The following is a 244509-nucleotide window of genomic DNA, read 5'->3' as shown; positions in this document are numbered from 1 at the left end:
ATATAAGGGATGTGACAGACCAGGTGACATCGGGGGAGGGAGACCCAGGTCAGGGGCTCAGGAGATGGCTTCGGGGGTCTGTCCCGGGAGGCATGAGTGTGTGTGAGCCCAGGGAGGGAAGCAGGTAGAGCGGGGCCTGGGCAAAGGTGGGGTCCTCTTTTAGGGGTGGCCAGAAATGGGGGACCCAGAGGCACAGGGAGGCCATGGGCAGGGAGACGCAGGGTGTGTGTCCCCGACCAGGCCTCAGGCTGGGTCCACCCGGTCGGACAGCAAGTTCTTCCAAGGACACAAGCTGAGCCCTGACACCCGAAAGAAGGCGGGGTGCAGACACAGCAGGACGCCCTCGTAAAGCCAGCCTGACGTGTGGGACTTGGGCTTGGCGCCTCTGGTTCCCAAGACTCCCAGAGGTCAAAGGGCAACTTGCAAAGTGAAAAGTCAAACAGCACATGAGAGAGAAACGGCTGGGGTCCTGGGTCACCCCACCTTCGGGGGCGGCGCCCACACCACCCTGCCCCCTCTGTGCCTCTTCAGCCTGCTCGCTGTCCCACACCCGGGTCTCGACTCCTCCCTCCCTCCCTCCCTCGGTGTCCCTCTCTTGGTCTCTCTTTTTGGATGTTTCTGTGTCTCCATCAGCCTTCATCTCCCTGCGCCATCTCGGGCCCCCTCCTGCCCTCTGTGCCTGTCGCCTGTCCCATGCCGGTTCCAGACAGCCTGGCGGGGCTCCCTGAGTGTTTCTATTCTTGGGCCTGAGTGACCTCCCCAGGTGCCTTCTCCACTGTGGCCTAATATGGTCCGAGTGAGGAGCCGCAGCACCGGGTGGGACCTGGGGAGGGGCGGGGGTCGGGCCGCCCTCCCCTCTCCTCTCCTCTCCTCCCCTCCCCTCCCCTCCTCTCCCCTCCCCTCCTGCTCTCAGCCCCCCTCCCGGGCCTGCGCACCCATTCAGTGCTTCCTGTCTGCCCCTCACCACGCAGCATGCGCCCTGCACCCTCACTAGCCCTCACCTTCGAGGCCGCCACTTCTCCCGGGAGCAAGGCCTGGCTCAGGCTGTCCCTTGCCCCGGGGCGCCCGGCCAGGCGGGTCCCAGAGCTCCCGGTGGTGAGGGGCTCCCCGGAGTCCTAGGCCGCCCGTTGGGGGCGCACCACGCAGACCCGCGGGGGCCTGTCCGCCCCGCCTCGTTTCGGGAAGGGGGGACGCAGTCACGCGGCAGGTGCAGGGTGGGGTGACAGCTGTCCCGCGCCCCCCGGTGCTGACAGCTGAGGCCCGATTTAGCTCTGGGAGCCCGGGGCTGACCAGATAAGGCGGTGGCGGGGAGTGGTCCCGCCCCCAGGGCGCCCCTTAAATTGCCCAGATGGGCCTGGGGGACGGCCGCCGCTGACGCCAGGTGAGGGACCACGCGCCTTCCTCGACTTCCCCGCGGTCTGCCCAGCGGCTGGGCCCTCTCTCTCTCTCTCTCTGTCCCCGTCTCCCTCCCTCTCTCCCCGCTTCCCTCCGTCTGTCGGTCCGTCTCTCTCCTCCTCTTCCCCCTGCCCCGCTCCTTCCTTCCTTCTCCCTCCTCTTCGGTTCCTTCTCACTCTCCGTGGCTCCCCCTCCCCTTTCTAAATCTTGGCCCCTCGTCCCTGTCGCTCTTCTCCCTCATCTTCGCTTCTGTGTCTCTCTCTTCCTCGTCTTTTCCCCTCCCTCCCCGCCTCTCTCCATCTGACTCTTCCTCCCACCGACGTCTCCCCTTGGCCCGTCTCTCCGTCCCTCCCCCACGTGTCTGGGCCTCACTCTCTCGTGCTCGTCTCTCTCCACCTCTCCCCTCCGTCTCCGTCTCCCGACCCTGTCGTCTCCTGCCCCCTCCCCCCTCCAGCTCCCCGTCGGAGGCCGCCAGGCCCTCTGCTGCGGTTTCTGCTCAATAAAGCCGTTCTGTCCTCACTCTCTCGCTCCCCTGGCCTCCTCCTTTCCTTCCTCACTCCTCCGACCCGATCCCGGCGGGCCTCCCTCCCAGAGACAGCAAGAAACTGAGGCTGAGAGACCGACCGAGAGGCTGGGGAGAGAGACAGAAAGACGATGCAGAGGGACACCCGGAGTCAGTGAAACAGAGACCAAAACAGGGGGCCAGAGACTCAGAGGTGGGACAGACTGTGGGACGGCAGAGACGCCCAGGGACACACACAGTGAGACACAGAGGGACTCAGAGACCCAGAAACGGAGACCGGGCAGCGCCCCGCCCCCCTGACACAGCTGAGCAGCACCCCCCCCCCTCCCCAGGCCCTGTCAGGCCCGGGACAATGCGCCCTTGTCCCCGACCCCGCTCCAGTCGGGCAGCTGGAGGGTGGGCTGGGTCCCAGGGGAGGGGCAGCCACCAGCCGCCCGGCTCCGGCCTCCACCCTCAGACTCCCCCTTCTCCCCCATCCTCCTCCCTCTGGCCTCCCAGCCTGCTTTCCGCTTTGCCAGGGAAGGGGACAAGCGTTTCCAGGGCACGTGCTGTAAGGACGTGAGACGCCTCCTGGCCTCCCCCCCCACCCCCCGCACCCTCTTGTCCCCTTCCCCTGGACCCCCCCCCCCCCCCCGCCTGTTCTTCCGGAGCGTCCAGCGTCCGGCTCCCATTCCTGGAGGAAACGGGCATTTTTAAATCCCTAGTGTTTGTCGGGCAAGTTCCACACACCGCCTCTCACCTGATACTCTTGGCTCTGCTGTCCCTTCCGCCCGCCCCGTTCCCTGCACTTCTTCCCGATCCGTCTGAAAATGCGCATTTGTGGGGCACCTACTGTGTGCTGGGAAATTTACAAACTCTGTCTCCTCTCTCAACTACACTTTTCTCCTCCCCTGATTCCTTTCTTCCCTCTCTCCTTTCTGACCTTCTGCTCCCTCCCTCCCCGGGGAGGGAATGGACACATATTGAGCACTTACTGTGTGCTGGGTAGTTTACACATCTTCCCTCCCTTCCCCCACACCTTCTTCACCCCCTTCCCCCTGTCTCTCCTCTGTCCCCTCCGCATCCTTCTGGGCTCTCTGCTCTCTTCCAAGGCAAAGAACACACATTTACCGAGCACCTATGGCATGCCAAACAATCGCCTGTGCTTCCTCCGCTGTCCTCTCACCCTGCTATCTCACGGACCTGTGGTTTCTGCTGCTTTCTGCTCCCTGCCAGAGAAGGAATGGGCACTTATTGAGCACCCATTGTATGCCAGACAATCTCCGTACACTCTCCTCCCCCCTCAATTCTCCCTGTTCCTTCATTTCTGACTTCTCCTTTCTGCTCCATCAGCTCTTCCTTGGGGAAGACGACAAGCAACTAGGGAGCACCTACTGTATGCCAGGCAATTAACAGTCCATCTCATCTCCTCTTGCCTCTTTTTCCCTGTCCCTCTCGCTCTGCCAGGCTTCTCCCTTCCCTGGGCCCTCTTTTGGGAAAGAGGAGGAGCATTTACTGAGCACCTCCTGTGTGCCCCATGATTTGCCTGCACTACCTCCGCCTGTGCCTCCTCTCCTCTGCCAGTTCTTGAGGTTCCTTCCTTCCTTCCGGGCCGCCACCCTCACGGCCTCCTCTGCCCTCGACCTCAGCCAGCCTTCCTTTCCCTTCGCCCGTGCCTGCGTCTTCCTTTTCCTCTTGTTCTCTCTCTGCCCCTAGGAAGACGAGGTGCATTTACTGAGTGCCTCGTGGGTACCCACAGCCTAACCTACACACTCGCTTCTCCTGGGCTCCTTCTCTGCTCTAGCTCGTCCCCCTCCTCTCTGCTCTGTCTGCTCTCTCCTGGGGAAGGAGACAGGCGTGAATTAAGCACCTGCTGTGTGCCGCTCCTACGCCTACACTGCCATGGCTTGCTTCACTGCCTCTGTTCTTCCTTCTCTCTTCCTCTCTGCTCCCTTCCCTCCTCCTGGCTGCTTGTGTGCTCATTACCAAGGAGGGGAATGGGCAGTTATTAAGTACCTACTGTGTGCCCGCTGTTCTACATACACCGTCTCCTTCCCCCACAACTTCTCCTGTTTATTCTCTCTGCTGGAGCCTACGCTTCCCTGTCTTCTTTCTCCTGGGAAAAGAAGTATCACTTAATAAGCACCTGCTGTATGCCCAGCAATTTCCACCAATGACTCTCTCTCTCCTTAGGCTGTCTTTCCTCCCGTTTTTCTGCTATGATGGTCTCTTCCCCTTCTTTCTGACTTGTTTCCTCTCTCCTGGAGACGGGAATGGGCATTTCGAGCACCTACCGTGTGCCAGGCTCTTTACAAGCACAGCCTCCCCTGCTCACTACCTCCTTCCCCTTCCTGTTCCCCTTCCCCTCTGCTGCCTCTTCGCTTCCTTCCTGCTCTCAGTGCTGCCGAGGGGACAGGGAAGGGGCACTGGTGGAGCACCAGCTGTGTGCTGGGTCATTCACACACACTGACGCGCTCCTTCCACCTTCTGTCCCGCCCTGCCCCTTCCCCGCCCTGCCCCTCCGCTGGCTTCCTTCTCTTGTTCTTCCTTCTCAGTAGCGGGAGCATTTCCAGGCAGAAGGGATCTCGGGGGCCCTCCGGGGGGTCTGTCACCACCGCTGCAGAAGCGCAGGCCACGGTGACAGCGAATCCGGGCTCCAGTTTGATTCCTTCATTACAGAAAAGAGCGGATGTGGGTAATGGCCACTCTCCGGTGTCGGGGAGCGACAAGGGGACCGAATGAAGGCTGAGAGAGACGGCAAGAGAGAAAGTGCTAGAAGGGAACAAGGGAGGCAGCGGGTGCCCAGTGCAGGAGGCGCCTTACTACCTCCCCCCTCCCCCCCCCAGCCGATGGCCACACCGAAAACGGAAGGGGAAGGGGGCTTTCCTCCCTCCCTCTCCCCCCCACCCCTGCTCGCTCCCGTGTCCCGCCCCACCCCCGCCCGCCAGCCCGCCTCGGTCAGACCCCCTGACCGGCTGCCTCGCGTCTCTCTCACCCCCTCTCGCTCTCTCGTCTCTCTCTGTGACTTCCGCTCTCAGACTTTGTCTCTCTCACGTTCTCTCTTTCTCTCTCTCCGACTCTGTCTCTCAGAATCTCTCTGTCTCTCCTTGAATCTCTCTCTGACCCGGTCTCTGTCTCCATCCCTCTCTTTCTCCCTCTTTCGCTGTCCCAGAGTCTCTGGATCTCTGACCCAGTCTCTCTGTCTCTCTCTTTCTCTCTCTCCGACTCTGTCTCTCAGAATCTCTCTGTCTCTCCTTGAATCTCTCTCTGACCCGGTCTCTGTCTCCATCCCTCTCTTTCTCCCTCTTTCGCTGTCCCAGACTCTCTGGCTGAAACTCTCTCTCTCCTTCAGACTGTGTCTCTCTCAGACTCTTAGACTCTCTGACTTTGTCTCCCTCCCTCCGTCTTTGACCCTTTCTGACTCTCTCTCTCTCTGTCGCTCAGACTCTCTCTCTCTCTGACTCTCTCACACTTTGTCTCTCTCACAGTCTGTCTCTTTCAGACTCTCCAGGACTCGGTGTCTCTCAGACTATCTCTCTGTCTCTCTCAGACCGTCTCTTAGACTCTCTCAGACCGTGTCTCTCTCAGTCTCTCTTCTAGACTCTCTATGCCTTTGTCTCTCAGACTCTCTCAGACTGTCTCTCTCCCTGCCTCTCTCTCAGACTCTTTTAGGTCCTCCCTCAGACTCTTGTCTCTCTGACCCCCCCCCCCGTCTCTCAGACTATCTCTCTCTTTCTCAGACCGTCTCTTAGACTCTCTCAGACCTTGTCTCTCAGTCCCTCTTTTAGACTCTCTAGGACTTTGTCTCTCAGAGTGTCTCTGTCTCTCTCAGAGTGTCTCCCTCAGATTCTCTCTCTCAGACTTTCTCAGACTCTTTTAGGTTCTCCCTCAGACTCTTGTCTCTCTGACCTCCCCCCCCCCCCCGTCTCTCAGAGTATCTCTCTCTCTCTCTCTCTCTCTCAGACGCTCTCAGACTTTGTCTCTCTCAGAGTCTGTCTCTTTCAGACTCTCCAGGACTCGGTGTCTCTCAGACTGTCTCTTAGACTCTCTCTCTTAGACTCTCTCAGACCGTGTCTCTCTCAGTCTCTCTTCTAGACTCTCTAGGACTTTGTCTCTCAGACTCTCTCAGACTCTCTCAGACTCTCTCAGACTGTCTCTCTCAGACTCTTTTAGGTCCTCCCTCAGACTCTCTTCTCTTTCTCTCCCTCTCTCTCTCTCTCTGTGTCTCTCAGACTCTCTCCCTCTCTCTCAGACTGTCTCTTAGACTCTTTCAGGCTGTCTCTGTCAGACGCTCTCAGACTTTGTCCCTCTCAGAGTTTCTCTCTTTCAGACTCTCCAGGACTCTGTCTCTCTCAGACTCTCTCGCACTTTGTCTCTCAGACTGTCTCCCTCAGATCCTCTCTCCCTGCCTCTCTCTCAGACTCTTTTAGGTCCTCCCTCAGACTCTTGTCTCTCTGACCCCCCCCCCCCGTCTCTCAGACTATCTCTCTCTCTCTCACACTGTCTCTCATTCAGATTCTCTCTCTGACTCAGTCGCTGTCTCTCAGACTATCTCTCTGTCTCTCTCTCTCAGACTCTCTCTCAAACTCTCTCAGATTTTGTCTCTCTCAGAGTCTCTCTCTTTCAGACTCTCTATGACTCGGTGTCTCTCAGACTGTCTCTGTCTCTCTGAGTCTCTCACGCTGTCTCTCTCTCATTCAGATTCTCTGTCAGACTCAGTCGCTGTCTCTCAGACTATCTCTCTGTCTCTCTCTCTCAGACTCTCTCTCGAACTCTCTCAGACTGTGTCTCTCTCACAGTCTGTCTCTTTCAGACTCTATGCCTCGGTGTCTCTCAGTCTGACTCTCGGACTGTCTCTGACTCTCTCAGACTCTCTCGCACTTTGTCTCTCTCAGACCGTCTCTTAGACTCTCTCAGACCATGTCTCTCTCAGTCTCTCTTCTAGACTCTCTAGGACTTTGTCTCTCAGACTCTCTCAGATTCTCTCTCAGACTCAGTCGCTGTCTCTCAGACTATCTCTCTGTCTCTCTCTCTCAGACTCTCTCTCAGACGCTCTCAGACTTTGTCTCCCTCAGATTCTCTCTCTCAGACTCTCAGACTCTTGTCTCTCAGACGCTCTCAGACTTTGTCTCTCTCAGAGTCTGTCTCTTTCAGACTCTCCAGGACTCGGTGTCTCTCAGACTGTCTCTCTGTCTCTCTCAGACCGTCTCTTAGACTCTCTCAGACCATGTCTCTCTCAGTCTCTCTTCTAGACTCTCTATGACTTTGTCTCTCAGACTCTCTCAGATTCTCTCTCAGACTCAGTCGCTGTCTCTCAGACTATCTCTCTGTCTCTCTCTCTCAGACTCTCTCTCAGACGCTCTCAGACTTTGTCTCCCTCAGATTCTCTCTCTCAGACTCTCAGACTCTTGTCTCTCAGACGCTCTCAGACTTTGTCTCTCTCAGAGTCTGTCTCTTTCAGACTCTCCAGGACTCGGTGTCTCTCAGACTATCTCTCTGTCTCTCTCAGACCGTCTCTTAGACTCTCTCAGACCATGTCTCTCTCAGTCTCTCTTCTAGACTCTCTATGACTTTGTCTCTCAGACTCTCTCAGATTCTCTCTCAGACTCAGTCGCTGTCTCTCAGACTATCTCTCTGTCTCTCTCAGAGTGTCTCCCTCAGATCCTCTCTCTCAGACTTTCTCTCACAGTTTGTCTCTCTCAGTCTCTCTTTCGGACTCTCTATGCCTCGGTGTCTCTCAGTCTGACTCTCGGACTCAGTCGCTGTCTCTCAGACTACCTCTCTGTCTCTCCCTCAGTCTCTCTTAGACTCTCTAGGACTCGGTGTCTCTCAGACTCTCTCCCTCCCTGTCTCCCTCTCTGATCCTCTCTCTCTGACTTTGTCTCTCTCAGACTCTCCGTCAGACTCTCGGACCTTGTCTCTCAGACCCTCTCAGATTCTCTCTCTCTCTCTCTCTGACTCTCAGGCTTTGTCTCTCTCGACTCAGACTCTCTGACTCTGTCTCTTTCTCTCTGACTCTCTCACACTCTGTCTCTCAGACTCTCTCGGACTGGCTCCCTCAGGTTCTCTCTCAGACCCTCCGTCTCTCTCCCTGCCTCTCCCTCAGACTCTCTTCCCTCTCCGACCCTCTCTCTCTCCGTCTGACTCGCAGACTCTTTCTGACGCTCTCTCTCACTCTGTCTCTCAGACCATCTCAGGCGTTCTCTCTCTCAGAGACAGAGTCTCCGTCTCTGATTCCCTGTCTCAGGAAGTCTCCTTCTTCGTCTTTTTTCTCACCCGCTCCCCTGTCCCCACCCGCTTGGTCTCCGCATCATCTCTGACCCGCTCTCCTCCTCACACCACCTTCTAGTTGCTTCTGCGCACACCGTCTTGATGGAGTCTGGCTTCTCCTCCTCCTCCCCCCCCCTTGCCCCTCCTCCCTCTCCCCCTCTCCCCCCTCCCCCTTTCTTTCCCCCTCCTCCCCCTCCTCCCTCTCCTCCTCTCCCTCCTCCCTCTCCCCCCTCTCCCTCCTCCCCCTTTCCTTCCCCCTCCTCCCCCTCCCCCTCCTCCCTCTCCCCCTCTCCCTCCTCCCCCTTTCCTTCCCCCTCTTCCTCCTCCTCCCCCTTTCCTTCCCCCTCCTCCCCCTCCCCCCTCCTCCCTCTCCCCCCTCTCCCTCCTCCCCCTTTCCTTCCCCCTCTTCCTCCTCCTCCCCCTTTCCTTCCCCCTCCTCCCCCCTCCCCCTCCTCCCTCTCCCCCTCTCCCTCCTCCCCCTCTCCTTCCCCCTCTTCCTCCTCCTCCCCCTTTCCTTCCCCCTCCTCCCCCTCCCCCTCCTCCCTCTCCCCCTCTCCCTCCTCCCCCTTTCCTTCCCCCTCTTCCTCCTCCTCCCCCTTTCCTTCCCCCTCCTCCCTCTCCCCCTCCTCCCCCTCCCCTTCCCCCTCCTCCCTCTCCTCCTCTTCCTCCTCTTTCCCCCTCCTCCTCCTTGTCTCCTTCCCCCTCCTCCTCTCCCTCCTCCCTCCCCCCCTTTCCCCTCCTCCCTCTCCTCCTCTTCCTCTCCCTCCCCCCTCCTCCTCCTCTGCCTCCCCCTCTCCCTTCCGTCCCCAGCTGGGCCTCCCCCCACACCCCCACGCAGGTTTTCTTTATGCCTCTCATCGTGCTCCTCAGAGTTACTCTTTATGTCACACACACCCCTCCCCCAATTCTGAACCCAAGCTCCTGTCCTTCTTCACCCTCCCCCACCCAACCCCACCCCGGCTGGCTCCCTGCTCCGCGGCTCTCACCCTCTCCGGAAGCTTCTCTCCTTCCCCCAGGACTTCAAGCCCACCCCATACCCTCCTCCCCGCCGCGCTTCACTCCGCCCCCTCGTCTGCCCCCTCCCTTTGCCCTCCAGGCGGTGGCGACGGGGAGGTGGCATCCACCTCCAGGAGGTGGCATCCACACAGCAGCGCCCAGGACAGGAGGGGCCGCTCTGGGGGCCCCGTGTGGCAGGTCCCCCACTTCCCTCCGCTTCTCTGCGCGCCTCTCCTCTTCCTCTACTCCTGTCTCCTTCGCTTCCAGCTTCTTTTCCTTGTATCTGCTTCTCACGCCAACCTCCCGTTCTTCGGGTTGTGCTCGGGGAGCACTGTCCTGCTTTCCACCTGCCAGTCCCTGCTCCCCTCCCCGTCTCCCGGCTTCGGGCCCTCTCTCACACGCCGATTCTGTCCCCCCACCGTCCCTCCATGGGGTCTCCTATCCCCGCCCCCCCTTTCTGTCCACACTCTCGCTCGGCTTTTCACTGTACCTTCTTTTCAAGGACTTTTTACTCCTCTTTCTGCTCCGTCTCCCCCCCCCCACCCCCCCCCCGGCCCGGGTCCTCCGCCCTTGCGTCTCTACCCCCTCCACGCCCTCCCCCCAACATTTTCCTTCTCCATTTCTCCCCCTGGTGTCGTCCCCGAGGGTCTCCCTCATCCCGTCGCGTCCGTCGGTCTCTCGGCCCCACATCTGCCCCTCCCCCCAGGTCCCCGGCCGCGCCCCCGGCCCCCAGCCGCCTCCGACAGCGGGGAGGCCCCCGGCCGGGTTCCCCCACGAGCTGGTGACACCCGTCTCCTGCCCCCGAACAGACAGCCCCGTGGTTTGGGTGTCCCATTTCGCGACAGTCAGGTCACGTCCCGGGACCGCCAGCCCGCCGGTCTCCAGCTCCTCGCGCGCCCGGGGCCGGGGGACACTGCCGGCGACCCGGAAGGGCCCCGTCTCTCAGGAGGCGACACAGCCTCCCTTGCCTCTTCTCTGGCTCCGGCTCTGTCGTTCCTTCGGCCCCCTTCATCACCCGGCTCCTTCCGCACGCCGTGGGCTCCGGGCTGTCGGTGTTCCCGGCTGTCACTTCTTCGTCTCCTGTGACACTTCTTCCGTGACAGAAGCGCCCGCGGCGTGGCGGCCGGGCGCCGAGGAGGGAGAGGCGTCTCCGCAGCGGGGTGTGACCTCGGTCTCCGGTCGCCTTTCCTCGGCCGGCCCCCCCACCCCCCGCCCACCCGACCCCGGCCCCGGCCTCGGCTTCGGGGAGTGCGCGTGCCTGCCCCTGCCAGTCTGCGCGCGCGCGCGCGCGCCTATCGGGGCCGGCCCGTGCGCGCGCACGCGCCTGTCTGTGTGCGCTCGCCTGTGCCTCTGCGTCCGCGCGCGTCTACCTGTGCGCGTGCGCGCCCCGGCCCCTGCGGGGGGGCCCCCTCCCCCCGCCAGTGTTTCCGACCCCCGCTCCCTCCCCCATCCCTTCCCCTCCCCCTCTCGCTCCCCAGCCGCCCCTCACTGCCCCCCTCACTCTTCTCAGCGCGGCTTTGTGCTCTCTCCTCCCCATCCCTTTTCTTCCACTCCCTCCTCTCTCACCTCCTCACCCCCTCCGGGGCTCCACGCGCGCCTGGCACTCCCCGCCCCTCGCTCACACCCCTCCTTTCTCGGCCTCTCTCCTCCTCCGCCCCGCTCTATCCCGCCTGCTCGCCCGCTCGCTCGCTCTCCACACTCGGGTCCCCCTTGTTCTTGTCTCAGTTCCCGTCCGCTCTCCCCCCTTCCTCTGCCTGCTCTCCTCCCTGTCCTGCCCCGCCTTGGCCTTCTCGTCGCGGCCCTGGCCGAGCTCTCCCTCCTTCTCTGTCGCTGTCCCCGTTCCTCCCCGTCCCCTTCCGCTCTCCCCGCCCTGCGTCTCTGCCTTCTTACCCCGTCTGGCCTCGCGGCTCCCGGTTCGCTCCTCCGCTCCGCACCCTCCCCTGCTCTCCCGGACCGTCTTCTGCCTCCGCCCGTCTTCTCCCATGCGTTCCCTTCCACTGCCGACTCTCTCCCTTCACCTCTCTCCCTCCTTCTCCTTCCCCAGACGTCGTTCTCCCCGCCACCGTCTCCCCTCTCCGCCTCTCTCTCAGGGCCTCCCCCCAGCCTGTCTTCTCGGTCTCCCTTCCTCGTACCCCTCCTCATTTCGTGTGTTTCCCCCTGCGCTTTCTCTTCCCTTCTTTCCTCCTGGCTCCCCTCTCCTGCTGGCTTCCATCCCTTCTCTCCCCACCCCTTCAATCTCGCTCCCTCTTTCCTTCTCTCTCTCTCCCCTCCCAGACTTCTCCCCTCGCACTGGCCTCCTTTCCTCTGAGCCTTGTCTCCCGGGAGGCCCCTCCACGCCCAGCCCCCCGCAGGGGCCCTGAGCTCCTCTCCCGTCTCCCTGCCTGAAGTCTTGAGCTGACATCCACCTGGGGATCGGTGCCGCGTTCGTGGCAAGAGGCTGGACGGCCCGAAGCAGGGCTGCGAAGCCTGCGGCCCCCCGAGGTGCAAGGGCATGTGTGACACCCTTTTTCTCTCTCTTTTCTGTCTGTCCTGGACCCTGGACACTGCCCGGAGGAAGGAGGCCTGGCCCTGGCCCAGGAAGGAGGAAACGAGGAGCTGGCTCAGAGACCGGGAGTGAGTTGCCTGGAGACCACAGCATGTAAGTGGCAGGGCAGGGACTGGCTGGGCCACCCTGCTCCTTCCCCACTCTGCTGATCCCTGGTGGGCTTGGTGAGCATGGTGGGAAGGAGGCTGCCTCCTTTCTGCCCCGTTCCCCTCCCCAACCCCCCACAGTCCTCTCTTCCTCAGGCGACATGGAGCGTGGGAGGACCTCACCCGACTCCCATTTCACGGATGAGAACGTAGGCACCGGTGTTCCCGAAGATCAGCATCTGCTAGGACAGAGGCTTCGTGGGGACGCCGGCCTTCCCAAAGGGCCAACAGCACCCCCTGCAGGGCACTTCTCTTCGTGGAGAGGGGCCACGTGGGCCCGACCTCCCCAGAGTATCCGGCGGAGTATCCTATGGGCCTGGGAGGTATTCTCTGGCGGCGCGAAACCTTTTATCGCCGCCTACTGATAAAGGACGGAACTGCAACCCGGCTGGATTAGGCACCGTGAATGGCCGCGAAGAACACAAAAACAAAAAAGCCCTGCAGGGACTGGAATGCTTGGGGGGAGGGGTGGGTGGGAGGAGAGCTGTTGGTGGGGGGAGGGGAGACGGGAAATTTGCAAAATTCTGTAAAAATGTGAAAATTTTCACTCCTGGTCAATATGGAAACATCATACCCAGCAAGCTCTTTGGTTTTCAACTGAAACCTCCACCCTTCACGTTTTCAAGTCATTCCATGGGTGGGTTCTTTCCGCGTTGCCATGGAAATACAAGCATGACTCTTCCCGGAGAAACAAAGGAAAGTTGCTTGGCGGCCTGTTTCTAGGAATTGGGCCACGTTGAGTTTTCCCCTGTGAGGACACCATTGTGTCCTGCTGAGATGGAAGGTGGGTGCCAGCAAAGGAGAATGACTGACAGCTAGAGATGCCCCAGTAAGCGGCCGATGCTCACTGGGTTAAATAATGGAGGCTACAGAACTGTTTCCCAAAGTACCTGCTACAAGGCATAATTTGCCATAGGAGAGTCTTTAAAATACTTAAATTATTAGCCTTATAGATTTTATTTCTTTTTAATGTTTTTATTTATTTTTGAGAGAGACAGAGCACCGGGGGGGGGAGGGGCAGAAAGAAAAGGAGGCACAGAATCCGAAGCAGGCTCCAGGCTCTGAGCTGTCAGCACAGGGCCCAACGTGGGGCTCGAACCCACGCCCAGCAAGATCATGACCTGAGCCAAAGTCAGATGCTTAACAGACTGAGCCACCCAGGCGCCCCAGCCTTACAGATTTCAAGAGTGCCTGTCCTACAACGCTGTCCTAAGTGTATCTAAATGACAATATGAAACCCTGGAGTGGGAAAGGGGTTTCCTACACGCCACGGAGCAGGTAACATCTTGGGGGGCAAAGAGGGGCATCCAGAGGGCGAGGCAGGAAACCCAGGAGGGAGGCAACCCCTCTATTGAGCACTTACGTAGCAGGTGCCCTCCCATCTCAGACCAGAGGACAGGAGGCCAGAGGAGGGAGAGAGGGGGCTCCTCAGGGGCAGAGAGAGAGGGGGAGGACAGAATGGGGTTGAGGCTATGAGGGGGTGGAGGGTGCCTCCGGCCTGGCCGGTGGTATTTGAGGGACTCACCTGTTAGGGCTGGGGGGTGCTCATCAATGAGGCTGAAAAGGAGGAATAGAACAAAAGCTACTGGGCCTCAAAGGCAAGGCAGAGGCCCTGGGACTTTGTCCCGAGGGTGCTGGGGAGCCGCGGAGAGGCTAAGAGCGGGGGAGAAGCGAGGACAGCCCTGGTGTCAGAAATCCCCTCATGAGGCCAGGGAGGAGGCGGCCAGGGCTGGGGCCATGGGGACAGAGAAGGGGTGAGGCAGGGAGGAACAGCAGAGTAGGGCACAGCAGCGCTCTGGTCTGAGGTCAGGTAGGTGGCGGCACCGCACGCCTGCGTACGGATTCCTGCAGGAGCTCTGACTGGGGGCAGACAGGTGGCGGTGACTCTCAGAGGTCCCCGAGAGGACACTCTGGGTCTGGAGACCAGGAAGGGGGTCTGAACTGGAGGTGGGCTTGAGGACAGTCAGCAAGAAGAGCTCCAGTGTGACAGGGAGGAGGTGGCTGAGACCGCCCCCGGCGAGTCCCCACCTGGGAGCGTGTCCTGCGGACACGCGTGCATGTGCCCAAAATGAGGCAGGCACGTGGGGATTCCTGGAGTGCTGCGTGAAACCACCCAAAGGTCCATCCACGAGGGGCCCGTGAACTCAACCCCAAGCCAGCCATGCACTCTGCATCCAAGATGGAAACCTCTCTGGTTTAAAGGGGAGGAAAACACTAGAGCAACACACTTTGTAAGACGATTTACATACACATTCGCGTGGTTACGTAGAGAGTATCTCCAAAGCAGTGCACAGGAGACCGAAGATGCGGGCGGCCCCCCAGGAAGGGGAACGGGTACCAGGCTGGGGTGAGCGCAAGGCCCTTTGCTTTGGATCCTATGGTATCTTTTGAGTTCTGGGCTCTATCCCGGATACCCTGATAAGATGAAATAGTAAATGAACTCTCCGGGGACAAGCAAGAATTAGGAAAGTTTAACGTGGACAGAACCCCAAGGAGCCTAAACTGGCTCAGACGTTGACTGGAATATACCACAGATTAACTCTGCTGGCTCCAGAGTGATCAAAAAACCCCTAGAGAAAAAGAAAGTAATCAGATCGATGAAGATCTCAATCTCAATCCACTAAAAAGTTACAAAATGGGGGGCGCTTGAGTGGCTCAGTCGGCTAAGCATCCGACTGCGGCTCAGGCATTATCTCACGGTTCACAAGTTCGAGTCCCGCGTCCGGCTGTGTGCTGACAGCTCAGAGCCTGCAGCCTGCTTCAGACTCTGTGTCTCCTTCTCTCTCTGCCCTGCTCCTGCTCGTACCCTGTCTCTCAAAAATAAATAAAACATTTTTAAAAATTACAAAATGGTCCAACAAACGCCTGGGGCAAGAATGCACCTGCAAATGAGACAAAGGGTTAAGGACTCGGAGTCTGAACCCTGTCCAAGAAAGCACCAGTAAACACTACCAGGGCAATCTTAGAGGTCATATGAAACACAGACAGGAGAAACATGAGACATGCTGGCACATGCTGGTGGAGAAAGAAATGCCAGGTTAGAATAACTCAGGGACACTGCCCTATGTATTAAAAGCCACAAGGGCGCCTGGGTGGTTCCATCGGTTAAGCGCCGACTTTGGCTCAGGTCACGATCTCACGGTTTGTGAGTTCGAGCCCCGCATTGGGCTCTGTGCTGACAGCTCAGAGCCTGGAGCCTGCTTCGGATTCTGTCTCCCTCTCTCTGCCCTTCCCGCCTCCCTCTCTCTGCCCTTCCCGCGCTCATGCTCTCTCTCTCAAAAATAAACGTACATTAAAAAAATTTTTTTTTATATATTAAAAGCCACAAAAGGGGCACCTGGGTAGCTCAGTCGGTTAAGCGTCAGACCTCAGCTCAGGCCATGACCTCGTGGCTCCTGAGTCTGAGCCCCACATTGGGCTGTCGTCAGACATTTTTTTAGTGTTTTTAAATAAACATCTCTCTCTGCCCCTACCCCTGCTCTCTCTCAAAAATAAATAAACATTAAAAAAAAAATCTTTTTTAAAAAGAGCATTTGGGGGGAACAACCGCCCACCACATCCCTTTTATGTCGTTTCGCCAGCAGAGCCACACGAGTGCGTCCCCTTTCCATAAAAGTGTCTCCGATCTGCCGTAGAGATTCCACTTTTAGTTCTGAGTCCCCGGGAAAAGAATTCAAACTCACCAAAGAGAGCCTGGATAACACTGCTATTTATTAACCACACTGAGCAGGAAGCTGCATGTGGAACATTTGGGGAACAGTTGAATCAACAGCCATACGACACCGTGGAGCGTCGCACAGCCATTACGGCGGCCCCGCGAGCCATTCGTGTGTGTTTCGGAATAATAACGTACAGTGAACGGCGGAAATTCAGTAAAGCCTGGGCACTGGGATTTCCTTGGAACCAAATCGACGGTTGCATTCGGCTGCTGAGTTGCTTTTTAAAACTCGGATGTATTTCAATATACTTTTGAATGTTTTTAAATAGACAAAGGGAGGGGGTGATCAACAGCAAAGCCAGGCAGTGGCCTCCCAGTGCCCAGACAGGGAAGACATTCCGGACAGGGAAACGGGTTCTATTTACATCATCCGGCCCTCGACTCCACTAAGTATTAGTTTTGTTTTCACTTCTAACATAATTTCTTCATGCCCCAAAGCTTACCGAAGGCCTGGCATCCTGACAAAGCAGCCTAAACTGCTCAGGGCCATGGGCAGATAAAGGCTGGGGGAGGATCCCAAGGCGGGGCTGCTGGGAGGACCAAGGCGGGGCTGCTGGGAGGAACGGAGCCTGGGGGGGGGGGGCGCTGGGGAGGGGACCCCTGGCCAGCCCACACCTGCTCTGCGCCAGGCCCCTCAGGGCAGACAGGTGGGAAGCACATGGCCCAATCCAGTGTCAGACAAGTTAGGGGGACCATCTAGCCCAGCCTGGGACAGGCAGGACGAGAAGACTACGAACAAAGGCACAGAGGCTGGAGAGAACTCGGCATGTTCCCAAACTGTGAGGCTCGGGGCGGAAACGGGGGGACAAACACAAGGTCAGAGCTGGCCCAGAAGCTCAAGCTGCACGCTGTGGGCACGGGAAGCCTTTGCGGCTGCAGAGGGGCCACAGGGGAAGGCGGAGTGCACCAGAAGGTAGCCCCCAGCCACAGAAACAGCAAGGACCAGAGGGAAAGGACTCCTGGGGAGGGGACGTCCTCCCATCCTCACGGGACGGACACGGGATGGGCTGGCAAATCCTTCGGACAACCAAGGACACGGGCACTCTGGGCAAGAAGGGAGTTGCCTGGATGACAGAGGACCAGGGTGCTGACAGGCCCCTCAGCGGCCACTGCCCCCACCACCACCCCCGCCGCCGCCCCCTCCCTGGCCCCCGGCGTCCGGCGCTCCTGACATCATGAGGAACAGGACGACGGGAATGATGTACATCCACTGTGGGCCAGAAAGGATGACAGACAGACAGACAGAGACACAGGAACAAGAGAATTGAGTATGAGCAGCGTTCCCCCAGGGCAGGGAAGGTGGGGGCGCCGGAGTGAGGGGAGGCCACGTGAGGGAAGGGGGCCCGGGTCCCCTACATCACTACAGGTTGGGGGAGGGCAGGTGGGGTGCAGGGAGGGTGGAGGCGGGAGGGGGCTCAGTCCTCACTCAGGCCTCCTGCGGCGGCGGCGTGGGCCCCGGGGCGGCAGGACGCAGGGCTGTGAGCAACACGGCCCCCCCGAGGATGAGGTGCCACTGGGGAGGGAGGGGGTACAGGTCAGGGCTAGGGGTGGCCATGGGGTCCTGTGGCCACTGGGGAGAGCAGAGCTGGGGCAGCGGGCCCTCGGCCTCTCTGTGCCTCAGTTTCCCCGCAGTTCAGCTGTCAGGCTGCCCTGAGGTCAGGACCTACTGGCAAACTAATGGAGGCCCCCTCACCGGCACCCTATTCAGGGCGGTAGGACTTGGCATTCCCCACCCACAGTGGCCTCCGCCGTCCCCCGCCCTGGCCTTGTGGGACGAGCCTTCCGCCCTCGGTGCCCTCAGTTCCTCCCACCCGCCCCAGCCCGGCAGCACAAGCCGGGTCCCTCTCCAGCTCCAGACCAGCCTCCTGCACACCAACACCCATAGCCCTGCCTCCCTGAAGTGCCCCTTCGCAAAGCCGCTGGCGTCCCAGCACCCACCTTCTCTTTTCCCGATCTTCCCATTCCGCTGAAATCCCTGCCTCCCGCCCTGTTAACACCAGCCCGGCTCAGGCCTCGTCCCAGGCCTCGTCCCAGGCTCCTCCCAGAACAGACCCCGGCCTGGCCACAGCCCTCCACACTGCACTTCCTGCGGACGGGCCTGTCTCTGCTCAAGACCAGCACCGCACCTGCCCCCAGCTTGAGGGGCCATCCCTGCTTCCCAGCACTGCCCGGCTCTGGGCCGGCCCATCTGCGGAGACCGGATGTCCCGTGACCGCTGCCAGGAGCAGACACAGGCAGAGGCAGGGCGCATGGCTCCACGGTCCTCACCTGGTCCGGCCGGGCCTCGGGCTCAGCCCAGGTGCCAGGGGGGCATGCCCAGAGGCAACAAGCGAGCCCCGTGCACAGGAGGCCTGGAGAATGAGGAACAGGCCAAGGGCCACAGGGGAGAGAAGGGCAGAGGGGGACTCAGGATGGGAGGGAGAGGGGCAGGCAGAGCTCCACTCACATATTTGGCGAAAAAGGACTTCTGTTCCTGGGGGTTCTTGGCCTTCTGGGCCTGTTCCATCTCCAGGCGCTCAATGAAGGCAGCTGTCTCAGGACTAGGGGCGGGCCAAGGAGGAGACAGGGTAAGGGGCTGGGCTCAGCCCACAAGGACACCGGCAGCAAAGGCGGCAGCAGGACGGAGACAATGCTGTCCATGCCATGCCCTGCACCTGTACCCTGCGCACCCACACCCTGGGGCACCCGCACCCTGGGGTACCCGCACTGTGGGGCACCCACATCCTGGAGCAACTGCACCCTGGGGCACCACACCCTGGAGCTCCCACATCCTGGGGCACCCACACCCTGCCGTCCTCACCCTGGGGCGGTGGCTGGTGGCTGTAGCTGCACAGAAGTGTTAAACAGCTCCAGGTCCACATCTTCTACTTCGTGGCCCCTGCAGCCCCCGGGGTGTGTCACCACCGACACACCCACCACGTTGCCAGCCACATCCACGTGCAGCGTCAGCTGGTCCGACAGGTGCGACTCCACCAGGGAGCACTAGGGGGGGCAGGGAGGGGAGGGTCGCCACCAGACCTTGCCCGCGCCAAGACCCCCGAGCCTCCAGCCCCTCTCACGGGGCCCAGAAAGATCTTTCAAAGCCCTTCGTGGTTCCCTCCACCCTCGGGCACAAGCCCAAGCGTGACAACTTCCCCATTAGGCCCTGTGCTGCCCCATCAAAGCGCCCACCACCGGGACTGTCCCCCTCCAGCCCAGGAGACCCTTGAGAGCAAGGCCAGGCCTGAGTCTTCCCTGTCCATAAACGCTGGGGCAACAAACGGTGGAAGCCAGGCTGGGGCAAGTGGGAGGAGCGAGGATGGTCCTCATCACTGACTCACCGCGGGGACAAAGGAGGAGACGTAGCCACCGGCTTCTGGGCCGTCAGGGGCCCCAGGGCGCTGAGGGACCCGGACACGGTATAAGCCATTCAAGGCCGCCACATCCTGCAGGGCAGAGGAGGGTGGCAGTGAGAGGGACAGCGCCTGGCCCCAGCCAGGCCGGGACTGCCATTGGGCCCGGGGAACCCTTCCCCAGTCTCGCTCAGCCAGCACTCCCCAATCCCTGACCCAGGAGTGACCCTCATACTGCTGGTGGGTGAGGCCCTGCTGGTGGGTGAGGCCAGGAGCCACTGGGCGCTCCACCTGGGGGAGAAACCACGTCAAGGGGAGTAGAGCCCAGCCCACTGATGGAGTGAGTCCCAAGGACACTCTTCCCACACCTGGATCCAGCTGCCCCTTGGCCCACCCCATATGTGGACTCCCCAATCGCACGAGCAAGAAAGTCTCTTGGGAGGCAGCTGCGACAAACAATCACGTGGGCGCCATACAGGAAGGCTGGCGGCGGTGCACCATCTCCCACAGGGAGGGCACGTGCCTGCCCAGAATGAAACCTGCCGTCCCCAGCCTCCCTTGCCACTGCACCTGGCCAAAGGGACAGAATGGAAGTGGACTGTGGCAGCTTTTGTGAGCTTTCCCTAAAAGACGGCTGTTCCCTCTGCCCCCCCACCCCCACCCTCTTCTCTTTCTCTGGCCTGCTGCACCTCCCTGCTCCATCTCTAGGGAGGACTGAGCCACGTCTGGAAGGAGCCCGGCCCTCGAGGAGGCCATGGAGCAGGCTACGGCAGAAATCACATTCTTGCGTTAACCTTCGGTTCTTACAGGAATCTCTTTCTCCTCCCAAGCAAATCTCCTCCTAGCTGACTGCAAAGCGTCTTGGTTGAATCTGGAAAGGCGAGAGGAGCTAACTATATTAAACTTGGGGGAACAGGATGTACTGGGTACAAGGAATGGTCCGGCCAGAGGCCCTGCAGCACGTGTCTCGTGCTCCAAGGCACACGTCCCCCGTATCCCAGCAGAGCCCCAGGTCCCCTCCTCACCCGGAGCCGGCCCCGCTCCTCCTCATTGAGCTGCCGCTGTGACAGGGACAAAGTGCCATCCTGCTGGTTCCAGAGCAGTGAGCCCCGCTTCCGAAAATGGGCACTGTCATCTGTGGGGAGTCAGGGCTCAGCGACCGCTTCAACCTTCAATCCTCGCAGTGACCAGGTTGCTTCTCCCTCCTGAGCGCCCCGCCCTCATCTTCCCACCTGCAACGTGGGGACACCCCCCACCAAGTCCTGCTCTCCTATCTCACAGGGCAGTCCACAGCAGACGTGTGAACACAACAGCTCCTAAGCCCTGCCTCTGCCTTGCCGGGCAGTCACCTGATCTCTCTGAGCCTCAGTTCTTTCACTATAAAATAGAGGGGCTTCCAACCGTTAGGCCATGTCGGAATCCATGGGGCTTTTCCGGGCAGATGCCAGGGACCGAGTCAGGAGGAGTGCAGAGGGTCCCAGGTTCAGTGTTTCAAACAAGTGTTCCAGAGTTTGGGACCTCAGACCTCCGGGCTGCACTGACATCTGTGCTCTGGGAATCTGAATGCCTGAATCCCAGTAGTTTAAGCTGGGCTGTAGAGCAGGTCCTGGCTCTGCCATTCACTTACAAAAGGACCTTATGCGATGCCCCTTTGAACCTCAGTTTCCCCTTCTGGAAAACGGGGCTATCCCTAACGCCCGCTGTGTTGCATGACTGCTGAGAGCACTTTTGAGTGAATACATGCAGAACATCTAGCCACGAATGCAGGGCACAAGGTGACTGGTCTGAAGAGTCTGCTCTGAGGTTATTACTGCTGCACTGGCCTTTCTGAAACTAGGATTTACTTTACAGGTGAGGGAGTATCCAAAGGTAGAGTTCTTACTCTCTCGTGCCCTCCCTGCCCCAACCGCCCCCAGAATAATCCAAACACACTCCTAGGGGCAAAGCTGGTAGTAAATGGATGGCATGTCTCACACTGGGTGGCACCAGACCCACGTTGTTGACTTCACCTGGCACCAGGTAAGGGCCGAGACAAGGAACGTTGCTAGACTCACCGATCTCAAATGAGTGCTCCAGCAGCAGCCCCACGGTGCCACAGCCCTCACCCTCTCGACCTTCTGCCCCCGCCTGCAGGTGAGAGAGAGGTCCCCCGGTGAGGACAATCAGAGCCCTCAGCAGGGCAAGACCACAGACCCCGGGACAGATGCAGGCTGAGGAAGGAACCTTATTTTCATACTCTTTTCCAAACATTGACACTTGTCCACGATTCCACTGGGAACCGCCCCTTTCATGAAAATTCATGATCTGGACCGTCCCCAGAAAACTAGAGCCTGCAAACAAGCGTAACCTTGCTTCTAAGGCAACTATCTCCAGGTCACTTTCACACCTAGCATCATAAACATTCATGAGTTAAAGGATACCTGCGCTTGCTTCCCAACCTAATATTCAAGTGGCCCCTTTTTTGCCTTTAACAACCACAATAGCCACCATGCCTCCGGAATTCCGACCCTTATCAAGTACATACAAGAGACCACGCCCTCTGGGGGTGCCTGGCTGGCTCAGGGGATTAAGCCCTGGCGCTTCAGCTCGGGTCCGATCTCCTGGTTTGTGAGTTCCAGCCCCACATCCGGCTGGCGCTGATAGCTCGCTTCAGATCTTCTGTCTCCTCTCTCTCTGCACCTCCCGTGCTCGTTGTCTCTCTCTTTCGAAATAAATAAACTTAAAAAAAAAAAAAATTCCACGCCATCCATTCCTCTAAGTTCAAATGTCTCCTACCTTTGCATCCCCCACCTTACGCCCTTGCACCTACGCAGCCCTCACACCTTCGCAAACCCGTGTCCAGATTTTAATCCTGGAACTCAAGATCCCGCCCTTCTTATGCATATTCAGGAACAGGACTCCGGTCCAATCACTCCAGAGCCCTTCTAACGGTTTCGTTTTAGCCGCCCCTATGTCTGATTCGCCAAGATTCCACCCGAGCCACACCTCCTCCTGCATATTTAAGACTGCGGATCCCTAGTGGTGTTGAGCGTTAACTTGAGGTTCTGGCCCCAACGGCGAATCCTCGTTTTCAAACCACCCAAAGTCCAGGCACCAAGAGTCCATCCGAGGCCCGCCCACTCGTGTATGTTCACGAGCTAGAGCCTTCCTAACTATACTCTCACTTTCACCTCTTCCTCTCTCCTGGCCCTGCAATGCCTCGTTCCCACCTTACCCGATGTAAACACCCGAGACCCAGGATTTCCGTCAGCCCCGCTCCCCGTCAGGGTTAATGAGCACTCACCCCCCGCAGAGCGGTCCCGGACCGGCAGCCGCTGCCCCGCGCGCGGCTGGGGGCTGCTGCCGCCATCAGCAGGAGCAGGAGCAGCCGAGTAGCCACAGCGCCGGCCGCCGCCATTTTCACCCCTTCCCACCAGGCCAGGGGCGGGAGTGAGCTCGGCGCCTCCCATGCGCCTGCGCCAGTTCCTTGCGCCTGCGCACTAGCGCCCGCCACGGGCGTCTGACGTCACAGAGTGGCCGCCGCCACGCCCAGATCTAGGCACCTCCCCGGTCTCTAGGCACCGCCCCCTAGTATGACGTCACAAACGGGCGTCTCTTTGGTGAGTTCAAGCCGGGTCCGCCGCGTTGTGACGTGATAGAGTCCGCGGCCCCACCCGTCCGTTTTCTCCGCAGGCACCTGCCTTCGCTCTCCTCATGGGGCGGGGCGTTGCGATGATGAGGGGGCACGAGACTAACCCGGCCCCGGGTGGAGCAGGTGGGATGACAGGTGAGAGGCGGAGCCGGGCCCGGCAGGGTTGGACCAGGTGAGGGAACCCCGTGAGGGAGGGGGCCGGCGACGCGCAGACTGATAGCCCCGATTCCCCTACCCTCAGAGCGCGGCTTCCCTGGGCCCTACCAGATGGGGGACCCAGGCCCAGCCTCCTGGACTAGACCCCCGAACTTCGCCCATCTAGAATGCCCCCTGGTTCCAGCCTTTCCCACGGGCCGGCCCGGACGGCTGCAGCGCCACCTCCTGAGCGGCGAGTTCGATCAGCTGCGAGACTTCCCCATCTTTGAGAGCAACTTTGTGCAGGTGTGGAGCCCCAGAACCCCTGACACCGAGCCTGGGCTTGAGGCCTGACCTCCTGACTTCAGGAGCCCCTGCTCTGCCTACTTCCGACCACGCTCCCATAACATTTATCTCCTGGAATTCCGGAGATAATTCCAGAAATTATCTCCTGGAACCCCACCCCCCAGACCTCTAGACCTTTAGCTTCTTTATGAACCCTGGCCTCTGATTCCCTTGGTTCAGTTTCCCTGGCTTAACACCCGGATGACTCTTGACCTCTGACCCCGGGATATCTGACCCCGGACTTGGTGTTTAATAGACTTGGTTCATGACCCTTAACCCCACCAATCCTACCTTCCATCTATCTGGCTTCTAACCTCTAACCCCTGGCCCCAGGTGACCCGGTTAGGAGAAGTCGCCAACAAGGTCACCATGGGGGTGGCAGCCTCCAGTCCAGCCCTGGAACTCCCAGACCTGTTGCTGCTGGCCGGCCCTGCCAAGGATAACGGACGCCTGCAGCTCTTTGGGTGACTGTCCCCATCCCAGCCTGGACTTCCGCCTTCCCCAGCTCTGGGCATCCTGGGCCCCCTGCAGCACCTCCTGTCACACAGATGACTCCCAGGGCGAGGCGTCTTGGATGGCTGCCAGTCCTCTGTGGGTGGCCATACACTCAGGAGAACAAGGGCAGGGTGATACACAGGGACCGGAAATCAGAGATAGAGGGACATGAGAGGGACAGCCCTCAGCCCCACGCTGGCAAGGATCAGAAGAATAACCGTTTATGTTGTGCCTACCGCATGCCAGGTGCCCCCTAGGCCATGCACATAATCTCATCTCTGGCCTAATCTTAATATGATGGGGCCCCTTAGCCCCATCCTTTGAGGCTCAGAGACCCACAGTGGGTCAGGGGTTGGTTGGGATTGGAATCTCTGGCCTCCTCATCATTACCGACCTCATTCTTTTTCTTTTCATGTTTCTTCTGAGAGAGAGAGAACAAGCAGGGGAGGGGCAAAGAGAGAGGAGAGAATCCCAAGCAGGCCTGACATGGAGCTCGATCTCACAAGTCGTGAGATCATGACCTGAGCTAAAATCAAGAGTCGGACACTTAACCGACGGAGCCACCCGAGTGCCCCACTGACCTCATGATTCTTGGGCTCCAGTGCCACACTAAGCACCACCCCTTCAGGTCTTTCTTTTTTCACTGAAAAAGTAACGCAAACACACTCCAAAGTACAGAACATACACAGCACAAAATAACACCTTTCTCCTATCCTCGGCTCCTGCCTCCAACTCCGGCTGCAAATAACAAAACTCTTCCATACGTGTAGTATATTTACAGAAACAATGTGCCGATGGCTTTCACTTTTTTGACCACATCTCAACAGTTAACAAAAGAAAGGGAGGGAGGGAAGGAAGGGAGAGAGAAAGGGGACACACACACACACACACACGGGTCCACAGTCCTTTATCTACAATTCTGATATCTAAAAAGAAATCTGCAGCCCACTTGGTGGTAGAATCAGATTCTGACCTACACTGAATGGAGGCTCCCTGCAGCCTTTATTTATCCACCCCCCCCCCCCCCCCGGAGAAGCTGAGAACACTTCACAAAGGAGCATGCTGATGCCTTACGGAGCGCGGGCATATTCTTGCTCCTTCTCAGTGCTGTGCATCCCACCAGTTAACCTCACTGCTCGCTGAGGCATGACCCGCAGTGGGGGGAACTTAGGATGGTGCCGAGGGGTGCTTGGACCCCCATCATCTCCTTCAACACCCCCCCCCCCCCCAAATAAACACACCATCAGGATAAAAACACCGAGCTTGCTCTGAGAATGAAGCATCGAGGCTCAGTCAGCCCCTAGTCCCTCACTTCTAACCTGTCGTGGGCCAGTCTCGACAAGCACCCCTCGGTGCTCACCCCTCCTTTAAAAACCCGCAGGTGCGTGCCCCATGCCGCTTTTGCACGCTGCGCCCTCCCCCACCAGCCCCGTATCAATATTCATTTCATGTCAACGGAAGCGCAACCAGCAGGCCCTTTTCTGGACACACACGAGTAAATACTCTGCCCCCTTACACCCCACTTGCATCTGGTGCTGTTACCGTATGGCAGGGAATGTCCTCGAATGAATGCCTGCCTCCCTGGGCTCATATCCTGGCTTCACCTCTTCGCCACTGGCTCTGGCCAAGTGCCCTACTTGTCTGTGCCTCGGTTTCCCCATCTGGAACATGGGGACAAGAGGAGAGCCCACCTTGCAGGGCTGTCGGGATACGCTGAGTAAAGGGCCATGAAGTGCTTGGGACAGCCCCTGGCCCAGGGTGAGCACCTTGTAAACATAAACTGTTATTCTTCCACTTGGGGAATGTAGTAACAGATCGAGCCGCCTACTGAGGGACACTGATGTTGCGGCTGGTGTCTGGGGGTTACGGCCAGTGTGGTCCGCAGAGGGCATCCAGGCGCACGGTTGTGAGGGCGTCTGTAAGATAGGTTCCTGGAGGTAGCATTGCCGGGCCAGAGTGGGGGGTGTGGCTACCCAGTGTGGTGGTTAAGAACACAGAGAAGACTTGGGTTCAAATCCCCGCGGTGTGACCTGGGCCAAATTATCCACCTTCTCGACAAGCATCCATTGAGCACCTACCACGGATGTGAGCTGGAGGAAGGGCGGGGGCAGGGGGTGGGGGGAATGGGGAGCAGCTGTGAACAAAATGGAACCAACGTCTCTGCCTTCAAGCTCACCTCCTACCGGGAAGGCAGACAGAAGCAGTGGGGTGAGGTCTGTGCAGACGTATCAGAGGGGGTAGGGGATAGGGAGGTCTGCAAGGGCGGACACGGCCGCACACAAGCCTCAGGTTGTAAACAGATCTTCTCCCTGAGAAGATGCTTTTGAGAAAGCCACGAGCGAGATTAAGGGGCCAAGCCAACGGGGTGGCAGGGGGAGGTAGGAGCAGGGCTGTTGCTGGGGCTGAGTGAGCGAGGGGAGTGAGCAGAGAGGGAACAGAGGCGACAGATCCTGCGGGGTCTGGTGGTCAAGGTGAGGACTTGGCCTTTTCACCGAGCCACGGGAGGGACGTGACGCTCAGGTGCTGATGGGCGCCCTCTGGCGGCCGCGTGGGAACAGAGCGCGGCGAAGGCTGAGCCCGCGGCCCAGGCGGGAGAACCGGGTGACGGGGCCCGCTGGTCGCGGAAGGAGTTACAAGTGGTGGGTTCGGGGATACATTTGAACGGTGGAGCCGCCAGGATTTGGTGGCAGGATTGGATGAGGATGTGAGAGCGAAAGTTGGGCGAGGGGCAACTCCATGATTTCTGACCGAGCAAGTGGGAGGATGTAGTTAAGGTGGGGAAGAGAAGGGGAGCAGGTTGGGGCTGGGGAGAAGGTCCGGAATGTGGTTGATGGACCTGTTATGTGTCCGTTGTCATTCTCACATCCAACGGGGAGTTTCAAGAAGGCAGCTGTCTGTTAGAAGGGCCAGCGGGAGACACAAAGGTGCTTTGGGGGTGGATAAAAGTCGAAAGGCAGAGAAAGTGAAAAAGGCCTCTTTCTGGGCGGGGAGAGGGGCGCTGGGGTGGGCGGCCCCGACCCTGTAGGCGCCCGGGACCGCAAGGCTGTGGAGCCAGGGAGGGTCGGCACCTGAGGTCGCCCCTTCCGCCCTCCCAGGCTGTTCCCCCTGCAGTTCGTCCAGCTCTTCGTCCACGACGAAAGCCGCTGGCAACTCAAGGTCAAGTTCCGCACAGGTCGCGCCTTCTACCTGCAGCTGCGGGCCCCACCCGAGACCCGAGACCGCGAGTTCGGCCAGTGGGTGCGGCTGCTCTACCGCCTGCGCTTCCATTCGGCCCAGGGAGCCGTGCCCTTCACGCAGGAGTACCCGACGCTAGAGGAAGGCGAGGAGGAGGACGACGACGACGAGGACGAGCTGACCGAGCGGGAGGCGGTGCGGGGGAGGGGCAGGGGGTGGGCGGGACTGGGGCTGGGTTTCGGGTCGGAGGAGGAGGCAGCCGGGAATTTGGACTAGTCTGAGGGACAGGCTGGGGACCTAGGCTCCTGAGTGTGAGGGGGGACCTGGGGGCCTGGATGCCTGTGTTGAGAGTGGCAGGAAGGCCCAGACTCCTGAGTCCTGAAAGGGTATGAAATCTGGGTGCCGAGACCGCAGGTTCTCAAGGCAGGGCAGGGTCTGCAGGGCCTTGGGTCCACGAGCCCCTTGGCCACATAGTTTCCTAATCGGGCACCCCAGCCCCCAGCCTCTCTCCCCTTGACCTGCTGCGGTGGAATATGGGACGGAACACCTGGGCCCTGAAGGGCTGGGGTGGGCCAGACTGGGTGCCCAGTTCCCTGTAAGGCCAGGGGGAGGGGAAGGGCCCCCGTCCTTGAAGAAGGGGGCGTTGAAACCCGTGGGGCCTCTTCCTCTGGAGACACCCCACTCCCCCCACCTTCCAGATAAGCACCGAGCCCCCCCCCCACCCACCCCAAACTGCCGGTACATCTGCAGGTCAAGGCCTCTGAGACACTCTCTCTCTCTCATACCCAGCTTCAAGCCATGGAAGCCAGACTTGACCCACAGACCTCTGAACTCTGGGGACTCTGATTCCTCCACTAGGCTTTGAGGTCACCAAAGGACCAGAGATCAAAGTACCCTACGTCGGGGCCAGAAAGATGAATTATTAAAGTTAATAAAGATCGGCCACTTAAGAACCAACAACCAGGCCCTGAGCAGTTTTGCCGTCGTCACCGATCCAACATGGCTGCCTTACAGAGTAGCTTTGCCAGTATGGCTGCCTCAGCCCGGTGCTCGGCCCGGCGTGTGGCTCCTGGGGCCACCTCGAGACCTAGTGCCCACCATTCCGTCCGTCATGGCTACCTCGCCAGAGTAGCCTTCCCCATCTGGCCTCTGGCTCCTCTTTAACTCACTGTAGCTGCCACTGCAGGGCCAGCCTGCCTCCCCACTCCCCCTCCCCAGCAGCTAGTCCGAGGGGGGCGCCTCCACGGGGGTCTCGATCCACCCGTGACTTGTAATTGCCATGGCAACACGCTGGCGGCCCTGAAGAAGCTGTTCCAAGACGGCAGCCTCAGGGATGCCTCGTCACGGTTGCCATTCCAACCTGGTGTCCCGGTCACCCACCCCCAGGCGACTCACCCCCTACAGGAAGAGGGAGGCAGGGCTACGGATTCAAGAAGGACAGGGGCGCCTGGGTGGCGCAGTCGGTTAAGCGTCCGACTTCAGCCAGGTCACGATCTCGCGGTCCGTGAGTTCGAGCCCCGCGTCACGCTCTGGGCTGATGGCTCGGAGCCTGGAGCCTGTTTCCGATTCTGTGTCTCCCTCTCTCTCTGCCCCTCCCCCATTCATGCTCTGTCTCTCTCTGTCCCAAAAATAAATAAAAAACATTGAAAAAAAAAATTTAAAAAAAAAATAAATAAAAATAAAAAAATTAAAAAAAAAAAAAAAGAAGGACAGACACGTGCAGGTTGTAGACAAGACTATTATCTTCTCAGTGGTAATTCTGGGAAGGGAAACGGCGTTCAGGGAGGCCCGTTAGGACTCAGCAGCCAATAATCGTGACAGGTGGAAGACAGGGTCTCACTGTGGCACTGTGGGAAAACGAGAAAAGAGTGGGCAAGGAGGGCTGGGCTTCCCGAACGCGGGCGCCCACCCCCAGGCCCCTTTGCCTGCTGGCCTGGCTTGGCCACCAGGGGGAGCATCAAACCAGTGTCACGGTGCCTGTGATTACTATAGCTCTGAACCCCAAACTGGAATGTTCTGATCAGAGATTTCTAAGCAGCTGCTGGTGACAAGTCGTCATGGAAATCATAAAGCAGGGATATCGCCAAGCCGACTCGATAATTCATAAAGGGGACAGCAAAACATCAGAAACTGGGTCAGTCTGGAAAAGCAGTGTTTCAGAATGACAGCCAGGAAGGTCCTGCAGGGGTGGTGTCGCTGAGCCCTTGTTAAAGGGTCTGCAGCCACTCCTGTCTGCTGGGCTGTCATCGGGGCCAGGGGGAGTCACAGCTGGGCAGGGACCCTGGGAGCCTGTATTAACATCAGCCACAGCTGAGGGACTTGGGTAGCAGCCTCTCCAGGGAGCCTTGACTGGCAGATGTTTGATGGGCTGGAGCCCAAGGCAGAGGAGGCAAGGAAGAGCGTTCCGGCTAGAGGGAACAGCATGTGCAAAATCCCAGGAACAAGAGAAAGCGCGGCCAGTCCGTCTGCCAACAGCTCGGTGTGGCTGGAACAGTACTGAGGAAACTAGGGTTATGTGAGGCCAGAGAGGCGCATGGGGGAACAGGTACAGGACCACGGACACCAGGCTGAGGGGCTGAGGGGCCACTGAGGAGGGCCCCGAGCAAGGGGCGGGGCAGGCCAACCCCGGGTAGAGCGCCGCCCGCTAGGGCCCTGTGGGAACTGGGCTGGAGGGAGAGATGGGAGGCCGGGAGGCCAGGGAGGAGGCTGAGCAAGAATTCCAGAGGAAGGGGTGAATGGAGCTGGGGCTGTGGGGTGGGGAGGAGGGGCAGGAGGGACAGAGCTTGGAGAGGAGAGGCGTTTTTCTGGACACCCACAGCTCCCGGTCCTCTGCCGGTACCCGGGCTGTTTCTGACTCTCGCCCGCACATCTCCCCACGGAGGCCCGGGCCGTCAGGGCCTTGGCGACAGTCTGCTAGCTCTTCCCCACCTCGTCCACTTCTCTGTCCTTCAGCAACTTTGGGAAACCCTCAGACGACTGCCCCGGCTGGATCAGGTGCTCCCCGCCTCCACCCCTACAGTGCCCTGCGCTCTGTCCAGTCTGGCACATTCACCCTGCGTCGCTTTTGTGGGGCCTGAGTCCGGATCCCCAGTCACACGGCCAGTGGCCCGGGGCCGACTCAGCTGCGATCTCACTCCGCTCGGCGCGGGGCCTCCGGGTGCCGCTCGGGAGCGTGAGCGAGGGCCAGGCGGGCGGGGGGCTCACCTCGGACTTCCAGCTTGCACTCGGCCAGGGCCTCCCCCAGCTCGTTGACAGCCCTACAGGAGTAAGTCCCCGCGTCGAAGGGGGAGGGGCGGCGGATGTTCAGCGTCAGGACTCCCTGGTAGTTGGTCATCAGGAACTTGGGGTCTTCGCGGATTTCCATCTTGTTCTTCATCCAGACCACCTTCGGCTGTGGAGCAGAGCGGGGGAAGAGGCCAGCTTAGAGAAGGCCCCAGGGCGATGGCAAAGTGGGCTTCGGATTTTGACTGGATGGCCTGGAACTAGTCGTCTCTCCTCTCGGACCCTCAGTCTCCTCTTCTGTGGGAGGCAGAGCTCCCTCTTAGTCGCGGCCCACAGGACGCTACACGATGTGGCCCCATTACTCTTCTGCCCTCACCTCCGGCCCCTCCCTGCCCCCTGCTCCATTCACCCTGGCCTCCTCGCTGTTCCTGACGCCGACCAGACAGGCCACCGCAGGACCTTGGCACTGGCCGTTCCCTCTTCCAGTGTTGTTCTTCCCTCCTCTTGCACCCGGTCAGCGCCTGCTAACTTTTCAGGTCTCAGCTCCCACATCCCTTCCGGCCCCTAGGCCGCGGCGGGAACGCCAGCTTTCCACTCGCAACTACCCGCGCTTCTCCACCACGCCTGCCGCCCTTTATAGTTCTTTAGCCGTTTGCGTGACTTTGGATTCATGTCGGTCTCCCCCCAACACCCGGGAACTTCTTGTCCCATTCCCTAGCACACAGCCTCTGAAAACGTGCGTTGAAAGAATAAGCAGACCGGATGGGTGAGCGATGTGAATAAGCAAACGGAGTGAATACATGAACCGAGTAAATGAATGGATGGGTAGGTGAATAAACGAGCGGAATGAATGAATGAATGAATGAGTGGAGTTGGCGAACAAAGCGGGCGATGGAGAAGGTGAGCTCGTGAGTCCATGACATGCCTGCGGGGGCTGAAGCCAAAGACTCGGAGACCAGAAGTTGGCAGACTTCACGTGCCAGGGGCCAGGCGGTCAGTGCTTCAGGCTCTGCGGGCACCGTGGTCTCCGCGGCCCCAGACGGCGCACGGCCGTGTCCCGGTAACATTTTATTTAGAGAAACCGGTGACGAGCGGGTGTGGCCCGCAAGCCACCGTCGGCCGGCGCCCGGTCTAGGTGACTCCCTGGAGCTCAAGGTTGTGAGTGTCCACATCCCAACAGCAGTCGGGAAACCGGACAGGGCAGGGAGACGGCAGGCAGTCCAGAGGCTCAGACCTCCCCCTGACTCCCGCCAAAGTTTTGTTTCTGTTTCCAAGGGAAGCCGGGGTGCGATGACTTGGGCTCTGATCAAAGGGGAGAGAGGCAGGAAGTGGGTTAAAAGGGAGCACATCCCCACACGCACCCCAGTGTTTACAGCAGCGCTGTCAACAACAGCCGAATTATCGGAAGAGCCCAACTGTCCGTTGACGAATGGATAAAGCTGTGGTTTATATACACAATCGAGTATTACTCGGTGATCAAAAAGAATGAAATCTGGCCATTTGCAACAACGTGGATGGAACCAGAATGTAACGCTAAGCGAAATAAGTCCGTCAGAGAAAGACAAACACCATGTGATTTCACTCACACGGGGAATTTAAGAAACAAAACAGGGGCGCCTGGGTGGCTCAGTCGGTTAAGCGTCCGACTTCGGCTCAGGTCATGATCTCACCGTCTGTGAGTTCGAGCCCCGCGTCGGGCTCTGTGCTGACGGCTCAGAGCCTGGAGCCTGTTTCAGATTCTGTGTCTCCCTCTCTCTGACCCTCCCCCGTTCATGCTCTGTCTCTCTCTGTCTCAAAAATAAACGTTAAAAAAAAAAAAGAAACAAAACAGATGAACATAGGGGAAGGGAAGGAAAAGTAAGATAAAAAGAGGGGGGCAAACCATAAGAGACTCTTAAAAACAGAGAACAGGTTGCTGGAGGCGAGGTGGGTGGGGGGATGGGCTAGATGGTGATGGGTTCAAGGCGGGGCGTGTGTTGGGACGAGCACTGGCTGTCGTATGTAAGTGATGAATCACTAAGTTTTCCTGAAATCATTATTACACTATATGTTAACTAACTTGGACTTAAGTAAAATTAAAAAAAAAAAAAATACAGGGCGCCTGGGTGGCTCAGTCAGTTAAGCGTTCGATGCTTGATTTCAGATCAGGTCATGATCTCACAGTTTGCGAGTCTGAGCTCCACAGCCGACGGTGCAGAGCCTGCTTGGGATTCTCTCCCTCTCCCTTGCTCTCTGCTCCTCCCCTGCTCTCTCTCAAAAAATAAAAGATTTTAAATAATAAAAAAGAAATAAACATTAAAAAAATAACAGCATAGGGGCGTCTGGGTGGCTCCGTAGGTTGGGCTTCCGACTTCGGCTCAGGTCGTGATCTCCCGGTTCGTGGGTTCGAGCCCCGCGTCGGGCTCTGGGCCGACAGCTCGGAGCCCGGAGCCTGTCTTAGATTCTGTGTCTCCCTCTCTCTCTGCCCCTCCCCCATTCACGGTCTGACTCTCTCTCTCTCTCAAAAATAAATGTTAAAAAATTAAAAAAAAAAAATAACGGCATAAAAAAAGGTGAGCGTATCCCATGCACGGAGGAGAGAGAAAGGAGCTGGTGTGCTTACATCTGGGTGAAAATTTCCCCCTAGGGTCTCTCTCTCTCTCTCTCTCACACACACACGCACACACACACGCACGCACCCTTGGGTGACCTCTGACCGCACAGTTGAGAGCCGCAGAGTAACCAGCCACGACCACGCGGTCTGGTAGAGGCGTCAGGAACTTGGGAGGTGTTCGGAAGTCATGCTCCTTGTACTCAAACGGTCTGAAGGTGAGACCTGGGGAAAGGGAGGTGAACCTGTAAGGTGACCAATCTAGACTGTCCCCCCCCCCCCCCCACCGACTGCCTCTCTACTGTCACCGGGTCTGGCGGTGGGGGAGGAGGAGTCAAGGTAGAAGGCCAGCCGAGAGAGGAGACCGGACCCCACGGAAGGGGGGGGACGGTACCCGTCTTGAGGATCCGGGCCGTGTTCTTGGAGACGCCGGGCGAGTCACTGAGCCCACAGATATTCTCGCTAAAGACACGGAAGTAATACTCGTTGCCCACGATGAGGTCAGACACGGTACAGGAGGTGTGCCGGCTGTGCTCGTAGACGGTGAACCACTCCTGGTGGGAGGCAGGGAGGGACCGGGAGTCGGAGGCAGGGACACAGGGACACAAGAAGGGCCGGGGGGTGAGGACAGCGCATTCAAGGGTGCGTCCCGCTGAGATAACCAGCCATTCCCAGCAGCGCTGTTCACAAGGACCCAAAGGGGGCAACGGCCCAGCGGTCCATCGGCAGATGGATGGACCCGCGAAATGCGGCAGATCCAAACCACGGAATGTCACTCGGCCACAAAAAGGAGCGAAGCACGGACACACACGCTACGATCGCGTGTGAACCTGGAAAACGTTACGCCGAGTCAAAAAAGCCGGACCCCGAAGGCTACATGTCGTACAGTCCCGTCTGTAGGAAATGTCCAGAATTGACAAGTCCATTAAAACAGGAAGCAGATTAGTGGTGGCCCGGGGCTGGGTGACAGGGTTTGGGGATGGCTGCTTAACGCGTGCTAGGTTTCCTCGGGGAACTCGTGGGACTAGACGTGGTGGTTACACAACAGTGGGAATGTGGCTTTGAAATGCTTCACGCTGGGGCACCTGAGCGGCTCGGTCGACTAAGCCTTGGACTTCCGCTCGGGTCACGATCTCAGGGCTCATGGGTTGGAGCCCTGGGTCGGGCGCTGTGCGAACAGCTCAGAGCCTGGAGCCTGCTCTGCGTCTCTCTCTGCCCCTCCCCGGCTCACGCTCGCTCGCTCGCTCTCTCTCTCTCTCAAAAATGAATGAGCATTAAAAAAAGAAAAAAGAAAAGAAAGGAAACAACAACCTGTCCTGGTATTTCAGCCAAAAGGCTCCCGCCTCCACCCCCCACCCCCCACCCCACGCCAGCCCATTCTCTCAATCTCTCTGAGCCTCGGTTTCCCCAGCATCCGCCTTGTCGATCGCGCCAGGCTGCCTCCCCCGCTTGCCCACCGCACCCCGGGCCCCTCTGCGCTCTCACCATGGTTTTCTTGTCGGCCTTCTGCACAAAATAGCCCGTGATCTCACTGTTGCCATTGTCTCTGGGCGGCTGCCACTCCACCAGCGCGTTGGTGCCCCACACCTCCTTCACCGTCACGTTCTCCGGGGGCCCTGCCTTTTCTGCAGGGGGGGGTGGTTGTTAGACGGCAGCCCAGACGCCCCTGAAAAGCCCAGCCCCGCACCTCTTCTCCCCGTCTCTCCCCCCCTCTGCCGCCTCACCTGGTCCCCGGATTCTGGTACCGCGCAGGCCTTTTCCCCGCTCCCACGCCCCGCCTTTTCGCCCCCTCCCCACCTCGCACCCCCTTCCCCGCTCCGGGGCCGCGGCGCCTCCCCCCTGTCCCAGCCGGCGGCGCACCCACGACCCGGATGTGGACGGTGGCCGTGTCCTTCATGTTCTCGATCTGCACGCTCAGCTCGTACTCCCCCGAGTCCGAGCGCGCCGCCTGGCGCACGAAGAACACGGTGTCGAAGTCGCTGGTGTGCACATGCACGCGGGAGGTGTCCACGGGCGCCCCGCCCTTGGTCCACACCACCTGCGGCCGCGGCTTTCCCTGGGGGAGGGGGGGAGCGCGGAGAGGTCGGCCTGGGTCTCGCACCGGCCCCTGACCTCCCCCCTCCCGGCCTGCCCACCCCCCCCCCCCCGGCCCACCTGGAAGGGGATGACGAGGTTGAGCTGCTCCCCCACTTTGCGGATGTAAGTCTGGCGGAGATGGCGGGGCAGCCGGATCTTGGGTGGCTCTGAGGGCACGGGCACAGCAACGGGGGCTCAGTGCTAGGCCGGGGGACACTCGAGGCAGGGACAGAGGGACGGCATCGATGATGTTCTCAGGGGAGGCCCTGACGGTGACGGTGACGTGGCAAGGGCCGGCCAGACGACACCAACTTGGTCTTTACAGGAGGGCGGGGTCAGAGTCACTCACCTGCAATCTCCCGGATGGTGACCGGCTGAAACAGGGCGGCCGGCTGGCTGCGCCCCGCGATGTTGACCGCCACCACCCGGAACAGGATTTTCGCTCCTGTGGGGAGATTCTTGACCGTGAAGCTGCAGCGCTCCACGGGCTCCGTGTTAGCGGGGACCCAGTCCTCGGCTGCAGAAGAGAAGCAATGCTGGGGAAACTTCCTAGAAGCCCCGCCGGCCCTCCCTTCCCGTGTCTTGGGAACACACAGTGAACAGCAGCATCCGACACTGATGAAGCACTTATTATGACCAGGTACCAAGGGTGGTCGTAGGTGTTAGTTAGCTCGTTAATTTCTGCCTCTGTCCTATGTTATCCCCATTTTAGAGATGGGAGAAATCAAGGCTCAGAGGAGTAGGGGATGGGGGGGGGCGGTTAGGGACAGCTCCTTGGATTTCCTCCCCCTTTAGATTCCATCTTGGGTCTATGGCCAATTGGGTGAGCCAACGTGGGTCAGACCGACAATCACCAGGGTGAATGAACTCTAACAAGAGTGGGTCCTGAAACATCAGGGTGGCACTGAGACAGATCTGAGAGGGGTAGGCAAGGGCGGGAGTGGGGTAAAGACAAAGAGGGAGGAAGCTGACAAGAGTCCAACCATCCATCATTTACATGCATTACCGGATGCAGTCATCACTGTACCCTGTCTAGGAGGGAACTGTCTTCGCCCATTTTTACATGAAGAAACTGAGGCTCAGAGACTTGCCCACGCTCACACAGTTAGAAAGTGTAGGGGCAGGATTGGAACCCACGTCTGTTTGACTTTAAGGCCTGGGCTACGATGTCGAGATGATCGTGCCTGTCTTCCCAGTGAGATGACCACGTTGGAGGTATCCCCATAGCCGTGGCACTGGGCTGGCATGGCGTCGGTGATCGATACATGTTTGTTCAGGGGAGAATGGAGAGTTGGATGTGTGGAAAGATGGATGGACGGATGGATGGATGGATGGATGGGGACGGATGGATGGATGGATGGATGGAGATGGATGGACGGATGCACAGAAAGATGGAGACAGTAGATGGTTAGAGGTCACACAGGGAAATGGATGGATGGAAAGGAGGAAAGGAAGGAGGAAGGGAGGGAGGGAAGAGAAAAGAAAGATGGTGAAGAGATAAATATATGGGTGAAAAACATGTTACAGGACGGACAGTTGGATGATCTAAAAGGTTTTCAGATGGATAGAGAGATGGTTGGATGGATGACTGGCTGGGCAAATGGATGGAAAGAAGGAAAGAAAGAAGGGAGGGAGGGAGACATAACGAGAGGGAGGGAGGGAGGGTAGGAGGGAGGAAGGAAGGAAGGACAGACAGACGGATGGATGGGTGGATGGATGGATGAACGAGAGGAAGAAGGAATACAGGTAGTAGTAAGTACAGGGATGACAGACAGATGGACGAAGAGCTATTGCAGATGGCAGATGGGTACAGGGGAAGGAGGAAGGAGGATGGGAGGGAGAGAGGGAGGGAGAGAGGACGAGCTGGTCAACTGGGGCCTGGCTTGAGCCATCCCATGCAGGGATTCCTGGAAGTACAGTACAGACGCAGGACCAGGGCTCCCCAGCCCACCGGAGAGCTCTCCCTGCACTGCCCCATTTGCAGTCCCCTGGACCGGACACCCACCAGGGCTCTGCGGGAGCCGCCGCGCCCCGCCCCCAGGCCTGATGGGGCCACTCACAGCCCTCCAGGCAGTACTCCACCAGGTACCCATCGATGCCGCCGGCCCCAATCCTATCTGGGGGCCTCCACTTGAGGGTGGTGGTGGTGTCTGTCACGTCTTCCACCGTCAGGTGCTGGGGCTCGCTCGTGGGCGCTGTGAGCATCCAAGGAAAGGGGAGGTGGAGGTCAACGAGGGGTCAGTGGTCACAGGGAGGGGTAGGGACTAGAGCTGGAGTCACCGATCAGGAAAGGGGTCAATATGGTGGGCCAGAGATCAGTGAGCCAGTAAAACGAGGTATCAAGGGACAATGAGGTGTCCAGGAGTAGGGATAAGTGTTAGGCTGGGAGGCCGGAGGTCAATGAGGTATTTGGGCAAGAGCAGAGTCTAGCACAGACTAACGTGCTGGGTCGGTAGGAGGTCCGGAGGGTGGGTGGGGCTGGACGATCAAAGGCAAGGGGTAGGGCCAGAGGTGAGTGACAGGCAGGGCAGGGGTTGGGGGTGGACGGGCGCTCTGTGAGGGTGCAGGGGAGCATCACCAATGGGCATGAAGGGCTTGGTGTTCATGCTGGGCTGGGAAACGCCAATGGCGTTGACCGCAAAGACCCGCATCTCGTAGAGAATGCCCTCGATCATCTTGGTGGACTCGTAGGTCGTCTCGGTAAAGACCTCAAAGTTCAGCTTCATCCAGCGCTGAGAGCCCTTCTTCTTCCGCTCCAGGAGGTACCCTGGACAGCCCCCAAGCAGAGAGGAGTGGGTGCTCAGGGGGAGGCTATGGGGTCGCTGGTCAGTGGGAGCAGTGAGAGTCATGTCAAAAGGTCACATGAACCAGGGAGGTCGGGGACCATGAATCTTGGGTTGATACCAGGGTCACAGAGCAGTCCAAAGTCACCAGTCATGGGACTGGGGGTCAGGAAGGGTCACCAGTCATGAATCAGGAGTCAGGGGTCACAGAAAACCCCAGGCTGTTGGCCAAAGTGAAGCTCCCCAGGTTGGTGGGGAGCAAAGAATGATAGGAAAGAAACCAAAAGAATTGTTAAGCCGTGAAAGACGGAAAACAGGTCTCAGAAGGAGATTCACTGAGGATGCTAAGAACTCTCATGGGCCAAGGGATCGTCAGGGGGTAGAGGGGGTAGGAGAGGTCAGAGGTCACGGAGACTCTGGCACAACGGCACTCACCAGTGATTGGCTGCCCCCCGTCATACTTGGGTGGCTCCCAGACAAGGATGGCCCAATCCTCGCCAACTGAGGTGACACGCACAGCCTCTGGGGGGTCCGGGACATCTAAGGGAGGCAGAATGGTCAGGGGGAGCCTCAGGGCCTCAGGGAACCCTCCCCCCCGACCCCAGCTCACTCCCTCTGCTCACCCACAACCCGCAAGAAGATGGAGGCCACATCCTCGCCCACGGGGTTGGTGACCTTGATGGTGTAGCGGCCCTCGTCCGCCCGATCGGCACTCTCGATCACGAAGCTGCTGGAGTCTGCCTGAGTCTCGATGTGGATCCTGCCCTCGGGGGCCGTGAACACCTGGACACAGCCGCGAGATGGCCTCGCTCCCCCTCTTCTGGGAAGCGATCTTGGAAGCCCCTAGCTGAAAGTGATGGCCCCACCCCCTCCTCCAGAATTCTCAGAGTTTCTAGTACCTCCCTTTATCTCAGCCCTGGTCACCCTGGACTGTGACTGTTGGGGCACGTGTCTGCCCCCCTCCAAGAGCGAAGCTCCTGGAAGGCAGGGGCTGCACGTGACTCACAGCTGCATCCCCAGTGCTACGCACAGAGCCCCGCACAGGGGAAACCCCAGGGGGTGGTCGCTGACTGAGGGAACGAACGAAGGTGGGGCCGAGTCGACGCATTTTACGGAACAGGACGCTCGAGCCCAGAGGAGACAAGAGAAACCGAACTGTCTCAGGGCCTGGAACGTACAAGATAAAAATATCTGTTGGACAGATGGGTGGCTAACTGGACTGATTGACGGAGAAACGGAGAAATGGATTCATTACTGGATGAGTCGATGGCCGGGATGGATTAAGTAATCAATTAGTTTATGAATGGACAGATGGGGGGTGGTTAAGTTGATGGATGGCTGGGTTGGTGGGCTGACTGACCGATTGATTAATGGGTTAGTGGATGGATGGATTGACGGAGGGAGGGAGCACCCAGCACGTGGCAGGCATTGTCCACATGATGGACAAATATAACCTTCAGTCTTCAAAACAACCCCTCTGAAGAAGGGTCATCATTCTCATTTTACAAACAATGAGACTGTAGCTCAGAGAGGGAAAGTGACTTGCCTAAAGTTGCCCAGCAGAGCTGAGAGGGAGAAGCCAGGGCACAGGGGAAGCCCGACCATACCTCATCCTCCTTCAGCCAGGTGGCGACAGGACGAGGCTCCCCAGTGATGGACACGTCGAGCCTCAGTTTGTTTCCGGCCACAACCACAACTGAATTCTCTGAGGTCTTTCCCGAGCAGTCCAGGTGGATCTTTGGTGGCTCTAGTGGCAGAGAAGAGATATTGGGGAACCTAGCAATGGGTAGTGGGGTCATCTCGATCCCGCCAAGGCAAGCTGCGTTCCCTAACAGCTGGTTCCAACAGCCAGAGAAACCCGGGAATCCAGGCCCCCAGCGCCCTCCTCCCTCAGACCCGGGAGTCCGGGCCCCCCGGCGCCCTCCTCCCTCAGACCCGGGAGTCCGGGGCCCCCGGCGCCCTCCTCCCTCAGACCCGGGAATCCGGGCCCCCCGGCGCCCTCCTCCCGCAGACCCGGGAGTCCGGGGCCCCCGGCGCCCTCCTCCCGCAGACCCGGGAGTCCGGGGCCCCCGGCGCCCTCCTCCCTCAGACCCGGGAGTCCGGGGCCCCCGGCGCCCTCCTCCCGCAGACCCGGGAGTCCGGGGCCCCCGGCGCCCTCCTCCCTCAGACCCGGGAGTCCGGGGCCCCCGGCGCCCTCCTCCCTCAGACCCGGGAGTCCGGGGCCCCCGGCGCCCTCCTCCCTCAGACCCAGGAGGGGTCCCCAGCTTGCCACAGCAGCCCCTGGTCTTTACCTTGCTTGGGTACATACTCCACCTTGATTTCTGGAGGACACAGAAGATGGCACATTTAGCTCTACGTCCAGTGGGCCCCTTATCCCACCCCAGAGGCTGAGGGGAAGGTCTGGCATCACCCAGGGACCCGGGGGTGTGGGGACGGGTTCAGGCCCATGACTGAGATGGACACATCCGTGCTCTCTCCCTCCATCGTCTCATCTGACTCCACCCGTGAGGTCAGCAGATGCCTGCTGTCACCCCTAATGTACATTAGGGGAACCTAATCCTGAAGGAGGGCGTCCGGGCCCTGGGGTCCGGGAAGGTGGGTGCTGTGCCTTCTCCCCGGGGAAAATAGAGGGGCATCCTCACCCAGGAAGTTGAGCTTGGCCGAGAGGGACAGGGCATAGCCATCGGGCACAAATGTGTAGTCCCCCTCATCCTCAGGGTGGACGTCATCGATCACCAGCTTGTGGACTCTAAGAGGTTTGGGCGGGGGACAAGGCAGGGGAGGGTCACCCTGGGGGCCACCGTGGAGAAACACCCTCTTTTTTTTTTACAAGTTTATTTACTTACTTAAGTAATCCCTACACCCAACGTGGGACTCAAACTCACAACCCCGGGATCAAGAGTTACACGCTCTTCCAACCGAGCCAGCCAGGCTCCCCAAGAAACACTCTCTTCAACGCAGTCTACATGGCTATGCCCACCATTTTTATCCTGGGTTTTGGAATGCTATCGTCTGGGTTCAAATCTCAGTTTTGCCACTTATTAACTGTGTGACCTTGGGGGGCAAGTTGCCTAAGCTCCCTGTGCCGGTTTTCTTCATCTGTGAAACAGATGTAATGATAACAATCCACACCGAGGTTGTTGAAAGCGTTTCAAAATCTCCCTGGCACATAATAAGTGCCCTGTAAGCGCTGGGATTCCTTCTCATAATTATTGACCCCCCCCCACCAGGGGCGCCTGGGTGGCTCAGTCGGTTAAGTGCCCGACTCTGGCTCAGGTCATGATCTCGCGGTTCGTGAGTTCGAGCCCCGCGTCAGGCCCTGTGCTGACAGCTCGGAGCCTGGAGCCCGCTTCGGATCCTATGTCTCCCCGTCCCTCTGCCCCTCCCCTGCTTGCGCTGTCTCTTTCAAAAATAAATAAACATAAAAAAAATTTTTTTAATGAATTATTGACACCGCAGCAGACAGGGGTCCCTGCACAGAACCCGGCGAAAGCCTACATCCTGCCAAGAGCTGTTGTCGGGAAAGGCGACGCACAACTGCGTTTGGGAGCAACTGTGTTTGGGCCCTTCTACGGGCATCACGGGGGCGCTCTGCATCCTGCGAATGTTAGCACATGTTACCTCAGGTATCCCTGCGCCGCCTGTTGAATTCCAGCCCCTGGTTTCTCTAGCGGGATGTCTCCCCCGCCTTTGTAGTCACCCGTTTGCAAATATGGCCACAGGCTTTCCCCTCCCTGTGTGCACGCCCCTTGAGATGAGGCCTTGCGGCCTGTGGCTTCCTTTGCCTGAGAGAATATGGCAGAGGTGACCCTGGGAAAGTTCCCAGTGCAAGCCACGGAGGCCTTATTTGCTTCTGCCGTCTCTGGGGATGCCTGCTTCTGCCACAGGAATACGCCAGGACGAGCCTACTAGGGGATGAGATGTCACGTGGACCAGGGCAGAGGCAGCCCAGGTGTCCTGGCTGAGGTCCCGATGGAGCCCAGGAAGATCGGCCCCACAGACATTCAGCTGACCACAGAGGCATGAGAAAGGCCATCCTACATCAGCCAGCCCCGAACCAACCTGTGGACTCATGATTAAATACATCTTTCTCTCTTAAACCACTAAGTATGGGGATGGCTGTTATGCCGCGATAGCTAACTGATACACATGCCCCACCCTGCCCCACCCCCAGCCACCCCCACAGCTACTCCGCACCTCCCCACGTGGGAGATGGTGATCCTCTTGCTGGGTCGCACCTCGATCCCATTCTTGTACCACTTGCCTGTCACCTTCTCATCAGACACCTCGCACTTAAACACGGCCTGTTCTGAGGCCTTCACCGTCAGATCTGCGATGTCCTGTAGGACCTCCAGCTGTTTCTCTGGACAGGGAGAGAGGGACATGGGGCTATCAAAACTCCAGTCAGCCGACAAATATTTGCAAGCACCCACCATGTGAAAAGCACTGTTCCAGGCACTGGGGATACAGCTGCGAACAACCCAGAAACATCCAGGGGCCTGGTGGAGCTCATGTTCTAGTGGGGAGACAGTCGGCAAACAGGGAAACACGTAAATGCACAACAAGAGGGAGTTTTGAGGCCTGAGGAAAGGCAGGTTAAGAGTCCATAGGAAAATGCAGAAGAGTCCCCCAGGGGGAGGGAGCAGCATGTACCAAGGCCCTGTTGGGCAGAACAGGCTTGTTGGTGTGGGAAACGGCAAACAGGCCAGTGTGCAATGAGCAAGGCAGACGTGGCAGGAGATGAGACCGGCAGGGGCAGACGGGGCCAGATCATAGACCTTGGGGACCCCAGAAATGACTCTGTTAAATCAAGCAAGTCAAGAGCCACTAGGGAGTGTTGGGAAGATGGCGGGGATCTGACTTACAGTTTCTAAAATTTTTTATTTAAAAATTAGTTTATGTTTATTTATTTATTTATTTATTTATTATTATTATTTTTTGACAGAGAGAGAGAGAGCAAGCCAGGGAGGAGCAGAGAGAGAGAGACAGAGACAGAGACAGAGAGAGAATCCCAAGCAGACTCCACACTGTCAGTGCAGAGCCAGATGCAGGGCTCAAACCTATGAACCGTGAGATCATGACCTGAGCCCAAACCAAGAATCGGATGACACTTCACTGACGAAGCCACCCAGGTGCCCCGAATTTTTATTTTTTCAATAAAATGCTGCAGGGCGCCTGGGCAGCTCAGTCAGTTAAGTGCCTGATTTTGGCTCTGGTCATGATCTCACGGTTCGTGAGTTCGAGCCCTCCATCGGGCTCTCCACTGTCAGCACAGAGCCTGTTTTGGATCCTCTGTCCCCCCCTCTCTCTGCCCCTCCTCCATGCACAGACTCTAGCTATCTCTCTCTCAAACAAACAAACAAACAAACAAATAAATAAATAAAATGATGCATTTACATGGTATAAAAATAAAGGAAATAGATTTAGATACAGTAGGAGAAATCTCCCACGTACCCATCTCCAATCAGCCCTTCTCCAAAGGCACCACCCATTTAGTCTATGGCTATAAAAGCAAATACATATATACATTTTCTTTCTCTCCTCCCTCCCTCCGTTGCCTCCTCCCCTCCAGGCAAATAGTAACACATTTGCTTTTTCACCAAATAACACACTAGCTTGGAAATCCTTCCTTATCAGTAAATTTTACACTGTCCCTTTTTATGGCTACGTGTGGACATACCATAATTTATTTGGCCCATAAATAACTTGGTTTGGGGGGGTTGCCTGGGGGACTCAGTCTGTTGAGCGTTTGACTCTCGATTTGGGCTCAGGTCACGATCTCACGGTTTGTGAGTTCAAGCCCCACTGTCAGTGCAGAGCCTGCTTGGGATTCTCTCTCTCCCTCTCTGCCCCTCCCCCACTCATGCTCTCTCTTATGCACGCCCTCTCAAGATAAATAAACTTAAAAATAAATAACTTGGGTTTTTTTTTTAATACTTAAGTTATTATAGACTCCTAAGCGTTTTGCAAAAACAGTGCACATTCCTGTTTCCCTTCACCCAGCCTCCCCCAGTAGAGATGGTGACATCTTCTATAACAGGAAACTGACCCGGGCCCTAGATGACAGGGTGAATTCAGCTTTCACTATTAGGCTTGGATTTTACAAGGATCCCTCTGGCTGGTGTGAGTGTCAGTGGGGAGGAGGGCAGCTGTGGAAACAGAGCACCCAGTGACTACTGCAATAGTCCAGGCATGAGGGGTGGAGAAGACCTGGGCCAGGTGAGGGCAATGGGGAAAAGGGGTCAGATCTCGGATATCCTTTGTGGGTGGAGCTGCCAGGACTCGCTGAATTACATGCGAGGTGGGAGGCCCGGAGAGGAGTCAAGGACAACTGCAAGATTTGGGGCCTGAACAATTTTTTTTGTTTATTTATTTATTTAAGTAATCTCTATGCCCAACATGGGGCTTGAACTCATGACCCTGAGGTCAAGAATCCCACTCTGGCCTTTCCAACTGAGCCCGCCAGGTGCCCCGGGGCCTGAGCGACTTTGAGCTGTGAGGAGAAGCAGGAGCAGGGGGCCCCGCCCCACCTGGAGGCCCCGTACCTTCCACAATGAGCTCGGCCTCACACTGGCCGCCATTGGTCATGACCTGGTAGCGACCCCCATCCTCCAGGGTCACTTCCGAGTAGATGAGAATGTGACGCTTCCCATCCTTCTTGAAGCGGTAGCGAGCCTTGAAGGAATCCTCCCGTGTCAATTCCACGCCATCTTTCATCCTAGGCAGGGGGGACGTGTAGGGGAGAAGTGAGGCACCCGCATAGCCCTGGGTTGGATATCAGAGGGGGAGCCAAGGGCTGGACAGACAGTCCTGAGCAGAGGTCGGGGGGGAAGGGAGGGGCCCGGAGGGGGGAGAGATTAAGGGTGGCAGAAACATCTTGAATAGATGGGTCACAGGTGGAATGACGGGTCACAGGAAGTCATAGGCCACAGGGAGATGCCGTAAGGTCCCGGTGGGAGGTCAAGGGACACAAGAAGGTCACTGGGAGATATCAGAGCAAGGAGGATGACATCACAGAAAGACGTCAAATGGTGTGGACTCTGTAAATGGTACTTCCCTGCCTGGGAAACTTCTCCCCTCCTACTTCTCTTCTACCTACTCATCATTCAAATCTCAGCTCCCCTGTCACCTTTTCTAGGAAGGCTTCCCTGACCTCTGGAGTCCCTCCTTCCTATTAAAAAGTGGTTACAGCATCAGTTTGTGCTCCTTGGAAACACCTGTCAAAATAGAACTTTTATATTTATTCATGTGATGACTTGGCTAATGCATGTCTCTGTCTCCCGCACATGCACCCTGGAAGTTTACCAGATTCTAAAGTCCATGAGAGCAGGTACCATGCTGATATATTTTCTCCCCATTATATCTCCAATATACAGAAGAGTGCCATGATATAACAGGTGCTCAGTAAATATTTGTTGGATGGGTGAATGGATGAGGAGATGGGTGGGAGAGTGGATGGATGGATGGATGGATGGATGGATGAGCCAATGGGATAGATGGGTCTAGGGTGGACGGATCGATGAGCCAATGGGATAGATGGGTCTAGGGTGGACGGCTGGATGAACCAATGGGATAGATGGGTCTAGGGTGGACGGATGGATGAACCAATGAGATAGATGGGTCAAGGGTGGACGGATGGATGAATCAATGGGATAGATGGGTCATGGATGGATGGATGGATGGATGAGCCAATGGGATAGATGGGTCTAGGGTGGACGGATGGATGAGCCAATGGGATAGATGGGTCTAGGGTGGACGGATGGATGAGCCAATGGGATAGATGGGTCTAGGGTGGACGGATGGATGAACCAATGGGATAGATGGGTCTAGGGTGGACGGATGGATGAACCAATGAGATATATGGGTCAAGGGTGGACGGATGGATGAATCAATGGGATAGATGGGTCACGGATGGATGGATGGATGGATGAACCAATGGGATAGATGGGTCAAAGGTGGGTGGATGGATGGATGGATGGATGGGTGATGGATACAGGAGTGGACGGACCAAAGGATGGATGATTGGTTGAATGGATGAATAAATGAATCTGAAATAGCAGGGATCAGGAAAAGGACCTGGAAGAAGATGAGATGGGTAGAGGTCAGAAGTTCTAGAAAGAAGTCAGGATTTACAGAGAAAGGCTGAGGTCTCCTGGTGACTGTTAAAGCTCCAGAATCCCCAAGAGGGGTCATAAACATCAGAGCTGAGGCAAAGAAGCAGTGGGCACCTGTATGGAGCTCAAGGATCAAGAGTCACTTACCACATGACCTGGGCGCCATCTTCTGACACCTCCACTGACATTTCCACCCGGTCGCCCACAAACACCTGCTGGTCCTCGAGTGGTGTGACAATCAGGACTGGAGGCTCTGTGAGGCACGGGGGAACAGGAGGTCAGTAGTTTCGGGACGCCCTTCACAGCCCCACTCCCTAAGCTCAGGCCCAGATCTCAGCCTTGCCTTTGACGAAGAGCTCAGTGAAACACTTCTCATCTTTGACAGCGACCTCATAAGCAGCATCGTCTGCCAACGTGCACTTGTTGATGGTGAGAATTCGCTTCTTACCAACGTTCTCAAACACGTACCTGGTGCAAAAATCTTACGTCAGCCTAGAGCCTGGAGGAGATCCCCGCCCCAGGGTAGATCTACCCAGGCCAGATCTCAGGGCAAGTTCTCGGGGCAAGTTCATCACTCCCTCTCAGAGCCAAATTGTGTGCGAGAAGGACAGATGATCCAGTTTCTAGTGTGTATGTGTTTATTTAGTTAGTTTTGAGACAGAGAGCGCAAGTGAGTGAGGGCAGAGAGAATCCCATCAGGGGCAGAGAGACAGACAGACAGACAGAAAGAAAGAAAAGCGGGGCTCACCCAGAGCAGGGCACGAGCTCACCTGAAACAGGGCTTGAGCTCACCCAACGTGGGACTCGAACTCATGAACCATGAGATCATGACCTGAGCTGAAGTCGGATGCTTAGCCGACTGAACCACAGAGGCGCCCCAATTTCTAGTATTTAAATAGCCACAGCGGAAATCCTAACTGGGCACCCTCCCCCCCTCCCCCCACATCCATCCTCCCCTTCCATTTAGCAGGGACACACAGCTACCCGCCTAGAGAACTACATTTCCCAGCCTCCTTTGCAGCTGAGACGGGGCCCCACTGAGCTTGGGCCAATGGAATGCGAGTGGGTACGATGTGCAAACCTGCTAGGTCATCTCTCCACCTCTGAGTTGCTTGCTCTGGACGTCTCTCCTTCCCCTTTCCTGTCTGCCAGACACAGATGTACCCACGACCCAGCTTCAATCACGCAGAGGAGGACCATGCCACAAGAAATGGTGTAGCCAAACATGTGGAACCTGAGTCCCTAGAAAATCTCTGAGAGCGAACCCACCAGCCTCGATCAGCTAGAAATACATTCCTCTCTCATTTACAGTGATGTATCTTAGGGCCTCAGTTACAGCAACTGAAGCTGTACCTTAACTAACTTCACTTTGTGTCTCACTGATGGGAATCTTAGAAAACACAGCCGGGATGCCTGGCTGGCTCAGTCAGAGGAACTTGTAACTCTTGATCTTGGCGGGGGCACGGGGGTTCATGAGTTTGAACCCCATGTTGGGTATAGAGCTTGCTCAAATAATAACTTTAAAAAAAACAGCCAAGGAAAACCTAAAAATAGGACCCACCCACGAGATAACTGTTGCCCACAAGGCAGCCTCTGTCTTTCCAATCTCTTAACTATACGTACGTGTATCAACATTTTGGGAAGCAGAAATGGGACCATGCTTCTTCCCATACACTAATCTTGATCAGGCTCCTGTGTTAGCATATATTTTAGAATCTCTTTTCAGTGACTGCACAGCACTCTAGTAAGGAATTGTACATTTTGATTTTCCATTTCTCGCTACGGTCGCAAATGCTGTAGTGAACATCCTTGTGACCAACTATGCATAACCATAATTCACTTAGGATAAATACCTTGAATTGTGCAATCTGGATTTTTTTTTTAAGTAATCTTGGGACACCTGGTGGCTCAGTCGGTTAAGCCTCCGAATCTTGATGGTTGGCTCAGGTCATGATCTCACGGTTTGTGAGATGGAGCCCCACGTTGGGCTCTGCGCTGACAACATTGAGCCTGCTTGGAATTCTCCCTCCCTCTCTCTGCCCCTTCCCTGTGCTCGCTTGCTCTCTCTCTCTCTCTCCCTCTCCCTCTCAAAATAAATAAATAAACGCTTTATTTAAAAATAAAGTAACCTCTGCACCCAATGTGGGGCTTGAACTCACAACCCCAAGATCGAGAGCCAAGCGCCTCACTGACTGAGCCAGCCAGGCACCCTTAGAACTGCACAATCTGAAAGGTTTTTAATACATTGCCCTTTCAGAGATTCAGCAAGTGCCATTCCCACCAGCAGCATCTGTGTACCCATTTCCCCATGTCATCTCCAGCACTGGGTTTTATCATTTTGTAAAGTCTTTGCCCGTTTGGACAGCAGACAGACTGTTATTTATTTGCATTACTTCCTTTATTGTTGCGGTCATTTGCAAGGTTGAATGTGTACTCCACGGCATGTTAGCCTTTTGGGTTTCTTCGCAACCAAACTTCTGTTTTTATTACCTTTGTCAAATTTTTTTTTTAGAGATTTTTTTTAATCTTTTTTTTTAATGTTTATTTATTTTTGAGACAGAGAGAGACAGAGCATGAGCAGAGGAGGTGTAGAGAGAGAGGGAGACCCAGAATCCGAAGCAGGCTCCAGCCTCCGAGCTGTCGGCACAGAGCCTGAGGCGGGGCTCGAACTCACGAGCTGTGAGATCACGACCTGAGCCGAAGTCGGACGTTTAACCGACTGAGCCACCCAGGCGCCCCAAGAGATTTTTTTTTAAAGTAATCTCTACACCCAACGTGGGGCTCGAACACACAACTCCAAGATCAAGAGTCATGCGCTGGGCCGACTGAGCCTGCCAGGCGCCCCTCCTTTGTCAATTTTTCTATTGAGGTATGTGCTCTTTTCATATGGATGAGGGGGCACCCTTTCTGGGTTAAGAGTGGCCAGCCTTATTTCTGGGCGCTCTCTGGGACTCAGCTCTTCCCGTGCCCACCCCTGCAAGGGACTGTCCCCCAACACATACTTGCTACTTGGTTTGATCTCCTGGCCGTTCTTGAACCACTTAAGGGGAAGGTCTGGGTCACTGATCTCCACCACCAACTTGATCTTGTTGCCCTTGTCCACTTGGTACGCTGGATCCAGCTTCTTCGTGAAGGCTGGAGATTGAGGGATGCAGGGGGCATGGGGCTCAGAGGTTCTCACTGCCCTGGTTGTCCCCAGAGATACCAGGTCTCCCTCCCCAGACCACAGGCTCTCCAACGTCAAGGTCAGGAAGCCTCCCATGAACTTAGAGGTGCCTGAGAACAGAGCTCTATTACTCCTTAGATTGGGACCTTCAAGAGAGAGGACCAGAGCCCAAACATCCAATACCCATGATGCTGGGGTCCCTACAGTTAGGGCCCATCTCTCCTCAGAGCGGTGCTGACCTGCACTCTTCTTGACCTCGACCTTGGCCTTCTTGAGCCGCTTCAGCATGCCCCGGAGGTCCGTGATGCCATACTGGAAGGCGATCTTCTCGTACTCACTCTTCTTTGCCCCTTTCAGGAGCTCCCAAATCTCAGGCGGGATGCCTAGGTCATCATCATCTTTCTTCTTTTTCTTCTCCTCCTCAACCACCTCCCTGAGGGTGGGAAGAGCAGGCAGGGCCCCCAGGTGGGGGAGGAGGTGAGGCGCTCCCTCCACCTTCTCCACCCACTCGCTGTGCCCCCCCCCCCCCCCTCTCTCTCTCTGGGCCCGGTGTCCCTTATCCTCTCCCACCTGGCCCATCGTCTCAGACTCCTCCCTGGCCTCCTGGCCTCCATCCTGCCTCTTCCCCTCCAGCCTGTTCCCCACATGACCCCGGGAGGATATTCCTAATTTCCACATCAGATGCCACACTTTTTTTGTTCACGATTATTCCATGGGTCCCCACTGCCCTCAGGAGGAAGTCCTAGCAGCTCAGCCTGGCGATCACGACCCCACCCACCATGCCCTCACCACCCCCACAACCACCCAACCACGCTACTTGCCTTTTCCTGAACCTTCTGGGCCCCCTCCTGCCCCCTAGCCTTTGCACAGAATGTTCCCCTGCCGGGATGACCCCTCCCTACTTTCTCTTCCTGATGGACTCCTCTTCAGACTACTGCCAAAGTTTCCCTCCTCTGTGAGGCACTCCTGGCCTTCCCAGGCAATGAGTTGCCCTCACTCTGGGTTCTCACAAGGCCCCTATGGAACCCTCTCTCTGAGGGTCTGTTGGACCAGACCCATCTTCCCATATCAATCAGTGACTTCCCAACCACGTCTGTTGGACCAGACCCATCTTCCCATATCAATCAGTGACTCAACGTGAGGGACCCAGTCAGACTTCTCTCTGTCCCCTGATCTCAGCCCAGGTAGACAGGAGGCCTCAGAAGATGTTTGCTGAGTGAGAAAGTGAGGAGATCTCTGGAAAGAAGGAAGGAAGGGAAGGGAACAAAGAGAGGAGAGATGAGCGGGGGAACTGGGCGGGGGAAGGACGAACGGATGGGCTAATGAACAGGCGGCTGGCAGGCTAATGGCAGATGGGCGGAGGGACATGTGGGAAGACGGTGGGTAGACGAGTGGCTGTGTGAGTAGATGAGTGGGCAGATGGGCAGGTAAGGGGATGGAGGGACTAGTCAATGGATACTAATCCATTAGTAGCTGGTAGCTGGTAGTAGAAGGTAGCTGGTGGGATGGATGGATGAGATTGGTGAATGGGTGGCTGGACCAGTGGACGGATGGGTGTTTGGCTAGGTGAACAGGGGAATGCCTAGGTGAACTGCAGCCTAAGTGAGCAGCAAAACGGATGTGAGGACGATGGGTTAAAGGGCGGGTAGGTAGGTGAATCGGTGGGCAGACGGTTGAGTGGGTGTAAGTACGGGTGTAGGCGAATGGTGGACAGGTGCGTGGGCGGATGGACGGATGGCTGGGTGGCTGGGGGATGGGCAGATGGACGAGGTGGCAGAGGGGGGCACAGGGAGTCCAGAGATGGCAGTGGAACCTCACCCACCATCCTTCTCCTTCGTGAGTCCCCATCTCCCCTCTCTATGCCGCGTGGGGTGGGCTCACCTCTTCTTCAACAGGCCGCTGAAATCCAGCTCACCCCTGTCTTCTGACTTCCCTTCACCCCTGTGGCATTGAGAGCGTGCGTGAACCCCACTGAGGTCCTGTGCCCTCAGGCCCACCCTGGGCCCCCACTCCTTGCCTTCCCCGATCCTCCCTTCCCCCACAGCTTCCCCTCCCAAGGGAGACCCCCCCCCCCCCCTCTTCCCAGGCTCCAGGATCACTTACGAACGCTTGAAGCTTTCTAGACCTTGCCCAAAGGTATCCTGACGGGGCACTGGGGGGAGGAGATCGGGGAGTAGAAGGTGAGTTGGATGCAAGGCCTGGTCTAAGACCAAGAGCGCCCCTCCGGCCTGCACAACCTCCTCCCAGGCCCCCTTTCTTGGAGCAGCGCACTCTCTCACTTGGGCCTGGACACCTCGTTCCCTAGCTGCCACGCACCACACACTCAGCAGCCTGTACCCCCACACGCCCAGGCCGGCACGCTCTTCTCCCCAGGCCTGGGCAACCTCATTCCCTGCATCCTCCATATCTAAGCCCCATACACCCTGGGCTGTAGACCCCAGAGCGCGTACACCCTCAGGGGCCCACACATATGCCCCCAAATCTGGGGGCTAGGCTTGTACACCCTCACCTTCAACCTCACTTTCCAAGCCCGTATCGCCACCTTCTCAAGCCTGTGCACTGTGACCGTAGAATCTACTTAAGCCACCTTCTAAGCGTTCGCATGGGGACCCAAAACCTGAACCGTCTCACCCCCAAGCCCACACACCTCCTCGTGTCTCCCCAATGCTGAAGGCCCTGACCCCTGCATCTGCTTCCTCCTCCCCTGAATCGTACCCCCACATCTGCATGCTCTCCTACACCAGGCCGAAACCCCCACCCCGGCCCGACCCTTTGCTCCCCCCCACCCCCACCAGCGCACCCTCCACATCGATGTTGAAGGCACAGCTGTCGCAGACATCCTTGGCTTTGACCTCAAGGCGGTAATTCCCGCGGTCCCCCAGTACCACCTTCCCAATGTGCAGCTCCACGGTGTATACCTGGGGGCCGGGGCCAGAGGTGTGGGTGCATGTGACTCCCCGGCAGCCTCCCCACCCCCCGCAAGAGCCCACCTCACTACTCCGTCTCCGGGGCCTCACCCTGGCCCCACAGGAGGGACCAGCTGTCCCTTCCCATGCCTGGATAAGCTTGGTCCCTAGGGGACCCACACCCCTGACCCCTGAGAGCGTCCTGGAAATGCACACACTGTGCCCAAGCGCACCTGCCCTAACCCACACATCCTCTCCTCCTGCCCCGCACAATCGCCATCCCTCAAAGTCCCATTTGCCACCTACGGGGGCTCCAGGCCTCAGGCCACACGCCTTCTGAGAATCGGGGGCCGCACAACCTCCACCCCTCGCCCACGTGCCCTCACGCCCCCACGGGGTCCTCACATTGCTGGCAGAGTCGTGGGACTCCTTGAAAGAGAATCGGGCCCCGCTCTTGCTGCCCAGTTCCAGCCACTTTCCCTTGAACCACTTGATGGCTGGTTTCCCTGGGAGCTCCTTCCCGTTCACCTTGGCCACGATCACTGTGTCTTTTCCTGGGTTGGGGGGGGGGTGGGGGTGGCCAGACGGAAACCATGAGACTCTACAGAGAGGACTGTGAAGCTGGGAGCCCCAGCCCCTCCTCCCCCAGACCCGGGAGTCCAGGCCCCCAGGCCCTACTCCCTCAGCCCCGTAGGTCTAGGCCCACCGCCCCATCCTCCCTCAGACCCCGGGAGCCCTGGTCCCCAGCCCCTCCTTCCTCAGACCCTCTCACCATTCTCCACCGACACAGAGTCCGGCTTCTTCAGGAAAAGGCCAGTGGGCTCCTCGGCAGTGGGAGACTGGTCCTCAGGTGCGGCTTCTGCTCAGGAGACAGGATTAGGGGGTCTGAGGCAGGCTGGGGAAGGGGCGGCAGGGCACTTAAGGGGCGGGGCTCAGAGTCTGAGGGACCCTCCGCTCAGATGCCAAAGACCGCGGGGCAAAGTGGCTTTTCCTGACGTGGGAAAGAGCACGTGTCCCCCTTTGGGCCTCAGTTTCCCCGTCTGTGGACTGCAGGGTGGTAGACTGGATTGTCTGAGTGGGGCTTGGGGTAGGAGAGGTGTGAGGACGGGCCGTGGGATCCAGGGCTGGACAAGACTGGGTGGAATCGGCCAGTTGCTGGGGCTCGAGGGCCGGGCTGAGGGGGCTGGGCTCTGACCTGGGGGCACTGGGGAGCCACGGGGGGCGGTGAGCAGGGGAGGGTGGGTTACCTCTGGAGGTAGGGCTAAAGGAGAGAGGGCAGGGTGGGCGCCTAGGGGCAAGGGGAGCCTGGGGGATGAAGAGCCACGTTCCGCTGACCCCACGGGAACATCGTCTCACCTTTGGGGGGCTGTGCAGGCGCCTCCTTAGGGGGCGCTTCCTTCGGAGCTGGTTTGGCCTCATCTTTGCCTTTGGGGGCCTTTTTGGCCGCTGCGAGGTAAAAGATGTTCACCGTTGAGCAAGAGCTCGGTGCCCTCTTCTTCCAGAACCCAGGAGTCCGGGCCCCCAGGCCCCTCCTCCCTCAGACCCAGAAGCCCAGCCCTTCCAGGTGTAAATTGAGAGTCTCAACGATCAGGTTTCCCCTTGCCCCAGGCAGGCCATGTCCCATCCACCCGGGGCCACCAGGCCCTGACCTTTCGGGTCCTGGGGGTATAATTAGCTCTTCCCCTGGGCTGGAAACTGGACACCTGTGCTGACCACAGCATCTTCCGCCCGCCCCTGCCTGCTGGCTCCTGGCTAGCTGCAGTGAAGGGCTCGACCCCCACTCCACAGCCAGGTGGGCCTGGTGCCAGCGGTCTGGGCACCCCAGGAGGAGGGTCCCCTCTGGGGGCTTGCGTCTCTTCTCTTCGGTTCACTTCTTCATACAGAGAAAGGCCTCATTTCCGTGTAAACGAATGCCCCCGGTGCCATTCAAAGAAGGGCCCCCAACTGCACATAGGGCCTCTGGCCCCTATATGGAGAAAGCCCCCTAACTCCTTCATGGCGAAGCCCCGATTCCTATAGAAAGGAGGTCCCCTCCTTGTCTTGTCCCCTTGTACAGACCAGAGCTCTCCTCATCACGCAGACAGGAACCCCTAATCTCTATACATACAAGGACTTCTTTCCCCCGCAGAGAAAGGACTCAGTCCTCACTCAGAGAGGCGGTCCCGGTCCCCATGGAGAGGAACCCATCCCCAAATGTAGAGGACCCCCGTCACCATGCAAAGACTCCCCAAGTCTACACACACAGCTCTCCCATCCCTATGGAGAAAAAGCACTCAAATTCAGAGAATCTCCATCTGTACCCAGAGATCCGCCCCCCAAATCCCCACAGAGAAAGGAACACCCTCACTGCACAGGGAAAGGCACCCCACCCACACAAGGAAGGGAACCCCTCCCACACGGAGAAGATAATCCCATCCTCCCAAACCTACAAAGAGAGGAACCCTTAGTCCCCATTCAGAAAAGAGGACCTCATCTCCACATGGGGGGGGGGGGGGCAGTTCTGAAAGCCACCTGGTTTCGCCTCAGGCATGTCGGCAGACCTCTTCTCGCTCCTCTGACCACAGCTTTGTCCCTCAGGGCCCTAGGGAGGACAGGTGGGCCCCCAGGGGGAGCCCTTTAAGGAGTCCAGAGACTCCCAGGAGCCTCCGGGAGGCATCAGACTCCCCTCCCCACCCTCCCCTGCTGCCCCACATTCCTTCTGCGTGTTCTAAAGGGTGAGAAATGACATCTGGACCTGGAGGGGTGGCTGAATGCCAGGAACCGGAACCGGGGCAGTGGAGGGGCCTGAGGTTCAGACACCTGGGTCCCAGGATGAGGGTGCTGGAGGCGAGGACTCCCAAGTCTGACGGAGGAGGGCCCGGGGGCCTGGACTTCTGTGTCTGGGGCTCAGATTCTTGGCTCCAGAAAAATGGAGGAGGATGAGGCCCTGCCCTCCTGAGTCCTAGGAGGCGGGAGAGGAAGGGGCTGGGGTCTAAAATGGGTGAGGGCTTGGAGCCAGAACTCCGCCATGGGGGCAAAGGGGATAAGAAGGTCTAGAAAGCCATTCTTAGTATCTGCAAGTCAGGCGTTTTCGGGAAACCGGAGCTGGGAGGGAGGGTCCGGTTTCCCAGCGTAGGCAGGACGGCTGCGCGGGGTGGGGGGAGGTCTCCGTGCCCGCAGGGAGGGCACTGAGGCTTGGGGACTCTGGAGTCCCGCCTCTGGGCGAGAGCACATCCGAAGGCCTGGGGCCGCGGCCACCTGGGACCCCGGACTGTCCGCTGCCCCTCCTGGGACCGCGCCCGGCCGGCTGCGGTTCCCGGAGCGGGCGCGGCGGGCACCGGACGCGGGGGAGGGGGCGAGTGCCCCCGGCGGGGTGGGTGGGGAGACCGGGAAGGCCCTGGAGGGCTGCCCGGACGTTGGCGCCCTTCCCGGCAGGGGGACCTGTGGCTTTCAGAATGGGGGTGGTGTGGCTGGACGCCGGATGGGGGGAGGTGAAGGAGGCAAGGAGGAGAGGATTGGGGGAGGCGAGGGTCTTTGAGGGGCAGGAGGTGTTACGGAGAGGAAGGAGAGGTGTGAGAGGGAGAAGGGTGTGGGGGTTGGAGTTAAGACGGAGGACGGGAGGGGAAGTAACTCTGGGTGAGAGAGCAGGTTCGAGGGAAGACGAGTCGCTCCCGATTTTCTTCCTGTCCATCTCTCCCCTCCCCCCTTTTCCAAAAGCCCCGGCATGCCGGAAACTGTCCCGCCTCCGGGGAGCGCCAAGCCAACCGGAGACAGCCTCCATGTGACGTCACGCGTTCCCAGGCAGACTACCACACCGCTCTGCGGGCCCAGCTAGGTGGTGTAGAGCCGGGAGCCACAGGGGGGTCGCTGTCCCCAGGAGTCTCCAGCCCTGCCCTGCCTGCCGCAGGGCTGTAGCCAGTGAGAGGTGGGCAGAGACACAGAGAAGGAGGACATAAACTCAGACGGGACATAAACTCAGACGGGGAGACAGAGACCTCGATGGAAAGGGACGCAGGGAGAACTCCACTCGTCAAAAAGAGAGGGAGACAGGGGCGCCTGGCTGGTTCAGTCGGAAGAACATGCGACTCTTGATTTGGAGATTGTTAGTTCGAGCCCCACGTTAGGGGTACAGATTACTTACAAATATATATATATATATATATATATATATATATATATATATATATATATATATATATATATATGAAAAAAGAAAGAGTGAGAGGGAGACAAAAATTGAACCGAACCACCAGCGCCTGCGTCTCAAGCCCTTTATCGCGGCCTTCAAAGCTCAGCCTGGTCCGGCTCTCACTGCCTTTTCCATCTCTTCTCATCTTCCACCTCGCTGCCACAGCGGCTCTGAAGGTCAGCAGGCCTAGGCGGACAGACAGCATTGCTGTCCTTAACAAAGGGTCCTAGGAGGTCTGTCTACCTTGATTTTTTTTATTTTATTTTATTCCACATTTTGGGGGTGGTAGATAATAGTCTTTGCAAAAGGTACCTCATTTGCAGGAGGAGGCCCTGGGGACATTCTGTCCCTAGCACTCCCCTCCCACCCTGCCCCCGTTCCAGGAGTGGGGGGTGCTGTCCTTTCGAGGGCAGGTCCCAGCCTGGGCCCTGCTACCAGCAGCTGTGTGCCCCATAGGGACCTCTTCCCTCTCTGGGTCCTTGAAGCTCCTTTGTCCTCCTCCTCCTCCTGGATGTCAATGAATGAATGGGCGGTGGGGTGGGTTTCCAGAAGATGTATCAAAGGCTCAGCATGACTGCATGCTTCCTTCTTCTCTCCCCTTTCACACAAGGGACAAACTGAGGCCCAGAAGCAGCAAGTCTTTCACCCTAGATTTCCCCCAGCCGCGAAGCCTCCAGGACCTGGGACTCTGACGTCCTAGCCCACGGTCTGTGGCACCCCCGGAGGGTTCCAATCAGAGCTCCCACAGTGCACCCAAGCTTCACACCTCCTTGGGTTCACACCAGGGGTCGAAATGCAAATGGCTGGGGGCCAACAGGTGACTGAGAAAAGCCACTGGGGTATGACAACCGGGGGCGGCAGGGACTGGGGCCAACTGGGGAACAGAAGCCCCATTAGGAGTGGCTGCCACCCTCCTCCAGCCTCTCTGCACCGCAAAGCAGCCCGCTGTTGCCTGTTGCCGCGTTGTGCAAAGTTTTAGTGAAGGATCGGGCAAAATCTCCCTCACAGTGAACTACAGAAACCACCACCAGAGATCTGATCTGCCCCGAAGGGAGCCGGAAGGGTGGGGGTGGGGTACCAACTTGTGACCTCTGGTTAGAGATGACATGGGGAGGGCTGCCAAGATCACCCAGAAATCAGTTGAGTGGCCAGAATGCTCCCTAGCCTGGTCCTCCAGAGGGCATCCCAGGAAGGGAAGGGTCCCTGTGAGAACTCAGGTCTGCTGGTGGGGTCCCCAAAGGGGCATAGCAGATGGAGAATCCCAGGGCCCCCCAGATGTGATTGCAGGATCCCAGATAGATAAGGGTATCCCAGAGGCGGCCTGGACAAGACAAGGTCCACTGAGGTCCCCTCTAAGCCTGACCAGGATGTTTTTAGACGTGACCAAAGGATCCCAGAGGCACCCTCGATGTGATTAGAGAATTCCAGACACAAGGAAGTGACAGTACGGCGGTTCCAGAGAATTAGGAGATTGCAAGATGACAAAGGTCATCATTTAGGGGGACTGGTAGGACAAGAGAGTCACAGATGGGCATAGAGATCTGAGACTTGATGAAGGGTTTCCGCAAGGCCCCCAGACCTAAGTAGGAGATCTCAGATCTGACAAGAGGGACTCAGGCATGAGAAAGGGATCCCAGAGAGACCCTCGACAAGGCACCCCCCTCCCTGTGTGACCATCCGTGGGCTCTCCCTTCCCAGATGAGATTAAGGGATCTCAGACACACAAGGGAGCTCAGAGGGGTCCCAGGCTTGGTTGGAGGATCTCAGACACCACAAGGGGATCCCAGAGAAGCTCTTGGGAATCTGGAATGACTGTCCTGCCCCTCCCCTCCACACGGACACACAGTATGGTCCTCTATGTGTCGCATAACCCAGACATGAGGATCCTGGGGATCCTGGACATGACAAGGAAATCCCAGAGGGGCCCCAGACACGATGGGGGAGGGGCGGTGTCCCAGAGGGGCCCTGGGCAGGGCTTAGGGATTATAGCGGCCCCCCTCCCCCCAGTGTGGGGAATCCACAGGTGCCGTGACCTAGGGTGCGGGGACGCCAACGTGACACAGGCGTGGAGCCCCTGACAGCCCCCACTGGGCTCAGGCCCGGCGGGCGGCCGGCAGCAGCGCACTGTCAAACTGGTAGGTGAGCTTGCGCTTGACCTTGCGGATCTCGCCGGTCTTGGCGTAGTTGCGTAGGGCGCGCGCCAGCTTCTGGTAGGTCATCGCGCTTGCGGTTGCCCCTTCTGCTGGCCCCAGCGGCGCGCCAGGAGCTCCTTGTGCTTGGAGGAGAACTGGAAGACCCCGGCGCCCGGCTCCACCCACCACACGCAGTGGCGCATGTCTCCGCGCGTCAGGAGCCCCAGCAGGAACTGGTACAGGCGGAGCTTCTTGCGGGCCCCTGTTGGGGGGCGGGAGCCGGGGGGTTGGGGGGGTGCGTTAGGGGAGGTATCCCTTGGGCCCCCGCCCCCACACCCACCCCCAGTTCAACCCGAGCCCCAACAAGCCTCAGTCTCCAGGCCAGGAGAACTGGGGCGACGGAGGTGGCTGGCGTCTGCCTGCCTCCAGTGCGGCGTCCCCGCCCACCCCAGGCAACCTGCTCTCCTCCCTGAAGCTGTTACCCCTGAAGCTGTTGCTTTGTTCTGTCCCTCCTATAGATGAATCTGTGAAATGGGCTGACAGCGCTCCGCAAAGGGTTATATAAACAGGGAGCTGACTGGTGGCGAAGAGATCCGGAGTGGGTTTGAATTCACCTAGCCGTTTCTGGGCCCCTGAGGGACTGGGATCCTGGAAGAGACCAGGGGGTCTGACTCTGGGGCTCCTACAAGCAGCAAGGGCTCCACAAGCTGGAGACGGGGGTGGTTCATAGCAGGGCACCGGGTACAAGAACCCCAGGTCTGGTCTGCTATTTCCCAGCAGTGACCTTGAGGTGGTGACTTAACCTCTCTCTGAGCTGGAGCCTCCTCAGCTATAAATGAACCGTTCATGTGTGTGTGTGTGTGTGTGTGTGTGTGTGTGTGTGTGTGTGTTTTACTTTTACAAACCTTTGTGAAGCACTTAGTGCTGTGAGCTCGTTTAATCACTGTAACACCAGGAGTTGGGGCCGCTGCTGCTGCTGCCCATTTTACAGAAGGGAAACTGAGACCCAGATAGGGAAAGTAACTAAGATCCTAATTTCTCAGGAGTTGAGCATAATGCACGTCAGGCGCCTGGGCGGAAGCAGGGGCCGAATAGCCGGGTGTTGATATGATTATTTCTGTTGCTATTGTGTCAATCATAAGGGTGAAGACTTACTGACTGCTCACTCTGTGCCAAGAGCTGCTCTCACTCACCTGGGTTATCCCACTTAATCTCCCCGACCCCCCAGGAAGAAACACTTCCTGCCATCCCCATTGTAGATAGGAAACCGAGGCAAAGAGAGGTAGAGTCATTTGCCCAGGGGCCACACAGACAGCCAAGGGTGGACCCGGAACGGCCCTCAATGCTGGAGGACGTAGTAAGCGCTTGGGAAGCCAAGCCATGGTGCCTTTAGCTCCCTCCCCCATCTGTGTCCGGAGCCCCCCCAACCCCACTTGCTCCTACATACCTGCCCTCAGATCCCCTCCCCTCGGGGCCAGCCATGAGGGCCTCGTCCGACTCGCTGTCTGAAACCTCCAGGGTGGGACTGTCCAGCAGGAGATCCTCCTCCTCTGACAGCACAGGGCTGGGGTAGGGGGCATATGCCGGGGGGGCCCACGGTCTGCAAAAGGTCAGGGTCACCTGCAGTCCAGGGACCCCCTTCCCTCCCTCCCTCTGCTGTCTTCCCTCAGCTTCCTTCTCGTGGGTCCCCACTGTGTCCCCCACTCCCCGCACACTCTCTTGACGGCCTGCACTCCGGCCTCGGTTCAGATCTCCAAGGCATGGCCAAGGGATGCCCCGGGCCGCCTCCACGAAAGTGTGCCCATCACTGAGAATGGCACTCTACGCCGCCCCTCGGTCAGAGCCCGTGCCTCTGTTGTCTGGAGTGATAATGGCACTTAACCTCAGAGGCTTGTTAGAGGTCTTCACATACTGCTTGGCACCTGCTAAGCCTCAATCTAATGATGGCGATGTTAATTGTGTCCCTGCCCCTCACCTGGCTGGTGAATTCCTCCGCGGGGTACGCTGGGAAGCTGGGCCCTGGGGCCTCTAGGCTGGGGGCCGGGTCGAGGCTCCCCATGGGGCTGTAGGTCGAGGGTCCGTAACAGAGCTGGACTCCCTGGGGGTGGCCGAAGTTGGCCACAGCTGGGTTGAAGGCTTCATACGAGGCGGCTGGGACAGCTGGACTGAGGTCCCAGCCCCACAGGGAGTCTGGGGGAGGGCACTGAGTCAGAAGCCAAGTCTGGCCTCAGCCCCTCCCACTCGAAGCCCCCCGCACAGAGGGGCCATTGTGGGCCATGCAAATCTCGGACCCCAGAATTTGCATGAGCAAGAGGCTGGGTGAGAAAAGGAAGGGGAGGAGGCCTGGAGACCTGGGCTAACCTTGTCCTGCTGAACTAGGTGACATCCTCCCCTGGGACTCAGCTCCCCCATCTGTGAAATGGGCCCAAGGTCCAGGTCAGGGGGTTGACTAGGCCAGGGCCACTCACCAGAAGCCCCCTCTGAGTCAGGGTAGCTGGGGTGCTTGCAGCTGTCCAGGTCGTAGAAGACGCCATCTGGGTACTGATGGGGTCGGGGGGAAGAAGAGGGGTCATCCCAGCCTTCGGGGAGCCCCCAACCCCCATTCTGGGCCAGCGGGAAGATTCTGACAGGGACGGGGGGAGAAGAAGGAAGAGGCTGGGAGAAGGAGAGAAAGAGACACACAGAAAGAAGAACACAAGAGACACAGAGACCAGGCACCAGAGACAGGGGCAAAGAAAGACATGCAGAGATGCTGGAAGAGGGAACAGAAGCGCACAGCAGGAACACACAGAATGACACAAACACAACACACAGAAGGAAAGATACAGGCAGAGACCCACAGAAACACAGAGACGCGGGGTCTCAGAGAGGCACACAACTGTCAGCACCCTCTAAAGGACTGTGGGCTCCCAGGAACCCCAACACCTGGGGCAAGTGTGGAAGAATTCCCCCAGGCTTGCCTGTCCCAGGGCTGGAAGTGTTTTTTTACAGAGGCAAAGAAAGTCTGACGCTTCTTTAATCCACCTCCGTATCACTCTGATCCATCCCAAGAATCATGTGTTGCTTTAGCAACGAGAGTAAAGACCAAAGCTGGACACGCGCCATCCCAAGGTAGCAGCAGTCTCACGCCTAGGTATTCCCCCCAGGGGACTGAAAACGTATGTCCACCCAATAGCCTTGTTCAAGAACAATCAGAGCAGCTTTTCAAATAGCTCCCAGTGAGAAACAGCCCAAGTGCCACGGACAGGAGAATGGATGAACACAGGTGTGTGTGTGTGTGTGTGTGTGTGTGTGTGTGTGGCGGGGGAGGGGGCGCCCAGCAGAGTACTATACAGCAAGGAAAAAGAGCCAGTGTTGGGGCACCCGGCTGGCTAAGTCAATAGACCATTAGAGCATGTGACACTTGCTCTAGGGTCGTGAGTTCAAGCCCCACGTTGGGGGTAGAGTTTACTTAAAACAACAACAAAAACAATGCCTGACATACACTGAAATGTTGATGAAGGAAGCCAGACCCCAAAAGGGACATCCTACATGATGTATTTCATATACAATTTGAAAACAGACAAAACTAATCAACTAATCTGTGTTGAAAAATATCCAGGGGCGGGGGTTGTTGGTTGGGAATCTTCCAGAAGGACGGAAATGTTCTATATCTTGCTCTGGTTAGCTGTTACACAGGTGTGTGCATGATGTAAAACCTCATTGGGCTGTACCCAAGATTTGTCACTTTACCCAGCTTGTGTCGTTATACCTCGATTTTTGTTTAAAAAAAAAAAAAAAAGCACTGGGTGGCTCAGTTGGTTAAGTGTCCAACTCTTGATTTTAGCTCAGGTGCTGATCTCACGGTTCGTGAGCCTGCTTGGGATTCTCCCCCCCCTCCCCCTGCCTCAAAATAAATACATAACAGGGTCACAGAGACCACCATCCCTTGTCATGCCAAGGGCCTGAGAGCTGGAAAGAGACACCAGGAAAACTTCTGTGGAACATATATGGGGCAGGGAGGGGGCAGGTGAGGTGGAGATATGGAGATATGGAGGGAGAGTCAGAAAGACAGAGTGACAGGAAGGAATGGAAGGGGAAACTGAGGCAGGGAGGTCAAGGTGGGCCATCTGGGTCCCCCACCCTCCCTGATCCCCAGGGCCCCAACTCACCAGACAGCTGAAGTGTGGCCCGTCCTGCCTGGAGGGGAAGACACACAGGGGCATGTCAGGGGTGCCTTCGGCCACCTGAATCTCCCAAGTGGTTGGGAGCCCGTGCGGGGAGGGGGGGGGGGAGGGGGAGGGTTGCAGCTGTGACCACCACAGCTCTTCTGCTGTGTGTCCTTGTGTGAGACCAGCCCCACCACACTCAAGCGGGGCAGGAAGTGGGGGGTGGGGGGGGAGCAGGCAAATGTCCCCCCTCCCCTGGGATTTGCATAGACAGAGGCTGGTTGGGGGCAGGGAAAGTGAAGGAGAGAAAGTCCCTGGAGAGCCGCTGTGGGCGTCACTGCCCAGGTGGGGGCAGGGAGGGGGGCCTCCATCAGGGAGTCGGTGAAATGGGTCCACCTTGGACCAGAGGAGAGCCGGAGAGCCTCTGGGAAGAGATGGGAAGGAGATGGGAGAGGCGGGAAGGGAGGAAGGTGTGGAGAGAGACATTCATGGATGCAGGAAGTGGTTATGAGCCCCAGGGATAGACAGATGGGGTTGGGGGACAGACGGGGGAGACTGTAGGAAAGAAGACAGACAGACAGACAGGAAGACCTGGAAAGAGACCGAGACAAAGACACGGAGACAGAGACAGAGAGGGAGCAAGAGGCAGAGAATAGAGCCCCAGGGGAAAAAAAAGACGGCGAGAGGCAGAGCGGGCAACAGTGAGCAAGCCAGGGGTACAGCGAGGCCTGGTGGGGGGCCGGGGGTGCGACCTGGGGAGCCACCTGGGAGAGGCCGTCGGTGGGAGGGGAGACGGGCGAGCATTCCGAGGAAAGATTTCCGAGGTCCCAGAGAGACAGGGATAGGATGGAGGGAGGAAGCGGGGCTAGGAGAGAACAAGAGATCTAGGAGGGGCAAGAGGCAGTGTGGACCCCCTCCCTCCCACCCACCCGCCCCCTGGGGCAGAGTCCCAAGTGCAGGGGGACTCCTTCCTTTAGGGCCCCCCACACTTACTGTGCAGCCTCCAGGGCGAGCATGGTGGAGCCGGCTGGGTTTGCCGCCTGCCGCAGCCACCACCCCTATTTATACCTTGGCCCAGCCCCTTGGGGGGGGGGCAGGGGTGCCGGCCAGGCCCGCACGGAACACAGCCCTCCTCGAAAATCCCCTCGGGGAGGGCCAGGGGAGGGGGCTGGATTGCACAACCCCTTGGTCACGTGGGTAGAGAGGGCAGGCCCAGGGGCCATCTGGATTTGGGGATCCCCACAGTTGGGGTGGGAATGGGGGGCTGAGCCCAAGGGTGGATGGGAGAGGAGCTGGATTTGGGGGGGATCCTAAGAAAGTAGAGAAGCCAAGCATTCCTGAGGTCAGTAAAAGGGGGGGGCAGCTCTGAACCCAGGAACTGGCCGGGGAGGGGGGGGGCATATGCCACTGAGCGACAGGCTCGGGCACTGATGGGGTCTGAAGGCGAGGCGGGGTTGCCCGGACTCTGAGAAGTGGATGTGAACCGTGGGGAGGGAGGGTTCTGAGGAAGATCCAGGCCCAGAGCCTGCGAGGACCCTGAGGTGGAAAGATCGTGGGTGTGTGACATGGTGGGGGGGGGGGGGGGGGTCCCCTGGGTCGTGCCGGGGCAGTGGGAGCTTCCGTTCCAGGGGCTGCCCCAGGCCTGGTGGAAACAGGTCAGCACCTGGAGGGCGGGGCGGTCCAGGCAGAGGATGTGTGGTTAGATGTTCACTCAGGCCCTTGAGGGAGGGTCCCAGGGGGAGACTGAGGCAGGACTGGCTTTTGTGGGGCTGGCAGCAGTGCCGGGAGCCCAGGCGTTCTTGGAGGGAAGGGGAGGAGTCAGTGGGGGGCCTCCTGCGGGTCGGGGGCTCTGGCTGAGTGGAAAGGACCCCCCCGGGGCCAGGGTTCATGACAGCGGACCTTGTGCACCGGAGACCACAAAACACCAGGAAACAAGAGGCCTGAACTTTATTAACTTTGCACCAATCCGGCCCCCCAAGGCCCTGGTGGGAAGCCTGCCGAGGTCAGAGGTCACCAAGCCTCAGGGCCAGGAGGGCCAAAGCGTCTCAGAAGCTGCTCCTGGTCCTCCAGGTCCTTGCGCACCTTCTTGCGCATGTAGAAGATGGGGCAGTCCCGGCTGTGGGCGGGGTCGGGGTCAGGGTCAGGATCAGGGCGTCTGCCCGGCCCAGCAATGGGGTGGGGGCTGTTCCCAGGACTTTGACCCCCCCCACCCGCTGCCCACCCAACCCTCCCTCCAGGGGCAGGCTGTTTGCTCAGCGGGCATGGGGGGAGCCCTAACAGCGGGAGCCTGCAGGGGCGCTGGGCCACCAGCCGTATATCACCTGTCACCTGGCGTGGGAACCCGCCCCGCCCACCTGTTCCCTGGGGAAAGCCTGGCCCGCCCTGGGGGAGGGGGCCAGGACTGTTTGTGTGTGTGTGTGTGTGTGTGTGTGTGTGCGCGCCGCGCTCACGCGTGTGTGTACGAGAGTAGCAGAGAGAACTATGGCCGTTTCCTGGGCAGATACCAGGTGCCCAGCCCTGCCCCCTGAGCAGCAACCCCCCGCCCGACTAAGGCTGGGATGAGCACGGGCCTGTTTTGCAGGCCAGGACACTGAGGGTCAGCCACGGTGGTGGCGGCAGAGGGGGTGAAGGGCGCCTCCCGGGACCCTGGGGTCAGGTCCACAGGCCTTGGGAGCTGGGAGGGGCCCGGGCAGGACAGAGCGGGGGTGACGGGCCCGCCAGACCTCTGTACCTGGTGCAGATGACATCCTCATGCAGGCTGCCCTGACAGCGCTGGCACTGTGTCCACAGGCGTGAGAAGCGCTCCTCCAGGGCATTCAGGTGCGACACCTAGGGACGAGAGCACCGCAGGGTGGCCCTGGCCCAGCGGACCCCTCCTCCCTTCCCCCTGTCCGCACGCAAACCCTCACCTCCTTCTGATACAGCTCCGACTCCCGAGGCTGGCAGAACTTGCACACGGCCCCTGGGAGAGGGGGTGGGTCAGCACAGGGGAGCTGGGGCAGAGCCAGGGCCCCCGGGCTGCCCTATCCCTGCCCCTTCCCCACCCGCTGCCCATCCCGGCTTCTGAAAGTCCCCGGAGACAAGAGAACAAGGGAGCAAGTGTGCGGGGGGGAAAACTCCCCGGGGAACTCCCGGGGCGGGGGGCCCGGGACCCTCGAGGGGGTGCCTGTAGATGGGAGCCCCCACCCAGGGGCCCAGGCCTATCCGGGGTGGCACCGCCAGCCTGGACGGCAGGTGCCAGGGACCTGGGCGAGGGCAGAGCTGGGTGGAGCGTGGGGGCCTGGGGCTGGGGTCTGGGCGGGGGGGCCAGAGCTCACCCTGGTGACCGAGGACAGTGCGGCAGCCGATGCAGCAGCTGTGGCGTTTGGCAAAGGCCAGAAGGCCGCCCACCTTGCCCGTGAGCACCGTCTTGCAGCGCGTGTGGTCACCCCCTGCAGGCGAGGGCAGGCAGTGGGCCCCGGTGCCCTCTGTGACCCCCGGCGCCCTCCTCCCTCCCCGGGCATGCCCCCTCGGTACTTAGCAGCACAGCCTCGGCGCGGCCCTCGCCCAGGATGGGCTCGAAGATGCGCAGGAGGGGCTTGGCGAGCTGCTGTTCCAGGTAGTACTGCGTGTCGATGGGCAGGCTGTGCTCCAGCACAAAGAGGGGGTCCTGCAAGCAGAGCGGCCAGGCGGGGTCACACCTGGGGGCCAGGGGCTGTGCTCAACAGCAGGCAGCGTGGTGACGGGCACCGGGAACCACTGGGCTGGTGGGTTCCCCGGTTGTGGGCGTGGGCAGTGGTGTGGGGGAGCCCCTGGGGGCGGTCACCCTCCGGGGTGCCGCATCGAGGTGGGACACGGGTCTGGGATGGCACCGTGGATTGTGAAGGGTCCTCTGGCCATGAGCTGTGGTGCATGCTGGGGTCCACAGGTGGGGGGCCTCAGGACCCCAAGCAAGGGTCAGAGTTCACAGCTTAGGGGGTGTGCCAAGGTGGACGGCAGCTGGAAGTGAAAGCTAGAAGCCAAGATAGGAGGAGGCAGGACAGGAACCGGGGACTGAGGAAGGGGTTGTGGGGATCAGAGGTCACTGGACATTGGGGTAGGAGGGGGAAGGACAGGAATCCAAGAGAATTATGGGCTGGAGAGCAAGGACCAAGTAGACACGCAAAGAGAGAGATGGAGAGATGTGATGTGCGTGGTGAGGCTGGGTCTTCTTCTGCAGGGGGAGCGAGGGAGGGGTCAGACTATGGGGGGGGGCCCTCCAGAGGGCACGGGAGGCCTGGGAGAAAGGCATCAGGGAGCCAACTCCCAGGGGTGTGCTGGGGGCGGTTCTCAGGACCCTGTGGGGCCCACAGAGGGAAACACCCTCCCCGCAGGGCTTGGAAAGCAGAAGTGAGAGCAGAGGGGAGCTGGGCGGAGCGGGCAGCCCAGGTGGGCCTGACCTCGGACTTCATGTAGGCAGCCACGCCCTTGGCAGCGCCGATGATCACGTAGGGGACACGGTCGCCCAAGCTGGGGCGCGCTCCCGGGGTCCCGCTTCCTCATCCTGCGGGGAGACCGGGGCGGCGGGGCGGGTGAGGGCAGGTGGGATGGCGGGGGCGGACAGGGCTGTAGGAAGTGGTGCCCAGCTGGCAGGAGGGGGCTATTTCTGGACAGCCCTGCACCCCTCCCACTGGGCGGACCTCTCGGCCAGTTCCACGTGGGCCTGCTTGCCGGCGTAGTCAGAGGCCGCGCGGGTCAGCTCCTTGGTGATGACGAGCTGGGAGATGTCAACGCGGTTACACAGCAGGTCTGAGATGACGTCCTGTGCGTGGGCCACGGCACCCGCGGGGTCTCTGCAGGGCCGGGATGGGGAGGTCACCAGTGGCTGCTGAGGGCCAGAGTGTGCTCTCGCGGATGAGGCCCAAGGCGGGGAGGGACCCAGCCAGGCCACAGGCTGCAAAGTGGCAGAGGCGGGGCCTAGACCCACAGCTGTCCAACCCCACATTCTTTCCACCGTTCCACCACGGAGGACAAGCTGGGCCCGACACCTGTGTCCCCAGGGGAGGAGGGGGCTGGGGGCTCCTGGGTCTGAGGGAGAGGGGCTGGGGCACGGCCTGGGGCTGAGGGGAGGTTCCCACCCACCGGTCGATGAGCAGGCGGCGCAGGGAGGCGGTGACGAGGTTGGCCACGAGGGGGCAGTTGTCCCGACGCACAGCCTCCAGACCCTTGCAGTCCATGCGGTCGTGAGCGTCCGGCCGGGAGGAGAAAAGCAGGCCAGCATACCGCTTCTTGCTGATGAGCAGGTAGGGAAAGTAGACCTAGGGAGGGACCCGTGGCTGAGACCCTCAAGACCTCCTGACTCCTGAGACTTCCCTCAGAAACCGGGACACACAGGGCTGGTCCATGTGATACAGGATTGGGGCCCTGGGACAGATGGATCCCAAGATCTCAAGACCCCCGTGCCTGAGCCTGGGCACACCTCAGCATTCCAGGGATCTCAAATCTGAAAACTAGAGAGAGCCCCTAAAACAAGACCCAGTCATGAGGTGAAGCCTGGAGGGCCCCAAATCTGGATCTGGGACAGACCTGAGGCAGACAGGGGTACAAGGCAGCACCTCCCTCCACCCCAAGGAGCTGAAACTAAGGCCCAGGAGGGAGCCCTGAGGCAGGGAGGCCCAAACTGGGGAGGCTCTAAATTTGAGAGCAGGTGTACCCAAGACCTGATCTCCAAGTTTGAACCCTGGAGTCCCCAGACCCCAAGCCTGATTTCCTGCTGGGAGCCAAGCAGCACTGGCCAACGGTGCCCTGATGCAGGATTCACCCCGGTCAGGGATCCCACCACCCAAGGCAGCCCCCACACCCAAAACCAGAGGCGCTCCAAGACTGACCAGTTTCCAAAAAAACAGACACTGTCCTGCATCGCAAAGCCCAAGGCTTTAAGTTTCCAAACTCAGAAGAATCCAGGCCCCCAAATACCCCCAAACCGGGACCTACAGAATGCGAAGCATGGGATACTCAGAGTACCCAGATCAGGGCACCCCCAAAATGGAGAGCCCCCGAGGGCCACTGGGGGCTCCAGATGCTGACATCTCCAGATGTGAGGGGAACCGCACGTGAATGCGGGCGCTGAGAATCAGAGACCCTCTGAAACTCGCGAGACCCATCTGGCCACTCCAGCCCTGAGGGGGGCTCCCACTTACCTTTTCAAACTCGAGCCGGATAGGCGGGGGGAAGTGGCCTGACACCCAGTCCGCAGCCTCCCGCCCCAGGGCCATTGCCTCGGCCACAGAAGAGACACCAAATCGGCACATGACCGAGTCAGTGTCACCATACACCACCTGGGGAGGGACGTATATGACTGGGAGGCATGGAGAGATGGGGGCCAAGCCCCTGCAACTCCCCTGACCCAGCCCCATCTCTGGGCAGTGGGAGGGGCGGCCTCTGACCTTGGCATTGGTGTCATAGCCATTCTCCACCGTGTACTTGGACTCCACCAATTGCTTTGTTTTCTCAATCATCTGGCGCCCAAAGCCGGTAACGCTCTGTCAGGGAGAGAACCACGCAGTGAGGACCCAGGAGTCCTGGGCTCAGGGTGCCACTTCCGCTACTTCCTGGGGGTGTGGGCTTGGGTGAGTCACTCTGCCCCTCTGGGCCTTCATGCCCAAATCCACAAAACGCGGCTACTAAGCTCCTTTTCAACCATCTGTTGGAAAGAACTGGGTCGCGAGCCCAGAGCTCTAGGCACAGAGGAGGAAGGTCTGCAAAGGATGAGTGTTAGAAAGGCTGAAGCCGGAAGAGGCCATCAGCACGCTGTTTGTTTCCTGCCACGGAGGTGCTGTGACATATGGTAACATTGCAGGCAGTTCTCCATGGTGCAGGAGCACTGACGTTCCCGGCCCCCACCCCGAAAGCCAGCAGTGCAACCCCCAAATCCTTGGGCAACCAGAAATGAGCCTACATACTGTCAAATGCCCCCTCAGAGTAGGGGGATGTGCCAGGCTCATGGAGAAACTTTCCGACAATCTTACTTTACAAATAAGGGAACCGAAGGGGAGCCTTCAACTGAAGGTTGAGCTTCAGACTGTGGTGCAGATCATCATCTCATAGTTCATGAGCCCCATATCAAGCTCTGTGCTGATAGTTCAGAGCCTGGAGTCTGCTTTGGATTCTGTGTCTCCCTCTCTCTCTCTCAAAAATAAATAAACATTAAAAAATGCCCGGGGCGGGGCGCCTGGGTGGCTCAGTCGGTTAAGCATCTGACTTCAGCTCAGGTAATGATCTCGCGGTCCGTGAGTTCGAGTCCCGCGTCGGACTCTGTGCTGACAGCTCAGAGCCTGGAGCCTGCTTCAGATTCTGTGTCTCCCTTTCTCTCTGCCCTCCCCTGCTCATGCTCTGTCTCTCTCTGTCTCAAAAATAAATAAAAACATTAACAAATTTTAGAAAAAAAAAAAAAATGCCCGGGGCACACACCAAGGAGAGATGGGTGTGACTCTTCTGCTTTTGTTTGTTTGGATCCAGTCAGAAGATCTCTGTCTTTTAGCTGGAGCATTTAGGTGACTTACATTTAGTGTAATTACTGAACATATTTGGGCTTAAATGTTCACCACTTTACTATATGCTTTCTGCTTGTTTCACCTGTTCTATGTTCCTTTTTCTTTCCTTCATCCTTTTCTGGAATGATTCAGTATTTTGTTTGTTTGTTTGATCTCCCTGCCCCTATAAGCCTGAGAGACAGCAATAAGAAAAAAGGCAAAGAAACACAGGGAAGGATGAAGAGGGAAAAGACAGAGGGACATGACCAGGAAGCGGTGGCCCTGATGAGGAAGCCCCAAGGGAAGCAAAGCCAAGTCCTCCTGGCCTGGCCTCTGCTTCGGGGCTGGAGTCTGACAGCCAAACACCCACCTCTCTCTACCAGGGAGCCTGGGGGAGGCCCACAGAGACTTATGAAAGGCCAATGAGAGCAATATGGGCGGGATGCACTATAGGAGGAAACTTGCCCAGAAAGAGCCCTGGCTCTTGGCTGGCTCCTGGGAGGGAACCTGAAGCCCTTGGAACGTCCTGCCTAAAAGAGTGTCTTTGTTCACCTAGGACCTTGGACTGTGCTGACAGTGTGACTCATGGTGAGGCCTCGGGCCACACGCTAGCAGCCTGACCTCTCTGCAGGGGCTGGAGACTGAGTAACGAAGGTCGGTCACACAGATGCTCCATGCCTACGTGACCAGCCCCCAGTAAAAACCCAGGACACTGAGGCTCAGTGAGCTTCCCTAGTTGGCAACACTCCATGCGTGTTGTCACACATCAACGCCGGGAGAAATAAACACTGTCTGCATGATTCCACTGGTGGAGACAAATTGGAAGTTCCATGCCTTTTCCCCTGGCTGATTTTAATCTCTATCCTTTAATTGTATTAAGTCATAATTGTGAGTAGGACAGCTTTTCTGAGTTCCTGGAGTCCTTCTAGCAGATCACTTGAGGTGAGGGTGGTCTTGGGGGCCCCTGAACTGAAGATGGGTGGGTGTGTGCACAGGCCTCTCCCACCAAAAAGCCCCGCCGCTGGCAATTCTTCCAAGCCTTCCCTCCAGAGCCACATGAGGGACGATATAACGCCTAGATACAGAGGGAGCTTCCTGGGGCTGGAAGTAACCAAGCCTGGAATGTGCCGAGACCCAAACTCCAGGGGAAGGGGCTGGGCAGGAAGGCCCTTCTAAGGCTCTCTTAAGCCAGGAGCTGAGGCCCTGATCCCAGCTTGGCAGAACCTCGGACTCAGACCCTCTGTGGTCTGACCGTGGATGTTTTTCTGTCCAAGCAGCAGAGCTGCGTCCGGTGAACAGGCCGAGAACACAGCTGGGAGGTGAGGCCGTGGGCTTTTCTGCCCATGTTCCCTCTCAGAGCAGAGCACTGACCAAGCATCTTCACACCCGGGGCAGGAAGAGGTATCCGCACACCTGCTCCTTCAGTGATGGAGCACACACGGCAAATCAAGCGTCAGGGGCTGGCTGTGCTATTGGGCACCACCCCAGCCCCCATGAGCAGACACGTGGCCCCATCCTCTCATTTGGAGGCTGGGGACCTGCTCTCCACTCCCCCACCCTCATGGGGACCAGGGGAGAGGTGGGTGGGGTCTTCAGGTGGACTGTGAGAGATTAAATGAATGAGCAATGAACAAAGCCTCTGCTCATCACCCCTACGCCCCTGCCACCGCTTCAACTGTCTGCAGAGCCCTCGGCACCAACTGCCTTCCCACATCTGCTGCTGTCACCATCTGCGTGACCACGAGGCTGCGCACCGCACGAGAGCAGGAACTCTCATCCGTTTTGCCACCTGCTGGACCCACACAGGACGTTCGGCGAGCGTTTGTTCAACAAATGAATGAACCAAACACTCACGCGTCCCCTCTCCCGAAAGCTGGCAAGTTGGGGCAGCCTGGGCTCTACCACACGGAGCCCTGGTTCTCCCAGGGAGGGGCTGTGTGCCCCCCACCTTCCACCGTGGGAACTGGGCACTCACCTGTGAGATCTCCAGGCACGGAAGCTTGCCCACCTGGGCACCAGTGAAGCCGTATACAGAGTTGGCGCTCACTTTGAGCGCCAGCTGCCGCCCATCCAACACCTGCCGACGCAGGGGGTCTGTCTCTTTGGCCAGCTCAGCCTTGGCCCTGGAGAGAGAGGAAGCACAGGCCACTGAGGCAGCGTCCCATATCTCAGGGAAAGATAAGAGGCCCTGGTCTGGGCACTGGTCAAGGTGCCTTTCTAGAAATGGGTGCCATGTACAGTTGTGCAGGCTGTGTACTACACAGAGGTGTCCAGCAGAGGGGGCAAAGGGGAGCCATCTGGAGGGGTGTCTTGTTCTAATTCATACACCGTGGCAGTTAATGTGTAGCGCGGCAACCCTGGGGTGACCCACGAGAGACAGACTGGTGAGGAGCCTCGGCAAGTTTGAGCTCTGAGAAGGGGTGGGTGGGGCGCTCAAGAACCCACCTCTTCCGGGCGCTGAGAAGGTTCTCCAGGATCTGGGGCAGGAGGCCCTTCCGCACTGACGTCTTCACAAACTCGTCCCCTGTGGGCGTCTTGATGAACTGATCCTCTGTCAGGCTGAGGCGGAGGACGCCGGGGGGTGATGCCCAGCCTCCCCACCTCCTCCCCTCGAGACCCCCTCAGGCTCTCCCCACCTCTCAAGTCTCTCCTCTACTCCCCTTCCCATCTGGGTCCCAGGCCTGGGGTCCCCAAGATGAAAAAGGTGCCATACCCCAGTTTTTGGGCGGCCCCGGGCCGCAGGAGTGTGGTGTAGCACAGGTTGTGGGCCATCATGATGGACGGGTACAGAGAGGAGAAGTCTAGTGTGGCGATGGGGACATCGTAGTACCTGGGGGGCAGGGGGGGCAGGGGGGGAGGGGAGGAGTCAGGACCGGAAGCCCCGAGCCACCCCCACCCAGACACGGGGTCATACCCTTTGAGGGGCTCGATGACTGTGGCTCCCGTGTAGTCCTCGACACCTTCTGTCTTTACCACGGGCATCAGCAGCCCCTCGCGCATGGCCTGGGAGGGGAGAAGGTGGAAAATGGAGGCAGGCCCAGGTGGGGCAGCGCGTCAGGTGTCGTGGCCCAGAAGCCACAGCGAGTGACTGAGTGACCAAGTGACGGGAGGCTGGGAGCGGGGACTTGCCAGAGCACTGGGATGCCCACCCTCAGCTCCGCCCACTGACCTGCCGCAGCAGCTGGGACACGACCTTGACCTGCTGGCCGCGGGTGAGCAGATAGCCAAGGGGCACGCCGGTGACGCGCGCCATCTCCATGGCGTTCACCAGCACCATGAGCCGCTCCAGCAGCCGCAGGGGCAGGAAGGCGTCCTTGAGGCAGTACACGGCCAGGCGGCGGCGTGTCTGGTCGTTCCCGTTCTGGGGACAGGCATGGAGGGCATCAGGGGGTGGGGGGGCAGCCGTGAGGGCTCAGGGGTCAGGGAGAGGGCGAGGGTCTGGGTGAGGAGTGGGCAGAGCTGGGGGTCGGGGAGTTGCGGGGTCAGAGGAAAAGGGAGCAGTCTGATGGGCGAGTGTGGGCTAGAGGCGGGGGCAGGACAAGGGAATAAGGTCACAGTGCCAGAGGTTACATGAGGAGTCACATCTGCCGGGTGAGGTCACAGATCAGAGGCAAGAGGTTAAGGTGAGAGTCGGGAGAACAGCTGGGAGATCGCAGCCCAAGGTCAGGAAGGTGGGCTGCTGGGGTCAGAGAATTAGACGGAAGAGTAAGATCAGAGGCCGGGGGCAGGGAGCGGAGGTGTGAGGTCGGGGCAGGCGGGAGGGGGGTCAGAGGTCGCAGGAAAGGCACCTGCAGGTCGGTGATGATGCTGTGCTGGACATCCTCTTTCTGCTCGCCCAGGAAGTGGAAGCTCACGGCGTTGAGCGTGTAGGAGCGGAGCTTATACTCTCGCAGTAACACCTGCAGTGGGGAGGGGGAGCGGGGGCGCAGGGTGGGCCCAGGGCCCGGGCAGCAGCCCCACGAGGGCGGGCACCCGCCCGGCCCCGCGCGCGTACCTGCAGCATGTCCATCTGCACGCGGCCCACCATGCTGACCACCTTGCTGTCCCGCCGGCCGGTCTGCTTGGACTGGAAGGACGAGTCCCGGATGGTGGAGCGGAGGCCAGACACGCGGCCCAGGAAGGGGAACGACTCCACCTGGGGACACAGCACCAGGGAGGGGCGGAGGCTGCAGTGGGCAACGGCCGGCCCGGATCTGGGACCTCTGGGGCCGTGCCAAAGGAGTGCAGACCCCACGAGCCACCACCACGAAACCCACGACGCCACCCTCTTCCTGCTGGGAGCTGGGGCTGGGCGGGCAGAAGCAGGGGGAGCTCTGATGCGGAAAGACGCTCTGGGGCTGGGTGGGCATGGACTGTAGGGAGACAGGAGGTCAGGACGGCTGCAGGGCTGAGGGGGGCAGGCATGGTGCCCAGTGGCTGGAGAGCTGCACCCAGATGGGCAGCAGAGGAGGAACAGATTTGGGGACGATGCTGAGCTGAGTGGGGGGAGGGGTCTGGGGGACAGCTAGGTGGGCGCACAGCAGGGGGCAGCACAGAGAGCTGGGTCTGAGGCCAGGACAGGAGGTGGCGTGGGAGGGACAGGGTAGAGAGGGGAGGCCTGAGCTGGAGAAGTAGCAGGGCAGGGGTGCAGAGGACAGGGGAGCAGTGTCTCCATGTATAAATGCCAGACTGAGAGGGATGGACTCCTTCCCAGAGCTCTTGGGGGCCATAAACACAATTTACAAAAATTAGTTTTAATGTTTATTTACTTTTGAGAGAAACAGAGAGAAAGAGAGAAAGAGAAAGAGAGAGAGAGAGAGAGAGAGAGAGAGAGAGAGAGAGAGCACGAACAGGGGAGGGGCAGAGAGAGAGGAAGACACAGAATCCGAAGACCTGGTTCTGAGCTGTCAGCACAGAGCCCGACATGGGACTTGAACCCACTAACCGAGATCATGAATTGAGCCAGAGTCGTAAGCTTAACTGACTGAGCCACCCAGGTGCCCCACAATTTTTTTAAATACATACATTTTTATTCACAAAAACAAACTCAAAATGGATAAAGGACCTGAATGTGAGACAGGAAACCATCAAAACCCCAGAGGAGAAAGCAGGGAAAAACTTCTCTGAACTCAGCCGCAGCAATCTCTTACTTGACACATCCCCAAAGGCAAGGGAATTAAAAGCAAAAATGAACTATTGGGACCTCATGAAGAGAAAAAGCTTCTGCACCGCAAAGGAATCAACAAAACTAAAAGGCAACCAACGGAATGGGAGAAGATATTTGCAAATGACATATCAGACAAAGGGCTAGTATCCAAAGTCTATAAAGAGCTCACCAAACGCCACACCCGAAAAACAAATAACCCAGTGAAGAAATGGGCAGAAAACATGAATAGACACTTCTCTAAAGAAGACATCCAGATGGCCAACAGGCACATGAAAAGATGTTCAACGTCGCTCCTTATCAGGGAAATACAAATCAAAACCACACTCAGATATCACCTCACGCCACTCAGAGTGGCGAAAATGAAAACAGGAGACTATAGATGCTGGAGAGGATGTGGAGAAACGGGGACCCTCTTGCACTGTTGGTGGGAATGCAAACTGGTGCAGCCGCTCTGGAAAACAGTGTGGAGGTTCCTCAAAAAATTAAAAATAGACCTACCCTATGACCCAGCAGTAGCACTGCTAGGAATTTACCCAAGGGATACAGGAGTACTGATGCATAGGGGCGCTTGTACCCCAATGTTTATAGCAGCACTCTCAACAATAGCCAAATTGTGGAAAGAGCCTAAATGTCCATCAACTGATGAATGGATAAAGAAAATGTGGTTTATATACACAATGGAATACTACATGGCAATGAGAAAGAATGAAATCTGGCCTTTTGTAGCAACGTGGATGGAACTGGAGAGTTATGCTAAGTGAAATAAGTCGTACAGAGAACGACAGATACCATATGTTTTCACTCCTATGTGGATCCTGAGAAACTTAACAGAAGACCATGGGGGAGGGGAAGAAAAAAAAATGGTTAGAGAGGGAGGGAGCCAAAGCATAAGAGACTCCTAAAAACTGAGAACAAACTGAGGGTTGATGGGGGGTGGGAGGAAGGGGTGGGTGGGTGATGGGTACTGAGGAGGGCACTTGTTGGGATGAGCACTGGGTGTTGTATGGAAACCAATTTGACAATAAATTTCATAATAAATAAATAAATAAATAAATAAATAAATAAATAAATTTTTAAGTTTAATTATTTTGAGAGAGAAAGAGGGAGAGAGAGAGAATCCCAAGCAGGCTCTGCACTGTCAGCACAGAGCTGGATGTGGGGCTCAAAGTCATGACTTGAGCCGAAATCAAGAGTCGAACTCTTAACAGACTGAGCCATCCGGGCACCCCAACATGATTTTTTTTTTTTTTTTTTTTTAATTTTTTTTAGCGTTTATTTATTTTTGAGACAGAGAGAGACAGAGCATGAACAGGGGAGGGTCAGAGAGAGAGGGAGACACAGAATCCGAAACAGGCTCCAGGCTCTGAGCTGTCAGCACAGAGCCCGACGCGGGGCTCGAACTCACGGACCGTGAGATCATGACCTGAGCCGAAGTCAGACGCTTAACCGACCAAGCCACCCAGGCGCCCCCCAACATGATTTTTAAAATACCATTTTATTGTATTTTTTTAAGTACGCTCCATGCCCAATATGGGGCTTGAACTCACGACCCTGAAAATCAAGTTGCACACTCTACCAACAGAGGCAGCCAGGCGCCCCAAACGTGATTTTAATTTTTCATCACGAAACTGGCCAAACATAAGGAAAAGGAGGAAACGATACAACATAACCACTGTTGTGAGTTGAATTGTTGTCAACATCAATCCAAGATGTTGAAGTCCTAACCTCCACACCTCAGAACGTAACCTCTTTGGAAATAGGGTCTCTACAAGTGATCAAGTTGAGATCATCAGGGTTGGCCCTGACCCAAGACCACAGTGTCCTTAGAAAAAGAGGAAATTTGGGCAGAGATATGCCCAAATTAGAAGACAAGCTGAAGAATCGGAGAGGCCGCCTTCGACACCCCAGGTATGTCTGAGACCACCAGAGGCTAGGAGAGGCCTCAGAAGGAACCAAGCCTGTGAGGCCTTGATCTTGGACTTCTGAGTTCCAGCCTGCAAGAAGACACAAGCCTGCGGTACTGTTCAGGTAGCCCTAGCAAATTAGCACGCCCCATACAGTGACTCCCAGGTTCAACAAGCATCAAGGTTTTGCCATACATTTCAAGGAATCCCCTTTTCCTTATTTTTTGGCTGACATATTTTAAAGTCTAGAAGACAAGACACTATCCCCACGCACGCTTCCGTCTGCCCTTCCAACACACAGGCCTTTCCTTATTTAACCATAAACGCTCTCCTTGCCTCTGCAAAAGCCAAATAACCTTCTGGACTTCGAGCAGGGCAGGGATGGGGCCAGAGCTGGCTTTTCGGTGACGTCCCTGGAGCCACTGGGGGTGGTGGGCTGCAGGGACGCAGAGCAAGCCAGACCACCCAAGGGGGACAGAGCCACAAGGGAAAAGCAGCAAGGAGGAGCAGGGCGGCCACCCACCCCTTCGGCCCCCAGTGGCACATCTAAAGGCAAGCCTCCCTAACCTTCCTGCCCTACCTTGAGGGTCTGGGCCCGGGAGATGAGGTATGGAAGGTCAAAGTTCTGGATGTTGTAGCCAGTGATCACATCGGGATCCATGATGCGAATGAAGGTCGACCACGCCTGTGGGGTGGGAGCACACAGGATCACCCTGGTTGTCATCCTGATCGTCCCCCTAGCATGGATCCTCCCCGCTCCTGGAACATTCCAGAAGTCCCCAAGAGCGAGCCTGGAGCCCTCTTGCCCGTTGCAGTAAGATCGGGCAGTTGCTTCTGAAAATAACACAGGACCCAGACGGGAAATGTTCACACACCCCCTCCCCCACCAAAGCAAAGGGATCTGAACCCGTGGACTTGGCGTCTCAGCATGCAGAGGACATGGCCTTGCACCGGGATGTGGAGGCTGGGTGGGGGGTTCTGAGGACATAAAGGGACATGGAATGAGAGCCACCTGCAACAGCTCCTCCTCCCGCTCGTAGCTCTGCACTTTGGCGCCCAGGATAGGGGCGCAGGGCCGCAGGGTGAGCGCCAGGCGTAGGAAGGGCTCCGGCTCACCCCAGCGCAGGCCCAGTGAGCAGATCTGGATCACGGGGTCCCGCTCAGGCTCCGGGAAAATGCCTGCGCAGGGAGGAAGGAGGGGGATGCAGGGGACCGAACTTCTTCTTTTCCTCTGTGACACATCAGGGGAGCTGCACACCCAAATCTCCCCAGCCTGTCGATTCCTAACCCCACTGCCTACAGCCCTCGCATGACCCACGCTGTTCCCCTCTGCCTTCTTCTTCTGGCCCTCTCCCTGCCCCTCACAGACTGGGTCCTGCCCCAGGGCCTTTGCACTTCCTATTCTCTGGGAGGGGTGGGGGGCGCAGAGGTTCTCCCCACCCATACACCCCTGCTTGTCCCTCTTCACAAGGCCTGCCGCATCGCTCCTAAGGCCTTCCCGCCCACCTGTCGGAGATGCCCTGTCACTCTCCACCATCCTCCAAGTGAGAATCTTATGATAACTGTCCATTTTCATGTTCACTCCTTCCTCAGCGAGCTCAAGAAGTATGGGGGCTCGTGGGGCAAGACTGGCATGTCACGAGTCTAAAGGGAGGGAGGGAGGAGCCCCGAGACCCGGAGACAGACCTTTGCGGCCAGCACACTCGATGTCAAAGCTGAGCACGCGCAGGGGCGCAATTCGCTGCCACTCCCCTTCTGGCGGGTGACTGACCACGTCAGACCACTGCACGTCCGCCTCCAGCTGACAATGCGTGGCCTGTAGGGGTGGGGCACGTCAGCGGCTGCAGGGGCCCGGCTCTGTGCCCCTGCCCCCCGGTGAGCCCCGCACCTTCCCCTCCAGCCTCAGGAGGTATTTCCCCGCTGGGAGTTCCAACCAGTTGCAGCCGACGATGTCCGTGTCCACCATGAACCTGGACAGGGGACGAAGAGCAGGAGGCAGAAGCTGACTAGCGGGGTGGGGGCGGGAGCGGAAGCGGGGGCGGAGGTTGGAGAGGTGAGGCAGGGGCCGTACCGGATCTCAAAGTCCACATTGGTCTCGTAGGGCGCGAAGCTGGGGGTGCCCAGGCCCGGCACACGGATGCCCTGCTCCAGGAGGCGGCGGGCGGGGGCCAGGAGGCGCGGCAGCGCCAGGGTGATGCGCAGAAACGGGGAGGGGCCGTGCCCATGGTACCCGAACATGCCTGCGAACAGACGAGGCTGGCACGGGCCCGGAGGGAACCCTGCCTGCTGGACCCGGGGGCGGGGCACTCACTCTCCCGGGAGCACAGCTCCACAGATAGCACGGCCGGCCCCGCGAGCTCCTTCCCTCCGCGCTGGTCCCTGCTGATGGCGGCATTCAGCTCCCGCTGCAGGTCGCCCAGGTGCTCGCGCCCAAAACCTGGGGGGGTGGGGAGAGCCGGTCAGAAGTGCAGGGGGACTCCGGAGGGCTGGGGCGGGGGTCTTGTGGGTCAGGGCCACTCACCAGGGGGCGCCGGGGTGTAGAAGTAGGGAGCAAAGCCGTGGATGTGGCAGCAGACGGACACGCCCTCATCCGTGACTCCGAAGGCACGGAGGACAGGGACGGGGCCGGGGGGTGGCGGGGCTGCTCCAGGCAGGGGCTGCGCCAGGCCTGGGGGTGGAGGGTTCACAGGATGAGGCAGAGGCTACCCCTCCGTATTCCTCAAAGGTTTGCCTCCCCAGGCTTCTCCTTTGCTGGGAACACAGCCCCCTGGTTCCCGCAGCACGGGGTGCCTCTGCCCACACCGGCCTTCCACGCTGTCCACTCGGCTTCGAGCGCCTCCCCACTGGTCTCCTTTTCATCTTGGTCTACCTCCTACAGCTAGAAGGAGCCCCCTGCCCTCTTTTTGCAAAAAATCTTTTCTTTTGAAAAGTAAAACTGAGGGGCGCCTGGGTGGCTCAGTCACTTGAGTGCCCAACTTCGGCTCACATCACGATCTCATGGTTGGTGAGTTTGAGCCCTGTGTGGGGCTTTGCGCTTCTTGGGATTCTCTTGCTCTCTCTTTCTGCCCCTCTCCCGCTCACGTGTGCGCGCACTCTCTCTCAAAAGTAAGTATTTAAAAACAAAAGTAAAATCGACGTTGTGTGTGCAGTTAGGAGCTTTAACACATCTTTTACACAGATTCATGTGACCACTATCAAAATCAGGGTACAAAACCGCTCCATCGCTCCAAACAGCTCCTGCGAGATGCATTTTTGGAACCACACCCGCTGGCACTGATGGTCCACTCTCTGTCATTCTAATTTTGTCTTTCTATCAACTCAAAAAAAAAAGCTTATTTATTTATCTTGTGAGAGAGAGCGCTTACAAGCATGAGCAGGAGAGGGGCAGGAGAAGGAGAGAGAAAATCCCAAACAGGCTCCACATCATCAGTGTAGATGTGGGGCTCGGTCCCTCAAACCGTGAGTCCATGACCTTAGCCAAAATCAAGAGTCAGAAGCTTAACCAGCTGAGCCACCCAGGTGCCCTTAATTTTGTTTTTTTCAGTCTATCCGTATAAACGGAATCACAGTCTCCTGGCTCTCATTCCTTCAGGGGAAATATCTGGAATTGCCTGATCCTATGGAAAAAGCAGATTTAACTCTTGTATCTTAATAAAGCTGGGGGCGGGGGAAGAGTAGGTTGAACTCTAGGAAACTTCCAGACCGTTTCCCACAGGGGCAGCAACACACAGCGTTCTCACCAGCGGGGCACGAGCAAGCTTTCTGGTGGCTCTGCATCCTTATCGATGATCGCTCGTGTCGCTGGGCTTTCTTTTAGCTCTCCTAATAGGTTGTCAGGTCTCAGTGTGGCTGTCATTTACGTTTCCCTGACAGCCAGTGACACTGAGCTTATTCCTGCCTGCGTATCCTCCAGTGAATTGTCTACCCGGGTGTTTGGTCCACTTTTGGACTGGACTGTCTTCTCGCTGTCGAGATCTGAATGCTTCTTATATTTTCGCAGCGCGAGTTCTTGCTCAGATCCGGGGAACGCAATGTTTCCTCCCCGCCTGTAACTTGTCCCTTCCCTCTCTTACCGGGGAGCCTTCTAACCTGTGAGTTGGGGTTGGGTCTCCCCAAAGACTTTTCCGGCCTGCTCAGAACGGAGCCCCGAAGTCCTTGCCTCGGCGGGCAGGATCTCATGTGCCCCCCCTCCCCCCTCCCCTCGCTCCTTGTTCCTACCACACTGATCTCGCTGTTCCTCAAACGTTCCAGACCTGCTGCCTGCTCAGGACCCTCTGCCCAGAACCCCTCTTTCCCAGACAGCCCCGTGGCTCCTTGTTGCCTCCTCAGAGAGGCTCTCCCAGACCTCCAAGATGCACAGTCTGGCACCCCTACCCTCCTTTATGTTCCGCCATAACCCTCACGGCCACCTGAGGCTCCTTTTTTATTCTGCCTATCCTTCCAGAAGGTGAGCCTGTGAGAGCAGGGACCTGGTCTAACAGGAATAGGGCCTGGCTCAATACAGATGCTTGGCTGTTCCTGATGGACACTGGATGGACGGACGGATGTCGAACTGCACGCCTCCCTCCTTCCTCGGCAAGGAGCCGGCTCTTACCTTCAGGCCGCAGTTGGAGGACAGTCCCCACCTCCAGGAAGCCCCGCTGGACACCTGCACCACCACTTTCCCTCTTGCTGCCCCTTCCGGCACCCACAGCCCTGTCCCTCCGTCTCCTAGCCCTGGCCACCTGGATGGGGACTGTCCGTGTCCATCTCTTCTCTCAAAGCCAGAGGTGCTGACCCGGCCCAGCCTGCACCCCAGGAGCCCTGGGCCCCTCCGCCCACCCACCAGGCCTGACCACCAAGCTCACCCACGTAATGGTCGATCTCCAACTGCTGGAAGATGAGGGGCTCCGTCTGGGGATCCAGGGAGGGCGGGGAGGGGCGAAGCCAGCGGGCATCTATGGCCGTTGGGGAGAACTGCCCTGGGTGGGGGGAGGGAGGCAGGCTACATGGAATGGTGGTCCTCCCCCAGAAATAAGTAACGGGCCCGCCCAACCCAGCCCACGATCTCTCAGGTGGCGCCTGATGTGCAGAGAAAGTCAGGTGGAGGCGGGGCTCTGGGTCTGGCCGGAAACCCGGGAGAGGTCATGGGGTCAAGGGTGAAGGTCAGAATCGGAGCTGCAGACAACAAAGGCAGAATTCATGCTGGTGTGAGGCCAGAGGCCGGCACTTCACGGAGCTCAAAGTGGGCCAGAAGTCAGAGGTTACAGGTGAGCCTCGTGGCCGACACGGTTCACAGGCAAGAGGGGGAGGGGGGGCAGGGGGTTCCCGCCGTGGGTCTCACCGTCCGCGCCTCCCTCCAGGGCCGGCTGCAGCAACTCCTCCTCCTGTTCCTGCAGCCTGTGCTCTGCCTCCATCTCCTCCATCAGCGCCAGCTCCTCCTCGAACTGGGAGGGCTGAGACGGCTCATCCTCATCCCAGAGGCCCCCACGGGCCCGCTTGGGGGGCACCCCAGGGCCCGGGCCCGGCCGCCGCTTGCCATCCATCCTGTGGGGCAAGTCAAGGCTCGGAGAAGGTTCCTGTCTTCCTCCTGAACCCCCCGTGTACCAACCGTGACCGTGAGCCTTTTTTCCATTCTCCAGAGTGCCTCAAGAGTAACACGACCCTCTACCCGCAGGCTCACGGGTGGTGGCACATTCCACGTGTCAAATACTCTCAGTTACTACGATTACAGCCCACTCCCCACCTCGGTGTAACCCTCTCCTCACGTGCTCAAACCCTCCACATCCTTTCTGCTGTCTGCTTGCCCCTGGCCAACCCCTTGTCACCCGGTCTGCAGGGCCTCCACACACTCACACACCTGGTCCTTAGCACATCCCTTCCTTTCATAAACCTCCCTCTCTGATGTCCACACCCGCCTGTCACCCTGCCTGCCCGGGCCTTCACTCGACAAGCGGCCGGGAAGCACCTCTTCAGGCCAGTCACAAATCTGATCTGGTCCCTTCCCAGCTCAAAACACTTCAGAGGCTTCCCTCCCCCTTAAAAATAAAACAGAAACAGAGCCCTTTTAATTTTGAAATAAGTCCAAATTTCCACACCTGCACACCCTTCACCCAGATTCCCCAAGTGTCAACCTGACGCCACATTTGCTTCATTACCTCCTCCATACGTAACACGGTAATATGCACACATCATCACATGATTTACTTTTTCTGAGTCAGTTGAGTGAGCTGTGCGTCAGGTAGATGTGTTAGTTAGATATTATGCCCCTCGACCCCTGTGTACTTTACAATGTGTTGCTGAAGGACAAAGACATTCTCTCTCTTTCTTAGCAGGCTCCATGCCCCAAGTGGGGCTTGAACCCACAACCCTGGGATCAAAAGTCACACACCGTACTGACTGAACCAGCCAGGCGTCCCAAAGACATTCTCTATACCCAGCAAGATGCAGTGATCAAATCCAGGACATTTAACAATCCAATCACAACACGAAGAGTCCATTTTCCAGTTTCTCTAACAATCCCCCCAAATGCCCTTTATAGTATTCCCCTCGTAATCTAGGATCTAATGTAGTAAACACAAACAAAAAACCAAATACAGGCTGCAATTTACATCTTTATAGGTTTTTTTTAAATAAACTTGACGTTTTAAAAAAATGTTAACTATTTATTGTTGAGAGCACACACGTGAGGGAGAGAGAGAGAGAGAGAGAGAGAGAGAGAGTGTGTGTGTGTGTGAGAGAGCAGGGAAGGGACAGAGAGAGAGAGAGACACAGAATCCGAAGCAGGCTCCAGGCTCCGAGCTGTCAGCACAGAGCCCAATGTGGGGCTCAAACTTACGGACCACGAGAACATGACCTGAGCCGAAGTCAGATGCTTAACCAACTGAGCCACCCAGACCCCCCATTTATATGTTTTCTTAATTGCAACATATAAAAAATCATTTTGGGGCGTATTTTGACAAGATATATTGATACAAAAGTACACATCCTCTAGTAGGTTCGACAGAAGATTGTATTCAAGTTAAGCCTCTTTAGGTTGGCAACTTCACTATGGTTCTGTAAGAGAATATTCTAAGAAAATGCACACTCAGGGTGCCTGGGTGGCTCAGTCAGTTAAGCATCCGACTCTTGGTTTCGGCTCAGGTCATAATCTCAAGGTTTCGTGATTTTGAGCCCCACATCAGGCTCTGTGCTGGCAGGTGGGAGTCTGGTTGGGATTCTCTCTCTCTCAAAATAAATAAATAAATAAAAACTTAAAATACGCATTCAACTATTAAGGGTAAATAACGATGATGTATGCAAGCTATTAAAAAAAATTTGTTTTAGGTGGCATATGTGTGTAGAGAGGAGAAAAAGAAAGCTTATGTACAGACAAATCATAAAACAAGTAAGGGAAAATGTTAAAACGTGGATCTGGGTAAAGGGTATATGCTCTTTGTATTATTCTTTGGATCTTCCCATCAGTTTAAGATTAAAAAAAAGAAAAAAGTTTTTTAAAAGTTTATGTCTCCCAGCATCCAGGCCTAGACAGAGTATAGGAACCTAAGGCAGACCCCAGACCCAGTTGGGAGGGAGGGCAGGAAGGGCGCAGGTCAGCTGCCCTGAGTTCAAGTGAACACCTCTGGATCCCGTAACTCCACCCAAACCCCAGATCCAGTCTCCCCTTCGTCCTTTTGCAGCGGACCCCTTGCCTCTGAGCTGCTGCAGGCAACCCAGCCGGAGACTACATTTCCCAGCATGCACTGCTAGGGATGGTCACTCTACTGAGTTATCTCATGGAAGGAATGACTGGGACAGCCTTAAAAGGAAGCTTGCTTCTAGCCTCCTCTCCCTTCTCTATGGCTAGAGCATGGATACAGTCGGGGTGAGCCAACCTTGACCACGGGGTCAAGGACAACACCCCAGGGAACGCAGAGCTACAAGATGGAAGGAACCCAGTCCCCTTGACAAGCTTCTGGGGCAGAAATGCCTACTTGAGGGCAGTTATGTGGAGAAATACACTTGTATCTTGCCCGGGCCACCGTGCCGTGGGGTCTCTGTTCCAGCAGCTTAGCCCGGACCTTAACAAATAGAGCACAGAAAACTCCTGAACTGACTGGGGATGTGTTGTTGGCAAATGTTCAGGATGGTATACAATGGAATATGTCTCAGCATCAGACAGGAGGCAGCTGAGTGACACAATGGATGGATGAACCTCAAAAATATGCTGCACAGAAGCAGCCAGATGCATAGGGGCGCCTGGGCGGCTCAGGTGGTTAAGTGTCCGACTTCAGCTCAGGTCATGATCTCACGGCTCGTGAGTTCGAGCCCCACGTCGGGCTCTGTGCGGACAGCTGGGAGCCTAGAGCCTGCTTCAGATTCTGTGTCTCCCTCTCTCTCTGCCCCTCCCCTGCTCGCACTCTCTCTCTCTCTCAAAAATAAACAAACATTAAAAAAAAATTTTTTTTTTTTAAATAAAGAAGCCAGACACACAAGTATGCATTGCAGGAATGGGGAGTGACTGCTAAGGGGTATGGGGTCTTCCTTTTGGGAGGGATGAAAATGTTCTGGAAGCAGACAGAGGTGGTAGATGTACAACATTGTGAACGTACTAAATGTCACTGAACTCTACACTTTAAAATGGTTAATTTCACCTCAATTGAAAATGAGAGAGAATATATGGTGTAGTGCCATTCACAAAGTTTTTTTTTTTAACTTGTTTTTTTAAAATGTTTATTTTTGAAAGGGAGAGTGCGTGTACAGGTGCACATGGGGGAGGGGCAGAGAGAGAGGGAGAGAGAATCCCAAGCAGCCTCCACGCTGTCAGTGTAGAGCCCAATGTGGGACTTGAACCCACAAACCGTGAGATCATGACCTGAGCTGAAATCCAGAGTGGGATGCCTAACCGACTGAGCCACATAGGCACCCCTACACAGTTCTAGAATAGATTAATCTATGGTGCTAGAAATTAGGCTAGTGGTTGCTTACCAGGAGGGAGAGGCTGACTGAGAAGGGGCTCGAGGGAATTTTCTGGGCTGACAAAAATGTACCTTACCCACAACTGTCCACTTGAGAACCTGTGCATTTCACTATATGTAAATTCCACCTCCATTAAAACATAAAAGTTGGAAGGCCCCATTTCCCCACCTAGGGGTTTGTGCTATAGATATACTATCACATATGAGAAACTGCATTTACGAGGTTATTTCCGGCAGCATTGTTTGCAATGGCAAAAGACTGGAAACCACCTAAATGTCCTCCCCTGGGGGACTGTTTAAATAAATTATATGAAGACTGTTCCATGGAATATTATGCAGCTGTATAAAGGAATGAGGAAGCTCTCTATGCATTCATGTGGAGGGCTCTCAAAGACCCATTGTTAGAGAAACCAACGTGCAGAACGGTGTACTTAGATTGCTATCTTTTTGTATTAGGAAAAACAATGTCTAAAAAAAGTTTGCCCTGGTTCTTTGCATTAGGAAACAATCAAGCCAAAGTAAGGACTGGCCTGCAAAAATTACCAGTCTGGAATCTTCAAAAATGTCAATGGCATGGAAGGGTGGGGGCTGGAAAGCCAGGAAACTTTTAAATTGAAGGAGAGACTGCACAGTCCTGGCAACTAAATGTAACATGACCCCAGATCAGATCTTAGATTAAAAAATAAAAAACAGAGGCACTTGGGTGGCTCAGTCAGTTGAACATCTGACTTCGGCTCAGGTCATGATCTCACAGTCTGTGAGTTCGAGTGGAGTCTCACTGGTGTCAGAGTGGAGCCTGCTTCAGATCCTCTGTTCGCTCTCTCTGCCCCTTTCCCACTCGTGCACACATGCGCATGCACGTGCTCTCTCTAATGAATAAAAACACACTAAAAAAAATAAAAAATAGCAGGGCCACCTAGGTGGCTCAGTTGGTTAAACATCTGACTCTTTATCTCAGCTCAGGTCTTGATCTCAGGATTGTGAGTTCAAGCCTCACACTGGGCTCTGTGCTAGGCATGAAGCCTACTTAAAATACATATATATATATATATATTTCAAAAATAGCTATGCACGGGCGCCTGGGTGGCTCAGTCAGCAAAGTGTCCGACTTCAGCTCAGGTCATGGTCTAACGGTTCGTGAGTTAGAGCCCTGTGTCGGGCTCTGTGCTGACATTTCAGAGCCTGGCGCCTGCTTCGGATTCCAGGTCTCTCTCTCTCTGCCCCTCCCCTGCTCACGCCATCTCTCTCTCTCTCTCTCTCTCAAAAATAATAAAAAACATAAAAAAATTAATTAGAAAGAAAATAGCTATGCAGAATGTTACCAGGAAACTGGACAAACTGAATAAGGACTGTCTATGAGGTAACAGTATTGCCGCGGGTTAAATGGTCTGATTATGATTAAACCACAGTTCTGTAGGATGTCACTGTTCTGCTAGAGTTTTTGGAGGTCAGGTACCATGATGACTATAACTTACAAATAGTTCAGCCAAAAAAGAAAACATGGGGTACCTGGGAGGCTCAGTCGGTTTAGCGTCCGACTTGATTTCGACTCAGGTCATGAGATTGAGCCCCTCATCAGGCTCCACAGTGAGCATCAAGCCTGCTTGGGATTCTCTCTCCCTCTCAAAATAAATAAATAAACTTAAAATAAATAAATAAATAAATAAATAAATAAATAAATAAATAAATAAATAAATAGAAAGAAAGAAAGAAAGAAAGAAAGAAAGAAAGAAAGAAAGAAAGAAAGAAAAGTGTGTGTGCATCCAGATAAAGCAAATGATGCAGCATGTTAACAGCTGGTGAGTCCAGGCAAAGGGTACACAGGGCTTTGTTGTATCTGTCATGCAACTTTTTTTTAATTTTCATGTTTATTTATTTTTGAGAAAGACAGAGCATGGTGGGGGGAAAGGGGAAAGAGAGAGAGAGGGAGACAGAATTGGAAGCAGGTTCCAGGCTCAGAGCTGTCAGCACAGAACCCGAGGGCGGGGTTCGAACCCACGAGCAGCAAAATCATGACCTGAGCTGAAGTCGGACGTCCAACCGACTGAGTCTCCCAGGGCCCCTGTCATGCAACTTCTACGCAGCCTTGCAATTTTTCAGAACAAAAGTCAGAGGGGTGCCTTTTCAGAACAAAAGTTGGTGGAGCATGCGACTCTTGATCTCAAGGTTGTGAGTTCAAGCCCCGTATTGGGTGTGGAGATTACTTACCAAAAAAAAAAAAAAAGTTGGGGGAAAATATGTAAAATTTTAAAAATAACATTTTTACAAGGTGTGTGGGAGAATATGTATAAGCATGTTTGTTTTTAACGCATAATTCTGGAAAGATAGGTAGTAAACTGGTAACACTGGCTTCCCGGGGGGGGGGGGGCAAGATGGGACAGCTTTATGCTTGTTTATTTATTTTACTTATTTACTTAATTTTTTAATGTTTATTTTTCAGAGAGAGAGAGAGAGACAGAGTGTGAGTGGGGGAGGGGCAGGGAGAGAGGAGACACAGAATATGAAGCAGACTCTAGGCTCTCAGCTGTCAGCACGGAGCCTGATGTGGGGCTTGAACCCATGAACCGTGAGATCACGACCCGAGCCAAAGTCGGACACTTAACCAACTGAGTCACCCAGGAGCTCCAAGTTTTACTTATTTATTTTGAGAGAGAGCATGAGCAGGGGAGGGGCAGAGAGAGAGGGAGAGAGAATCCCAAGCAGGCTCCGCGCCTTCAGCACGGAGCCCAACTCGGGGCTAAAACTCACAAACCACGAGATCATGACCTGAGCAGAAATCAAGAGTCAGACGTTAACTGACCGACCAACCCAGCCATTCTGGGACAGTTTTATTGAGATAGAATTCACACACCATGTGACCCACACATTTCAAGTGTATAGTTTGATGGCTTTTAGTATATTCGTAGCTGTGTGACCATCACCACAGTCAACTTTAGAGCCTCTTCATCACCCCAAAATGAATCCCCACACCCCTTTGGCCATCACCCCTCAACTCAGCCCACCCCCACCCCACTTTCCCAACTAACCAACTTTGTCTGTCTCTGGATTTGCCTATTCTGGGCCTTTCCTATTCATGGACCCTTCCAATATGTGTCCCTCCGTGTCTGGCTTCTTTCACTTAGGATAGCGTTTTCCGGGTTCACCGGGATGCAGAAGGTGTCAGCCCTTCACTCCCTCTTACGCCCAAATATTGCCCCACTGTGTGGCTGCGTCACGTCGTGTTGATCCGTTCGTCGCTCAGTGCACATTGGCGGCGTCTGCACCTTTGGCCTATCATGGATAGCGCTGCTGGGACCGGCACACACACACTTTGAACAGGGACGGAGGCCCTGTACGGCCTCTCCTTTTGTGCCTACGAGTGGCTTATCCCACAGGAAGGAAAAAGCCTGGAGGCCTTTGCTCCAGCCATACAGGCGGCCAGAGAGACGGAGTTCGGACCTGCGGGGGGGAGGCCTGGGTGGGGCAGAGGGGCAGTGGCCAGCCCTGGCCTGGCAGAGGGAGGCGGGAGGGGGGCAGTCTGGCTCCCCAGGTCAGCGGGCTGCGGCCAGGAGGGTGCGGTGGGAGGGAAGGGGACTCCGGGAGCAAAATCGAGGTTCCTATGCTAGTTCCCCATCATAGGCAAGGAAGGATTAGAAGGAAAGAGGCCCCAGTGTGTCCTGGCACAGGACAGGAGCTGGGGAAACACGGGGCCCTCTCCTTTTCTCGACCCTTCACTGGCAAATAGACAACGCTCAGTGCCCGCTGGTTTCTGTGACACTCCCTCCTTCGGGGTTCTTGTCCCATCTCTATCTGACGGCTTTCACTGCCACCTCTATGCCGATGATCACGTCTGCCTTCCTGTCTCCAGCCCAGACCGCCCCCCAGGCCCCAGCCTGCCCAACCCAGCTGCTCACTGAGCATGTGTCTCTTCAGGCATCTCACACTCCAAAGCCGGGCCCCTCGCCTTCCCCTGCCCCGACCTGCTCCTTGCATCCCACAGCCTCCCCCAGTTCGGGAAGAGGCAACTCCCACCAGGCCAACCACCTCGGAGTCACCCCAGCTTCTCCCTTCCCCTCAGAACACACCTGTCAGTCCCATAGGCTCTACTGCCAATGGACTGAGTCTCAGCACTTCCCAGCCCCCGCTGGGCTCCCAGCCTTGCCCCTCTGGTTCTCAGAGGTTGTTGGCAGCATTATTTTGTGCACTGCTTTGTGTCTGTCTCCCCCTGCTGGAACCTGAGCCCAGCGCCGGCAGGGATCTGGTCTGCCCTGTCACTGAAGCATTTGAGGGTGTCTACAACAGAGCCTGGTGCACAGCAGGTGCTGGAGAACGATGTGTTGAATGAATGAGGAGCCCTCAGTGTATACTCTTCACACAGTAACCAGAGAGATCCCATACGAATATGCCAGGTCATCCCATCCCTCCTCCCCTCGGAACTGGCCCCTGGGTCCCATCTCATGCAGAGCTAAAGCAAACTCCTCCGGCTAGCCCACAGACCCTGCGCAATCACCCCCTTCCCTTTTAGACACTATCTCCTGCCCTCTCCCCCTTGTCCACTTGGCTCCAGCCACTTGTCTCCTCTCTCTTCCCTGAACGTGCCAGGCTTGGTCCTACCTCAGGACCTTTGCACAAGCTGTTCCCACTGCCCTACTCTTCCCCGGATGTCCCCATGGCTTCCTCCTTCCCCTCCTTTAGGTTTTTGCTCAAATGTCACCTTCTCAGCGAGGCCTGTTTATTCTTTTTTTAACTTCAATTTATTAAAAAAATTTTTTTAAGATTTATTTTGAGAGACAGAGACAGCATGTGAGCACAGAGAGAGAGAGAGAGAGAGAGAGAGAGAGAATCTCAAGGAGGCTCTGCGCTGCCAGTGCAGAGCACGACACGGGGCTCAAACTCACAAAACTGTGTGATCAAGACCTGAGCCAAAATCCAGAGTCAGACGCTTAACCGACTAAGCCACTCGGGTGCCCCCTGACCCCTGTTTTTGGGGGGCTCACATTCTGAAGCAGTTCTGGGTTGGGTGCACCTGTACAGTAAGGGAAGTAGGACCAGCTGCCTGGGGTGCCCCGGGGGGCCGCCGACTCTCCTGGAAGAGCTGAGCTGGAGCTGGGTCTCTGCAGACAGAGGAGTCAGGTGGCTGAGAAAACCAGGGGGGCAGTCTCACCCGGCACACACTTCCCAAAGCCCGTGCCGGGCAATGCTGAGGACGCAGAGAAGCAGCAGACCTCAAGGGGTTCCCGTCTGGTGGGGGAGTCAGACACAGGCCCAGATGGTCCCTGGCCTGCGACAAGGGTAGTGAGAGTCAGGGAGGCCCAGAGGAGGGATGAGGCCAAAGCACGAAAAGCAGGTCGTTTTCTGGGGCGGGGGCAGACGGAACAGGTACTTTTGCAACTATTTAACCTTTCCCTCGCTAGGTGCGTGAGCCAGGGCACAGGGGCGAGCCAGCAGAGGAATCCGTCCCCAGTCTGTCTCCTTCGCTGGGTAGAGAGTTCACCCCCGTACCTCGCCAGACACCCCTGGAGGCCGGCAGTCTGCAGTGCTGGCTCAGAATGGGGCTCTGGGATGAGCCTCTGAACCCTCCAAGCCAGCTGTGCCACCCTGGCGAGACAGCTTCACCTCTCTGGGCCTTGGTTCTAGTCATGGCGTCGGAGGGTGACAGCACCTGCCTCAGGAGATTCTGTGAAGATTCTGTGAGTTCCTTCAATCTTCACCCTGTCCTAGGCACTCTTCAGGGCGCATGAGACAGAGCAGGAGACAAGACAGAATCCCTGCTCTCACAGAGTTTTCATTCGGCATTGCGGGGACGGACAGTAAGATAAATCGGGGCGCCTGGGTGGCTCCGTCGGCTGAGCATCTGACTTCAGCTCAGGTCATGATCTCGTGGTTCATGAGTTCGAGCCCCACGCTGGGCTCTGTGCTGATGTGCCGACAGCTCCGAGCCTGGAGCCTGCTTCGGATTCTGGGTCTCCCTCTCTCTCTGCCCCTCCCCCACTCGCGCTCTGTCTCTCTCTCTCTCTCTCTCAAAAATACATAAACATTAAAATAAATTTTTTTTTAAACAGGCCTCACTGGGGGCCCAGCCGGCTCAGTCGGTGGAGCATGTGACTTTTTTTTTTTTTAATTTTTTTTTTCAACGTTTTTTTATTTATTTTTGGGACAGAGAGAGACAGAGCATAAACGGGGGAGGGGCAGAGAGAGAGGGAGACACAGAATCGGAAACAGGCTCCAGGCTCCGAGCCATCAGCCCAGAGCCTGACGCGGGGCTCGAACTCACGGACCGCGAGATCGTGACCTGGCTGAAGTCGGACGCTTAACCGACTGCGCCACCCAGGCGCCCCAACAAGCATGTGACTTTTTATCTCGGGGTTGTGAGTTTGAGCCCCCACATTGGGTACCGAGATTACTTAAAAATAAAAATCTTAAAATTAAAAAAAGAAAAAAAAAGCCTCAGATCATGATCTCGTGGTTGGTGAGTTTAAGCCCTGCGTTGGGCTCTGTCCTGACAGCGCAAAGCTTGCTTGACGTTCTCGTTCCCTCTCCCAAAATAAATTTAAAAACTTAAAACAAAAAACAAAAAACAGGGGTCAGGGTCTCACTCAAGTTAGGGTCCCAGCATCGCTCACGCGGTGTCCGGAACGCAGGTCACTTCAAGGTGCGGCAGTCTAGACTCCTCTCGAGTGCCACCGACCCAAGTATTTCCCAAGTCCCTGGAGCTTCTCTCGCTTCCCAAAGACTAGTGCTGCCTCGTTTTGGCTCAGAGCAATCTGGATTGAGATCTCCTGTCCTCTCCCCAACCAAACTGAATTATGACTGGCTTCCCAGTGCCCAGGAAAGTGCCTGTTCTTGAGAGCAGCTGAGTGAAAGGGACCGAAGAGAGAAGAAAAAGCATCGCAGGAGAAGGAACAGCGTGGCAAAGGCCTTCGGTGGGAAAGGAGCGTCTCTACGGGACAGGAGGCCTGGGTGGTGAAGTGCAGCCAGGGCTGGGGGTAGACAGGTAACCTGGCCTGGGTGGGGCTATAAAGCTGAGAAGGTGACATCATCAACCTGCCTCTCCCTAAACCCTGCCCACTCACTGTCACCTCAGAGTGGCACCCCGAATCCGTTCTGCCTCCGCCTTCTCTCTCCATCCAGCCAGACCACATACCCCAGCAGCCTGAGTTCTTCCTTACACCCCCGCGTCCTGCTGGCTCAAACCCCGAAGACAACCTGAGGCTGACAGCACTGTGGTCTGAGCCAATGTCCCCACTTGTCTCCTAACTGGTCTTCCTCCTCGCATTCCTGTTCCCACTACAATCCCATCTTCAATCAGCACCCAGGGACTTTTTCAAAACGCAGGGTGGGTCATGTTGCTCTGACACTCAAAACCTCCCATGGCTCCCTGTGGAACCTGGAATAGGAGCCAAATTCCTTCCCACCTCAGGGCCTTTGCACCTGATGGTCCCCCTGTCCAAATCTTTCTTTACATGGCTGACTTCTCTGTCAAATGTCACTTCCCCAGAGAGAGGATTTTTGATTATTCCAGCTAAAGAAACAGGCTACCCTGTTTTATTTCACTTCGGATAAGGTATCAAACCCTGAAAGCGTTGCTTTATCGTTATTACTTATCACTTGTCTACTGTCTGTTTTCTCCTGAGCCAACGACTTTCTCTGACTTGTTCGGGCTGTAGCCTCTGCTTCTAGAACAGTGCCTGGCACGGAGTATTCAATATTTAGAGAATAAAGCATATCAGCATGCCACCACGTGCACCAATTCAGTCTTCCACTGCGTCCGGGATCCCGTCGCCCCAAAGATCCTCCAGGGTACATCTCCCAGCTCACCCCAGGGGCCAGGCGCCCAGCACAAGAGCCCCCCGCATCCCGAGGGGCCCCCCCCCGGCCCCAATCATCTTCCTGCGCGCCCCCGCGCACGCGCCCAGAACCACTGGCCCTCGCCCCTCTACCGCGCACCCTCCCGCCTCCACGCTCCCCTTCGCAACCCTTCTCTCAGGCCTACATGCCCGACTCCTCCACCTTCCTTCTCTGCCAAGTCGAGTCCCTTCAAGCCCCCTTCTCCCCTCACTCACCCGCTTCAAACAGCGTTTCCCGCCACAGCCTACGTCGCTGTGACCCCTGACTCCAGCGCGCGCAGGCTCAGAGCTGCCGCGCGCCGCCCTGGGCCACGCCCCTCCCGCCCAAGTAGGGCGAGACCACGCCCCGACAAGCCTTCGAGCCACGCCCCTCCTTTCAACTGGGGCTAGGCCACGCCCCGTCCGTCCAATTTAGGATGTTGCCTCTTCCCACTTTCCATATATTCTCGCCAAACCCCGCCCCGACTTGAGAGAGGGGCCTGCTCCTAAGCCACGCCCCCTCCGACGGCAGGTCGGCGGATTCCGGCTCTCGTTGCGCGCGGCGGCGCGGCGGCGCGGCCCGCCCCCCTGTCCTCCCGGCCCCGCCTCCCCGCCCGCGGGGGCATCGCGCGGATCCTCGGCTCGCGGGCCTGCTTTCTGCGGAAGGCCTAGGCGAGAGGACAACTTGCGCACGGCCCTTCTTTCCGCTGGCGGAAGACCTGACGTCTGCCCTGCCCGTGTAGGGGAGGTCCGGTCACCTCTGTCTCATGCCTCGGTTTCCCTACCTGTAAACTAGACTTAGCGCAGGGCGGGCACACCTGGGGGCGCCCGGCACACTGCTTGGAACAGGACTTCTCGTAAATAGTCACTTCCCCAGTCACCTTACCCCCAGCTGCTCGAAAGAAAAACCACACCTTTCAGTACCCAGCCCATCCCTCCAAGCAACACCCCCTTCACTCTTGGCCAGGACTGTCCACCCAGCTCACTTCTGAGACCCCTTGGGAGCCTGGCACAGGAGGAGGGACTAAGAGATGTCCACAGCCCGTCCCTTACTCTGAAATCACCAGACTCTCCCACCTCCCAGACCTGGCATGCGCCCTCCCCTCAATTTGGGGGCCCAGCCCCCTTGTCATGGTCTAGGTTCCCCCCTGGGACATGATATCCTGTGTGAGGACTTGCCTGCCTTCTACTTCTGGGCTCCCATGCTGCCACGCGCTGCCTGCATTAAAGCCCCTATTCCCTTCCATGCTAGCTGGCCCCATCCATCCCCCCTTTGCCAGCCCTGACTGGTAGCCACCTCCCAGGAGGGGCTTTATCTTGTTCTCTGGTGTTTCCAGTGCCTAAAATTGTGTTTGCCACATAGTAAGTGCCCCCCCCCCCTCCCCACACGTTACGTGAATATCATCTGCATCCCCAGAATGGCCAGCACACTGCCCAGTGGCTTCAGGAAACATTTGTGGACTGAGAGCCTGACCCTTCATCCACTTGTGTTCTTTGTCCTTCGGCAGTCTCCAACTCACCTAGTACAGGAAGATGACCCCAATGCCGTCAGCCTCTCCTGGACACCCCACTTCCTCCCCCACCCCCGCACTCAGTCACATCACCCTGAACCCTCCACCAGCCTAGCAACACAAGGTTCAGGTGGCTGATCCCATCCCCCGTACATCTTGAACTCACTCTGGCTCAGGGCAGGTTTCTATTCATACTTTATTTTCCTGTTTTTGTCTTTTTTTTAGTTTTTATTAAATAAAAGGAACAGAGGGAGGGGGCCTGCGGTTTTTCAGGCTGTCAGGGAGAGCCACGGGCCCCCCACTCCCTCTGTTCAAGGTGCACTGCGCAGTGAGCTTGAGGTGTAAGCTGGGTGGGGAGGGCAGCCGGTAGTGCTAGGAGGGTCAGAGGTTGGGATCTAGGACCCACCCAGCCCTCCCAGGAAGACTCAGTGGGCAGGGAGGGAGCCTCCTGGACCCTAATGGGGGCTCACCCGAGGGCTGAGGGCTGGTGGGGCCAGGGCTTGTGCTATAAGCCACAAGATGGGACCCCAGGCCCGGCTCCTTCCCACTCCAGGAGGAGGAAGGGGCGACAACGTCCATGCGTTGGAGGGTACAGGGCTGTGGGGCAGGGCGGCCAGGCCCCTCACTCGTGGACATCCCAGATCTCAGACAGCAGAGGCGGCAGTTTCTTGTCTTGGAGCCGCAGGGCAAAGACCTGCTCTGAGTGCACAGAGCTCAGCGTGCGCAGGCTCACAAGCTTCATCAGCATCCGGGGGAAGCGCAGCTGGTCCTGCGGGGAGGTGGGGGGGGGGGGGGGCAGGAGGGAGGTGGGCTCTGGTCAGCCCAGCCGGACCACCGGTGTAGGCAGGGGCCGGGCAGAGCGTGGGGAGCCCCGCCCCTATGCCTGCACTGGGCCTGGCTCCTTGGTCACGGGACAGAGGCCCGAGGACAGACTTGGCCAAGAGGACACCGGCCAGGGCTCAGGGCGCCGCCAGAGGAGCCGGGCAGTGGGGGCAGCAGACAGGGCCCGGCTCTGATGAGGAAGCAAAACCTCAGCCCGCGGCGGACCCCACGTGGGGCCTGGACTGCCTGTCCCCGCCAGGGCCCTGGGAGGGGTGGGCTCCCGTACCTGCGGCCTTTTGATGCGCGTGTAGGAGAGCAGGGCCTCCACGTACGGCTGCTGTAGGGCCTCCACGCGGCTCGGCTCCTGCACGTTGGGCCGGTCAGCGGAGAAGATGTTGATGGCGATGAGGAGGGCGTACTCCGCGTCGTCAAGGCCCAGCCGCCGCATGGCCCGGGAGAACTCGAAGATGGGGTTGATGAACTCCACCTGCAGGCCTGGGGGGGGCGGGAGGCGGGGCCGGATGAGCTCCCCCAGCCCCGAACTGACCCCAGCCCGGGTCCCTGACGCTGCTATCAGCGGGGCGAGGGACACGGCAGCAATGCTAGCCTTCTGGTCATTTCTGTTCAGCTGTGTCCCCATCCGAGTGGCTGGCACGGGGGAAGTGCGCCCTAACCCCTGCCTGAGTAAAGGGATGAGTAATGAATGTGAACATTTATTCAGTAGTTTCTGCTACCTCATCACTGCCTTCACCTCCTTCCCGACCTCCCCGGTTCTCTCCTGACGAAAAAGAAAGATTTTTAAACCTAGGTCACACTGCGTCACCCCTGTGGTGGCTTCCAATGCTCACGGAGCAAGGCCTGAACTCATCCCCAGGAGTAGTTCATTCATTCGTTTTTCAGACTCTGTTGAGCACCTACTATGTGGCAGGCCCTGGGGCAGAGCTGTTTAGAAGACACAGCCTCCCCTCCTGCGGAACTTGCACTTGGGGGTTGAGGGAACCCAACAGACAAACGTGTAACTAAAGCATCCGGTCTGTGAGCTGGATCAAAGTTAACACAAGGAAAGGTAATCGGGGCATCGAAAATCAAATCAACATCTTAGACAAGGTGGCCAGTGTGTAGGGTGACGCTGTAGGAAGGCCACACGGTAGGGTGACCTTTGAGAAACAACCAGGAGGGGAGGGGATGAGTCACGAGGACGTTTTGAGTGTTCCACGTGGGCACCACCTGTCTGTCTTCCCCAGGACTGGGCAGCTTTCTGGGCCTTGAGGCTTCCAAATGTTGACACCACAAAGGTCCCATGCAAACCAGGAGGAGGTGGTCGCCCATGTTGGCCAAGCAACTGCAAAAGCCTGAAGCGGGAGCATGTTTGGTGGGTTCAAGTAAGAGGGAGGAGGCCAGTGTGGCTGGAGGAGGGTGAACAAAGGGAGCTGGGGGTGGAGAGGCCCCTCGGAGCCTGTGAAAAATGGCAAGGACTCTGGCTTTTCTCCCAGTGAGACGGGAGCCACGCAGGGGTAGCGAGCAAGAGGAGGGACGTGAGCTAACTATGAATACGACCCTTCCGACCGCTGTATGAACAGACACACTTTGGAGAACCCAGTGAGGGGCCCCGACAGCGTTCCAGGGAGAGGCACTGGAGGACAATGGCAGAGGATGGGGGGAAGCGGTAGGACCCCGACCTCCTCTCCAGCCTCATCTCCCTGTGTTCCAGATGCCTGGACCTCCTTGTAGTTCCTTAACACCATCCAGCTCTTCCCCCACCTCAGGGCCTTTGTATGTGCTGAGCCCACTGCCAGAAACATTCTCCCCGCTCAGTGCTCCCCTGCCACACTCATATTCAAAGGGGACTGGGAGGGCCAGCGGCCAGAGGAAAGGAAGAATATGGGGTTAGAAAAATACAGAGGTGCCCCGGGAAGAGATGATGGGGGAGAGTTGGACTCACAGAGTGAAGCCCGAGCCTGAGGGAGAACAAGGCTTTTATGGTACATGGGGTTCCCTGGTGGGCATTGTTACCCCCCAATTTCCTTTTCCTAGGCAATACACCTCACCCCTCAGGCCTCGGTTCATACGCACTTCCTCCAGCAGCCGACTGCCTAGGTCACGTCCCCAGGTAAGCGCTCTCGGGCGGCAGGGACCTACCGCGTACGGTTGCGAACTTCACAATGAACTGAGATCTGGCCTCCCTCCAGTGACACCAGGTTTGGGAAGGAGGGAGTGTCTTTTCTTAATTCCTATCAAGATGCCCCGTTGTGAGAGCACACACCCCTCTGTCTCATCCCGCACTGCATCCCAGCGGACAGACTCAGCACTCAATAAATACATTTTCATCTCATTTTGAGGCTGGCTCACTCCGCTTTGGAGGTAAAAAAAATAGAGGCTCAGACAAGAGCGAGACGGCCTGAGGTCTGCCACCAGTAGAGGTCCGGCAGGGGCGCCGGCCCTGCACCCTCCCAGCCCTCTCCCCAGGGGCAACGGCCCTGCACCCCCCCCCAGCCCTCTCCCCACCGCACCTGCGCGGTGGAAGTCATCCTTGCTGTAGGTGAAGTCTTTCAGGAAAGTGATGCACTCTGTCTCGTGGTTGTAGCGTCTGGCTGTCTCTAGCAGCATGATCTGTGGGCAGCAGGGAGAGGAGGAGGCAGGGGCAGGGGCGCCACGAGTCCCTGTGACCTGGCAGCCACTGGTCTCTCCTCTCTTGGCCCGTGGGGGGACCTAATCTTGCCGGAATCACCTCTCACCCCTCTGCCCCAAGCACGTTCCCTCAGTCACCCCGGCCTGCAGTCAGCACGCCCGACACTCCAAGCTCTCCCTCCTCCAGGTTCAACGCCCACAGCGCCCTCCTCCCAGGATACTCTCCCCAGGTGGTTGCAGGGCATGGGGACAGGCATGTTTTGTTCACTGCGACCTATCCAGGACTTGGAATGGGGCCTGGGGTCCACTAGTAACTCGATACTTGTTACTGTTGCTTTGGTTTAAATGTCAACTCTTCTGAATGGCCTTTTCAGCACATTCTTTAGAGTGCGTCCTCCCAGCCAATCCTCAATTTTTCTCAGCCTCAACCCGTTTCCTCTCTCTCCTTGGCTCATGGGAGGCTCTGACTCTCTGTTTAGTATTTCGACGTCCCCCTGTAGGATATCGTCCCCACGAGGGCAACCACCAGAGGGGTCTCGCTCATCCCTATTCCCCCAACATCTGTCCTGAGGCTTATCCCTGGGGTTCCCTGTGGGCAGGAAGGAAGGGCCATGTTGAGGATGGGAAGGCTGCCCGTTACCTCAATGGTAGATGCCTTCAGGAGGGCAATCTGGTCCTCGCGGCCCAGCTGCAGGAAGCCAGGCACCTGTTTGGCAAAATCCACAATCTCCTGGACTGAGATGATGGCTAACTCCGTGAAGTGGGCGAAACGCTGCTGGCGTGCATCACGGGACTGGGGGTCCGCGCCCAGGGGCCAGGGCTAGGGCCAAGGCGGGGGTCAAGGTTATTCACAGATTCCTCCAATGAGCCCGAGGCCGAGGGGACATCTTGAGGCAAAGAATGCGCCCTAGGAGACCCTCCTCTCCAAGGCCCCACCCTCTGGAGCCTTGTTCCCTCCCCATGCCCTGGGCTGCAGCCCTGATGGCTTTCCCCCAACTGGCCTCATCACCCTTCAAGGCTGCGGGAGGGGCAGTACCGTGACTTTGGGCTGGTCGGAGAAGGAGCGTTTGTTGCACTGCAGCTGAGCCGCCACCAACTGCTGGATCATTAGTTCCTGAGCGGCTGTTAACTGGACACCCTCGCCTTCCCCGGAGCCCTGGCCACCTCCGTCAGACCCTCCAGGGGAAGCCCCAGGCCCAGAGGCTGAGCTGCTGCCGCCCGATGGCCCCACAGGTGACTGTTGCTGCTGCTGCTGCTGCTTCCGAATCTTCTTCTTTCGGATCTGTTCTTCCGACAGGACGCCTATTCGGGACACAGAGGCCTCAGCGGTGGCCCCGGGGCTGGGCACAGGCCAGGCGAGCACGGCGCCCTCCCCAGCACTCACACTGCTCTCTCATCCCGGCCTCCTTGCATTTGCGCAGCCGGCACTGCTGGCACTTGCGCCGCATGAAGGCGTCCATCTGGCAGGTTCCGCCGCCCCGGCAGGCGTAGCGCCTGGCCCCGCCTCGGACCACGCTGCGCCGGAAGAAGCCCTTGCAGCCTTCGCAGCTGAGCACGTTGTAGTGGAAGCCGGAGGCCTTGTCCCCGCACACGCGGCACAGCTCGTGGCCCAGCATCTTTGGAGCCGGGCCCTTCTTTCGCTTGCGCTCTGGTTCCTCTGCCGGGTCTGGGACGACTGAGGTGGGCGGAGAGAAGCCATGAGAGAGACGGAGCCCCCAAAAGAAACAGCAGCCAGAGGGCCATCCCCACGACACAGAAGACACAAAGAGCCAGTGTATAGGGGGTGACCAGGGAGACGGCAATTCAGAAGGAAAGAGGTGTGAACCCCAAAGAACAAATAACAACAAAAGGTGTCAAGCAGGAAAAAAATACACTCACAGGCAAAGTGAAGGAAAAAAAAAATAAGAAGTTGTCAAGAAGAAGCGGAAGAAAAAAAATCAACAAGAAACTGGGGCCTCCCATTCTGATTTTTTATCTTTCTCCCCTCCTAGATCTCCCCTCAAGGCCCCCCGTATCCATCCCGAGCCCCTGTCCCTGGGCCCCATCTCACCCTCGCTGCAGGCTGAACGGGCCCAGTCATCGCCTGGGACATCAGGGTCTGGACCCACAGGCCACAGTTCAGGACCCTCCTCCTTTATAGCTGGTGAAGAAGAGGGTGCGCTGGATTGAGGCGGGCCATTTCCTGGGAGAGGGAAGCACAGTGAGTTTCTCCTGCCAAGTGTGCAATGGGAGAGGGAGTGGGCTGGGAAAGGGGTCGCTCACCAGGCAAGGGGGTGTCCAGGGAACTGGTGGTGGGAGTGGACATGGTGGAGTCACGGAGCAACCTGCAGAATATAGGGGGACTGAGAACCTTGTCGGGCCAGGTAGGGTCAGGTTAGGCCAGCCCCAGGTCCCGAAGGATGCACCACTTTCTTCCATCTCTCCAGACTCCTCCTTTACTGCACACAGACCCCACCCCAGGCCCCTGCCAGCCTGTAAAACCTCTCCTCCGATTCTGACAGACCCCACCCACGATTGCTCCAGATCTTCCGGCTGGGTCTCAAGCCCTGCCCTCATCTAGACCCCGCCCCTCATGTAGGCTCCACCCACTCCGGATCCTGCCCACTCCCTCTTCAGGTACTGCCCTTTCTGCTTCAATCGTGCTCCTCCCTAACTTCCCCCTTCCCACCAAGTTCACCCTGCCTCCTCTTACTCCCCACCTCTGCACAAGAAGCACCCCCAACTCCCATCCTGACCCCACCTCCTCCCCATCTTTTCCTTCTAGGTCCCGCCCAACCCTTGTAGCTTGCACCCTCACTCTATCCACAATGCCCCGCCCCGCCACTTTGCCCCGCCCCATCGGTACCCCTCCCTCCAGGTCCGGCCCCATCCCCTCCCATCCTGCCCCGCCTCCACCTCCTCCCATCACGCTCCGCCCCCATACCTCGCTCCAGGTCCCGCCCCTCTCCGAACACCAGTGGGGGGCGGGGCTCATGGCTGCGCGCGGGGGTCCCGTGGGCCGCCTCTCGCGGGGGTCTCTTACTCCCGTTGCCCTGGAAACAGCCGGAGACAGCGCGAGCTACGGAAGGGGGGGGGAAGGAGAGAAAGGGGCTGAGCGGGGGCAGCGCGGAGAACGCCGGGAAGCCCCGGGCCCGGGACGCCTCCCGCATCTTCCCATACTCTAGTGCACCTGCCTCGGTCCCCTTGCTCTGCTTCTCTTCCTCCTCCTCTGTAGCCCCTGGCACGCCGCCGCTTCTCGGATCCCCTCAAAAGTAACTTCGCCACTTCTTCCGGCAACCCCGCCGTGCGTCACTTTAGGAAAGGGGCGGGTAGTCTGGAGTGACGGACTTCCGGTCCGCCTAGGACTAGCCAAATCGGCTGCCCCGCACGGAAGTCGTACGGTCACCGGAAGTTTGCCCTCCAGGGTAGCTCCGCTGGGGCCAGACAGAAGAGTTCCGGACCAGCTCGATCAAACGCAGGGCCGGCGAGGGGGGCGTGGTCAGTCCCAAACCTTCCGGCCCCCGTGGGGCGGCTTTAAGTCATCCCAGTGCCCCTCGGTGTTTGCGGCCAAGGATTGGCTCGGCATAAATTTCCCCGCCTGTAGCTCCTTTTCGCACACGGCCGATTTGAAGCGTGTTTGTCATTTTTTGGTTGTTAAACAAGTTTTCTGATTTTAGAGGCGCGCTGCTTATTGGTTTTAAATAAATTTAATTACAAACCTAGGTCCAGGAAAAATAGGTTTTTTTTTTTTAAATAAATAAACTTGTTGATAGGAATTAAAAAAAAAAGGCATAGCCTTCTCATACCAAGAAGAGAAAAATAACAGCTTTTAAAGAAAACTCACAGTAATTGAATAGGTAGAAGGAATCGTTCCAAAGTCTTCCCTCGATAATCTGATCTATATTGATCATACATCCATTTTCAGGAAACTGGAATGTATGAACCATGCTCTTTTACAGTTTGTTTTGTCCATTCCCACATGACCTTGAAGCTGTGGAATTTGAGTATGTTACCAATAAAAGGTGTGATAACATGGACATGGGGCTCCAGGGAAAGGGCTGAACTATTTATTGTCTCTCACTTCCTGGCTGTGTGATGTTGAGCCGAGCTATTTACCCTCCCCATTGCTCAGTTTCCTCTTCTAAACTGGGACCAACTAGGGGCACCTGAGTGGCTCATTTGGTTAAGCGCCCAACTTTGGCTCAGGTCATGATCTCATGGTTGGTGAGTCGGAGCCCCGGGTCTAGCTCTGTGCTGACAGCTCAGAGCCAGGAGCCTGGGTCAGATTCTGTGTCTCCCTCTCTCTCTGCCCCTACCCCGTTCTTGCTCTTTCTCTCAAAAATAAATAAGCATTAAAAGAATTTTAAACTGAGACCAACAAGAGTTCATTGGATTGTCATTATGATTAAATCAGGTAAAAAGCATGAACCGGGCCAGGTTCAAACAAGGATCCTAGTATGCCAGAACTATGTTTTTTCTTTCTTTTTTTAAGTTTATTTTGAGAGAGAGAGAAAGAGTGAGGGGGGAGGGGGAGAGAGAGAGAGAGAGAGAGAATCCCTAGCAGAGCCTGATGCAGGGCTTGAACTCACAACGAGACCATGGCCTGAGCCGAAGTTGGACACTTAACCAACTGAGCCAACCAGATGCCCCTTCACTGTGGTTTTAATTTGTACTTCCCTGATGGCTAGTTCTATTTCTTTTTATCACAGGTAATTTGTAATGTGTAATTCTTTTACTATTCTGAAATGAAATCCAAAAACAATATAGCTGAACTGTGTCCCCAGCAACGAAATATCATTTACCTCACCAACTGCAACACAAAAGATGTATAAATGGAAGCTAATTTGTTTTTATTTTTTTTTTTATTTTTTTATTTTTTGTTTTTTTTTTTTGTTTTTAAAAAAATTTTTTTAATGTTTATTATTTTTGAGAGAGAGAGACAGAAAGCAAGCAGGGAAAGGGCAGAGAGAGAGGGAGACACAGAATCTGAAGCAGGCTCCAGGCTCTGAGCTGTCAGCACAGAGTCTGATGCGAGGCTCGAACTCACAGACCACAAGATCATGACCTGAGCTGTAGTTGGACGCCCAACCGACTAAGCCACCCAGGCACTCCTGGAAGCTAATTTGTAATAAAGCGATACCTACTTCAACATAGGTGCACAAGAGACACAACATGGCAGTCAGATCTTACTTCAAAAGACAGAATTATTGAAAATTTAAAAGCAGCAGAGCAGTCTAACAGAGTAGGGCTGGATCATCAGCTCAAATGCCTCAGGCAACATTGCCGTGGGTGATACAATTTTTTCCAAAATTGTGGCCAAGTCTTAATAAAGTTATCAATAAGACAAGGTAGGAATAATTTTGGCATATTCAAAAAAAAAAAAAAATCATGGTACATCAGCAAGTACATCAGGGTGGCTGGAGCTGAGTGAGGTGGGGGGACAGGGTGCAAGAAAAAACTATACATATATATATATTTAGATAGATATTTAGATAAATATAGGTATAGATATAGATGATACAGATATACATATTTTTTTGGTTGCTTCCTTGGGGAAGGTGCTTAACCAAATACTTGTTGGGGGCAGGGGCACCTGGCTGGCTCAGTTGGAAAAGTACACAACTGAATCTCAGGGTTGTGAGTTTGAGCCCCACGTTGGGTGTAGAGCTTACTTAAAAACATTTCTTAAAAAGCCTATTGGATTGCAGCAAATTCAGTTGAACGAAGAGACTGGTTCTTCATAATTACCAAAAACCGCTCATTAAATATTGTTGTTAACGTAAAAATGTCGTGTGTAGAGTCAACCATTTTTATACCACGTATGCTAAGTTTTTAAGACTTTCAGAAAATGTACGTTGAAATTGATGTGAAACAAACAAATGAAACTGTATTATCGGAATTCACGTAAAAGAGGCTGATCAGAAATGTTTTCCCCCATACCAAATAGAGGATAATCACAAGGCTTTACATTTCCAGGTTTCGGGCGTGTGGTTTATAGAGTGAATAAATCAGGCGCTAGGATGCTTAAAAAAAAAAAAAAAAAAAGGAAGGAAGGAAGGGCGGAAGGTCGGCGGGGTGGGGCGGGGGGGGGGGGCGGGGGGGGCGGGAGCGAACCGAGGTGATCTTGGCTGGGAAAACAGGCCCACAGCACCGCCGTGTGGCCATTTGGGAATTTGCAGCAGGATCTTTCAGAAATCCCTTAACCCCGGGGCAAGCAAGAATTGGGACAGGACATCTGGGTGAGGGGATTCTGAGGGATCGAGATGGAATATTCCAGCTGCTAAAATAGATGAGGGGGAGATGTGGTAAGACTTATCGTAGAGAAACTGATGCTCCGTCTTCTGGGTCAGGGAAATTCCCTAAAGCAATTGTGCTCAAAGTAGGTTGTTGAAAATATTTGCTGAGCATTTGCTAGATACCAGGCACTGTCCTAGGTGCTGGGGACGTGGTGGCGAATGAAATAAACCAAGATCCCTGCCCTCGTGGAGATAAGATTATAATGGGGAAACAGGCAGTATCACTGATTCTAAGATGCACGTGACTTACACCTGATGACATCTTAGAGTTAATTAAATGTTCAAAGAGGTTGAGTGCTATGGGAAAAAATAGGTCAGGGTAAAGGAGATTGGAGATTTGGGGAGGGGATGGTTGCCATATTGAATTGGGTGGTCAGGGAAGACTTCACTAAGAAGGTGATAGTCAAGAAAATATTTAAAGGAGAGAGGCTGATTAGGGTTTTTTGGAGGCAAGACACTTGCGTGGAACAGCCTGTGCAAAGGCCCTGAGGCAGGAGCATGTCTGGGTTTCTCTGAGAAACAACAAGGAGGCCAATGTGGCTAGGCTGAACGATCAAGGGGGATAGAGGAGAGAAGATGTCAGAGAGGGGCCAAGTCACAAAGTGCCTTTCAATCCTGGGATGCCATTGGTACCCCCTGATCCTTTGATCTTCTCTTCTCTTTGCCTCACTTCCTCTCACATCCTCTCTTCCTTCCTTGGATTCTGTGGCCCAGCGCAGTCAGGTCCTTGTACACATTACCTTAACTTCCTTGCTCCTTCTCCCTCCGTCCTACTTGCCTGGCAAAACCCCAACGCTGGTTAAAAATGGCCCTTGCCTTTCCTGTGCCTGCTCCCCCCCAGCTGAGCTTGTGAGTGGACACACTTCAGCTGTGTGAGGGCAAGCCTCCAGTGGACATCCAGAACCAATCTGCAGGGCCTCTGCAGTTCCCTTCTCTAATCTCTAAGAAAGCGTGTTCTCACCTTCTCTCTCAAAATCTCCAGCACCCCTCCCCCTCTTCATTCTCACTTCTTCTTTGGCGGAAAAAAATAGAAGCCACCAGAAGAAGACTTCCGTGCGTTTACCCCAGGGACACCACGAGCTCACTTGCAGAGGTACACATGAACTGCTGCCCTGCCCAGGACCGTGTTGGGACAGCATGTTAAGAGGCCTCCCCCACCCCCCCACTTAGGCACCGGATCCTTTCTCCTTTCCGTACTCAAAACTTTCCCTCTTGCAATGTTTCCTCCTCTCTCTTGCATCACTGTTTGTGCAACCCTTGAGCCGTTGACCTTCAAGGATTCCCCTTCACCAAACGCCAGCACGTCCTCACGGTGCTGTTGGGTATACTTCCTGAATCCTGTGTGTGCTGGGCTCACTCCTCTGCCCAAGCTCCCCACCTCTCCCACTTCATAGCTCCATGCTTGAAGATCCCTTTCCTCTAGGCTCCACCTACGGGACTTTCTTGCTACAGCTCTCTAACAGAAACCCAAGTTCAAGAGTTGGGGGCCCCAACCATCTTGAAAGCAGATTCTTTAGCTTTAGTGAAGGCTTTGCACGATGGCCACCTCAGCTGACATCTGTCCGCAACCCCGTGATCCAGAACCGCATGGCCAAGCTGCTTTCAAACTTCTAACCCAGACACCATGAAAAATAATAAATGTGTATTTCTGTTTTAAACCATTTAGTCCGGGGGTGACTTGTTACACAGCATTAGCTAACTAGTACACGCTCCCAAGTCTGCTTTTCTCTGTGTCTTTCCAGTCCTTGCAAATGAGGATAGCATTTACAGTGTTATGATACTGTAAGCATTGCCCTGTTTTTCCGGAGTGCGTTTCTATATTTCTTTTTAAATTTTCTTCTGAGGTAAAACTTCCCTAAAGTAAACCTACCTAGGGGCGCCTGAGTGGCTCAGTCAGTTAAGTGTCTGACTTCGGCTAAGGGCATGATTTCACAGCTCATGAGTTCGAGCCCCACTTTGGGCTTTCTGCTATCAGCACAGAGCCCACTTCGGATCCTCTGTCCCCTTCTCTCTCTGTCCCTCCCCAGTTTGTTCTCTCTCTCAGAATAAATAAATAAACTTTTAAAAACTTATAAAGTAAACCTACCCAAGGTGAAATACAAAATCTTAAACGTACAGCTTGATGAATTTTTACTGATGTATTCACCCATGGAACGCCCACTCAGATTGAGGTAGAGAACATCTCTAGCATCCCTCAAGGCTCCCACGTGCCCCCTGCCAGTCAATACCCTTGGCAAAGGATCACCACTATTCCAACTTCTAAGTTGAGGTTGGTTTTGCCTGTTCTTGAACATAATATGAGTGGAATCGCGTGTTTTGGCCTGTTTGGTCTCAAAATACTGTAGATGGGGTAGCTAATAATCATAGATATTTATTTCTCATGGTTCTGGAGGCTGGGAAGCCCACGGATCAAGGCACTGACAGATCGGGTCTGCTTCCTGGTTAATAGCCTTTTCACTGTGTCCACACAAGGGTTGGAGGGGCGGAGGAGCTCTCTATGGTCAATTTTAAAAGGGTATGAATCCCATTCAGGAGGGCTCCACCTTCCTGATTGAATCACCTCCCCAAACCCCCACCTCTAAATACTTTTTTTACACTGGGGGTTCGTTTTCAACATTGAATTGGAAGGAGGACACAGACATTCAGTCCATACTAGGCACTCTTTGTTCTTTCACTTATCATTAGGTCTCTGAGAATCACCCATGTCCTGGGGGCGCCTGGCTGGCTCAGTCAGAAGAGCACGTGACTCTTGATCTCTGGGTTGTAAGTTTGAGCCCCACGTTGGGCGTGGAGATTACTAAAAAAAAATAAAGACACAAAGTTTATTTAAAAAAATGACCCGTATCATTGCATGACTTATCAGTTCATTCCTTTTTATTGCTGAGTAGTGAGCCACTGAATGGATACCTTCCACAGTATGTCTATTCTCAAGCTCACGAACATACTGGTGGTTTCCAGTTTAGGGCTATCGTGAATAATGCGGTTTTATTTATTTTTTATTTTTTAAAAATGTTTATTTCTGAGAGAGAGAGACAGAGAGAGAGGGAGAGAGAGAGAGTGAGAGTATGAGCAAGGGAGGGGCAGAGAGAGAGGGAGACCCAGAATCCAAAGCAGACTCCAGGCTCTGATGTGTCAGCATGGAGACCGACGGGGGTGGGGGGGGGTGGGGTGGGGGGTGGGGCTTGAACTCACAGACCAAGACCTGAGTTGAAGCCGGATGGAAGCTCAACAGACTGAGCCACCCAGACGCCCCAGGAGACAGGATGTTTCAAGACAATGGAAGAGCTTTTTTTTTTTTTTTTTTTTTTTTTTTTTTTATCGATTACATGTAGCTTTGGTGAGGCTGTGGGGACATTGGGGTTATTATCGCCCCTGCAGTTGGAAGCCTACATCATCACAAGTTCTCTGGGGAGTAACTAAGCAACATATATTCAGATCTACAACTTACATCTGTTCATGGCTGGAGTAATTATGGTTCGAGGAATCGTAATGCAGGGACAACGTGTGACTCTTGATCTTGGGGACATGAGTTTCCCCATGTTGCATGTAAAGATTATTTTTAAAAACGAGAAATCGTCGGGGCGCCTGTGGGGCTCAGTCAGTTGAGGGCCCGACTTCAGCTCAGGTCATGATCTCGCGGTTCAGGAGTTTGAGCCCCGCGTCGGGCTCTGTGCTGACAGCTGGGAGCCTGGAGCCTGCTTTGGATTCTGTGTCTCCCTCTCTCTCTGGCCCTCCCCCACTCGTTCTCTAAATAAAACATTAAAAAAATTTTTTGTAAAGAAACCTGGAAATTGTCATGCAGAGGGGCTCCAGGGTGTCTCATTCGGTTCAGTGGTGAGTTCGAGCCCTCCGTCGGGCTTGAGGTTCTCTCCCTCTCTGCTTCCTTCTCTCTCTCAAAATAAATGAATGAACTTTAAAAAATGTAAGTTAAAAATATTAAGAAAAAGAAATTGTCATGCAGATATTATGGAATGAGTACACAGAAAAATACATATGCAGAAGATTACTGTAGCATTGTTTTAATATTAGAAAAGGGCAGGGGCACCTGGGTGGCTCAGTGGGTTGAGTGTCAGACTTTTCGTTTCAGCTCAGGTCATGATCTCACAGGTTCGTGAGTTCGAGCCCAGCACTGGGCTCTGAGCTGATGATGCGGAGCTTGCTTGGGGTTATTTCTCTCCCTCTTTCTATGCCCCTCGTCCGCTCGCATGTGCACTCTCTCTCTGTCTCAAAAATAAACAAACAAACTTAAAAAAATTTTTTTTAAATTTTTTTAATGTTTATTTTTGAGAGAACATTAATTTTTTAATGTTTATTTATTATTGAGAGAATAAATAATACATTATTTATTAAATAAATGTTTATTTATTTTTGAGCAGAGGAGGGACAGAGAGAGAGGGAGACACAGAATGTGAAGCAGGCTCCAGGCTCTGAGCTGTCAGCACAGAGCCCAACGCGGGGCTCGAACTCACGGACTGCAAGGTCATGACCTGAACCGAAGTCGGACGCTTAACCGACTGAGCCACCCAGGTGCCCAACTTTAAAAAAATTTTTAAATAAAAAAATGACAAGCTGATTATTGACATGTAAATCTAAGCTAGAAAACCAAAGACCTCAAATAGTTTCTCAGAAATGTTTGCAGCTCCATGATCAGTGCGTTTGTTTAAGAATGCAGATTCTTGGGATGAGCACTGGGTGTTGGATGGAAACTAATTTGACAATAAATTTCATATATTAAAAAAAAGGAAAAAAAAAAGAATGCAGATTCTTGGGCTCTATCTCAGGCCTTGGGAACCAGAATCTCTGAGCGTGGTGCCCAGGAATCTGCATTTTAACTAGACGTTCGGATGCCCATTTAATATTTGAGAAACTTAGTCAATGAAACAAGGGGCACAATGAGACCCAGAGAGACACTGTCAAATATTTTTAGGCTCTTTGCCCAGTTACCAGGGGAAGGAGCTCCTCTAGTCTGACCCTCTCTCCCTTCCCCCAGATCCTTCGCAACATCCGCCCATCCCTGCACTTGCCCAAGGAAACCTTGTGGTTAATGAGTCTCGGAAAAGTGAAGTGAAAGTGGTAAACAAAATCAACAGCAGCTACAGGATTAGAAGTGGGGTGGGGGCCGCGGGAGACCGTCCCTGTCCCCTCACTGAAGTCGGGAGTGAGGCGACCAGTGACACAAGTTGACATTTCTGGTGTCCCTACAACAATACTCCACACGTCCCTCAAAATACACCACCCGCTTCCCGCTCCTGTCCCCCCTCACCCACAGAGAGATTTCACGTCCGTCCCGGTCACCTCAGAAACCCGGAGGTGGGCGGTGAACAGGGCGGAGTCTCTGAGGAAAGAAAACGGATGGGTCGACACTCGGGTCCCCAGAGATGTCTCCGCTACCGACGCTTCTGCTGTGGTTGCTGCTGCTGCTGACTGTGGAGCCTGCCAGCGCCTCGCTGATCCGGTACTGGGGACCCCCTACCCCGAACCTGGGATGGACTCTCCCCCTTTTGCCCTTCAAGACCGGGGCCCCGAAGTTCAGTGACTCCCAAAGCTGGCACCCCAGGACCCGTGACTTCTATCTCTTGGGTTCCCAGACCTCCAAATTGGGCTCTCGCCGCCCTCCCCTCGCCCAGGGTGGGGGGCTTCTACCCTGATGTGTCCTAAGAGGACAGACAGCCCTTTCGGTCCAAGGTCCTCCAATCCTGAGACCCTCAACTGGGGACTCCTCCTTCCCTCCCCTCTCCAGACAAGTTTTTGGGAGATCCCACCCTGAGCTCTGATGATCTGGTACTGGGGTTTCCAGACATGCAACTCCCCTGACCCCCAACCCAACAGATCTTGGAGACTCAGAACTGTGACTCCCCAGCTTCACATCTCCCAGACTGTTTAGGTCTCAAGAAGCCCAGTTTGGGGGACCCCAGGGATCCCTCACTCACCTAGCCTCTGGTGCCTCCCACCCCAATCTCTTACTTCTCCTCTCTTCTCCCATCCCCTGGAACCGGGGAGGGGGGGGGCAGGGAGGGGTCCTCTTCCAGGAAACATTTCCCCCACTTAACGTTCTTGAGCCTCTCAAAGATTGAGTCATGGCGGGGGTGGGTGGGGGGTGGCAAAGAAGTGAGTGAGGGGGCAGGGCTCCAAGGAGTGATTTTAGGCAGGTATGTGAATATCCCTGCATGTGATGTTTGCTAACCTGCTTCTTGAACCTAATAGATCACGGCCATTTCCCCAGCCAGCACAAAGGGCAGTGATTCTCTTCAGAGTTGTTTCAGGGCCAACAGCATCCGCAGGACCCAGGAACTTGTTAGAAATGCAAACCCTCAGGCTCCATCTCAGACCTAATTCATTAGAAACTACAAGTTCTGAATCTCAGCTCTGGGGCAGGGGCTGGCAAACTCTCAACCTAGGGCCAAATTCAACCTGCCGCCTGTTTTTTTGCGAACGAAGTTTAACAAAACCCAGCCACGTTGTCTAGGGCTGATTTTGTGCTATACAGACGGAGCCGAGCAGTTGCAACAGAGGCAGGTGGCAGGCAAAATCTTTACCAAAAAACTTAAAATTTGAGAATCACTGGCACAGAGAGCTACCTCCTCCTTTTTAGCGGTTGGGTGAATTCCATTCTGCAGAGCCAAGTCCTAGCTAGCCGGTCCCGTCTTCAAAATTAGACACATGCTCACAGACACAGCTTTGTGCACCTGTCCAGTGATCTCCTGTGGATGAAACTCATTGAGCTGAAATGAAGTTGGGTTAAAAGGCGTGTAAGGGCTCAGTGGGTTGGACGTCTGACTTCCTCTCCTGTCGTGATCTCTCAGTTCCTGAGTTTGAGCCCCACCTCGGGCTCACTGCTGTCAGCTGCTGTCATCATGGAGCTTGCTTTGAGTCCTTTGTCCCCATCTCTCTCTCTCTCTGCCCCTCCCCCCCAAAAAAGGTGTGTACAGTTTTAAGCCCAATGATACACATCTGGCAAATCATCCTCCAGAAAGTTGGTATCAATCGATAGCCCCTAGTCAACGGTGAGTATTCTTAGGTCTTTGCCAATCTACAGGGCGAAAAAAGTTTTCTGACTCTCATCATTTGTATTCTTTTGACAACTATTGGGGTTGGACATCTAACATAAAAAGATGTTATTTGTTTAGAAGCTGTTTGTACTTCTGCAAATTACCTGTTTGTGTCCTTTGCTTATTATCCTGGCAAATGTCAAGAACTGTAATGTTAGCTTGCCACAGTTTTGTGGCTGCTTGTAGAAGACACAAGACCCCCAGGTCAGAGACAAGGACAGGTTATTACTCTTGGCAACAGTAGTAGCCAGAGTATCAGTTCTCTGAGCCCCAGTTCCCACAGGGCGAGATGAAGAGAGCTGGCTGAGATCTGCACATGCAGTGGGGTGCATTACAGGAGAGGAACCCCAAGTTTAGGGAACCTGGACCTTTTACAATGGATCATAAACCTGCGTGCTCTTTGGCCCAGAGGGAGACACTGTTTCTCCTCCAAGGCTGTTCACTAAATGAAATCCTTGACAAAGGCAGTCAGTCTGTGCAGAAATGAGAGAGAACCATGAGGGAATTGTCTTCCAACACCGGGTTGTTTATCTTATTCTTATTTGCTTGTAAAAGCTCTTTGCATATTAGATATATTAATTCTTTGACATACAACTTGTAATTATTTCCCTTAGATTTTTAAAAAACTTTTTAAACAGCTTTGTGTGTTGGCAAAGGGAGTACAAAGGTTTAAAATTTTAGAGTTACGTTCATCAATCCTCTCCCCAATGATTTCTGGTCTTGGTATCATGATTTGAAAAATCTTACTCTTCCCAGAGTTATGTAAACATGTTACTTCTCTCTAGTGCTCTTATATTACATTTCACATTAGATCTTTGATTATCTGGAACGTATTTTAGTATTATCTCTTTAATGTTCATTTATTTTTGAGAGAGACAGAGACAGAGTACGAGAGGGGGAGGAGCAGCGAGAGAGGGAGACACAGAATCCGAAGCAGGCTCCGGGCTCCGAGCTGTCAGCACAGAGCCCGACGCTGGGGCTCGAACTCATGAACCGCGAGATCATGATCCGAGCCCAAGTCGGACACTTAACCGACTGAGCCACCCAGGTGCCCCAAGGCATGTATTTTAGCGTAAAGAGTGAAACCGGGATTTGGTGCTTACAGTCTCTCCCACACCAACAGTGAAGAAAATAGTCTCCAACATCATGAAGTGAAGCATGCAAGCGTTTTTGCCAAGTCTAGTTTCACGTTGGGGTCTTTGAAAGCCTTTGTGAGCGTCGAGTTCCCGAGGATGGCTTATGTTATGTTCTTTGAAATGGCCCTTATTGAAAGACTTTGGGGAAAGTCTGTTTGGGGTGGGCTGGTTCGCTCTTGCAGAGTCTTTGGGGGAGATTTGTCATCCTGGTTTGATAGGAGTTCCGTTGGGTTTCCTGGAAGGTTGTTATTGCAGGGTTTCTGACAATGGCTGCTGTTGTAGGACCATTGAGACATTTGCTTTGTCGTTCCACCCTATTTGGGAGATTCCTTTATGGAGGGTCTCCAGGAAGAGTAGTTTCCCAAGTGTCAGCATCCTCCCCCACAGGATCCCTCTCCGCCGAGTGCACACTGGACACAGGACTCTGAACCCACTGAGGGGATGGGGGAAGCCAGCAGCGACCTCCGCTTTGGGGGCCCCCTCCCCTGGAGACAAGCCCACCTTCGTACCTCTCTCTAACTACATGAATGTGAGTCACAGCCCCAGAGAGTCCTCACCCTCCTCCCCACTTAAGAAGTCAAACCCTTCATTCACCCTCTCTCCGTTTCACCCTCAGGTCCAGTATTACGGGGAAATTGGGCTGGGAACGCCCCCACAAAACTTCTCTGTCGTTTTTGACACTGGCTCCTCCAATCTCTGGGTCCCGTCCATAAGATGCCACTTCTTCAGCCTGCCCTGCTGTGAGCTTTCATGGGGGAGAATGAGACTGAACAGGGGTGATGGGAGAAGTGGGGCCTGGGTCTTGGCTTCCCGAGGATTTTGGAGGTGCTGTTCTCTTCTGACATGCCCTCACGGGTCACAAGTTCACAGAGGCAGGAGGCCACTGGGGAGACTCCCTTCCTCCAGTGACACCTCCCTGATCTTCTGACCTAGGGCTCCACCACCGTTTCAACCCCAAGGCCTCCAGCTCCTTCCAACCCAATGGGACCAAGTTTGCCATTCAGTATGCAGCTGGGAGGCTAGCTGGCATCCTGAGTGAGGACAAGCTGACTGTGCGTGACCATGGACCCCAGGAAGACTTGAGGCTGGGAGAACCCCACCGTCTGAGAGGATCTGGCTTAGGGAGGGGGCTTAGGAGGCGGGGCTTCCTGGGGAAATGGATGAAAGGGGCGGGGTTTCCTGGTTAAAGGGGTGGGCTTCCTAAGTGGGGAAGCAGTCTTTCCTAGACGGTTGGGGGCTGTTTTCAGGTGTGTCCATATGGGATTCATGCCTTGGTTTGGAACATTTCAGGGTTATGTAGGTTATGTCCTTCAAGAAGTAACCTGCCCCATTTGAATCTATCCGTAGATTGGAGGAATTATGAATGCATCAGTGATTTTTGGAGAGGCTCTGTGGGAGCCCAGCCTGGTGTTCACTTTTGCCCGCTTCGATGGGATACTGGGCCTTGCTTTCCCCGTTCTGGCCGTGGGAGGGGTCCGACCCCCACTGGATGTACTGGTGGACCAGGGGCTACTGGATAAGCCTGTCTTCTCCTTCTACCTCAACAGGTAATGGGCGAGGGTCTACCTTCCTATGAGTCCTAGCCCCAAGAAAGATGTTCTGTCTGCTTTCAGAAGTCCCATGTCCAATAAAGGAAGTCTCATCTTCCACTCAGGAAGTCACCTACCCAATATAAATAACACGTGCTCAAAAAGTCCCACTCACCGAGCAACCTTAAGACCTACTACAGGGGCGCCTGGGTGGCTCGGTCGGTTGGGCGTCCGACTTCGGCTCAGGTCATGATCTCACGGTCCGTGGGTTCGAGCCCCACGTCAGGCTCTGTGCTGACAGCTCAGAGCCTGGAGCCTGTTTCAGATTCTGTGTCTCCCTCTCTCTCTGCCCCTCCCCTGTTCATGCTCTGTCTCTCTCTGTCTCAAAAATAAATAAACGTTAAAAAAAAAATTTAAAAAATTAAAAAAAAAAAGACCTACTACAAGCACTCACTGTCACTTTAAATGCTTCATGTTTCAAACCCAAACCAGGAAACTCCGTGCCTTACCTACTCAACTTAGGAACTCCCTCTTCCCCGCACACAAAGCCCAAATTCCATTTGAGAGTACATTCCAGAAGTCAGAAGCTACCCATTGTAATCGAAGAAGTCCCACCTATCTTTTAGGAAGCTCAACTTTACGCTCAGAAAGCCCCGCCCACCATCCAGGAAGGCCCCACCTTCCCTCTGGAGGTCCATCCCCCACAGTCATAAAATCCTACGCCTGAGCAGGTCCCACCCACGAGCAGGTCCCACCCACTCGGGAAGCTCCACTTACCTCCGGAGGGGTCCTCTCCTTCCACACCTCCAGGAATCCCCGCCCTTCTCAGCCAAATCAGGAAGCCTGCCACCTCTGACCCGTGAGACCTACAATTTAGAAAGTCTCACCATGTGCCCAGGAAGCCACCCCGCTTCTGCCCAAGTGACACCTGCCAGAGCCAATTCGCAAACCCCGGGGCTCCATGTACACTCCACCCCAGTGGCTCAGTTGGTGAACAGTCCAATTCTCGATTTCCAGCTCAGGTCGAGCTCTTCCGCTGGCTGTGGTGCCTGCTTAAGATTCTCTCTCCCTCCCTCTCTGCCCCTCCCCTGCTCACCCGCACGCACGCGTATGCGCTCTCTTCCAGTAAGTAACAAATTCCACCCCAAAAGTTCTACCTTCTACAGTCAAATCAAGAAGCTCTGGGGGCTGCTGCGTGGTTCAGTCCTTAAGTATCTGACTTTGGCTCAGGTCATGATCTCATGGTTCGTGAGTTCGAGCCACGTATCTGATGAGCTCAAGCCCCACTTCAGGTAAAAAAAAACAGGAGCCCACTCCGGGTGAGCCCCGCTTCTCTCTCTCTCTCTCTCTCTCTCAAAAAAAAAAAAAAAAAAAAATAATAATAATAATTAATTAATTAAAAAATTTAAAAATAAAAATAAAAAAAGAAGTCCTGTCCCCACTTCAGAAGCCCCCCAGGACCCTAAAAGACCTTCACCAAGAAAAGTCCCATTTCCTTTTCCTTTTTTTGCTTTGCTTCCAGTCCCAACATCTAGACCCTGCCTACATCCCACTACTCCACCCAGAACTGGTGACCTCCCATTGGCAAGAATTCCCTGCCTTTTTTTTAAGTTTATTTATTTATTAAAAAAGGGTTGTTTTTTTTTTTTTTAATGTTTATTCATTTTTGAGAGACAGAGAGAGAGGGAGACACAGAACCCGAAGCAGGCTCCAGGCTCTGAGCTGTCAGCACAGAGCCTGATGTGGGGCTTGAACCCACGAACTTTGAGATCATGACCTGACTGAAGTCGGACGCTTAACCGACTGAGCCACCCAGGCACCCCAAGTTTATTTATTTATTTTTGAGAGAGAGTGAGAGAACACAGTGCACGCGCGTGCAAGCCGGGGGAGGGACAGAGAGAAAAGGGAGACAGACAATCCCAAACAGGCTCCGCGATGTCATCACAGAGCCTGACACAGGGCTCGAACCCACGAACCATGAGAAATCTCAACCGACTGAGCCACCCAGGAGCCCCAGGAACTCCCTTCCTTGACCCTGCCAGGCCGGCAGGACACTGACGGCACTTTGCCTCTGCAGGGATCCTGAAGCGGCCGATGGAGGAGAGCTGGTCCTGGGGGGCTCCGATCCGGCTCACTATATCCCACCCCTCACCTTCCTGCCGGTCACGATCCCCGCCTACTGGCAGATCCACATGGGGCGGTGAGAGACCTGGCCTCCTAGGTCTGGGAGGAATGGGCCAGAGACCAATCCCCATTGTCCTGGGGAGGAGGGAGCCGGAGGCCTGGACTCCTGGTCTGAGGGAGGAGGAAGCTGGGGCCCTGGACTCCTGGGTCTGGGGGAGGAGGGGCTGGGCCAGGGCTCCTGTGATTGAGGGAGGAGGGGCCGAGGGCCTGGATTCCTAGGACACTGGCTCCAACGTCTACCCTTTGCCCCCTCACAGTGTGAAGGTGGGCACAGGGCTGACTCTTTGTGCCCAGGGCTGCGCTGCCATCCTGGACACGGGCACATCCCTCATCACAGGACCCACTGAAGAGATCCGGGCCCTGAATACAGCCATTGGAGGAATCTCCTTGCTGGTGGGCGAGGTGAGGACCTAGAGTCTGGTGGGGCTTTGATGGCAAACACTGGGCAGGACGCTTGGGGCCCGAGGGTGGGATTAGGTGGTTAAGAGGTATCCCAAGGCAGAAGGCCCTGGGCACCACGAGTGACAGGCTGTGGGGCAGTGGTCGGAAGCAAGGACACTTCCTAGGCATCTGCTGCGTGAGTCTGGAGATGGTGATATGGGTTGATTCAGGACCGCATGGGAGTGAGAAGCCTAGGGAGCCTGGGGACATCCGGGGGAGGTACACAGGAAGCTGAGGAATATTTACCATCAGATGGTACTCAGAGCCTTGGAGGGCAGCCGTCTCTGGGAGAGAGAAGAGGTCTCAGGAGCAGCCTTGGGGAACATCCGCGTGGAGAAGTGGAGACAGGGCAGGAGCGGTGGCAGGCAGGGGAGGGGCGCCTGGAGAGCGGGGGCTCACTGAGGTTGTGCAATGGAAGCTTCGGGCATGGAGGGGCAGGGTGGGGCAGGGGGTGGGTCCTTCCAGGTAGAAATTTCCACGAGGTCTATCAAATGCCTAGGATGTGGGCTTATAATGGGCCAAGGGAACCAGGTAGATTGGAGCGGTTATGGGCATGGGTTGTCCGGGTTGGAACCCAGCTCTGCCACTGTTTTCTCTTGGACAAGCCACTTAGTATTCCTTTGCCTCAGGGCGCCTGGGTGGCTCAGTTGGTTAAGCGTGGGTGCGAGCCCCACGTCAGGCTCTGTGCCGACAGCTCAGAGCCTGGAGCCTGCTTGAGATTGTGTCTCCCTCTCTCTCTCTCTGCCCCTCCCCTGCTCACACTCTGTCTCTCTCTCTCTCTCTCTCTCTCTAACATAAATAAAACATTAATATTCCTTTGCCTCAGTTTCCTAACTTCTAAAACAGGGTTACTAATACTCGTGTTTTAGGTATGTTGTGAGGGTTGAATGCATTAGCCTATATAAGGTTCTAAGCTGATGCTCTGATCATACACTGGAAATCAACCTTGTTCCCATTATTCCTTATCTTCCCAACAAGGTAATGACTCTTGGTTTGGAAGGAAGACAGACTTCCTGGCAGTTAGCTACAGTGGCCAACCACTGTATTCTTGGGTACTTGGGGGTGGTGGGATTTGAGGTAACGTGGAGAACAACTGTTCTAACAATCTAAAAAGGGCAGCTCTCAGGACGCCCGGGTGGCCGTCGATTAAGCTTTTTGACTTCAGCTCAGGTCATGATCTCACCGTTCAGGAGTTCGAGTCCGCACTGGGTGAGCTCGAGCCCGGCTTCAGGGTGAGCCAGACTCACTCTCTCTCTCTCTCTCTCTCTCCCTCGTGGGATTCTGTCTCTCGCTCTGTCTCCACCCTCACTCACTTGCACTCTCTCTCTCTCTCTCTCAAACAATAAAAATAAACATAACAAAAATAAAAAGGGCAGCTCTCAGCCACTCAGCTCCGGCTAAGTATTCCCATGTGGGGAAAGCCAGATCTCCTGGTTTGTTGGAGAAAGCTGAAAACATTATTTGAAAGCTCCTGGTTTGGGCCATAGACCACCCCTTAAACAAAGGAAACGAGCCAATCAACAAGGAATGACTAGGTATTTAGAGGTCTCAAACCAATAAGGGCAGAAACTGAAAAGAAGGAACAAGGGGGAAAGGAAGGAGGGGGTGACCAAAACCTTATAAAACAAGGTCCCTTGCCTACAGCCACAGGTATTCACCTTCAAATGTCCCCTCTCTGTAAAGAGAGTTTTCATACTGGTTTTTTTTTTTTTTTTAAGTTTCTTTATTTGTTTTGAGAGAGAATGCGCGTGCTTGCGAGTTGGGGAAGGGCAGAGAGAGGGAGAGACAGAATCCCAAGCAGGCTCTGTGCCACCAGCCCAATGCAGGCCTCGAACCCATGAACCATGAGATCATGACCTGAGCCGAACCCAAGAGTCAGATGTTTAACCGTCTGAGCCACCCAGGCGCCACCATATTATTCGTAACTTTCTAATTTTCAATAATAAACTTTGGCCCGCTGCTCACTTAAAAAACAAGCAAGCAAGCAAGCAAGCCCCTGGTTTGTGGTAACACTTACTATGAGTCCAGGCATTCTTCCAAACTAACTTATTATCCACATAACATACCTATGAAGTATTACTATCAACTACACCTTCAAATTGGACACCGCGGCACAGAGAGATTAAGTAACTTGCCTAAGGCTGCACAGCAGCAGACTCCAAGGATACCACCTGCACCACCGTGGGGTACGGCTGGTAACTAATTTTTAAAACATTTTAGACACAGTGCAAGACAACTTAAACGCACCCTGTGGGCTCCATGTGCCTCGGGGCCGGTAGTTTCTGATCCACAAGGAGATGAAGGAAAAGAGGGTTTGATCAAATGGGAGCCTAAAGGAAGTGACAACAACTATGTTAGGGGCGAAGGAAGAGCGGGTGAGGCGAGAGAAGGCAGCAGAACTTGACCGCACAAGACCGTGAAGACCTATCTTAAGCAGAGCGGGAATCCCTCAGCCCCACTTGTTCCTCCTCTCCCTCAGTACCTCATCCAGTGCGAGACAATCCCCACGCTGCCCCCCGTCTCCTTCCTCCTTGGTGGGGTCTGGTTTAACCTCACGGCTCAGGACTACGTCATCCAGGTAGGTGGCCGTCACAAGGCAGTGACGCAAAAAGATGGGATTTGAGAGGATGGAGCTGGGAACGAGACATCACTGGGACGGAGTAGGGGCCACAGAAACACTTCTGGTGCCGGGGTAGTGGGCGGGGCAAAGCTGTGGCTCCCGGGGAAGAGGCGGGTTCGGTGTGCCTGACACCCAGTGGCCCGTTTTGTCGCCTTGCAGATTGTTCGGGGTGGTTTCCGCCTCTGCTTCTCTGGCTTCCAGGCCCTCGACCTGCCTCCGCCTGCAGGGCCCCTCTGGATTCTCGGCGATGTCTTCTTGCGGACCTACGTAGCCGTCTTCGACCGCGGGAACCTGACGAGCGGGGCCCGAGTGGGGCTGGCGCGCTCACGCTTTGGGGAAACCGAACCACCAAGGGGTGGGCCCGCGCAGGCGCAGTTCTCCGGCTGGCGCCTCGGTTAGGCGCAGGCGCACCGAGTGGTAGTCGAGGCCCAGGTACTCCATAAAAATCCGTTCTTACCATTGACTCTACCTGGGTCACTTTTTTCTTTTTTTTTAAGCGCGTGATTTTTGGAGAGAAAAGTTAGTGTCCAGCTCTCTGACTTGAGGAAGAAAGGAAGGAGAAAGGTATCACTCCTTTTCTCCAGGGCAGGGCTCCCGCCGGTGCGGAGGTCTTGTACTACGAATCCCAGGAGGCCCTTCGCCTACGCTGTCTATAGACAGAGGCGCCCGGCACCGCGAAGCCTCATGGACCTTGTATTCCAGGCCGTGTTCTCGTCTTGCCGGGGGCGGGCGCAGCCACAACATGCGTGGGAGGCGACAGGTCGCGACGGCAGCGACAGGTGGCAGTGGGGGGTGCTGCCTGAATCGTAAAGGGCTTTCCAACCCTTGTTTTAAGGGGAGGGGATATGATTCCCGCAGACTTCATCCTCTGTTCTTCCTTCTCCCCTTGGGATTCCGAGACCCCTGGGTCCGCCATAAAGGCGGGGCTTGAAGCCCCCGGGTTGGGGGGAGCTGTGCTGTCCCTCCTCCGGCGATGATGTCATTCCCCCCCTCCGCAGCTTCTTGCTGCCCTGAGCTGCCGGGGCTGGGTCACCCCTCCCCCAACGCCAGCCCCGGATTCCCCCATCCCCGCCCCGCCTCGACTTGGGGTGAGTACGGGGGGAGGGGGAGAAGGCACAGGGTCCGGGGGCGGTAAAACGACCCAAATCCCAGTTTTGGAGGCGAGAGACCCGGGAGATGGGGACTCAAAGATTACAGCGGAGAAATTCTTCCTTAATAACGAGCTTTGGGAGCCAAGGTTCTTGGAAGGCCTGGGGGGACCAAGGATCGTAGGCGGAGAGTCTCCATATTTTCAGCTTTACTGTTCGGGAGACCCTCTTTCCTGGATTTATAACTGATGGGAATGGGGGTGGAGGAACGAGGCTGGGATCCTAGAAGTCGGGAAGCGGGAGACCCTTTCCCAATTCCAGGGCCTTGGAGAATGGGGGAGGGGGGGATGAGGGGGGCGCCAAGGATGACAGAGGTGGGAGTTTGGAGCTTTCAGGAATTTTGTGCCTGGAGGACCAGGAAAAGGATAGATTGGGAAGGAGGACGGGTGGGAAAGGGCTGAAAACCAGGACAGACATTGGTCTACACCCTCCTGGTGTCCATCGCCCCAAATCAAGTCCGCTTCCCCCTGGTCTGTTTGCAGGGCTGGGTGTCCCATACCCGGAGCCTACATTATGCCTCCAGTCGCCTACCCCATGGGTATAGACTGGAGGCTCACAAATCCCCCACATACCCCGGTGGGTCCTGGAGAGGGCCACGAGGGAGTGGTGGCATTCAGTTTTCCCTGGACCTGATGGAGTCTGGACTATACTGTTACTCCTTGCCCCGGGGCCTCCGCCCCGCTCCCGTGGTCTCTAATCTGGAGTCTCATCCCATATCGTCCCCTATGGCAGCCCCCTCGCCCACAGCCCCCACCTTCTCCCACACCTTCTGACCTCAGCAAAAATGCTATTTGGTAACTGGATCCCGTGCCTGGCTGCTGTCAAAAGCAGAAGAGAAAAGTAGAGTTGGGGGGAGGGGAGAGGATATAAGGGAGCATAGCTGATTTTTACCCTAGTCCCTACTCCCACCCCTAGTGCCTACCCAACCCCTCCTCCAGCCACCACCCCCACTCCTGACTTGCTCAGAAACCTCACTCAACCCAAGCCTCAACCTAAGCCCAGTCCCTCACCTCAGGATTCACTGCTTCTGCCTGGGGATACACCGGAATTCAGGGTAGAGAAGAGTAGGAAGTTTTGATGTCTTTTCTCTGCCTTCCTGGGCCCCATCGGGGGCTTGAGTACCGCCCAAGGTCTGGGGGGGGGGGGGGTGAAGGAAATACCTCCTTGGTCTGCAGGACAGGCTCCACTTCTGCAACTCTCTCCGCAGTGACGCAGCCTCGGGTCCTGGCCAGGATGGGGGTTAGAGGGGGTGATGGAGGGACAGAGACCAAAGGACAGCGGGACAAAGTCCCAAAGAAGTGGAGAGAGAGCCTCATAAGGGGATGAAAGAGGCACGGGGAGTGGGGATAGAGACCCGCATAGGGTGACAGAGAGAAAAAGGAGAGAAAGAGAAAAGGCACTTACAGAGGAGGGAGAGAGACGGAGGAGAGGAAAAAGATACTGACAGAGAGGTCGTCAGAGAACAAGAGCAAGGGGGACAGAGATGCAGATGAATGGATAGAGACGGGGGGTGGGGGGTACAGGCTGGGAGAGGGGAGTGGAGGACAGAGACACAAAGAAGAGGGACAGAGACCTGGAGGGGACAGAGACCCAGGGAGAGGAAGACAAGGGCCTAGGGCAAGGAGGACAGCGCCCCAGAGAGGGAGTGGAGGACAGAGACACAAAGAGAAGAGACAGAGACCGGGAGGGGGCAGAGGCCCAGAGAGAGAGAGGCAAATCCCCGAGAATAAGCTACAGAGACCAGGAGAAAGAGACTGGGGGTGGGGGGACGGAGACACAGTTGGGGAGAGGAGACTGAACCTTAGGGAGAAGGGAGTAAAGACTCAGAAGGAGGGGAACAGATTCAGAGAACAATGGGACAGAGACCCGGAGGGAGGGTAGAGACTTAGAAAAGAGGGTCCAGAGTCTCAGCGGGGCGAGGGCAGAGACGAGGGGACAAATAAATACTCAGAGAAAGGGGATAGAAAGACATCGAGAGACACAAAAACGGGAGCGGGGGCGGGTGGGTAGGCGATACGAACCAGCCGCCGCACCTGCAGAGGGAGGCGGTGGGCCAGGGATAATGCAGCGGGAGAAAGCCCGCAGCCCCTGACCCGCCCCCTTCGCTCCCGCAGGCACCGCCTCCTCCCGCCGCAGCCGGGGCAGAAGCTGAGGCCCCCGCTCCAGCGCCTGCGCCCAGCTGCTCGGTGTCTGGCCAGCCAAGGGGGCGGGGCAGGACACGCCCCTCCACTAGCCCCGCCCCAACTCTCCGCTCCCGCCGGGACTTTTCGGACACCTAGCCCCGCTCTATTTCTCATCGGCCCCGCTTATTTCCTCAGCCTAGCCGGTTTCCCGGCGCTTAGATTTCTCCCCTCCGCCGCCCTTCAGGCTCTCTCTTCACCCGTCCTCATCCATCCCTTGGTTCTGCAGTCTGCAGTCCGCTGTTATCTAGACTTGGTCCCTTTTACATCACCAGTTGGAAGTTCTTGCAGCGCCCTCCAAAGCCCTGCTGACCCTCACGCCGCTCTCCCAGGTTCTCTGAGCCCAGACTCCCCGTTCCAGGTCCTATTCTTCCATCCAGCCCAGTAATTTTGTACTCTGCAGGTCTCACCTTTCCCGTAGCGTCCCCATACCCGTTCTGTACTCTCTTAGCCCTGCCCCAACCCCGCCTAGGCTGGTTGCTTTCAAGCCTCTTAGAGCCCCAGTACTCCCCTAGTCTCGTCTTCCCACAGTCCATTCAAGACGGTTTCTACCATTTGTAGATCCCACCCACCTTCCTCAGTCTCATCCATACATCCTGACACTCCTTTTCCCGGCCCAGCCCTGTCTGACCAGGCCAAGCTTGCAACCCCGGCCCGACCCCTTCCTCGCTTCGTTCCCTTTCTTAGTCCTAGGCAGACGCTCTCAGGTTTCCAGGCCTCGCTTATATCCTCTCCTGCTCACTGGGTCTCAGTCCCTATTCCTCCTTTCGGTCCAGCCTAGTGCCATTTCGCGCGAAAGTACGGTTCCCGCCCCTCGTTCAGTCTCGCCCCCTCACTACCCAGCCCAATTAGGACTGTTTCTAACTTTCCTAGGCCCTGTCTCTTCTTAAGATCCGCCCTGCCCCGACAAAGCAAAGTTAGGGGTCCAACCCGGCTGTCTCCATCTGCCCCTCCCCACAGGCTCCAGGTTGCCGGCTCTTTAGATCCTTTCTCTGTCCAATCAGGACCGTCTCCCCCATGCCAGTCAGAAGTCTTTAAGTAGTTTGGACTTGTCCACTTCCTCTGCTCCGCCCACTCCTTTCTTCAGTTCAATCAGATCTCTTTCTCATATCTAGTCCCACCCCCTCAGTTAGCTGCCCGTCCTGCCCATTTGGCACCTCGCTCGGACCTCCCCTTCTCTCGGAAAGATCCAATCGGTGTGTTTCACCTGCAGCCCCGCCCCGAGCAGCTAGGCTGTGTGGAGTCCCCGTCCTTCCCCCTGCCTCAGCCCCGCCCTACCGTCCCCAGACCAATCAGCTCTGTTCCGCCCCCACCGAGGCCCCGCCCCCTCCACCCGTCGCTTCTTCCACCCAATCACGTCTGCTTCTCCTCCTGCAGCCCCGCCCCCGACGCCCCGCCCCTTCAGCCCCGCCCCCCGTCCAATGCTGAGCTCAGTCTGCGTCTCGTCCTTCCGCGGGCGCCAGGGGGCCAGCAAGCAGCAGCCGGCGCCACCGCCGCAGCCGCCCGAGTCCCCGCCGCCGCTGCCCCCCGCCGCCGTCACCGCCGCCGCTGCAGCAACAGCAGTTTGCGCAGCCCGGCTCCGCCGCGTCCCCGGCGGGCCCCCCGGCACCCCGCGGGCCCGGGGGCCGGCGCGCCGAGCCATGCCCCGGGCTGCCGGCGGCGGCCATGGGGCGGCACGGCGGCGGCGGTGGCGACAGCGGCAAGATCGTGATCAACGTGGGCGGCGTGCGCCATGAGACGTACCGCTCGACGCTGCGCACCCTGCCGGGGACGCGGCTGGCCGGCCTGACGGAGCCGGAGGCGGCGGCGCGCTTCGACTACGATCCCGGCGCCGACGAGTTCTTCTTTGACCGGCACCCGGGAGTCTTCGCCTACGTGCTCAACTACTACCGCACAGGCAAGCTGCACTGTCCGGCCGACGTGTGCGGGCCTCTTTTCGAGGAGGAGCTCGGCTTCTGGGGCATCGACGAGACCGACGTGGAGGCCTGCTGCTGGATGACCTACCGGCAGCACCGCGACGCCGAAGAGGCGCTCGACTCCTTTGAGGCTCCGGACCCTGCGGGCGCAGCAAACGCCGCCAACGCCGCTGGCGCCCACGACGCGGGTCTGGACGACGAGGCGGGCGCGGGCGGCGGCGGCCTGGACGGCGCGGGCGGCGAGCTCAAGCGCCTTTGCTTCCAGGACGCGGGCGGCGGCGCCGGGGGGCCGCCAGGGGGCGCGGGCGGCGCAGGCGGCACGTGGTGGCGCCGCTGGCAGCCCCGCGTGTGGGCGCTCTTCGAGGACCCCTACTCGTCGCGGGCCGCCAGGGTGAGCGTGCTCTCGGAGCCCCCCTCCCTCCTCCTTCTCCTGGAGATCCCAGCCTCTTGTGAATGCCCCATCCTAACCCTTAGAATCCCTTGGCCCATCCCAGCCCCTCCTGGTCTTCCTGGTGTCTGGGCTCCCCAGTGTCTTAGAAGCCTGTTTCCCCAAACCTGAGTCTCCTGTACTTTTCTGAACACACCCCCATCTCCTGACCATCCCCAGATCCTCAAAGACGTTTCCGCAACCTTCAGAATCCTCCAGATCCCTCCAGACCCCACCCTGCTTCCCTAGGCTCCCCAATACTCTTAGAAACTTCCTCCCCGAGTATGAATTTCCTGGGCGTCTGTGAACAACCTCACCCCTCCTTTCCTGGACTTCTCTGAGACCCTCAAAAGAATTTTCTCCAGCCCGAGTCTTCTGAGCCCCTGCAAATCCTTTTTCACCTCTTTTGGCCACCCCGGAGACCCCAGAAGACCCTTCCGCAGCCCTGAGTTTCTTGGACCATCCCCAGACCCTCCAAAGACCTCCCTCCTTAGCCGTCAGTGTCCCAGACCCTGTGAACACTGCTCCTGGCTTCCCCTGCCCCCTGCAGTTCCTCTGAAGCCCTCTCTCCAGCCCTCAGTCCCTCAAGTTCTACAACACCTCCCTGATTCTTTCTCCCTTTGCCCCTCTCCCCGCACCTCCTCCTCTCTCCAAGTTTGAGTGTTCTGGCTATTTTTGAACCCTACTTCTGCCTCCAAAGTCTTAGAGGACTCCTCCGCCTTCATCTCAGAGCCTCCTAGACCCCTGTGAATCTCCAAACCACTTGCTCTGGCTAGGACACTTTCCCCCTCCCCCTTACTGCAACACTGAGCCTTGGGGAGTCTTCCCTTCTGGGACCCTCCAGTCCTCTGTGTTCACATATCTTCCTGCATCCTCCCCGCCAACTCCCATCCCAAGGACTTTCCCTATAAAGCTCCAGACTTCCCCCAAGCCTTTCACACTCCTCCTCAGTGTCTCCAGAAGAGCCTTGAGCCCCCATAATATGTCTTTCCTCTCCAGAAGCTCCCATATGCCTTCTTCATCCACAGATTCTCCCAGCTTCTTCTCCCTTCCACAGCCCACTCTTTATCTCTGGGATCCCCCATCCAGAGCCTCCTGGCCCTTTCCCAAGTCAGTCAACTGACTTTTCCTCCTGCTCCAGAACTTTACCGAACCTGTCTTTGGGACTCCCCCACAAGTTAGCAACCCCAAACCTCCTTCTCAAAATAGCTCCCAGTTTTTTCCACCCTGCCTTGGTATCTTTCCACTGGTCCCTACCCCAGCCCTGCTCACTCCCCCATTCCCAAGCTCCCTGCCCCACCATCTAAAGCCCAGGACTGGGCCCCTCTGCTCCCCTACCCCCAAAGTAAGCCAAAGAGTCCACACTCCAGCCTTATCTCCCTTGAAATGCCAGATTTCCCCCAAAGCTCCCTTCATCTTCCCCCCAAAACTTTCCTTAAACATCTATAACTTCCCAGATACCGTCCCCCTTGGTTCTCCCTTGAACCTCTTCCTCCTACTAACTTCCTCCCTGTGTTGGAGGGGGGGGGGGGGTAGTTCAAAATGGGGGAGGATTAGAAAGAGGGGCAAAGAGGAGCAACTCCGGGCACCCCCCCCCCTCCAGCCTCCCTGGGACCCAAACACCCAGAGGAACGGTCCGGCCCCCTCCCCCCACCGTGCCGTGTCCTGGGCCAGGAAGGACGCGGAGCCGCAGTGCCGCATTCACGCCAGGGGAGGGAGCGAAGGGGGGGGGGGGGACCCGGAGGCACCGCATAAAGTTTGGTCCTGAGAAGCGCTGAGTTGGCGAGATTTGGGGTTGGGTGGGGGGAGGTGAGGAGGAAGAGGTTCCGAAGGGACTTGGCCCTAAATGATCCCTCAGGCCGCTGAGTGGCTTCCTCCCCCATGGCCTGGGGCGCCCTTCCCTCGTGAACCCATTGAAGGGTGCTGAAGTGAGACTAGGGGTCCGGGACAGGTACGGGGTGGGGGTGGGGGTGGTCACTCACTCCACAAATGGTTCTTGAGTGTAGGCGTGCCAAGCACTTTCCAGACTATTAGACCGCTTGAGAGAGTTGGGAGCGGAGGCCAATGCAAAGTGGAGGGTACGGCCCTACCTCATCCTCGCTCCCCTCCCCGTAATTTCTCCTTTCCTTCTTACAGGGACTCCATGCCCTCCTACCCCTTCTGCTTTTGAACCACCTCGGGGCAAGGGGTTAAACCAGTCCCGGCGCTGTCCAGCCTCTACAGCTGCGCACTGCGGCGGGTGCCCACCCTCCCCTCCTTGCCCTGGGAGGGAAAGAGTTAAACTCCTGGCCCTCGGTCTCCCGACGTGAAGCGGCGGCACTGCGGCTGCGCCCCTCTTGCTCTGCTCCGGCCCCTAAGGGGTTAAGACCGCTCTCGGCCGCGGCGGCTGCGCACTGCGGCGGGGGAGCTGGCCGCGGTGCTGGCCGCCGCGCGCCCCGCCTCCCGGCCCGGCCCGCCCCCACTGCGGTGCCGCAGCCTGCGCCGCGCACCCGGCTCGGAGGGGGCGGGGGAGCATAGGGCATGCGCTCTGCGGCGGCCTCTGGCCTCTTAAACCACTGCGGAGAACCGAGGAGGGGGGCGGGGCAGAGAGGGCCAAGGTTGACCCCAGCCCACCTCAAGGTCCCGGGCCCTTCTGCGGCACCCTCTGGCTTGCCTCTCTGCTCTGCACTTCAGATTAAAGTTAAGCCCTCCCAAGCCCGGACCCCGCCCCCTCAGCCCTGTGGAGGAAGGGGAGTTGCTGAGGGACCCTGCTGCTCTCCAGTCCACCCCAAAGTCTAGGGTCCTCTCTTCAGTCTGACGCTGAGCCCCCTTTTCTTCTTGAGTCCCTGATTAAAAGTCAAGCGACCCAGGCCCTCCTCCTCTGCGCATCTGACTAAAGCCCTCTCTTTGCCCTAACACCCATCCCCTTCGCTCTCCAAGGGACTAACCTCACTCTTCTCTCTGCGTGTTTGATAAAACCCACCGTCATCTCCAGGGGTCTGCTCCGTCCTCTTCCTTCTCTAAGATCTTGCCTGCACCCCTTCGGCTCCTCAAGGTTTTCTTCAAAATCCACACCAATGCGTGCAGGACTCGAGTCCTCCCCATCTTGAAATGACCCATGTGCCCCCCACCCCTGGACTTCTGGCTAAAGCCTCCTCACCTTTCTGGCCCTAGCTCCACCGTCTCCCATCTCCCCCCACGTTCAGGCCCCTGACCCTCCCTTTCTCTCCAGAGCCTTAAACTCCAACCCTCCTTGCCTCTGTCCTTTTCTCTTTTTGCACACTTGACCCTTCACTTCTTCCCCCATTTATGGCCCTAACACCCCTCGGTGGTTCCATCCCTTTGCTGTCCTCTCTGGACACCCAGCTTTCTCCCTTCTCTGGGTCCCGGGCATTGTGACCAAGGTCCTTAAACCCTGGCTTCTCTCTGAGGCATCGACCTTGCCCCCCACTAACTGATGCCTCCATACCCTAGCAGGAGCTCAGATTTTCTTACTGAGTTCCAGGTACTGGGCCAAGCACTGTTTCTGGAGCCGGGACTTTTGTATACTCATCTAATGTAATCCTCAATAATCCTGTGAAAAACCTGAGGTGTAGAAAGCTTAATCTCCTTGCCCAAATTAGGCCATGGAAACGCTGGCTCCAAATGCAGGCTTTCATAACTTTTGTGACTGTTTTGGGATTCTGCCTCCCTGCCCACTTTCTCCACTTCCCCTTCCCTTGGCTCCAAGCTGAGCTCCAAAGCCTCTGATACCCCGAGGGTGAGTGATCTTAGTCTCCCCGCCACTCCCCTCCCATCGCAGAATCCTTGGACCCTGCTGGGGAGTCCTGAGATGGGACACCGGGTGTGGGGAAGTGGTCTGGGAGACACAGTAAAGGACCGGAAATGGCCGTTTCCGCGAGAACAGTCGGTGGCCCGTCTGCCACCACTGCTGGGGCCAGCTCCTGTCCCAAGCCGGGGAGAGCCGCCTCTGATCCTTTCCCTCCCCCCCTTTTCAAGCTTTACAGGGAAGAGCAGGACGCAGGCTGTGATGGAGGCGTGGGGTGGGGACTCCTGGGTCTCCCCGGAGGTGGGGGCTGGGGAGGGGCGGCCGCTGGGAGGGTCTCCTAGAGGTGGCTGGCTGACCAGATGCCTGGGTCACCTTTTGCCCTCTCTCTCCTGCCCTGCCTCGCAGTATGTGGCCTTCGCCTCCCTCTTCTTCATTCTCATCTCCATAACCACCTTCTGCCTGGAGACCCACGAAGGCTTCATCCACATCAGCAACAAGACGGTGACGCAGGCCTCCCCCATCCCGGGGGCTCCCCCAGAGAACATCACCAACGTGGAGGTGGAGACGGAGCCCTTCCTGACGTACGTGGAGGGCGTGTGCGTGGTCTGGTTCACCTTCGAGTTCCTCATGCGCATCACCTTCTGCCCGGACAAGGTGGAATTTCTCAAGAGCAGCCTCAACATCATCGACTGCGTGGCCATCTTGCCCTTCTATCTCGAGGTGGGCCTCTCGGGCCTCAGCTCCAAGGCTGCCAAAGACGTGCTGGGCTTCCTGCGGGTCGTCCGCTTCGTCCGAATCCTGCGCATCTTCAAGCTCACGCGCCATTTTGTGGGGCTGCGCGTGCTGGGCCACACGCTCCGCGCCAGCACCAACGAGTTCCTGCTGCTCATCATCTTCCTGGCGCTGGGCGTGCTCATCTTCGCCACCATGATCTACTACGCGGAGCGCATCGGCGCCGACCCCGACGACATCCTGGGCTCCAACCACACCTACTTCAAGAACATCCCCATCGGCTTCTGGTGGGCCGTGGTCACCATGACGACCCTGGGCTACGGAGACATGTACCCCAAGACGTGGTCGGGGATGCTGGTCGGGGCACTGTGCGCCCTGGCGGGGGTGCTCACCATCGCCATGCCCGTGCCCGTCATCGTCAACAACTTTGGCATGTACTATTCGCTGGCCATGGCCAAACAGAAGCTGCCCAAGAAGAAGAACAAACACATCCCCCGGCCCCCGCAGCCCGGCTCCCCCAACTACTGCAAGCCCGACCCCCCTCCCCCGCCGCCCCCGCACCACCCCCACCACGGCAGCGGCGGTATCAGCCCTCCGCCACCCATCACCCCGCCCTCCGTGGGGGTGACTGTGGCCGGGGCCTACCCGGCGGGCCCCCACACGCACCCCGGGCTGCTCAGGGGGGGCGCGGGGGGGCTCGGGATCATGGGGCTGCCTCCTCTGCCGGCCCCCGGGGAGCCTTGCCCGTTGGCTCAGGAGGAAGTAATTGAGATCAACCGCGCAGGTGAGCAGGGGCGCATGAGGGGCCGATGGGGGTGGGGGGAGGAGGCCACCGCTTCGCTTAAGAGCCGGGGCGGTCACTACAGAGGGGAGAGAGAAAAGCTAACAGCTTTTGCTGAGGTCAACGAAGAGGCACGGAAACAGACGGATTCGGTGTGAAAGAGACGGTTTGGGGGAGAGCCAGACTCGCGGCCAGGACATTCGGGGGGACCAGGGAGGCAGAGCGATCGGCCTACCGGGAGGGGGGACTCGGGCACAGGCACAGAGACGGTCTAACATGTGAATCACCGGCCGGCCGGAGACACGGCATCTGAGTCTTCCGGTGGTGATGCGGAGAAAAGAGCCTGAAAGCGACAGAAAGCAAGCAGTTGTCCCCGAGAGCAGGAGAGACAGAGAGAGAGAGGACAGAGGCGGAGGGCCAGTGGTAGAGAGTTCAGGTTCTAATGACAGCGAGGCCAAGAGAGGAGACAAGACTCAAAGACCAAGAAGTAGGTAGAGGCCAGGAAGACAGGCCCAGAGGGCGGGCCGGCCGTGTGACGGTGACTCGGGACCCAGGGCCCTTGGCTCCGGCTCAGTCCGAGAGACGCACAAGAGAGGCGGCCAAATGAAGAGGTGAAGGGAAGGAGATGAGGGAGAAGAAAGTTGACCCGGTGTGTCCCTCCCCCTAGGGGAGTCTGTGTCTCTGAAGGTTGGGGGCCAAGGTCCTGTGGTCCTGAGCAGGGAGAAGCCGGTGGGCCCCACCCCCATGACTTAAGTAGGTCAAGAAAGGGAGCTGGGCCGCCCGGCCCTCATCTGGCTCCCTCGGCCGCTGACCCAGTTTCACACCAATTAAAAATAGCTCAAGTCAGAGCCTGGGGGACCCCCACCTCCCGCCCTCCCTCCTCTGTCACCTTCCCAACCCTTCCCCGCTGTGCCCTTCCCAGCACCCAACACCCTCCCTAAACAGCTACCTCCCAGCCCCCTGAGGCCCCCCAGCCGTCCCTACAAACCTACCCCAACCCATCTACCCGACCAACCCAACACCGCACCCCGGTCCCCGCCCTACTCGTTCACTTCAGCCGACCGCCCACCGGCACTCTACCCCGGCCTCCTTCCAGGCACCCAGCTCGCTTCCCAACCACCCTCCAGATGCCCTGCACCCCACCCAGTCCTGCCCTTCCCAGCACCCAACACCTGGCCCGAGCACCACCTCCCGCCACACAGCACCCTCCATCCACACCAACTCCTGACCGCCCTTCCGCATCCCTGCTGTCTTTCCCGGCACTCAACACCTCCCCCCACCCCGTGACCTGTCCCCTAAACCCACCAGCCACACACGCCAGCACCCAGCTTCCGGCCTGCCCCTCCTGTCCCTTCCTTGAGACACCCTGCCCCTCAGGCGTCTACTCCCAGCCCCCTCCTTGCTAATGGCACCCCCACCCTGAGTTCCTGCACCTCACTCTCTCCTTTGTGTCTCTGTCTGTCCCTCTGGCGCAGATCCCCGCCCCAATGGGGACCCTGCAGCAGCTGCGCTTGCCCACGAGGACTGCCCAGCCATCGACCAGCCCGCCATGTCCCCGGAAGACAAGAGCCCCATCACCCCTGGCAGCCGTGGCCGCTATAGCCGGGACCGAGCCTGCTTCCTCCTCACCGACTACGCTCCTTCCCCTGATGGCTCCATCCGGAAAGGTGAGGTGCCCTCCACTGGCCCCCTGGAGCCCTCCCTCTCTCTCTCTCTCTCTCTCTCTCTCTCCCTCCCTCAGGGGAGGGAGGGAGATGGGGGAGGAGGTGCTGGACTTCCCTTCCCCCATCCCCCATCCCCTGGCCCCAAATTCCCTTCCTCCCAGATCCCCCGCCCCCCAAGTTTCCTCACCACTGACCCTTCACCTGTCTTTATTCCATCTCCATTTCCCCCCACCCCACCCCGGACCCTCTGGCCTCTTCCCCCACCCCCAGCCACCGGTGCTCCCCCACTGCCCCCCCCAGACTGGCGTAAGCCAGGCCCCCCAAGCTTCTTGCCCGACCTCAACGCCAACGCCGCAGCCTGGATATCCCCCTAGCGGACGAACCCCTTCCCCCCGGGGTAAGTAGCCCCCACCCTTTGATCCCCACTTTCTTCCTGACTAACCCCTCTGAGAACATGCATCCCCCACTGACCGAGACTCCTGTCCCCTCACTGCGAACAGCTCCATCCAATTAACCAGCAGCCACGACACTGACCCCACACCCACCCTTCCAGGACTTGCCCTGCCCCTCACTAACCCCCCAGAACTAACCCGACCCTCCCCACCGTGTGCCTGACCTCCCTCCCCTGCCCTCACGACTGACCCCCATCCTCACCCCCATTCACATCTCTCTCCCTGCCTCCCTCCCTCCCTGGGTTTTTTATACAATTGAGAAAACGGGGTACACACCCAGGACACTCTGGGGTGCAAGATGGGATGGGGAAGACTCAGCCGCTCGTCCAGTCGCTTGTGAATTGGCCAGCGCTTACCAAGGACCTGTGTGTCACCTGTGTGTCACCTGCGTGGTGCTAGGCACAGGGAATCAACAGGGAAGAACCCCGCCCCCCCCACCACACCGCCCAAGGAGCTCCCAGTTTGCTGGGAGAGTCAGACACTGACCTAGAAAGCCACTATTTGGGGTGATACATGCACAAGGGGAGGTACCACAGGGACACGCAGTAAGAGGAACTCGCACGCTCCCCAGGGCAGGATGAAAGTAATGGGGAAGGCTTCCCGAAGGAACTGAGGTCTGGAGGTGTCCTGGCCTCAAGTGCAGAAGTGATCCCAAGGGACATAGTGACCACAGGGACTGGGCCAAACAGAGCAGAGGAGACTGGGGACTGGCAGGTAGACGTGAGGTAGGAAAGCAGGCCTGGGCTGAACCTTGTTTAGGGACCCTGGGGGGGGGGGGCGGGCAGGTCAGCGCCTGGGCTGTGTGGGGCATGGACAGGAGACTGGAGGTCAGGAGGCCCGGGGAGCAGGCTGGGATGAGGGTCCGAGGGGATGCAGAGGAAGGGACAAGGCAGAGAGAGTTAGGGATCAGGGACAGACCGGGAGGGACAGGGCTGGGAACTGGCAGTGGCGAGACAGAGAGTAGCTGAGTAATTCAACAAACATAACCAAGCACTCATCACACGCCAGGAATTTAACAGGATTCTGTAATCTTCACTGCAACCCTGGCTAACACACAGCTCGCTTCCTCCCTCCCTCCCTCCCTCCCTCCCTTCGGCAACTAATCGCTGAGGGCACAGTTCCAGGCACTGGAACTTTGGCGATTCACAAAGCATGACTCTGCCATCACAGTTGACACTCTAGAGCACGGATTGGCACGCTACGGCCCCTGGGCCAAACCTGCCAGCAGGCTGTTTTGTAAATAAAGCTCTACTGGAGCACAGCCACTGTCATGCTACAACAGTAGAGTGGAATAGTTGTCACGGAGAACGTGTGGCCCGCAGAGCTGAACATATGTAGCGATCGGCCCTTTACAGGAAAAGCTTGCCACCCCCTGATCAGAGGAAGCAGAAAAGCAACCCAACACATGGACAAAAGGACATGATCGTTACTCTGGCCACTTCAGATAAGGGGGTCTGCAAAGGCCTTTTTGAGGTGACGTGGACCCCGAAAGGTAAAAAGGGCCAGCCGGCGGAACAGCAGGTGCAAGGGTCCTGCGGTCCTGAGGTGGGATGAGCTTGATTTGTTAAAGGTGTAGCAAGGAGGGAGGTGTGGCTGGAACTGAGCAGCTCAGGGGAGAGGGGTGCCAGACAGAGCTTGGGGTGGGGGTGGGGGGAAGGATCATGAGAGCTTTTTGTGGCCATGGCTAGAGGCTGGATTTGACCTTAAAGGTGACAGGGAGCTGCCTGAAGGAATTTGATCTATCACTTATTCCTTCAACAAACTTCTGCGGAATCTTCTTTAGAAATACACAGACACATCCTTAAAGAATCGAATCGCTACGTGCAGCAGCTTAGGGAGGTGCTGTAGTGGGACACGGGGGCCTCCAGGGACAGCCTTGGTTCACAGAAGTTCAGGGGGTGGGGCATGAGCAGACAGGGATGAGACCCCAGGCCTCTGGGCTCCGAGTCCAGAAGGGACAGTGGCCCTCCTCGTTCCACCCCCTAACTCCCCAATTCACCCTCCATTTTCATCTCATTATCCCCCCCCTTTCCCTGCTCCCACCTACCTCACCCACCCCTCCCCCTGCTTGCGCCCAGGCCCTTTCCACCCTGTTTCCCACCGCGAGGTCTGGATGGGCCCCCACGGAATTGAGGGAGGGGGGAGGATTTGGAAATGGGAGGGAGGGAGGGAGGGAGGTGTGGGGGCTGGGTGGCTTGGGGGAGGGGTCTCTGCTTCTCTTGCCTCTGATGCCAAAATCCATTCATTGAACTCAAATGATGGCCGGAGCTGATGGGGCTGACTGAACTCTCTGCCCCAACGCCCTGGATCCCTCCCCGCTCCTGCACTTCCAAGCTCCTTCCTCTCTCTCCATCCTTCCTGGGTGACCCACCGTCCCCTGTTGTCCCCCTCTTTTTCTCCCAGGACCCCCCCCCAATCCCCTACCTGTCCCATGACCCTACCCTTGTCCATCTTCCCGAATCACCTGAGCCCAACACCTAACACCTGTTTCCCCTTCCTCCCCAGCCCTCCCCCCTTCCTTCCCTCATCTTCCCTCCCCCCAGCCCTTCCCCCAGTCACCCCGGAAGCTCCTTCCATATTTGATGTCTTTGGCCGCCCCCATTTCACTGCTCCCCTCCCCCGGAAAACACCAGAGAGGAGGAAGAGATTCCGGCGTTTCTCCGTCCCCCCAACAGTGAGGCTGTGTTGGGGGGTTCCGCCTGACCACCCTCCCCCCGCCGTGACTCTGTGTATTTCTGTCCCCAGCTCTTGTCACCGCCTGAGACCTCGCGAGACCCTCGGTCCCCCCCTGCCCCTTCCCCCCAGGTTAGCAATTGGGAATGGCTGGGAGGGGGTGTTCCCAAGATACTGGGCTTCCAACCCCTGCCCCCCAGGCCCTCTGTCCTCTGGTCAAGACCCCCTCGCCCAGACAGACCTCTTGGCACTGCCTGGGAACGCACTAGAACTTCCCCCAGACACCGGCAGTACTCTGAGATCCTCCCGAGCTTCCCAGAAACCACACACACACACACACACACACACACACACACACTCTCCCCGGTCTTAGACCCTTTTGGCTCTCAGGTCGCTGTTAGACCTTCCCATCAGAAGGTTCCACGACCCTTTAAAGATACCTCATCACAACCTTCAGGTGAGCCTTGCCTCTCTCAGGTCCGCCCCCCCCACGGGGGGGGGGCACTGCCAGTTCACGCTCCTTTCTGCCTCTCACAGCCCCACCCACCTGCCTTTCCTCCTTTCTCCACCGCTAGGTCAGCCCCCACCGGAGCCCTCCCGAGCCCTCCCCACCGGCTGCTCCCCCCACATGCATTCCACCGAGCTCCCTCCCCATGCCCGTGCTGCCCACCATCCGCCTTGCTGCCCCCCCCCCAACCCTTTTGCCTCAGATAAGGGGGCCAACGGGGGTAGGGAGAGGGGAGGTGGGAGGGGCGGGCTGCGGTGGGGATGGGGTGGGGGAGGCTCGGTGGGCACCACCCTGCCTCCTAACCCTGAGTCTCTCCCCCCTCCCCATGTCTGAACCTTTCTCCTTGATTCCGACTGACTGTCCGATTTGTTCACTTTTCTCTCTCCATCTCCTTGGTCCGCCTCTGTCCATCTCTCTGCCTCTTGCCATCTCTTTTGTTATGTCTTGGTGTCTGTCTCTTATCCCTTCTGTCTCCCTCGCCGTCTCTATCCTGGACTCTGTGCTTCCGCCCTTTTTCTGTCTCCTTGCCTCTTCCCGTCCCTCTCTCTCTTTCTCCGGCTCCTATCCTTTCTGGCCGTTCCTCCCCCTGCTTCCCTGGCTCGGGGTCTCTCTGTCTGTTGGACCCTCCCCCTGCACCCCCACCTCCATGCTTCCTCCCCATGTTTCTGCCCCTCCCCCCCCCCCCCCCCCCCAGGTTACGAGAAATCCCGCAGCCTGAGCAGCATCGCGGGCCTGAGCGGGGTGTCCCTGCGCCTCGCGCCCCTTGCCACTCCCCCTGGCTCTCCCAGGGCCGCCCGCCGCGCTCCCCCAACCCTGCCCTCCATCCTCTAACGCTCCCCTCCCCCCCGTGGGGGGACTGGGGGTGACAGGGAAGAAGGTCAAAGGAGCTGGGGGTGGGGGGTGGGGGAAAGGGTTTTTTAAAAAAATCAAAAAGTCATTAATAATATGCAACCGAGACGACGACGCCAGCAGACACCCCCGGACCCCTCACCCCCACCTGGGCCCCCAGGATGGAGGGGGAGGAGCCAAACTCCAGCCCCCCCCCCCCCACCTCTCCCCCTTCCTCTCCCCCCAATAAAGCCTTCTCAGGTCTCCATGAGCCATAGGACATCCCGCTCCCATAAACTCCTGTAAATACGTCCAAATTATGCCAGTTACATTTTGGGGCGCCTCTCCGCTAGTCTGCATGCCTCCCTCAACCCGGATCCCTCCTCCCCCCTTCCAGCTCCACCTCAGCAATAAGCCGCCAGGGGCTGCATGCCGCGCGATTGAGGGAAGGGGAAGTCTGGGAAGGGGACGGGGCCTCAAGGGGGTCCGGCCGGCTTTGCAGCCGCGGGAGGGTCTCCTGGCCTCCTACCGTTCGCCCCGGGAGGACAGCCCATCACATTGATGTAAAGAGTAATACGGTAGCAACAATGTGAGGGAAGGAGGAACAGCCACCCAGGCCCCCAAACGAGCTGAGCTCAGAGGGCGAAAGCAGAGGCCTGGGGAGTGGGCTGTGGACAGCTTCTCCCTCAGCCTTTAGGAAGATCCCTCTGGTGAACGTGACCCTTTCATCCCTCTCCGTCCCCGCCACGGGGTCTGCTCGCCTCTCTTCTTGCTGCATGGACCCAGACCTCCCATCTCGGAATTTCTGGGATGATCTGGCCCTAGCACACAAAATCCCCCAACGCCCCCTCCAGGTTACCAGGACACGAGACCTGCACCCACAGTTCCCGAGACCCACTCTGGCACCCCGCATCCCCTAAATCCCCACCGGGTCCTGGGACTTAACTTCTGCGTGCAGATGCTGTCCCCCGCCCCACCCCACCCAATCCCTGGACCGCATCCCAGCGGCTCAAACCTCCAAGACTTGACCCGGCCCTTCAGCTCACTTTCAGCCTTTGGGATGCTCCAGATCCTTCCCACACTCGGGCATTTCTTGGACACCCCCAAATCCTCAGGCCTTCCCCCCCCCCCCCCCCAGATAATCCCCAAATCTCTAACATCTGACATCCACCTCAGGTTCTCCTGATACCAGAATTTCCAAGACAGGCTCAACCTGTCTACAATTCCAGGGAACCAGACCTCCCCCATCCCCAACCTTGGGCATCCCCTTTCGTATGCCTCGCCCTGCCTCTTCCAAGAGCCCCTTTCCTTAAATGGTGCCCCAAAGGGACCCTCTTCATGGCCATCAGTGTTTCCCAGAGAGTTGTATTTGTACCCCTGGTGATGTGCTAAGGTTTTAGGCAGCGCAAGGACGCTTAATCTAAAAAGTTTTGTCTTTCCTGGCATGTTGCTCACAAGCCGGTAAGTCCAGATACTGCTGCTTGGCCCAGACACTGTTTATTCAAGGTCGAGTGTTTCCACTTAAAGCAGAGGATGTGCCCGCGCGAAGGGACACTGGACTAGCAGAAGCTCGGGAAACGACGACATACCTTACCGGGGCTGGGATCCCAGCCCACCCTTCCCCGGCATTCCGCGTCCTGCCACGCTCGCGGGTGGAAAATCATTTCTCATATCCCATCCTGGCTCAAGGATGCGCTACCTCCCCCAAGCCCAGAGACCACACCGGTCCCAGAATCCTTAGAGGGGACCCCTCCCCTTTTGGAGCTGGAGGCCCACGGAACTAGCAACCTCCTTCCCTCTGCTCCCACGGCCTCAGGAACCCTCCCCCCCCCACACCCATCCGAGGGTTGGGGGGTGTCACTGAGCGCGATTCTTGATGCAACGATTCCTATGCAAGGGGCATTTTGAGTCCCCCATCCTTCCCTCGGACCCTAAACCCTGGCGAATCAGGGGTGAGGGGTGGGGCAGGTTCTGGTGGGAGCGGGGTGGGGCGAGGCAAAGGGCTAGGGGCTCCAGACACCAGGGTATGGGGGTGGGGACTGATTATATTGCCAAAGGGTTTAACTTCTTTAAAAAAAAAAAAACAAAAACAAAAAAACAAAAAAAAAAAACCAACAGACCCCAGACTCCCCTGACCCTCACGGAAGCCGAACGGTGCGGGGGAAAGGGGGTGAGGATCTTTTCCAAAGGGTACAGCCCTCTTCCCAACGTCTCCCCCTGCTCGCCAGTCTGCCACACGTACCCAGCTTTTTAGTTCAGCTTTTAAAAATAATCACAATCATAAACCTTTACACAACGTGATTCACGTCCTTCACCCCAACCCCCATCCCCCAAGTCAAACAAACAGTGTGGGATTTGGGGAGGAAGAGAGAGCCAAAGGGACAACTTCTAAGTCCCGCTCCCCTTTTCTCCCCGGCCGCCAGGGTGCCTGCAACTACACGCATGCGCTGCATGACGCGCTCCCCCACACGCATGTCGCGCCCCTCCAGCGCTCCGGGAACGCACGGACACGGGGCGAGGGGCGGGGCGATTGGGGAGGAACGAACGGCGGGGGGTCTTCCTGAGTGCAGCGGCTCCTCCTCCCCATCACACACACAGCAATAAGAGTCTCTCACTCCAACGTGGGCGGGGCGGGCCTGGCCTGTCGAAGCGGGAGGGGGGAGGAGTGGCCAGGGGGCGCTCTCAGGGATGGGGGCGGGTGTCCGGAGTCAGTGTGGGGAGGGGAGGTCTGCAAATCGTCCAACTCTGGTGCTAATGGCGGGTCTTCTCAGCCCACCCCCAGGGCAGGGAGGGAGGGGTCGGCGTGGCCCCTCCCCCAAGTCTCCCCCACGCCCACCCTGGGTGCATGAACCGCCCAATGCAGAAGCTGCCGCATGTCACCTGCCCTCCCCAAAGAAAAAGTGTCATGCCCCCTTCCCGCCCGCCCTCTCACTTCCCACCGAAATAAAAGTTTCCTTTTCATTTAAAAGTTGCATCCTGTTTCCTGGGAAGGTTTCCAGATCTGGGCCAGGGTGGGGGCCTCAAGAGCAGGGGTCGTATGAAAGTAACAAGGGTGTGCACCTTGGGGGGCCGGCTATCCCCTTGATCACCGGCTCTCACCTTGTGATTTGGGGGCGGGGGGGGCGGGGGGTAGTGCCTGCCTTTTCCCTGATGGTAAAATGGGATCCACACCCGTAACTGGAAACTGTGAACGGCACCTGGTTTTATATGAGCTCCTACGTGAGGGTAGCAAGACCCTAGGAGAGGAGTGGAGCTGGGTCTCCAATAAGAGGTTAGGGGCCGAGGGCCCCATGTTCCATATTGCCTACTCTGAAGCCAGACTGTGGGTTCAAGTTCTCAGTAGCTGTGTGTTCCTGGGCAGTCTCTCAACCTCTCTGGGCTGTTTCCACCACCCTAAAAGGGCAGGAGGGGGTGATCTGTTCATTCAGCAAATACACGAATCCCAACCACATGCCAGGCACTGTTCTAGGCGCCGGAAAGCAAAGGAATCATTCCTACCTCTAGGGGTTGTGCTCTAGGTGGAGGCGAGCTCCCCTGTTTGTTTAGCACAGCTATGCAAATGACCGCTACTCCACAGATGGCTCCACGGTCACCCTGTCACTGCTTTGCAAAGACTTGAGGGTCAGCCGGAGTGCAGCATCCCTTCTGCCAGTTACTCACCGGGAGGCTTGAAGCAAGGCACGTCACGGCTCGGCCTCCGTTTCCCCATCTGTATAATGGAGGCAATACGCGGGAAGGAGGCTGAAACGAGTTACTTCACATGAAACGCTGGTACCCAGGGGGCTCCCAACACTGCCAGCTGTGAGAACCAGCTGACGGCCCCACCTGCTGGTTCTGGACGGCTGCCCCAGCGGCCGAAGAAGCCTGTGACTCCCCCGCCCCATCAGAGATCCCCCGGAAGGAACACACACAGCGCCAAGGGGGTCCAGTTGGGGTGGGAGTTTATTTCTGCCAGAGCCTGGAGGCTGGGAGGATATGGGGCCTCTTCCAGCCCCCACAGGAAACTCCAAACCTAATTGTGATCACACAAGAGCAACCAGAAGGGGGGGGGGGCGGAACACATGGGGGAGGAGAGGGGGTGATGGGGGGATTCCCTTCTCCCGCCCCTCTGCAAGGGTCAAAGGTTGGTGGAGACCTGGGGCTCCGGCTGCTGTCGCTCAGAAGTTCCGGGGTCAGTGGAGAGTGGAGGAGGAGGGGAAGAGGGGGGAGAGAGGGGGAGGGGAATGGGAACCCTGGCTTCGGAGGACAGGGGAGCCATGCTCCCTTGCTTATAAAGATCATTAACAACTTAAGGAGGGAGGGGAGCCCTATGGGGCCACAGCTTGCTAACTGCTCCCGGATTTCCTTCCAAGCGAAGGCCCTCCTCCACGTTGCCCTGCTCCCCTGCTCCCCTGTGTTTAGGGGTCCATGGGTCTCAGCCCCTGCCCCCTCACATGGGGTTGGTAAGTGCTATAGTGCCAAAGGCTGGCACCATCTTCAAAGTGCAAGAAGCCAGAGGTTGGGTTCCCGGGACGGGCGCCCCAGGGACCAGGGGCCAGGGAGGGAGGGGCCAAAGCTGGGGGCAGGGCAGGGTCACTGGGGCTGGGGCGCCGCCGGGGGCTCGTCAGGCTCCGGGGGTGGCGGCCCAGACCCGGGCTCCTCCTCCTCGATCTCCTCCTCCAATGGCACGCCCTCCTCCAGTCGGAAGACCTGGCGCACCTTGCGGGTGGTGAGGGTGAGTGGGCCGCGTCTGCAGGGGGGGCGAGAGACCAGGAGACGGGCGGGCGGGCCGTTAATTGAGGGGAGCAGGGGAAAAGTGAGCGGGAGCTACGGGAGAAAGAGCGAGATGGGGGCGGGGCTTATGGAGTGACGGTGCAGGTGACCCTACCGGAGCCGGTTCCTTAGCGTGTTCAACTCGCGGTTCATGGCCTCCGAGGACTCTGTGACATCTTCCAGCTCGTGCTGCAGCCGCCGGCGGACCGCCTGCGCCCGGGACGCCTCCTCCTCGGCTTCCTCCAGCTGTCGCTTTAGCTGTTTCACCCGAAGGTTGCCCTTCTCCACCTTGGTGGAAGCAGAGGTCCAGGTCAAGTCCGGGGGCGGGGGGTGTCGGCCTCACCCACTCCCTCAGCTCTGGGCCGCATCCCCCTGCCCCACCCCACCCCCGACTCTGCCCTGCGCTTGCCTTCTGTTCATGCTTCGTTTTGTTCTAGATCCTCTTGCCAGCCTCTACCCCAACTTCAAGTGTGAGACTGTCCCCCAATGTGGTCTCAGAGGGGTCTTTCTATGTCCAGAGCTGACCCTGTCCCTCCCCTGCTCAAAGCCCCCCTCCCCCCGCCCCCATGGCTCCCCACTGGTGCTGGGACAAGGTCCCAGGCCCTCAGTGTGGCATTCCAGGCCCTGCAGGGTCTTCTTCTTATAAACCCATTGGTCAGATCATCTTCACTAAGACCCTCCCTAAACCCTGTCCAGGGAGAAGCCACATATGATCTGCCTCTCACCAATCCCTCTGGCCTCATTTCTTCTTCTTTTTTAAATGTTTATTTGTTTTTGAAAGAGAGGGCACGCAGGGAAGGGGCAGAGAGAGAGGGAGAGAGAGAGGATCTGAAGTTGGCCCCATCCTGACAGCAGAGAGCCCGATTTGGGGCTCAAACTCAGGAACAGTAAGATCATGACCTGAGCTGAAGTTGGACGCTTAACTGAACCACCCAGGTGCCCCTGGCCTCATTTCTTATCACTCAATCTTCCTGCTCCATTCTTCTCTCTAGCCACACTGCTCCACTCTTCACTCTAAACCCACCAAACTTATTTCCACACCCCAGGGCCCTTGTACCTGCTGTTCCCTCCGCCTGACTCTTCCTGTCCTCTCAGTTCTCAATTCATATGTCACCTCCTTAGAAGGGATTTCCTGCCCCACCCCACCACCCCCAATCTAGGGAATATTCCCTAAACCTCATGTCTCCTCTCTTCATTCACTTTTTTCTTCATAGCCCTTGTCACATCTGTAATTATCTTTCCTTGATTATAGGTTTGCGTCTTTCTTTTCCTATGCTACAAATGTGAGCTCTGTGAGGGCAGGGACCTTCTCCTTCTCTTTCACAGCCATATCTCCCATGCCAAGCACAGTAGTGGATACCCGACAATTGTGGAATGAATGGCAAATAAGACGCAGCTGAGCTTTTAAGGGCACAGCGACTCTATCTAGAGCCAGACAAATATGGGATCTGATCCAGGCTCTGTCTCTACTAATTGTATGACTTTGGTAGAAACTATGTCCCCTTTTAAAGTTTCCATTTTCTCACCTGTGCATTGGGGCTGGTGAGAGACTGCAAGCATGTATTTAAAAACAACAACAACAACACGTGGCACAATACTTGGGGCACAGTCACTGCTCAATAAATAATTAAGAACAGGGGCGCCTGGGTGGCTCAGTCGGTTGAGCGTCCGACTTTGGCTCAGGTCATGGTCTCACAGTTCGCGAGTTCGAACCCCGTGTCAGGCTCAGTGCTAACAAACAGCTCAGAGCCTGGAGCCTGCTTCGGATTCTGTATCGCGCTCTCTCTCTCTCTCTCCCCCTCCCCTGCTCATGCTCTGCCTCTCTCTCTCTCTCTCAAAAATAAATAAATGTTAGGGGCGCCTGGGTGGCTCAGTCGGTTAAGCGTCCGACTTCAGCTCAGGTCATGATCTCACGGTCCGTGGGTTCGAGCCCCGCGTCGGGCTCTGTGCTGACAGCTCAGAGCCTGGAGCCTGCTTCAGATTCTGTGTCTCCCTCTCTCTCTGACCCTCCCCCATTCATGCTCTGTCTCTGTCTCAAAAATAAACATTAAAAATTTTTTTTAAAAATAAATATTTTAAAAATAAATAAATAAATGTTAAAAAAATTTTTTTTTAAATTAAGAACACAGACTGCCGCCAGACCGCTGGGGTTTGATCCCAGACTCCATCTCTTACTAGCTAAGTAATCTGAACAATTTGCTTCCCTTTTCTGTGTCTCAGTTTTCTCACCAGAATAAGAGGGAAAATAGTAGTACCTAGGGTTCCAATAAGAACTAATTGTACTACGTGTTATGTCTGTAGCACAGTGCCCGTCACATAGAAAGCAGTCAATAGGGGAGCCTGGGTGGTTCAGCTGGTTAAGCATCTGACTTCAGCTCAGGTCATGAGCTTGTGGTTCGTGAGTTCAAGCCTCGCATCAGGCTCTGTGCCGACAGCTCAGAGCCTGGAGCCTGCTTCAGATTCTGTGTCTCCCTATCTCTCTCTGCTCGTCCCCAACTTGCGCTCTGTCTCTGTATCTCAAAAATGAATAAACATTAAAAAAAAAAAAAAAAGACGAAGAACTCAATAAACATTACACGTTGTTATTTTAGCTCCAGCCTAGCCTCTTGGTAGGGTTTAACTTCTTCCTTCTCCCTGGCTGTCTCAGCTCCCCACCAGGACCTTTCCTAGGTTCCCACAATTTACAGAGGTGCCTCGGTGGTTCAGTTGGTTAAGAGACCGGCTCTTGACTTTGGCTCGGGTCATGATCTCACGGTTCGTGAGTTCAAGCCCCGAGTCAGGCTCTGTGCTGACAGCGCAAGACCTGCTTGGGATTCCCTCCTTCTCTCTCTCTCTCTCTCTCTCAAAATAAATAAACTTAAAAAAAAAATTCCACAATTTACAGATGGCAAAGTCACTGATTCCAGCTCTCTGCTGATGCACCAAGCCCCAGGATGGTGTCTGCTCTCAGTCCCAGTCTGGTACCTGCACGTTATTTCTTGTGATGGGAACTCACTGCCTCCGCAGACAACACGTGCTATTTCTCTATCAGTGGAAACCGCCCCCCCCACCCCCCCACTGCTCCCCAAAGACGTGAGCGGCTCACCTGGTCCCGGAGCTGGTCGGCCACCCTCCGCTCCTCCTCCACCTGGAGCACCACCTCTTTAAGCCGCTTCTCAGCCCTGCGCACCAGCTTGCCGGAGAGGATGCGCTCCCTGGAGAGAGGAGTGAAGGAGACGATCAGGAGAGGGGCTCCCGGGGGCTTCTGTCCCCTCGACCTTGTCCAGTGGCCGCGTCCTGTTTTTGGAGCGGCCTCTTCCCTCTCTCCCACCCCCAAGTGGTTCCCATGGTCTACGTAGGCCAGACATGGCTCCCAGCCTCCCGACTCCAGGGCATCTCGTCCTGAACTTGTACCAAGATGCCGGGTGTTCCTGAAAGTGTCTCCATGTGTCTATCTATTCTCCATCCCCCACAGCGCCTCCCCCCAGCCTCCTCTCAGGGAACTGACCCACTGACCACCAGTCCCCGGGTCAGATCTGGGGCACTGTCCTCGCCCCTTCTCTCCTTGCCCCACGCCCAGCCTGTCAGTACCCAAACCCTGTCACATTGCCCCTCCAAACTCTGTCTTGTCCCTTCCTCTCTGTCCTCCGGCCCTCAGCTCAAGCCTTGTGCTCACCCACCTGGCCTAGCCTGTCCTTTCTCTCTCAACTCCCTTCTCCACCGTCCCTAGTGTCGATGGGACATTCTGGAAGCCCAGAGCTCCCCTCTCGGCTCCCCGGGGACCCTTCTCCCCTTCCCACACACACATGCTTTCCCTGGACAGGCTCATCTGTGCCCCAGGTTTCCACACCCATCAACAGCCTTTTGTCTGCTAAATGTGTCTCCTGGGCTCCAGCCCCGACCCGCTCCCGGCCTCCCGGCCTCGGCCCTCCCGCCAGACCCTGCACGCCCTTCCCTGCTGGGCTCAGCGCCTTCTCCCAGACCTGCTCCTCCTCCGGGTTCCCCGTCCTCCACCGAGATCTGGAGGCCAGACACCGGAGCCATCCTCGCCTCCCCCCAACCCCCTAAAGCCCGCCCCTCCCCTCTCCGAACTCCCCCATCCCCGTGGCCCCGGCTCATCTGCGCTGTCCCGCGTGGACCATCACCCCCGGGGTGAAGTCTGCGTGACGGGGCCCCTAGCGTCGGGCGGTGCTTGGCAGCCACGACTGGACGTCGTAGCCCCAGATGTGCTGAGAGGCAGGCCCGGGGTGGGGGGAGCAGGAGGCTCCAGCCGTGGAAAGGGATGTGGGGGTGGGGGGTGGGGGCTCCAGCTACAGATCTCCCGCCACTCCTTGCTCCCGGGGTGACTTTGAGCAGGTCACCGACACCCCCTGAGCCTCAGTGTCTCCATCTATGTAATGGGGGAGGGGCTTCCCCAGAGACCCCAAACTACATCTCCCATGAGCCCCTGGATAAGAACAACTCCCACGAGCGTCTGGGGCCAGTTCCCACTGCCTGTCCCTGAGACTTCTCACATTCATCATGCTCCCCAGTGAACTCAACATGTTCCCCCAATTCTCCCCAGGCACCAGGACTCTACCCCAAACCCTGTACTCTCCCCCCGACACCCACGACAGCATATCGGCCCCCCAGTTCCATTCCTCTGCCCCCCACTCACGCTGTTTCACCTCCTCGTGTCCATCCTCACGGCCCCAGCCCCAGCTCAGGCCTCATTTCCTTCCACCTGGACCATCACCCAGCCTCCAACCTGGCCTCTTAGCTCCCAGTCTCTCTCTAGTCTGCTCCCAATTTGACCCCAGGGGGGACTTTCTACACCCAGCACTGGCCCTCCCTCTCTCTGGTTCACAGCCCCCAAGGCTCCCCATCTTCCCAGGACAGAGTTCCTCAGCCTGGCATTCAAGGCTCTTGCCTCTCCATCCCTCTCCTAAGTCACAGGCTTCTAGGACCAGTCACCCTCCTCCAGATGCCCTGGATGTCTCCTGTCTGAGTCCCCAGGGCTGCTGCTCTGCCTGGGACAGAAATGGCCTCAATTCTCACCTCTTCCTGTATCCACACCCTTTGCAACAGAACTTTACAGCTTCTCTCGCCAAGAGAAAGAATCTATTTCTCCATGCCCTTCGATCTGAGCTGGCCACGTGACTTGCCATGGTAACAGGATGCGACAGAAGTGACACTGGCCCAGTTCCGAGTCTAGGCCCCAAGAAGGCATTAACACTTTCCCTCACTCTTGGAACCTTGTCTCTGCCATGTGAACGATCCTGGGCCAACCTGGAGCAGAGACGGGTCGGCCTCGCTGTCCCAGGCAAGGCCTTGGGCATAGGAGAGCTCATCCAAGACCAGCAAATCCATCTAGCTGACTTGGCTAAAGACGCATGAATGAAACCCCGGCACTCAGATCAGCAGAACCTATCAGCCAGCCAAAGGCTCCTGAGAAATAATAAATGGTAGCTGTTTGAAACCAGTAAAGCTCAGGCTTCTTTGTTATGCAGCTAGAGCTGACTGCTACATTACTGCTTAACTCCTATTTTTTTATTTTTAACAATATATTTTATTGGTTTTTTTTAAATGTCTATTTATTTTTGAGAGAGAGAGGATGACCGGGGGAGGGGCAGAGAGAGAGGGAAACAGAGGATGCAAAGCAGGCTCTGCGCTGACAGCAGTGAGCCCGGGGCTCAAACCCATGAACTGTGCGATCGTGACCTGAGCTGAAGTCGGACGCTCAACTGACTGAGCCGCCCAGGCACCACTTAAATCCATTCTTAGTCGCAGTGCAGTTACTTACAGCCCAAAGCATCCTAAGTGAGATGGGAAATCAGCAGTCATAAATAATATGATGCCTTTTGGATGTTTCTAAGCCAGGTGCTTATAACACAGCTCTCCTCTGTCTCACGACGAGAGTGTGGGGAATCACCCTCCAGCCGTGCCCTCCCCTCCCACCTACCTGCTCTCCTGCTCCAGCTGCTCCTCAGCCTGGGACAGTTTCGACTCAAGGGCGGCAATGATCATCTTCTGGCGGGCCCGGGCCCCGGCGTCCTCCTCACCCAGGCGCCCCCGGAGCTCTTGGATCTGTCGCTCCAGCTGCTGCCGCCCCGCTCTCCCGCCTTGGCTGAGAAACTGCGCTCGGCTGACAACTCTGTAGTCAGCGAGTCCACCTGTAGTAGAGGCAAAAGCAGAACTATCGTGGTGGGGTCTTGGAAGAAGGTGGTAGGTAAATTCAGGCACCTCCCAGTTAAATGAGTCGACAACTGTTAAGTGAATAGCACAGAGCCTGGTACATACTAAATACACAACAGATGTTAGCACGTCTTTTTCCCGATTGGCGGATCAGCCAACAGCAGCGCCAGCACCAGGTTTTAACGTTTTGGGTAGTTGTTTTGCTATTTTAATATGTCCACAAGACTATCACAAACTTGTTTCAATGCTATGAACTCTACCTCTGATTGTGAAAGAGTCTATTGCAAGGGTTATCACACTGTTGTTTGCACCAGGATCATCTGGGGAGCTTGTAAAAAAAAAAAAAAAGATGCAGACTTCAGGGTCCCACCCTCCAAAAACTCCGCTTGAGCAGATCAGGAGTGGGGTCCATGAATCTGCATTTTTTTAAAATTTTTTTTAAACATTTTATTTATTTTTGAGACAGAGAGAGACAGAGCATGAACAGGGGAGGGGCAGAGAGAGAGGGAGACACAGAATCCAAAACAGGCTCCAGGCTCTGAGCTGTCAGCACAGAGCCCGACGCGGGGCTCGAACTCACGGACCACAAGATCATGACCTGAGCCGAAGTCGGACGCTTAACGGACCGAGCCACCCAGGCGCCCCTAAAATGTATTTTTTAAAGCTCATTTTGAGAGAGACAGACAGCGTGAGTAGGGGAGGGGCGGAGAGAGGAGAGAGAATCCCAAGTAGGCTCCATGCCTCGTGCAGAGCCCAACGCAGGGTCTGAGCTCACACAACTGTGAGATCAAGACCTGAGCTGAGATCAAAGGTTGGACACTTAGCCAAATGAGCCACCCAAGCGCCCCCAGAATGTGATCTTCTTTGGAAAACAGAGCCTTTGGAGCTGCGATGAGTTGAATTAAACGAAGGTTATGCTGGATGAGGGTGGGCCCAAAAGCCAATACGACTGGTGTCCTCATGAGAAGAGGAGAGGAGTCCCAGACACATACAGAAGACACGGAGGCCAGGTGAAGACCGGCGCCGGCGCCAGGTGCCCTCATCTTTCTCGGAGAATCTGAGCTACGTCCTTCCATTTTCTCGCAGCACAAACTCTTGCTGTCCAAAATCTGATGACCGGCGAATTTCCTTTTCCTTGTGGATTGCTTGCTCGTGTTTTCCTAGCCACCTAAAGGATTTCTGCCGCCTCTGACACACGCAAGTTTTACTCAGTATCGGTCTTGACGGGTCGATGTCCTCCGGTACTCAGCGTGCTCTTCCCGGATGTCGCTTCCCGCTGTATCGTTTCAGGAAAACTTTCTCGCACTACGTCTTAGGTTATTCACTCTGTCTCCCTGCTTGGGTCTTCTCTGGGGACTCTCAGTACCGTACGTTGGGTCTTCTTTGCCTGTCTTCAATATTTGCAATTTTCTTGGAAATCCCTTTTTTGGCGTCTTTTAAGTTTCATTTTGATTTTTTAAATGTGTTAAATGTTTATTTATTTATTTGTTTATTTACTTATTTAGAGAGAGAGAGAAAGCATGCACAGGGGAGGGGTGGAGAGAGAGAGAGAGAGAGAGAGAGAGAGAATCTCAAGCAGGCTCCGTCCACACTGCCAGTGCAGAGCCTGACGCGGGGCTCGATCCCATGAACCGGGAGATCACGACCTGAGCCAAAATTAAGAGGCGGAGGCTTAGCCGACTGAGCCACCCAGGCGCCCTAGTTTTATTCTGATTTTTTATAAAGTTCTCCTTTTCAACAACAGCCAACGATGTGGGCTGGGGGTGTGCCTGGGTGGCTTAGTTGGTTGAGCGTCCGACTTCGGTTCAGGTCATGATCTCACGGTTCGTGGGTTCAAGCCCCACATCAGGCTCTGTGCTGACAGCTCAGAGCCTGGAGCCTGCTTCGGATTCTGTGTCTCCTTCTCTCTCTGTTCCTCCCCTGCTCACGCTCTGTCTCTCTCTCTCTCTCTCTCTCTCTCAAAAAATAAATAAAGATTTTTTAAAAATTAAAAAAATAAAGACAGAGGCCCTACTCTCGAGGTGTTTACATTCTGCTGGGGAGATGGACAGCATACAAGCAAGTAAATATATAATATAGTTTCAGGGAGTCATAAGGGAAAGGGAGGAGATCAAAGCAGAGAGGATGGAGGGGAATTGCAGGTGAGAGGGTGGCTGTTTCACACAGTACGGTCAGGGAAGGCTCTTACTGGGAATGAGACATGGGATGGTCTGGGGTAAGAGCTTTCTCTCAGGAAGAAGGGGGAAAGCAGGTGCAAAGGCCCTGTGGTAGGAATACACTTGGCAGAGTCAAGAAATAGTGAGGAGGCTGGTGTGGCTGGAGCAGAGCCAACCAGGGATGGAAAGGCTAGAGACAAGGTCTGAGGTAGCCAGGGACCACAGTGTGGGGCCTTGTTTGTGACTGGGCTTTCGCCACAAGTGAAATCATCACCCTGGAGTATGACGGCCTCTCCTACTGGCCTAGGTGCTCCCCAAGGGCTGAAGCTGGGGTCTCGCTCTTCTCTGAATGTCCAGCGGTGTCAGGGCATGTCCCCTGAGAAGTCTCAAAATGTGTTTTTAAAAATTAATGAGGGGATGGGGCGCCTGGGTGGCTCAGTCGGTTAAGCATCCAGCTTCGGCTCAGGTCATGATCTCACAGTTCATGGGTTCAGGCCCCATGTCAGGCTCTGTGCTGCTAGCTGGAGCCTGGAGCCTGCTTTGGATTCTGTGTCTCCCTCTCTCTCTGCCCCTAAATCACTCACATTCTGTCTCTGTCTCTCTCAAAAATAAACATTAAAAAAAAATTTAAAAAAAAGAACATCTTTAAAAAACATTAATGAGGGCGCTCTGGTGGCTTAGTCAGTTAAGTGTCTGACTTCAGCTCAGGTCATGCATGATCTTACAGTCTGTGGGTTCGAGCCCCGCATCGGCTCTGTGCTGACAGCTTGGAGCCCTGGAGCCTGCTTCAGATTCCGTGTCTCCCTCTCTCTCTCTCTCTCTCTGCCCCTCCCCTGCTCGTGCTCTTTCTCTTTCAAAAATAAATAAATAGGGGAGCTCGAGGTGGGTCAGTCAGTTAAGCGTCCGACTTGGGCTCAGGTCATGATCTCACAGTCCATGGGTTCGAGCCCCGCATCGGGCTCTGTGCTGACAGCTCAGAGCCTGGAGCCTGTTTCGGATTCTGTGTCTCCTTCTCTCTCTGCCCCTCCCCCACTCACACTCTGTCTCGGTCTCTCAAAAATGAACAAATGTTAAAAAAATTTAAATTAAAAATAAAGAAAGAAAGTAAATAAACATTTAAAAAATCAATGAAATAATTGGGGTGCCTGGGTGGCTCAGTCAGTTAAGCGTCCTACTCTTGATTTTTGCTCAGGTCAGGAAATCATGGTTCGTGGGCTCTGCGCTGACAGTGTGGAGACTGCTTGAGATTCTCTCCCTCTCTCAAAATAAATAAATAAGCATTTAAAAAAATTGACGAAGTCATGGAGACACAGGCCTCTCTTTGGAAATCCCATCCCTCCACTGTCTGCCTGGCAAACTCTTAACTTCCAGCATGACCTCTTAAGACATCTCCTCCAACAGGAAGTCTTCCCTGACAGCCCCCAGCCTCCACGCGGGGTCAGAATTCTCTTCTAAGTCCTCACAGTGTCTTGTGCTTCCTGCATTTTCACTTGTATTTCTGTATTGGGAGAGTCTGTCCCCTCCATCAGACTAGGGTGTCCTTCAGGGCAGAGATCTGGAATGAGCCATCCCCAGGTCCCCAGCATCACCCAGAATAGGACCTCAGCCTCCAGAAGCCTCAGACAGTATTTATAAATAAATCTACAAATGGAAATATGCTTCTGTCTGCTTAGCTGCCTCGCTCCTACTTATGCTTTAAAACCCCAGCCAAATGTCCCTTTTTCCACATGCTTTCTTCTGATTCTTGCAGCGTTCTCTCCCTCCCTCCCTCCATCTCTCTGCTGGACTGAAGATACTTCCTTTTTTTTTTTTTTTTTTTGAGAGAGAGAGAGAGAGACTGCACGTGAGAGACAGAATCTTAAGAAGGCTCCATGCTCAGCATGGAGCCCGATCCCGATGTGGGGGCTCGATCCCAGACTGTGGGATCATGACCTGAGCCGAAATCAAGCGTCAGACGCTCAGCTGACTGAGCCACCCGGGCGCCCACCTCCCGGACCAAAGATACTTGTATTATCACACGTGCCACCCTACCCACGTCCACGCAGTGGATGCGACCACGTCGCAGTGCAGCGACCCACGTAAGTACTCTCGGGATCCAGCCCTTCATCGACGCCTACCCGCCTTGAGAACTCCTACTCAACCACTAAAACCCAACCCAGACCTTTCCTTTTCCGTTCTGCGTCGAATGAAAGGACTGGGGATGACGCTCCCGGGTCAGCGGGGCCCCGGGGCCGTCGGGGGGACAGGGCTGTGTCACCTGCAGGAGCAGCTTGCGGTAGCGGTCGCCCAGCAGCTCTGCGTTGCTCTGCTCCTCCTCGAGTTCCTCTTCCATTTGCCCCAGGCGCCCCTCCAGCTGCCGCTTCTCCTCCAGAATGGCTGCCCTGGGGACAACGGGAGCAGGGCGGGGAGGGGGGAGGTGAGAGGGCAGGACGGCGGGAGGAGGGCGTCCTGCCCCACAGTACCGCGGGCCACTCACTTGCTAAGGCTGCCGTTGGCCACCTCATCTGCCATCTCGTCCCGCTCCTGCTGGACCTGCCGCCGGGCACGATCTGAGGCGGCCAGTTCCTGGGAGGACAGAGACGGGTGCAGGTCAGCAGTGGGGGGGGCGGGGTGCTATCTGGGCACCGGCCTCCCTGCTCCTCACACCTCAAGGCTCCCAGACTTGTTTTCGCTGCACGTGAACATGCCATCCCTGGGCGAGGTTGGAACGAACTTCAATGCACGGGCAGGTGCCTCCTAAAAGCTGTCTCCTGAGCCCCTGACCCTTGTCCACCTCTCCCTTCCCGTCCCCAGGCCCCTCCCCCTCAGCGCGGCCTCAACCTGCTCCCCCTCCGGGTGCCCCCAGGCACCAGGCCTGACCCCCAGGTCCCTTCTTACCTCCCCTGCCCCCTTATCACCCCCAGCCCTGTCCATGTCGACCCTCTATTCTCTCTGCTTTATCTCTTCCCCGCGTCCCCACAGTCCCAGCTCTGGCCTTGTCCTCTCTCCCCAGACTTCCCGCCTCCAATGTCCCCCCTCCAGTCCATCTCCTTAATGGCACCAGCGCAGACCTGGCCGCCCGCTTTGCTCAGAACCCTCCCAGGGCTCCCGAGTTCCCCACGAGGCCTAGCCGGTTGGCCCCGCCCACCCTCACCGCCCCGCCTCCACCCCAGGGCCACGCCCATCCCGGCCTCACCTCCTGCAGCCGCAGCACCTCCGCCTCCAGTGCCTTGAGGCGCTTCTCACTCTCCCGGTTCTGGGCAAAGATTTCCTCCCGCGAAGTGCGTGACTCCTCCACCTCCCGCCACAGCTCCTTCATCTGGGCCTGGGCGGAACGAAGCGAGTGAGCGGGCGCCGCCTGGTCGTGACTCATGCGGGAGCCCGTAACGTCGCCTCGGCCCTGCGGGGGCTCTTCGGTTCCCCGAGAGCGCGAACAAAACCCTGCAGCCCGGGGCCGCCGCAGCCAGTCCCTGGCTCGCTGTGTGACCCGGGGCCAGCCCCTCCCCTGCTCTGGGGGTTTCGGCAACCTCCAGTTTAAAAATGTAACAACTCAGGGGCGCCTGGGTGGCTCAGTCGGTTAAGCCTCCACTCTGGCTCAAGTCATGATCTCTCGGTTTCTGAGTTCGAGCCCCGCGTTGGGCTCCATGCTGACAGCTAGGCGCTGGGGGTCCGTTTCATCTGTTTCAGATTCTGTGTCTCCCTCTCTCTCTGCCTCTCTCTGCCCCTCCTCCGCTCGCGCTCTGCCTCTCGCTGTCTCAAAAATAAATAAAAGTAGCACCTTAAAATTTTAAGTAAGCCCGAAATGGGTGTTGTATTTGGACTCTGCGGTAATGAGAAGGATGGCACACACTTCCTGATCGCTTACCGTGGGCCAGGCCCTGTTATACGTACACACTGGCTCCCTTAATCCTACAACTCCAGTTGGTGGGGACTCGTTTCCTGGCCGGTGTACATATGGGGCAACTGAGGCACAGAGAGGTTCAGCAACGTGCCAAGGGTGGTAAGTGGCAGAGTCGGGACTTGAACCCGGGCCATACGGCCCCAGGGTTTACACTTCCAGCCACTTTGCTACCCGACCACACCACTGAGTGAGTAAAGATGCCAGTATAAGAATTCTTTCTTCCATGGCGCTTAAAGAAAAAAGACACAAACTAAACGTCCACCGCCATGAAAAAATAATACAAATAATAACCTACTGCGCAGAGAGGACAGTGAAGACAGCACTGGGCTTGGAACTAGCAGGACAATTATCATCGCTGTCATTAATATTATTACTTGTTTGACAATAGCAGCTTTTCGCTGCAGGCTTTTTCTCTCAGGGAAGACACGGTTGCGCAGGTTTACTTTTGGGGGAGGGATCCTTCTAGCCCAGTGCTGCCCAGTGGGAAGACATACATCGTTTTACCTTGTCTAATGGTCACACTAAAAAGGCAAAAAAGAAGTAGGTAAATGAGGTTGAACACTATATTTTTACATAGCCTCACATATCTAAAATATTATTATTTACTTCAATTTATTTGTTATCTTTTCAATTTATTTTTATTCTATTTATTTCAATTATTTATTTGTTTCTTATTAATTATTATTAAATTTACAAAATTTAATACATTACTAATTGTATTATTTATTTATTTCAATTATTTATTATTTCAATTATTTTTTATTCAATTTATTTTTTATTTTTTTAATGTTTGTTTATTTATTTATTTATTTATTTTATTTGAGAGAGAGAGAGAGAGGGAGGAAGAGAGAGAGGGGGACACAGGATCCAAAGCAGGCTCCTTGTTGACATCAGAGACCCTGATGCCCGGTTCAAACTCACCAACTGCGATATCATGACCTGAACTGTGAGATCATGACCTGAGCCGAAGTTGGAGGCTCAACCAAATGAGCCACCCAGGCGCCCCTATTATTTCCATTTATAATCACTATAAAAATTGTGCATATATATATATATATATATCATAACATATATGACATAACATATATATATGCACAATAACATATATAGCATGTAATTTGGATTTCAGTCCTACCACATCTTAGATGCCCAAGCCGCATGGGGCCGGCACCCACTTTATCGGACACTTAAAAAATGGAGTTTTTAAACATTAGACTTTCCTTTTTTAGAGCAGTATTAGGTTCAGGACAACACTAGGCAGAAGGTACGGAGATTGCCCACACAGCCCCTGGCCCACACACGGAATCCGGTCATCAGCCTCCCTCGCCTGAGTGGGACGTTACAACTGATGGACGTACACCGACACACCGTTGTCATTAAAAAACAGAATGAAAGGGGCGCCTGGGTGGCTCGGTTGGTTGAGCGTCCGACTTCGGCTCAGGTCACGATCTCACGGTCCGTGAGTTCGAGCCCCGCGTCGGGCTCTGGGCTGATGGCTCAGAGCCTGGAGCCTGCTTCCGATTCTGTGTCTCCCGCTCTCTCTGACCCTCCCCTGTTCATGCTCTGTCTCTCTCTGTCTCAAAAATAAATAAATGTTAAAAAAAAAAAAAAAAAAGAGAATGAAAAAAAGTTAAGTAATCTCTACTCCCAACGTGGGGCTCGAACTCACGACCCCAAAATCCAGAGTCGCATGTTTTACCTACGGAGCCAGCCAGGCGTCCGCCAAAAAAGAATTAAAAAAACAAAAAACCAAAACCAACCAGCTATGACTTTCACATTAGGGGAGGAACCCTAAGGCATTTCCATGTCAAAAATTAAATAAAGTGAAGAAATTGGACCTAAACCCTAAGCATTTTAAGTAAAGGAAATAAAACATAAAACATAAAACATAAAACAGCAAGCGAGGCTTTGGGGCGCGGGTGCTTACAAAGCTGCGGCTCGCGGGGCCCAGGGGGCGGAGCGACAGCGGGCCCGGCTCGCAGGTGGCTTCAGCCTCACCCCTACCTGCATCTTGCGAAGCTGCTTCACCGCGTCCTCCTTGCCCTGCGCGGCGGCCGCGTTCTGGGCTTTCAGGTCCTCCAGCTCGACCTCCAGCTTTTTCCGGGCGGCCACGGCCTGGGTGCGCTGCTTGCGCTCCTCGTCCCGCTCCACCTCGGCATCCCTCAGCTGCGGGGAGGCCGGAAGGGGCAGGCTCAGGGGACACGAGGCTCGGGCTCCCTCTCCGTGCTGGTGACATGGATGTCCACCTGCCGGCCGCTGCCCAGGCCTCCAGCGCCATTCCCCCTGCCCTCTGCCTCTCTACAGCCCAGACGGATTCCTCCTCTCCGTCCCCAGGGCCCCAGCTCTGGGCTCATCCCCTCCCCCAGCACCGCACCCCCCCCCCCCCCCCCCCCCCCCCCCGCTCTGCTCCCATCTCTCCCCTCCAGCCCATCCGGCCCACCTCTAGAGGGTCCTTCTACCCTCAGAGTTGACCTGCAACTCCCACCCCTCCCACGCAACCCCCCACCCCTGACCCCTCCCCCACTCCCACCCCCCCACCCCTGGCTCTTCACGCAGCATGAGCCGGCTGCAGACCACCGGAAATCCCTTGACGGGTTGAGTCCTGAATGAACGGCGCAGACCACAGGAAGAGGGGATGAGTAAATGAATGAGGGAGGAAGGTCGTGGGGGAAGGGGTGTAGCAGGTCCGTGAGTACAGGGGCAGGCTCAGGGAGGGGGGTGCTGGGGAGAGGAAGTTGCCGGAAATGGAGCAGTTGGGCAGATGGTGGAGAGGAGGTGGATTGGTGGGGAGGCTGTGTGTGGGTGGGGGGCCTGTGTAGACGGGGTGGTGGGTGGCTGGGTGAATGGTTTGGGGGTTGACGTCCCATCGGGTATATCCGCCCGTCACTGGGACATATGTGTGGGTTGGTGGGTTATTGTGGGTGAACGCGCCGGGGAGCAGGAGGGTCCCGGGAAGAATGACCGAGCGACAGGTAGCTGAGTGTGACTTTCGGCCCCTCTTGCCTGCGGGCACCAGGCAGCCTCCAGCCCCAGCCTGACCGCTTGTACCTGCTTGGCCAGCTGCCGCCGCCTCTCCTCGCCAACCTCGTCACGGCCCTGCAGGTCACGTTCGTGCTGGGCCTTGAGAGCCTGCACGGTCACTTCCAGGCGCAGCTTGGCGTCCTCGGCCGCCGTCAGTTCATCCTCCAGCTCCGTCACCTGCGTTCGCAGGTCGCTGACTGTCTGTTCTGCCACCCGGCGGGCTCGCTCCATCTCATGCACCTGGTGGGGACGGGAGGGTGAGCTCTGGGCACCTGCGGCACTAGGGAGGGGGAGGCCAGGACCCTAGATCTAGCCCGGGGCAGAGTGAGGGAAGCTTCGACGGACAAGGGGGAGACAGCGGGTCCACGTGCACTTCTCCGTTTGCTCGTTCACTCACCATCTCCCTGACACCTAGTTCACGATGTGCCTCGATCTGAATCGTCCTAAAACATTTCACGAATAACCTGGTTGCAAGCTGTGTTATCTGAAGCCCGTGAGAGTCCAGCTCAAGTGTGTGTTAGGTCAGCTCTCACTCACAGTGGGTTATTGCCTCACGGGTTTTGTGATTTTGCATCGTGAGCTCACTTCACTCGGGCTTCGTCTTCGGGGATCCTGTGCGGTCATGGGTTGAAGGCATGTCGCTCCAGAGGGAAGTGTTCATTTGTGCCAGACTCCCAGGAGAGCACCATCCTGTCTACTGAGATGTTTTTCTCAGCTTGGGCGGGGTGGGGGGGAGGGGTGTGTGTGTGTGGGGGGGTGAGGTTCCCAGAGCTTCTGGCGAGTTGTAAATTCAAACCCCAAACACCCTGTGAGGGCAGATCCGGGCTTATGAATTCTCAGATCCTCCCCCACTCCCACCCCCGCCCCATCCCTCTCTTTTAACTGTCACCGCCTCAGAGAAGCGTCCCTTGACCTGTCAGGGCCTGTTATCCACACTCCTGGCCCCGAGCCCTTCCTCGACTCAGCCTTAGTCACAACGGTCATTTAACATGAGCTGATGTCTTTTTGTGCAACGCTCACGCCCCCACACTGGACTGTGAACTCCACAGGACAGGGACAATATCTGCATGTCCCCACTGCCCAATGACCCGCTTGGAAATTCTCATCAGTGACCGGTCTCCTTCCTTGGAAGAGGCCAGCTGGTTTCCCCTCCTACTAGGCACCTGCCAATCAGCTTTGCTTGCTGGAAGGAATTAAACTTTCTCCTGTCAACACCCTATTTCCCACAAAGTAGGCATCTGGAGGCGCCACAAATAACTTGACAGTTTTCCGGAAGTAGAGACCTTAGTAGTTCCAGTAGGAGCTGGAGTTTTGGCTCTCGCCTCCCTGGGGCTACAGGCCAAGGGTAGGTCGCGGGGTGAGGGGTTCTCCCCAGGCCTGGCGGTTCTCTCCAGATCGTCCCTGGAGCGTGTGGAGAAGATAAAGCCTTTATCTGATGTGCCCACAAGAGGACGTTGTTTGGCAATAAGGAAGGACGTCGGGAGCGCGTGGGTCCGGTGCCTCCCATCAGCAGTCATGGTGGCTGGTGCCCCTGGACCTGGCCTTGCGGCCACTCCATAAAAATATTTATTTATGTATTTAATTTTAAAAAAATGTTTCAGTTACTTAGTTTATTTTTTCAGGGAGAGAGCATAAGTGGAGAGGGGCGGGGGGCGGGGGGCGGGGAGCAGAGGATCTGAAGCGCCTTCTGCGCCGACGGCAGACAGCCGGATGCGGGGCTTGAACTCGCGATCCGTGAGATCACGCCCTGAGCCGAAGTCGGACACTCAACAGACCGAGCCACCCAGGTGCCCGTCGGTGAATACATTTACTGGGCAAACTTAAGGAAGGATGGGGTGAGGGGCGTGGCGGAGTTTTCAGAAGGCTGGGACACTGGCTGGGTGAGCGGGGACTGGGGGACAGGCGTAGGGGACTCCTCACTGGCTGGTGAGCCAGGGAGGAAGACAGAGGCCTGGGGAGGGTGGGGAGCCTGTATGTGCTCAGTGGGGGGCAGGGTGGCTTCCTTACTTCCTGCGTGTATGTACGAACACAGGTGTCTGCTGGAAGATTCCCCTCACACTCTGTGTATTTTTTGCAGGGGGGGGGGGGGCGGAGAGAGAGCACAAGTGAGCGAGGGGCAGGAGCTCACCCGATATGGGACTCGAACTCACAAACTGTGAGATCGCGCCCTGAGCGGAAGCGGACGCCTAACGACTGAGCCACCCGGGCGCCCTCAGCGTGCGTTCCGCGAGCACCTGCTTGGGGACTGGCTCTCCTCCCACTCTGTGCGCGGCATGAACACGTGACTCTGACGGCTGGTTCTCCCCATGTCCCACGCGTGACAGCACACACGTGTGTGTGCGTCTCCCAACGTGAGGAGTGCGTGCGCCGCCCACACGTGTGTCTTGGGGAGCGGGCCCCCCCGGCTCCCCCCACAACTCACGTTCTTGCCAACGTCATCCTTGCTGCTCAGCAGGGCCTCCATCTCCGCCCGCAGGGCCCGGTTCTGCCGCTCCAGCTCCTCCCGCGCCTCCTGCTCCTCCTCCAGGGCCCGGGTCAGGGACAGGGTCCGAGCCTCGCGCTCCCGGCCCTCCGCCTCGACCCGCTCACGCTCCTCCACCGCCCGCAGTACGGCCGCCTTCTCCTCTGCCAGGAGCTTCCGGGTGGAGGGAGATGGGGTGGAGGAAATAGATTAGCTGAAAGGAGTGTACAAGCGGACGGGGAGGAGGGAGCAGCCAGGGCCAGAGAGAAAGAGAGAGACAGACGGACAGACAGAGGCAGAGACACAAGAGGGAGGTAGAGGGATTAAAGTTGCAGCCGTGCCCAGCTCCTGAGTGGATCAAACTGACGAGCCCCTCACTCTAGAAACCCACCAGACGAAAGGGTGTTTCTTCCTCCTGGGGTGGTGGTAACAGAGAGCAGGTACCTCATTTTTTACAATGTACTTCAGCCTTTGCTGTTTTTTGGTTTTTGTTTTGTTTTGTTTTAAGACACAGAAATTAGCAACAAGAAAAATCGCAAGATCTGCCAAAAGGGAAGAGAACAGGGCTCAGAGTCAAGAGAAAAATCAGTCTGTGGAAACAGACCGACGGATGACCTCCACCCTGGGATCATCACACGAGGACTTTAACTACATTTAGTAAATGTCAGGACCGGATGGACACAGTGTGTAAAGACCCACAGCTTTTTCAGGAGGGATTTGAAAGTAAAACAGACCCAATTAGAAGGGCCAGGGCTGAAAAACATCATATCTGAAATCAGCAAGTCATTGGAGGAAACTAAGAGCAGACTGGACACATCAGAAGAACCAGTAAACTTGAAAACAGGTCGATCTAGGGGCACCTGGGTGGCTCAGCTCGTTAAGCATCTGACCTTGGCTCAGGTCACAATCTCATGGCCGGTGAGCTCGAGCCCCGAATCAGGCTCTCTGCTGTCAGCACAGAGCCCACTTCAGATCATCTGTCCCCCCCTCTCTCTCTGCCCCTTCCCTGCTCTTTCTTTCTCTCTCTCTCAAAAATAAATAAACATTAAAAAAAAAAAAAACAAAAACAGGTTAATAGAAATGACCTTGATAGAGAAAAAAAGAAAAAGCAAAAAAGATCATAAACAAATTAACCGGGCTTTAATGACCTATGTGGGAGCGTCAAGCAGTCGACTGCACTGGTATTTTGAGCCCCGCAGGAAGAGGAAGAAAAAGGAAAGGAAGAAGTAAAACGGTCTTCATTCATAGAAAGTACGGTCACCAATGTAGAAAACCCAATGGAACCTATAAAAAAAATCTACTGGCACTCATATGTGAGTTCAGCGAATAAATTGTAGGATTGCAAGATCAGTATATCAAAATCTATTGTATTTCTATACACTGGCAATCAGAACCTGAAATAAAAACGGAACCACTGAAAATAGCATCAACAATACAAAATGCTTGGAAATAAATCCGACAAAAGATGTAAAAGACGAACACAGGAAACTAAAAACATTCCTGAAGGGAAGGAAACCTAAACAAATGGACACACGGACCACGTTCCTGGGCCAGAAAAGTCAGCGTGATTAGGATGTCAGTTCTTCCCAGATCCATCTATAGATTGAACACACTCCCAAACCAGGAGGATTTTTCTTCTGTGTGTAGAAACTGACACACAGATTCTAAAATACATGTGGAAATGTGAAGGACCTAGAAGAAATAAAACAACTTTGAAAAAGAAGAAAAGATTGGAAGGGCGCCTGGGTGGCTCAGTCAGTTAAGCGTCCGAATTCGGCTCAGGTCATGATCTTGCGGTTCGTGAGTTCAAGCCCCAAGTCAGGCTGTATGCTGACAGCTCGGAGCCTGGAGCCTGCTTCAGATTCTGGGTGGGTGTCTCTCTCTCTGTCCCTCCCCCAATTACGCTCTGTCTCTGACTCCGTCTCTCTCAAAAATAAATAAACATTAACAAAATTTTTTTAAAAAACAGAGAGCTGACACTACCTGATTTTCAATATATACATAAAAACAAGTCAGTAAAGAGAGTCTTTTCAGGGGGCGCCTGGGTGGCTCAGTCGGTTGAGTGTCTGACTTTGGCTGAGGTCATGATCTCACAGCTCGTGAGTTCAAGCCCCACGTCGGGCTCTGTGCTGACAGCTCGGAGCCTGGAGCCCGCTTCGGATTCTGTGTCTCCCTCTCTCTCTGCCCCTAACCCACTTGCATTCTGTCTCTGTCTCTCTCAAAAATAAATAGACATTTAAAAAAATGTTTTTTTAAAAAAGCCTTTTCATCAAATAATGCCCGAACAATTTGATAGCCAGGTATAAACAATTAGTCTGGAGCCATGACAGCACCATATAAACAAATTAACTCAATCTGGATCAGAGACCTACATATAAAACCAAAAAGGAGAAAACCTCTGGAAAAAAATACAGGAAACTTCTGTGACCTTGGGTCATGCAATATTTCCTCAGACACAATATTAAAAAGCATGGTCCACAAAATGACAATTTAATAGATTGGACTTCATCAAAATCCCAAAAGGTTACTCTTTGAAAAACTCTTTGAAAGCAGAAAGATAAGCCACAGACTGGATGAAAATAGTTGCAAAACAATATATCTGGTAAAGAACTTGGATTCACCATACATAAAGAACTTTCACAATTCAATAAGAAAATAAACAATGCCCCCCCAAAACAAAAGAAACAACCCAACAAAAAAAAAATGGGCAAAAGATTCGAAGAGACACTTCTCCAAAGAGTTTGCATGCCAAAAAAGCACATGAAAGATATCCAATGTTGGTGCTCATTAGGGAATCATGAATTCACACCATTACATCCTATTAGAAAGATTAAGGGTTTTTTTTTAAATATTATTACTGTTATTTTATTTTTATTTTTCAGAGAGGGTGTGAGCAGTGGAGAGGGGCAGAGGGGCAGAGGGAGAGAAAGAAAATCTTAAGCAGGCTTCACAGTGCAGAGCCCAGTGTGGGGCTCAATCCCATGACCCCAGGATCATGACCCGAGCTGAAATCAAGAGTCAGACTGAGCCACCCAGGCACTCCAAGAAAGACTAAGGTTTTATTCATAATAGTCAAAAGCTAGAAACATCTTAAATGTTCATCAATAGGTTAATGGTTTTCAAAATGTGGTTTATGCAGGAATAATACTCTGCAGTAAAAAAAAAAAAAAAGGAAAAATTATTATTAAAAAAAAAAATGGGGGGGGGGTGCCTGGGTGGCTCAGTCAGTTAAACATTTGACTCTTGGTTTCATTTCAGATCATGATCTCATGACCCGTAAGTTGGGGCGCCACGTCAGGCTCTGGGCTAGCAGCGCGGAGCCTGCTTGAGATTCTCTGTCTCCCTTTCTCTCCGCCCCTCCCCTGCCTGTTCTCACTCTCTGTCTCTGTCTCTCTCTCAAAAATAAATAAACATTTGAGAAAATCTTTAAAAAATGTTTTTAAATTAATAATCTCTGTGCCCAACGTGGGGCTTGAACTCTCCACCCGGAGATCAAGAGTCACATGCTCCACCAACTGAGCCAGCCGGGTACCCTGAGGAATGAAATATTAATCCATGCCAAAACATGGATAAATCTCAAAATAATTCTGAGTGAAAGAAGCCAATCAAAAAAAAAAAAAAAGATTTATATGAAAAGATTTTATATAAAATTCTAGGAGAAACAAAATAGACCCTGGATAATCAATGGTACAGTATTTTTTTTTTAACGTTTATTTATTTTTGAAAGAGAGAGAGAGACAGAGTGTGAGCAGGGGAGGGACAGAGAGACAGACACACAGAATCTGAAGCAGGCTCCAGGTTCTGAGCTGTCAGCACAGAGCCGGATGCAGGGCTCGAACTCACGAACGGGGAGATCATGACCTGAGCCAAAGTCAGACGCTTAAGTGACTGAGCCACCCAGGCGCCCCTCAATGGTAAAGTATTAAGCAGTCAAAAATAGATGCATTTGGAGTCTGAGAAGAAGAGGAAAGAGAGAGAATGGGGCAGAAAAATATTAAAGAAATAACGGCCGAAAATTCCACATTTCACAAAAACACAAACCCACAGCCGAAGCTGAATAAATACAAAAACCCACAGCCGGATATATCATAGCCAAACTAAGAATCAAAGATAAAGAGAAGAAAATTAAACCAGCTAGAAAAACATCATATTCCCTACAAAGACACAGGATTTTTTTTTAAAAAATTGCTAACTTTTCATCTGAAACAATGGAAGCCACAGATAATGGAATGACCTCTTCAGAGTGCTGAAAGAATAAACGGGTTACCTCGAATTCAAGAGCCCGTGAAATAAATATCTTGCAAAAACGAAGTTTTGTAAAAGAATGAAGCACATTTTCTAGATGAAGCACAGAGAGGTGGGGCAATCAGAAGGGGCCGAGCTGGGGTGGGAACCTCAGGGGTGCCTGACCTTAATGCCCCGGGCTTCTGTGATTTTCATTTCACTCTCAGAGTGCCAGATGCTTAATATGATCCCCAGCTAGATGGGCAAACTGAGGCCAAAATGGGGGTACACAGGGAGTCAGGAGGAGAAGCAAGATGGGTTATTTTATTTATTCCTCGTACGTACTCAGGATATCCTGGGGAATAAAAGTGGGTACTACCGACAATTAGTTTGGGACAAGAGACATAAATCTGGATGGATGGGAGTCCTATTTTCCAGAGATTTAGAAGAAAGAAGCATCCTGGGGCGCCTGGGTGGCTCAGTCGGTTGAGCCTCGGACCTCGCCTCAGGTCATGATCTCGCAATTCACGAGTTCAAGCCCCAAGTCGGGTTCTGTGCTGACAGCTGGGAGCCTGGGGCTTGCTGGGGATTCTGTGTCTCCCTATCTCTGCCCCCGCCCCCCCAGCCTTGCTCTGCAGTCTCTCTCAAAAATAAATAAACATTTTTTTAATTAAAAAAAAAAAAGAAGAAAGAAGCATCCTGCCTGAGCACCCCCTCCCCCCCCGAGTTCACAGCTGAGCTGTGACAGCGCGTATTACCAGTTCCACGCAATGACCCTGACCGTGGAAGCGTGAAAGAGCATCCCGACTCCCCACCGGGCAACCTGCGGTGCCCCACCTGGTCGAACTTGCGCTGCTTCTTCTCCAGCGCGCTCACGAGCTGCCGCTGTTGTTCCAGGTCCACGGTGGCGTCGTCCAGCTCCTGCTGCAGCCGGCGACGGCCCCGCTCCAGCCGCTCCGCCGCCTCCGTCTTTTCCGCCAGGCGCTGGGTCAGGGCCTCGGCCTCGCGCGCCGCCCGCCGCCGCGCCTCCTCGCCGGCCTCCAGCGCGCCCGCTTCCTCCTCCTGGCGGCGCCGCCACTCCGAGAGCTGCGGGGAGGGGGGCGGGTTGAGGAGGAGTGGGTGACAGGCATGGCTGCCCCATTTCCCGGACGAGGAGACTGAGGCCTGAAGAGGGAAAAGACTCGCCGCCCTGGGCTCTTCTGCCATGGAGGAGGGTTGAGGTTGTGAGTTCTGCGAACCTCAGCTTCTCTAGGGGATTAAAATTGCTCCCACGGGGACCCAGAAGATGAATCAGACTTGGATTCTGCCCTGGGGAAGCCCCACTCTGATGGGGGACACTGAGCGTCAGGGTCAGGGTGGTGGAGGCTACGGTAGAACAGGCATGGGAGTCCACAGGAGGCATTTAGAATTTGCTTAGAACATTCCAGAGAGACTTCCTGGAGGCGGGGGCATCTGAGATGGGTCCCGAAGTATGCAGAGGAGTCTGCCAGTCGAAGAAGGACAGTTACAGGCACGCATTCATCACTCATTCATTCAGCGGGCCTGTCTCCAGGCCTCCCATACGTCAGGCTCCCACATGTTGGCCTGTGCCGAAGAGCGACATCGAATTCCCATAGGGTCCCCCTTTCAAGGAGCGCGCGGCCTGGTAGGGGAACACGTGGGCAGAGAAAGTTGCAGCCGGAGGGGACTGGAGTGGGGACAGGGAGGAAAAAGGGCGCGGGAGCTCTGAGTGGGGCGGTGAGGGACTTCCCGCCACAGGAGAGGCTGCCGTTAAGCCCTGAAGAGCGAAAAGGGCCTGTCGTGTGAGATGGGGAAGGAGGCGAGACGTGAACCCGGCAAATGCGGGGCTGAGGGGCGCGGGCCGTATCCCAGGGGCGCTGTCATCAGGGCAGAAGCAGGGGGCAGCTCTGTGGTAGAAGGACGGCGTGGAGGATGTGCTGGAAGGGGAGAAACTGGAGGCGGGGAGGCCTGCAGGGAGGCTCAGATGAGGATCCAGGTGTCAGAGGACGAGGCCCGAGCAGGGCCAGGGCTGTGCGGACACACAGCAGGGGTGAGACGGAGCCGGAGGGGCTCTGCACCGCCACTTTGAGGGCTGCGGGAGGGTCAGGGACGAGGAGGGGGGCCGCCGGGGGTGTGGCAGCCCCCCCAGGCCTCCGTCCAGGACTCTCACCTGGGCCTGGGCGGTCTGCAGCTCCCGGCCCGCCCGCTCCCTGGCGACGGCTTCCTCGTCCAGCTGCTCCCGCAGCCCCGCCACCTCGGCCTCCAGGCCTCGCACCCGGGACCCCAAGGCCAGCTTCGCCCTGGTCTCCTCTTGCAGCAGCTCCTGCACACGGAGGGCAGAGCGGAGGTCAGGTGAGGGCGGCGTGGGGAGGCGTGGGGGGCTGGGCGGGGGGACAGGGCTGGCTCACCTGGGCATCGTGAAGCTGGGCCTCCGTGCTGCTCAGCTCCTTGCTCAGCCGGATGGCTCTGGATTCGGCCTCACTCAGGGCCCCAGACACGTTCTCCAGTTCAGCCTGCGGGGAAGGGGCACCTTCCAGTGGCGGCCTGCAGCCGGTGGCCCCGGCCGCTCCTCCCCCTCACATCCCTGCCACCCTGGGCTGGCGGGGACGTCAAGTGGGGCGGCTGCTGTGGAAAGCAGCCTGGCGGCTCCTCAAACGGTTACACGACAATTCCACTCCTAGGCACGTGCCCACGAGAACGGGGAACGTAGACCTCTGCGAAACCGCGTAGGGAACGTTCCGGGCGGCACCGTTCGCCGTGGCCCGAAACGTGGACACAACCCAAATGTCCACTGGCTGAGGCACGGGGGAACGAAATGGAGCGTCTCCGTACGACGGAAGGAACGAAGTACAAAGGAACAAAGCGCTGATAACGCGCTACGGCACGGGTGAACCTTGAGAGCATCACGCTGGGTGAAAGACGCCAGACCCAAAAGGACAAACGTCGTATGATTCCACCGATACGAGACGCCCAGGACAGGGAATTTAAAGAGACAGAAAGGGGAATAGGGTTGTGTTTGGCGGCGGGGGTCGGGGGGGAGGGGAGGTGGGGGGAACTGGGGGGTCGTGGAGCACAGTATCCTGCTGGCCTCCACTGCCTGCCCTGAGTCTCCTTCTCGGGAGGGAAAGACACATGCCTTTTATTTAAGCCGATGGATTCCGGGATGCCTTTGTGATAGCAGCTTAATTTTTTACCCTAACCCCAACGCACTACTTTTAATTTGGACACTAAAAACTGTTATGATGTTTTCCCCTGGAGGAGTTGGACAATGACAATTCGCTCTTCCCTTCGTTCTTTCTGCTTCTTTGTATATTCTCAGTACCGCAAAAGTATCGGTCATTTAGTTAAAAAGCATAGTAAGATTAAAATTTAAAAGTCCGCATTTCTTGGGGCGCCTGGGTGGCTCTGCCGGTTGAGTGTCCGACTTCAGCTCAGGTCGTGATCTCGCAGTTCATGGGTTCGAGCCCCGCGTCCATCGGGCTCTCTGCCGACAGCTCGGAGCCTGGAGCCTGTTTCAGATTCTGTGTCTCCCTCTCTCTCTTTCCCTCCCCCGCTTGTGCTCGGTCTCTCTCTCTCAAAAATAAGTAAACATTTTTCAAAAGGGCTGCATTTCTTTGAACAGTCACAGTATGATATTGTCCCCACACAGTTCCAAAAGTTCACACTGGGCTTTTCTAATCAGAATACGGATTGTTTACGGCTTCTAGGAGGGTGGGAGTCATGGTAGGGTTAAGAGGTACACGGTCTGGCATGCCTGGGTTTGAGTTTAGGCTCTGGGGGGGTCTTGGACAATCAGCTTCACCTCCCTGGGCCTCGGTTTCCTTGTGTGTAAAATGGGAACCATATTAGCACTTCCTTCAAAGGAGAAGTCGGGAAGATTTGGTGAAATACACAGGATATTCGGTACAGAGTATCTGCTCACCAAACACTAGCTACTCATGCGTGACTGTGTTGGAGGAGTTGGAAGGGACGACAGGGCTGCCGTGGAGCAAACCGAAGCCCAGAGAGGTGGCCCGGCTGCCCCGCTCCTCACCTGGGCTCGCTGCAGCTTCTCTGTAGCCTCTGCTCGCGCCCGCTCCCCGTCGCCGGCCCGGCCCTGCACCTCCTGCAGCTGGGACTCCAGGCGGCGCCTCCGCTGCTCGCCCTCCTGACGCGAGGTCTGCAGGCTGCTCAGCTCTGCCCGTAGCTCAGACACCTCGGCCTCCAGGGCCATCCGGGTCTTCTCCCACGTACCTTTGCTCTGGCAAGGGAGAGAGACCGGCGAAGATTTATGCTTCCTCCCTCCACCGGGCAAACTTCTGCTTCAGGGTCTTGGCGCTGGCTGATCCCTCTGCCTGGAACGCCTCACCGGTCCTTAAATCCCCCGACACCTTCCTGCCCCGGGGCCTTTGCACTGGCTGTTCCGGCTGCCTGGAACATGCTTCCCTGTGGCGCCGGATGGCTCACCCCCCACCTCCTTCGGTTTTCCACTCAGATGTATATTTTCCCCAGTATATATCATGAATGTGTCGATATTGTTCAGTCTTTGCCTCTCCCGCTAACATGTGAGCTCCACCACAGAGAGCAGTCTGATACACTACGGGGTCCCCAGGACCACACCCAGAACATGGTATTTGCTCCACGTTTGCCGAATGAAACGGAACGAGAGCAAAATGGACACGCGAGGAAACACGAGCCGGCCTGGAACCAGGAAGCCCCTCCTCTGCTCCTGGCTCCCCCTCCCCCAGCCCCTCAGAAGCCCCCTTTCCTGTCCCAACCCACCCTCCGGGCCTGTTCCAGCTGTTCGGCCAGCTCTCCCAGGGCCTGGCCGTGGCGCTGTCTCAGCTCCTGCACCGCCACTTCGTGAACACGCGTCTCCTCCTCCAGAGCCTTCTTCAACTCTGTCACCTCCTGCTCCCTCTTGGACCTTGCGTTGAAGGAGGCAAACAGGGAACAGCATTTCAGAAGAGAGGCAGGGCCTTTGGGGGAGTCCTCTTGACAGCTGGGTGTGCCTCCTTTGATTGTTTCCCTTCAAGGAGGAGGACCTCACTCTACATTCCCTAAGGGGTCTGGGTGGGAACCGTGGGAGGAGTGTGGCTTTGAGGGCGAACTCCTGCGCATCCTTCAAAACCCTACCCAAAAGGCCCTTTCTCAAAGGAAGTCTTCCTGGACTTCCTCCACAGACACGGTTTAGGGGCTTTCTCTTTCCACCCACAATGCCCTGTGCTGCTCCCTTAGAGCACACTTTGTTCTCGATTGGGTCCCTTTGCCAGAATCTGCCGGGCAGTTCCCGGCAAACCCCTGTGTCTGACTCATCTCCTTCCCCCAGCTTGGCCCAGACTAGAAGCAGAGCTGACGTCCCATAATCAACTGGTGGATGGCTAAACCCTTTGCGTCCATGGAGGGCTCGCGCCCCAAGTCCTTCCCACCGCCCCTCGCCCCGCCCCTGCCCCTGCCCCTCACAGACCCCGGCTGTGCCACCCGCAGGGCAGCCCGGCCTCACCGGAGCTCCTGCTGCGCGTTGGTGGAGTCCAGCGTGTCCTCCAGCTCGCTCCGTAGCGCCTCCAGCTCCTCGCCCAGGTCCCTGCGCTGCTTCTCTGCCTTGGCCCTGGCCGCCCGCTCGGTCTCCAGGTCCTCCTGGGCCTCGGCCAGCCCTGCCTGCGCCTCCCGCAGGGATTTGAGCAGCTGGGCCCGGGCCCCGCCTTCCTCCTCCGCCCTGGGGGTGGACAGGGGCCACGGAGTTGGTACGGGGACAGGCAGAGGGCAGGGATGATTTCTGGGGGCGGGAGGGAGGCTTGGTGTGGATTTGGGGGCGGCCCCTCCCGGGGTGAAATCCCAGCTCAGCCCTTCGGCACATGCTCAGTACTCAGAGCCTCGGTTTTCTCAGCTGTAAGATGGGAATGACACCACGAGTAACCACAGGGATGCTTACCGAGCTCCTGCCACATATGACCCTTTGCTTTATCGTCTCATTTAATGACCACACCGAATGAGGAAACTGAGGTCCAGAGTGGGAAAATACTTGCCCAGGTCACACGGTCGGCGAGTGGCAGAGCTGACCCCAGCAGCCTGCCTCATGGCCCCCGTGAGACACGGCCTCTTGCAAAGAGAAGCCGAATGGAGGGGCAGCATGGACCGCGGGTGAAATCGCTCATGGGGCACCTGGGGGGCTCCCTCGCCAAGCATCTGACTTTGGCTCAGGTCATGATGTCATGGTTTTGTGAGTTCGAGTCCCACATGGGGTGAGCTTGAGCCCCACTTCTCTCTCCCTCTCTTCTTCTCTCTGCCCCTCATGGGATTCTTTCTTTCTCTCTCCCTCTCTCTTCCTCTCTCTCTCTCTCTCTCTCTGCCTCTAGCTCACTGGTGCCCTCTCTCTCTCCCTCTCAAAAGAAAGAAAGAAAGAAAGAAAGAAAGAAAGAAAGAAAGAAAGAAAGAAAGAAATTACACATGGAGTCATGCAGCCCAGGGTTTGTATCCCCTGCTCGGACCACCTGCCCTGGTTAAGTGACAACCTCTCTGAGCTGCAGGCTCCTGGTCCGTAAGAGGACACGACACCCCACTTCACGGAGCTGCTGGGAGGATGGCAATAAAAATAATCATAAGAGCACAAAAGGCTACATGTTGTGTGCTTCCTCTTATGTGGAACAGGCAAGTCCCATGTGAACAGGAAGCAGACTGGTACGGGGTCTGCAGGAGGGGGTCACGGGCCGGGACTGCCTGACGGGTACTGGGCTTCCTTCTGGGGGAATGAACATGTTCTGGAACAATACAGAGGTGATGGTTGCACACAGTGTGAACCCACAAACGCCGCTGGATGGTACACTTCAAAACGGTCTTCTTATGGGGGCACTGGGCTGGCTCAGTCCGAGGAGCATGTGACTCTTGATCTCGGGGTCATGAGTTTGAGCCCCACAGCGGGTGTGGAGATTGTCTAAAAATAAAACCTTTTAGGAGCGTCTGGGTGGCTCAGTCCGTTGAGCATCTGACTTCGGCTCAGGTCATGATCTCACGGTTCACGAGTTTGCGCCCCGCGTCGGGCTCTGTGCTGACAGCTCGGATCCTGGAGCCTGCTTCGGGTTCTGTGTCTCCCTCTTTCTCTGCCCTTTACCTACTCACACTCTGTCTCTCTCTCTCTCTCAAAGATGAATAAACATAACAAAAAAGTTTTTAAATAAAATCTTAAAAAAAAATAAAATGGTTACGTAAAATTACCCTCAATTAAAAAAAAAGAAAACATAACGAGAATGGGTGAATAAAATAAGGAAAAACAGTAACAGACACACTTCTTATTCTTATTTGATTCTTATTCTTATTCTTATTTGACCCCCACACTAACCTTAGAAGAAATCACTCCCATTTAAAAAAAAATTTTTTTTTGTTTTAATTTAGTGAGAGAGAGCATGCGTGGGGGAGGGACAGAGGGAGGGAGAGAGAGAGAGAATCCCAAGCAGGCTCCGAGCTGTCGCACAGAGCCCCGCACAGGGCTTGAACTCACGAGCTGTAAGATCATGACCTGAGCTGAAATCAAGAGTCTGACACAACCGACTGAGTCACCCAGGCGCCTCCTGCAATCTCACCCATTCTACCCGACGAAGAAACCGAGGCCAGGGAGGCGATGCCCCAGGAGCGAGGTCAGGCGGGCAGAAGTGGGCGGGGCCCGAGCGTGAACCCGGGGGCCAGACGACGGTGCGCGCTCTTAACCACGCACACAACCTCGCGCATCGCTGATGGTGAGACACACGCTTTTCCCCACGTTTTAACGTCTCTGACCCTGAGCTGCACCGATAACCGAGGGCTCTGCGACGGCGTGAAGCACAGCGGGTAAAAGGCATTCGCAATACCGACCACGGAATCTGGCGCACAGTAGGTGCTCCCTGATTGCGAATGCCCGTGATTCTAATAATGCGATTCCTCTCGCGGCCACAGCACTTGTCGGATCAGGGCTGATCCTGTTTCGCGCCCGGACCCGGACAAGTTACTAGACCGGCGGGGCCTCGGTCCGCCCTCTCCTTGACCAGGCGGCCTTGGGGCTCTCGCCAGGTCCAGTTTGCAGGAGGGGACACTGAGGCTCCGAGGGCGCGGGTGGAGGCTCCCCGGGGTGCCCCGCGCGTGTCCCCGCCCCCCGCACCTGGCCAGGGCGGCCTGCAGTTCCACTTCCTTTCGGCCCAGCTGGGCCCGCAGCTCCTCTGCGCGCTGCTGCTGCTCGGCCATCTGCTCCTGCAGCTCTGAGCTCTCCCCGTCCAGCCGCCGCTTCAGCTTCTCCAGCTCCTGGCGGCCCTTCTCCTCCTTCCGCAGGCGGTCTGGGGGCGGGAGTGGGGGGGTCATGCACCGGGGACGCCAGCCCCCAGCGCCCGGCGGCTCCCCGAGACCCGCGGCCCCGCCCCCGGCACTGGCCAGGGTGGGGGGAAGGCCACGGCAAGGCATCTCCCTCTGCGCCCCCCTCTTTCCAGCTTCCCAGACCCTGGGCCGGACCCCCAGGTGCCGTCCTCTCCTCCTCACCCCCAAGTGACTGCCCTGCTCCTGCTCAGTGCTTGTCTCTGCCCTGTCCTCCCCTCTCTGCCTCCGCAGCCTCCTCCTGCACCCTGTCCCTTCTGCTTCTGTGACTGAGTCCATAGCAAGGGGCAGAGAGCGCACCGTGTGTCTGAAACAGTGGGACGGTCAGAGAGAGAGGGTGACCCAAGACGCCAGGGAGAGAGCAAGAGAACGGCCCTCCAGAGTGACAGAAATAACCTAAGAGCTGGGAAGGCACCCAATCTGTCTCGAGCCATCTTTCCTGACCCCCATTTAACAGATTGGACCGCTGAGGCTCCATAGCGCAGGAGACTCACCCAACATCCACCCAGCCCCCCATAACGCAGGAGGCTCCCCCAACGTCCCCACCACCACCCCGGGCCACGGAGCGCGCACAGGCCCCCCCCCACCCGGTGCAGGCCCCCGCATCTTCCCGGGGGGCGGCGCTCACCCTCCATGTCCGCAATCGTGGCCTCGTATTTGAGTCGAAGCTTATTGAGGCTCTTGATCTTCTCCTCCTCCTCCGCCGCCTGCGACGAGAACTCGGCCAGACGCTCCTCCAGCAGCCTCCGCTCCTGAGGGACCGTGGGGAGTGTGGGGGCGGTCAGGACAGCCCCCCTCCACGCTCATCTCCACCCTTCCCTGAGCCTCCTGCTCCCAAACCCTTCCCTCCTCTCCCATCTCTCTTGGGTCCGCAGACCCGCCCACCGGTTCACACCCAGTAACCACCAGGTAGACACCATGGTTCCATGCATCCCAGGCATTCATTGACCCGCCTCCCCACTCGTGGGCACTGAGGGTCCTTCCAATTCGTTTTTGCGACTGTAAACAACACTGCGCGAACATCCTTGCAGGGCGGGCGCACTCCAGGGCCTCCTGGATCCATACCGCTCAGAGTATGGTTTGCGGGCCAGCGGCATCGGCACCGAACGGGAGCTTTTTGGAAATGCTGCATGTCAGGCTGCACCCCAGACCCACGGGATCAGAATCTGCATTTTAACAAGCTTTCCATGGGATTCCTGCACACGTTAGCATTTGAGAAGCACTTTTCAAACCGTGAGTGGTTCTGGAAACCAATGCAGTGTGTTCGCACTACCCTTAAAAAGAAAGAAATAGAGGGGCGCCTGGGTGGCTCAGTTGGTTGAGCGACCGACTTCGGCTGAGGTCATGATCTCGCTGTTTGTGTGTTCGAGCCCCGCGTCGGGCTCTGGGCTGATGGCTCGGAGTCTGGAGCCTGCTTAGGATTCTGTGTCTCACTCTCTCTCTGTCCCTCCCCTGCTCGCACTCTCTCTCTCTCTCTCAAAATTAAATAAACATTAAAAAACTTAAAAGAAGGGGCGCCTGGGTGGCGCAGTCGGTTAAGCGTCCGACTTCAGCCAGGTCACGATCTCGCGGTCTGTGAGTTCGAGCCCCGCGTCGGGCTCTGGGCTGATGGCTCGGAGCCTGGAGCCTGTTTCCGATTCTGTGTCTCCCTCTCTCTCTGCCCCTCCCCCGTTCATGGTCTGTCTCTCTCTGTCCCAAAAAAAAAAAAAAAAAAAAAAAAAGTTGAAAAAAAAAAAACTTAAAAGAAAAGAAAGAAATAGAACAGAGGAGAATAGAATAGCCATTGCACCAAAGGAACGTTCCAGAAAACCCCTGTGCGTCTTTGACCTCTCATCTCAGGCTTCATTGCGTCGAGGAAGGCTTCCCTGACTACCCCTAGAACAGTGGAGGGACCGTCATAGTCTTCTTTTCTAACAGTTTTTTTCATGTTTATTTATTTTTAAGAGAGAGAGAGAGAGAGCAAGCAGGGTAGGAATGGGCGGGGGGGGGGGGACAGAGGATCTGAAGAGGGGCTCTGCGCTGACAGCACAGAGCCCGACGTGGGGCTCGAACTCACCAACTGTGAGATCATGACCTGAGCCAAAGTCAGATGCTTAACGGATTGAGCGTAACCGCAGGCGTCCCTAACAGTTCATAACTGTGCACGATATGTGATTATATTTATTCCCTGTGGTGACTCATCTAGCATCCCTTTCCCCCATCTCCCTGTGAGGACATGAATGGTTTTCTAGTTTGTTCAATGCCATTGCCATATGCCCTGTGCCCAGCCGAGTCCTCGCTGTGACCGGTTAAAGGTGGCGGCAGATTCTTCGCCACGTCCCCACCCAGGGACAGAGTCTAATTTAAACCCAGTGAATCTGGGCTGAGCCTATGAGGGCTTTAAGTTCAGCGGTCTGCAAACCACAGTGTGCAGGTCAAACAAATCTGGCCCACCACCTATTTTTATAAATAAAGTTTTATTGGGACACAGTCACGCTTGTTGGACCATGTACGATCTGCGGCTGCTTTCACGCTACAACGGCAGAAGTGAGTGCTTGTGACAGAAACACGGAGGCCTTCAGAGGGTGAGATAGTTGCTGTCTGGCCTTTTACAGGCAGTATTTGCCAGGCCAACCCCTGATCTATAGAATTCACACACGGTAGTTGCTCAATAAATACCTGCTTGGGCAAAGGTATGAAGAGAAAGGGTCAAAGGGAGACACAGCTGAGCCTGCGAGCCGGAGACCCCTAGAGGTGGGGAAGACGGAGAGAGAGACCCACGCGCCCCCAGTGCGCCCACCGCCTTCTGCCCTTGGGGGCTCACAGGCCACTGACCTTGCTCAGCTTGGCATTCTGATCTTCTAAGAGTACCAGATCTTCCTCAAATTTCTTCAGCTTGGCCTCCGTGGTCACCTTCTCCAGCTGCAGCTTCTGCCGCGCCCCTTCCTCTGCCTCAAGGTGGTTCTCCAGCTCCTGGAGGGGGCGTGGGGAGGAGAGACCAGGACCCAGGGGTTAGGGTGTGATTGACGGCTAGAGTGGAGGGGACGGTCCCAAGCCCCTAGGGCTTGTGGCTCAGACAGGTCCACACTCTGGGCGAGGCTGGGAAGGATCAAGCCTCTACTGGTCTTCCCGTTTTCATCCGTGAGCCCTGAGCCTTCACGGAGTACCCGGTGTGCGCCAGGCACCGTTCTAGGCACCGAGGGTAGATGAGAAATCTTTGTCCTTATGGAAATCACGTTCTTCTTCTTCTTTTTTTAAGTTTATTTATTTATTTTTGAGAGAGACAGAGATGAGTGGGGGAAGAGCAGAGAGAGAGAGAGAGAGAGAGAGAGAATCTCAAGCAGGCTTCAAGCTGCCAGGGCAGAGCCTGATGCGGGGCTCGAACTCGCGAACCGCAAGGTCATGACTGGAGCAGAAACCGAGAGTCAGACGCTTAACTGACTGAGCCACCCAGGTGCCCCTGGAAATCACGTTCTTGTGTGTGCATGAAGACTATAAACCAGAAACATAATGAACACATCCTAGAGATGGGCACTGTCCCCTGTGGCACCGCCCAGGCACATGTGGCAACGTGTGGTATGAGACCGGAAATTAAGGTTGTGGGACAGCATGGATGGATGTCAAGGGCATTACGCCAAGTAACGTAAGTCAGAGAGAGAAAGACCACCATACGATCTCATTCGTATGTGGATCTAAAAAACAAGAACAAAAACTGAGCTCACGGGTACACAGAACAGGTGGGTGGTTGCTGAGGGCGGAGTCTGGGGGAGGAAGAGCCAACGAAGGGGGTCAAAAGGTACGAACTTCTAGTTATAAAGTAAATAAGTTCTAGGGATGTAACACACAGCGTGACTGTAGTTCATGGTACTGTATTGTGTACTTGAGACTTGCTAAAATAGTAGATCTTTTTTTTTTTAATGTTTGTTTATTTTTGACAGACAGCATGAGTGCCAGAGAGAGAGGGGGACAGAGGATCCGAAGGGGGCTCTGCACGGTCAGCCCAGAGCCTGACGTGGGGCTCGAACTCAAACCGTGAGATCGTGACCTGAGCGGAAGTCGGATGCTTAACTGACTGAGCCGCCCAGGTGCCCCTAACATACTAGATCTTAAAAGTTTTCACAACAGAGGGGCACCTAGGGGTGGCTCAATCAGTTAAGCGTCTGACTTCCACTCAGGCCACGATCTCACAGCGCGTGAGTTCGAGCCCCGTGTCAGGTTCCGTGCTGACAGCTCAGAGCCTGGGGCCTGCTTCAGGTTCTGTGTCTCTGCCCCTCCCCCACTCACACTCCATCTCTCTCTCCTTCAAAACAAAATAAAAATTTTTTTAAAAAGTTCTCACACTGGAAAAAAAAATTTTTTGTTACTATGTAAGGTGCCGGACATTAACTAGATGGCGATCGCTTTGCAACATACGTGAATACTGACTCAGCATGTCCTACACCTGAAGCTAATATTACGCTGTATGTCCGTGAAACCTCCACTTTTTATAAAAGGGTTCAGTATTACGGGCCGCCTCGCTATCTGGTCTTGGAAGGACCCGTAATGGTCTGACCACACGTCTTCCGCCCACCCACCCTCCCCTGGCCCCATAACCCTCCGTATCACGGGGACCGGGCACAGCGCTGGCTTGTGCCCTCTTGGAGGACTAATTATTCAAACAAACCAATCACATCCCCCTGCAGGAACCAGGGGTCACCTCCACCTCTCGTTATGACACAGCCTGCCTCCCACGGCCGTGGCCTATTCATTCTATGCCTGAGTCCAACTCCTCTGTGGCTCTCTGAGGGTGCGGTGTCTGCCTCCCGCAGGCTGTATTTAATAAACCGCTGTCTTATCTGTCCCGAGTCTCCCGAAATGTGGTCAGTATGACTGGGGAACTGCCTTTACCAGCTTATTTAAATGTTATTTCGTTTAAATTTAAAAGCAGACACTCGGTGAATCACTGGGAAAAAATTTTAAGTATGGAATAACTCGGGTACCTAAATCTACCTTTTCAAACAAAGAAGTCATAAAACATAAACGCAGGTGAAGTTTCACTGCCAGTGAAAACTTAGCATCTGAATCCAAAGGTACCGTAAGTGTAAAACACACACTGGGTTTTGAAGGGGAACAATGACAGGGCAGCCAGCCCGGGAATGCAGCAGCCTAGAGACAAACGGAGCCAGGAGAGGGACAGAGAAAGAGTTCAAAGGCTAGCAGCTGGATCCAGCCATGCCTGAAGCTTATGCATTCTGGAGTCTCCCATTATTGGAACCAAAAAAAGAGAGAGAGAATTTTTTTTTTTTTTTGCTTAAGCCACTTTGAGTCGACTTTTCTGCAAATTCATGGCCCAAAGAGACAGGGGTTTGCACAAGCCAAGGTTGCCAGGGTAGACAGACGGGCACGGGGAGGGGCGACCCGTGGGCACGCAGAGGCCGACCTGTATGTGCTGCTGCAGTCTCTTCTTCTCGGTTTGCAGCTGGCGGCTGCACTCCTCCTCCTCGCCCACGCGGGCCTCCAGCTCCGACACCACCAGCTCCAGCTCCTGCTTGCGGGCTGCCAGCCGCCCGCGCGTCTCCTCGGCCTCGGCACACAGCTCTGCCTCTGCCCGCAGTTGCTCTGCTAGGCGGGCGCGTTCCTCTTCCAGCTGCGGGCAGGGTGGGAGGTCAGCGCTCAGCAGGCACTGCTCCCAGGACAGTCCCCGGGGAGCACCGGGTCCCTCCTGCCTCCTGATTCGCTTTGCTCTTTTTTTTTTAAGTTTATTTATTTTGAGAGAGAGAGACAGAGAGAGAGAGAGAGAGAGAGAGAGAGCACGAGCAGGGGAGGGGCAGAGTGAGAGGGAGAGAGAGGATCCCAAGGAAGCTCTACGCTGACAACGCAGAGCCCAGTGTGGGGCTCAAACCTCACAAACCGTGAGATCATGACCGGAGCCGAAACCAAGAGTCAGAGGCTTAATCAACTGAGCCACCCAGGCACCCCTGCTTTGCTCTTTGATGCCTGGAGGGCCTTCCTCCAGGTCCCCATCTGGGGATGACCTCCATCCCCCCCGGGGTCACCAGGTCAGACCCCCGGGGGCTGCCCTCTCCTTCACCTCCTCACAGCCCATCCGCCCCCAGCCCTGTACCCACTGTCCCAGGACTCTCTCTGCCCTGCCCCCCTCCTCTCTGGCCCCGCGGCCCCACAAGCTTAGGCCTTACTTATCCTCTCCCAGTGGACTCTCTCCCCAGGCTCCTCCCCAGCCTCCCTGCCTCCAGTCTCTCCCTCTCCAGTCCACCCTCCAAAGAGGCCCAGAGAGGCCTTTCTACCATCTCACATTTCATTTAACACTCCTACGCCTAGAAATTGAACCAAAGGAAATAATTCAGCAAAAGCAAACAGAAAAACACTCAAGAAGGGGTTCACTTCACCATCACTTAGAAGCCACCAGAAAAGCTGGAAACCATGAAAAGTTGGCCGCCTGCACACCCTAGCCCTGCCCCAAGGCCGACCCCTGCCCTGCCCCGACGCTGGAGCCAGGCCCCCTGAGCATCCGGGTTCCGCAGGAGCCAGTTCCCCCACCCCATACCCCGGCTGCACCCCAGGGCCCTGCCTCCTGCACATCACAGCCCAACAGCACCCCCACGGATTCCATTCAGCTCTGCCCCCACCCTCACCCCACAGCCCTCCGCGGCTCAGCTGGGAGCCCCGCCCCCAGGCCCTGGCTCCACCCTCGGCCCCGCCCCCAGGCCCTGGCTCCACCCGCGGCCCCGCCCCTTACCTGTGCCAGGCGGCCCTGGAGCTCGCCCACCTCGCGGGCGCTCTGTTGCTGCAGCTCCTGCACCTTCTGGAGCTCCTGGGCCCGCGCCTGCAGCACCTCATCCTGCCGCGTCACCTGCAGCAGCGGCTTCACCTGGGGGGAGGGGAGGGGAATGGCTGCTCCACTCGGCCCCGAACCGAGCAAGCAGGGCCCGCTTCCGGGTTCCAGTGGCGGCTCTGCCACCCGCCAGCTGTGTGGCCTCAGGCAGGCACAACAGTGTCCTCTGCCATCGGGGATGATAAGACCCCCTGCCTCACAGGGTCTTTGCAACGGGTGTATGAGCTAACACTTGTGAAGCGCCTAGAACAGTCAGGGCCCCCCTCCCCCCCAGGCAAGCAGCGCTACACGGGTCCCCTTCTCTGCTGAACCAACCCTGGGGTACAAGAGACATCGGGGGCTGCTGGTCTGTAGCGCAACGTTTCCCAAAGTGTGTTCCGAGTCCCAGGTCCAGGGTGAGAGACGCGCTTGACACTGTGTGATCCGGGGGGGCAGGACAGGTGCCACCCACACATGAACGACTAAAATGACAGGTTCGCAGAACCGCCCTCCTCCTTGTTAGTGGGAGCCACTCTGATCATTTCTTTTTTTTATTATTAAGTTTATTTATTTATTCTGAGAGAGAGAGAGAGAGAGAGAGAGAGAGCACAAGTGGAGGAGGGACAGAGAGGGAGGGAGAGTCCCAAGCAGGCTCCGCAGTGACAGTGTATAGCCCAATGCTGGCCTCAAACTCACGAACTGCGAGATCATGGCCTGAGCCAAGATCAAGAGTCGGCCTCTTAAGGGGCAGAGCCACCCAGGCGCCCCCACTCTGATCATTTCTGTCCCACTGCTTTGTATCTGGTTCTTCTCCACTCTACCTGGTTCTTTAGTGTATCATATTCTTTTCTGTCCTAACCCATGGCATTTATCACGGCTGTAATTTTATACTCATAATTTTTAAAAATCATTTTCTTTTTTTAATGCTTACTCATTTTTAAAATTTTAAAATGTTTATTCATTTTTTGAGGGAGAGCGAGAGACAGAGAGAGAGCAGGGGAGGGGCAGAGAGAGAGAGAGGGAGACACAGAATCCGAAGCGGGCTCCAGGCTCTGAGCCGTCAGCACAGAGCCCAACATGGGGCTCGAACCCATGAGCTGTGAGATCATGACCTGGAGCCAAAGTCAGACGTTTAACCAACCGAGCCACCCAGGCACCCCTATTTATTTATTTTTGAGAGAGAGAGAGAGAGAGAGCACAAGCAGGGGAGGGGCACAGAGAAAGGGAGAGGGAGGGAGGGAGGGATGAGAGAGAGAGAGAGAGAGAGAGAGAGAGAGAGAGAGAGAATCCCAAGCAGGCTGATGTGTAGTGGGGAGTTCTGGGGTGGTCACATGACTCTAGCCATCCAAGGGCGAGTCAAACTCTGGAGATCTGTGGTGAGAAAGGACCACGGTGGCCTAGCTGGTTGGGGGACAAGTCTCAATCTGCTGGTGGCCCCCACGTGGAAAAGTCTGCAGGAGATCATCACGGAGGAAAAGCCAACTGGGAGGCACAGGATGTCACATACCTGACATCTTTATTCGGGCCCTTGTGCAATAAAGGGTTGGCTCAGCAGGCCTGGGTTGTCCAAACCCTGCACAAGAGTTTGAAAGGACTGGCCCCTGCCTGGCTCCTGGAAGATAATCTCCAAGCTCTTGGAATATTCTGACTGATAAGAGTGACTTTGTTACCTGGGGGTCTTGGGCCACATGGTATGAACTTGACCTCTGGAGGGGCTGGAGACTGGGTAACTAAGGTCAACCACACGGAGGGTCAGCCATGCCTATGAGACTCACCCCCCCAATCTCAACCCCGGACACTGAGGCTCGGGAGAGCTTTCCTGGTCGGCAACAGCCCATATGTGTGTCACACGTTGTTTCTGGAAGAATTAAGCAGTGTCCACAGAGGACAACTGGAAGCTTGTGCCTGGTCTCTCCTGAGCTCTGTTCTGTGCACCTTTTCCCTTTGCTGACTTTAATCTCTTTCCTTTCACAGTAATAAACCGGAACCACGTGTGTGATAAATAGCTTCTCTAAGTCCTGTGAGTCCTTCCAGTGAATCACTGATTCTGGGGCGGGGGAGCCTTCGGGACCCCCCAACTCAGCCCTGGATCCTGAAGCTGTCCTGAATCTTTTATCTCTGCTGGTTTGAGTCAGATTTTTTTATTTTTGGTCACCTGCCACCCAAAGAATCCTGGCTAACAAAGGTTGGGCCGATGGATCCCATTTTACAGATACAGAAAGCCGAGGCCCAAACATAGAAGGCCACTTGGCCAAGCAGGCTTGGCCCCACGGTCCCGTCTCCTTGCTGCTCAGGCCACTTCCCCAGGTGCCCTCACCTTGATGAAGAGCCGCCACCACTGCCAGTGTCTCAGCTTGAGGTAAGCCGCGCAGTTCCGCTGCATGACCCTCAGGGCACTCTGCTGCTGCTGCCGCTTCTGGAAGGCTCTGGGTGGGGAGACGGCCAAGTGGGAGAGTGAAAGCTCGGCCCCTCCAGGCCCGTCCCCTTAGCAAGAGAGCAAAGCTCCCTTCAATTAGTCAACCATTATTTATTATTTTTTTTAATTTACTTTGAGACAGAGACAGCATAAAAAAATAAATGTTTTAAAATTTATTTTGAGGGAGGGGCAGACAGAGGGAGGGAGAGAATCCCGAGCGGGCTCCACGCTGCCAGCGCAGAGCCTGGTGCGGGGCTTGAACTCACGAAGCCGCGAGATCATAACCTGAGCCGAAATCAAAAGTCGGATGCGTAACCGACTGAGCCACCCTGGCGTCCCCATTAGTCAACCATTATTAAGTGCCTACTGTATGCAAGCACCGTTCTCTCATTGGCAGATCTATGTACAGTTTGTCGGTCCTTCTGCCCTTGACTCTCTCTGCTGTCCCCGCCTCTCCGTCTGCACAGACAGGCCTCCTCTTCCCCCACCTGGACCCTTCCCCCAACCTCCCAGCCTCCAATCTCTTGCCTCCAGCCCATCCCCAACATGCCTCCCGAGGGATCTTTCGACACCCAGAGCTTACCCATCCCTTCTCTCTTCCTAGCCCTCCCATGGCTCCCCAGCATCCCTGGACAAGGCCCCCGCCCCACAGCCTGGCGTCTGGGGAGTCCCTTATTGTCTGATCCTCCCTCTGGGCGGTTTCAAGGGGGAAGGAGACTCCTGCAAACTTTTTGCGCTCCTGAAACACATCACGCTCTCATGTCACTGGGTCTCTGCACAAGCTGTCGCTCCTGCCTGGAGCACCTTTCCCGTCCTCATTCACCTGCCTGGTCATCCAGGGTGACCCGGAGCCATCCTGGCATACAGCTGGGTCTGCACACGGCACTTGTATGACCCCCGTCGAAGCGCATCCCACTCCAGACTGTGACGCTCTGTGCCCTGGTACGTCTCCCCCGCTCCAGACTGGGGTCCCCCGAGGCACTGGCCGGTAGGGGTGACCGCCGTGACCCGGTTCGCCCGGGGCTTTCTTTGTTTTTGCACTGAAAATCACGCATCCTGGGGAACCTCCAGTCTCGGGCAAAGCAGGCTGGTCGGTCACCCTATGGCCAAGCCTAGATCTTCTCCGTGTCCCGAGCACCACTCTGCACTGGACCTGGCCTGTCGGGGCCCTCAGGGACTGCAGAACCGAAAAGCCCAGGTATCTGGTGACTCTATCCCTCTTTGTTTCTCAGCCCTTCTGCCCTGTTGGAGGCCCCGACACCTGGAGCCATCTGGTCAACCCCTCCCTGCCCCGGGAGATGGCGTGGTGCCCTACCTGCGAGCTAGGTAACCCCGGGCAGCTGCCTGGAAGGACACGATGATGTCTGTGACCTTCAGGTCCCGTTCCTCTTCCAGCTGGGCCAGGACCCCTGCCCGGAAGAAGATCTTGCTCTGTCCCACACGGTAGAGGTTGGGGTCCAGTTCTAGGGCCTGGATCTGTGAAGGGTGACGAAGAGGAGGGGCGATGGGGGGAGGTCCCGGACCCCCTCTTCCACCACCTGGGACCACCGCACGTGCACACATCCACACCTGCACCCCCAGGCAACGCGCCTCACTCACCATCTTCTCGCAGGCCTGTTTCCCATCCATAAAGCCCTTGGGGATGGCATTGGGCGTCAGGATCTCGTACCTGTGGGGGGCGGGGGGGGCGTTACAGCCAGGTGTCAATGAACTCCCGACAGCGATAACAACAGGGACAGTAAGAAAAGCCAACATTACGTTTACGGAGCAGCACCCACGGGGCGGAGGCGTTACCACCGACAGCACTGGCAGTAAGAGCGCCACCTGGTGGACACCCGCCACGTGCTGATCGGGAGGGTTTCACCGCCCAACCAGCGGATCTCCCCGGGCGACTGCGAATAACAAACAGCTTGCTGCTTTGGAATATGTGTTGTTTGTCAGGCCCTGAGCTAAGTGCCCTACTGCACGGTCTTCCCAACTGCTAAGTGGGAACTTAGCAACTGAGAATAAAGCAGGATACGTTTCATAAACACATTCATGTCTGTCTTCAGAGCCCTTCCCCTGCTGTGCCCTTCCCTGGATCTCAATATTTCGTTAAAAAAAAAAAAAATACACATTATATATACAATATGTATACACATAAACGTATATCATGGACATAATGTATGTTATATATATATATATATATATATATATATATATATATATATATTTTTTTTTTTTTTTTTAAGTTTGTTTATTTTTTGAGAGAGAGAAAGCAGGGGAGGGGCAGAAAGACAGGGAGAGAGAGAATCCCAAGCAGGCTCCGCGCTGCGGAGCCCAACGGGGAGCTCGATCTCACGGACGGTGAGGTCGTGACCTGAACCGAAACCAAGGGTCAGATGCTTAACCTGCTGAGCCACGCAGGCACCCTGAGGAACGAGGGTTTTTCACTGTATTTAAGTGGAATTTAAATTTGAAAACTGAAGCAGCGTAGGGGCGCTCGGGGGGGGCTCAGTTGGTTGTCCACCTCTTGGTTTTGGCTCAGATCACGATCTCACGGTTCGTGAGCTCTAGACCCGGCTGGGCGCTGACGCTGCGGAAGCTGCTTGGGATTCTGTCTCTTCCTCTCTCTGGCCTTCGCCTGCTTGCACGCACTCTCTCTCTCAAAACAAATTATGGAAATTAAAAAAAAAAAAAAAGCTGAAGCGGCGTAAAATATTTTTCTGTTAAACGCAACTTCACTGTTTTGCTAGGACTACATTTCAGAGCATCCGAACTTAAGGCACACTCCGGCTTTCGCAGACTTGGTAGAAAAAAAAAGAATGCACAGTATTTCACTACCACGTTTTTATATTGATTCATGTTAAAATTATCTAGTACCTTAGATGTAACCGGACTAAATAAAATATCTTGGTAACATTAATTTCACCTGTTTCTTTTTACTATTAGAAATATCGCTACTGGGGGCACCTGGGTGGCGCAGTCGGTTAAGCGTCCGACTTCAGCCGGGTCACGATCTCACGGTCCGTGAGTTCGAGCCCCGCGTCGGGCTCTGTGCTGACAGCTCGGAGCCTGGAGCCTGTTTCCGATTCTGTGTCTCCCTCTCTCTCTGCCCCTCCCCTGTTCATGCTCTGTCTCTCTCTGTCCCAAAAATAAAATAAAAAAACGTTGAAAAAAAAAATTAAAAAAAAAAAAAAAAAGAAATATCGCTACTGGATAATTTTAAATTGTAGAGAAGCCTCACATTCTGCTCTTTGTAATGGTGCTGCTGTATACAGCTTGTGTGAAGTGTAATTTATGTTACAATATTTACTGTATTCTTTTTTTTTTTAGAGAGAGAGTGAGCTGGGGAGAGGGGTAGACAAGGGGCGGGGGAGGGAGGGAGGCAGAGAGAATCTGAGGCGGGCTCCGCACTGTCAGCACAGAGCCTCCCTCAGGGCTGGATGTCACCAGCCCTGAGATCATGACCTGAGGGGAAACCAAGAAGAATCTGACGCATAACGGACTGGGCCACCCAGGCGCCCCTGGATTACTGGCTTCTTACACGCCAATATTTTCTGTTCTGTCCCATTCTATTACATTTGTAAAGAAATGCAGATTGCCCCGCGCCGAGGGCAACATGGCAACGTATCATAAGGATTGCAACTTAACATAAGGCTCTATGCTTTTAGGGAAGGCACTGGTGGGAGGGGGGTACTGCTCTCCCATTCCACGGAGGAGAAAGCTGAGAACAGGAACCAGAGGAACTTGCCCGGAGTCCCCAGGCTCAAAAGTAGCCGGTAGGGGGGGTGTGGGTGCAGACACGGTGGCCTCCAGACCCGAACCCCACCCCACCGCCACCCCATCGCACTCACCGCTGCCGGAACTCCTGGAAGAGGATGCGGTTCGGGAAGCCCTGGCGGCAGATGCGGATGCCCTCCAGGACCCCATTGCAGCGCAGCTGGTCCAGCACCAGCCGAGGCTCCAGCTTCCCGGCCTGCGGAGAGCGGACACGGACACGCGGCGTCGGCGGCGGCCACACGGGGGGCGCCACTCGCGGGTCCGCAGCCGTCAGGGGACACGGGGGGGGGGGGGGGGGGGGGGCACGACGCCGGCTCGGAAACGGTTGGCGATTTCATATGGTTCAACCTAGAATGTACTGAGCACCTACGCGTGCCGGTTTAGAAATACCTGCCTGGGGGGGTGGGGGGGGTCTCGACCAGCGGGAGAGGCCGACGATAAATGAGGTCAGGAAATCAATCCCTACTCAGCATGGGGGAAAAATAAAACGTTAAGTGCTAAGGAGAAAAGAGCAGCGCGGAGGGCGGGCGGGGAGTGGTGAATTTGCCCGGAGCATAGTCGGGGACGGCCTCCCCGGGAAGGCGAGGAGTTGAATAAAACCCATACATCAGGGGCGCAGTCGGTTGAGCATCCCGCACTTTGATTTCCACTCATGATCTCATGGTTCCTGGGATCCAACCCCACCTGGGCTCTGAGACGACAGGGCAGCCCCTGCCTGGGATTCTCTCTCCCAATCTCAACCTCTCTCTCAATCTCTCTCTCAATCTCTCTCTCTCTCTCTCTCTCCATGCCCCTCCCCCTCAAAATAAATAAACATTAAAAAAAACCTTACATCATTATTTGGGGGTAGCTAACTTTCGTTGCTTTGTCTTTCCTTTTTTTTAATTGCTTCTAGAAAATCTAAACCATTTGAAAATTCGACCTCTACATTCTATTTTTATTTTTTATTTCTTTGTTTTCGAGAGAGAGCGCAAGTGAGCAGGGGAGAGGGGCAGAGGGAGACAGAGAGAGAATCCCAAGCGGGCTTCACACTCAGCATGGAGCCGGACGTGGGGCTTGATCCCACAACCGCAGGATCATTCTTGTTGAAAGCAAGGGTCAGACGCTCAACCGACTGAGCCCCCCGGGGAACCCCCAAACTCTACATTCTAAAAGAGAACTCTTGCCTTGCTTTGCCCAGGCCCCCAGAGCGAGCCACAGAGTTCCCAGTTTCTTATAGAACCTTCTAGATCAGCTGTTCTCAACTCTGGCTATACGCTGGCACTCTGGGAAGCTTACCAAAAAAATCGCCAAAAAAAATTAAAAAAACGAATGTCCTGGCTACAGCACAGGGTAGAATCTGGATCTCTTGGGGGGCGGGGGGTGTTATGAATTAAACCATAAGAATCGTCATTCTGGATCTTTTTCTAGGGCCATCTAAGCAGCCTATATATCTAATATTTGTGCATCCGTCAAACATTTATTGAATATCCACTGTGCGCCAAGCACTGCTCTAGGCACTGGGGACTCAACAGTGAAAAAGGAGGTAAAAGCCTCTGCCCTCAGACTGCTTAAGTTCTGGAAAAAGGCAGTTTCTATTTATTACTACGTGTCCCCTATTCCTTGGCAATAGGCTGCACTCCCGTGGGAGACAGCTCTGTCTCCTCTGCTGCTCTCGGTCCGTGACTGGCTAGGGCTAGCCCACCCTGGCTCCATGCACGGTCATGTGACCCAGGGCTGATCAATCACAGTGAGCGGCTCAGGAGTGAGCGCAAGACCCGTCTTGGACCCATGAGGCCACGGGACAAGAGACCCTCTTTCTCCTCCAGGGTTGCTGAACTAGGAGAACGAAAGTTTGGAGCTACTGGGGGCTGCCTTGCCGTCCCGAGGGGAGTAAGAGAAGGAAAGAAAGAGAATGAGATTGCTTCAGAGTGAAGACCACGCAGAGCCAAGCAAGGGATAAATCCCTGACATCACAGTTGGAGCACCTAGATCCAGCTGTCACTGAACCCAACCTTGGGGTTTCAATTAGGTAGTTTATACATCCTCATGTGTGCTTAAGCCATCTTAGTTGACTATCTCACAATCAAAACAGCCCCAAGGAAATAGCTGGAAAGACCCGGAAGTTGAAAATGATACAGTGGACGGTCTCACATTAATACTTTGTTCTCTTCGTGCCTCCCCCCAGCCCTTCCTTTGACAAACTATTTGGCAGGCTGGGGGGGGGGGGGGCGGGGGGAGGTGGATTACATTAAAAGGGACCGAGCAAACACGTAAATATACAGTATGTTGTAGGAACCCAATTTCTCACTGTCACACACACACACACACACACACACACACACACACACAGGTACAAATTTGCATGAGGAAAAAGAGACCCTGAACTCTGTGATGTTGAACAAGAACATGACATACTGGTGTGAACTCAGTTCCATATGTAAGGATGCTTATATAAGGAAATATAGATGTAAATGTTTATATCCAGGGGTGCCTGGTGGGCTCAGTTGGCAGAACGTGCAACTGTTGATCTGGGCGTCATGAGTTCGAGCCCCATGTTGGGGGCAGAGTTTACTGAAAAAAATGTGCGTATATCGGGGCGCCTGGGTGACTCGGTCGGTTGTGTCCGACTTGCGTGCTGACAGCTCAGAGCCTGGATTCTGTGTCTCCCTTCTCTATCTCTCTCTCAAGAATAAACATGAAGGGGCACGTGGGTGGCTCAGTCCGTTAAGCGTCCGACTTCAGCTCAGGTCCTGATCTCTCGGTCCGTAGTTCGAGCCCCGCGTCGGGCTCTGGGCTAACAGCTCGGAGCCTGGAGCCTGCTTCGGATTCTGTGTCTCCCTCTCTCTCTGCCCCTCCCCTGCTCTCTCTGTCTCAGAAAATAAACACTTAAAAGTTTTTTTATGTGTGTATATATATACAGAGTCATCGTAGACTCTAAGCACCATTCACTAAAAAGAACCAGGTCCCCTCGGAGAAATGGGTGACTCTATGTACTATGTATTTCACCAAATATAAGCCACCTTTAATTGCCAATTGGTGTTATACCACCAAGAAAGAAAAACTCCTATCAATTAACCTCTGCCAGGCTACTGATTGTAAACCACATCCCCAATTTCAGAGATGCTAAAGTGTGAGAAATAAATGTGTCTTAGATTCGATAAAATAACAGTATTTGCAGACAGGAGATACACACACACACACACACACACACACACACACACACACACCCAGTAACTACAGTTCCTAGTTTCTGAGGACGGAACCTCATTTGTGTTCTTTTTTTTTTTTTTAAGTTTACTTATTTATTTTGATAGAGAGAGAGAGAGTGAGAGCAGGACAGGGGTAGAGAGAGAGGGAGAGAGAGAATCCCAAGCAGCCTCTGCCCTGTCAGTGTAGAGCCGGATGCGGGGCCTGAACTCACGAACCACAAGATCCTGACCTGAGCCGAAGCTGGATGCTTAACCAACTGAGCCACCGAGGCACCCCTCATTTTGTGTTCTCGTTTTCCACTCATGTTGACCCCTCCCTGCAGGGCCCCTTCCCTGATTTTCCTAACAAGAAAACCTTTGGGTGGCCTACGAAGCCAGGCATGGTCTCCCCACACCTCCGTGATGCCCCCAGCCCCAACAGCCTGCTTTCCATCCCTTGTACCTTTCATGCCTCAACCTCCCACCAGGCTTTTGCACAAGCTCATCCCATCTCAGTCACCACCTCCTCCAGGGAGGCTTCCCTGACTTCACCTTAGGTGATACTTACTTCCCCTACAAATTCAACTGGCCATTTATCGTGAGTGGTCAGTCGAGTGTCTGGGCTCCCCATTAGATTGTGAGAATAGGGGTTGGCTGCGCTTTTCTCTCTCCAGTATCCCCAGTACCCTGCACTTAGTAGGTGCTCAATAAAATTTAAGTCCCACTGAAGAATGAATTTTCCTAACAGAGCACTGAGCCTGGGAGGGAAAGGAATTTGCTCAAGGTCACACAGCCAGTCGGAGGCGAGCCTGGGACCAGACGTGGCTCCAACCGGGTTCAGTGGCCTCGCCTTTACCCAATGCCAGCGCTGCCCCCGCCCCGTCCCCAGGCCGGTCACTCACCCTCTTCTCATGGTTGGGGATGATACAGCGGACGAAGCTGGGGTTGGTGTTGCTGAGTGTGGCCATGAGGCGGCTCAGGGACTCCTTGTAGAGCTGTCCCACTGTTCGGAACATGCCCCGGCGGGGGCGGCCGCCGGGTGGGCCATCCCCAAGGCTGCTCACCTGCTCCAGCCCCACGATGCCCTCCACTACGGGGAGAGGAAACAGATGTAGAGAAAGAAGCGGGTCAGGGGTCAGTTTTAGGTGCACTGTTTTAAGTCCAAGTTCAAGGGTCTTGTCATTTATAGGACCTGGCACTTTACATATGAAACACCGGTAAGGTAGGTATTTGCAGCCCCGTTGGACTGAGGTGTAAACTCAGAAAGGTGGAAGTCTGTGCCTAAGGTCACACAGCTGAGAAAGCGCAGATCTAGGATTCGAACCCAGGCAGCGAGAGTCCACTGGAAACCTGGCCTCTGACCGCTCTTCTTCTCGAGGAACGATCTCCACTGTTCCTTATCAAAAAGTGGTCATGACAACGGCATATGCTAACTTGGCACGTCCTTTCTATCAGGCCCCACTTGAAGCGCTTTATATACACCTTCTCGTTTATAAGCCTGTAAGAATCGTTCCCATTTTACAGGCGAGGAAACCGAGGCACAGAGAGGGAAACAGCACACTCAGTATGGCTGCAGTTTTAGGAACTTAACACGATGTCCCACTGAGGACATAATAAAGCCCAGCTTTTCTGTGCGATATTTAAAAGCACACAGACTGCCTCCGCGTGAACCATTTTTCCAAAAAGGCCTGATTTCATGGTGACGCTTCTCTCTTTTGTCCTTTGGTGGCGTCACTTCAGCTAGTGAGAAATCCCCCTCCTTCATCTCGAATTCTGTGGGGTTTTTTAATGTTTATTTTTATTTTTATTTTTGAGAGAGAGAGAGAGAGAGTGAGTGGGGCATGGACAGAGAGAGAGGGAGACCCAGAATCCGAAGCAGGCGCCAGGCTCCAAGCTGCCAGCACAGAGCCCAACGCGGGGCCTGAACCCCGCGAGATTTGGCCTGAGCCAAAGTCGGATGCTTAGCCGACTGAGTCACCCATGTGCCCCTCGAATTCTGTTTGAAGTCACGCCTCCTTTCTCAGGGACCTGCGGCGGGGGCAGACTCTGATGCCCTGCAGTCCTCAGTAATGAGGGTCATCAGGGGTCAACCAGATAATCTTCGCTTAGGGCAGGGCTTGGTGCACAAGTCGGGGCTCACCTATGGCCTTTTCCTCCCCAGGTTCAACGTTCCCTCTCACCGCCATGCTCCCAGCTGTTATCAAAATGGTAATTAAGTTCTTACAGCACAGATAAGAGCAGAGGCCCTGGGATGTCTTGGGTTCAAATCCCAGCTCTGTCCTTTACTGTCTGTGTGACCTCAGGCAGGTGTCTTAACCTCTCTGTGCTTTCTCATCTGTATGATGGGGATAATAGCACTAGCACCTGCCTCGTTGGGTTGTTCGGAGGATCCTTTTTTTTTTTTAAGTTTATTTATTAACTTTCAGAGAGACAGACAGTGTGAGTGGGGGAGGAGGGAGAGAGGGGGGGGGGGGAATCCCAAGCAGGGTCCACACTGTCAGCACGGAGCCCGGCATGGAGCTTGAATTCACGAAACCGTGAGACCATGACCTGAGCCGAAATCAAGAGTAGGACGCTTAACCTACTGAGCCACCCAGGCGCCCCTGTTCAGAGGGTTCTAGGCGTTAGTAACTGTAAACAGGCTCTGCACAGCACACGGCATGTAGTACATGCTCAGTAAATGCCAGCTGGTGCTACCAAGAGGCTTGTACTTTTACATGCGGTTTAATTAGAAGGCGTCGTGTGGCTACAAAGAGTCTGGAAACTGCTGAGGGAGGCGACAAGGAAGGAGAGCGAGAGTCCCCCGCACGGAGGAGAGGGGACAGATATTCAAAGTCAGGTACCCGGTCCAACAGGCCCACCCTCTTCATCCGGCAAATCTCACCCGTCGGTGCACAGCAACACCCACCCCCTGACGGAGAAATGGCAGAGCTGCGCCTCCCTGAAGATCCTGGGGGTGACGGTGGGAAGGAGCCAAGGAAAGGGAATTGCTGGAAGCCCCCGTGTTCTGGGGGGTGAGGACAGATGGAGGGGGGAGGCAGAGTGATGAGGGGTGGGAGATGCAGTGGGAGCAGCAAGAGAAGGGAGGAGGGAGAGAAGGTGGCAAGAGAAAAAGAGAGCATTATTAGTCAACAGCACAGGGCAAAGCGGGAGGAAAAACTTGAATGTTGGCCATGAACTTTTAAAGCTAGGGCGACTGTCCTGTTCACGTTTGTGTCTACCCACTGAGGGCATGAAGATGACCGGAAGGATGACCGTCCTTTGTGGGAATTCAATGCCAAGGAGATAAAAAATCTCTTTCCCTGGAGGTTAAATCTGTATCTGCTTTATTAGGTATCCCTTTTTGCCCTGGCTGCCAGGAAGCTCAAGGACTGACTCAATGCTCCTTCCTAGCTTGTTGCATTGGTCTCTCTGAGGAGGGCTTTTCCCCTGGGCTCCCAGGATGCTGGACACCCAACTCTGGGCTCAGGACAGCCGTAGTAGAGATTGATGCACGAGGGCCCCAGTTCCCTGTCCCTCCTGTGACCTGCAGCTCCTTGAATCTGGGCTGCTCTGACCTGCTTTGTTCAGGAGAGTTGTGGAGGAAGGAACACTGGACACAGCTTCCGCTTCTCTCTTGGAATCCCTGGAGAGCCAGGCTCATATGAGATGGGGTATGTGAGGGATCACGGTGGGGGTGGGGGTGGGGCATGATGTGTCCATAAAGGGGACACAGAGGGGCGCCTGGGTGGCGCAGTCGGTTGAGCGTCCGACTTCAGCCAGGTCACGATCTCGCGGTCCGTGAGTTCGAGCCCCGCGTCGGGCTCCGGGCTGACGGCTTGGAGCCTGGAGCCTGTTTCCGATTCTGTGTCTCCCTCTCTCTCTGCCCCTCCCCGTTCATGCTCTGTCTCTCTCTGTCCCAAAAATAAATAAAAAACGTTGAAAAAAAAAATTTTAAAGGGGACACAGATATTAAAGAAGTGTGTGTGTGGTGGGGGAGATTTTCTGAGGAGATGATTCTCATAGCAGAATCTGGTTCTGTTAGTGAACATCAAGCACTACTTTTCAATCCCTCTTGTACAAACCACAGAAGACACAAACCTCAAATTCCTCTGTCTAAAATCACCTCATAACATCAAGGCACCTCACACTCTTCTAGTTCTGTGAGTCCATTTGGGAACCATTCATCTTGCTTATTTTGTTCTCTTGTCTAATTGCGTGGGCTAGCAATTACAACTTTGCTTTTCATTTCAGTAAAAGGCGTCAGCAAACGGATAGACCCTGGACGCCTTGAATCAGGAGGAAAAAAACCAGGATGCTGATTGTGTCAGTTGTGAAAATCATGTCTCCTCTGAGGGGAAGTGGCAAACAAGGCTTGGAAAGGTATGGGGTCTCATACTTTTTCTGCCCGTGCCTCCCAGAAGGGTCATTCCAAAAAAGACTGATGACCAAATCTACAGGGGCCTTGTTGGAGCAGGAAAGCTTTGCAAAATCTACATCTCAGTCCATTGTCCTTCCCTGGGGCCCTGAAGGGAACTTTGTGAGAGTGCAGAGAGCAAAGCCTAAAAGGTGACTAATCTGTAAAACACCACCCTGCTGAGTTTCCTTCTTGTGATGAATTAATTTTCAGTCAAATCTGATTTTTTTTTTCCTTAGGGATCACAGGCCATCTACAATGAATGACTTTCTCTCTTCCTTTACAACATTCATACAGTTATTTCTTTTTCCAGTCTGATTGCATAGGCTAGTATTGCCAAAACCGTGTTTCAGAGCAGTGGCGACCACGGGCATCCTCGTCTGTTTCCAGTTAAGGAGGAGTGTTTTATCACTGAGCATGAGGCTGGCTTGTAGCAGTCAGCCAATCATTCAATCAACGAGTCACCGATTGGAAATGCTACTGTCAGACTGTCTGGCCTGCCTGCCTCACTTCTGCGTCTGAGCAGACAAGTCACGTTCAGAACTTAGCCTCTAGAACAAAGGTGTGCACCCTGTGGGCTGGGAAGAGGGATGCACCGAGCTCCAGGGACAGGGCCTGGGGAAATGACGGTCCTCACCATCTTTCCAGATCTCTGCCGTTAGCCGGTCTGTGCTCTGGTGAAGCAGGGCTGCGACGTTGTCGTTCAGAGGGTCCATGTTTTTCATCAGCCACTCATTGGCCTTGTAGTCGACCTGGACGAAGTCAGGCAGAGGAAGGTGGTGAGCCCGCAGGTTCACCAGCTCTCCCAGTTTCCCAAGGAACCTCCCAGAAACCCTGGACACCTCCAGCTCCACAGATGAGAGAGCGTCAGTGCCACCTAGTGTCTGTGCCCAGAACTGCACCCTCCACCTGCATGGCCCCTCTCCCTTCACTTCCCTTATCTGTTCTCTGTCCCACCTCCAGGACCTCGCCCGCCATCACTTCTTCCTCATCCATTCTATTCCAGCCACCCTGGCCCCCTCACGGCTCCTCAAACGTGCAAGTCCATTTCCACCTCGGCGTTTACCCCTGCCATTCCTGGTCACCGCGGATTGTCACACGGCGGGCGCCTTCTGAGTATTCAGGGCTTTGCTTTGAGGCTCTCAGAGTCCGAGTCTTGACCCACACAACTCCCCACACGTGTGCGCCCCCCAAAGACAGTGGCTCCCCTGAGGCCAGGATTCAGGTCTGACTCACAGCACAGGGCTGGGCACACCGGAGGTCTCAGACAACGTTTGGGAAAGGAAGTGGGTGCTAGACACAGAACGCATAGGTCTCCTGTCTCCCGGCCTCCCTATGCTGTTCCTTCCCCCCCCCCCCACAGCCCTTCCCAGCCTTCACCTATCCTTTGATGGCTGTTACTCCTCATTTATTTTTTAATGTTTTGCCCTTTTTTAGAGACAAAAAGAGCACGAGTGGGAGAGGGGCAGAAGGAGAGAGAGACAGACACAGAGACAGAGAGAGAGAATCTTAATGCTTATTCATTTTTGAGAGAAAGACAGACAGACAGAGCGTGAGTGGGGGAGAGGCAGAGAGAGAGAGGGAGACAGAGAATCCGAAGCAGGCTCCAGGCTCTGAGCTGTCAGCACAGAGCCCGACGCGGGGCTCGAACCCACGAACCGTGAGATCATGACCTGAACCAAAGTCTGACGCTTAACCGACTGACTGAGCCACCCAGGCTCCCCTTAAATTTTTTGCTTTTATTTTAGAGACAAAAGAACACAAGCAGGAGAGGGATAGAAGAAGAGGGAGAGAGGGGGAAAGAGAGAGAGAGAGAAGAGGGAGACAGAGAGGGAGACAGAGAGAGAGATAGAGACAGAGAGAGAGACAGAGAGAGAGAATCTTAAGCAGGCTCCACACTCAGCATGGAGCCAGACATGGGCCTTGATCTCATGACCCTGGGATCACAACCAGAGCCAAAATCAAGAGTCAGACGCTCAACTGACTGAGCCACCCAGGCACCCCTGGTTTCTCGTCATTTCGGCCAGGGATTGGCAAACTACGGCCCGCAGGCCAAATCCAGGCTGCTGCGTTTTTGTAAATAAGGTTTTGTTGGAATACAGCCTTCATTTATGCATCCATTTACGCATTACCCGTTGTGTCTTTCACACTACAATGGCAGAACCGAGCGGCTGTGGCAGAGACTGGCCCACAAAGCCAAAACTACTTACAGAAAATGTTTGTGGACCCTTGATTTCAATTTCCAATCACGCCTGCCTCTCTTCTGTGAAATCCCCCTGGCGTTCCTCGGCTGGGCTTTCACACCGCCCTACGCGGCCCCCACCAAACACCCCCCCCCCTCCGCCTTACCCCCTAACGGTCTGTACTTGTCTCTCGCCCAGAGCAGGAGCTGTGTGAGGACAGAGACCCTGTCCACCCTGGGGCCCCAGCTTTGCTCGGCACAGGGCTGAGCACAGAAGGCACACCTTTGCCGAATGACAGGATAAAATGCTGTCATTCTCCTCTCAGACCCACCCCTCCAAACCTATCGTAAATAGCCCCTCCTTGAGGAACCTTTTCTTTTTTCTTATGTTTGTTTTTGAGAGAGAGAGAGAGAGAGAGAGACAGAGACAGAGACAGAGTGAAAGAGGGGGAGGGGCAGAGAGAGAGGGAGACACAGAATCCAAAGCAGGCTCCAGGCTCTGAGCTGTCAGCACAGAGCCCAATGCGGGGCTCGAACTCACGGACCGCGAGATCATGACCTGAGCAGAAGTCGGACGCTTAACCAACGGAGCCACCCAGGCGCCCTGAGGAAGCTATTGCTGCCTACATCAGAGTCCTCAGTCCTCCTGGGGTTTTCCTGGCCCCTGCCAGGACATCAGGCAGTTCCTGCTCCCCCCTGCCCTCTCTCTCCCCGCTGCCCTCTCTCCCTCTTGCCCTCTCTCCCCCCTGCCCTCTCTGCCCACTCCCCTCTCCCCCCTGCCCTCCCCCCTCCCCCCGCGTTCTCCCCCCTGCCCTCTCCTGGGTCTGCAGCCTGGTGGTCCCCACTCCCGCCCACGAGCCTCACGGCTCGCCCCGCCTCCAACCTTGCCCGCATAGTGCAGGACACTGAAGTCGGCCTGGTCCCGCAGGTTCCTCGGCCGCTGGAACTTGGGGTGGCCTCCTTGCTCCTGCGCCACCTTCTCGACGAAGGACTTGTCCGTGGCCTTCGGGAACCAGCACTCTTCGTCCAGCAGGGCCAGGAGTCCAGGGGGGTTAGCCTAGGCATCCACAGGAGGGGAAGAGGACGTCAGATCCCCGAATGCTGGACACTTAGGCTGCTGCTAACTCGTAGCTCTTGTGAGGGGCACGGGGACGGGAGCCAAACGTGAGAACGGCTGTCGATCAGAGCCTGGGCGGAAGCGGGGCCCGAGGTGGCCTCGCCCTGCGAGTCCTTAACTGAGGGAGAGGCCTGAGGCCCAGCGGGGCAGGAGGCGGAGGGGGGCGGGCGGGGCGGGGGGTGTCTCCCGGCGGTGGACGCGGCGGCGGGCGGGCCCTGAGGCTCACCGGCCGCTCGATGAGGTCGATGCAGGGCTGCAGGTCGAGGCCGAAGTCCAGGAAGGTCCAGGGGATGCCCTCGCGCTGGTACTCCTCCTGCTCCAGCACGAACATCGTGTGGTTAAAGAGCTGCTGCAGCTTCTCGTTGGTGTAGTTGATGCACAGCTGCTCGAAGGAGTTCAGCTGCGGAGGATAAGGGACCAGTGAGAGAGGGGACAGGGCTGGGGGGGCAGGGCTGGGGGACAGGGCTGGGGACAGGGAAGGGGGGACAGGGATGGGGACAGGGATGGGAGGACAGAGATGGGGGACAGAGACGGAGGTACAAAGACAAGGAGGACAGGGATGGGGGGACAGGGATGGAAACAGGGATGGGGGGACAGGGATGGGGGGACAGGGATGGGGGACAGGGATGGGGACAGGGATGGGGACAGGGATGGGGGACAGGGATGGGGGACAGGGATGGGGGACAGGGATGGGGGACAGGGCTGGGGGACAGTGACGGGGGGACAGGGATGGGGGGACAGGAATGGGAGACAGGGATGGGGGACAGGGATGGGGGACAGGGATGGGGGACAGGGATGGGGACAGGGATGGGGGGACAGGGATGGGGACAGGGATGGGGACAGGGATGGGGGACAGGGATGGGGACAGGGATGGGAGACAGAGATGGGGGACAGGGATGGGGGACAGGGATGGGGGGACAGGGATGGGGACAGGGATGGGGACAGGGATGGGGACAGGGATGGGGGACAGGGATGGGAGACAGAGATGAGGGACAGGGATGGGAGACAGAGATGGGGGACAGGGATGGGGGATAGGAACGGGGGGACAGGGATGGGAACAGGGATGGGGGACAGGGGTGGGGGACAGGGATGGGGGGACAGGGATGGGGACAGGGATGGGGGGACAGGGATGGGGACAGGGATGGGGGACAGGGATGGGAGACAGAGATGGGGGACAGGGATGGGGGACAGGGATGGGGGACAGGGATGGGGGACAGGGATGGGGGGACAGTGATGGGGACAGGGATGGGGGGACAGGGATGGGAGACAGAGATGGGGGACAGGGATGGGGGATAGGAACGGGGGGACAGGGATGGGAACAGGGATGGGGGACAGGGATGGGGGACAGGGATGGGGGGACAGGAATGGGAGACAGGGATGGGGGACACGGATGGGGGACAGGGATGGGGGACACGGATGGGGGACAGGGATGGGAGACAGAGATGGGAGACAGAGATGGGGGACAGGGATGGGGGGACAGGGATGGGGGGACAGGGATGGGGGGACAGGGATGGGAACAGGGATGGGGGACAGGGATGGGGGGACAGGGATGGGGTACAGGGATGGGGGGACAGGGATGGGAGACAGAGATGGGGGACAGGGATGGGGGGGCAGGGCTGGGGGACAGGGAAGGGGGGACAGGGATGGGGACAGGGATGGGAGGACAGAGATGGGGGACAGGGATGGGGGATAGGGATGGGGGACAGAGACGGGGGTACAAAGACAAGGAGGACAAGGATGGGGGGACAGGGATGGGGGGACAGGGATGGGAACAGGGATGGGGGACAGGGATGAGGGGACAGAGACGGGGGTACAAAGTCAAGGAGGACAGGGATGGGGGGACAGGGATAGGGGACAGGGATGAGGGGATGGGGTGAGGGGACAGAGATGGGGGGTACAAAGACAAGGAGGACAGAGTTGGGGGGGAGGACAGAGATGGGGGGAGACAGAGACGGGGGGTGGGACAGAGATGGGGGGACAGAAATGGGAATACCGACAGAGGGGACAGAGACTGGGGGACAGAGATGAGGAGGGGGACAGAGATTGGTAAGGGAACAGAGATGGGGGACAGAGACATGGGGAGGACAAAGACGGGGTGGGCACAGAGAAAAGAGAAAGGGAGGAGACAGAGACAGGGAGGAGGAAAGAGACGGGGGGGGGGGGGGGGTTGGTCCAGGATTGGTGGACAGACACCCAGAGAGAGGGGGACAGGGACACAAAGAGAGGGGGACAGGGCCGGAGTGACGGAGCCCTCCGGCCCCAGCCTGGCCCCAGGTCCAGACCTGGAAGATCTCGAAGCCGGCGATGTCCAGGATGCCGAGGAAGGAGGCGCCCTGGCGGGGACTGCGGTCCAGGGCACGGTTGAGGCGCAAGACCAGCCAGCGGAAGAGGCGCTCATAGGTGGCCTTGGCCAGGGCCTCCAGCGCGAAGTCGGCCTGTGGGGCGGGGCACATGTGAGGGCCTGGTCCCCCTTCCACGGCCCCAGCACAAGCCCAGGGCCAGCAAGGAGACACTGACGCGGACGGGCCCCCTCGAGGCTCATCGAGAACAATGACGCTAATCGATGACACCGACCGGTACAGAGCCCTACGCTGCGCCAGGCACTGTGTACCGCTTGGGGGCGCGTGAGGTCATCAACCCGCCCCCCCAACGCCTGAACCAATTTCGACAGCACCGTGAGAGTTCAGAAGGTGGACTCTGGAGGCTGACAACCCGGGTTTGAATCCTGGCTCTGCCCCTTAGAAGCTGTGTGGCCTCAAGCATGTGAATAAACCTCTCTGTGCCTCAGTTTTTTCATCTGTAAAATGGTACTAACGACAGGACCTCAGCCGAGATGGAACCTGGGTCGGCGGGAGCTCCGATCTCTGGCCCTCATGTCCCTCTCTATGTCTTCACAATTGTACTTCATTCGAGTTCCCAGCCTGGGGACAGGCAGAGGCCTCTGCCCAAAAGCTGGATTCTGGAAACTTCTAACATGGGCCCGCTTCGCCCCACTCCCCATCCCCCCACCCCCATCGCTCGCCTGAACTCTGACAGCAACCTCCTCATGTCTCCCTGCTCCCACCCATGCCCCCTGGGTCCAATTCTCCATGCAGTAGACAAGGGGGTCTTCATAAAAGACGAACCAAATCAAGTCACTCCCTGGCCTAAACCCTCACTGGCCCGCTGCACTCTGAATAAAACTCACCTCCTTACTGTGGCCCCTAACACCCTGTGTGATCCGTCCCCTTCCAACCCCTCCGACTGCAGCTTCTGCCTCCCTGGCCCTGGCTATCTACCCTCACTGACCTCCTTCGTGTTCTCAATTCGCCAAGCCTGTTCCAGCCCCAGGGCCTTTACACATGCGGTTCCCTCTGCCTTGAGCCATCTCGGTCTCAACGCAAACATCATCTCTTCATAGAGGACTTCCCTGACCCCCCAAACCCCCTCCTTTATAGGAGGCCCCACCGTTTATGCATTTTTTTTTTTTTAATGATCTGTTTCCTACTTCAGCCTGAGTTCCACAAAGGCATGGTCTGCTTCCATTACTACTTTTATTCCCAGCACCAGAAGCAGAGATGGTAACAGAGCGAACACTCAGCAAAAGTTTGAGTGCAAGAAAAACCCGGCATAAGCGGCTGAAGGCTCCAGGACCCTGGCGCCCCGCCCCCCGGCGCCCCGCCCCCCGGCGCCCCGCCCCCCGGCGCCCCGCCCACCTGTTCCTTGGTCTGCGCTTTCTGCACATAGTCTCGGCCGACTTTGATGCGGGGGGTGAGCAGGGCGCGGGAGAAATCCGTCACCCCTAGTCCCAGGAGGCGGCACAGCTTCTGTGCGGCTGAGGGCGGGAGGGACAGGGGGTCTGATCAGCCTTAGGAAGCGGCAGCGGCCGCTGAGCACAGACAAGGGGCCCGGCCTCTCCCACCAGAGGTATCACACGCCCTAAAAGTGTGTATGTTCCTCTGGCCCAACGATTCTCTCTCTGGGACCCCGACATGGGATAAATAATCCCGGACGTGGGGCGCCTGGGTAGCTCAGTCGGTTAAGCAGCCGAAGCTTGATTTTGGTTCAGGTCATGATCTCTCAGTTCCTGAGTTCAAGCCCCGCATTGGGCTCTGTGCTGACAGATCAGAGCCTGGAGCCTGCTTCGGATTCTGTGTCTCCTCTCTCTCTCTCTCTTTCTCTCTCTGCCCCTCCCCTGCTCTCTCTCTCAAAAATAAATAAACATTAAAAAAATATTTTAAATAAATAAAAACAAAAAAAGGAAGAACACAGCCCAGAGAGGAATGCCCAAAAATGTTGCAGTGAATTACCGCTCAGGTGTATGACAGTGGGTAATTCCCCTGCTTTTATACTTTTCTGTGTTGCCTGATCCCGCCCCCCCCCCCATCCAGCTTGTATTATTTCATGATAATAAAGAAGCAGAACTATTTCCATTTTGATTTTAAAAAAAAGGAATATCGGTTATAATTCTGCTTCTGAAAAGCAAAAACTAAAGTATATATGCAAAGCACAGAGGCCAAGAGGAGATAAGCCCAATGCTAAGGGCAGTTTTGTCAGAGGGGCCAGGATGATGGGGGGGATCTCGGGCACACTGGTGTTGTTCAAAGCTTTGGCAGAGGTCACACCTTTTACAATGAGGAACAGAGTGGACGATGATATTTTGGTAAAGGATCAGCACAGCTTGGAGGCATGCCCTGCTGGGGAGCAGGGAGTAGGGGGGCTGCTCTGTCCGGGGGAACAGAGGGACACAAGGACCCCGCGTGGGCAGCGGGCCAGGTGGGGTTACCTGTGTTGTCAGGCATGGAGGCTTGATCGTTGTTTCGTTCTCTCTTCAGGACGATGTTGCCAAACTGGAGAACAGCCGAGACCATCCGCAGCATGGCTAAGGGGCAGAGAGGGTATTCGTGTGCGTGCACTCTGATGCGTGCTCTTAACTAGCCCCTTAGAAATCCAGGGCGCCTGGATTTTAATTTTAATGGGGAGCCTGGGTGGCTCAGTCCATTAAGCGTCTGACTCTTGATTTCGGCTCAGGTCACGATCTCGTGGTTCACGAGATCATGTCCCGAGTCGGGCTCTGCGCTGAGAACAAGGAGCCTGCTTGGGATTCTCTCTCTCCCTCTCTCTCTCTACCCCTCCCCTGCTCGCACGCATGTGCATTCCCTCTCACTCTTAAAATAAATAAACATTAAAAAAAAAAAGGAAATCCAGCTTTAAAACCCTATGTCAAAATTACACCACTATTCCTCAGCTTAAAATCCATTGGTGACACTGGGCAGCTCTTAAAACATATGAGCAGATAAATGATTTTTTTTTAATTTTTTTTAACGTTTATTTATTTTTTGAGACAGAGAGAGACAGAGCATGAATAGGGAAGGGGCAGAGAGAGAGGGAGACACAGAATGAGAAGCAGGCTCTAGGCTCTGAGCCATCAGCCCAGAGCCCGACGCGGGGCTCGAACTCACGGACGGCGAGATCGTGACCTGAGCTGAAGTCGGACCCTTAACCGACTGAGCCACCCAGGCGCCCCTCTTTTTTTCTTTTAATGTTTGTTTATTTTTGAGAGACAGAGCACGAGTGGGGTAGGAGCGGAGAGAGAGGGAGACACAGAATCTGAAGCAGGCTCCAGGCTCCAAGCTGTCAGCACAGAGCCTGAGGCCGAGCTCGAATTCACAGACCGCGAGATCATGACCTGAGCCAAAGTCTGATGCTTAACCAACTGAGCCACGCAGCAGCCCTTACATCACCTCATTTTATGCGTGTTTCTGTCCCAAAGATACCTCACCTATATAATGTTGCTTCCTTCACATCAAGCTCACGGCCAACACCTCTCTAATGGGAGCCGGAAGAAGGCTCATCTAATGTATGTGTTTTCTCTGTGAGAAACACTACAGCCCTCTTGCACGTGGGGATGCCAGCCCGCATTAAGCCCGACGCGTGGGGGGCACTTTAGACAGTGAAACCATCAACCAGCAAGGCGCAAAACCGTGAAACACGTGGCACTCAGTAGCCGGAGAAAAGGACACCGGTTTACGGTGGAGCCGAGACGAGGCGGCAGAGCACTGCGTCGCGGAACCCCAGCCCCGTGTGTGCGTGGGCAACTCCAACTTTCCACCCCTGTGTGAAAGACACAACGGTCACAGAAGCACCAGGAGTACTGGTTCGGGGGGGTTTGGCTAAATTTAGCGAGTAGGCGAAGTCGCAAATGCAGAACCCGCAAAAGAGGACGCACTGTCCCCCTCCTTGTCAGCACAGAGCTGCCAGAAATTTCGCTCATGGTGAGTGGGCAGTGCTGCCCCCTAGAGTACATCGCAGGAACTCCCAGGGGGTGGCGGGCATAAAGACCGAGGCCACGGGGCCACTTGCGGGGTGTGTCTGGATACCACAGGGCCCGGGCAGGTGGGGACCCGGGTGAAGACGCCCTTCTGTGGCACGAAGCACTGCCCACACCGCATGACTCCTAAGCGTCCCCGTGGACATTTTTGCCCATGACAGAATGGTTTGTAATGATCTGAGCAACCCGACCTGGTTTATGCATAAACACAAGTGTTTCGTGTTTGGTTTTGACACGCGGTAGGTTTTCCAGGAACGGAGCCACGATGAAATCCCAGGAGACGCTGTGGTCGGGTTTTGTTCAGCATTTTATCAAGATTTGGGAACCCTCTCATCTGCGACAGCAAAGCTGCACGCAGAAAACCCATGAACACGGGACTGACTGGACCTGTACCCGCCGCTTTTATGGCGACGCTACAGATCCGCGCAAGCGCCCAGCTTCCCCATCAACCACGCCTTCCAGAACGGTTTTCGCGATTTCCGGGCTCAAATGGATGTCGATTTCTTTCCACCCCCTCCATGCCAGGTCCTGTCCCAAACACTCCCAAATGAACTCACTTAACCTTCTTAACTCCGCGAGGCAGGTCCTCCAATAACATTTTACCTGTGAGTAAAAAAAAAACCCTTGGCACATGGGGAAACCAAGGCACAGTCAGGCGACCAACTTGAGCTCACCAGCAGCGGAGGGGAGACGCAAACTTGGGACAGTCTGACTCCAGGCTCCGCATCCGTTTCGTCTTTGCCGCCTTCTTCCAGCATAAAATTCGAATGGAAGCACGTACACGTGGCCCGCATACAGAAAAGCGCACAAATCATCCCCTTCCAGCTGCCCGAGCGTTTACGGAGTAGATGCGCCCGTGGAGCCGGCCTCTCAGAAGCCCCTTCCTGGCCACTCGCTGAACATGGGCAAACTTCACTGTCACGTGGTTAAGCAGAAGAACACAGACACGAAAGCACACGCACAGTATGCGTCTGTTTGTACCCAAATGCAGGAACAAGTAAAATAGCTCCATGCTGTTAGATGCCAGAATAATGATCACATTGGGGGTGGGGGGGTGTGGGGTGTCTGGTGACAGGGAGGGGCACGAGGGACCTTCCAGGTGCCAGTTATACACGCATTCGCTTGCAGAAAGCCCCCGGACTGGATGCTTAGGCTCCGGGCACTTTTTTTTTTTTTGGTGTCTCTGCTTCTACGCTGATTACTTAGAAAAAGAGGGTGGTGGAGGGGGAAGGGAGGAGCACCCTGCTGGGATACTCCTGCCAAAAACCCGTAACCTGAATCTAATCGCAAGGAAACACGCCAGAGTTGAGACAAAACAACTGGTCTGTAATCTTCAAAAGTCTCAAGGTCACCAACGATAAAGAAGGAATAGTTCCAGACCGACAGAGAGTGAAATGTGCTAGACACGTGTGATCCTGGGGAAATGTGTGTGGATGGGCGTGCCTGTGCGTGTGCGTGCACCTGTGTGTGTGTAACCTAAAAAATTTTTGAGGGGTGCCTGGCTGGCTCAGTTGGTGGAATGTGCGACTTTTTTTTTTTTTTTTAATGTTTATGTATTTACTTTGAGAGAGAGAGAGAGAGAGAGTGGGGAAGAGACAGAGAGAGGGGGAGAAAGAATCCCAAGCAGGCTCCATGCTGTCAGCACAGAGCTCAAAGAGGGGCTCGAACGCCCCAAACCATGAGATCATGATCTGAGCCAAAATCAAGAGTCAGATGCTTAACCGACTGAGCCACCCAGGAGCCACATCCGAATTCCTGGCATCTGTGAATGCTACCTTGTAGAGCACAATGGCCTTCACTGGTGTGATTAAATTAAAAATGTCAAAACGGGGACACGTCTGGGTGGCTCAGTCAGTTAAGTGTCCTGCTTTTGATTTCGGCTCAGGTCATGATCTCGCAGTTTGTGAGTTCAAGCCCCACGTCGGGTTCTTTGCTGACATCGTGAAGCCTGCTTGGGATTCTCTCTCTCTCCCTCTCTCTCTGGCCCTCCCTTGTTCACTCGCGCTCTCTTTCTCAAAATAAATAAATAAAATTTTTTAAAAAAGTCAAGACAGGAGATTTATTCTGGATTACCCAAGTAGACTCTCACTGTAGGTCCTTGTAAGAGGGAGGCGCCTGGGTGGCTCAGTTGGTTAAGCGTCCGACTCTTGATTTTGACTCAGGTCATGATTTCATGAGTTCGTGGGTTCAAGCCCCACATCGGGCTTTGAGCTGGGAGGAGCCTGCTTGGGATTCTGTCTCCCTCTCTCCTCTGCCCATCCTCCCTTCAAAATAAATAAACTTAAAAAAAAAAAAAAAAAGAGGGAGGCAGAGGGAGAAGACCACATGAGCAAAGGTTAGCGTGATGTGCTTTGAACCCGGGAAAGACAAGAAAACGGATGTTCCTGGTGACCCTTCAGAAGGAACCAGCCCTGCCCAGAGCTCGATTTTAGTCCCAGGAGACTGGCTTTGGACTTCCGGCCTCAGGCATTGTAAGAGAATAAGGGTGTGTTGATTTAAGCCACTGTTTATGGTCACTGGTGACTGGTCATGGGAAGCTGATACAGGGGGTCAGAGGTACCATGTTGTAAGGCACGTGCTGGAAGGCTGGTTAGTACAAGCATACCCTGCACGCCCGGGTTAGCCCCTGTCTTGAGACTATAGAGAGCCATCTCTAAGCCCATCAAGCAGAATATGTAGAACATGTTGTTCAGTGTTCCAGGTCAGGGGCTCAGGGGTGGCCAAGCCGGGGCGTCTCCTTTGTAACCGAGAGTGTCCAAATGGCAGGCTTTGATCTCCTCGGAGCCCTGGCTGTTTAAGACAGGAGAGTCTACAGAGAGTTACTACTATAAAATTTGTTGTTGTTGTTAACATCTATTTACTTTTGGGGGGGGGGGGGTGAGCGGGGGAGGGGCAGAGAGAGGGAGACACAGAATCCGAAGCAGGCGCCAGGCTCTGAACCGTCAGCCCAGAGCCCGACGTGGGGCTCGAACTCACAGACTGCGAGATCATGACCTGAGCTGAAGTCGGACGCCCAGCCGACTGAGCCAACTAGGCACCTCCAGAGAGTTACTACCATAAAAGCTGTATGTGGGGCACCTGGGTGATTTAGTCGGTTAAGCCTCGGGCTTTTGATTTCGGCTCAGGTCATGATTTCATGGTTGGCGAGTTCGAGCCCTGACTTCAGGCTCTGCCTGAAGAGTGTGGACTCTGCTTGGGATTCTCTCTCTCTCTCTCTCTCTCTCTCTCTCTCTCAAAATAAATGAATAAACATTTAAAAAAAGGATTTGGTCTCTGGAAATAAACACCTTGCGGCACAGGAATCTACGTGCACTAGAAACTGCTGAATTGTGCATTTCACAATGATGAATTTCACGGTTACATGAATTCTCTCTCAAAGAAAACCAAAGGCAGACGTTGACTGCACTTGAGGTGAACACTGACTAATGAAAGAACTGTCAAATCCATACGCTGTGTATCTGAAACTAATGTAACATCCATTAAGAATAAAAATGAGTTAACAAAACAGGTTTTGGTATAGTGTGCAGGGCACAACAGGGTGTGCAACAAATACTGATTTTTCTCCATCTCCACTGAGATCATAATCCCTATGGAAAGTACCTGTTCCTTCCTCATCTCCTGAGCGTGCGCTCTGCATACAGTTAGTGCTCTATAAATGCTTTCACGGATGAACTTAAGCTTGCCTGTTTCCAGGGAGGAATTCCTTCCGTGGTCCACACTACTTCTGGGATTCAATCTAACCTCTTATCAGGGTTTTTGGCACCCTGTCCCTGACCCTCACAGCTCCTCCGGCCCCAGGGTCCCCTCGCTTACTCCAAGCAGCCACCCAGCCCCCTTTCGGTTCCTCCAACACTCTTCCTTGCCGCCAGGGCTTTGCCTCAGACCCTCCCATCTATGCCTGGTTAACTCCTGCCAGGTCATCAGTGCTCAGCCGAGGGCCGTCTCCTCCAGAGGCTGCCCTGACCCTCCCCCGACCGTGATGGAACCCTGTGACATGTGGTCCCTGCTCCATGCACCTTCTATTGGTCACCCTTCCCCCCTCCACGGGCTCAACTCTAATCCGTTTGTGTAAACGGACGCTTCTAGGTCTGAGCATTCCACGGGTCAGGGGCTCGTTCTTTCTTGGCCACTGTGAGTTTCGCCCAGTGCCTACAGACGACTGGCCCACAAACCCCTTCGCCGTTGGAAGACTCACTCTATTAATGAATAAATGGCAAAAAGTTAACTAGTGGGGGATACATTACTAGATGTGGGAGTTTGCAGTGTGGCCTTGGACAAGCTGGGTGACCTCGTGGGCCTCAGTTTCCCAAGCTGGGCAGTGAGAGGAGCTGGGTTCAGAGATCTCTGGTTCTGCCCGCCTGGGGTCAGGGGGCACTGGGCAGTCGGGGGACAGCCCAGAGCCCTGGCAGTTCTGGGAGTCTCCCCTGGGGACAGCGGCGCACCTCCCAGAAGATAAATAAACCAGGACACCTCCCTTATGGACCCACAATAGCATCATCACCTAAAAACTGAATGATCGTTCATTCCTTAACATCAGCCCGGACCCAGCCCGGACTTGAGTCCCCCGCAGTGGCCTTTAAAATGGCCTCTGACAGTTGACTTAGGAACTTGCACCGGGGCCAAGCGCCCGGGTGAATCTGACACCCGAGAAGTTGTCAGTTAGCTCTTGCCGGTGACCTCGGACCAGCCGATGGCAAGGAAGCCCAGGCCAGCGGGGGCAGGGGCGTGGGGCCGGTGACGCCCAGTCCTGCTCACAGGAGCCAGGACCCAAGTGCCAGGTTCTCTGCTCAACCACTGGAAGTGTCATTCATGGTGCCTGCCTGGACTGGTCCCCAGTGCTCTCCGCCCCAGGCTTCCCACTGGCGACCACCTTCCCAGAGATGGTCCGGAAAGCTTCCCAGAGGTGCCCACCCGCCTCCCTAAAACCAGATCACCGGCTGGCTGTGGGGTCCGACCCAGGTCCCACCACCTCCTCATCCACTGGGGTGAGTCCCAGGGAAGACACCCCAACTCCCTGGAACTCGGTCACCTCTTCTGTCAGAAGGAGTCTAGACAAAGGTGACTGGCTGACTCCACTCCTTGTCAATAAAACGCTAAAGAAAACGACGACGAGACCCCATCCGACTGCCACACCAGCGAAAGCCCAAAAGCTTACAACGGCGGTTGCTGGCACGCACCCAGGGACACAGCACTCTGGGGACACCGTGGGTGGAGATGGAAACTAGCGCCACCTTCTGGGCGGCGATGAAGTGGATTCTCCACAATTGAAAAAACACTAGGGGCGCCTGGGTGGCTCAGTCGGTTAAGCGTCCGACTTTGACTCAGGTCACGATCTCGCGGTCCGTGAGTTCGAGCCCCGCGTTGGGCTCTGGGCTGACGGCTCAGAGCCTGGAGCCTGCTTCCGATTCTGTGTCTCCCTCTCTCTCTGCCCCTCCCCTGTTCATGCTCTGTCTCTCTCTGTCTCAAAAATAAATAAACGTTAAAAAAAATTTTTTTTTAAAAAGAATCCTAGTCCATTTAAACAACGAAACCTCATGCAGCCCCTCCCCAACACACAACTGAAGTCTACCTATACATACAAAACCAGAATTATTGCTAAAATATACTGTCTGCTGGGAAAAGTGAGGCACAAAGCACATTAGCAGAGGAGAGATGAGCTGAGTCCTTAACCGCAATGCCACCCCCGGTGTGCCAGGTGCCTTTCACCTGTTCGTTGCTGTATCTGGGATGGTCCTGGGCAGAAGGTCAAGGAGATGCGGTCCCCCTGCGGCAGCAACTACAGAGGAACTTTTAAATGCAGCAGTGGAGCATTTAAACTGGCTGGGGGGCTCAGCCAGTTAAGCGCCTGACTCTTCACCTCGGCTCAGGTCATGATCTCACGGTTCGTGGGATCGAGCCCCAGATTGGGCTCTGCGCACTGACCGCCAGGAGCCTGCTTGGGATTTTCTCTCTCTTTCTCCCTCCACCCCCCCGCCCACTCTCTCTAAATAAATAAATATATAAACTTTAAAAAATGCAGTAGAGAAATATCTTAACATTTTTGTCCCTAGTACGGCTGAACATCAGCCCCGGGGCTAGGAAATGCCTCCTTTTATAGAAAAGTAACATGTGTCTTTTCGTAGATGTCTAAAATATTTCTAGAAGGGGATGCAGGAAGCTGAACAGTGGGAGGGAACCTAGGGCTCAGGGCACCTCAGGAGACGTGGGTTTCCTCGCCGCGACCTTTGGCACATTCAGATTATGTCACCACGTGCCTACGGCACTTCAAAAATTTTTTGTTTTTCAGAATTGCAAAAATTGGGGGCACCTCGGTGGCACAGTCAGTTAAGCGTCCGACTCTTGATTCCAGCTCTGGGCATGATCTCACGGTTCGGGAGTTCGAGCCCCACGTCAGGCTCTGTACTGATAGTGTGGAAGCTGCTTGGGATTCTCTCTCTCTTCCTCTCTCTCCCTCTCTCCAAATAAATAAATACATTTTTTAAAAGTTAAAAAAAATAAAAATAAAAAATAAAGGAAAAGAATTGCCCATACCCAGGGCACAGCAGGGCGGCTGCTCCCAGGGTTACTTGAGGCAAGTGTGTCAGAGGCCAGGCCCCCCTGTGGCCGCTGTCTGAATTTGTTTGCCAGCTGCCCGGACGACTCTCAGGCAGGCGGAGGAAGTTACACAACCAAGGTTGGGAAATCCAGCAGGGAAGGTCTGAGACCCTGTGTCAATACGCCCCAGGAGGCCGGCCAGTTTGCAGCCTGGGTAGACAGGCAAGCTGGCGCTGGGTTTCCAGCCCTCCCAGCTGGCCCTGGAGCCAACAATAGCTCCCTGGGCCTCCCGCAGTGCTGGAGGCCAGAGGAGAAAGGGACGCGGCCCCTCCACTCAACCCTAGACCTCAAAGTTCACGCGAACAATGAAAAGTCAGGCAGTCGCGGAAGGACTGAGGTCCACCTATAGGCACTTATGGGCTGAATCGTGCCTGTTCCCCTACAAACAGATATGCTGACGTCCTAACCCCCAGGACCTCTCAGAATGTGACCTTATACGGGTACTGACTCAAGCGGATATAATTAAAGTCCAGATGAGATGGCAGTGGAGCAGGGTGGCCCCTGATCCAACACGACAGGTGTCTTTATAAACGGGGGAATCTGAACACACAGATGTGCACATGGGCAGAAGCCACGTGATGATGAAGGCAGAGATCGGGTGATGCTCCTATGTGCCAAGGAACACCGAAGACTGCCAGGAAACCACCAGAATCTGGGAGGGAGGCAGTGAACAAACAGATCCTCCCAGGACCAGGCCTGCTGGCCTCCAGAACCAGGAGACCAGCGGCTTCCGCTGTTTAAGGCGCTCGGGTTGTGCTTTGTCACAACAGCCCTAGCAAACAAATACAGTACCTCGGGGTGCCTGGGTGGCTCAGTCGGTCGAGCGGTCGAGCGTCTGACTCTGGATTTCACCTCAGGTCATGATCTCACGGCTCATGAGATCGAGCCCCGCATGGGGCTCTGCGCTTGAGAGCGCAGAGCCTGCTTGGGATTCTCTCTGCCCCTTCCCTGCTCATTCGCTCTCTCTCTCTCTCCCCAAACAAATAAACATTAAAAAAAAAAAAAGAAAAGAAAAGAAAAAGAAATTGGCCGCCCCAGCAGCTCAGGCGGGTCTGTGGTTTTGCCGTAGCTTGCTTGTCCCCAGTTACGGTTCTCTGCTGTTCCCAAATCAATCCATTTTGTTAGCAACTGAGCCAAGAGTTCTATTTTTGGGGTTAACACCCTGGGAACACCGGTCCTCACTCTCTCAGCTCCTCGGGCCTTTGCTCAGAGGCCACCGTCGCTGTGTCCCCTTCCCGATCCCTTCCTTAAAGCTACACCTCCTCCCTCCTCCAGCCTCTGCCCCCCCGCCCCCGGTTCTTTTTCCCAACCCGGGACTGACTGCCCAGGTTCCTCGCCTGCCCATGCGGCGCCCCAGCCCCACCTGCAGCCGGGGTTTGGGGCTCACTCACAGGTGATTTCCTCCGGGGTGAATCCCAGGACCCTCAGCGACTCCAGAGTCTCGTGAAAGAGTTCCCGCTCCTGGCCGGGAGGGGACGACGACCCGTTGGTCAGGAAGCGGTAGTGGGAGCAAGGCTCCAGGAGGAGGTCAGCTGCAGGGTGTCATGAGTGGAGGCCCAAGGTCAGGGGCGAGCCGCGGAGTCAGACTCACGTCCCGATGGCCACGATGGCCACCCCCGGGGCAAGCGTCGCTTCCCCACCGGGGACCTCAGTCTCCTCCTGTCCAATGAGTGAGGACCCTTCCCTCACGGTGGAGTGCACGCTTAGCACACATCAGACCCTTTCGTCTTCCCTCCTTCCGGAGAGACTGTCCAGTCCCGTAACTGCCCAGGGCAGGCAGGGGCTGCAGAAGCAATGAGGCCGCGGGGGCCTGAGTTAGCGGAAGCCGTGGGACAGTGGGGTTGGCAGCAGATGGCACGTGGGTCCTGGAGCCTGACAGAGGGGGGCCGGGAGGCAGCCAAGGCTACGGGCGAAGGAGCCAGCCTGAGAAGGAGCCTCGGGACAGTGGGGACCACAGTAAATGGGAGCCCCGGACTTTCTTCAGCCAGAGCGCGGGAGGAGCAAAGAGGAGACAGGGGGGAGCTCAGGCAGGAGGCGGCGTAGAGGGGACCCGTATCCACCGCCCAGCAGGAGCCTGACCTCAAGCAGGTGCCTGGCAAATTCTAGCGCCTCCCGTTTCCTCCTCCGGGGGCCCAGGGAAGCCAGACGCCCACCCGGGGCTCCCTCCCACGCCCCGTGAGCCCCTGCACTGACCCTTGAGCTGCTCTCCCGCGCCTCCCAGCAGCTGGTAGAAGATGTGGAAGCTGCACTCGTCCTTGGCTTGGCGGATGGCCCTCGACTTCTCCAGCAGGTCTGGGCGGCCAGGAGTCAAGTGCCACAGGGAAAGGGTGGTGACGGGCGGGGAGGCGAGCCCACACGGTGCCCTCGACCCACGCCGCTCCCCAGTGCTCTCCTGTGAAACCGTGGAGCTGTTCACAGCCCAGGCCAGCGTCCTTGCCACTAACTGGAAGAATGGCCTCAGACCCGTCACTCAAGCACCGTGCCTTAGTTTCCTCATCTGTGCAACAGGCTGGACGCAACACGCAGGAATGAGCCGCTGCGAGGGCAGGTGCGTTATCGTGCGTCAAACACCCAGAGCGGTGCCTGGCATGTAGTTAACCGCGACCAAGAATCTCTCTGTCCATTGTTTCCCTGCCAGCCTCAGTTTCCCCGTACAGATACGGAGGGCCATCGGCGCCTCCCTTCCAGGAAAGTCACATGGCACGTTCACACACTAAAAATTGGCAGGCCGCCCTAAAGTAAAATCAAACACCTGATAACGTGTTTGCCCCTCTGCGCCTCACGCTCATGGACCGCGAAGCACCTATTTCGAGGGACAGCAGTCACATAAGACCTACCCTGGGGAGCCCTGACCAAGGTCAGCTGCAAACCATTGACCAAAAGCCCTGGGTCGCTAACCTGCTCAGGTAAGAAGAAGATGACCCAGGGAAGGGATCCCCCAAGGCAGGGTAGGGTTGGGGGAGCACGCACCCCAAGCCTCGGTTTCCTTTTCTGTTAAATGGGATGATAGCCATATCTGGCTGGTATGGGTACAGAGAGAGGACCTGGGATCTCATAGGGTGAGCTCTCAGAGGAGAAACCCTCAAGAAATTTTGGTCGTGCTCGGGGCACCTGGGTGGCTCGGTCGGTTAAGCATCCAACTCTTGGGTTTTGGCTCAGGTCATGATCTCATCGTTTCACGGGTTCGAGCCCCACATTGGGCTCTGTGCTGATGGCGTGGAGCCTGCTTGGGACTCTCTCTCTCTCCCTCTCTCTCTCTGCCCCTCCCCGACTTGCACTGTCTCTGTCTCTCTCAAAAGAAGTAAATAAACTTAAAAAAAAATTCTGGTCATGGTGACGCTAGGGCTGAGGGATCAGGTTGAGCCTGAGACCCACCTGATTGCTGATTGGCCTGGGGGTGGCACCCCCCCCACCTCACCCTCCATGAACATCAGCCCACAGGCTGGTCATTGGCCCCAAGGCAGAGGCAGCCATGCACTAGAGATCTGCCCAGAGGGGGCAGCTGGAACTAGAAGGGGAGTGTGGACAAAGAAAGTCTGTATCTGGAGGTGGGCAGAGAAGACAAATGTCCTTCTCCCCCCCCCACCCCCCACCAGGAACCACGGGGTCAGAGGAGGTACAAGATGGCGGGATGGATGGGGCAGGAAGAGCCGGGCACTCTAAGAACCTGCGTAAGCAGGAGCCTCGATGCTGAGGAGCAGTGGGCTGCAGGTGCCGGTAGCTCCAGGGGACCCGAGGCCAAAAGCCCCAGGAAGCTGCCAGTAACTCCCATAAGGACATTGCTAATTTGTTCCCATCATTAACTCCTAACGATGGCAGCTCGTTCTGGAATGCTTACCATGTGGTGGATGCCATGCTACTAATTTGACCCCCATTGTCCTACAACCCTTCGAGGGCAGGTTCTGTGATCCTTCCCTGTGCACACAGGGGGAAACTGAGGCACAGAGCGGTCAGATAACATACCATAGGTCCCACGGCTCAAAGTGGCAGAGCCAGAATGTGAACCCAGGTCGTTGTGATTTCTTTGCCCCTCCTCTTAAATGCTGCACTCCTGGAGCTCCTCTGTTTGATCGACACCTCACATGCGTTGTCGCACCTTGTGCATCGTGTGTGCCTCCAGGGGGAGGAGACTCTGCCCTGGTCCCCCCCACACTTGCCCCAAGCACCTTCTCCCTTTGCTGGCTGTGCCCTGTGTCCTCTCTCTGCGGTAAAGCCGCGGCCAACCCACCGCCCCTGCCCTCCTCCCTCCACGGGGAGGTGCTGCACCGACGCCTACCCAAGGTTCCTTTCTCTTTCACAGAGGGGGAAACTGAGGCACCGTTTCTGAGCAGCGAGGAGCCAGGCTTCCCAGTGTGTGTGAACACCTGTTTCCTGCAAGCAGGGAGACCCCAAGGGCCACCCTCCCCGGCCGCCAGGTGCCCCTCGGGGGCTAACGAGAGGATACAGGTCTCGATGTTGGCGCCCACGATGTACCCGGCCACGTCAAAGTTGATGCGGATGAATTTGCCCTGGGAAGGAAGGGGTTGGGAGTTAGCTGAGGGTCCTCCTGCCCCCCCTGAGGACCTGAACAGCACCCCTAACCCACACTCACCCCTCCCAGAACTAGGGCGGCATCTCAACTTTCTTTCTCCCTCCTCCTGAACCCCATCCCAATCATGAGGTCCCAACCAGGGGGTCCCTGGGGAAGCTAAGGTCCAGGCCCCTTTGACTGCTTTCCTCAGGCCCCAGCCCCCTCCTCCCTCAACCCAGGAATCCAGGCCCCCAGCCCCCTCCTCCCTCACACCCAGGAGTCCTGCCCCAGCCCCTCCTCCCTCAGACCCTGGAGTCCTGACCCCCAGCCCCTCCTCCCTCAGACCTTGGAGTCCAGGCCCTCAGCCCCTCCTCCCTCAGACCCAGGAGTTCAGACTCCCAGCCCCTCCTCCCTCAGACCAGGAGTCCAAGCCCCCAGCCCCTCCTCCCTCAGACCCAGGAGTCCTGGCCCCCAGCCCCTCCCCCAGACCCAGGGGTCTAGGCCCTCAGCCCCCTCCTCCCTCAGACCCAGGAGCCCAGGCCCCCAGCCCCTCCTCCCTCAGACCCAGGAGTTCAAACCCCAGCCCCTCTTCCTCAGACTCAGGGGTCCCGGCCGCCACCCCCTCCTCCCTCAGACCCAGCAGTCCAGTCCCTGGTCCCTCCTTCCTTGGCCCCTCCTCCCTCAGACCCAGCAGTCCAGTCCCTGGCTCCTCCCTCAGACCTAGGAGTCTAGTTCCCGGCACCCTCCTCCCTCAGCCAGTCCACACCATCTTCCTTTCCCCTTTACCACCCCCTACACTCCTACCTCCCATCTCACTGACCCTGCAGCCAACCTGCGGCCTCCCTTCCCCCCACCCCCCGCCCCAGGCACTCACAAATCGAGAAGAGTTGTCATTCTTCACTGTCTTGGCATTGCCGAAGGCCTCTAGGACGGGGTTGGCCTGAAGAAGCTGGCGCTCCAGCTCACCCTGCGGGCGTGGGAGACAGCAGGTCAGTGAGGACCGCCCGGGGTAGGGGGGCTGGCCCAGCTGTGGGGGGGGGGGGGGGGTCTGTGCTGCAACTGGCTGGGGCCTGCTTTCCCGATTGTTAAGGGAACAGGGAGAAACTCCAAGATACAAGGAGAAGTGGAAACATCACAAAACATAACGAAAGCCAGCTGTAGATCACAACGTGATCCCTTGAGAGGGACGCCTGAGGGGCTCAGTCGGTTAAGCGTCTGACTTTGGCTCAGGTCATGACCTCGAAGTTCCGGAGTTCGAGCCCCGCATCGGGCTCTGGGCTGACAGCTCGGAGCCTGAACCCTGCTTCGGATTCTCTGTCTCCCTCTCTCTCTGCCCCTGCCCTACTCGTGCTCTGTGTCTCTGTCTCTCAAAAATAAATAAACATTAAAAATAAAAATAAAAAAAAACCTAGGGGCGCCCGGTTGGTTCGGTCGGATAAGCATCCGACTCTCGGTTTCAGCCCCGGTCATGGTCTTATGGTTTTCATGAGTTCGAGCCCCGCATCAGGCTGTGTGCTAACAGCAAGGAGCCTGCTTGGGATGCTCTCTCTTCCTCTCTCTCTGCCCGTCCCGCACTCACTCTCTCTCTCTCTCTCAAAATAAATAAATAAGAATTTTTGGGGGCGCCTGGGTGGCTCAGTCGGTTGGGCGTCCGACTTCAGCTCAGGTCACGATCTCACGGTCCGTGAGTTCGAGCCCCGCGTCGGGCTCTGGGCTGACAGCTCGGAGCCCGGAGCCTGCTTCCGATTCTGTGTCTCCCTCTCTCTCTGCCCCTCCCCCGTTCATGCTCTGTCTCTCTCTCTCTCAAAAATAAATAAACGTTAAAAAAAATTTTTTTTTAAATAAATAAATAAATAAGAATTTTTTTAAAAAAGAAAAAAAGATCTGTACTGTCAATATGACGTGCTTCAAAGTCTGGCACCTAGTAGGCATTCAAGAGGCGGTAGGTCTCTTCGACCATTCAGGTCTGACTCTGAACATTAGAAAGAATTTTGACATCAACAAGCTGCGTGGGCCATGGTAGGGCCATACCACACCGTAGCATGGAACCCGGTGTGTGCCCCACGACAGCAGTGGGAGCCCCGCACGTACACAGTGGGGCTGCATTAAGTGACGGCGCACGGCCGGGCACGCCCACAGAAACAGGAGCACGGCTCCCCGGTGGCCGGCATGCCCTGGACCTGTCTGCCGGGAGGACGTGGGCGGGGCGGACCCGGGGGACGGGACACGAGGGCAGGACTTGAGGCGACTCCCGGCTACTCACATAAGACACGGTGATGGCAGCCTGAGGAAGCCACGGGACACGAGACACGGACCAGGACACAGACCGGGACGCGGCACATGGAACGTGGACAGACACACAGGTGAACCGGAGGTCCCGGGTGGCGGGCAGGGTGGGGAGAGATGTGAGGGGCTGCGAAACTGGGCACGTGGGGTCGGGTGGCCCGGATTCGAATCCTCTCCAGCCCCTTCCTGGGAGCGTGACCTCCGACGACCAAGGCACCCCAGCCTCGCCCTCGGTTCCTCCTCTTTCACTCCGGAAAACGACACCCACTCACTGGAGCGTTGGGGTTAACGTAAGAAGAGAGACGGGCACTACGTAGACGCTCCCTGCTGAAGTACACTGAGGACTGCAGGTGCTCAGATCAGGCCCGACACGCAGTAGGTGCTCAAGACCGTCAGCGCCTACCACGTGCTGGGTGCCGCTCCAAGGGCTAAGGGGGTCAAGCCGGCCCTCGAATTTCCCTTTCCAGGCACACAGCAGGCGCGGAGGCAGCACGGGCAGCCGGTTGAAGGCTCCCAGCTGCGGCCCTCCACACGGGAGGCAGGGGACCATGGGGAAAGTAGAGCCTGAGATGGAGGGGGCACTGCCGGTGGCAGGGTCCAGAGCGGGTCCCAAGGCAGGTAACTCACCGGTACGCCTGGCTCCTTCCTGCCCTTTGGGGACGATGCCACGTGGGCGAGGTACTGGATGACCTTCTTGGTGTTTTCTGTCTTCCCAGCCCCGGACTCCCCACTATGGGGGAGAACACAAGGGGGAAGCAAAAGGGTGGACCGTGGTGCCAGGTAAGACCTGCCCATTCCAAGCAGAGCCACACCCAGCCAGGACCCTGCCTCCTCCAGGAAGTCCTCCAGGATTACTCACGTGCAGAGAATGGACTGATCTTCACGATCTGGAAGAGATAGAGGGGGACAGGTCACCTGGAGGGTCTCTCTAGTGAGACTTTTGGTCCCTTATACCAAACCCTTTTCAAAGGGGGTAAGGAAGCCTTTTGCCCCCAAAAAGGGTTTAAAAAATTTTTTTTTTTAATGTTTATTTATTTTTGAGAGAGAGAGAGAGAGACAGCGCAAGCAGGGGAGGGGCAGGGAGAGAGGGAGACACAGAATCCGAAGCAGGCTCCGGGCTCTGAGCCGTCAGCACAGAGCCCGACGTGGGGCTCGAGCCCAGGGACTGCGAGATCATGACCTGAGCGGAAGCCGGATGCCCAACCGACTCAGCCACCCCGGCGCCCCGCCCCCAAGAAGGGCTTTGGTGTGTGACACTCCTGGATTCTAATACCCCAGCCCAACTCAGCCTCTTGCCTGCTATGTGATGCTGGCAAAGTAGCTACCCCTCTCTCAGCCTCAGTCTCCTGCCCCATCAAAAGGAGCCGACGAACTCCAACCGGAAAGAATGTCATTCCTTCAACAAACTTCAATTTGAGCCCCTGCGTGTGCCTTTGACATCCAACAGGCCACAACACAGCAGCGACTCCCCCAGCGCTCACCCTGCACCTGACACAACCCTTCAAGAAACGTGCACTGACTGCCTACGACAGTGGGAACTGGCAAGGTCCCTGCCCCTTCACACAGCTTCTGCTTGAGTGGGGACAAGAAGCACATCAAGTAAAACCGAAGGTGATCTGACTGGTTAGTAATGCCCGCAGACATCCTTGATTGTCACAACCGGGCATCCTGTCAAGCACCCTACAATGCATGAGACGCCCCTATGTGAGGAATCATCCAGCCCCAAATGCCAATAGGGTGAGGAATAAGAAACCCTGGCGTAAAGAAATGACTGAGGGGTAGAGAGCCAGGAAGGCTTCCCCGAAGAGGTGGTGTTTCAGCTCAGCCCTACAGGACGAGGAAGTAGGGCAAGAGCATTCCAGGCAGAGGACACAGCCAGTGCAAAGGCCCTGTGGTGGGACCAAGCTGGAGATGTCTGAGAGACAGAAAGGAGGCCACTGAGGCCGGGGGACAGGACAGAGCTGGAGATAGGTACAGAGGGGTTTGGAGGCCATGGTTAAAGGCTCTGAATGGGGGGTGGCGCCTGGGTGGCTCAGTCGGTTAGGCAATCGACTCTTGGGTTTCAGCTCAGGTCATAATCTCACAGTTCATGAGTTTGAGCCCCACGTCAGACTCCACGCTGACAGTGTGGGGTCTGCTTGGGATTTATTCTCTCTTTCTTTCTCTCTCTCTCTCTGCCCTTCCCCTGCTCACACTCAATTCTCTCTCTCAAAATAGATAAATAAACTTAAAAGAAAAAAAAAAGATCTGGATGGTTTTTAAGCAGGACAGGAGGCCTCTACGTGGTTTTCAGCCAGAGGGAGAGCTGCATTCAGCCTGGTTTGGCAGCCATACGGACGTGGGTTCAAGGTCCAGCCTCCCCTCTGCCTAGTAACTCTGAGGTGCTCTGTGCCTCAGTTTTCCCATCTCAAAAACGGGGCTCAAATCTGCCCTGACATCACAGGGCTGTAGTCAGAACTCAGAGAGAACGTCCAAAAAGTTTCTACATACTAGCTGGTATAGATTGCTGCTTTGTGGCCTGTTTTGTGTCCGGGGCTGAGCCCTGGGGCCCAGGATCTCGCTCTCACGTCTTTGAATCTCACACACCCAGCACGAATTGTAGTTTGTTGAGTGAACCACGTTCTATTCAGCTGAGGTTTATCACCTCCATTTTACAGGTGAGGAAACTGAGATTCAGAGACGGGGAGCCACTTTGCCAGGGTCACACAGCAAGCAAGGGGCCGAGTTGGGGTGCGGAATCGGAACCCAGGCGGGTCACACGTTAACACCCACAGCACCCAGCCCAGGAGGAGGATGCGACACACAGCGTGACTTACAGGGAGGTGGAGGTTGGGGGCCCTCAGTTCAAGTCCCATCCCAGACACCCACCCACCACTGGACTGTAGGCAATGACCGCACCGCTCTGTGCCTCAGTTTCCCCATCTGGAAAGCAGGGATAACAAGCACACCTACGTCATGGGGTTGCTGTGAGATTTAAACCTGTTGATTCACAAAAGGTGCCTAGCACAGAGTAGCCACTCACCCTTACTTTATTGTACGTTGATTTATTCCCGAGACGTAATAACTAATATGTAATAATGGCTAAAAATTATTTTAAAAAGAAACGTAGAACAAATTAGGTGACATAACGAAAGGCAATCGGCGCTCCCGATGATTACATAGAAATTTATAATGTGAATACAAGAACATCGCATACGGATGCGTTCTATCGCATAATGCAGGCATGTGATATATCGGATATTACACCAGTGGATCTCAAACTTGGCTCCAGCATCAGAATCCCCAGAAGGAGCCCAGGAATCTTGTGCCAACACTGACCGCTGAGCCTCACCCCGAGAGTTTCTCTGACTTAGCAGGTCTGGAGTGGGGCCCAAGTTGGCAGGTCTGACAAGTGCCCAGGTGACGCTGATGCTGGTGGTGAGGACACCACACTCCGAGAACCACTGCGTTATATAATATAAATGCGTTATTATAACACACGATAGAACGATGGCATGTAATAAATGATATAAGATACACAAGTGATATAAGGATATAAATGATGTAAGTATATAGGTACCATATAAATATCCTGCTGCATATTATTATACGTCAGTAAGACATACATTTTAAAATAGTGAATGTGCTTTATATAAACCAAAGTTATTCAAATAAACTTACAATAAATACATAATGGTTACATTATGTATAAGACACGTGAATTATGTAATTTTGCCTGGACATCTTTTTTTTTTCATTTTTAAAAATATTTTTGGGGTGCCTGGGTGGCTCAGTCGGTTGGGTGTCCGACTTCGGCTCAGGTCATGATCTCACGGTCCGTGAGTTCGAGCCCCGCGTTGGGCTCTGTGCTGACAGCTCAGAGCCTGGAGCCTGTTTCAGATTCTGTGTCTCCCTCTCTCTCTCTGACCTTCCCCCATTCATGCTCTGTCTCTCTCTGTCTCAAAAATGAATAAACGTTAAAAAATTTAAAAAACTATATATATTTTTTTTCTAGGGGCGCCTGGGTGGCTCAGTCAGTTAAGCATCCCACTTCGGCTCAGGTCACAATCTCACAGCTCATAAGTTCGAGCCCCGCGTCGGGCTCTGTGCTGATGGCTCGGAACCTGGAGCCTGCCTCGGATTCTGTGTCCTCCTCTCTCTCTGCCCCTCCCCTGCTCGTGCTTTCTCTCGCTCTCTCAAAAATAAATAAACCATTAAAAATTTTTTAAAAATTTTGTAAATGTCTTACTTACTTTTGAAAGAGGGACACAGCATAAGCAGGGGAGGGACAGAGAGAGAGAGGGAGACACAGGATCCGAAGCAGGCTCAGAACTCGTGAACCATGAGATCATGACCTGAGCCGAAGTCAGACGCTTAACCGAGTCACCCCTGTGCCCCTGCCTGGACATCTTTGTGCAACCTGACCAGCTGTACACAGCAACCCCATGTTGCCCATCATCTATGGGACTGACATGAATTCCGTGGCAACGCAGATCATGTCCACGACATAAGTGTTGAATGAATGAACACCAAGAATCACTGTCTCAAGAGGAAATGTTGCAGAGGCCTGGGTGAGCGAACACAGAGACAAATAAAAAGGGGGCCTGTCTGGTAGGACCAGAACTTGCCCGCTGAGCCCTCCATTTGTGTTTCCTCCTGCCGCACAAAGAAGCCTCACAGAGTCTGAAATTCTTAACCTGTCATCTTATTCTGACCCCCAGACCAGCCCCCCTTGGAAAGACATGTCCAGCAGTCCCAGCCCCACACTCACCCTGGAGCATGCTTCGGTAGGCCCCCTCTGTCACCGCATACACGTGGGGTGGTACTTCATGGCGCTTCTTGCCCCGGTACATCTCCACAATGGCCTCCGTATAGATGGGAAGTTGCTTGTATGGATTGATGACCACACAGAAAAGGCCAGAGTACGTCTGCAATGGGCAAGAAAGGAGAGGGCTTCAGCTGCCTGCCTGAGGCCCAGAGGGCAGCATGGGACTGCCATGTGCGGCTGGGCACGTTGTGCACTGAACGAGGATATCCATCAGAGGGGTTGCCATTCACACCAGGAGAACGTAGATTCGAACTTTTGTTACAAAGACTTTCAGGCTGATGGTAGAAGAGGATCTTTCCAAATGGCACAAAAGTGCTGTATGGATGATTCACCGTGAGAGAGAGTGTGGCCTTTACAGCCAGACTTGGCCAGACTTGGCTCACAGCCCATCACCGCCTGGACACACACACACACAGAAAGCGACCATGTGCCAGCTCATGTGCACCACCCTATATAATGGCGGGAGACTGAAAACGACCTGCCTTCATGTTCTTTTTTTTTTTTTTTTTTTTTTTAACTTATTTAAGTCATCTCTACCCCCGACTTGGGGCTCACACCCATGATCCCGAGATCAAGAGCTGCAGGTGTGTCCAGCTGACCCAGCATGCGTGTTCTTTCCATGGATTCCTAGGATGCTCTCGGTGTACAGATGGAGAATTCTCTCCAAAACATTATCGAATAAAGAAAACAAGGTGAGCGCTGTTTGCACCGAAAGAGGCAAAAGAGGAATAATTTGGATGTCTTTGTGCGCATGCGCATAAAACACCCTCAGAAGCCATCACAGTCTCTGCAGCTGAAACGGGACAGGGACAAGTCTGCGGTCTCTACTGAAAACAGACTCACAGGGCCTCGTACGCGACAGCCTTTGAGGCACACTCCCATTGGGGTTTGGAAATGCTAAGCGTCAGGTTCAAGGTGCGTGGAAATAAAGCTGCCATTTTTCTTGCGTCCAAGTTTACGGACGCCCCGAATTCGTCGTCACACCCGTGGGGGCCTGGGGTTCAGGGCCCCGTTAACGGGTTAAGAGCTTTTCCAGCTCACACAGAGCATCTGGTAGACGGGAGGCACTGAGGGCACAGAGGGGCGACAGGATGGCTAGAGAGCTGCCTGGCCACCTAGCTAGACCAACCCAGAGAGCTAGCCGGCGAAGCTAGCTGGAGTTGCCCACAAAATTAGCCAGACAGTTAGCTGCTCGGGGACCCGGCTAGTTAACTATTAAGCCGCTGGGCTATTCAGCCAGCTAGCCAGCTACTTAGCTGCCTGGTACAAGGACTGCTTTAAGCTCAGACAGCTTCTCAGGGTGTGGCCACCACAGGCTGGCCCAGCTCCCCCCGGTGCCAACCTTTTAATGGTGGGAGGGTGGGTGGCCGGGCCGGGAGCAGAACAACCGGTTTGCTGGGTGTCTGCCCTCCCTGCCTTGAGCTCCCCTGTTCGCAGCAGAGGGCGGGGCGGCCGGACCACATTCCCTGGGAGGGTATCTCATGGCTCCTGGCGCCCCGGCCCCCACTCCCGGCTGGCAGAGGAACCCCCTCCCCACGCCACCCATCGGCTCACCGCAGCCCCCTCCTGCCAGCCACACCTCGTTGCCCGGGCGACACCCCTCCACCCCGTGGCAACCCAAGCTGGCTGCCAAGGCCAGGGAGCAAAGGGCAGAGGCTGGGGCATGCAGAGCTGGGGACGCCCGGCAGAAGGGTCTGGAGCCCCGCGCCCCCAGCCCTCGGGGCTCTGAAGCGGACCAGCCCAGCAACTCTCCCTCCCCCCCCCACCCCGTCTCTCTCCCCAGTCTCGGTCTCCTCCCCACCTCATTACAGAGGCTGTGGGGATTAAGGGAGATAATGAATAAAAACCAGCTGGCCCAAGGCGGGGCCCATAAAAGGCACTCCCAACGCAGGTCCGAGACTCTCATGTTACCCATCCCGCCTGGGAGCTCGGAGCTCGCTCACACTTCGGAAGCCGAGTCATCCCGGGTTTCCAGCTGCGTGTGGCTGGCACATCGGAGGGATTTGCCCTCTCTGAGCCTCAGTCCCCAGGCCTGGGAAATGGGGCTTTTAACCCTCACCGCCTAGAACGATTCTTTTTATTGTCTAATGGCTATTTATTTATTTTGAGAGAGAGAGCGCGAGCGTGCGTGCACGCCAGTGGGGGAGGGGCAGGGAGAAAGAGACAGACACGGGGAGAATCGCAAGCAGGCTCTGATGCGGGGCTCGAACTCACGAACCGTGAGATCATGACCTGAGCCGAAACCAAGAGTCAGACGCTTAACCGACTGAGCCACCGGGGCGCCCCCACCACCTAGAAAGATTCGGAGGGAACCGCCACAGGGCATCTTCGGTGCCTCAAGGAGCAGGGAGCACAGCGTGTGCTCCCCACGCCCGAAGCATCCCAGCAAAGGGACTGAGACCCTCAGCGACTCAAAGCCAAATAACGTTAGTAGTGGCCGAAACCGGGTTTCTGGCGCCCCGGACACCTCACTCTCCACCGGGCGACACCGCCTTCCCCATCACCGGTCAGCCGCTAAGCACATATTTACAAAGCGGGGGCCCGAAGGCAGGACGGGGTGCAGCCCGATGACACCTCTAGCACCTTCTGGCTGGCGCCCTGAGCAAGCGCCTGGAGCTTTCTGGGTCTCACTTTCTCATCACACGAGGACAGGAACAGCACTATCCACATACGGCTGCTGGGAACCATCCGCAGGCTCACGTTGCACGAGTGGGGCACAGCAAGGGCCCGGGCGCCCTGTGCGGGCGCAATACGTTAGCTGCTAACTACTGCCGGGCCAACGGCCTCTCCTCTCCAAGATGTGGGAATAGTTGCTAATTCCTACCTTGCAGCCCTGGGCAAGGGGGCCGGGGGGGCGGGTCAGCAAGATCACATCAGAAAGTTTAGAACAGGGAAAGCAGGCATTCACTAAGTGCTAATGATTATTATTAAGGCCCAATTAGCTTCCTTTCTAGTCTTCTGGAATCTTCCATGTCACTTCCATTTGTGAGATCCAGAGCAGAGGTCTCTTTCCCAGGGCTTGCGAGAGCAAGGGAGGACTCAGCAGGGGCCAGTGCGGCCTGGAGAAGGTGCCAACGCCATCCAGGGTCAGACAGCCCTCAATTCAAAGCCCGTGCCCGTCACTACAAGTGGAGGGGCCTGAGCCAGCCACTGGCTCTCACAGCCTCGGTTCCCTCCTTCCTAAATGGGAGTCTGACTTCATAAAAATACTCTGATCTTGGGGCGCCTGGGTGGCTCAGTCTGTTAAGCATCCAACTTCAGCTCAGGTCATGATCTCACGGTCCGTGGGTTCGAGCCCCGCGTTGGGCTCTGTGCTGCCAGCTCAGAGCCTGGATCCTGCTTTGGATTCTGTGTCTCCCTCTCTCTCTGACCCTCCCCCGTTCATGCTCTGCCTCCCTCTGTCTCAAAAATAAATAAACATTAAAAAAAATTTTTAAAAAAACAAACACCTCTGATCTTGTGCTTTGTGACCTTTAACAGGGTGGATAGTGGGGCCTCTTCATTTATTTACAATATATACTATCTCTAGTAAATATATTTATAATATTATAGTATAATATTTATATATAAATATTAATGTTTATAATATTTTGATATATGTCACTCCTGATGTCAATGTCCTTTCATCACTCTCCTTAAAGTTTTGTTTTTGGGGGCATCTGGATGGCTCAGTCGGTTGAGTGTCCAACTTCAGATCAGGTCATGATCTCACGGTTCGTGGGTTTGAGCCCCACATCGGGCTCTGTGCTGACAGCTCAGAGCCTAGAACCTGCATCAGATTCTGGGTCTCCCTCTCTCTCTGCCCCTCCCCTGCTGGCGCTTTGTCTCTGTCCTTAAAAATAAATAAATGTAAATGGGGCGCCTGGGTGGCGCAGTCGGTTAAGCGTCCGACTTCAGCCAGGTCACGATCTCGCGGTCCGTGAGTTCGAGCCCCGCGTCAGGCTCTGGGCTGATGGCTCGGAGCCTGGAGCCTGTTTCCGATTCTGTGTCTCCCTCTCTCTCTGCCCCTCCCCCGTTCATGCTCTGTCTCTCTCTGTCCCAAAAATAAATAAAAAACGTTGAAAAAAAATTTTTTTTTTTTAATAAATAAATAAATGTAAAAAAAAATTTTTTTTTAAGTTTTGTTGTTGTTTTTAATATAAAACCAGCACTGTTCCTTTCGAGGTGTTAGCTAGGAATTTAATGATTTTTCTTGGTGGAGGGGGGCACACCAAGGCGGTGAGACCACAGTCCTGTAAGCAGATGTTTGGAATACCACTCTGGGGCCAGCCGCCTGGGTTCAAATCCCGACCTGACTCCTTCCTATCTAGGTGACCCAGGACCCAAGTCACTTGACATTCCTGAACATCAGGTGATAACAACAGTCCCCCACCCAGGGGTGCGCTGATAACCCAGTCAGCACTTAGAACAGCACTTGGCACATGGTAAGTGCTCAGTAAATATTTGCTAGCCACCATTATTATTATTTTTCGTTATTATTGTCGACATTCTTTGTCAATCTCTTTAATCCTGTTTGCTCTAATAACGCTCTGACTGCCCATTAGAACCACCCTGGAAGCTTATTAAAGAGACCAACGGCCTTGTCACAGCCCCAGAAAGGCTGATTTACACAGGGGATGGGGCTCAGGTGCTATATTTTCAAAAAATTCCCCGCATGATTCTAAGGCAAAGACAGGCTTGAGAACCACTGGCCTACTCCTCCTATCCGCTGTGAAGACGAAATCATGGGAGGTAGGAAATGCTCCATAGTCAACCTCACTATCATCAACTCCACCTGTATCTTTTTTTCTCAAGTTTATTTATTTATTCCTGAGAGAGAGAGAGAGAGAGACAGCGCAAGCAGGGGAGGGGCAGAGAGAGAGAGAATCCCAAGTAGGCTCTGCGCTGTTCGCACAGAGCCCCATGTGGGACGTGAACTCACGAACTGTGAGATCATGACCTGAGCTAAAATCGAGTCGGATGCTTAACCGACTGAGCCACCCAGACGCCCTAATATTATCTTTATCTTAAGAGGCACCAGAGCAAAGGGATGGAGCCTGGAGCCAGACTACCCAGGTCTGCCATGTCTAACTGGGTGACCTTGGTCAAGGGACTTGACCTTTCTGTGCCTCAGTGTTTGTTTTTTAATCTGTAAAACGGGGACGACATGCTTTATAATTGTGAAAGCGTATGGAGACAATATAGGTAAGAGTGCCTAGTACATGCTTAACAAATGTCAGCTTTTACTGTTATTAAATCTCTCGGGGCCTCAGTTTCCTTTCAGATAAAAGGGGCTTAATAATAGCCTCTCCTCTGTGCGAAGTGAGAGGGAGTGAATTAACACATGGAAGGCGGTCAGCGCAGAGCCTGACCTGCCGGTTTCCATACTCGGGGGTTGTTATCCATTATTATTACAGACCCGCATCCCTTTCTCAAAATCCTCTGGATGTGTTATATTTGCGAACTCGGAATTTTTTTTTTACACTTGAGGAAAACAGTAAAGTGCGGGGCATGTACTGTATAATATTCCGGGCCACCCCCAATGGGGTCGGAGGCAGTTCCGCCGGCCCAGTAAATTGTAATTTGGCAACCGCGCGGGATGCCCCTTAGAAATCGCCCAGCGTCAGTCGAGTCCAGTCGGGTGCTGACACCCAGCTCCTCCGCCCCCCCCCCCCCCCCAGCACCGCCCTCCCCGCAGGAGGCCACTCACGTAGATGAGGCCCGAGTAGTATCGCTCCCGGAGGTTGTGCAGCACCGAGGCCTCGTTGAGACACGTGAGCTCGGCCATGTCCTCCGCCTTGCTGAACTTGGGCGGGTTCATGCGCTGGATCTGGTCCCGCGGCAGCCGCAGCCGACGCCCGCTCTCCGCCAGCTCCACCTCGGCCTCCTCCTCGCCCTCGTCCCGCAGCGCCGCCGCCTCGAACCCGTGCAGCTCCGAAGGCACCCACACCAGGCGCCGCGCCGTCCACTCCACCTGCGGCGAGGTGCCCGCGCCCCCGGGCCCGCCACCCACGCCCGGCCCACGGGGCGTGAACAGGTAGGGCTGGGCGGCCTCCGGCACGGGGCTGGGCCTGGGGGCCGCCTTCCGCCCAGGCACGGACAAGGTCACCGCGGCCATGGTCTGCAGGGGAGAGAAGAGAGTGGAGTCAGGTGGGGCTCCATCCCCAGCCCGGGGCCGCTCCCGCCCCCAGGCCGTCCCCACTGCCTTTCTTCGCGACCTCTTTTTACACATCTGCAAAATGGGCCCACAGATCTCCTTTACTAATTCCATTCATTCATTTAATAATTATCTAACGAGCCTGGCTGAGCCAGGCACCATTCAAAGCCTTAGCAAAGGATTCTGCCTACATTAATAACGCCTCTACCTTCCGGCCCTGTGCTGTGTGTCCAGTGTGGGAGCCACTGGGCTCGCCTCCTGGGCACTTAAAATGGAGAATCCAAACTGAGATAGGGTCCTAAGTATAAGACGCAGGGCGGATTTCCAAGACGTGGTACCACAAAATAATCGTTAGTATTTTTTATATTTGATGACTGCTATACTGCAATGATAATTATTTTGAATACACTCGGTTAAATAAATATATCATTAATGTCACTTGTTCCTTTTGAGGGTTTCCTCAAAAACTCAAAAGGCTTTTTTGCTTTTAGAGAAAAAGAGAGAGTGCGCAGGGGAGAGAAAGGGAGAGAGAATCTTAAGCAGGCTTCATGCCCAGCGCAGAGCCTGATGCGGGGCTCGATCCCACAACCCTGGGATGATGACCTGAGCTGAAATCAAGAGTCAGACACTCAATCGACTGAGCCACCCAGGTGACCCCCAATTGGTGTGTTGTTGTTTTTTTTTTTTTCATTTTTAATGTGGCAACTAGAAAATACTAAATTACATATTTGGCCTGTATTGTATTTCTGTTGGATAGGGCTGCTCTAATCCCAGGAGGCAGATAAAAAGATAAATAAGTAAATTATATAGTATGTTAAATGTGATAAGTGTCAAGGAGAAAAATAAAGCAGGAAACAGGAGACGTGAGGATTGAGGGGTGCTGCAGTTTTAATTGCCCAGGGAAGGCTTCTCTGATGTGGTATTTGAATAAAGACCTGAGGGAGATGAAGGGATGAGCCATGGGAATGTCAAGAGGTAAAGCATTCCAGGCTGGGAGAAGAGCCAGTGCAAAGGCCCTGAGGCAGGAGTGTGCCTATGTGTCTACGGCATTGTAAGAAGCCAGTGTGGCTGGAGCCGAATAAACAGCGGGGAGAAGGCAGTAGGGGAGGTAACAAGGAGGACCAAGAGGGCCAGACCGGGTCATGATGAGGACATCAACCTCTTAGGTGTAAGCCCTAGGAAAGTGTCAATCTGATTTCTGTCACGCAGGTTCCCCAACCACCTGTGGTCTACCCCACAATTGCAGAACAGACTCAAATCTCATGCTTTAGTAATCCGTGCCCTGCTTCCTGGCAACCCGGCTTCCTTTTCTTTAGGATGGGGAGAGAGGCCCCATTCATTCACTTCTCCATTCACTCAACATTCCCTGAGGCTGTCTGGGGACCCAGAGATGTTTCCCATGGGGCCCTGCCTTGAGGAGCTTCTGCAGCCAGTGTGAGCGCTGAGCCGATGAGCCGTGGTGGAGACACTGGGTGAGCCAGAACGTGCTAGACCCCTCCCTGCCCTCAAAGGGCACACAGATCAGCGGTGAATAGACCACAGCAATCAATTCCAGGGCGGTCTAAGCACCAGTCGGGAAAAACACCCTCCCTGTCCCTGAAGACGTCTGCCTCTTCTCTTCCACCACCTCAAACGCCCGCATCACTGCCCCGCCACTCCAGTCACCGGAATTCGCGAGCATTTGTCTCCCCATCTCAGTGTTTCTGCCTCTGCCCATCAGGCCCCCCACCTCCAACATTCCCCTGGAGAAGTCCCTCCAAACGGCCAAGTCTGGTTTGTTTGGGTTTTTTTTGTTTTTTGGGTTTTTTTTTGGTTTTTTTTTTTGAGAGAGAGAAAGATTGCAAGAGTGGGGAAGAGGGGCAGAGGGAGAGAGAGAATCTTAAAGCCATGCTCAGCACGGAGCTCAACACGGGACTCAATCCCACGACCCTGGGATCATGACCTGAGCCCAAATCAGGAGTCGGACGCTCCACCAACTGAGCCACCTGGGCGCCCCATCACCCGGACCCCCCCCCCCCCACACACACACACTCCTCGGGCCTGATGCTCTCAGGCCTCAAACCAAGGGTCCCCACAGTCAAGCAGCAGGGTTCTACCACACTCCACGCCACAGACCCCCCAATTGCCAAGGCTAATCCCGGGCCTCCAGTGAGGCCCTGATCCACCCAGAGCCAAGTCCCATCCCTGGGACTTTGCCCCTACCCTCACCCTACCCCACCCACCCACTGCTCCCTCCCATCTGCGACCTTTGACCAGGAAAGGTTTGGGAGTTTTTGTAATCCTCCAGTCCTAGGCCTCCCCTCCCTACAGCCAGGAGTCTGGGCCCCCAGTCCCTCCTCCCTGGGACCCATGAGCCCGGGGGCCCCTCACCTCACTGCAGCCAGGCTAGAGGTGAGGATGATGGGACATCCAAATTCTGAGCCCCGACAACAGCCCCGGTGAGGAATGCCGGCAGGCCTTGGCTCGGAATGGCCGAGCCCCTCCGGCAGCCCCGCCCTCGTGAGCCGGCAGGAACACCTTTGCCAGGGCTCATTACTGTCACCAAGGCAGGTGCTTTCACCTGCCCTGGGAGGGGCAAAGACTGCTGGGCTGGAAAAGGAAAAGGAGCCAGGTATCCGCCCCTGGGGCAGGGGCTGGGCCCTTGGCATCCAGCCCTCTGACCTCAGCCTAGTGATAGTTTTGGAGTACCCTCACTGCCAGACCCGGAAATCCGGGCCCCCAGCCCTCCTCCCTCAGACCCAGGGGTCCGGGCCCCCAGCCCCCTCCTCCCTCAGACCCAGGGGTCCGGGCCCCCAGCCCCTTCCTCCCCCAGACCCAGGAGTCTGGACTCCCAGCCCCCTCCTCCCACGGACCCAGGAGTCTGGGCCCCAGCAGCTCCCCCCTCAGACCCAGGAACCCGAGCCCCCAGGCCCCTCCTTCCTCAAGACTAGGAGTCCAGGTCCCCAGACTCAGTGTTCCTGGCCCCAGTGCCTTTCTCCCTCAAGATCTAGGAGTCCAGTTCCCAGTGCTGTCCTCACTCAGACCCGGGATTCCTGGCCCCCAACTCCCCTCCTCTGATCCAGGAATCCGAGCGCCCAACCCCCATTTCCCCGAGACCCAAGCGCCCTTGTGGCCGCCCCTTCAACCCCCGGGTCCTCTGCGCTACCTGGGGCCGCCGGCCGGTGCGGGGCCGGTGCGGGAACCGGGAAGATGGGGAGGGGGCACGGGAATCCCCAGGCCGCTTGAGCTCTCAGGTGCAACTACCTCCGCGGTCCAGCGCGGGGCGGGGCCACGTCGCGTCACCGGGAGGGAGCCCGGCTCTGATGTCACCCAGCACCTGCCCGGCTGGGAAGGGGGCGGGTCCTGGAGCTGCAGGGCCTTTCACCCGGGGGGGGGGGGGGGGGGGATGATGGGCGGGGGGAGGTGGGAGGGAAGAGGAGGCGGAGATGAGATTGTTGCCAGGTGGGCGGCGGCGGCCGCCGCGGCGGCACCATGAGCCCCTCCTCCTCCTGGCGGGCAAAAGTCAAGGGCCGGTGGGGCGGAGAAGCCTCCGCGGTTCGAATCCCGCTCAAGCTACCTGGACCTCCGCTTTCCTCTCTGTGAATTGTGGCCAATGAAATAAGATGATGTGGGAGAAAATGCCCCCAGCCCAGTGTTTAATCAAGCAGTGCCTCACGACAACATTTAATCTTTCTGAGCCTCAGTTTCCCCAACCCCGGACAACACAATCCACAGAGAGGATTAGGTGTATCGAAGAAGACCACGGTGTTACTCCGGCCTCCGGAGCTCCTTTCTTCTCGTGGGCGAAAGGAGGACTCAATAGTGGTAAGCGCATCTACTCTGCGCCGGTGTTTTTCTGCTCTCAGAACATCTCTCCGAGTTTTAATTCATAGAATGATCTCAAAAACCAATACGATAGCGGGGCGCCTGGGTGGCTCAGTCGGTTAAGCGTCTGACTTTGGCTCCGGTCATGCACGATCTCACGGTTTGTGAGTTCAAGCCCCGCGATGGGCTCTATGCTGACAGCTTGGAGCCTGGAACCTGCTTCGGATTCTGTGCCTCCCTTTCTCTCTGCCCCTCCCCCACTTGCACTGTCTCTCTCAAAATAAATAAATAACATTTTAAAAATTAAAAAAAAAATACAATAGGGACGCTCAGGATCCTCATTTGTCCAATGGGGAAATCGAGGCACGGAGAAGGGAAGTAACGCGAGGAAGGTCACAGTCACACAGAGGGAGAGTTGGGACTCAGGCTCACCCGTTTTCTTTCTTTCTCAAGAGGGATTTGGAGAGAACGGGTGATGGGTACTCTCAGAGATCAATGTCTTCCTCCTCGTTGGTGAAATCTCTTGAACCTGCTTCCCCATCTACGCCATAGGGACCACAGCCTTCCTTAGGGGACTACCATGAGATTAAAAAGGTTAAGGGGCCCAGCACACAGTTGGCCTCCAAAGTGTTATTCTTAACCCTTCTCCGTGCAATCACCGCCTCTGTCCAGCTTCAGTTTTCCCTCCCTGTAAAATGGGTACAATATAACCCATCTCGAGTTACTATAATTTTTTAGTTGTAAAAAATAAAAGCGTCCAAGTACATCATAAGTGCTCAAATATGTCTTTCCCTACCCCTCTGCCTCTGCCAGTCATGACCCCTGCCTCCGGTCCGCAGATTTTACACGTGAAAACAGAGACACTGTCACCTGGGGGCGGAGGAGTGAAGGCGATGACTCAGGTATTAGAGCGTCCAAGGTCCCTAAGCGAGCCTCAGTTTCCCCTCCTGCGGAATAGGCCTGGAGGCTCCAGCGAGGACCCAGACCCGGCCTTACACATAGTAGGAACTCGAGTTGGGGGCGGGGGGAGTGTAGACTCCCCGCCCCGCCCCCCGCCCCCCCCCCCCCCGCCACCGTCCCGCTGCGCGCCCAAGGTGAGTGGCCGCGTCACCGCCTCTCCCCCGCCGCCCGCACCGCCTTCGGGGCCCGTATCCGAAGCCCCTAGGCTCCAGCCTCCCCGGGCCCAGCCCTGCTCTGCCGCCTCCGGCGGGCAGCGGGCCCCGGGCACTCACCGGCTTCCAGGGCCGTCCGAGGCTTCGGCCTGGGGAGAAAGAGGGGCGGGCCCGCCAGGAAAGCCCCGCCCACACGAGCGCAGCTGGGGCCAATCGGCGCCCGCTGCGACAAGCTACGGCCCCGCCCGTAGGGGACGCTCCCGCCAATCAAGAGGAGCGGCTGGCTGACCGGGCCAATCAGAAGTTGTCGGAGTGTGCCAGCCGTGGGAAAAGCAGGGCGCCGGAGTGCGGAGCCAGGCGGCGCGGTCGTGGGCAGGACCCCAGGCCTGACGGGCAGGGAAGGCGACCAATGGCGATCTGTGGGGGGCGGCTGGGGGCGGGAGGCCCGAGGGATACGGGTGAATGCGCCGCTTTGTACGCGCTGCATGAATGGGGGCCTTTGTGAGAGTTGGCGTAGGGGGGGTTGGCGGCTGGAGGCCGGAATGCCTGGGTCCCCCGGGAGCCGGCGGGCAGGAGAGACAGGAGAGAGAATTCACTGTTGTCGAATCCCCACCGCGTACCAGGCACTCTCCCAGGCTCTCACCCACCAGGGAGGTGTGGGCGATACCGTCAGGAATAATAATGATCATTTATTGAGTGTCCGATGTATGCCAGGAGCTGTGCTAAGCGCTTTACCTGCATGATCTCATTTAATCCTTACAACTACTGCTTGGAATTAAGATCTTCATCTTCCAGATGAGGTAAACCGAAGCTTAGAAAGAGGGTGTTAATTGCCGAAAGTCATGCAGCTGGCGAGTGGCAGAGCAAGGACTCTGATCCCGCCAAATCTGACTCCAGAACTTGTGTTCTTTTTTTTTGTAATGTGTATTTATTTTGAGAGAGACAGAGAGTGAGAGAGAAAGAACGAGTGGGAGAGGGGCAAAGAGAGAGGGAGAGAGAGAATCCCAAGCAGGCTCCCGCTATCGGCGCAGACCCAGATGCCAGGCTCGAACTCATGAACAATGAGATCGTGAGGTGAGAGGAAACCAAGAGAGGGAGCCACCCAGACGTCCCCAGCACTTGTGTTCTTAATTAATCACCATGCTACAGCCAAATGGTGGTTAATGCTTCCCAATTTACAGATGGGAAAACTGAGGCTCAGGGAGAGGCAGGTGAGTTCCCAAGGTCACAAAGCAAAGGCCCCGGCGAACCCACAAGGTGGAGCCCGCGACTGAAGCCAGCCTGTTGCGGGAGAGCCCTGGACCATTGGTTTTTGAGCAGTGTCCCCATTTCACAGGTGTGCACTGAGACTCCAGGAGGAGTGAGCAGCTAGGGTGGCAGCTAGGGTGGCAGCTAGGGTGGCAGCAGGGGCCTGCTCATGAACCAAGCACCAGTCAGCCTGGCTCCGTTGTTCAACAGCTGTGTGGGCTTGGGCCTGTTGCCGGCTTTTTTTTTTTTTTTTTTTTTTTTTTTGACGTTCACTGATTTCTGCACCTGTAAAATGGGATGATGTCTCCCTGCCTCTCCTCTTGCCCACCCCTCCCCCCAATCACACACACACACACACACACAGAGACTACTGCCAATGGGATCCTGTCGAGCTCTATTCAGACGGCACCCCTTCTCTGCTCAGAAACGTGTGCTTCATGGCTCCATCTCAAAGTAAAAGCCGTTCTCACCGTGACTCACTGGGTGATGTGTTCCCTGGGGCTCTGTCTGATCTCATCTCCCTTTCCTCTCCCTGTCACTCCTCTCCGGTGGCACTGGCCTCCTGGGTGTTCCTCAATTCTATACACACTCCTTATGCGTGGTCCTGCCTCAGGGCCTTTGCATTTGCCGTGTCTTCCATCAGGAACTCTGTTCCCCCCAGATTCTGCATGGCTGTCTGCCTCTCCTATTGCCAGCTCTCCTCCAATGTCATCTGCTCTGGAAGGCCTGTCCTGACCATTCTATATAAACTGATCCCCTTCATCACTCTCTCCCCTGACCTTGCTTTGTTTTTCCTCGAACCGCTGGAAGTATTTATGTGCTTATCTATTTATCATCTTGTCTCCTCACTAGAATATAGGTCCCGAGAGGGCAAGGATCTTTGTTTTGTTCAGTGCTAGATCGTCAGGGCCAGGCACACAGTAGGCACTCAGTGAGTTTCTGTTGAGTCAATAGTAACAAATCCTTGTATTATATGAATGAGTTAATGCGTGCAAAGAGCTTACCGTGGACCAGACATCAGGGAAAGGCTGAATAAACAATGATTATTATGAGAGTTGTGATCTGTTGCCCTACAAACCCTTCTGATAGCATGCAGGAGGGAAACAACGCAGCTAGAGAAAGTCTACCACCAGGGAAAGAAGCCAGAGAAAGGGAAAGGTTGAGAGGTAAGAGATGGGGAACAAAGACACAGGAGGAGAGAGATGGAGTTGGGTTGGGGGCAGAAACAGGTGCAAGCGTCCGTCTCCCACTGCATTTGCCCAGCAAGGCGAGCCCTCGTGGGCAAGAAGCTTTGAGGTTGCTGTGTTCACTGACTACTCTTTGCAGACAGAGAAACTGAATTCCAGGGAGGGAAGGACTTTTCCGAGGGCCCCGAACTGATAATACAGCTCACATGTCTAAGGCCTGATTGCGTGCTGGGAATGTGCCCACCATTATCTCAGTGCATCCTCATCCGGGTCCTGTGAGGTTGGCACTGTCATTACCCCACTGCACAGGCCAGCAACATGCCCAGGGTCCCCTGGCTGCTCCTGGTGGCAGATCTGGGCTTAGATTGAAGGAGATCAGACCCCTGAGTCTGTGCGGCTAACCAAGACAGAGCTGAGACCCCTGTTACTCCGACCGAAGTGTTCTCCATGAAAGCCTCCTGCAGTGAAGATAACGGGAGCTGGGGGCACCCAGGTGGCTCAGGCGGTCAAGCATCCGACTTCGGCTCAGGTTGTGATCTCACAGTTTGTGAGTTCAAGCCCCGCATGGGACTCAGCACTGGCAGTGTGGGGCCTGCTTGGGAATCTCACTCTCTCCTCTCTCCCTGCCTCTCCCCCCCACTCATGCTTGTTCTCCCTCTCTCAAAATAAATGGATAAACTTAAAAATATATATATAACACGAGCTGCTATTTATTGAGTGCCAACTGTTTGCCAGACATTGCGCCCTTTGTGTGTATTAACTCATTGGATTCTCTCAACAATTCTGTGAAATGGATACTTTTATTATCCTCATTGGACTGATAGAAAACTAAGGCTAAAGCCCATGAAATCCCATGTCCTTGAGGGCACCAGGAAAGAGTGTGTGAACTAGGACACAACAGAAACTCAAACAGGAAAGAAGGCTCTGGCACGCCCCCATTCTAGCCACACTCTGCCTGGTAACTGGTGATGTCATCAGTGCCGGCTAGGGTTAAATCCACTTGGCAACTGGTGATGTCATCATTCCCACCGAGGGGGAAGCAGGAGAGGTCATTACTTCTGCTCAATCTATGGGGTTACTGATAATATCGATGACTGGTGATATTGAGCTTCCTTTTGCTGAGGGTGTTCTATGAGACGGATGACTGTGCTAAGCACTCTAATCGTTGGGGTAAGATATCTAGCACTTACTGTTTTCCAGGCACGGTGCTACCCCCTTTATGAGTCTTGAACTCCAAGGGGTAGGTACTGGTGTCAGGCCCATTTTACAGATGAGGACACTGAGAGAAAGCTGCCCAAGTGTGCACAGCTAGAAAGCATCAGAGCCCAGATTTGAACCCAGGCAGTCTGGCTCCAAAGCAGGGAATGTGAATCACTACATGAAACCACCAGAGAGTGACTGAGACCCGGGAAACCAGTTCAAAGCCCTCCATCTGTCCTCTATCCCAAGTCGGCTACAGAAGGTCCTCAGGATAAAGCCCCAAACTCATTCTCTTGGCGGTCAAGGCATCTCCACCATCCACCCATCCCTTCACCCCGGGCACGGGAATCGTCCCCATTAAGTTGTGAGCCCAAAGCTGTCAGGGGCCAGGTCTGACTCCTCTGTGGGTGCAGCATAAGCTGTAATAGAGAGGGAACTCAGAAAATCGGGGTGGACGGACTATCGGGATGGATGAAACAGGGAGAAAGGAGACGGGAATGGGGGAGCATTCTGAGCCCCCAGAGGCAGAGAGGGATTCCCTCGAGCTAGCACAGACCTCATTATTCTTAACTCCTAATGACCTTGTTATGCAGAATCTGAGGCACGGGCAGCACAGGTGTGGGATCAAAGCCATCGGGGAGCCAAGTTCGTATACAAAAATAAAATGTTGGAGCTGAGAGGAGAGGAGACAGGAGGACCAGGCAGGGGCTGCTCTGTGGAAGAGATTCTGGGAGGATTTTTTTTTTTTTTATACATTTTATGTTTAAATCTCTACAGCCAACGTGGGGCTCGAACTCACAACCCCGAGATCAAGAGTCACATGCTCTACTGACTGAGCCAGAAAAAAAAGTTAGGGGAGCAGCTCCCATGCCTGGCGGGGCTGAAGGCGTCCCAAGTCTTAACAGAGACAAAGACAGGGACAAAGAGCATGTTAAATTTCACTGTGGGTCCCGACTGTAATCCTCCCTGCGCATTGTCTCTCTGTGGTAAAGAGCTGAATGATTCTAGTATTTTATTTTTGGTTGCCGGGCTGTTCTTTTCTCGCATGTGACTCAGGGCCGGAACTGCCTCCGAGACAAGAGCGAGCTGGCAGCCAGATAAGTGAAGGGTTCAGTTCCGTGACAACAAATATTTATTGAGTGCCTACTACGTGTCAGGCCTGTTCTGAACGAGGGGTCAGCAAACATTTTCTGTACAGGGCCAGGCAGTAAATCCTTTCCGCTCCCGGGGCCACATGGCCTCCGCTGTACAAACTCTGCGTGCCCTTGGAGCAGGTAAACAGCCATGGATTATATGTAAATTATATGTGTGGCTGTGTTTCCCTAAAACTTTGTTTCCGTAGACAGGAGGTGGGAGGGTTTGGCCTGTGGGCCATAGTTTGCAGAGCCCTGTTCTGGAAGCTGAAGGGGTGGAGGTTACGGAGACATAATCCCAGCCCTCACAGAACTCAGATATTCATCTACTCCTACACGCAGGTGGAGGGAAACTGCTCACACCTAAGTGAGACCCTATCCTTCCTCTGCTCGGAGTCCACCCCCGGCACCAGTCTCACTCAGTTAAAGCAAAGTCTTCATGGGGTCGCACAGGCCCCTACACCCTCTGGCCCGCTTTGTCCCCTCTCCGACCTCATTTCCTGCCGTCTCCCCACTTCTCTGCTCTAGCCGTGCTGGCCTCCTTGACGCTTCTCAAATATACCGGGCTCAGCCGTGCCCCAGGACCTTTGCACATGCCATTCTCCCTACTGTAATGCTCTTCCCCTAGATAACCCTTTGACTGCCTCCCTCTTTCTAGTCTCTGTTCAGATATCACCTTTTCCATAAGGGCTTTTCTGAGCGCCTTGTCTCCTGGACTCCTGATGCCCCTCACCTGCTCACCTTTTGTTTTTGTTTTGTTTTGTTTTTTGAACCACAGCACTCAGCATCCTCCAACGTGCCAGTGATTTACTTATTACATTCATCATTGTCTGATGCCCCCAACTGGAATGGCAGCTCCGTGCTGGTGGGAATTTTTGTCTGCCTTATCCCCTGCTGTGTCCCCAGTGCTTATAAAAGAGCCGGGCACACAGTAGATACTCAACAAATTCTCGCTGAAGAAATGAATATGTCCTGGTGATGGACTGAACAAGTGAACACATAATTATAGAGCACATTGGCAAATCGGGGTAAGTGCCGTGAAGAAAAAAGCAAAGAGGAACCTGGGCAGCTCAGTCAGTTAAGCAATGGACTTGATTTCAGCTCAGGTCATGATCTCATGGTTTGTGAGATCGAGCCCCACATCAGGCGCTGTGCTGACAGCGTGGAGCCTGCTTTGGATTCTCTCTTCCCTCTCTCTCTGCCCTTCCCCTGCTCATGCTGTCTCTCTCTCTCTCTCTCTCTCTCTCTCTCAAACTCTCTCTCTCTCTCGAAATTAATTAATTAATTAAGAAAAAAAAAGAATTGCATCTTTAAAAAAAAGAAAAAGAGGGGCATCTGGGTGGCTCAGTTGGTTACGTGTCCGACTTCAGCTCAGGTCATGATCTCACGGTTCATGGGTTCGAGCCCCACATCGGGCCCTGTGGTGACAGCTTGGAGCCTGGAGCCCGCTTCGGATTCTGTGTCTCTCCCTCTCTCTGCCCCTCTCCCGCTCATGCTCTGTCTCTCAAAAATAAATAAAAATGTTAAAAAAAAATTGTAAATTTTATTAAAAAAAGAAAAAGTAAAGGACGGAAGAGAGGGCAGGAGTTTGGGTGTTATTTTAGAAAGGGATCAGGGAAATCCTCTTGAGGAGGGGACATGTGGAGTAGAAGGATGATATGACAGTACTATGAGTAAATTAATGAATGGATGGATGTGGAACTGATGGAATAAATAAATAACTGAAGGAGTGGATAAATAAATGGCTGGTGAGGAAATGGATGACTGTTTGAATGGAGGGATAAGTGAATGAATGGAGTGTATATATACTAAATAAATATATAAGTGGGCAGATGGACAGAAGAATCAATTAATGCATAAACAGATCGAAAGATGAATGAATGGACAGATGGACAAACGAATGGATGGATAAATGGTCTTTCGTGCCCCCGTACCTTTGCACGTGCTGTACCTTCTGTTTGTTATACCCTCTCTCCATCTCTCCACCCCAAGAACTCCAGGCCAACTTCCCAAGTTCCAATCTGTGCTGGGTGAATAAAAGGCTCCCTGGTCTCCCTCCACCCCCATCCTATGTCCGGCCACCATGTCCTCACCCTCATATCGATGCTCTGATTGCACTAGATTGGAACAATCTGTCAGCTGATTCCTTTAGAGGACAAGTCTTGGGTCTGACTAACATCCCTGATACCGGTAGCTTCACAAAGGTCAGGGTCAGACTCATTGGGTCCCTGGGATCCCCCAGCACAGGACCTGGAACACGGGATGCTTCAGCAGAAGGTTGTTGACTAAGAAGATGAACGGATGTATGACTTTTAGCACTTGGTGAGCTCCTACTCATACTTCAAAACCCAACTCAGAAGTTCCCTCCTCTGAGAAGACTTCTCTGACTCCTCCTGGCTGGCCAGATAATAACTGTTAATATTTCTTATGATACCCATTGTATCCTAGGCATCCCAAGTTCCCTCTTGTACATATATGTCGTATCATTTAACTGCCAACGAGCATCTAGAGTCAGATTCTATTGCTTACAAATGAGAGAAACTTCTCTAATGAGTAGAATACAGCCAAAGTGATGGGATATCACTTTCACGATGAGGTTATAAAAAGACGGGGACTTCTGTCTCGCTAGCTGACTCTCGTGGTGGTCTTGATAAAGCAAGCTGCCACCTTTAAGGTCATGTGGCAAAGGAAGTGAAGTCGGCCTCTAGCCAACAGCCTGCAAGAAACTGAATCCTGTGGACAAGCATGAGAGTGAGCTCAGACGCTGACCCTTTCCAGCTGAGCCACAAGATGAGACCACATTCCCAGGAACACTTCAATTATGGCTTTGCGGGAGTCCTGAAGGAGAGGGTCACCACAGCTATTTTTAAAACATTATTTTCGTTTCGAAGTAAAGCTACTTTTTTTCCCTTTCCTTTTTTTTTTTTTTTTTTCAACGTTTTTTTATTTATTTTTGGGACAGAGAGAGACAGAGCATGAACGGGGGAGGGGCAGAGAGAGAGGGAGACACAGAATAGGAAACAGGCTCCAGGCTCCGAGCCATCAGCCCAGAGCCTGACGCGGGGCTCGAACTCACGGACCGCGAGATCGTGACCTGGCTGAAGTCGGACGCTTAACCGACTGCGCCACCCAGGCGCCCCTCCCTTTCCTTTTAAGTAGGCTGCACGCCTAGCATGGAGCCCAACGTGGGGAGTGAACTCACGACCCCCGAGATCAAGACCTGAGCTGAGATCAGGAGTCAGATGCTCGGGGTGCCTGGGTGGCTCAGTCGGTTGAGCGTCCCTCTCTTGATTTAAGCCCCGGTCATGATCTCACAGTTCGTGAGATCAAGCCCCTTGCACTGTCAGTGCAGAACCTGCTTGGGATTCTCTCTCTCCCTCTCTCTCTCTGCCCCTCTCCTGCTCATGCTCTCTTTCTGTCTCTCAAAATAAAGAAATAAACTTAAAAAAAATTGTTGGTGTTTCCTGCCTTCCAGAAACTATGAGATCATAAATGTGTGTGGTTTTAAGTCACCAAGTGTTCTCTGTTTGGGGGTGACCTGTTATGCACCCATGGAGAACCAGTACAGGGTTGGCAATTCGGCACAGAGAGGTGAAGAAACTCGCCCCTGATCACACAGTGAGAAAGGGGCAGAGCTAGGATTTGAACTCGGGCAGTCTGACTCAAAAGATCAGGCACTTGACCACACGGCTCCGATGCCTTTTAAGCTCATCGCACTCGCGGGAATATTCTAGGCACCTCCGACCTTTCCGAACGTCCACAGCACCCTTCTGCGGCCCCCCTTATCTGCCTAGAACTCATGTATTCACTGGCAAATCAGAGACACCCCTTCCAGGATCTCCTGCTCCCACTCTGGGGCCCCCCAGCTCTGCCCTCCTCTTTCGTACTCTGACACCCGTGAGTCATGCCTGTCTGGGGCTGGCACTGCCTCGCCCATGAGGCTGGGGGCTCCGGAGGGCCAGGACTGGGTCCTGATTTACCTCTTGTCCCTGCACTCCCCGACATGGGGCCAGGCGTTCTCGCGTCTGCTGGAAATCGCGGCTTATTTATGATCAGTTTGGTCCTTTACCGAGTATTTATCCTCTTTGGAAGAGGCTGCTAATTATAGCTGTCCTTTATGGGGAGCTTTTATGCGCTGGCTCTGGTTTAAATATTTTATACACATGAGCTCATTCGGATCACACGTCAGCCCTACGAGGCAGACTCCGTCGATGGCCCCATTTCACGGATGAAAAAATCACGGCTGGGAGAATTTAAGGGGTCCCTCCAGGCCACGCAGCTGGGGAACGGGGAGCCTCTCACCTACCCCTGTTCTATTCCTGAGTAGACCCACCCCCAGGGGACCCCATCGTGGTTACTTTGGGGTCGACGGTCTCCAGTCTTCACCGGGGCAGCTCGCTCAGAAGGCGGGTTCCCGGGCCCCACCCCAGAGGTCCCAGCTGAGTGGACCCGGGTGGGGCCTGGGAATCTGCATTTTTACAAGTTCCCAGGTGATCTCGAGGCAGGTGGTTCTAGATCACACAGCACAGCACTTGGCATCATCCTTGATTCCTCTTTTTCCTTACCTCCTACATCCGGGCCACCCGCAAACACTGCCAGCATGACCTTCTAAAAAGATTCCAGAATCCGACCCCTTGCTGCCACCACTCTGCTCTAATTAACCCGCCATCGTCTCCTGCCTGGACTACTGGGGTCACCTCCTCTCTGGTCTCCCTGCTTCAGCTCCTTGCCTCCGTCAGCCTGTTCCCCCACGTCAGCTCATGTCCCTTCTCTCCTCAGAGCCCTCCTGTGGTTCCCATTTCATTCTGAATAAAAACGAAGTTCTTTTTTTTTTTTTTTTTTTTTTTTTTATAAAAACGAAGTTCTTACCATGACCACAAGTCCCAGCAGGGTATGCTCCGCCGCCCCCCTCCCCCCCCCCCCCGCATACGTCCCCTCCTTGACCTCACCTTCCACCCTCCACCCCTCACTCACTCTGCTCCATCCATACCTTCTGGCTGTTCCTTGAACACACCTGGCATGCTCCTACCTCAGGACCTTTGCACGAGCTACCTCCCTTCCAGAATCCCCATGGTTTGCTCCCTCTATTCATTCAAGGATTTGCTTAAATGTCACCTTGGCAATGAGGGCTTCTCTGACTATTCCGTTTAATATCATACCAGCCCCCAGGTGACCCCGATCTCCTTCACCTGCTCTCCTGTTTTTGTTCCCCACAGCACTTTTGACCTTCCAACATATTATATCATTTACTAATTTGTTGTGTTTGTTATTCATTCTCTGTCTCTGACTGCAGAACATCAGCCTTTCGAGGGCGGGGACTCTGCTTCGTTTACTGTTCTGTCCCCAGCTCCCAACCCTTGCTCGCAGTGAGTGCTCTGGAAATATCTGTTGCATGATTGAAATAAACGCTTTAAGAAACTCTGCTTGAGAGGCCCCTGGCTGGCTCCGTCGGAAGAGCACACAACTATTGATCTCAGAGTCCTGAGTTCAAGCCCCACGTTGGGTGTAGAGATTACTAAAAAGAAATAAATAAACTTAAAAAAAAATTCTGCTCGAGCTGGTAAGATGATGGGGAACTTTTGCTTCCTGGTTACTTTTTTACATTTTCAATAATCATTACCTTATAACCAGGAAGGGAGAAAAGGCTACCAAAAGCTATTTTTCAAACCCTATTTTCTTTTCGGATTAAAACGATTTTAATTATGCAAGGTGGAAAAAATTCGAATATGAGGGTAATACTTCCCTTGACCATCACCTTCCTTCTCACTTCCCCTTCCAGATGGACCCCTCACAGTTTTGTGGTGTGTCCTTTTCCAAAAACATGCACTATTTATTGACGTCAGGGATCCACTGCCTGTGTTTGTAACTAAAGCTTTATTGGCACACAGCCTGGCTCCTTGGTTTATGCATCGTCTATGGTGCTTTCACACAATCAAGGCGGAGCTGAGGACTTAGGATAGACATCGTATGATGCTCAAAGCTGTAAATATTTACTATTTGAGACTGTACAGAAAAAGTTTGTCAACCTCTGATTTATTTATTTTTAAACAATTTTAAAGTTTATTTATTTGAGAGAGACAGAGACCCCGTGAGTGGGGGAGAGGCAGAGAGAGAGAGAGAATCCCAAGCAATCTCTGCACTCATAGCGCAGAGCCCGATGCAAGGCTCGAACTCACAAAACCATGACGTTATGACCTGAGCCGAAGCCAAGAGTCAGACGCTTAACTGACTGGGCCACCCAGGCGCCCCAGCCAACCTCTGATTTAGATGAGAAATAGATAGATAGATAGATAGATAGATAGATAGATAGATAGATAAAGTAACTGAAAAATATTTCCTACGATTTCTTGTGTTTAGGAAATAGGATAACACTTGATATATTGAACTTACTTTTCTTACTTAGCAATACGTCCCGGAGAACTTTCTGGACCCCCTACATTTAAATTCACTTTAATCTTTTTCACACCTGCATAGCATTCCAACATCAATCTGTAGAACCTTTGACCCTTTCCCTATCGATGGGGCTTTCAGTGGTTTTCCATTTTTCACCCTTGCAAATGACAATCCGCGAACATCGAACATTGTTCTTCCTACTTCCTCATGCACAACACGCATAGGTATTGCTGAGTCAGAGTGTTGAGCGCTTAAGATGATAATAAATGTTGCCAAACTGCCACCCACAACACCGCCGGTTTCCTTTTTAGGAAAGAAATGGAAAAAGAAACCAATCCAAGTCAGGTATTTATTACATGGCTATTCTGCGAAAGGTTCCACCCCTTGGTGGGGGGAGGGGTGTCACCTGTACCTTCCCCATCCCAACGCAGTGGACTTTCTCAGCTCTTCGAGCTGGCTGTTCCCTTCTCCACCCTTGTCTGCCTGCTAAAATGCTGTGAGGGCCTCGAGATCCACCCTCGATGATCAGGAGGAATTTTGTGACCTCAACTGTGCACCGACACTCCGTCCCAGCAATCGCATTTCCAAGCACCCCCAGGAAGGCATGCGCAGGGGACATACGAGGACATGTCCAAAGATGCCCGGGGCAGCCTCGTGGGCGTGTGTGGGGACAGAGAGACAATCGTGGTGACAATCCCTGTTACTTGGGGAGTGAACGTGTAGAAGTAAAAGGGAGTGGATTCCCCCCCCCCCCCCAGGGTATTCTAGAAGCAATAAATCCGACTTTAGGGAAGATCCTAAAAACATAAGGTTGAGCAGAAAAAGTAAGAAACAAAACTGGCTTCTACAGCACCATTTAAAAGACAAAATGTATCTTTTGTATCACTTTAGAAGACAGAGTTACACAGATTGTCTGGTCCACAAGCCTTGGCACAAATCCCAGAGGAGGCATGAATTTAAAGGTGTTGGGTTTGTGCAGGGGTGGAGCTGGGGAATCAAGGGGGAAGAAATTAGAAGGGCAAAATGGGAATATGGATAAAGGAGAGCGAGACAAGCACTGAAAATATACGTCACAACTCTATGCGCCCAGCTCTGGCCCCTCCATCTCAGGGGGGTCACCCCTTCTCAGAAGCCCCCCAGCCTTCCCCCGCCAGAAACAGGCGGTTCCCTCCTGTGACTTCTGCCGCAACCCTTAAAGCACAAATTTCCCCAGACTGAGACGCTGTCCGCAGGAAACCAAGTCCTGCCTCAATTTTCCTAATCCACAAGAAGGTGGACTGTGATAATGACCATGATAAAAGAGTATCCACCATACAGAGTTTTTGGAGGGTTAAATCGACTCCTGCCCTGTGCTTAGCGCAGTGATTCTGGCACGTTGCAAACACTCAATAAATGCTGCCAGCTATTATTAGCAATCTTAACATCATTATTATTACTGAGAGTGGCTGGCGGACATTGGGAAAGGTCTCCCCCCCCATGCCTCCTTTTCCAGGAAGCCTTCCATGATTTCTCATAAAGAGCTCTGCCCACACCTGTGGCCCCAATTCCCCAGGTGTGGGCATTGACTGCTCACCTGCTGGTCTCCGCCGCTGGCCCGGGAGCTCCTCAAGGCCAGGGACCTGGGTTGGCTCCCCTTGAGTTCCTCAGAGCCCAGCATAGCAGCCAGTGTCCCTCAGGCCTCTGGAACCGTCTGCCCACCTGAATGGAACGCAGGCTGGGAGGGCAGATAAGGCAAGTGTATAATTAACGAATATATGGCAGGCTGTATATGTGAATAGCCTGGTGACAGGGTAGAAACCATAAACGCGGAGAGTCCCGGTCTGGTTTCAACCCACCTCCTGCCTCCTCCCCAACCACTCCTCTCCATGTTGCCTGCATTCCGGCCTCCTGGTTGGCACACCTGCCCCAGGACCCACCTCTAGAGCCTCCGCCTGAGCCCGGGCGGGGCCCTCACCTTGGGATGTCCTTCCTGCCCCTTCTTCCGTGTGTGCTGTGACAGGTGATGCTGATGTGCACACACGACGCTCGCGCCTTAAGCCTCGCGAGCCTGACTCCCCTACCTGCCTTCCTGTCCCTTCCCGTTCCTACCTCTGCCATCTAATAAAACGCACAAGCTCTTCCTCAGTATAGTTGGGTTTTTTTTGGTGAAGCCAGGCATCTTGAGGTATAATCTATATGCACACGTATAATTATATCATAGACACATATATCATTTTTCTACACCAGGCAAAATCCACCCTTTCTAGTGCATGGTTCTGTGGGTTCTGACAGAAGCAGACAGACAATCCAGATACAGGACAGATCCATCACCCTTGAAATTCTCTCAAGACCTCTGTCCAGTTGCTGAGGTCGGCGGGTGTCACGGCACTCACTAGGGTAATATGTTCGTGTTTTGCTCATTAAAAACAAAACCAGGGGCGCCTGGGGGGCTCAGTCGGTTAAATGTCCGACCTTGGCTCAGGTCGTGATCTCGC

The 244509-nt window shown here is 55.7% G+C and overlaps 10 protein-coding genes and 1 long non-coding RNA gene across 15 annotated transcripts; 4 read left to right on the top strand and 7 right to left on the bottom strand.

The window, feature by feature from the left end:
* Positions 1–972: 972 nt before the first annotated feature.
* Positions 973–12435, top strand: LOC109253010 (protein enabled homolog). The gene is made up of 4 exons (XM_053906458.1): positions 973–1095; positions 2417–2468; positions 9973–11801; positions 11951–12435. Exons 1-3 carry the CDS (start codon positions 973–975, stop codon positions 11469–11471), a joined length of 1674 nt encoding a protein of 557 aa, XP_053762433.1. The 3' UTR covers positions 11472–11801; positions 11951–12435.
* A 3110-nt stretch (positions 12436–15545) lies between these two features.
* On the bottom strand, positions 15546–22350 carry EMC10 (ER membrane protein complex subunit 10). Of its 2 annotated transcripts, XM_019425555.2 has the most exons (8): positions 22188–22350; positions 20959–21031; positions 19930–20039; positions 18893–18997; positions 18373–18554; positions 18019–18112; positions 16999–17085; positions 16686–16782 (listed from the first exon to the last, which is right to left on the bottom strand). In XM_019425555.2, exons 1-7 carry the CDS (start codon positions 22299–22301, stop codon positions 16999–17001), a joined length of 765 nt encoding a protein of 254 aa, XP_019281100.2. In that variant the 5' UTR covers positions 22302–22350; the 3' UTR covers positions 16686–16782. The 2 variants fall into 2 exon arrangements, with proteins under 2 accessions (XP_019281099.2, XP_019281100.2); XM_019425554.2 differs by lacking the exon at positions 16999–17085 and having other exon boundaries at positions 15546–16782.
* A 139-nt stretch (positions 22351–22489) lies between these two features.
* Positions 22490–27644, top strand: GARIN5A (golgi associated RAB2 interactor 5A). Of its 2 annotated transcripts, none has more exons than XM_019425558.2 (5): positions 22490–22670; positions 22858–22976; positions 23349–23479; positions 26606–26879; positions 27474–27644. In XM_019425558.2, the coding sequence occupies exons 1-5, from the start codon at positions 22598–22600 to the stop codon at positions 27528–27530; spliced, it is 654 nt and encodes a 217-aa protein (XP_019281103.1). In that variant the 5' UTR covers positions 22490–22597; the 3' UTR covers positions 27531–27644. The 2 variants fall into 2 exon arrangements, with proteins under 2 accessions (XP_019281103.1, XP_019281101.1); XM_019425556.2 differs by having other exon boundaries at positions 22777–22976.
* A 764-nt stretch (positions 27645–28408) lies between these two features.
* MYBPC2 (myosin binding protein C2) lies at positions 28409–54184 on the bottom strand. The gene is made up of 28 exons (XM_053905662.1): positions 54053–54184; positions 52898–52987; positions 52314–52400; positions 51947–52095; positions 51436–51553; positions 50739–50787; positions 50517–50576; positions 48875–49068; positions 48472–48604; positions 45813–45937; positions 45617–45722; positions 43901–44073; positions 41553–41718; positions 39998–40104; positions 39647–39676; positions 38963–39102; positions 37979–38138; positions 37791–37895; positions 37151–37339; positions 36633–36767; positions 34922–35089; positions 34651–34739; positions 34357–34552; positions 33982–34121; positions 32891–33050; positions 32585–32721; positions 29889–30075; positions 28409–28531 (listed from the first exon to the last, which is right to left on the bottom strand). The coding sequence occupies exons 1-28, from the start codon at positions 54069–54071 to the stop codon at positions 28521–28523; spliced, it is 3423 nt and encodes a 1140-aa protein (XP_053761637.1). The 5' UTR covers positions 54072–54184; the 3' UTR covers positions 28409–28520.
* Positions 54185–57180: 2996 nt separating this feature from the next.
* SPIB (Spi-B transcription factor) lies at positions 57181–63083 on the bottom strand. Its single transcript, XM_053905661.1, is given in 7 exon segments — positions 57181–57940; positions 57943–58106; positions 59293–59461; positions 59817–60031; positions 60310–60382; positions 61993–62020; positions 62983–63083. Coding segments are annotated over 7 exon segments (810 nt in total). The 5' UTR covers positions 63006–63083; the 3' UTR covers positions 57181–57802.
* Positions 63084–63919: 836 nt separating this feature from the next.
* Positions 63920–93614, bottom strand: POLD1 (DNA polymerase delta 1, catalytic subunit). The gene is given in 28 exon segments (XM_019425561.2): positions 63920–64105; positions 64721–64818; positions 64899–64951; positions 65307–65420; positions 65506–65638; positions 66408–66482; positions 66484–66511; positions 66648–66800; positions 67090–67265; positions 68148–68285; positions 68394–68489; positions 71455–71602; positions 71925–72038; positions 72193–72309; positions 72394–72482; positions 72649–72840; positions 73268–73378; positions 73474–73614; positions 77110–77214; positions 77542–77708; positions 78216–78345; positions 78418–78499; positions 78601–78769; positions 78841–78966; positions 79051–79197; positions 81377–81490; positions 81853–82055; positions 93508–93614. Coding segments are annotated over 27 exon segments (3324 nt in total). The 5' UTR covers position 82055; positions 93508–93614; the 3' UTR covers positions 63920–63999.
* Positions 93615–94959: 1345 nt separating this feature from the next.
* Positions 94960–101846, bottom strand: NR1H2 (nuclear receptor subfamily 1 group H member 2). The gene is made up of 10 exons (XM_019425564.2): positions 101401–101846; positions 101155–101289; positions 100494–100555; positions 100282–100413; positions 99616–99906; positions 99268–99533; positions 98872–99051; positions 98114–98213; positions 95890–96098; positions 94960–95550 (listed from the first exon to the last, which is right to left on the bottom strand). Exons 3-10 carry the CDS (start codon positions 100534–100536, stop codon positions 95404–95406), a joined length of 1368 nt encoding a protein of 455 aa, XP_019281109.2. The 5' UTR covers positions 100537–100555; positions 101155–101289; positions 101401–101846; the 3' UTR covers positions 94960–95403.
* Positions 101847–101965: 119 nt separating this feature from the next.
* LOC128778001 (uncharacterized) lies at positions 101966–122802 on the bottom strand. 3 transcript variants are annotated; one of them, XR_008423301.1, is made up of 4 exons: positions 121624–122802; positions 114998–115086; positions 107207–107303; positions 101966–102201 (listed from the first exon to the last, which is right to left on the bottom strand). It is a non-coding gene; the product is annotated as an uncharacterized LOC128778001 (long non-coding RNA). The 3 variants fall into 3 exon arrangements; XR_008423300.1 differs by lacking the exon at positions 101966–102201 and having other exon boundaries at positions 106858–107303; positions 121624–122801; XR_008423299.1 differs by lacking the exons at positions 101966–102201; positions 107207–107303 and adding an exon at positions 113954–114353 and having other exon boundaries at positions 121624–122801.
* NAPSA (napsin A aspartic peptidase) lies at positions 109830–119933 on the top strand. Its single transcript, XM_019425566.2, has 9 exons — positions 109830–109961; positions 113079–113220; positions 113308–113431; positions 113625–113743; positions 114039–114238; positions 116298–116420; positions 116662–116806; positions 119325–119423; positions 119625–119933. Exons 1-9 carry the CDS (start codon positions 109885–109887, stop codon positions 119862–119864), a joined length of 1269 nt encoding a protein of 422 aa, XP_019281111.2. The 5' UTR covers positions 109830–109884; the 3' UTR covers positions 119865–119933.
* Positions 122803–124199: 1397 nt separating the features above from the next.
* Positions 124200–139490, top strand: KCNC3 (potassium voltage-gated channel subfamily C member 3). The gene is given in 7 exon segments (XM_053905660.1): positions 124200–124313; positions 124315–125100; positions 129290–130400; positions 131873–132064; positions 132332–132351; positions 132353–132458; positions 136389–139490. Coding segments are annotated over 7 exon segments (2451 nt in total). The 5' UTR covers positions 124200–124214; the 3' UTR covers positions 136526–139490.
* A 956-nt stretch (positions 139491–140446) lies between these two features.
* On the bottom strand, positions 140447–243743 carry MYH14 (myosin heavy chain 14). Its single transcript, XM_053905659.1, is given in 43 exon segments — positions 140447–141251; positions 141390–141562; positions 144360–144468; positions 147195–147349; positions 147352–147405; positions 151841–151964; positions 152060–152148; positions 152759–152887; positions 155468–155629; positions 156512–156724; positions 158907–159119; positions 164007–164255; positions 165340–165492; positions 165578–165682; positions 167203–167409; positions 167931–168075; positions 168652–168864; positions 171277–171448; positions 172111–172234; positions 174297–174434; positions 176881–177087; positions 178198–178329; positions 180590–180698; positions 182004–182164; positions 182288–182357; positions 184525–184646; positions 188523–188710; positions 192654–192768; positions 195082–195255; positions 195542–195715; positions 197598–197750; positions 199011–199129; positions 200081–200176; positions 209611–209751; positions 210413–210511; positions 212664–212727; positions 213604–213696; positions 214993–215013; positions 215643–215745; positions 215875–215902; positions 219766–219922; positions 225512–225922; positions 243609–243743. Coding segments are annotated over 43 exon segments (6105 nt in total). The 5' UTR covers positions 243693–243743; the 3' UTR covers positions 140447–141094.
* Positions 243744–244509: the final 766 nt, after the last annotated feature.

This window comes from Panthera pardus, unplaced genomic scaffold (assembly GCF_024362965.1).
Source record: "Panthera pardus isolate Hobbes unplaced genomic scaffold, ASM2436296v1 HiC_scaffold_18, whole genome shotgun sequence".
NCBI lineage: Eukaryota > Metazoa > Chordata > Mammalia > Carnivora > Felidae > Panthera > Panthera pardus.
This window is presented reverse-complemented; position numbering and strand designations above follow the sequence as displayed.

Excerpts from the sequence above, each read along its gene's own strand:
- NAPSA (XM_019425566.2), top strand. The coding sequence starts at position 109,885 with ATGTCTCCGCTACCGACGCTTCTGCTGTGGTTGCTGCTGCTGCTGACT. Across the intron at positions 113,432-113,624 it reads CTTCTTCAGCCTGCCCTGCT|GGCTCCACCACCGTTTCAAC; the intron begins GTGAGCTTTCAT and ends CTTCTGACCTAG. Across the intron at positions 119,424-119,624 it reads CTCAGGACTACGTCATCCAG|ATTGTTCGGGGTGGTTTCCG; the intron begins GTAGGTGGCCGT and ends GTCGCCTTGCAG.
- MYBPC2 (XM_053905662.1), bottom strand. Across the intron at positions 52,096-52,313 it reads CTCTGTGTCGGTGGAGAATG|GAAAAGACACAGTGATCGTG; the intron begins GTGAGAGGGTCT and ends CCCCCAACCCAG. Across the intron at positions 39,103-39,646 it reads GGAGTATGTACCCAAGCAAG|AGCCACCAAAGATCCACCTG; the intron begins GTAAAGACCAGG and ends CTCTGCCACTAG.
- NR1H2 (XM_019425564.2), bottom strand. The coding sequence starts at position 100,536 with ATGTCCACTCCCACCACCAGTTCCCTGGACACCCCCTTGCCTG. Across the intron at positions 99,534-99,615 it reads GGCCGGGATGAGAGAGCAGT|GCGTCCTGTCGGAAGAACAG; the intron begins GTGAGTGCTGGG and ends TGTCCCGAATAG. Across the intron at positions 95,551-95,889 it reads CGCGCATCAAAAGGCCGCAG|GACCAGCTGCGCTTCCCCCG; the intron begins GTACGGGAGCCC and ends ACCTCCCCGCAG.
- EMC10 (XM_019425554.2), bottom strand. The coding sequence starts at position 22,301 with ATGGCGGCGGCCGGCGCTGTGGCTACTCGGCTGCTCCTGCTCCTGCTG. Across the intron at positions 21,032-22,187 it reads CCGGGACCGCTCTGCGGGGG|GCGGGGGCAGAAGGTCGAGA; the intron begins GTGAGTGCTCAT and ends TCTCACCTGCAG. Across the intron at positions 18,113-18,372 it reads CCACCAGCCACCGCCCCAGG|TCCTGAGACAGCTGCCTTCA; the intron begins GTGAGGACGGCA and ends GCCCGCCCCTAG.
- LOC109253010 (XM_053906458.1), top strand. The coding sequence starts at position 973 with ATGCGCCCTGCACCCTCACTAGCCCTCACCTTCGAGGCCGCCACTTCT. Across the intron at positions 1,096-2,416 it reads GGGTCCCAGAGCTCCCGGTG|CCTGCTTTCCGCTTTGCCAG; the intron begins GTGAGGGGCTCC and ends CTGGCCTCCCAG. Across the intron at positions 2,469-9,972 it reads GCGTTTCCAGGGCACGTGCT|ACAGCCCCGTGGTTTGGGTG; the intron begins GTAAGGACGTGA and ends GCCCCCGAACAG.
- GARIN5A (XM_019425556.2), top strand. The coding sequence starts at position 22,598 with ATGGGGCGGGGCGTTGCGATGATGAGGGGGCACGAGACTAACCCGGCC. Across the intron at positions 22,671-22,776 it reads TGGAGCAGGTGGGATGACAG|AGCGCGGCTTCCCTGGGCCC; the intron begins GTGAGAGGCGGA and ends CCCTACCCTCAG. Across the intron at positions 26,880-27,473 it reads AGCTGACCGAGCGGGAGGCG|CTTCAAGCCATGGAAGCCAG; the intron begins GTGCGGGGGAGG and ends TCTCATACCCAG.